The sequence below is a fragment of the Homo sapiens genome, chromosome 5 (assembly GCF_000001405.40).
Source record: "Homo sapiens chromosome 5, GRCh38.p14 Primary Assembly".
In the NCBI taxonomy this organism is placed as follows: Eukaryota; Metazoa; Chordata; class Mammalia; order Primates; family Hominidae; genus Homo; species Homo sapiens.
The window spans coordinates 62,405,365-62,693,722 of record NC_000005.10 but is presented as its reverse complement, the minus strand read 5'-3'; the positions used below and the strand labels follow the sequence as shown (position 1 = coordinate 62,693,722).

Here is a 288,358-nt window from a genome sequence, read left to right as displayed (position 1 = left end):
AGGGGACAGTTACTCTTCCTGGATTTTCCAGTCTGCATGGACCTCTGCGGGCTCCAGACTGATCCGCTACTTTTATTAATTTTGATGATTTTTTACAGCTTTAGCCCAACACTGAAAGTGAACACAAAGGACCTGGCCTTCACATACAACCGAAAGTATCTTTAACCATAACAACAGAAAATAGCTGAGTTGACAAAGACAAATGATAGGTCTCACCTCAATCCTGAGCTCACAGCCTCAACCAGGTGATGACAGAGAATCCTGAAATTGGCAAGATGAAACCCCAGGTTCTTAACTCTCCAAAATCCTGCTCCTTAGGGGCCACTGATTCTTATATTATCCTATTTTCCACCTCAATTTTCAGTGTAAAGTCAAATGACAGCTAACCTTATTGCATTTTAAGGTCAGAATGATGTCACCTTTCAACAGCCACTTTGGGATTTTGATGAAGACTTCAGGCAGAAGACAAATGCTGCTTAGCATTTTAGACCAACTTCTGCTCACAAATGACAGAGGATCTAATCTGCTTGCTAACACCAAGTGAAGTGACTACTTGTAGAGCACTGCTGGGAAGGATTCTGAGTCTGCAAACTGACTCAACAGGAAAGAACACTATGATCAACCACCAAGGGCCTGCAGCGCCCATGGCCTTACATGTGTTTGCAAATCCCATTCAATATGAAGCCATCTTAAAGTCAACATCACCTGCTCAAGTGTATTTTGGGCCAGGTGTGCAGAGCTCCAGATACTTGTCTGTGGACGACCTCCTGTGATTTTAGACAGCATATCTTTGCTTTACATCCTCCTGCAGAAAACAGTCTGTTGACAGTTATCCCTCTCAGGGGTGCTTGAAGATGAATGGGCTGCTTTGAAAGCACACAGGGCTCTTGGAAGAAAAAGCACATCATAAATCCCAGGCAATAGTAGTTATTGTCTGGATTACCTATCTAAAGAAACAAGTCTCTTAGGTCATTTCTTTGACTGGATTTCAGTTTCTATGAGGTATATAAATAAACTGCTATCACAGGAGGCTAAGGCAAATTCACCAGTAAGAATACTTTATAGGCTTAATCTACAATGGAGGAGCTTGACATCCTCTATTTACATCACCTGGTCAAATCTCTGGCATGCAAAGAGAGCACAGTACTAGTAGATATGATCTTCTTCAGCAAAGACCAGAGATGACGTCTTAATTTCATGCTGTGAGGCTGGTGGAGCCAGAGCTCCACTGCATACCTCACTGGACCATTGCTCCTGTGGTCCTGTGTTCTTAGTCATCTGAGCCAGCCCTGCAACCAAGCAGCAGAGCCAGGGGGCTCATGAAAAGAATAATCCCACAGCTCAGCATTAGCCTCAAAGCAGCAGATATGGGGACCTCTGTAACTGGCACCCTGGACTAGAAGCAAATATCTGCAATTGCCTAAAACATATAAGTGTGTGTGTGTGTGTGTCTGTGTATCAAGAACACCCTTTGCAGAGGGTAAAGAATAGGAACAAAACTGTCTTGAAAATGCTGTGTCATTAACACAGAGGTAAGAATGGAAAGCAGGCCAGGTGCAGTGGCTCACACCTGTAATCCCAACACTTTGGGAGGCTGAGGCATTTGAGGCCAGCATGGGCAACACGGCGAAACCCCATCTCTACAAAAAATACAAAAAAATACATGGTGGTGTGCACCTGTAGTCCCAGCTACTCAGAAGGCTGAGATGGGAGGACACTTAAGCCCAAGAGGCAGAGGTTGCAGCAAGCCAAGATCATGCCACTATATTCCGTCCAGCCTGACAGAGCTAGACCCTGTCTCAAAAAAAAAAAAAAAAAAAAAAAAAAAAAGAATGGAAAACAAACATATACAATGCAACCTCAACTGGCAGGATGAAACCCCAGGTTCTTGTGTTAACTCCGCTGGCTGGGCAGCCCAGGATGGGTCACTTTCACTCTCCATCTCCACACTGGTACGGGAAGAAATTGGGCTGGGAGACAGATCACTCAGGTTCTTCCAGTTCTAACTCTCTGTGACTCCTTGATTCTAGTTTGCGCTACCAGGCAAGGTTCTATGTAAAAATAGAGGTTCCTCTTCAAAGACTTTCCTCTCCATTTAATTAGGAATAAATAATAACTTCTCTTAGAAGCAAAATTTATTCAAAAACCTGTGCTAACATTCTTAAATATCTGCTAGTCGTAATAAGAAAACCAATATACTTTATGTTCTTAGCTCCCACAATTTAGCCTAAATATTTGCCCTGGCATGCTTATACTGGTCCAAGCAGGCATTAGTTCATAGCCTGTTTCTCTTCCTTATTTAAAGGTGTTTTTACCTTTCTCAGCATTCCACAAGTTACTTCCTCCTTCCTTTTTTCTCCTCTAGCTTTGCCTCTTTTAATAAGTTCTAAGTTGCTAGCCAATCGGGACAAATACAGAATGTGAGGTCCTGTTCCAGCCAATGGAAACCGGACACAGCAGAAGGGTGGACGCGTCAGGTTATAAATGACCCTGTCTCCTTTGTTCGGGGTACTCTCGTGGCAAAACTGCTGCCAAGTGTACCCTTTCTGCAGAAAATAAAAATGGCCTTGCTGAATAAATTTAAGTTCAAGTACTATTTCTTTACGGCACCGGGGAACAAGCATTTCAAACTGTTATATGTCCACTGGCATGACCTCCAAAATGACCTCTAATTTTGGCCTTCTAAAATCAGTAGGACAGCTTTTTATCTCAGAGGGTAGTCACAGTAGTTGGGCATTCCTATGTGTCAGGGCCACCTGGCAAAAATTCCAATGCAGTCTCCTTCAGGGGCAGGGGCCTGCTGTGTCCTCTCCCCTAGCACTGGACTCAGTAAGGCAGGAGGGCAAGACCCATCCAGATGCTGTCCAGGATGAGGGTGAACAAAGGGGTCAACCTCTGTCTCTTCCAATGACCACAAACCAAAGGGACTCAGAGTACCAAAAATTTTACTAACATAAATAGGAAACTTGGGGACTGAGCACACCAGAGCCACTTGGAGGTAAGAGGGCCACTCTGCATACACTTTCTGTTAGTCAAACCAAATTAAACAGCAGGAGCTCCCCAGCACTCCCCACCATGACCTGTCTACTCGAAAGTCCCGGAGCTTTGTGAAGGAGGGCGGCCTTTAAGAATGGTCAGAGGCTCTCTCACCCTCTGCTGGGGGAAGAGTGGGGCAGGCAAACCCGGCATAATCCTTAGAGAGGTCAGGAGAGATTTCTTTCTAAGGCCAGGGTCTCCTGTGGCCACTTTAGGAGTCAGGACCCGGGGCCAGGAAGACGGCAGTGGGTTTGACTTGCATACATTAGGCTCCTGCTAACTGGCAGTTTAAATAAATTGAAGTAGGACTTTAGCTTTTCCTTAGCATTTCTGCCTGAGTTTCAGCTGTTTCACCAAAAGGTGAAACAGCTATTGTGCAAAAACTTTTCTAATAAAAGCCCTGAGTCATCTGGTCTACTTTAAACTTCAGAGAAGAGTTAGTGGCTTTTACAGTTCTTTTCCATTTTGAGGAACACTCCTGAACTTTGTTTTTTATCAAGAACTGAAACCCTTTCTAATCACTTCAGCATTTAGATGTTTTTAAATCTTGCTTTAAGTAGTTTCACTTTTGATTTTTTTCAGTTATGTTTACTGGGTTATGATAAAGGATACAACTTAGGAATAGTTGAGTGGAAGAGATGTGCAGGGCACGGAAGTGGGGTTGGGGCACGGAGTCCCCATGCCCTCCCGGGGCCCCCTGGCAGCACTTCCGTGTGTTCACCAAGCCAGAAGCTGCAATTGTGAAAAAATATTTCCCCATGATTTTCCAATAGGCTTTCACCTAATAACGCAACAGATGTGGTGTTTTATGGTTCACAACCCACTTTCCAAGGAGCTATCTCATCAGATACTCATGGAGCAGGCCCGCTACCATTGCTAAAATGCAGACTCCGCCTCTGGGAGTGTTGATGGCCACACCCAACTGGCGTGGGTTTATTTTGCCCTAAAGATACATTTTTAGGACTTCAAGTCTTTTCCTGTCTCCTGAGGAAATCCTGGGATGATTTTGCCAAAAAGTCCCACACACCAGCATTTGTTTATACCTATTTCCGGGAGTTATAGCTGGAAAAGGAAGAAATATGATCATGATCAATTTTCCTCTTGTAAAAAAATTTTTTTCTTTTTTTTTTTTTTTTTGAGGCAGGGTCTTGCTCTGTCACCCAGACTGGAGTGCAGTGGTGCAATCACGGCTCACTGCAGCCTCAACCTCCCAGACTCAAGTGATCCTCCTGCCTCAACCTCCCAAATAGTGGGGAATACAAGAACACACTACCACACCCAGCTAATTATTTTTATTTTTTGTAAAGATGGGGTCTCACTATGTTGCTCAGGCTGGTCTCAAACTCCTGGGCTTGTGCAATCCTCCTGTCTCAACCTCCCAAAGTGCTGGGATTACAGGTGCTGGAATTACAGTTTCCCAAAGTGTTAGGATTACCATGCCCAGCCTGTTTCCCTTTTAACACACTCAAATAAATCTGATGCAAACTCATTATAATGGCATGGACTTGACTAGCCAAACATATAACTATGATTGTTTTCTTAAGAAGGATTTTTAAAAAGCACAAGTCAACAGAACTTCTTGAAACTTCTGTATTGTAGGTTGGTTGGGCCAGCTCTCAACCAAACTACCAAGCATCAATACCCCTCTTCAGTCTTCTACTATCTTTCAACTCTCATCTCTTCAAATAGTGGTGGTCCCTCCTGTCTACTGAGCCCTTTAAGCAGGCATTCCTATATTTCATCAAAACCTAAAAAAGAAGTGGAATAATCTGTCATTGGCTTGAAATAAAATGTCTTGGTGTGAACACGTCACTTACCTTCTTAACTCTCCCAAGTATATTTTATATTTTAAACTTATTTCTTATATTGAATGAAAGGAAGGCTTTTCTGTTGTTAATAAAATGTTAGGCATTGGGAGGCAGATGGCATATTTGGAGGGGACAGGAGAAGAGGCAAAAAGCTTCCCGGGGTCCAGGCATGGTGGCTCACACCTGAAATCCCAGCACTTTGGGAAGCCAAGGTGGGAGGATCACTTGAGTCCAGGAGTTTGAGACCAGCCTGGGCAACATAGCAAGATGTCTCTACAAAAATTAAAAATTAAAAAATTAGCTGGTCATGGTGGCATGCATGTGTAGTCCCAGCTACTCAGGAGGCTGAGGCAGGAGGATCATTTGAGCCCAGGAGTTTGAGGTTATAGTGAGCTATGATTGCACCACTGCACTCCAGCCCTCAGCCTGGGTGACAGAACAAGACCCTTTTATTTTCTAAAAGGAAAAAAAAAAAGCAAGCTTCCCAGGAACCCAGGAAGTGTTACTTGTCCAAATAATACCTTAGTGTATACATTCTGACCCAAAGTTTTAAATGAAACTTAAAAAGTGCAATGTGAAGTTGTGTCAGTTAAGATTACTGACTTCAGTTTTCTGTTCTTCAAATGTTGCCTTTGTCTGAATGCCTCTGCAGAAAGGCTTGTTGAGAAGATGCATATACATATGTATGTAGAGTATTATGTATGTGTCTCTGCATATGTGTATACATATGTGCATGAAGATGCAGCGTTTTACAACATATAAGACTTAAGCTAAATTATTATTGGAAGTAATTACCTACAGGTGAGGAACCTGAGAGGAAAGGAAAGTGTAGTGGTATGTCCAAGACTTGAGAATAAGTCCCTGTGAAATCAAAGGCAGGTCACCAATTCACAGTCCCCCAAGGCTTGTTCACATCCACCCACTCCTGGCGCCTACCCTTTAAGTTTAGCGTTTCAGAGTCTCACCAACATCCCTTAGTCTTTTTCACATGGGTCACAATTGGGGTATGTTATTATTGTATTTGACAGTTATTATTACATTAGAAAATTATTAGTTTACTGAATGAGCTACTCTTCAGCAGTCCCTAGGGAAGCACCAAGGAATACATTCAGAACTTTGAGCACATGCTCAAGTCTCTTTTCTACCCTATCTTTCTTTAATCCAGGCCCATTGTGATGGTTTTTTCTAATGTCAACTTAGTTGGACTATAGTGTCCAGTTATCCAAACACTAATGTAGGTACCGCTAGATATTCTGCAGATATAATTGAATTATCAGATAAACTGACTTTGAATAAGGGAAATTCTCTTAAATAATCTGGATGGGCCTAATCAATCAGATAAAATACCTCCAAAGCACAGCTAAGACTTCCCTGAGAAGAGAAGAAATGCTTCCTGTGTATAGTAGTCTCAATCTGTGCCTGTGAGTTCCAGCCTGCCTATGATCTTTCAATGTTGAGGATCTGTCCTATGAATTTCAGATTTGTTTAGTGAGTCCCAATTTCATAGGCCAATTCCTTGTAATAAATTGATGGATGGGGCTGGGCATGGTGGCTCATGTCTGTATTCCTAGCACTTTGGGAGCTGAGGTGGGCAGATCACCTGAGGTCAGGAATTTGAGACCAGCCTGGCCAATATGGTGAAACCCTATCTCTACTAAAAATACAAAAATTATCTGGGCATGGTGGTGGGTGCCTGTAATCCCAGCTACTTGGGAGACTGAGGCAGGAGAATCACTTGAACCCAGGAGGTGGAGGTGGAGGTTGCAGTGAGCCAAGATCATGCCACTGCACTCCAGCCTGGGCAAGAGAGCAAGACTCTGTCTCAAAAAGATAGATACATAGACAGACATAAGATATGGATATGGATATAGATATATGGATACATAGATGTACAAACATATATAGGTATAGATCTCCTGCTGGTTCTGCTTTTCTAGTTGAACTCTGACTAATACAGATTTTGGTACCAAGAGTGGGGTTCAAACCAACATGTTTGAACAAATATACCCAGTTTTCCCTGAACATCACATTGCTGTCCTGCTGCTCTTGAGAACCCCTTGACTGTCAGCATGTGAAGATGCCTGGGCCAGCCTACTGGGTAACGAGAGACACTTGGCCAGTTGTTTCTATTGTCTGGACTGACAGTCTAACAACAACAGAACCATCAGCTGATGCACACATGAGCTCAACTGACATCAGCTGAGCCCGCCAGGACCAGAAGGACCACCCAACCAACCCACAGAATCCTAAGCCAAATAAGTGGTTGTTGTTTTGACCTACTAAGTTGTGGCATGGTCTATTAGATAGCAAATGCTCGCTAATACATAAGCAAACTGTGTACTCACTTGTTACATTTGAGATGGGGTCTGGGGAATTTTATAAAGTTCGCCATCTCCCTCAGATTTCATCTTTATCCACACTTTTATTAACATTCCATGTGCTTCCTGTTTTACAATTCTTTATGCATGGCTGGCATTTCTGTGTATCTTATAAGCAGAGACACTGATTGTCCTTGTTCCAGAGTATCTTCTCAAAGATCTTTGTTTGGAGAGTAGCCTTGGAAGAGACAGTGTTGCTCTCCAGATAATAGGACAGGTATGCTTTGCCCAGTATAAAAGATTCTGGTTTCATAAGGTCAGAGGTTGTCTCCTATAACACAACCCACTGCCTATGCAGGTGTCACTTGGTCCTGTTTGCATCACCAAGGCACAAGAAATAGCTGATATTCTGGCCCCTGCTAATGCTGTGGATAGTAAAGCCTTTTGTTTCTCACTCCGGAGTCTCCAGTCTTGTGCCAGCATCCATGAAATACTGACAGGCTAATTTGTTAGCTTGCAAGGGGGTAAAATCTCAGACCTTCCACAGTTCTTGACACCAATTAATCAAAACTCCTGTATATAAAACTATCAGCCACTCATGTAGGGGATATTGCTTAGTGTTTGTAAAGGTCCATTTCTCTGCAAATTACCCTGGAAAAGCACATTTTGTGCCTGTACCTAGAAACTCCAAGGCAGTGACAGCTGTACACATCCTTCGTTTTTCTTTAAAGGACACAGGATAAAGGCGTGAGGCCAAATCCATTTTTTAAAATCATTAAAGGAAAAGGAAATGGCAAGCTAGATACAGATATGCTAAGGACACACAGAGGGTTTAACAGCAAAAGAAAAATATTGTTGATCTCCCCCACTTTCTGCTTTTCCCCCAGCATTCAGCAAAAATGAATCAGACCTGAGTAGTCTTATGCACGAACTCCATCACAGGGGCACATAGATTCAAAAAATCAGTGAAGCCATAGAACTTTTTAAGCCATTATTATAATAGCTTAGGAAAACCAACCCTGGTTGTTGTTCTGTGGACTGCACACACAGAACTTTTCAGGCATATCCTAGCATTTTAATATAGTTCAAAACTCTATCCTCAGGGCAGGAGAGACTTACACATTTGTTCCTAACCTTAGCATATTCAATTTAGCTATTTCTGCCAGGAAGTTATGTCTACACATTTAAATTCCTTCTCAGGGTTATCAAGCCATTGTTCTTAGACTAGAACACTGGGAGGAGAGAGATGATGTGGCAAAGATGCCAAACCTCTCTTAGGACAACAGTGAAACACCTGCTTCAATGTCCCACAGATGGGTAGTTTTTTAAGAGGAGCACCTGAGCCAAGACCTAGTGGGGCTTCCAGGAAATGTCCTTGTCTTCTTTGAGTAAATGTTTGAGGGTATCTTTTTCCCACAAGGCTCAGATTCTGCAGGATAAAACTCCTTTCCATGCTATGTCAGCCATAAGATACTAGTTGCTCCAGGTACACATGGAACAGTGGTTTTCAACACTCATTGCTCAATAGAAACACCTAAGAAGTTTTATTTTTTTTTAATATCAACTTTGGCCAGACACGGTGGATCACGCCTGGAATCCCAGCACTTTGGGAGGCCGAGGCGGGTGGATCACCTGAGGTCAGGAGTTCGAGACTAGCCTGGCCAACATGGTAAAACCCTGTCTCTGCTAAAAATACAAAACTTAGCTGGATGTGGTGGTGGGTGCCTGTAGTCCCAGCTACTCAGGAGGCTGAGGGAGAAGAATCACTTGAACCTGGAGGCAGAGATTGCAGTGAGCTGAGATCGCACCCCTCCACTCCAGCCTGGGCAACAGAGTGAGACCCTGTCTCAAAAAAAAAAAAATTATATATAAATTTCCAGTGGCCCATGGTAGGCCAATTAAATTAGAATCTCAGGCAAAGGAAGATAGAGTGCTGACTCTATCATTTAAAAAAAAAAATACTCAGGTGATTGCAATGTGCAGTCAGGTGTGAAAAACTTGTTAGGGCAAAACATTCAAGTATGGCTCTGAGCATGTAAGTATCAAATCAAATGGCCTTCTCAAATCTATTCCATTCTAAGGGTGGGGATTAGAGTGAGTTTCAGCACTTTATTTTTTTTCACTTGAAGATCAGAGCTCTTATTCATCGGTGCACTAATCCAGTAAATATTTATTGATCACCTGGTAAATGTCAGGCACTACCTTCAAGGAGTCACAGTCCAGAAGGGAAGACAGAAAAATGAACCAGCCATGTTAGTGCCCTGGAGGGGGAAGTACAGAATGCTACAAGAGCACAGTGGAGGGGCACCCTTCATTTGCTGAGTTCACATCTTTCTTCTCCTGCCTGCCTCAGTCCTCAGCCTCCTCCTCCTCCTCCTCCTCATTCCCATACCGCCAATCAGTATGCACTGTGACTGTGAAGTCCAGGTTCTAATGGAGATTTCATCATTCACAATCATTTACCAAAACCAGATGGTACTTTTAATAAATCTTAAGAGCATGTGAATAGCTTATTCCTCTCTGGTTTAAAACATAGATTTCTAGAAAGAACAGGAAAAAAAAACAACTGACATTCCTAAACCCCAAAGCTATGTGGAAATTCAGAAGTGACATATTCTGAGTGGGTTTCAAGCTAGGGATCAGGCTGATGAAATGGGCCCCTGGCACAATCTCCATGGAGGAAGTGCTGTAACAGAACCACCTATGGGAACATACCTGACCAGAGCAGAGCTGCCAAGGAGCACAGGCAGAATCAGAGAGGGGAAGACAAGACCATGCTCAGGCCTTGACACTACAAAACATGGAGGAATGTTCGTCTGACTGTGGCTCTAGGGAGACCAGGAGTAACTCTCTCAGCTGCATTATCCGAAAGTATAACTTTCCTTTTCCTTCATGTGCTTTCAAGCATCCTTCATAAAGTGAGCAATACAGAAAGACCTTTTTTCCGGGAATGCTGAACTCTGAAGCGCACCATTTTTTTTTTTTTTTTCTGGAATCAGCACTGCTCCTGCATGCCCTTCATCCTATACTATGACTAAGAAAGGAAAACTGGATTTGAATATCAGCTCCACGATTTGATAGATGGATGATGTTAGGAAAGCCAATTAACGTCCGCATATACTTAATTCCCTGGTCTGTAAAGGAAGACAATGATCACAGGAGTGTTGTAGAGACGGAATGAAATGATTTAAAGCTTTTAGTTCAGTGCCTGGCACATAGTAGGTATTCAAAAAGAGGAACTATCAGGATCCTCACAATCCAAGCCTACATGGAGAATGTAGCAGCTGTGAATTTCTGACTTCTTGCAGCAGAGCCCTGTTTCTCTTTAATAAATAATAAAAAGAAAAAATTCTGCATTTAATAAACAGTATCTCCCAAGTCAGTCCTAAGCAGACATGGTATCAGGAAGCTCAGACACCAAAACCCAGCTCTCTCACACTTTGCCAATGTCAAACGCTATGTGCTATTGCTGCATGTCTGTTCGGCCTCTTCAACATTATCACTTTCAGGCCAACTTTTCAGAAAACTCTGTTAGACAAATGGAGAAAATAGGACTTCCTCTCCAGTTTGACAATATTCTTTTATTTCAAATTCCTTTGCCAGCATCAGGCCCACCTACGTAAACTGAGGGAGATGTGCAAGGTTGGGGGGTGGGAGGAGGTGAGATGTTAAAGCTAATGATTCCTTTTTTGCTTTTTTGAGATGAAGTCTCACTCTGTCTGTCGCCTCCTGCAACCTCCATCTCAGCTCACTGCAACCTCTGCCTCCTGGGTTCAAGCAATCCTCCTGCCTCAGCCTCCCAAGTAGCTGTGACTACAGGCACCTGCCACCATGCCCAGCTAATTTTTCTATTTTTAGTAGAAACAGGGTTTCACCACATTGGCCAGGCTGGTCTCAAACTCCTAACCTCAAGTGATCCACTGGCCTCGACCTCCCAAAGTGCTGGGATTACAGGTGTGAGCCACCGCGCCCAGCTGAGGCTAATGATTGTTTAAAAAGCACCTGAGACTAAGGAGTGTAGGCATCCTGAATGGGGACACATCTGAGACTGGAGTCTTCTGGTCTCAGGGACAAGCTGGGAAGAGCTGGCCTCAAACTATGAGATTTTTAAATGGCACATGCTTAAATCACAGGTCAGCATCCATTTCTTCAAATCTTCTGAATGGCTCTTCTTGGTGCAGAAGTACAAATTCAGAGGATTTGCTGACAGCAGCTCTGACAGGGATTTCCATCAGTTCAATGTGTTGCCAGACATCAAGCCCTCCTGTCCTCGGCTCCCAAGATAATGGAGTTATTTTAACTTGTTTATCAGGCCTGGTATTGTGGCAATATCAGAGTTCTCTTCATCTTCAATTTTAACCTTTTCTTCTTTTGGCACTGACTAGCGAATGGATATATTTAGACATTAGTTTTCTTCCTGACTTATCTTAGTGAGTTGGCCACATCTCAAGCACTGAGCTAACACTACATTTTCTTGTAAAAACAGGAGGCTACTTCAGAAATGTATATGTCATTTCAAAATAACATGTAGGCACTCAATGTCTGCCATATTCTTGATCCCCCAAGAGTGAAAACAAAAGGGAAAATATTATAGAGAGATATTGAAGAGCCAAGAGAAAGAAAGAATAAAAAGTCCCCATGTCTATCATAAGCAAGATCATTATAACTGGTCAATTAATGGTACGAAGTCAAGGCTACCAGTCATAAAAACAGATACTTCCTATCATAAATGTGTTATTTTAATTTAAAACACAAAAATGCATATCTATTCACCAAGGCCTTTCCACTGGGTATGGGTCCGTTCATTCAAGCTCCCTATTGTCTGGAGACTCAACAAGCTCCCCATTGTTGGAGGCTGCTGGCTCTTTACCTAAATACATTCTCTCCCTCTCTATAATAAAAGGATTATAGCTCAGCACGTTTCTGTCCCAATACTGTACACTTCCAGGTCTCCCTCACAGTAGGTATGGTCATGTGACTGAGTTTTTGTCAATAGAATGCTTGCAAAAGTGATGTGTACCGCTTCTGGACTGATGCCTTAAGGCAAGAGTTCTGGCTCCTCCATGTTCTCTTTACTCTTTCTGATTCCAGAATCCATGAAAACATGTTTTTGACCATTTAGGTATCAACAAGGCCCTATGGGTCTGAAGATCAAAATGATTTAAAAAAACAAACAAAAAAAGCCCTGTATCCCTGAATGATTACAGGCAACAGACTTCCCTCTGACCCAGAATACTCACCTTGGACTCCTAAGTAGAAAAACAAACAAGTAAATAGAATTCAGTCTTCTTTAAGCCATCAAATTACTGTTAGGCTTCTTTGTACAGCAGCCTCAGTCTTACTCTCATAATCCACACCCAGTTTCAATTTGTCAATATGGACCAAAAACTTAAAGAGATGTAGGAAATAATCTGAGGGCAGAATCCTATATTTTTATAACTTTCTCTTCGTTTATTACAGGGGTCTCACCTACATCTTATTTGACATTTTTTAATGATATTTTTATCAAGCCTTTACAATACATTCTGTTTCGTTTTCAAATGAATAATTTTCATTCTCAGACTCATATGTCATCCTTTTAAAGTAATATTAAAGTAAATGACATAATTACTAAGCAATACAGCTGGCGTAAATCTCCCGGGAGTATACTAGCCCTCGGTGTATCAGTCATGGCTTCATTACAAACCATCCTCAAAACTCGGTGATTTAAAAGACCTACCTACACTAAGTCTTCAACTCACAATTCTGCATTCAGGGATCTAGGCTGGGCTGCACTGAGCTCCTTCATGTGTCAGCTGCAAGTCAGCTGGGCAGCTGTGCTTCTAGGGCTGGCTGAATGTTGGGTGAGGTGAAGAGGGCGACTGGGCCATCATCCAGCAGGCTACCTGGGTTTGTTCAGTGAGTTACAGTGTGCAAGGCCCCTTGAGGCCTAGATTCAGATCCAGCACAGTGTCACTTTCATCACAGTCCATAAGCAAGTCATTGGCCAGCCAAGACTCAGAGAAGGGGATTCGTTGTGAACATTTTTTATAAATAGTCTCCTACACCTGCTCAACAGACAACTCAAGGGGTGAGAACAGAAGTTGAAACCAGCCCCAAATAAAATTTTATAAAATCAATTAAGGAGGAAAAAAATAAAATTCAACTAGGTTTGAAGCACAACATCAGTAATCATCAAGCCAGCCTGCCCTTTGGCCCACTTCCAGGTAGCTGGTTGCTGCTTACTACCCCAGGATAACATAGCCTTGCCACAGACTCTTTCTTTTCTGTTCTATAGATAAAATCTAAGACATTGTGAAACAATAAGATTTCTGTTTAAATTTCCCCTTTAGGTTCTGCATGCTGATAAAATGATCAACACCTGCTGGTCTGAAGGGCTCAGCAAGAAACTGACTCATGGAAGAATGCACTTTCCATATTCTAATGACTTCATCCCCCTTACCCTGACCAAACGATAACCCCAATTTTCTAACCCCTTGCCCTCTCCAATCCCCTGAAAGATCCTTGCCCAGAACCCCTCAATGAAATGAATTTGAGTCTCGAGAATTCCTCCTGTTTCCTCATTCAGTCATCTTGCAATTATTAAACAACTTGTCTGCTGCAAACCCTGCTGTCTCAGTGTATTGGTCTGTTGCTGCACAGTGGGCATACAAACTTGGCAGTCCTATAACAAAGTGAGTGAGGATACCTAGGGACTAACCTACTAGCTGAGAGTGTGCCAGCAGGTCCCAAGCATATCAGTTAGTATGATTTGCAGAAGTAGAAATCAGTTGTTCTAGGAAACCTGTGAAACAGAAGCCATTAAAGAGAACTGCTATTTTTAAATTTTGAGGCACTTTTAGAGCAAGATGAATTACTTTTACCTTCTAAGTTATCATCTTTTTTCTTGAGGCAGGGTCTCACTCTGTCACTCAGGCTGGGCTGCAGTGGCACAATCATGGCTCACTGCAGCCTCAAACTCCTTGGCTCAAGCAATCTTCCTGCCTCAGCCTCCCAAGTAGCTGGGACTACAGGCATGCACCACCATGCCCAGTTTTGTTTTATTTTTAAATAGAGATAGGGGTGTTTCCCAGTCTGGTCTCCAACTCCTGGCCTCAAGTGATCCTCCCACCTCAACCTCCAGAAGTATTGTGATTACAGGCATGAGCCACCACACCAGGTTGTTACAACCATTTTGAGGAAAGAATAATGTGGCAGAGACAGTGGGTTGGTACTCACTAAATGCTCCCACATCTCCTTTCTTCCTTGTTGGGACCATGTGACCAATTCAGGCCGATGGACTATGCTACTTCTGGGCTGAAGCAGCTAAAAACCAGTGTGTCTCCCCCTTCCCTCTTTTCCCTTTTAGCAGTGACCTCGAAATCTCCATGTATCAGATAGTGCAGCTTCAAGATTAAGGAGGGCCACCCGACCCAGATCAACTTTACGTGAGTGAGTAATAAAACTGCGATGTTGAGCCACCAAGATTTCAGGATGTACCTTATACCCTGACATATGCAAGTCTATCCTGACTTATTCAAACAGTAATGCTGTTGAAAATGCATAAGGACTCTAGGCAGAACAGAATGATCTATGAAGTGCATCCACACTCAAGAATCGTAATTTAGTTAGGTGGAGCCAAGATGGCTGAATAGGAACAGCTCCAGTCTACAGCTCCCAGCATGAGTGACACAGAAGACAGGTGATTTCTGCATTTCCAACTGAGGTACCGGGTTCATCTCACAGAGGAGTGCCGGAAAGTGGGTGCAGGACAGTGGGTGCAGCACACTGTGCATGAGCCGAAGCAGGGCGAGGCATCGCCTCACCCGGGAAGTGCAAGGGATCAGGGAATTCCCTTTCCTAGTCAAAGAAAGGGGTGACAGATGGCACCTGGAAAATCAGGTCACTCCCATTCTAATACTGCGCTTTTCCAACAGGCTTCACAAACGGCACACCAGGAGATTATATCCCGCGCCTGGCTCAGAGGGTCCTACACGCGCAGAGCCTCGCTCATTGCTAGCACAGCAGTCTGAGATCAAACTGCAAGGTGGCAGCCAGGCTGGGGGAAGGGCGCCCGCCATTGCTCAGGATTGAGTAGGTAAACAAAGCAGCCCGGAAGCTCGAACTGGGTGGAGCCCACCACAGCTCAAGGAGGCCTGCCTGACTCTGTAGGCTCCACCTCTGGGGGCAGGGCACAGACAAACAAAAGACAGCAATAACGTCTGCAGACTTAAATGTCCCTGTCTGACAGCTTTGAAGACAGTAGTGGTTCTCCCAGCACACAGCTTGAGATCTGAGAACGGGCAGACTGCCTCCTCAAGTGGGTCCCTAACCCCTGAGTAGCCTAACTGGGAAGCACCCCCTAGTAGGAGCGGACTGACACCTCACATGACCGGGTACTCCTCTGAGACAAAACTTCCAGAGGAACAATCAGGCAGCAGCATTTGCGGTTCACCAATATCCGCTGTTCTGCAGCCACTGCTGCTGATACCCAGGCAAAGAGGGTCTGGAGTGGACCTCCAGTAAACTCCAACAGACCTGCAGCTGAGGGTCCTGACTGTTAGAAGGAAAACTAACAAACAGAAAGGACATCCACACCAAAAACCCATCTGTACGTCACCATCATCAAAGACCAAAGGTAGATAAAAACCACAAAGATGGGGAAAAAACAGAGCATAGAAACTGGAAACTCTAAAAATCAGAGGGCCTCTTCTCCTCCAAAGGAACGCAGCTCCTCACCAGCAACGGAACAAAGCTGGACGGAGAATGACTTTGACGAGGTGAGAGAGGAAGCCTTCAGAAGATCAAACTACTCCAAGCTAAAGGAGGAAGTTCAAACCAATGGCAAAGAAGTTAAAAACTTTGAAAAAAAAAAATAGACAAATAGATAACTAGAATAATCAATGCAGAGAAGTCCTTAAAGGACCTGACGGAGCTGAAAACCATGGCATGAGAACTACGTGACAAATGCACAAGCCTCAGTAACCGATGCGAACAACTGGAAGAAAGGGTATCGGTGATGGAAGACGAAATGAGTGAAATGAAGCACGAAGAGAAGTTTAGAGAAAAAAAGAAAAAAAAGAAACAAACAAACCCTCCAAGAAATATGGGACTATGTGAAAAGACCAAACCTCTGTCTGATTGGTGTACCTGAAAGTGACGGGGAGAATGGAACCAAGTTGGAAAACACTCTGCAGGATATTATCCAGGAGAACTTCCCCAATCTAGCAAGGCAGGCCAACATTCAGATTCAGGAAATACAGAGAACGCCACAAAGATACTCCTCGAGAAGAGCAACTCCAAGACACATAATTGTCAGATTCACCAAAGTTGAAATGAAGGAAAAAATGTTAAGGGTAGCCAGAGAGAAAGGTTGGGTTACCCATAAAGGGAAGCCCATTAGACTAACAGCTGATCTCTCTGCAGAAACTCTACAAGCCAGAAGACAGTGGGGGCCAATATTCAACATTCTTAAAGAAAAGAATTTTCAATACAGAATTTCATACCCAGCCAAACTAAGCTTCATAAGTGAAGGAGAAATAAAATACTTTACAGACAAGCAAATGCTGAGAGATTTTGTCACCACCAGGCCTGCCCTAAAAAAGCTCTGAAAGGAAGCACTAAACATGGAAAAAAACAACCAGCACCAGCCACTGCAAAAACATGCCAAATTGTAAAGACCATCAAGGCTAGGAAGAAACTGCATCAACTAATGAGCAAAATAACCAGCTAACATCATCATGACAGGTTCAAATTCACACATAACAATATTAACCTTAAATGTAAATGGGCTAAATGCTCCAATTAAAAGGCACAGACTGGCAAATTGGATAAAGAGTCAAGACCCATCAGTGTGCTGTATTCAGGAAACCCATCTCATGTGCAGACACACATAGACTCAAAATAAAGGGATGGAGGAAGATCTACCAAGCAAATGGAAAACAAAAAAAGTAAGGGTTGCAATCCTAGTCTCTGAAAAAACAGACTTTAAACCAACAAAGATCAAAAGAGACAAAGAAGGCCATTATGTAATGGTAAAGGGATCAATTCAACAAGAAGAACTAACTATTCTAAATATACATGTACCCAATACAGGAGCACCCAGATTCATAAAGCAAGTCCCTAGTGACCTACAAAGAGACTTAGACTCCCACACAATAATAATGGGAGACTTTAACACCCTACTGTCAACATGAGACACATCAACGAGACAGAAAGTTAACAAGAATATACAGGAATTGAACTCAGCTCTGCACCAAGTGGACCTAATAGACATCTACAGAACTCTCCACCCCAAATCAACAGAATATAAATTCTTTTCAGCACCACACCACACCTATTCAAAAGTTGACCACATAATTGGAAGTAAAGCACTCCTTAGCAAATGTAAAATAACAGAAATTATAACAAACTGTCTCTCAGACCACAGTGCAATCAAACTAGAACTCGGGATTAAGAAACTCACTGGAAACCACTCAACCACGTGGAAACTGAACAACCTGCACCTGAATGACTACTGGGTACATAACGAAATGAAGGAGGAAATAAAAACGTTCTTTGAAGCCAACAAGAACAAAGACACAACATACCAGAATCTCTGGGACACATTCAAAGCAGTGTGTAGATGGAAATTTATAGCACTAAATGCCCACAAGAGAAAGCAGGAAAGATCTAAAGTGGACATCCTAACATCACAATTAAAAGAACTAGAGAAGCAAGAGCTAACACATTCAGAAGCTAGCAGAAGGCAAGAAATAACTAAGATCAGAGCAGAACTGAAGGAAATACAGACACAAAAAACCCTTCAAAAAATCAATGAATCCAGGAGCTGGTTTTTTGAAATGATCAACAAAATTGATAGACTGCTAGCAAGACTAATAAAGAAGAAAAGAGAGAAGAATCAAATAGACGCAATAAAAAATGACAAAGGGGATTTCACCACCGATCCCACAGAAATACAAACTACCATCAGAATACTACAAACACCTCTACGCAAATAAACTAGAAAATCTAGAAGAAATGGATAAATTCCTCGACACACACACTCTCCCAAGACTAAACCAGGAAGAAGTTGAATCTCTGAATAGACCAATAACAGGCTCTGAAATTGAGGCAATAATTAATAGCTTACCAACCAAAAAAAGTCCAGGACCAGATGGATTCACAGCCAAATTCTACCAGAGGTACAGGGAGGAGCTGGTACCATTCCTTCTGAAACTATTCCAATCAATAGTAAAAGAGGGAATCCTCCCTAACTCATTTTATGAGGCCAGCATCATCCTGATACCAAAGCCAGGCAGAGACACAACCAAAAAAGAGAATTTTAGACCAATATCCTTGATGAACATTGATGCAAAAATCCTCAATAAAATACTGGCAAACTGAATCCAGCAACACATCAAAAACCTTATCCACCATGATCAAGTGGGCTTCATCCCTGGGATGCAAGGCTGGTTCAACGTATGAAAATCAATAAACGTAATCCAGCATATAAACAGAACCAAAGACAAAAACCACATCATTATCTCAATAGATGCAGAAAAGGCCTTTGACAAAATTCAACAACCCTTCATGCTAAAAACTCTCAATAAATTAGGTATTGATGGGACGTATCTCAAAATAATAAGAACTATCTATGACAAACCCACAGCATATAATCATACTGAATGGGCAAAAACTGGAAGCATTCCCTTTGAAAACTGCCACAAGACAGCGATGCCCTCTCTCACCACTCCTATTCAACATAGTGTTGGAAGTTCTGGCCAGGGCAATCAGGCAGGAGAAGGAAATAAAGGGTATTCAATTAGGAAAAGAGGAAGTCAAATTGTCCCTGTTTGCAGATGACATGATTGTATATTTAGAAAACACCATCATCTCAGCCCAAAATCTCCTTAAGCTGATAAGCAACTTCAGCAAAGTCTCAGGATACAAAATCAACGTGCAAAAATCACAAGCATTCTTATACAACAATAACTGACAAACAGAGAGACAAATCATGAGTGAACTCCCATTCACAATTGCTTCAAAGAGAATAAAATACCTAGGAATCCAACTTACAAGGGATGTGAAGGACCTCTTCAAGGAGAACTACAAACCACTGCTCAAGGAAATAAAAGAGGATACAAACAAATGGAAGAACATTCCATACTCATGGGTAGGAAGAATCAATATCGTGAAAATGGCCATACTGCCCAAGGTAATTTATAGATTCAATGCCATCCCCATCAAGCTACCAATGACTTTCTTCACAGAATTGGAAAAAACTACTTTAAAGTTCCTATGGAACCGAAAAACAGCCCTCATCGCCAAGTCAATCCTAAGCCAAAAGAACAAAGCTGGAGGCATCACGCTACCTCACTTCAAACTATACTACAAGGCTACAGTAACCAAAACAGCATGGTACTGGTACCAAAACAGAGCTATAAACCAGTGGAACTGAACAGAGCCCTCAGAAATAATGCCGCATATCTACAACTATCTGATCTTTGACAAACCTGACAAAAACAAGCAATGGGGAAAGGATTCCCTATTTAATAAATGGTGCTGGGAGAACTGGCTAGCCATATGTAGAAAGCTGAAACTGGATCCCTTCCTTACACCTTATACAAAAATTAATTCAAGATGGATTAAAGACTTAAATGTTAGACCTAAAACCATAAAAACCCTAGAAGAAAACCTAGGCAATACCATTCAGGACATAGGCATGAGCAAGGACTTCATGTCTAAAACACCAAAAGCAATGGCAACAAAAGCCAAAATTGACAAATGGGATCTAATTAAACTAAAGAGCTTCTGCACAGCAAAAGAAACCACCATCAGAGTGAACAGGCAACCTACAGAATGGGAGAAAATTTTCGCAACCTACTCATCTGACAAAGGGCTAATATCGAGAATCTACAATGAACTCAAACAAATTTACAAGAAAAAAACAAACAACCCCATCAAAAAGTGGGTGAAGGATATGAACAGACACTTCTCAAAAGAAGACATTTATGCAGCCAAAAAACACATGAAAAAATGCTCATCATCACTGGCCATCAGAGAAATGCAAATCAAAACCACAATGAGATACCATCTCACACTAGTTAGAATGACGATCATTAAAAAGTCAGGAAACAACAGGTGCTGGAGAGGATGTGGAGAAATAGGAACACTTTTACACTGTTGGTGGGACTGTAAACTAGTTCAACCATTGCGGAAGTCAGTGTGGCGATTCCTCAGGGATCTCGAACTAGAAATACCATTTGACCCAGCCATCCCATTACTGGGTATATACCCAAAGGATTATAAATCATGCTGCTATAAAGACACATGCACACAGATGTTTATTGTGGCACTATTCACAATAGCAAAGACTTGGAACCAACCCAAATGTCCAACAATGACAGACTGGATTAAGAAAATGTGGCACATATACACCATGGAATACTATGCAGCCATAAAAAAGGATGAGTTCATGTCCTTTGTAGGGACATGGATGAAGCTGGAAACCATCATTCTCAGCAAACTGTCACAAGGACAAAAAACCAGACACCACATGTTCTCACTCATAGGTGGGAATTGAACAATGAGAACACATGGACACAGGAAGGGGAACATCACACACCAGGGCCTGTTGTGGGGTTGGGGGAGCGGGGAGGGATAGCATTAGGAGATATACCTAATGTCAAATGACGAGTTAATGGGTGCAGCACACCAACATGGCACATGTATACACATGTAACAAACCTGCACATTGTGCACATGTACCCTAAAACTTAAAGTATAATAAAAAAAAAAGAATCAGAATTTAATCATTCTTTAGTTCATGTAGTGCTTAAAAGAGAGTCCAAGGAACACAGAATTACTATAGTGTCAGGTTATATCCCCAAAGAGGAACTAGTTTTGACAAAAAGAAAAAAAAAGTTATTTGACAACATCCACATATTCCAAGCCCCAGGAAAATAATGACTTGAAAAATTACTCTCTCTATGCCCAAAGTCACTCCTGACTCCAGAGCCTTTTGGGCAAGCGATCAGGTCCTATGGTAGGCAGAAGGGGCATATTATATCTGTTTTAATTATATTCTGAATAAATCTCACTACTCAGGACCACTGGGCATAGATTCAATTTACAGACCATCTACGATTTTCCTAAATGGCAGAATAGGAAGGGGGACTGGTTTCAGATGAATAGACTGAGAGTAACGAAAACTCAAGATGCATCACAGACGCTCTGACTAGGAGCCTGACCTCACTCTAAGCCCATCCCATGAAAGGTGCACAACTCTCTCAACCAGAGCTCCTTGATTGTTATGGGAAACCCAACTGACCAATGGCTTGTGTGGTCAAACCCTAAACATGAAAGTTCTAGGCATGGTGTTCTGAGGACAGCTAGGTAAGAACCAGTCTGGCCTCAGTAATCTAAGAGTTCATTTGGGTGTGAGTGGGATCCACTCCCTGGATGCCCTTTTGTCTCTTTAGGGGTGGGGAGGATATACAACAACTTCATTACCGTGATTATTAAAACTTGGAAAAGTGGAAGATAAATATGTCTGTCTATGTCTTGTCATAACAATTTAGCAATTACAATATGTATTCTGAAATTAAACATGCATTTAGAAACATTTAGAAGTCTTCAGGGGGTTGAGCTTCTCCCTCCAACACTGCATCACTTGGGATGACATCTCTCTAATTCTATAATATTCAGCCAGCCTGGTAAATGTGGTAAATATTGTGAAAGGATCAACTGTTAGTCCAACTTGGACTAACAGAGCTCTGCAATTACAGAAAGAGAAATAGTTGAAGAGGCTTGGGTTGGCACAGAAGAGAATTAAGCAAAGACAATAATAACTAAAGAGATAATAACTAAAAAGAAAAGAGCACATAATCCAATTCTCACACATTCAGCAAGTACATTCTTTTCTGATGAGGCATCACAATTGGCTCCAGGGCCCTGGTCACCTAACATCATAGACTGATCACCTAGTCACTTGCATTCTCCTTACATTACAAGAAATGCCCAATGTTCCTTCTCCCAGGAACATTAACTGAAATCTCTAACAACTGGTCCAGCACAGAGAGTGGTCAGTAAAGCACAAAGATCGATAAGGTACAGGCATGGACCAGTCCAATCAGCTGCCTTCTCTCACATACCTGGGGACTACACTGGCACCCCTTGTACTGCCTCACACAGTTCAAGCACACTCACTTTTTAAAAGATATGTTTCACTTCACTAAAAAAGGAAATATCAAAAAGAAATAAAATAGGAAACAGCAAAACCATCTTGCAATTTGAGAGGGAAATAATGTCTGGTAAGTTTTCAAACGTTCTGCATGCCCCTCTGGCATATTCAGCTTTGGGGGGACCCGGCTTGGTGACTGAGGCAGTAGGGATCTGGAGAGCACGGAGGATCCTGGTAAGCTGGGGGACAGTGTCAGATCCAATGTCCAAATTCTTTCAGGGCCTCCCAGTCCAGTCTCAATGCCACTTCTGGAAGAAAGCTCCCAAAGCACCCCATCTGTAGCCTTCTTACGGCATTGTTCACATTCTGCTGTTTATTCATGTCTTCTCCTATCAGACTTCGAACTCCAGAAAGGCAGGGCCCACATGGTTAATCCTTGCATCCCTCACAAGGCTGAGGATTGCACCGTACACCTTAAGGAATAAGCGAGCACAGGTGATAGGGCAAGTCGAACCAGGAGAGAAGGAATGAAGGGGAAGCTCAGTCATTAGGGATGTTGGGGGTGGAGGGAGGGAAAGAGTGGGGAGAGTCAAGTTCTGGAGTCAGGAATAGATGTGGACAGACTTGGCTATGTTCAGAGTACTAGTGGATAGGGTTATGACCCTGTCCCTGGAGGAGATGTTCCTGGTTTTCCCTTTGGTGTAATCTGATGACATCTCACCCACATTTTCCCTCCTCATCACCCCTTTTATATCCCTCTTTTCCACTTCCCTTTTCCGCTGTAGGGTACCATGATTATTATCTTATAGGATATACAATTAAATCAATCAGTTAATATGGAATACCTATTATGCAAAGCACTATTATGTAAATTAAAGCTATAGTACTTATAGGTTTTACTAATTTAGTGTAAAATGAAAAAGGGAAATTTTCCAATTTGGGAAATTATAATTCCACATAACACTCAGAAATGATCTGTCATTACTTTAACAACACTTTCTTGGTACAAGCACACTTGTTTGCGAGTGAAAGCTGTTAGATGCTCAGTGTTAGTAAGAGTGGGGTAAAAATGATATACACTGCTGGTGGCATTGTTGATGAAAAATATTCAGGCAATATATCTTTTTGGCTATGAAAATATTCTTACCTCTGACCACATAATTCCAGTTCTGAGTCTATGTAAAAAAGCATATATTATAGCATCACATTCAACAACCCAAAACAGAGACAATTCAAATGTTAGCAATAAGAAAATAACTTAATAGTTTTATGGCTAGTTTGATTATAATGAATTATGCATTCATTAAAAATTGGTGTTTATGGGATATTTGTGGACATATAAAATGTTTATAAATATCATCAGATGAGAAAAGCAGACTTCAAAGTTTTGTGAGTACCGTGAAAACAACTACGTATGCTTTTTTCTTGTAAATTTGTTTGAGTTCATTGTAGATTCTGGATATTGAGAGGATGTGGAGAAATAGGAACACTTTTACACTGTTGGTGGGACTGTAAACTAGTTCAACCATTGTGGAAGTCAGTGTGGCGATTCCTCAGGGATCTCGAACTAGAAATACCATTTGACCCAGCCATCCCATTACTGGGTATATACCCAAATGACTATAAATCATGCTGCTATAAAGACACATGCACACGTATGTTTATTGCGGCATTATTCACAATAGCAAAGACTTGGAACCAACCCAAATGTCCAACAATGATAGACTGGATTAAGAAAATGTGGCACATATACACCATGGAATACTACGCAGCCATAAAAAATGATGAGTTCATGTCCTTTGTAGGGACATGGATGAAATTGGAAATCATCATTCTCAGTAAACTATCGCAAGAACAAAAAAACAAACACCGCATATTCTCACTCATAGGTGGGAATTGAACAATGAGATCACATGGACACAGGAAGGGGAATATCACACTCTGGGGACTGCGGTGGGGTGGGGGGTGGTGGGGAGGGATAGCATTGGGAGATATACCTAATGCTAGATGACGAGTTAGTGGGTGCAGCGCACCAGCATGGCACATGTATACATATGTAACTAACCTGCACAATGTGCACATGTACCCTAAAACTTAAAGTATAATAAAAAAAAAAAAGAAAACAACTATGTAAAAATCTATGTGCATATGGACAAGAACAAAAAGATAACTCTCAGAAAATTAGACGTGTTAAAGTAGTGGATTTTTAAAACTTAATATTATTAAATATAGGAGCACCATTTGGCAACATTCCACAGGAATAGAAGAAAAGAAGTGAGAATGTAAATAAAAGACTGAAGGAGGGAAAGACTTTAGCCTAGGACAAAGTTCACCAGCAATATAGTTCACATTCTCAGAGCTACAATTTATGTTTGACATGGAGTATTTTTTTTTTAATTATACTTTAAGTTTTAGGGTACATGTGCACAATGTGCAGGTTTGTTACATATGCATACATGTGCCATGTTGGTGTGCTGCACCCATTAACTCATCATTTAACATTAGGTATATCTCCTAATGCTATCCCTGACTGGATTAAGAAACTGTGGCACATATACACCGTGGAATACTACGCAGTCATAAAAAAGGATGAGTTCATGTCCTTTGTAGGGACATGGATGAAGCTGGAAACCATTCTCAGCAAACTATCGCAAGGACATGGAGTATTTTCAATAAGGATAATGATTAGATAATTTGTAATCTGAAAGCATGCTAATAAATGTAATCTATTTATTCAGAAAGAGACTTACTCATGAATTATTTCCTCTTACCAAATTACATGCATGCTTGGCTATATCAGATATTTATGGAGGGGGAAAAAGTAATTTCAACTTAACATAAGAAAACTGTGTTTGGAGCCAGGCATTCTGGCTGTGGTCCTGCCATAAACCAGCTGTGTGCAGCTGAGCAAGTGACTCAGGCCTCCTGGGTCTGTTTTTCCAAGTACAAAATAAAGGGGCTGAACTGCAACTCTGAGGGTCCCCTCAGCTGTAACATTTCATGACGTTGGTCAGTTTCACCCAGGAGCTTGATGCAGTGCATGGGGACCGTGCTGTATTCAGTTTAGCAATGGTCAGAGACTCTTGAGAGAATTAGAGAACCTGCCTTTGGCGTCCTGACCTTACTGAGATAGAGGTTATCACTACCCGTAGTTATCTGTTTATCAAATTACACTTATATAGAGCTTATGCCCTATTTAGTGCTACTGATGAGTTTCACTCATTTAATCCTTAGGACATAGGAAAAATTATATCCTTACTTCACAGATGAAGAAACTGAGGCACTGAGAGGCTAATAATTTGCCCATGGTCACGCAGGGGGTAACGATGGAACCAGGACTTAATTGCAAGCAGTGCAGCTCCAAAGTTCATGCTCTTAACCTTGATGGGGTTGGTCAGGATGCATCTTCCTATTTTGGAAACAGTCCCCATTTCCATTCAAACTCTCCAGTCAGGAGATCAAAACTTCAGAGGTGGAGATGAAGGCTTAAATATAAAATTGCCAAGAGCATCCTGCCTTAGGGATGGCTCAGAATACTCCAGTCATTACTGTCAGCCCTTGATGTCAGATGAGCCCTCATGGGTCCTTGTGGATTAATGAGATTTACCACTGCCTTCTGTAAATCTAGCATTGAGAACAGATCCTGTGGAGTCTGGAATAAGAGGAAAGTGCACATAAAAAAGTGCCCCCCAGGGTAGGCCATCTCAGGACACACACTCAGATCACTAAGTTCTTCCCAGCATTCCACAGCCAGCTCTGGCCCCACCAGGACCCCAAAGATTCTTCTACCATTCCTAGTCCTTTGTAATTTAGTCCTTTCTCTAAACCCAAAGGGAGGGATTCAGTAAATGTTTGCAATCAATATGGACCATGGAACAACAGACTTTACTGAGATGCAGTTTGGTAAAGGTTCTGTGTATGATGGTTTTGCTCAATCTAGACAATAGAATCTCTTTTACTAAAGTAACCTTTCATTTTCTGATTACAAGAGTAATACATGTTCATTATGGTTTCTTAAATGATACAGAAAAATATATAAGGAAGAAAATACCCATTGCTATGGACTGAATTGTGTCCCATCAAAATTCGTATGTTGAAGCCCTAACCTCCAATGTGACTGTATTTGGAGATGGGGCCTTTAAAGAGCTAATTAAGGTTAAATGAAATCATAAGCATGGGACCCTAATCCAATAGGACTGGTGTCCTTGCAAGCAGAAAGCCCAGATATCTCTCTCTCCATGCACATACAGAGGAAAGCCCATGTGAGGACACAGTGAGAAGGCAGCTTCTAGCCTCTAGAACTGCAAGAAAATAAATTAATAGATTTCCGTTGTTTAAACCACTCAGTTTGTGATATTTCCTTATGGCAGTCTGAGCAGACTAATGCATCTACAATCTAACCATTCACTGTTAACCTTTCGGTAAATACCTTCTAATCTTTTTTCTGTGCATCTCTGCATTTTTTTCTTTTCTTTTTTTTTTTTTTTTTTTTTTTTTTGCTTTTGAGACAGAGTCTTGCTCTGTCACCCAGGCTGGAGTGCAGTGGCATGATCTCGGCTCACTGCAACCTCCACCTCCCAGGTTCAAGCAATTCTCCTGCCTCAGCCTCCCGAGTAGCTGGGATTACAGGCGCCTGCCACCACACCTGGCTAAGTTTTGTATTTTTTATTAGAGACAGGGTTTCACCATGTTGGCCAGGCTGGTCTCGAACTCCTGACCTCATGATCCACCCGCCTCAGCCTCCCAAAGTGCTGGGATTACAGGCGTGAGCCACCACGCCTGGCCGTCGGCATATTTTTTAAAACAAAATTAGGACCAGTGGCTCACATCTGTAATCCCAACACTATAGGAGGTAGAGGTGGACAGATCCTTGAGTTCTGGAATTTGAGACCAGCTTGGGCAACACGGCGAAACACTGTCTCTACAAAAAATACAAAAATTAGCCCGGTGTGGTTGTCCACGCCTGTAGTCCCAGCCACTTGGGGGGCTGAGGAAGAAGGATCGCTTGAGTCCAAGAGGCAGAGCTTACAGTGAGCTGTTTGCGCCACTGCACTCCAGCCTGGGTGACAAAGTGAAACACTCTCTCAAAAAAAATTTTTTTAATTAGGTTCATATTGTTTTATATCCTGCTTTTTTTTCACTTAACAATATAGTATCAACTTTAATAGCTACATGGAATTATATATAAGTAGTGTGATGATATAAATAAGTTTTACATGTAAATTTACATATTTATGAGTAAATGTGTTAAAAAAAACTGGTAGTAAATGCTTCTGCTTTCTGAGCATGGGGGTTACATAATTGCTATCAATGGGGAAAATTTACAGTGTCATTCTATTTGCAGAGACCGCCAAAGTCAAATCTAACACTCCTAAACCCTCCCAATCCTCCTAGTTAACTAAAGAGCATGAACCCAGAATAGACATATCCTTTGTGAGTCTTTGGAACTGAAAGCAAAGGACTAAACTAGGTGGACAGGGAAACAGGTACAGCAATATGGTGGGGGGAGAAATGTTCGGGACTCTACAATGCCACTAACATAACACCAACACCCACCCCCCAACCTTTAATAAAGCCTCCAATGAATACAGGTGCCTCACCAGAGTAGTTTGAAGATGCTCCAAACAAAGATGAGTGATGTGTGTGGGGTGACTTTCAGCCTGGGGGATGGTGAAACCTAGGGTTGATTAAGAGCCAGAGCTCAGCACTGTAAGTGCCCAAAAGAACTTGGTCCCTGGAAATTCAAAAAAGTCTTAAAGAGAGTATTAATTTTCCCATAGAGGCCAGGCGCAGGGGCTCATGCCTTTGAAAAGTAATCCCAGAACTTTGGGTGGATCACCTGAGGTTGAGAGTTCGACACCAGCCTGGCCAACATGGTGAAACCTTGTCTCTACTAAAAATACAAAAATTAGCTGGGCATGGTGACGCATGTCTGTAACCCCAGCTACTTAGGAGGCTGAGGCAGAAGAATTGCTTGAATCCAAGAGGTGGAGGTTGCAGTGAGCCGAGATTCCACCACTGCACTCCAGCCTGGGCAACAGAGCAAGACTCCCTCTCAACAACAACAACAAATTTCGCATAGAATATCAGAGAGAGCGCTTGAGCTAATTTCACTTAAATATCAATGGATAGGAAGCTCAGATAGCATGTAGGTTATATTGATGTTCCATAGTTTATTTATTGAACTCCCAATTATTGTTCATTTTTCTTTTATGTCCTTTGTTGTCATTTTGAAATAATTTATCTTATCATATCTATCAAATTGTTCTAATTGTGGAAGCTCTAGGATGGCTAATCCCACTATTTATAGTGTCTGCAGATCCTTAGTCCCTTGTGGAGGGTTGATTTCATTATGTAGTCTATATTTTTATTTTATTATTATTTGAAGCAGGATCTCATTCCAGTTGCCCTGGCTGGAGTGCAGTGGCACGATTTCGGCTCACTGCAGTCTTGATCTCCTAGGCTCAGGTGATTTGCCTACCTCAGCCTCGAGTAACTGGGACTACAGGAACGCCACCATGCATGGCTAATTTTTGTATTTTTTAGTAGAGATGGGGTTTTGCCATGTTGTCCAGGCTGGTCTCGAACTCCTGGACTCAAGCAATCCTCCTGCCTCAGCCTCCCAAAGTGCTGGGATTACAGGCATGAGCCACCATGCCAGGCCTGTAATTTTAAACTGTGACACAATATTCAGCAGACTTTGTGGGAATTCAGGGCCACCTGATTTGATGCTATATACCTCCATAGACTGTTACTTGTCTGAGACAAATTTTTATATGTGAGCAAATCTAGGTTTATGAATTCTTAGAGGAGACATTTGCCCCATCCAGATCCTATGGCAAACCTGGTCTTCCATACCAGTGCTACCCAATACAGGTTGAGCATCCCCAATCCTAAAATCTGAAATCTGAAATGCTCCAAAATTCAAAAGGTTTTGAGCACCAACGTGATGTCACAAGTAGAAAAATTCACACTTAAGTATCTAACACAAACTTTATTTCATGCACAGAATTATTTAAAATATTGTATAAAATTAGGCCAGGCATAGTGGCTCGCGCCTTTAATCTCAGCACTTTGGGAGGCCAAGGTGGGTGGATCACTTGAGGTCAGGGAGTTCGAGACCAGCCTAGCCAACATGGTGAAACCATGTCTCTACTGAAAATACAACAATTAGCTGGGCATGGTGGTGGATGCCTGTAATCCCAGCTACTCGGGAGGCTGAGGCAGGAGAATTGCTTGAACCCGGAAGGTGGAGTTTGCAGTAAGCTGAGATCGCACCACTGCACTCCAGCCTGGGCAACAGAGCAAGACTCTTTCTCAAAAAAAAAAAAATTAAGATATTGTATAAAATTATATTCAGACTATGTATAATGTACATACAAAATACAAATGAAAGTCCAGGCGTGGTGGCTCACACCTGTAATCCCAGCACTTTGGGAGGCCGAGGCAGGTGGATCACGAGGTCAGATCCACCAGGCAGATTCAAGACCAGCCTGGCCAAGATGGTGAAACCCCGTCTCTACTAAAAATACAAAAATTCGCCAGGCGTGGTGGTGGGCGCCTGTAATCCCAGCTACTCGGGAGGTTGAGGCAGAGAATTGCTTGAACCTGGGAGACAGCAGTGAGCTGGGTATCACACCACTGCACTCCAGCCTGGGTGACAGAGTGAGACTCTGTGTCAAAAAAAAAAACAAAAAACAAATGAATTTTGTGTTTAGATCATAATCTCATCCCTAAGATATCTCATTAAATATTTGCAAATGTTCCAAAATTCAAAAAAATCTGAAATCTAAAACACTTCTGGTCCCAAACACTTTGGATAAAGGATACTGAACTTGTAGAAATATAATGTAAGCTACAAATGAGAGCCACATATATAATTTTAAATTTTATTTTATTTTATTTATTTTTTTTTTGAGATGGGGTTTCGCTCTTGTTGCCCAGGCTGGAGTGCAAATGCCTCAGTCTCAGCTCACTGCAACCTCCGCCTCCTGGGTTTAAGCGATTCTCCTGCCTCAGCCTCCCAATTAGCTGGGATTACAGGTACGTACCACCACACCTGGCTAATTTTTTGTATTTAGTAGAGACAGGGTTTCACCGTATTGGTTAGGCTAGTTTTGAACTCCTGACCTCAGGTGATCCACCCACCTCGGGCTCCCAAAGTGTTGGGATTACAGGCATGAGCCACCATGCCCGGCCAATTTTAAATTTTCTTGTGGCTACATTTAAAAGATGAAAAGAAATTGGGAAAATTAATTTTAATAACATTTTATTCTAATATATCAAAGATATTATTTTGACATGTAATCAATATAAAAATTATTAATGAGATAACTTACTTTTTTCATACTAGGTTTTTGAAATTCAGTATGTATTTTAAACTTGGAGCACATTTAAATCTGGACTAGCTATATTTCACGGGCTTAACAGCCAGATGTGGCTACTGGCGAACCTATGGACAGGTCTAGATTTTGCTGGTGAGTGGCTTTTAGGGTGGATGTGTGCTTAATCTACCCTTTAACTACTGATGTATCCCTTTAAGAGTTCTAGATTTATGATGTTTCAGTTTCAACACTACCTTGCATGAGCCCAAGGCATTATCTCCTATACTTGTGTGAGAATTAAATCATAAACCCCTCAATTAATGACACTGACAACTCCTTCTTTATAACTCCCATCCTACCCTAGAGAAACGGCAGTGTTACTTCCTGTGCTGTAACTATTTTTCTGGTCCCTGGCAACTTCTCTTTTTTTTTTGGAAGGCCTGGCTATGTATTTAAAAGACTGTATATTATAGGATAAATAGCATCTCTATATATTTGTGGTGGGAAAGATTTTCACGTTATCCAGTTCACCACATAGCAAAAACTGAAAGTCCTAAACATGAACATTTAAAGGATTCAGTCCAAGTGGTCATATTAGGAAACTTTCAGAACTTTACACGATTACTATATTAAACATAACAATAATCACTAACCAAAATGTTAGGAAAAATATGAAATCTACCAAGGGCCATACAGAGAGGATATCATACACATTAAAGCAGAAAATAAATGATTCAGACCATACAAACACAGTAGACAATAAATAACTATAAGATTTTGAGTTTTATAAAAATTCATTTTAAAGACAATGAAAGGCTGGGCATGGTGGCTCACGCCTGTAATCCCAGCACTTTGGGATTACAAAGTACCAAGGCAGGCGGGTTGTTTGAGACCTGCTTGGCCAACTGATGAAACCCCATCTCTACTAAAAATACAAAAATTAGCTGGGTGTGATAGGTGCAGCAAAGCACCATGGCACACATATACCTATGTAACAAACCTGCATGTTCTGTACATGTATCCTGGAACTTAAAGTAAAATAAAAATTAAAAAAAAAATTAGCTGGGTGTGGTGGTGCACGCCTGTAATCTCAGCTACTCAGGAGGCCAAGGCACGGGAATCACTTGAACCCGGGAGGTGGAGGTTGCAATGAGCCAAGATTGAGACTCTGCACTCCAGCCAGGGCAACAGAATGAGACTCTGTCTCAAAAGAAAAAAGAAAAAAGAAAAAAAGACAATGAGAATTTACAAAATATTTTTGGAGGAGTTTTCTAATTATAAAGAAATACAATAACCATCTTTATCTTAATAAACTACACAGTCTCAATGAAAAAGGTTTTCATGAGAAGTATAAATTGCTTAAAAAAATGTAAAACTACTTAAAAATCTAAACTCTATAACTATGGAAGAAAAATATTTTCGTTATCCAAGAATTACCTTTAATAAGATTCCAGGCTCCAGTTAGCAATCTAAGTTCCTCTGTATTTTGAAGTCAGGAACAATTTTTTCAAGATGTAAATTATTGCCATAGTGCTCCAGGTAGCTGCGGATGACAAGCCCTCTTCTCATCATGGCCTGTTCCTGAGTTTGCCCATTGAAACGGGAGAGTTTCCTGACCCTCCTCGCAGAACATGCAACAGGGATATGGCTTGTTTGGCCTCTGTGCACGCTCAAACCCCTTATGGGAAGGGGAGCACGCAGACAGGCAGGTACAGGAGCCGGAGTGAGCACCCCTGGACTCTGGCCCCATGACCACATCCAGTTGTGGGTGCCTGCGGCTCCCGAAGCCCAGGTGGGTGTGTGTTACAGTGCACTCTCTTAGCTCTGCCATCTGCAGACAGCTTAAGTGTAAAACAGCTCAGTGGACCCTCTGACTTTTTGCAAGGGCAGAGGGCCAGTGTGACAGCTTCCCACATCCCGAGCTCTTGTCCAGCATCCAGGAAAAATCAGGTCACACATACACTTGAAGGATGGTGAATGCAGGGTTTTTATTAAGTTGTGAAGGTGGCTCTCAGCAGAATGGATGGGCAGCTGGATCAGGGATGGAGTGGGAAGATGATCTTCCCCTGGAGTTTGGCCATCCAGCAGCTGATCTCCTCTCCGACTATCCCCAGCCAAACTCCTCTTGACATTCAGACGCTCCTTCTCTCCTCTCCTCTGCTGCTCGTCTGCTCTTCTGTTCCTCTGTTCATCTGCTTGTGGAGCGTGGGGCTTGGGGTTTATATGGGTACAGGATGGGGTGGCATGGTGGGCCAAAAGGCAGCCTTTGAGCATGAAAACAGGAATGCCTGTTCCCAATTTAGGGCCGCAGGTTTCCAGGCCTGAGGGTGGGGCCTTTGCCAGGGAACTGCCCTCTTCTACCCAGTATTTCCCTGTCTCCTGTCCATATCACCATTAGAATGCAAGGTCCGTGGGGGAAGCAAGTCACATCCATCACTGGGTTTCCACCTTACAGTACCAGCTTGAAATAAATTTGTCTAAAAACCTATTAGATAAGGTGTAAGGAAGGGATCTAGTTTCAGCTTTCTACATATGGCTAGCCAGTTCTCCCAGCACCATTTATTAAATAGGGAATCCTTTCCCCATTGCTTGTTTTTCTCAGGTTTGTCAAAGATCAGATAGTTGTAGATATGTGGCATTATTTCTGAGGGCTCTGTTCTGTTCCATTGGTCTATATCTCTGTTTTGGTACCAGTACCATGCTGTTTTGGTTACTGTAGCCTTGTAGTATAGTTTGAAGTGAGGTAGCGTGATGCCTCCAGCTTTGTTCTTTTGGCTTAGGACTGACTTGGCGATGCAGGCTCTTTTTCTGGTTCCATATGAAGTTTAAGGTAGGTTTTACCAATTCTGTGAAGAAAGTCATTGGTAGCTTGATGGGGATGGCATTGAATCTATAAATTACCTTGGGCAGTATGGCCATTTCCACGATATTGATTCTTCCTACCCATGAGTATGGAATGTTCTTCCATTTGTTTGTATCCTCTTTTATTTCCTTGAGCAGTGGTTTGTAATTCTCCTTGAACAGGTCCTTTACGTCCCTTGTCAGTTGGATTCCTAGGTATTTTATTCTCTTTGAAGCAATTGTGAATGGGAGTTCACTCATGATTTGGCTCTCTGTTTGTCAGTTATTGGTGTATAAGAATGCTTGTGATTTTTGCACATTGATTTTGTATCCTGAGACTTTGCTGAAGTTGCTTATCAGCTTAAGGAGATTTTGGGCTGAGACAATGGGGTTTTCTAGATATACAATCATGTCATCTGCAAACAGGGACAATTTGACTTCCTCTTTTCCTAATTGAATGCCCTTTATTTCCTTCTCCTGCCTGATTGCCCTGGCCAGAACTTCCAACACTATGTTGAATAGGAGTGGTGAGAGAGGGCATCCCTGTCTTATGCCATTTTTCAAAGGGAATGCTTCCAGTTTTTGCCCATTCAGTACGATATTGGCTGTGGGTTTGTCATAGATAGCTCTTATTATTTTGAGATACGTCCCATCAATACCTAATTTATTGAGAGTTTTTACCATGAAGGTTGTTGAATTTTGTCAAAGACCTTTTCTGCATCTATTGAGATAATCATGTGGTTTTTGTCATTGATTCTGTTTATATGCTGGATTATGTTTACTGATTTGCATACGTTGAACCAGCCTTGTACCCCAGGGATGAAGCCCACTTGATCATGGTGGATAAGCTTTTTGATGTGCTGCTGGATTCGGTTTGCCAGTATTTTGTTGAGGATTTTTGCATTGATGTTCATCAGGGGTATTGGTCTAAAATTCTCTTTTTTTGTTGTGTCTCTGCCAGGCTTTGGTAACAGGATGATGCTGGCCTCATCAAATGAGTTAGGGAGGATTCCCTCTTTTTCTATTGATTGGAATAGTTACAGAAGGAATGGTACCAGCTCCTCCCTGTACCTCTGGTAGAATTCGGCTGTGAATCCATCTGGTCCTGGACTTTTTTTGGTTGGTAAGCTATTAGTTGTTGCCTCAATTTCGGAGCCTGTTATTGGTCTATTCAGAGATTCAACTTCTTCCTGGTTTAGTCTTGGGAGAGTGTATGTGTAGAGGAATTTATCCATTTCTTCTAGATTTTCTAGTTTATTTGTGTAGAGGTGTTTATAGTATTCCCTGATGGTAGTTTGTATTTCTGTGGGATTGCTGGTGATATCCCCTTTATCATTTTTTATTGTGTCTATTTGATTCTTCTCTCTTTTCTTCTTTATTAGTCTTGCTAGCGGTCTATCAATTTTGTTGATCTTTTAAAAAAAAAAAACCAGCTCCTGGATTCATTGATTTTTTGAAGGATTTTTTGTGTCTGTATCTCCTTCAGTTCTGCTCTGATCTTAGTTATTTCTTGCCTTCTGCTAGATTTTGAATGTGTTTGCTCTTGCTTCTCTAGTTCTTTTAATTGTGATGTTAGGGTATCAATTTTAGATCTTTCCTGCTTTCTCTTGTGGGCATTTAGTGCTATAAATTTCCCTCTACACACTGCTGTGAATGTGTCCCAGAGATTCTGGTACATTCTGTCTTTGTTCTTGTGGGTTTCAAAGAACATCTTTATTTCTGCCTTCATTTTGTCATGTACCCAGTAGTCATTCAGGAGCAGGTTGTTCAGTTTCCATGTAGTTGAGCGGTTTTGAGTGAGTTTCTTAATCCTGAGTTCTAGTTTGATTGCACTGTGGTCTGAGAGACAGTTTGTTATAATTTCTGTTCTTTTACATTTGCTGAGGAGTGCTTTACTTCCAACTATATGGTCAATTTTGGAATAGGCATGGTGTGGTGCTGAAAAGAATGTATATTCTGTTGATTTGGGGTGGAGAGTTCTGTAGATGTCTATTAGGTCCACTTGGTGCAGAGCTGAGTTCAATTCCTGGATATTCTTGTTAACTTTCTGTCTCGTTGATGTGTCTCATGTTGACAATGGGGTGTTAAAGTTTTCCATTATTATTGTGTGGGAGTCTAAGTCTCTTTGTAGGTCTCTAAGGACTTGCTTTATGAATCTGGGTGCTCCTGTATTGGGTGCCTATATATTTAGGATAGTTAGCTCTTCTTGTTGAATTGATCCCTTTACCATTACATAATGGCCTTCTTTGTCTCTTTTGATCTTTGTTGGTTTACAGTGTGTTTTATCAGAGACCAGGATTGCAACACCTGCCTTTTTTTGTTTTTCCATTTGCTTGTTAGATCTTCCTCCACCCCTTTATTTTGAGCCTATGTGTGTCTCTGCATGTGAGATGGGTTTCCTGAATACAGCACACTGATGGGTCTTGACTCTTTATCCAATTTGCCAATCTGTGTCTTTTAATTGGAGCATTTAGCCCATTTACATTTAAGGTTAATATTGTTATTTGTGAATTTGATCCCATCATTACTATGTTAGCTGGTTATTTTGCTCATTAGTTGATGCAGTTTCTTCCTACCCTCGATGGTCTTTACAATTTGGAATGTTTTTGCAGTGGCTGGTACTGGTTGTTCCTTTCCATGTTTAGTGCTTCCTTCAGGAGCTCTTGTAAGGCAGGCCTGGTGGTGACAAAACCTCTCAGCATTTGATTGTCTGTAAAGGATTTTATTTCTCCTTCACTTATGAAGCTTAGTTTGGCTGGATATGAAATTCTGGGTTGAAAATTCTTTTCTTTAAGAATGTTGAATATTGTCCCTACTCTCTTCTGGCTTGTAGAGTTTCTGCTGAGAGATCAGCTTTTAGTCTGATGGGCTTCCCTTTGTGGGTAACCCGACCTTTCTCTCTGGCTGCCCTTAACATTTTTTCCTTCATTTCAACTTTGATGAATCTGACAATTATGTGTCTTGGAGTTGCTCTTCTCGAGGAGTATCTTTGTGGCGTTCTCTGTATTTCCTGAATCTGAATGTTGGCCTGCCTTGCTAGATTGGGGAAGTTCTCCTGGATAATATCCTGCAGAGTGTTTTCCAACTTGGTTCCATTCTCCCCGTCACTTTCAGGTACACCAATCAGACAGAGGTTTGGTCTTTTCACATAGTCCCATATTTCTTGGAGGCTTTGTTTGTTTCTTTTTTTTCTTTTTTTCTCTAAACTTCTCTTCGTGCTTCATTTCACTCATTTCGTCTTCCATCACCGATACCCTTTCTTCCAGTTGTTCGCATCGGTTACTGAGGCTTGTGCATTTGTCACGTAGTTCTCATGCCATGGTTTTCAGCTCCGTCAGGTCCTTTAAGGACTTCTCTGCATTGGTTATTCTAGTTAGCCATTCGTCTAATTTTTTTTTCAAGGTTTTTAACTTCTTTGCCATGGGTTCGGACTTCCTCCTTTAGCTCAGAGTAGTTTGATTGTCTGAAGCTTTCTTCTCTCAACTCATCAAAGACATTCTCCGTCCAGCTTTGTTCCGTTGCTGGTGAGGAGCTGCGTTCCTTTGGAGGAGGAGAGGCACTCTGATTTTTAGAGTTTCCAGTTTTTCTGCTCTGTTTTTTCCCCATCTTTGTGGTTTTATCTACCTTTGGTCTTTGATGATGGTGATGTACAGATGGGGTTTTGGTGTGGATGTCCTTTCCGTTTGTTAGTTTTCCTTCTAACAGTCAGGACCCTCAGCTGCAGGTCTGTTGGAGTTTGCTGGAGGTCCACTCCAGACCTTGTTTGCCTGGGTATCAGCAGCGGAGGCTGCAGAACAGCGGATATTGGTGAACAGCAAATGTTGCTGCCTGATTGTTCCTCTGGAAGTTTTGTCTCAGAGGAGTACCCGGCCGTGTGAGGTGTCAGTCTGCCCCTATTGGGGGATGCCTCCCAGTTAGGCTACTCGGGGGTCAGGGACCCACTTGAGGAGCCAGTCTGTCTGTTCTCAGATCTCCAGCTGCATGCTGGGAGAACCACTACTGTCTTCAAAGCTGTCAGACAGGGACATTTAAGTCTGCAGAGGATTCTGCTGCCTTTTGTTTGGCTATGCCCTGTCCCCCAGAGGTGGAGTCTATAGAGGCAGGGGAGCCTCCTTGAGCTGCAGTGGGCTCCATCCAGTTCGAGCTTCCTGGCTGCTTTGTTTACCTACTCCAGCCTCGGCAATGGCACGCGCCCCTCCCCCAGCCTCACTGCCACCTTGCAGTTTGATCTCAGACTGCTGTGCTAGCAATGAGCGAGGCTCTGCGCGTGTAGGACCCTCTGAGCCAGGCGCGGGATATAATCTTCTGGTGTGTCGTTTGCTAAGACCGTTGGAAAAGCGCAGTATTAGGGTGGGAGTAACCCCATTTTCCAGGTGCTGTCTGTCACCCCTTTCTTTGACTAGGAAAGGGAATTCCCTGACCCCTTGTGCTTCCCGGGTGAGGCGATGCCTCGCCCTGCTTTGGCTCACGCTCTGTGCACTGCACCCACTGTCCTGCACCCACTTTCCGACACTCCCTAGTAAGATGAACCCGGTACCTCAGCCGGAAATGCAGAAATCACCCATCTTCTGCATCGCCCATGCTGGGAGATGTAGACTGGAGCTGTTCCTATTCGGCCATCTTGGCTCCACCCCCCAACTTCCTCTAAAAGTATTTTCAATATCGTCATAGTTAGGCTTTAAAAAAAACATGGAGTAATATATATATGTGTGTATATGTGTAAAATCCTTCACATATGCATCACAATATTAAGGGTGGCTATTTCTTGGTGATTGGATTATGAATGTTTGTTGACTATGAATGCTTCTTTACCTTTTTCTTTTCTTTTTCCAGTCTCTCAGTAATGAACATTATTACCTTTATAATCAGAAACAAAGGTAAATTGTGCATGCATGCAGACACACACACACACACACACACACACACACACATACACACACACACACACACACAGTCCCCACAGGGATCCTTAAGTTACCCTGAGCTGTGGACACTGTCTGAATGAACACACTGGTGGGCCTCATCTTTGGAGGTCAATGCACAGTCAGCAGGCCTAACTAAGCAGCAAGAAATACAGATGATAATGTCAATCCTTCAGAAATGTGCTTGGCTGATTCCAGATGTTCTCAAAATCCAAACTACATTTAGGAATCTTGATGCAGCATCAGAAGGGAACAAAACAGATGGAGTGCTGATCCTACTGAGCATTGCTTGTTTTCATTTCATTATGCTTTAAAAGAAATTTCTACCAAGTCAATGTTTACCCAAATGACTTTATTCTTCATTTTATCACATATCTGGTAACCAAGAACAATGTCTTCCCCTTGTCCTTGAAGGACAGGCAACTTTCCTCCCAAGTCTTTAAAAGGGATGAGTCAGGGAAAACTAAACTGGCAGGGGACACACACGTGGTCCTTCCACCTAGCCACCCTCAAACCTGCCCTCTGTCCCTCCACCATGAAGCTGCCTCTGTGTTTGCTGCTTTTGAGGAATTCTTGTGAATCAAAATGGCAGAACCATATAATACTACCAACAACACAATAGTAAGAACGTGTACTGGCTAACTACTATGTGCCAGGAAATGTCCTTAACACTTTCCATATATTAAATATCTCATTTAATCTTCATGAGAATCCTGCAAGAGAAATACTAGCACCATCTCCATTTTACAGAGGAGGACACCGAGGAATAGAGAGAGACAGTAACTTTGCCAGAACCACATAGCTAATGTGTGATGAGGCTGGATTCTGAACACAGGAAGTCACAAAGGAGAAACCATATTAAGAAGAAAAAGCAAGCCCAGGTGCAGTGGCTCACGCCTGTCATCCCAGCACTTTGGGAGGCCGAGGTGGGTGGATAACTTGAGGTCAGGAGTTTGAGACCAGCCTGGCCAACATGGTGAAACCGCATCTCTACTAAAAAGACAAAAAAGTAGCTAGGCGTGGTGGCAGGTGCCTATAATCCCTGCTACTCTGGACGCTGAGGCAGGAGAATTGCTTGAACCTGGAGGCAGAGGTTGCAGTGACCTGAGGTCGTGCCACTGCACTCCAGCCTGAGCAACAGAGCCAGACTTTGTCTCAAAAAAAAAAAAAAAAGAAAAAAGAAAAAGACAAAAAAGAACAAAAATCAAGTCTGAAGCTCAGGTACACAGCTGGCTGCCCTTGATGGAAGTGAAAATTGGACTATGCCAGAGAAGCAGCAGAGAAGTGAGACTGCACTGGAAAACAGACCAGTGTAAACAGACAAGGGCATCAGAACTTTAACACGGGAGACAGCTAAGCAAGTGCACTAAGTAAGGACTGGAAGACAAAGAAGTGAAGTGATGCGACGTTCATGAAGCAAATGGGGAAGCGGGTGTAGTCAAACAAGTCCAAGAAGCCATTCCATGGGGAAAAGGGTCATGGAGAGGAAGGGAGGTGAGCATGTGAAGACCGGATACAAAGGACATGAAACAAAAAAAGCAGCGACAAGATGATTGACCTGACAGCCAGGAGGAAGCACAGAAATGCAGGGGCTCAGATGTTCCCACTCTGGGAAAGCAAAAAGCAAAGAGGGAAACAACTGATTGGAGGGGGAATTGCATCATTTCCTTTTCACTGTTATTTTAACCTCATGTCTTCCTCAGCCACTCTGCCAAACAGATCGAGAGGGATGAACCCCTCCCTCAGGGCTTAATATCCTGTAGAGTGAAATGGCAATGCAGTGGCTGCCACTGTCCCATGGCACTTGGGGTTAGGTCGGATGATTGGTTTTCTGTATGTCCTCTATGTTCTTAGGGATTCCTGCCAAGAATGAGGTGTGATTTCAGGTGAGTAGCTGCCATTTAAAAGGGGCTTCTTAGCCGGGTGCAGTGGCTCACACCTGTAATTTCAGCACTTTGGGAGGCCAAGCCAGGAGGCTCACTTGAGTCCAGGAGGCTGAGATCATCCTGGGCAGCATAGTGAGAACTTCATCTCTACAACTAAAAAAAAAAATTAGCTGGGTGTGGTGGTGCATGCCTGTCATTCCAGTTACCCAGGAGGCCAAGGCAGGAAGATCGCTTCAGCCCAGGAGTTTGAGACTGCAGTGAGCTATAAACGGTCACAGGCATGTGACCCAGGCCCACAGTCTTTTGGCCACAGTGGTTGGTCCAGAGTCAGGTCTGTGGCCCAATAAGCATCAAGGATATGCAATAAGACCTTTGTTGGTGCCACTGCACTCCAGCCTGGTAGACATAGTGAGACCCTGTTTCTGGTGCTGGGGGGTGGGAAGAGAGAGAGAGAGAAAAAAAAAAAAAAGAAAAAAGAGGATTCTTCTTTCACAGGATTATTGTGGCTATGAAATAAGATCATATATGGAAAGGACAGGTGTATAGGGCTTAACAATTGCTATATGCTCAAAGAAAGGTGCCATGGGAGAAGGGTGTCCCTCTTCTACTCAAAATATTCAATGGCTGCCACCATCAGCAAGACACAAGTGCAGACACCCTGGCCTGGCACTGAAAGCCCTGCATTGACTAGCCCCAACTTACAGTTCTACAACCTTAATCACAGAATTAATTTACTAAACCTACATTTTACCAGCTTTCATCCTACTCAGAAATGCCAAAATACTTATATAAGAGGATTTAAGCATTAAAGGACATGGGTCCCATTCATCACAGAGCTCAGCCAGGGATCACAGAAGTTGATCTACCAAGTAACTCTTTCAGGTCCGGGAGGGAGAGGGGAGGAACGTCCTAAGTTGTGTCCTGAAATAAGGATCAAGTTTGGATAAGATGACAGTGCTGAGTCCCTGGAACGCAGCTTTCATATCAGGCAGCGGCAGAATGGGAGGGAGACACTGGTGAAGTCAATGTTGAATGAAAAACAAAGAGGAGCAAAGGTCATATACTTTCATTTAGAAAAATGGAGCTGGAATATTGATGGCCGCAAATAGGCAGGCTTAAAAGTAAGCAAACAGTGAGATGAGATTGTACCACTGCACTCCAGTCTGGATGATAAAATGAGACCCTGTCTCCAAAAAAAAAAAAAAGAAAGAAAAAGAAAAAAATAAGCCAACAGTTGTGTGCACAGGGCCCACATGGCAAAGCCGGAGGAATCCTAGATCAAGTAAGAAGAAAACTGCTGAGACGTTGTTCTCCAGGATAACTAAGTTACTTGGCCTATATTCTAGACACACAGATCTCATTTTTACTTCTCTTTTGGTTCACTGCAAAGGGGCTGCTTTATTTATTATTGTTGTATCTGCCATACAGCAGCCAGGTGTTCTTCTCCTGGCAGTGCGCTCCCCTCTGCTCACCTGCTTATGATGCTATTGCTAATTCCGGAGGCAGGCATATGACCCAGGCCCACAGTCTTTTGGCCACAGTGATTGGTCCAGAGTCAGGTCTGTGGCCTAATAAGGACCAATGAGATGTAGTAAGACTTTTGTTGGGGCAGCAGGTGATAAGCCATTTGCTTTTTTTGCTGGAACTTCCATAAGTCAGATGACACATACCTGGAGCTGCCCAGGAAGCCAACACCATAGAAGACACAGCCAAGAAATGGAGAAACTGGGTCCTGCCACACTGTTTGAGCACTTGGATCAGACTGCACCTGAAGCCAATATAGCCCAACTATATCAATTAAGTGAGCCAATCAATTCCTGCTTTTCTTAAGCCAGTATAAATTGGATTCCAACCTCACAACTGAAAGAGTCACAACTAACAGAGAAATGGAAGCTGAAACTTAAATAAACTATCTCTGCCAGAGAGCTGGGTGACCCATGCCCTGGGAGAGACACTCTACTTCACTGCACTTGCCCAGCACACCTTAACACAAAGGCCAGGACTCATCAGAGGGCAAGATGGTGCTGCCTCCCAAACACCCAATCAGCTCTTAGCCAAGACTTGCTGGGAAAATACCCAACTTCTCCTGGAAGCAGAGACACCTCAGGTAGCCAGGAGGAGAAGCCAGCTGTAGGAGACCCTATGTACGGTTTCTATCTCATAATCTTCTCCATGGCCAGCTCTTCTTGCCCACTTTCCCCAGCTGAAACTGTCTTTGCCAGTAGAGTTGGTCCTACTGCAATCCCGTGACCACACTGAGTGTCCCTCTGATTCCACACAGTGGCTCCTCCCTGCCTAGACTTCTCCATCCCCTTCTTTTCATCATCAACCTTGCCCTTATTCCTAGGCCTGGTTCAAAGCTTTTCCATTTTCTCTGGATGCAACAACCCACATTTGAACCCAGTTTCCATATCCGTTAAGTGGGATAATAATCTCTTAGGGAAGCAGCTATTAAAACATAGTAAGTTTGAGACCAGCCTGGGCAACATAGTGAAACCCCCTTCTCTACAAAAAAATACAAAAATTAGCCAGGCATGGTGGCATGCACCCATAGTCCCCTCAGGAGTTGGAGGTGGGAGGATCACTTGAACCCAGGAGGTCAAGGCTACAGTAAGCTGAGATCATCCCACTGTACTCCAGCCTGGGTGACAGAGTGAGACCCTGTCTCTAAATAAATAAATATAATGATAATATTATAATAGCCAACATTGATGGAGCACTTTAATATACATCAGGCACTATTCTGAGTGCTTTACATGTGTTAACTCATTTAATCTTTATGTACCCCTATCAAGGCGTTGTTATATACATTTAGACAATGGAGCACAGGAAGGTTAAGTAATTGCCCAATGTCATGCAGCTAGAAGGTGACAGAGCCATATTTAAAACCCAAGCACTTTGGTGCCAGAGCTTTGATTCTGAGCTGCTGCATTCCAACTGCCCTTACTGGTGTTAGGATGAAGTGAGAGATGAGGATGCAGGAATGTCAGAAATCTGCCCAAACCACTTCCATCCCGAACTGTAAATCTGCTCACAGAAGTATACTTACACGTGACCACGGCAGGATACTTTTAAAATTACTATTACTTGTCACTTAGGTATGAGGTCTAAGAAGGACCCTCCCTTCCCCTAAACCCAAATCTAGGCCTTGTCACCATCCAGCTGCCGAAGGAAGCCTGAGGCAATGCTAACTGTGCCCCAGGGCACCACAAGAAAATCTGGAACTAGGACTGGATTAGCGCAATCTCTCACCCAAACTGGAAACTAAACTAGGATAACCTATGTTCTGATGTGCTCTGACAAATTCCTGGTTTATGACAAAAGTCTTGGTTTATGTATGTTTCCCTGGTGCAGATATTAAAAATTTCCTAAGTTTGGTTTGGAGCATAAATTAGTTGGTCACCCTAGGCTTGCCTATATGTGAACTAAGGGAGTGAGAATATCACAGACTCCTTTCCTTTCCTACCATGATGACCTCTCTGATTCATGTGACTGCTCCTGTGCACCTTCCTGAAGCCAGTGATGTCATCTCAACTCTGCAGGGACACCCCCTTGAGGGTTAACTCCAGAAGTTCTAAAATGGGTAAGAGTAGACGGTCACTCCATGGCCAGACTACAAAACAGATAAAACCAGACAAAAACAAACTACATTAGGCAGCACAGGCTGCTACATCAAAATACCTACACTGGGTGGCTTCAACAATACACATGTATTTCTCACAGTTCTGAAGCCTGTGAAGTCTAAGACCCAGGCATCAGCAGATTCAGTTCCTGATAAGTGCCCTCTTCCTGGCCTGCAGATGGCTGCCTGCCTGCCGTCTCACTGTGTCCTCACAGCTGAGGGGAGAGAGGGGGCGAGCTCTGCTCTGTCCCCTTCCTTTTCTTATAAAGACACGAATCCCACCATAGGGGGCCCACCCTCATGACCTCATCTGAACCCTGAACCTAATTGCCTCCCAAAGGCCCCACCTGTAAATTCATCATATTGGGCGTTACAGCTTCAACATATGAATTATGGGGAGATACAAACATTCAGTTCATAACACAAACAACCCGCCCCACTCCCATCACCCATCTCAACCAGTATTTAGCTCCATTTCCACTCAGGTCTCTGCTTAAATATCACCTTAAGAGAGCGCTTTCTAAGACCACCCTTCTCAAACAGCATCCCCGGCATCACCTTCTCAGTCCCTATACACAGCTCAGATTTTCTTCCTAGCAACAGTGTGTGTGTGTGTGTGTGTGTGTGTGTGTGTCTACATTTTTAAGTGATTGTCTCCCCTGGTGAAAATGTGAGCTCTATAGGAGGAATGCCAAGCAGAAACCCTCTATGTGAAATTTCAAGCGGGAAGCTGCCACTCATTCATTCCCCTTTCCAGCCCTTCCTCACTAGGCTTTGTCAAGATAAATGTGTTCATGCATGTGTGGACCATATAAACCAGCACTCTCAAATCATCTATGCACAGACAGGAAGCTTATTTTTCTGACTGTATGCTGTTTCCTTTAATAGGGGAGTCTCTATTCCCACTCAGTCGGGAAATGAAATTTGTCCCAATCCAGTAAATTCAAGCCACAGTGGCATTTTTAAAAATTGGTTTTATTTGAAACTGTAGTCCCTCTTGGGTAAATATTCAAATTTGGGTACATTTGTCAGGTTTGACTGTCCAGTTTAAATGCTCCCTCTGGTTAAACTCCATGTTACTGCCCACCTCCTCTGATCTGACCCTAATCTCTAGAAAGCCTCACCCTTGCCCATCAGTGTGCAGCAACAGCCTCTTGGGGAAGGTGAGAGTTCACATCCCATGACCGGCTGGTTCTGCTCTTGCTTCACACAATCTCAGCTGAGAGGCAGCTGCCAGCCTTGCTTCCAGAATCATCTGAGCCTCACAGGAGACTTCTCTTCAGACCCTGACCTTGGAGAGGGCCGGAGGGGGTAGGGAACAGGTCAAGTTCCCCTCCCAGCACCTGACCTCTGCTCTCTGCAGGAAGCCTGAAGGGGCTGTGGCAGGAAGGGGGCCGGTGGGCCAGCCAGGCCACAGCTGGGACAGCCTCCCTGGTCTGCTCCATGGTTCCATCCCCTCCCGGCCAGGGTGCACTGTGCCTCACCTCATGATCTGGGGTTTTTCGTCTTGGCTGAGGGCTGGTCATGAAGGAAGAACTCTCCATACTCTGTCTCAAGTACTGCCACAAGAAATAGGCTTTCTCTTCCACTTGATTCCCCAACCATAAGTGCTCCATAAAGTGTAAAGCCCCACACACTTATGAGGTGGTGTTGGTGCCCAGCTCCAATCATTCTAGATTTCCTCATGCCTTGCCTGGATAGCATTTTATCCTGGGGCGTTTGCCTTCTGCAGAGAATGGCTTGGGAGGGAGCTCTGGAATCCTGATTTATCCTTCTCTGCATAGCTCAGGAGCCAAGAGCATGGTGCTGGAGCTGGAAGCCTGGCTTCAAAGCTCTGCTCTGCCACTAGCATGCTGTATGACCTTGGGCAAATCACTTAACCTCTGGCACCTCAATTTCTTCTCTGTAGAGGGAGGTGATACTGGGAAAAGTGAATAAGTTAATACATGTAAGCACTTCAGAGCTGTTCCTGATACATGGGAAGTGCTGGCCCATAGCTGCTGGCTGAACAAGGCTAGTCTCTGGAGGTCAGGGCTGCCACTGTGTCTGCAGTGGGTTCAAATGATTCAACTAATAAGTTCTTCACCTTCTATTACACCTTCTTTGCAGGCTATACCTGCAAATCCAAAAGGGATGACATCAATGGCTGCCTTAGCAGGACAGAGGGCTTGGCGATCTCAGAAGACACCATCTGACTTAAGTTGCTTTTCAGAAACTTGGCTTTACAATTTTTAATTTCTCCATTCTGGTTTCTCTGGCTTAAAGAACAGAACTTCCTGCCCTGAGACCCCTTCAAAGACCATTGCTCTGCCTTGTCAAGGGCAGCCACTGCTCAGCAGGGTTTTCTTTATATGTGAACATCTGCTTCCAACAACCATAGGCAAATAGTTATCTACATAAATCACACAGACCTGGCAACTGCAAAGAGGCAGCAGGATTGCTCTAACTGGATTCTTTATCTGTTTGAAGGAAGCACAGTTTTGATACAATACCCTTTTGGGTTTTGCCTAAACAGCAAAAGAGATCCTAGAGCATCTTGGTGAGCAGAGGCAGGCTAAGCAGGGGGAGTTGGGCCATCTTCCAGAGCCTGGCTCCAACTACCACAGGTATGCATGTGGACCACACACTGTGGACATGTTCATTGCCAAGGATGGCCCTCAGCAGCTGGGAGAAGCAGCACCTCTTCCTTTGCCAGGAGTTTTTGGCTTGTAGACCAATGAAGCCAGTGTAGGCTCTGGCAGATCTTCTTTGCTTTCAGACAATCCACAAACATGCACATCCCTAAAGAGAGGGACTTTTAAATGAGTAGGGCCCAAGGGCATCATGGGACCAGGCAGTGCATGCACGGGAAGGCTGGGTGTAGGACGAGGACAGAGCCTGAGAAGGCTGTGTGGCAGAGGGAGGAAGGAGGGGTGGTGGCCTGGCAGGTATGAGTGAGGAGGCAGGGAAGGGAGATGGCAGAATGATGGCAAGGGGGTATGGTGACATGGTGAGGAGCATGGTGATTGGTGCCCCAGCACCACCAGTTGACCAGGTATATGATCCAGGGGTGATCACCTGGCCTTCTAAGCCTATTTTCATATCTAGAAAATCAAGGCAATAAGCTACCTAAGATATAGTTTGGACATCGTTCCCTCTAAATCTCATGTTGAACTGCAATCCCCAATGTCAGAAGTGGGGCCTGGTGGAGGTGATTTGATCATGGGGTTGAATTTCTCATGAATGGTTTAGCACCATCCCCATGGTGTGTCCTCACAATGGTGAGTTATCGCGAGATCTGGCTGTTTAAAAATGTGTGGCGTCTCCCACTTGTTGTGTCTTGCTCCTGCTTCCACCATGTGACATGCCTGCTCTTGCTTTGTCTTCCACCATAAGTAAAAGCTCCCTGAGAAGGCAAGCAGATGCCAGCGCCATGCTTGCACAGCCTGCAGAACCATGAGCCAGTTAAACCTCTTCTCCTTATAAATTATCCGGTCTCAGATATTCCTTTACAGCAACACAAGAACAGACTAATACAACCTATTTCACAAGGATATTGTGACAATCAAATTAATATTACCACTATCAATTATTTTTGTCATTGTTATTTGCTGGGTTGTAATCAAGGGTGCAGAATGGAGAAGAAAGGGCCCTATGTATTCTTTGAGAAATGGGACCACCTAATGAGTGGCTTTCAGACTTAAGAGTCTGACTTTTATATAGTTTTTCAATCAAAGTAGTAGAATGCCAAATGTTAGTCTATAATGAGGAGTGCCACTTCAGAGGAGAGCAGACCCTGTACTCCACCAATGCAGTTTCTCTAAGCATGGGCTCTAAGGTAGATGTAGACTCCAAGGGAAGTTACTTGAATGGTTAATGCTTAATACCATCAGGCCATGGCCATCCAGTTGAGTTGGCCCAAAGCTCGCTCTCTCCTGGGCTTTCTTGCACTGACTGTCCCTATCACTGGGAAAGTCTGATGTTGTAGTTTGACAGGTCAGAATCACATTGGAAATTACATAGGGCTGTGATGTATAATTTGATATGATTTAATGGCATTAGACAATAGTGGTTTTAGACTCTACCTGTGAGAATCAGAGGACAGGTGAATAAGAGGAAGGGAGGAACAAAGAAGAGGAAAGAGAAAAGAGAAATATCTTTTTAAAAAATCCGCATCACACGTCACAGGCCTAGTTCAGTGAGTCATGCCTATAATCCCTGCACTTTGGGAGGCCAAGGTGGGAGGAACACTTGAGGCCAAGAGTTTGAGAACAGCCTGGACAATGCAGTGATACCCTGTCTCTAAAAAAAAAAAAAAAAAAAAAAAAAAAAAAAGTTAAAAATTAGCTGGGCATGGTGGTGTATGCCTGTAGTCCCAGCTACCGGGGAGGATCACTTGAGCCCAGGAGTTCAAGGTTACAGTGAGTTATGATCACACTACTGCACTCCAGCCTGGGTGAGAGAACATGACCCTGTTTCTAAACACAAACATGCAAACCTGACCCACAGGAGTGTTTGATCGCACTGGCTTTAAGCTACAAGCAGCCAGTAGCTGAGAATAAAATTCAATCAAGTTTTCAGTTGGGCCCCCGGAATCTCTGGCAAAATCAGGGATCTCTATTTTATACCACATGGAGGTTTATCTAAATGTCATTTTAAGTGGTCTATTCTGGGAGAAGTCAACCTTAATGAAACAGGAGGTATTATATACATATTTTAGGACTGTGAAAGAAGTGTACAAAAAAACATCTTTTTATTTTCTTCTAACAGGAAATTGTAATTGTGTGTTCACTGAAGTGGAGAATCCAGAATAGTACAGAAGTTTCTGCCTGCAGACTGTTGTGCTAAACCCCTATTGACTCCAATGGAGGATGACACCAGGTTCAAAGAACGAAGAAGAGACCTAGAGCCAGCAAACGAGACAGGTTTTACTGGGGACTTACATACAAGTGAGAGTCCAGTGGTGGCTGGCTGGACAGAAGAACCACAACCACCTGAAAAAAAGCATGCAGTTTCTATAGCACTTAACACCCTCTCCCTAACCACCTCCAACTGACAACCTTCTTTCAACCTTAAACAAAAAGGCCACGAGCCCCTGTATGGCCTGCATGTTACAGGACGGGGCTGGGGCTCAGATGTTCCTCATTGATATGGAATGACCCTCCAGGTTGGCTACTCTGGGTTCCTCAGCTTGGAACTCAAGACCACATTCAGGTGCATCTCCCATACAAAGTCATTCTCAGGGTATGCTTAAGTTATTGCTATCAGGTGTGTTTACTCTGTACAGCCCTGCATGGCCAGACCCTAAAGAAAACACTCCTCTGTGGGCACAACCTTTGATGCTCTGGGCCAGTAAGTCAGGCCTGGTGAGACCTCAGGAGGCTATTTCTAGAGGTCTGAATACCTGTAAAGTATGGTCCTCACAGTGCAAAGGTTCTCTGCCACGTGCATGAGTCCGGTGAGACAGAACACTCTCACACATCAGGCAAAGCAGCTGTATTACTCACCAGTAGGTGGCAAGGATATCAGAAGCCTAGGATCCATGCCAAGCTGGTGCCCCAAGGTTCGGAGACCTGTGCGGGGTGAGTGGAGTCTTGTCCGTGCCCGCCGCACATCGCGCCACAGCTGAGGGACCCTGAAAGTGCTCTGCTTCGGGTGTTCCACCCTTGGCACCACTTAGCTCACTGGGCAGAAGTGCAGAAGAACGTCTCATTTTGGGAGGCATGAGGACAAAGCCGGGTTGTTTCCCACTTCCTCCTTATCAGGATATTGCATCCTCCATACATTCATAGTACTGAAGCCGGAGGAAGCAGAGTTGGGTCAGCCAAGGCCATCCGGGGCCCTGTTCTCCTTCATACCAGCCCTCGCAGTTAGTATGCAGGGCTGCCAAGCCCTCGATGGCTACAACAACAAGTTTTCTCTAGGCCTCCTCTTGGCTGGGTCTAAGTCTCTGCTTTTTATGGTGGAAGCAATGAGGGTACATGGCTCACCTCCACATTGCAGCTAAAAGGCAGCCCAATGCACCTGCACCACACCCTTGCTGCTTAAGAAACAAGAGCCACAAGTGCCTCACAGCTGTCCGTGGCAACTGTCCAGGAACATCACACTGCCTTCCTCACCTGCTGCCCTTCTGGGCACTCAGCCCTCTCTTCTCCACTCAGCCCTCTCTTCTCTTCTCAATTTTAGCTCCTGTCCCTAGCCCTTACTCTCTGTTGGAGCTCCTGGGTGAGGGGCTGAATCCAAGCCCTCTCTCCAGACTCAGCCTGGAGCTCTCATCTCTGCATCTTCTGGCCTGGGCATTCTGGAGAGAAGTCACTCTAGTTTTGGTTCTTGGAATGTAACTGTCCTCTGGATCTTGGCCCCCTGGAAGCATGGCTGAGCTGCCCCAATTAAAGCTGCTCAACTCGCTCTTTATGCTTCTGTCTGTGGAAGAAGGGATGCACGTACTCCTAGAACAGAGAGAGCTTTCTTGTCTTCTGATCATTGTAATAAGCAGTTAACAAGTTCTCTTCTTAAAGAGAAAGCAGCTGAAAGCTTTTAATGCCAAAGTTCCACAGGTTTATCTAATTACTTCTGCATGAAGCACACGGGATGAGTCTTCTGAAAGAAGAGTCTATGATATGATAAAGCCAGAACTGGAATCATAACAGTTAAGAACTAGCAAGAATGTGTCTCTGCTGTTCTTTTATGTTTATTCCTTTATGTATCTTTTTAAAATACAGTACTTAGTAATACACACTTATGTAGCACAGCTGTTTTCCTTAGAGAAAAAAGTTCTAATTTAAAATTTTGCAATTCTGATTTTAATCTCATATATTAAAGTACACTTCTAAGCATTTATTTGGATAGTTATCCACACTCTGTGCATTAGAAATAACCCAGAAGCATATTAAAAATACACACGTTGAAGGCCCACGTCCATAAATTCTGGGCCCAGGCGTCTGTTCTGTTAGCATATGTGATGTTGGAAAACTACTAGTCCAGTGTCTCTCAGACTTCAAAATGCCTAGGAATCACCTGGGGATCTTGCCTAAAAATCCAGATTCTAAGTCAGTCAGTCTGAGGTGAGTGCCTGAGATTCGGCGATCCCGATCCTAATGAGCTCCCAAGACGAGGTAGCTGCTGCTGGTGCATACATCACACCAATAGCAAGGCCTGGGCACCACACCCAGATGCAGACGCTCACCAGCTGGCAGCTGGGTCCACACTGGAGGGCAGGGAAAATAATCAGACTCTTTAGGACTGGGCTTCCAACACTAAAACATGAAATGATTAACAACGGACTTTACATACATAATCTCAGTTCATCCACACATATACACACTCCATAAGATCATTACCATTTTTTATGGTTGAGGAAGCCAAGACTCAGAAAGTCATACAGCTAGAAAGTATATTGGTTGTCTATTGTGGCTTTAACAAAGGACCACAAACTTAGTGGCTTAAAATGAGACAACTTTATGACCTTATGGTTTTGCAGACAAGAGGTTCTAAAATCAAGGCATTGGCAAGGCTGTGTCCCTTTTGGGAGCTCTAGGAAAGAATCTGCTTTCTTACCTTTCCAGTGTCTAGAGGCTGCCTGCATTTCTTAATTCGTGGTCCCTTTATCCATCTTCAATGTCAGCAACACCACATCTCTCTGACACTTTTTCCTTCATCACCTCTCTCTCTAACCACAGCTGGGAAAGGTTCTCTGCTTTTAAGGATTAAGTAATTAGACTGCGCCCACTTGGATAATGCAAGATACTCTCCTCTCTAGAGTCTGTACCTGAATCAAATCTGCAAAGTCCTTTTTGCCATGTAAATGAACATATTCACAGTTGATGGGGATTAGGGAATACACATCTTTGGGGGAACATTATTCTGCCTTCCACAGTGGGAAAAAAACAGGATTTAGAGCCTGAAAGCAAATTCAAATCTGTCTGATTCCAAAGTCCATGCTTCTAGCACACAATTCAAAAGAGTAACTAAATTGAATGTTGTTGTAGTCTGGAGGCCAAATCATGAATGGTGTTAAAGTGTAATGCTGCTGTACGCAGCCTGAATGCCACTATCATTTTAAATTGAACTGAATGATGCTGAAGTGGATTTTGTTTATTGCAATGCGTTTTGCATTCTCCTTAGGCTCAGCAAAATCCAGTTCTCCTGTGCAACTGCAACACCTTGTTATAATGCATGAACATCTAATTGTGGTTCTTGGTCATTATTTAATGTAACTAAAAAATAAGATGGAAACCAAGGAACATCTTCAAGATTTCACAATAAATTGTTTATACTTTTGAGCAACTGCACTGAAGCAAGATTAGTAACTGAATCTTGAACATTCGACTCCCTTGCAGGAAGCTTGATAATGATTGAGGTGCTGTCCTCATCGAATCCCTCAAAGTCCTGCCACCACAGTAGCCAGGTGTTCCTGTCTGCAGAGATTTAGCCCCTAAACTGAGGTAAAACTCACCTCGCTTCCTAGGGGATTCAGAACTAGGTTTTATTTAGATCAACAATTCCAACCTACAGTAGTGGGGCTCCCAGTTATCAGACATATTACCACCAGGAAAATGTGAAGAGAGAAATATTTAGTTGGGTTCTTTTAAGCCCATCTGTTATGGGTTGAATTGTGTCTCTATCTCCCCACCTCTGAAAAAAAAAAAAAGATATGTTGAAGTTCTAATTCCTACTACCTCAGAATATGATCTCATTTGGAAATGGGGTCCTTGCAGATGTAATTAGTTAAGATGAGGTCATACTGGAGTAGGGTGGGCCCTGAATCCAGTATGACTGATGTCCTTATAAGAGGAGAGAAGGACCAGGTGCGGTGGCTCATGCCTGTAATCCCAGCACTTTGGGAGGCCAAGCCAGGTGGATCACTTGAGATCAGGAGTTCGAGGCCAGCCTGGCCAACATGGTGAAACCCTGTCTCTACTAAAGATACAAAAATTAGCTGGGCATGGTGGTACACTCCTGTAATCCCAGCTATTTGGGAGGCTGAAGCAGGAGAATCTCTTGAACCCAGGAGGCAGAGGTTGCAGTGAGCCGGGATCGCTCCACTGCACTCCAGCCTGGGTGACAGAACAAGATTCTGTCTCAAAAAAATAAAAAAAAAATAAAAAAAGAGGAACGAAGAACAGAGGGGGAAGATGACTACGTAACAACAGAGGCAGAGACTGGCATGATGCATGTAGAAGCTGAGGAACACCAGAGACTACTGGCAAACACCAGAAGGTAGAAGAGGCAAGGAAGGCTTCTCTCTTATGAGTTTCAGAAGGAACCAAGCCTGATGACACCTCAACTTTGGACTTAGCCTGCAGAATTATGAGATCATTAATATCTGTTGTTCTAAGCCACCCAGTTTGTGGTGCTTTGTTATGGCAGCATTAGCAAACCAATACAACATCCTTCTGGCTGTTGTTACAATCTACATTTCTCATCTTACAGAATGGATGTATTCCTGGAGAGGTAAATGAATACAGGTCAAATAATGATCAGAATGTGGCTTAAACACTGGAGATATAGTCTTAGGGAATGAATGGTTTTTGACTACGAGATGTTATTTAAACCACATCACAGAAACTTTGCCATACACTATTCAGTATAAAGTTGAGTTCAGCAAAATAGACATATTCTAGCCCCTAAAGAGGTCTGGTTCCAGGAAGAAGTTCTAAAATGACTGTACAGAGTATGGGCCCAGGAGACAGCTTAGCACTGGCAGCAGCAGTCCAATGCTACCTCGAGGAATCTCTCATTCATAGAGCACCTGCTCTGAGCCAGGCACTGTGCTAGACTATTATGCCTCCCACTTGTACAACAAAAACCTTTTTCCTTTGGGCAGTGACCTCCTGCAGAGGGTAGGAGGAGAGGGATGGTTAACATCAAGTAGAAATCTCTTCCACCATCACACCCTGAACCTTGTTATCACCAAAACCATTCCATCTTCTGAAGCAGTAATCTCAGTTATCTCCATTTCTCACTACCATTGCCTGCCAGTCCTTCCAGGCTGCTTAGCTACCACTCCTACCACCAATGTTCTAACCTCATTAGGACGTTTGAACCCTCTATTCTCCCCAGTGTTGCTTTCCCCAACCTGTACTTCCTTTGTATCCAGCTTAGAATCCATTGTCTATTATTGTGCCCCATCATGTCTTCTGACTTTTGGTAGCATTATCTGCCAAACATAACCTCTGTGGCTGTGCTAAGCCATGATGCTGCCGGGCAAGGCCACAAACCAGAAATTTGTCTCACTAACTTCATGAATTCCTACTGAGATTACTTATTAAATTCATTTATTTCCATTCTGACCATTACCACCTGGATTTATAATAGCTTCTAAACTGACCAGCCTGTGGTCGTTCCCCACCTCCTCCCACCCCACCATCCCCACCTGTTGCAGTCAAGATTCTGGCTTTAAATTGCAAATCTGTTTTTATTGCCTTTCCATACTTCCTCTTCTTCCTGTGGTTCTTAGAGTCCTTTCTGCATGTTGTTCCCTCTGACTAGAAGACTCAGTGTCTTAGCCCAATATCCAGTCACCTCCTCATCCTTCACACCTCCCCACCCCATCATCACCTCCACAGACCTGCCTACCCTTCTCTAACTCCCTGAGGTCAGACCTGCCTTGCAGGTGCTCTTAGTGCTCCAGGTCACCATTCCACTTTTACACTTACTTGCAGGCTTATTTGATGGATGTCTCCTCTGGTGGACAGAAAGCTCAAAACAAAATAGTCTTCTCTGCTTTTGTTTATCATTGTATCCTCAGCACCCAGCATAGTGCCTGTTATATGTAGGCACTCAATAACATTTATTCAATGAAAGTTGAATGAATGACTTAATTTTCACAACTACCTCTGGAAAGAAAGCTATTATCCTCATTTTACAAATGAGAAGATTGAAGCAACTCAAGAAAATTAAGTTACTTAAGTTGTAGATACTTAAAGACTCACCCCAGTATCTTAGTCTTTTCAGGCTACTATATAAGAAAATACCATAGACTGGATGACTTTTATAAAAAAAAACAACAGAAATTTATGTCTCACAGTTCTGGAGGCTGGGAAGTCCAAGGTCAAGGCACTTACAGGTTCAGTGTCTGGTGAGGGCTCACATCCTCACACATGGCGCTTTCTTGTTCTGTTCTCACATGGTGGGAGGGGTGGGGGGGGTTTCCCTAAGGCCTCTTTTAGAATGACACTGATCCCATTCATGAGGGCTCCACCCCAATGACCTAATCACCTCCCACCCTCATCACCTTGGAAGTAAGGATTTCAACATATGAGTTTTCAGGGGGATACAAACATTCTGACCACAGCACCCAGGTTGCTGATTATAAAGCTCGCATTCTTTCCTCTGTACTATTTCTCATAATATGATACAAATGTCACAAAATATGCTGTGCTCAACAAAAGGTGTGGTCAGAGGAAGCATCCCACTGGTGTCAAATGCAGGTGAGAAGAATATGAGTCCTATGTGATGCTGGGCTCTTAAAACACCTCTTAGGAGGCCGTCCATGGTGGCTTGCGCCTGTAATCCCAGCACTTTGGGAGGCTGAGGTGGGCGGATCACCAGGTCAGGAGATTGAGACCATCCTGGCTAACACAGTGAAACCCTGTCTCTACTAAAAATACAAAAAAAAAAAAAAAAATTAGCCGGGCGTGGTGGCAGGCGCCTGTAGTCCCAGCTACTCAGGAGGCTGAGGCAGGAGAATGATGTGAACCCAGGAGGCGGAGCTTGTGGTGAGCCAAGATCGTGCCACTGCACTCCAGCCTGGGCTGACAGAGCGAGACTCTGTCTCAAACAAACAAACAAAAACCACACCTCTTAGGGCACCTCTCTCAAGAAGACCTTTACCACCCAAAACACAGTTGGCATATATCAAAAGCCTTAGAATATTAATATCGCCTTAATATTGATAACTCTTTACCTAGCAATTGTATCCAGTAGCTTTAAGAAAAATTTAAGAGCTGTACACAAGAATTTATGCACAAGGATGGTCATTGTGGTATTATTGTCAAACAGGTAACAGTTAAATAATGACACTCCCTTATAACACATTTTTATGCAGATGCTCCAAACATATTTCTAAAGAATATTTAACTGACATGGGAAAATGGTTAAATATTACAGTCAGGTAAGAAAAGGACAACAGGCTAATAAAAGAACACTAGTAATGATTCCAATTTTAAAGGTATGTGTTTCTAGCTATACACAGTCATGAAAAATAAAATACGGCAAAATGTTAACTGGTTATCTCTTAGTAAGATTGCAGGCAAATTACATTTCCTTCAATACACCTTATCGTATTTTCAACTGTTTACCATCAGCACGTGTTGCTTTTATAATGAGAAAAAAATGTTACTAAAAAGCAATTGACCATGTAATTTGCTCAGAAAGTTTTTCTTGCTATGTTTTTCAACTGCTCTTTCTAAATTATTTCAGAAACAAAAAGTCTTTGGAGGAATTTTCCCTCTGCCGATGCTCGGGTTAGGTTATTTATATAATGGAAGGCCACATGGAGACGTTGGACTTCCTGTATGAGTTTCATCATATAAAAAGCTTGGAAGTTGTCACTCTTTGCTTTTATAAGAAAAAGCTGGACAAACTGAAAACCAATGACTTGGACTCATTACAGGGCAAACTGTCTCCAGAGTTTGCAAACTGTCTCCAGCAAATCCAGAGACAAAGCTGAGATCAACTTACCTGGAGCAGAAGTGTTGGATCTCTAAACTGGTAGGCTCACTTCTGGGAACAGTCTTGGGGAAAGCCTCTTGGTTTTGTGAACATTACCTCTAGGAATCCCACCAGTTTCTCATTGTGAAGATCAGAGAAAGATGCCATCATAGTTCTTGCAGGAGGGGAAGAGTGATTCTTATGAAATACGTCCAGAGCTTTCTTCATAATAAAAATGATAAAAGAAAATAAACTCTTCGGGGGAAAGACTTAACCAGGCTTTAGGCTTGTTCTAGAGCCATGGGGAAAGGCACTCCTCTCGCTCCAGCCATTTCTCCTCTTCCTGTCTCACCTGAGGGGGATAGGAAAGCTTTCCAAAACGAAGCACAAGTGAAGGTCCCAGGCCAGAGACTCAAGCCCACTAAGAGACTTGAGATTTAATCGTTAAGATTGAGAACACTCCTCTCCCTTGTGCCTTACCACCACACCAACAGGGCTAAACAAAGCCCAGCTCCTAGACAAATGAACATAAATCCTCACACTAAATGCCTATTTATCTCAGTCCCTATTACCCAATACATGTCCAACTTTCAATAAAAATTACAAGGTATGCTAAAAAGCAAGTAAGAAGACAGATCAAGGGCTGGGCACGGTGGCTCGTGCCTGTAATCCCAGCACTTTGGGAGGCTGAGGTGGGAGGATCACGAGGTCAGGAGTTCGAGACCAGCCTGGCCAACATGGTGAAACCCCATCTCTATTAAAAATACAAAAATTAGCCAGGCGTGGTGGCAGGCGCCTGTAATCCCAGCTGCTGGGGAGGCTGAGGCAGGAGAATCTCTTGAACCCGGGAGACAGAGGTTTCAGTGAGCCGAGATCAGGCCACTGCACTCCAGCCTGGGCAACAGGGTGAGACTGCACTCCAGCCTGGGCAACAGGGTGAGACTCCGTCTCAAAAAAAAAAAAAAAAAAAACACAGATCAAGCAAGCATCAAAGCATCAAAACCAGACTCCAATATGATATGGCTGCTGGATTTACCAGACAGGGAATTCAAAAATCATTGTTAAGGGCTCAAATGGGAAAAGTAGGCAACATGCAAGAAACAGATGGATAATGTAAGCACAGAGATGGAAATTCTGGTAATCTAATGCTAGAAACCAAAAAACAGTGTAACAGAAACAAACTAAAACAAACAAACAAACAAACTACACCTAGGCATATCAGATTTACACTGTAGAACTGCAGTCCCCAACCTTTTTGGCATCAGGGACTGGTTTCGTGGAAGACAATATTTCCATGGTGGCGGGGAGATGGTTTTGGGATGAAACTGTTCCACCTCAGATAATCAGTTAGATTCGCATAAGGAGTATGCAACCTAGATCCCTTGCATGCACAGTTCACAATAGGGTTCAAGCTCCTGTGAAAATCTAATGCTGCTGCTGATCTGACAGGAGGCGGAACTCAGGCAGTAATGATCGCTGCTTACCTCCTGACATGTGGCCTGATTCCTAATGGGCCACTGACCAGTACAGGTCTGCAGCCTGGGCATTGGGGACCCCTGCTGTAGGAAACCAAAAATTAAGAGAGACAAAGAAGGCAGAGGCAGATTTTTAATTTTTGTTTAGCCTATAGAAGAACATGGATAAGAATTATAGTGGACTTCTCATCAGAAACCATGCAAGCAAGAAATGTGTGAAGTGAAAATAAAGGGCCGAAAGAAGAAAAATATGGAATCTTGTATCAGTAAAAATATCCTTCAAAAGTTAAGGAAAAAGACTTTCTCAGACACAGACAGGGAATTCGTTGCCATCAGGCCTGCCATGCAAGAAATAGTAGAAGGAAAATGATATACGTCAAACTTGGATCTCTATAAAGAAAGGACAACTGTCAGAGAAGAAATAAAGGCAAAACCAAATCTTTAATTTTTAAAATTCTTACTTGAACTGAAGGGTAACTGTTTAATAGCAGTAATAATGTATTAGATGATTATAACCCATGAATAAGTGAAATGAGAGACAGCAACTTCATAGGGGTTGGGAGAGAGGAATTGGGACTACCCTGTTATAAAGTATCTGCACTACACATGAAGTGTTATTTGAAGGTAGACGTAGATTAAAATGTATATTGTAAATTTAGGGAACCATTAACATTTTTTTAAAGGAAGTATAATTTAAAGTATATTGCCGGGTGCGGTGGCTCACGCCTGTAATCCCAGCACTTTGGGAGGCCGAGGTGGGCAGATCACGAGGTCAGGAGACCGAGACCATCCTGGCTAACACAGTGAAACCCTGTCTCTACTAAAAATACAAAAAATTAGCCGGGCACGGTGGTGGGCGCCCGTAGTCCCAGCTACTCGGGAGGCTGAGGCAGGAGAATGGCGTGAACCCAGGAGGCGGAGCTTGCAGTGAGCCGAGATTGTGCCACTGCACTCCAGCCTGGGTGACAGAGCGAGACTCCGTCTCAAAACTAAAAAAATAAAAATAAATAAAGTATATTGAAGTAGGCTGGGCGCGGTGGCTCATGCCTGAAATCCCAGCACTTTGAGAGGCCGAGGCGGGCAGAACTCCCAAACTAGCCAAATGAACTAGCCAGCCTGGTCAACATGGTGAAACCCCATCTCTACTAAAAATAAGAAAAATTAGCCAGACCTGGTGGTGCACATCTGTAGTCCCATCTACTCAGGAGGCTGAGGCAGGAGAATCCCTTGAACCTGGGTGGCAGAGGCTGCAGTGAGCTGAGATCACACCACTGAACTCCAGCCTGGGTGACAGAGTGAGACTTTGTCTCAGTAATAATAATAATATTAATAATAAATAAAGCGGCCAGGCACAGTGGCTCACACCTGTAATCCCAGCACTTTGGAAGGCTAAGGCTGGCAGATCACCCGAGGTCAGGAGTTCGAGACCAGCCTGGCCAACACAGCAAAACCCCATCTCTATTAAAAATACAAAATTAGCCAGGCTTGATGGCACATGCCTGTAATCCCAGCTACTTCGGGGCTGAGGCAGGAGAATCGCTTGAACCCGGGAGGCAGAGGTTGCAGTGAGCTGAGATTGCGCCATTGCACTCCAGCCTAGGGACAGAGCAAAACTCCATCTTGAAAATAAAATAAAATAAAATAAATAAAATAAAATAAAAAGTGTATTGAAGGAGGTACCAAGGACCCAGGGCTGTTGGCCTTATCTTTCTGGTCCATTTCCTCATCTGTGAAATGATTAGGTTAAGAATAGATCATCTCCTTGATTCCATTCCTGCTCTGCAATTTTATCACTAGAAAAAAAAAGGTTAATTAAAAGTCTAACTTGTTCCTTTAGTCCAAATAGTAACTATAACGAAGAACCTTTTGAAAGAAGAGCTTTCTAAAATAGCCAAGTCCCTAATTTATTATTTCAGTAAATTTAGGTTTCCATACTTCCAAATTGTGAGTGGCCTTTAGTAGGTTTATCTTGTACATATACTGAAACAATGAATTTCCTCACCTGGTTGAGCATTCCTCAATGCATTGTGCTTTAAGAACAGACAAGGCTGAAAGGAAAAGGCCATTTCATGGTATTGATTTCACTGCCAGAGACAGTCCAGGCCATATGCCTTTCAATTCAAAAAAGAAATAATCAAACTGCCTCCCTTGCCTAAATAGAGCTCTTCATTAACTTGTGATTACCTCCAGATCTGTCAATAGACTTTCCTCCCCTGGCTGTCAATACATTTCTGAGCTCAGTGAGCACTTTTCTGAGCTACAACTTTGCTGTCAATCAAAAAGTTTTGCTCTTCTAGACTCTTGCTCAAATTGCAGTGTTCATTACAAAAAGAAAAGAAAGTCACTTTGGAGTTGCCCTACAGAACACTGTGGAAATGACCTGCCTCTTTTGAAATGAGATGCTGATCTCACTTCAGGTTAAAGCAACTGAGAAAAACTGAAAGCTCACTTGCAGGTCTGCTCAGTCTCATCTCCAGACTTTTCTGCTCTAACCCTTACAATAAAAATCCCCAGGCCAGGCGTGGTGGCTCACACCTGTAATCCCAGCACTTTGGGAGGCCGAGGCAGGCAGATCACGAGGTCAGGAGATCGAGATCATCCTGGCTAACACAGCGAAACCCCGTCTCTACTAAAAAAAAATTTTAAAAAAAATTAGCCGGGTGTGGTGGTGGGTGCCTGTAGTCCTAGCTACTCGGGAGGCTGAGGCAGGAACATGGTGTGAACCTGGGAGGTGTAGCTTGCAGTGAGCCGAGATCACACCACTGCACTCCAGCCTGGGCGACAGAACAAGACTTCACCTCAAAAAAAACCAAAAAAACAAAAAACCCCAACAAGCAGATTTCTAGCCAAAAGACCTATTTCCCACTTTAAAGCCACCTGCTTAGTTGCAGACAGATAGAAATGCTTTAAGCCTCCCTGGACTCTTCCCTGTTCTAGCAGTTACTTGCATTCTATTTGTGACCTACTGGCACATTAAAGTGGCATGAAAATCAATGTTTTACATTGAAGGGAAAAGGGCTGGATCGCCAAATACCAATATATTCCTTCCTGGATTAGACAGTTCCTCAAAGCACACTTAACTAATACATTCCAACAGACAGGCCCAGATGAGTTAAATGCGAGCATTTGCTGGAACAAAGAACAAAACCGTCTTGCTTGTTAAAGATCGTTGGCCAATCAGGGACCTTCCACTTGATATGGTAAGAAAGAATTCAAGAGAAAATGTAGTCAACAACTCTCAGTTTTGAATTTTATCCCAGTGCTTCAGACCATAAGGAGTCCCTCAGGCTGGAGTCCAATTGCCCAGAAGTAAAAACAGACTCTCAGACCAACAGCTAGAACCCTTTCCAGGACATTGAGGTATTCACCCACAAGTGCTCTAAAGCTCGACTTCAAACAGCATGAAGCTGTGTAAAAACTTCCAGCTCTACAACCAGATGAATGGTTTTTACTACTTCATGGGACACCAAATTCCACATAATTAAGGTATGTTTGGGATAGAATGTAGTTTATTAGGTGGTAAAAAGGTGACTTTAAACTGCTTTTCCAGCAGATGTCACAGTCCTACCAAGATATCAAGATCAAAGCTTCACATTTAAGGAAATCATTATTTTTTTCTCCTCATTTTGCCAGCTGATAAGTACTGCTTCTTATCCTTAACCACACTCAAAGGTAATGCTCTCAAGTCTAGCATGTTTCTAAGCTCAGCCCAAATTTGAGTCTCACTAAAAAGATAAAGTATTGCTGCATATCTGCATCTTTGCCAAGTTTCCAAATCCAAAAAGGATATTTTGGTAATGGAAAAGGCAGTGTTTGCCTTCCATTTTAGTGGTGTGTGAGTTCAAGTTATATTGGAAGTCACAAAGAACTACATAACTTAAAAATGAGAGAGAGAAATAGAACTCTTGGAGAGATGACTTTTTTTTCTTTTTTGACATGGCATTTCACTCTCATCGCCTAGGCTGGAGTGCAATGGCGTGATCTTGGCTCACTGCAACCTCTGCCTCCCGGGTTCAAGCAATTCTCCCGCCTCAGCCTCCTGAGTAGCAGGGATTACAGGTGTGAGCCACCGCGTCCGGCCAAGATGACTCTTGACTAAAGGGTTTGCAGTAACATAAAGGAGTTTCGGAGACTTAAGACTGATGAAACTTGAACCAAGTTTAATATACTTCTTCCCCAGTTCAGCCATGCTACTTTTCTAGGTTAAAAGAAAGTTGCAGAACTTCTGTAAATTAACAGGCAAGCTGGTGGTGGTAAGAGCTCTGATTCAGGTTAAAACAAACAAACAATCAACAAAATAACCACTGGAAATTTCCAGAGCCATAAGAACTCTTTAAAAATTTATCCAGCCAGGTGCAGTGGCTCACGCCTGTAATCCCAGCACTTTAGGAGGCTGAGGAAGGTGGATCACGAGGTCAGGAGTTCAAGACCAGCCTGGCCAACATGGTGAAACCCATCTCTACTAAAAATGCAAAGAATTAGCTGGGCGTGGTGGCAGGCGCCTGTAGTACCAGCTACTTGGGAGGCTGAGGCAGGAGCATCACTTGAACCCGGGAGGTGGAGGCTGCAGTGAGCAGAGATTGCGCCATTGCACTCCAGCCTGGGTGACAGTGAGAGACTCCATCTCAAAAAAAAAAAAAAAATAGTAATAATAATAATAATCCTTATAATAGAGAGGCCTGGTGCTTAGTTTATGTGCCTCCTGATGTGATGTCACAGAAATTGTACATTACCAGATTAGTGTTGTTGCCAAAAATGCTTACCTGAATAAAATTATGAGGAAACAATTAGAAAATTCCACAATAAGGAATATTCTGCAGGGCAATTACCTTGGATTCTTCTAAAAAGCCAAAGACACTAAAAGAAGACAATTCTAGATTGAAAAATTAAGCAGCCAAATGCAATGTATAAATACTAAATGGAGCTGGGCATGGTGGCTGAGGCCTGTAATCCCAACACTTCGGGAGGCCAAGGTGGGCCACTTGAGCCCAGGAGTTTGAGACCAGCCTGGGCAATATGGTGAAACTCTGTCTCCACAAAAAAAATACAAAAATTAGCCACGCGTGGTGGCAAGTGCCTGTAGTCCCAGCTGCCTGGGAGACTGAGGTGGGAGGAACACCTGAGCCAGGGAGGTGGAGGCTGCAGTGAGCTGAGATCAAGCCACTGCATTCCAGCCTGGGTGACAGGGTGATACCCTGTCTAAAATAAATAAATAATATAGGATTCTGGATCAAAAACCAAATTTTTGTATGTCTTTATTATATGTCATACAAAGGACATCTGTGTGGCAGTAGGGAAAATTGGAATATGAACTGTTTATTAGATGTTATTGCATTATTGTGAATTTTCTTAGATGTATAATGGCATTAGTGGATATGTAGAGGAATGGCATCCTCAGATGTCTGCTAAAGTATTTGGAGATAAAGGGTTTATAATAATAAACTTTTGTAGTGTTTGTACTTTCAAATGGTTAGCGAAAGTACATGTGTGTATATGTTAAGTATATTTATATACAGATACACATATATAAAGAGAGTAAATATGGCAAAATGTCAACAGTTTGGTAAATCTAGATGATGGGTATATTGGGGTTCATTATACTATTTTTTTCATGCCTCTGCAGATTTTTTTCTTTTCTAAAGTTAGGAGAAGAAAGTATTTTGGTTTTCATGACATGCATCTTACCTTCACTAGCTCTTCAACTTTTAAATTTCTATACAATAGGCTTATGACTTGGAGAAGAAGAAAAGACAACAACCCTTAGTAGGTGAGCCTTATGTTTTAATTCATGGAATTAGAGATTAGTCGTGAGGCTACAAAGATCCAATATTTTCAAAACCTGATGATTTTTTATGTTAGAGTGACTCCAAATTGATGCGAGTCTGGAGTCAGGGAGTTACCCAGTTCCAGTATAGTGCCACTGACGCTTAAGTAGCCTCACCAAACCATGCCATTAGGGAGCAGTTTTTAAATAACTATCAAATTATACAGTGACAGCATCATTTTATTTCATACACAATCTCCTTCCCCTGCAGGCCAACTGCTTTAGAATGTGCACTTCCATTGGAACCCCTATTTTCTTACAGCATGTCGGCAAGTCTGTGTTCCTAATCAACTGTGAAATTTCATGAAGGTGGGTACTCTGTTCTAATCTCAGAATGTGGTACAGCATTATGGCATGAAACAGAACTCAATAAACACTAACTGAATAAAGAAATGGGTAAAATAAAGATTAAAGCGAGGATTTTTCAAGAAAAATTGTATCTTTTTAAAAATTGTATGCAATAATGTGGATTCTCTAAAATGACTAGTAGGAGAGAGAGGAGGGACCAACTTATAAGGAAGCTTTCAAATGTTATTGTTAGTCACATGGGCCTTTGTGAGAGGGTTGGGAGAAGTCTCTGGAATAGAAAATAAATAGAAAAGGAATATGTTTTTGGAGTATAAATGATCATTACCTTGTTTCAGGAGCCACAGTTCACCCAGAGGCCAGAGGCCTGGCTGAGTTGTTTGTCCTAAACTTAATATATTTGCTATATAGTTCTGTTAATGAATAGAATTCTGTAAACCAATAATTACACTTTATGTCTTAATTGAGCACTTAGAAATTCAAGATACATGAATTATTTTTCTGAGCTATTTACCAAGCCTATTTAAACTTGTGAGTTTTAAAAATGAAGCAAACTCTTTCCCTGAGATAAGCTTTTTACTTCTTTTGCAAGGTAGCTATTTCAGTAATATTTGGTATGGCACTATAATGAAATCTGTCAGGAATTAGAAGGATGAGTACTTTACTATAACTGAAAAATGAGCATGTTTGAGAATTTCTGATAACACTAATGAGTTAGTGTTTCAAATGAAAATAATTAAGTCAACAAAAAGAAATTCTTCTTGGATCAGTCTTCAGGACTGAGTAATACTGATAAAGAAATATCACTTGAAAGGAGCTTTTTGTCTTTAAATGAAGATAAATTAAAAGGGTAACTAGGATTTGCCACCTGCAATACTGATACCTACTAGCACAGAATCAAAGCTAGAGTATAAAAGAAAATTCTCTATAAGTCACTGGGCAATTTTTAAGAACTCATTTTTTGGGGGGAGCAAGAAAAGTAGTCAGACAAATCAGTCCAAGGTGAGGTATCTTTGGAAAATTTAATTTGGACCATATTTTCTTCCTCTTTCTGAAAACATCAAATATCCCCATACAGTTTGGGTTCCACAGCTTACAAAGGGGCAGTGGGTTTCCCGCAGTTACATACTGTACCCAACTTTCTATAGAAAGATAAAACATTTTCCAACCTTGCTTTTGAGTATTTCCTAAAAAATGCTTTAAAGTTTCCTTACAATAAATGGCAAGTAAAACAAAGTAAGGCTTTTTTTTTCTCCTTTTCCCCTTTTTATGTACTGCATGTTCGAGGAATAAGGAAGGAAGACTAGTTCCATCAGAGTACTAGTAATCCTAGTACCCTGGGGATTACTGCTGGATCCTCCCAGGTATACCCCTATTATTGAGGCCCTGATGCACCCCTGCACTGAGGAACCTGAGAAGGGTAAGTACTAAACAGTCTGTCATAGCCACGTGGGACTGTCACAGCACAGGTGGGACTGGGAGTCGCCCAGTTCTTCTCGGTGCTCACAGGAGTAACAAAGGAACTAGGACTAAACCATAACCAGAGGTCTCCCACGTGGTACTACAGTACCACACGTTCACTTTTGTGGCCCTTACAAATGCACATTTATAGACCCAATGTATTTACTGGAAAAAAAAAGAAAAAAATGCCTTTACTAATTTCTGTATCAAATTATTAGAATGAAAATAAAAGCATTTGTCTGATAAAACACACTTTCTATGTTAGATGAAAATAACTCCCTTGCAAGATAAGCTTGGTAATGTGTATTTGTCACTATTTATATATTTTTGCTTAGTACACACATTTCTTTAATAGCATCATCTGAACAGCTTTGTCATTTTTCAAACCTGTAGTTTCATTAGCTTAAAAAAAGGATAAGGCAGCCAAATTTAATGAATTTTGGTTGCAGAAAAACATCTCAGGTATTAACTCTCATCTTCAAATATTAAGAGCACATAATTAAAAGATAAAGTTTCTTCTCTTAACAGGAAACTAAGCAGCTATTGTCATCAAATGTACTTTTACATGTACTTTTTAGTGAAGGGCCCCCTCATAAATATAAAATTAAATTCTTTTGAGGAATAGGTTTGTGATTTTAGTTATGCAGGATTTACATTTATCCTTTACATTTTGTAGTAAAAAATGTGTGGTCTTTGCTTATTTTCATGAAGTGATTTCTTCATCTCAGCAGGCTCTCACATACAAACGGCAGGCTGGGTTACTCAGCTTGTTTCTGAAAGGGGAGGCAGCCACATGTCATGTGCTCTTAGAATCCTTGCAAAAACTCCTGTAGCTGGGTGACAATCTCCGTATCCACTGTTTCCATGAGGGACTGGAAACCTTGTTCTCCTAGCATCTCCTGCTGTGCCTTGAGCTTCTCGTAGATGAACTGCTGCAGTGACACTGTATGAACAGGGTCCTTCAGGGCCAGCTGTGGGATACAGAGAGGAGCAAGACTGTCAAAAAAGCAAAACAAGTCTCTCCTACCTGCAATTTACAAAAGTTCTTTGTAATCTCTTCTACAGTAACAAAATTGCTTCTGCCTCTCTTCTCACACAGATTCTGTACTAATCTCATGGTGGAAAAATCTGTCAAAGAAAATTTCATTCAATTAGTCTTAACTTCAGTTCCCTAGCGCCCCCTGAACATGTTTTCTGATCAGGCATTTCTCAAGAGCTGGGGGACTCATTCATTTAAAGCATCAAAGCCTAGTAGAAAGCATTCTAAAAGAAACAGAACATGCTGAAGAACATTTAAATACAATTGTCCAGCATTCTCCTTAGGAAGATAGGGTAGGGTAGGCCACTGTGGCAACCCAGTGATGCCCTCAGGATCGAGAAAGGAGACAGTGTTTGCCCTACCCTGGATTGCAATACTATTTAAATTCCTGTATATGCTTCTGGCTGAAAAAAAAAAAAAAGGGACTCCTCGTCTCCCACTGGGATATTTGGAAAACAAAAGGAGTGTAATTTCATGAAAAATAACCCAGAAGTCCACTCCTTAAAGATAACAATGACAAAAGAAAATATTTTGGCTTCTTCTATCCCTGTGGTATGCACATACATACATATACATAAAACACACCTGGACCCAGGCTAAGTGCAATGTGTGATATACCCGATTGAATCCTGCAACCAAGAGTGTTACCGGAAAAACTGGTAAAATCTAAATAAAAGTCTGGAGTTTACTTAATAATAATGCACCGATGTTGGTTTCTTAATTTTGATAAATGTACCATGTATATTTGGAAAATGTAGGGCCAGGCTCGGTGGCTCATGCCTGTAATCCCAGCACTTTAGGAGGCTGAGGCAGGCAGATCACAAGGTCAGGAGTTCGAGACCAGCCTGGCCAATATGGTGAAACCCCGTCTCTACTGAAAATACAAAAATTAGCCTGGCGTGGTGGTGCACGCCTGTAGTCCCAGCTACTTGGGAGGCTGAGGCAGGAGAATCGCCTGAATCTGGGATGCGGAGGTTGCAGTGAGCTGAGATCGTGCCATTGCACTCCAGCCTGGGTGACAGAGCGAGACTCCGTCTCGAAAAAAAAAAGAAAAAGAAGAGGAAAGAAAAATGTAACATACAATGTTAACATTAGGAAAAACTGGGTGAGGGGCACATGGGAACTCTTTGTACTATTTTTGTTACTTTCCTGTAAACCTAAAAGTATTCCAAATTAAGAAGATTACTCTAAAAAATGGACTCAGCAATTAGAAAAGTATACCCCTCTGTGGCCATTTGGTATAAGGACAAACCACTCTACAACTGACATCTCATCTTATGTATTAGCTTATATAAGTGTCTAATAATAGAATTTCTAAGCAGCTAGGCCTGTGTTCAATTTTGAGATAAAAGCTGATGTCTCCAAGCTCTGAATGACATTCAAGGTTAGTTTTTCTCAAGTTAATGACTTCATCACAACTAGAATATAGATCGGAAAAATTCCTGGTTTTGTTCTCTTTCCATTACTTCCATATGCTCTTGGCTTCTAAGAAAGTATGTGATCATTTAAGAAGTATTTCCATTGAAATAGTTAAGATAAAATTAGGAACCTTCAGAAGCTTCAGTCATTAGCAAGAGATAATTACCCAGAATTCCTGACTCTGGGGTAACACCAGATAAATGAAGTGTTAATAGCCAGATTCACTTCTAAAGTCTACACATCGGATTTTAATGAGCACGTGGCTCAGTATTGCTTAATTTTAAAATTATTACTCTAAGACAGAATGGTTCTAGTTGAAGTGTGTATCAGCAGTTCCCTCTGTTGGTAATGACAGCCTTTTGACATATGCTTCAACCTATGAAGTAGTCTTCTAAAGTGGTTCAAGATTTTAGTTTCTGTGGGGCTACTTACAAATTTCTTTTTGAGATTTCTATTCCTTGAAACAAAGTTTCCCATTATATTTCACTACATTAATAAGCAATTTCACCCAGCAAGAATTTAGTGAATCAAAATCTTTCATTTTCCTTGTTATGTGGCATATGTCATTATTCACTTTTTAAGCCTATATGCCCAATTATAATTTTTCAGAAACTACTTACTGTAAAGTTGTTTTGTCAGAGGCCTTTGAACCGGTGCAACTCCATCTTTTTTTTTTTTTTTTTTTTGAGTCTCTCGCTCTGTCGCTCAGGCTGGAGTGCACTGGCGCGATTTCGGCTCACTGCAAGCTCCGCCTCCTGGGTTCACGCCATTCTCCTGCCTCAGCCTCCCGAGTAGCTGGGACTACAGGTGCCTGCCACTATGCCCAGTTAAATTGTTTTTATTTTTAGTAGAGACGGGGTTTCACCCTGTTAGCCAGGATGATCTCGATCTCCTGACCTCATGATCCGCCCACCTCAGCCTCCCAAAGTGCTGGGATTACAGGCCTGAGCCACCGTGCCCGGCCTGCAACTCCATCTTGAATAGGGGCTGGATAAAATAAGGTGGAGACCTACTGGGCTGCATTCCCAGGACGTTAGACATTCTAAGTCATAAGATGAGATAGGAGTTCAGCACAAGATACAGGTCATAAAGACCTAGCTGATAAGATAGGTTGCGGTAAAGAAGCTGGCTAAAACCCACCAAAACCAAGATGGCCACAAAAGTGACCTGTGGTCATCTTCACTCATTACATGTTAATTATAATGCATTAGCATGCTAAAAGACAATCCCACCAGCACCATGACGGTTTACAAATGCCATGGTGGTATTTGTAGGGTAACGTATAGGGTAACATCCAGAAGTTACCCTATATAGTCTAAAAAGGGGAGGAACTGGCTGGATGCCATGGCTCATGCCTGTAATCCCAGCACTTTGGGAGGTTGAGGTGGGCAGATCACCTGAGGTCAGGAGTTTGAGACCAGCCTGACCAACATGGAGAAACCCCGTCTCTACTAAAAATACAAAATTAGCTGGGCATGGTGGTGCATGCCTGTAATCTCAGCTACTTGGGAGACTGAGGCAGGAGAATCGCCTGAACCCGGGAGGTGGAGGTTGTGGTGAGCTGAGATCATGCCATTGCACTCCAGCCTGGGTAACAAGAGCAAAACTCTGTCTCAAAAAAAACAAAACAAAAAAAACGGTGGGGGGAGGAACCCTCAGTTCTAAGAATTGACCACCCCTTCCCAAAAAATCTCATGAACAATCCATCCTTTGTTTAGCATATAATCAAGTAATACCCATAAAAGGCCGGGCATTGTGGCTCACGCCTGTAATCCCTGCACTTTGGAAGGCTGAGGCGGGTGGATAACCTGAGGTCAGGAGTTTGAGACTGGCCTGGCCAACATGATACAATGAAACCCTATCTCTACTAGAAAAATACAAAAAATTAGCTGGCCATGGTGGCATGTGCCTGTAAACTCAGCTACTCGGGAGGCGGAGACTGCAGTGAGCCGAGATTGTGCCACTGCACTCTAGCCTGGGCAACAAGAGCAAAACTCTGTCTTAAAAAAAAAAAAAAAAAAGAAAAAGAAGAAAGAAAGAAAGAAATACCCATAGAAATAGCCAGCCAGCAGCCCTCGGGGCTGCTCTGCCTATGGAGTAGCCATTCTTTTATTCCTGTATTTCTTAATAAGCTTGCTTCCACTTCACTCTATGGACTCAACCTGAATTCTTTCTTGTGTGAGATCCAAGAGCCCTCTCTTGGGATCTGGATCAGGACTGCTTTCTGGTAACAATTTCCTATTGAATTTTGCTAAAGTGTTTTCCATCCTAGAAAAATACTAAATAATTGCTAAATTTGAATTTAATTTTTGTCACTTAGAAATGTAGAACATTTTTTAAGAATAATAATATATTCAGGCTTCCTTTCCATGAAACTTGGTAGGAGACATATAAATACACTAGGTATGTAACAGGCCAAAAAATCTTAAAGGAAAATTGATCTACAACAATGTATTTAACCATGTGGTCTTCAAAAATTCCTTAATTAAATTATCTTTGGTTTAAAAATTCCCTTCTTTTCTGACTAATTGTTTTGCTGCAGATAACTGTCAATTTCTGAAATATATCTAAAATAACTAAGTTTCTAAGATCTGTTGGATATAAACTCTCCTAACTCTGTGGCTTAATGAAGAGTATGAGTCCAGCAGATACCAATCAGAACCCACTTAATCAACAGGGCGCAGCAATACAAGCTCAATCATCAAACTATACCCACTGTAAAACCCAATCTGTCCTTTGAGAAGCTTGGAATACAATTTCTAAATGACCAGCTTGTAAGTAAAGGAACTATTTTACATTGCTATGTCTAGAAACACTGGGATCTAGACTTCATGAGATAAAAATAACCGTATATACATACATGTCTCAGTGAACAAATTAAAATTCCAATTTAGCAATTACCTTGTAAGCTAGGTTTCCTGACATAATTATTTTTCTTTCTATTAGTCCTTGACCATTATTACTTGGGCATTCTTACTCTAGTATGCCTTTACTGCAGTGTGCTTTATTTAAATCTCTGAGAGTAAACTTGACAGAAACACAACTCAAGCAATTAGACAAAGTAATTATTTCAAACCTAGATCTGAGCAACAGAACATCTGCTTATTTCTTCACGTTTCAATATGCAATCATCTTCAGAGCAATTAAATGGGAATCAAAATACAATATCCACATTTACTAAACTCCAATCACAAGCAAGGCTTCTGCTAGGTACAGGGTAGGCCATTCACATATATAATTTCATTTAAAACTAACAATAAGAATAAAGGAGGAAAGGGAAGCCTCAGCAAAGTCACAACAAATCTTTATACAATAGTTCTTCACTTGGCAGCATAAGGGAATCATTTGGGGAACTTTAAAAAATGCTGATGTCTAAGTCCTACTCCTAGTGATTCTGATTTTAAGTAGTTTCAGGTACCAGAATATTTAAAAGCTCCCCAAGTGATCGTGATATACATCCAAAAATAAGAAGCACTGCTACAGAAAAACGTGGGCCAAGCGTTTTGAGGCCTAACCTCTCAAGAAAACACAATAAAACATCTACAGGTATTTCCATATGCATTAAAATAAAAGAATATAGACAACAGGCTAAAGAAAACATGTAACACTTAAAAGAAAAAAAAAACCCTTCAGCTACTAATTACAAGCTCTTTAAACTTAAACCCATTTACCATTACTTGCCAGAAACCTTTCAGGTTTCCTTTCTCCTTTAGACTCACTGAGGCAATTTTGAGGGAGTTTTACTTTACTGTGTGCATACTAGGAAATGTTGATGACTTTTTTTTTTAATCATTGTTTGACTCCTCCACTGTCCAAAAGTTTAGTGCGCTTCTTGATTTTGGTTTTTGTTTCCTGAATTCCAAAGGATTCCTCAAATCACAGGGTAAATGAGATTCAAATTTGTAAAAGACGTTCATTTAGCCTGCTTTTCCTAACTAGTTATTGCTAGCATATAACAGCAACATACATTTATATATAATTATCACTTATTAAATTCTCTTCATAGTTGATCTGTTGATCTTCTTAGGGACTTTCCTGGCTTAAATTACTGACAGAGACAGGAGGCAGCCAAGGCCCCACTCCCCTTCCCCCTTAAACCCAGCCTTCAAGCCTAAAACAGCCTGAAGGCCGAAAAACGGACTGCAGGTCTGGGAGAATCTCTAACCCGCCTGCTCCGTGGGAGGACAGGGTGGAGCCTTGGGAAATGTATGCCCCATTTGCAGGGGGAGGAGCCTGGCCTCTCCTGTTCCTGTGTGGTAACCTGAGATTCAATCTGCGAGATGGGGACCTGTTAACAGGTACCCCTGTCACTTTGCTGAGTTTTTTTCCATTTTTGCCCAATAATTCTGTTCCCCCTCGCCCTTCAAAGTGTCTGCCAGCCTAATCCTTCCTGGTCGTGTGACAAGAACCTGGTTTTTACTACAACATTATCATTACAATGACTTCTGAATTTCGTCTCTTCTTTGCCAATACTTAAAACTTACATAGACTCTCTTCTCATCGCATTGGCTAGAAACTCTGCGTAACAGACCATTGTATCATCATCATCAAACTCTTTTACTCTTTTTCCTAGGCCACACAGACCACATTTCCAGCCAATGGAATGTGAGCAGAAATGATAAGTGCCATTATTCAACCTAACTCTTAAACTACTCGTACTCATTCTTTTTCACAGTTTTCCTGCTAGACAGAGCCATGTGTTGAAGCCATGCATTTCAATAAGTCTCGATTGTAAACCAGAAATAAAATTGTAAGGCCCTCCGCCACCCACCATCCGTTTGAATGGACTTCCTCTTTGGCCAGGACACTCTTAAAATTTAACCTGAAAGACTGCTTCAGGCCATGATGGCAAGCAGATGTGCCTCATTATACCTCTCCAGTATTAGCATCAACACAGACCTTAAGTCTGATAAGAGACATTTATAATTTATTCTCTTTGAAGCCTGCCACCTGGAGGCTTCATCTGCATGATAAAACTTTGGTCTCCACAACCCAGACATTTCTTTTCTATTGACTCCAGGTCTTTAGAAAAACTCAACCAACTGTCAACCAGAAAAATTTAAATCTACCAATAATCTGAAAGCCTCCTGCCTCTACATTTTGTCCCACCTTTCTGGACCAATGTATTTTTTTTTTTTTTTTTTTTTTTAGACAGAGTCTCGCTCTGTTGCCCAGGCTGGAGTGCAGTGGCACAATCTTGGCTCACCGCAAGCTCCGCCTCCCGGGTTCATGCCATTCTCCTGCCTCAGCCTCCCGAGTAGCTGGGACTACAGGCACCCGCCACCACACCCGGCTAACTTTTTGTATTTTTAGGAGAGATGGGGTTTCACCGTGTTAGCCAGAATGGTCTCAATCTCCTGACCTCGTGATCCGCCCACCTCGGCCTCCCAAAGTGCTGGGATTACAGGCGTGAGGCATCGCGCCCAGCCCTGTATTTCTTAAATGCATGTGACTGAAGTCTCACGTCTCCCTAAAATGTATAAAACCAAGATGTATCCCAACCACCTTGGGCACATGTTCTCAGGACCTCCTGAGGCCTATATCACAGGCCATGGTCACTCACATTTGGCTCAGAATAAATCTCTTAAAATATTTTACAGAGTATGACTCTTTTTGTTGACAGGATCATCCCTTAAAGACTGCGGATTTCAAGACCCACTCCTGCTCCTGCCTCTCTTGTGTTTTTCCTGAGCAATAAACTATTACATTAAGTTGAGATTCCAGAGGTCTGTTACAGAAGACAGAATTTTCTGGCATTTAGAATATTCACTATCCAGTGGTATGTTTGTGCAGTTTCTTTTTTTTTTTGAGGTGGAGTCTCGCCCTGTCACCCAGGCTGGAGTGCAGTGGCGCAATCTCGGCTCAGCTCACTGCAAACTCCACCCTCCTGGGTTCACGCCATTCTCCTGCCTCAGCCTCCCGACTAGGTGGGACTACAGGCGCCCACCACCGTGCCCGGCTAATTTTTTGTATTTTTAGTAGAGATAGGGTTTCACCGTGTTAACCAGGATGGTCTTGAGCTCCTGACCTCGTGATCCGCCTGCCTCGGCCTCCCAAAGTGCTGGGATTACAAGCGTGAGCCACCACGCCCGGCCTGTTTGTGCAGTTTCAAACAGATATTTTATCATGGTAAAGACATAATATTCTATTCCTATTTCAATAAGAAATTTTACCAGGAATAAATGTTAAATTTAATGTTAGATCAAATTTGCTGATAGTAATTTACATTTTTTGCATCTATTTTTATTTTAAAAAGCCATCTATTCTTTTTATTCTTTTTTCTAGGTTCTAGAATAGTTGAACTAGCATAGAATGATCTATTCTTTAAAATAGGATACAAAGGAAGAAAGGAAGGGAGGGATGGAGGAACAAAAGAAGAAAGAAGTGTGGAAAGACAAGCTATTGCTAAAAGAATGTCATTAGTAATTTTTCATTTTAGAAACAGGGTCTCGCTGTGTCTCCCAGGCTGGAGTGCAGTGGTGAGATCTTGGCTCACTACAGCCTCCGCCTCCTGGGTTCAGGCAAGTCTTCTGCCTCAGCCATTCAAATTCAAGGAGCTGGGACTACAGGCGTGCAATACCATGCCTGGCTAATTTTTTGTAGAGATGGGGTTTCACCATGTTGGCCAGGCTGGTCTTGAACTCCTGACCTCAAGTGATCCACCTGCCTTAGCCTCCCAAAGTGCTGGCATTACAGGCGTAAGCCACCCAGCCCGGCCTGTCATTAGTAATATTAAATGAATTAAACTACATAAAAAAAAAGACTGATAGTACATTCTGGTAAAACCACTTGCAATGAGCAAGCAAGAAACATTTGAGGAGAGGGGCTTTTGGGGGGAAGGAGGCAATTTAAAACAGCCTCCCGACTAGGTGGGACTACAGGCGCCCACCACTGTGCCCGGCTAATTTTTTGTTCCGTGGTTATAAATCTATTTCTATCAGGTCCTAAGTTTATTTTTAATTTTTTTTTGGTAAAATTAATATGGGAAAACTGTCCTGAAAAGATTTTTCCATTGATTAGCCTAGACTTGCATGTACAATACCTGAAGCCATATTATATGCCTTCTTATCCCTAATATTTTATGTTTATTCTTCCACCCCTTGATTAAATTGGCCAGGTTTATCTATTCTGTGGGTTTTTTAAGAAGAAGAACAAGCAAACAATACTTATTCATCAATTTTAGTACTTTTCTGTCTTCTAATTTTTAAAATTATTAATGTCTTCTATTTTTCTAAGGCTGATTTTTTCTAATGTCTGTATTTTTCCTTTTTTTCACATCTTGACATAAGTAGAGTTCATTTATTTTCATTTATTCTTGTATAATAAAATTACTTAAGGTTAGGAATAATTAAGTTTTGCTCCCATGTTTTTATGTGTAACAATCTCAATGTTGTATGTCATCTACTTCAAAATTTCAAGCTTCCCCTTTAAAATACTGTTTAAAAAACTTTATGAAACCAATATTTCTCTCAACCTTTGTGTAATACCTGGTTTTACTTTAATGTGGTCAGATAATTTAACCTGTACTATTTCTGTTCTAAGAAACCAGGGATTTTCTTTGTTAGCCTAGAATATGCTCAGTTTTTGTAAATGTTTCATGAACACTTACATATTCTACTTATAGAGTAGAATTTTTATATATAGATATTAAGTTTCCTGATCATATTGTTCAGATCTGTCACTATACACCCACTAGATCATCTTAAGCTCAACTAAACATAGGCTCACAAGACTACCATAGGCTATCCTTAGCATCAGTTTATACAGAAGGCTGTGGGGAAGACTTACTATCACAAAAAGAAAATGTGTAGGAAAATAAGATAAATTTTGCACCAATAAAAATGTTATAATCTTACATGTATTTTTAGAATCCTATAAAACTATGTTGCTTTTTGAGATAATTTCTTACATGTTTTATAAAAGCATTTCTACTTATAACTCAGTTTTGGCAGTGCAATTTAGGACTGTCTCCATTCAGTTTCCAGCAATGGGGCGAACTCTTTACATTAAAAAAAAAATCAACTTTAATATATAACTAAATTAAATAATAGGGAATTGTTTTCCTTCCATTCATCTTATTGTCATTAAAGTAAAATGGCTACATAACAAAGTGTAATAGAATATTTAGGGGTGTGCTATGGCACATTAATGTTACTAAATTAGAAAATAACAGACTGCTAGATATCTAAAAGTGCCACTATCCAGCACTGCCTTTAATTCTATTACTTCCCTCTCAGAAATATAATTAATATTCCTGTTTGTCCACTATGGGAGAGAATATACTATAAAACCAAACATGTGAATTAATACATTGTTCCTATTATATGTGGACACCAGGTGATTCAGAGAATGGAAAGAAGATAAACTGTGAGGAAAAATCAGATGAGATTTCTATTTGAAATCTAAATGTCATGGATATGCCGAGTTTTCTGAATATCATTTATTTCTGTCTACATTTTTATTACAGGGACTGAGAAATCTGAACAAGTATGAACATCTATAGGACACAGCTGCTCCCTTGTATCTCCTTATTGTTCTAATTGCCTTTGTGGTTCCAAGAAGCAAGATCACTGAGCAAATCTTATGAGAATCTCAAGTCTCTTGATAAAAATGCTCAACAAGGTCAAGTATCAGGTGAAGGACTGAAAAGTGCAGGTGCTATAAAGAGGAAATGTTGAATGAGAACCTTTAAAGGCAAGAAAGTTTAATAATGGGTCAGTCAGTGTCCTCAATCTCTTTCAAAAATTTGATTTCATCAAATGGTGTATCAATAATTTATAGAAATGACAAAATGTGATGGAGATGAATAAGGGGCTAAAAATTTTCCATCTTGACCATCTGCTGACAGAGCAAAATTGTTAAATAAACCAAGTTTGGCTATGAGGCTAATTTTTCTAAAGCAGATCCTGTTCTCTCACTGATTTTTTTTTTTTTTTTTTTTTTTTTTGAGTCAGAGTCTCACCCTGTGCCCCAGGCTGGAGTGCAGGGGCACAGCCTCAGCTCACTGCAACCTCTGCCTCCCAGGTTCAAGCGATTCTCATGCCTCAGCCTCCCAAGTAGCAGGGACTACAGGGGCATGCCACCGTGCCCAGCTGATTTTTGTATTTTTAGTATAGATGGGGTCACACCATGGTGGCCAGGCTGGTCTCAAGTGATCCACCCGCCTCGACCTCCCAAAGTGCTGGGATTACAGGTGTGAGCCACCATACCTGGCCATCTCATTGGTTTTTATCACAGATCAGATGTATATATATTTTTAAATGTTATTTGATTATATTTTGATTTATTGAGGAATCTTCAGAAAGAGTAGAAAACTTTTGGCAAGAAAAGATTTGAGATTGTGCTTAGCCACATCTAAGAAAGCTTCCTGGCATTTTCCTACTACGGGATCTCAACTTTCTCCTCCTGCCCACCCTGCCCATCAACATTTAGCTACCTACAGATTAACTGCTTCCACTCAGTGAATAATAATGCCGTTAGATAGATATGTCCACATAGCCAGTTAGCTGTCCTTGGGCCACAGTAACAGAAATATGTTCTCTTTGTTTTCTGTTCTGGCTCCTCCTCCTCTCTGTTCTGCACCACTGCCACCCCCCTTCCTCCCCCACCTCCCCCTCCACCCCATCTTCCACTTTTAATGACTTGTCATGACAAATGTTCCTATCTAGATAATCCAAATGTACCTATCTTTGATCAGCAAATTCCATTTTGTCATGTGTTAAATAACCAGATTGCAGTCACTTGTGCTAGATGCCATGTAATCAAACAAAATTTAAAAACAGGCCAGTTTTCTAAAATTGAGATTCACAGTAACCAATCAAAAGGGGCCCAATAAACCTGAGATAGGATAAGGAAGCACCCTTTCCCTTAGCCCATCCAAGGAAAGTAAACAAATGTTAACCAATCCACTTTTTGTACTATGCTGTTTCCTTGTTCCTGTTCAAGTTACCTTATAAAAACCAACTCTTCTGCCACCTCCTCAGAGCTCCCATCTATTTTGCAGATTGGATGCTGCCTGATTCATGAATCACTAATAAAAGCTAATTAAATCTTTGAAACTCACTTTGTTGAAATTTTGTTCTTTGATACATGAAACACATTCACAGGTTCCAGGGATTAGGACATGCACATCCCTGGGGGATGAGAGGGATTATTCTGTCTGCTACACTTATGGCATACAAGGCCCTCTATAAGCCATCTACTATTTTGGCACATGGTATGCACCTAATAAATACTTCTTGAATGATACTCCTGCAACTGCTCAGTGAAACAAGATAATTATACTTGCAAAATCTAAACTCAAAACTAAACCAACAAAACATGGGTGGCTTAAATTCAGGGTTTCTCAAACTTGGGACTATCAAACATTGGGTAGATAATTCTTTGTTATTGGAGGGGGTTGTTCTGACACAGACAGAAAACGGAAATACTGGGTAGAAGAGGGCAGTTCCCTGGCAAAGGCCTCACCCTCAAGCCTGGAAACTCGAGGCCCTAAATGGGAACAGGCACTCCTGTTTTCATGCCCAAAAGTTTCCATACGGCCCACCACACCCCCTTATCCTGTACCTATATAGACCGCAATCCACAGCTCCATAAGGAGAAAAGAAGAGCAGAACAGCAGAATGGCACAGCAGGGAAGGAAGAAGAGGAGCATCAGAACGCCAATAGGAGTTCGGCTGGGGTGGTAGGAAAGGAGATTGGCCACTGGATGGCTAAAGTCTAGGGAAAGATCATCTTCCCACTCCATACCCTTTCCAGCTCCCCATACAGCTCACTGAGAGCCACCTCCACCAGTCAATAAAACCCCCACATTCACCATCTTCAAGTCTGTGTGTGACCTGATTCTTCCTGGATGCCAGACAAGGACCTGCGTACTAAGAGGGCACTGAGCTGGTTAACGCTTAAGCTGTCTGCAGACAGCAAAGCTAAAAGTGGACTGTAACACACACACACACACGCACACTTGGGTTTTCGGAGTTGCAGGCTACCACCTCTGGATGTTGTCATGGGGCTGGAGCCCAGGGGTATTTGCCCTGGCTCCTGCACCTACCTGTCTGCATGCTCACCCTCCCATAAGGGGCTTGAGCACTTGTGGATGAGTCACACCCCTGTCGCATATCCTGCGGGGTGAGGGGGGGCGGGTCAGGTAACTCTTCAGCATTTCAGTTCTACGTACTGCAGAACTTAGCAACAGCCTTGGCTCCCACCCATTACTGCCAGCAGCACTTCCCTGTCCTGTAATGACAATGCTGGCGGGAAGGGGCGAGGAGCAGGGCAAAATAGTACCCAGTTGAGAACCACTATTAAACAAAGATCCTTCCTCCTCTTTGTCTGTATGTAAAAGTTACCTCAACTTAATTCACACAATGACATAAAGCCATTTTGAATAAGGTTAAGAAACTCATCAGGTTTCTTGCAGCTCAGTAAGACAATTGTGGGGATGAAATCAACTCTTGTTAAGTTCAAAGAAAGTCATAAATAATATCTGAATAGTTTCTATACCAAAAGCTTTCCTTTTCTATGTGTTTTATTTTAAAGTACTTTATTCCAAGGAGACACCTCCAGAAAATCAGATGATTAATATGATGTTCACACACAATGCACATGCGAAAAAGAAAATAAAGATAAAACTGCACCACAGCTGTTTTAAAGTCTGTCATAGGTAATTTCACCTTGCAAGGGTTCATGCAAAAATTAATTAAAGTGGCTAGGATATACACAGGGAAGACTTGAAGGCTTGGGGTGACTCAGGCCCTTCGGGGGCTGGAATCATCTTAAGGGTCACTGATTCATGAGTTTAGTAGTTAATGCTGGCTGTCAACTGGGATCTCAGATGGGGAAAATGAGGCCTACTTCTTATGGATTTATGGGCTTCCTTATAGTATGGTGGCTGGTTTCCAAGTACAAGTGTCCTTAGAGAACCAGGTGGAAGCTCTATCTTATAATCGAGACTTGGGAAATCATAAACTATCAGCAAATTTGCCCAGTTTCAAAGGGAAGGAATATAGACCCAACCTGCCAATAAGGAAGAATGTCAAAATCACATTTTTAAGAAGAGCATGTGTGCCAGGCGTGGTGGCTCACACCTGTAATCCCAGTACTTTGGGAGGCTGAGGCGGGCCGATTGCCTGAGCTTGGGAGTTCAAGACGAGCCTGGGCAACATGGCAAAAGTTCTTCTCTACAAAAAATATGAAAATTAGCCAGGTGTGGTGGTGTGCACCTGTAGTCCCTGCTACTTGGAGGGCTGAGGTGGGAGGATGGCTTGAGCCCATCAGATAGAGGTTGCAGTGAGCCAGATCACACTACTGCACTCCAAACTGGGTGAGAAAATAAGATTCTGCCTCAAAAAAAAAAAAAAAAAAAAAAAGAAGAGCATGTGGAATAGGAGATATTATTATGGCTATTCTTGGGAAATAAAATCTACCATGGGACTCTTATTTAAAATCAGATAATCAAACAAAATGTCCAGTAAAAAAATGTGTGAGAGAGGGAAATATGAACAAGCCATTCATCAAACAAAAAAATATCAATGAGCTATAAACATCTAAAAAATTCTTAGTCTCACTCATAATTAAGAAAAAGTACATTAAACAACAAAACACTGCTTTCTACTTATCCCATTGATCAGACTGTAGGATGACTCATGAACCACTCCTGAGCACATAAATTGGCAATTTGGTATAATCTATCACTATTTCAAAAACACATATCCTTCAGCCCAGCATATCTACTTCTAAGAATTTTTCCTACAGACTTACAAACTTTTAGAAGTACATAAAGACAGCACTTGATGTTGTTTACTGAAGCGCTGCTTATAATAACTGAAAAATGGAAACAATCTCAATGTCTTTCAAGAGTAGTTTCTCATTTTGGCCTCAAGGCCCTTAATATTTTTACATTTAAAAGTTATTGGTGATCTCAAGAAGTATTTGCTTATATGGGTTAAATCTACCAATATTTACTGGATCAGAAATTAGAAAATTCAAAAATACTTATCAACTCACTTTAAAATATCAATAAATCCATTACATGTTAATATAATTTTTATAAATAACTATTTTTCAAAATAAAAATATCTCTTTAGTGAGAAAAATGGCACTGCTTTACATACTTGGAAATCTAATGTGTGGCTTAAATGAAAGCCGGATTCTCGTATCTATTTCTGCATTCAATCTGTTGCATTATGTGTTTTGGTTAAAGTAAAGAAAATCCAGTCTTTCTCAGATATGCAGCTGGAAAATGGAGTAGTATTTAACAGCCTTTGCTGACCATTTTGGATATTCTTCTTTGAAACTACACTGAAACTCACAAATAGTAGTTTCTTAAAAGAACTCTGAAACCATATCAATAGACCCCCATTCTCTGTCACATTAAAATCCGTTGGCCTGTCTTACTCTCTGAATAAATCTTTACCTTTGAATGATTTTTTTAACATGTACTCACAGATCGTTTGGAAAATACTGGTTCACTGAATTATGCAGTTCTTCATTTAAGAAAAATCAAGCACCAGAACAGAATGTAACGTAATTTTAACATTTAAAATACATATAGATCATATATTTTATGTATGTATATAAAATATTTGGAAGGACTTATCGCATAATGTTAGTAAAGGTTACCTAGGGGAATGTTATTTCACAACATATCATTCATTTTGTGGTTTTTAGTATAGGTTACTTTTATAATGAAAAATCAATTTCTTCAAAATGGCAACTTCCACATACAGAACAATTCTTCAAAAAGTTTACTTAATTTTTCTTCCCTTGAAAGACAAGTCCCTTATATTAAAAGACAGTAAGTACTACAATTTATTGAGAAAAAGAAGCAGAAGAGAAAAACAGGAAATAGGAAAAACTGCCATGAAGGCAGTCTAATGTACCCTGGCATGTTACCTAAGTTACTAAAAAAGTTCTCCCAAATGAGACCACATTCTTCATTTACAAACCTGAAGATTTTATTTACCTTGAGCCAATACCATGTTGCCAACGTTTCCAAGTGAACAGGGGCAAAGTTACTGAATTCATCACAATTAAGGTTTTTAGTAACAATTCAAGTAAATAAGGGAGATACAGTGAGGCCGTCTGCTATGCAATACTCAAGAACAATACTGACGTCAGCAGGCAATTAATTTGAAATCTCAACTAAAAAATAACCATCACTATCATCACTTTATTTAGTTCCAAAGGCATTTTCAAGGGAATTTTCTTTTCCAGTGTCTTTGATTACTATTATGTAGCCTACTGTGAAGGATCTTAACCTCTATAATCTGAAACTATTTTTTGATTAACATTTTAGCTCTATCACAGGAAGAACTGCTACCTTAGGATGCCTGGTTATCAATTTGTATCTTTATTGCATCTCAGTTGGATTATTTCAATTCATTATTTCCTATCTTCTTGGATTGTTTTAATGTCACTTTCAACTCTGCACTTTTTAGGACCTGAATTACCCATGACCACAGTGTATTTCTAATACTTGAGATAAGTTTAACATTGAGCTTGTGGGCCTCATTTATAAGGAAAGCTATGTTTGGTTTACAATTTTGAAATATTTATAGGTAAAGTTATATGTCCTACAATGGCTTTTTGTATGTTTCAGTGTATCATCTAGAAATGAAAATAAGGATGTATCAACAGCAGTACAACAGTCAGTTAATCAAACTTAGAGAAGCAGGTAGAATGTGAGCAAAGCATAGATAAAAACAAGTACATCTTTCCATTTTAAGAAACTGGCCTGGTAATAAGTTAATGATATCTAACACTTTAAAAATACTATGTATGTACTGTTGATCAAAATACCCTAGAAGATAGGTTCTCAGAGGAAGTACTGATTATAAAGATCAATGGTTTTCACATGGTAAGCATTAAAAAATGTATGTGGAATGAATACAGAAGAAAAAAAAAGATTCATTTTGAAGATGCTAGTTCTATTGCCATTATATATTTAGTTGTGCAATGGTAGCAGGTAGGATTATTTGATTACTTGATCATTTGATTATTATCACTTGATTATTTGATTACTTAACTAAGAGTAAACAGAGAAATGCTTTTAATATTGTTAATTTTGTTAAGTCTTAAAAGAATGGAGTGTGAGGATTTGCACACATTTTTATAAACTGGGCCTTATGATAACCAAATTTGGTGCAAATATATGTGATATGTGATAACCAACACGTAAGTGACAACAAACCAGTGACAACCAAAAGACAGACACATGGATAAAAATTAATAGTAAAATTGCCTTCTCAATGCAAAATGAGAAGCAATAATTTATATTCACTATCTTTCAAACTGCTTTTCAATATATAGCTGGCTTTTTCCTATTATCTATCTACAAACTTTGTAAAGATCATCTTGTGCCAAAGGATAAAGAAAAAAACAAAATCATTTCAGTAATTTTTGAAGGAAAAAAGAAATAATCAGATGGCAAGCAATAAAGTAACAAATATGAGTACCTCTATGTTAACCAGGTTAACATAGCATTCAAGCCTATGCTTTTATTCACTCAAACAGTATGATAAAATATATCCAGTAATATTACAAGTACCTCATCTATGGCTGCCACTGTGGTTTGGTGGGCCAGAGGCAGCCGGTGGATGCCAACAACTGGTTGTTGCCTCACCCATGACTGCTGTTATTCCCTCCTGAGAGCTAGGCAGTGCTTCCCTAAATGGGACTGCTACAATTACAGTATCGCCAACAGCCACATCCAATGTGGTCCCAGGAGCAGGCGCCAGAAGCAGACCTACACATGTGACTACGAGTTGACCTCATATTTGCTGTAGCACCTGGACACACAACAGTTAGAACCTCATTTTCAGAAGCAACCCTTGCAGTCACCTGCTGGACATTAGGACACTGAATTATGTGCTCCCAGACCCCTGGGGACACCAACTAACATGGCAGTCTAATGAAGTGCCCATCACCTCACCCAGCATAAACTCAAACCAGGAAGACATTGGTGACTGGGAGGCCTAGGGGCAGGCCCAGCTCTTCTCCAGACTGCTCCACTAGAGATGTCAAAATGACACAATTGTGTTGTCAGCCCTACATCTCAGTTCTGTCTCTACACTGGTCTAGGAGCTCCTTGAGGGCAGGGACTGTGTCTCTCATTCATTCATTGGTCCATCCAGTCACTTATCCATTCAACAAACATTTGCTGAACACCTGATATACATCATACATGCTGTTAGGCACTAGGGAGCTTGTATCAATCATATATTTGGCCTTATTATAGGGATTTGATCTTCCATGACTGTGAGAACCAGTTAAACGTCTAGTCCATGGAAGGCTGTTTCTTTTTGTGCTGGTGATGCTATAGCCTGAAGTCATATGGCCCAAGGGACAGGGCAAAGTGAAACTGCAAGAATGAGTAGAACCTACAAGAACAGATGGGAACACCCTTTAGCCTCTCATCACTTCCAAGTCTTCAACTTTGCTGATGGGGTATCTTCTAAGAGAAGCCAATGCCTTCATTATTAAACTAGGCATGTGCCTGGCTCTAAAGTAAGAGAAGCTAGAGAGGATCTGGCAGGACGTGGAGTTGGTGCAGTTCCAGCTGCTTCCCCACACCAACATGGTGAGCCAGCAGACAAGTGACAACACACATTAGCTGCAACATCACACTCTGCTGACTTTCTGAATAAAAATCATATGAGGCTACACAGTGTATGAGTCCTACTGCATAACATTCCAGAAAAGACAAAACGATGGAGACAGTAAAAACACCAGGGGCTCAGGGGAGGGAGGGATGACTAGGCAGAGCACAGGATTTTGAAGGCAGTGAAACTCTTACGTATGATACTACAATGTTGGATACACATCGTTATACATTTATTAAGACCCATAGAATGTACAATACCAGAGTGAACCCTAACATAAACTATCAATTGTCAGTGATGATGTGTCAATGTAGGGTCATCAGCTGTAACAAATTTAACACTGTGGTACAGGATGTGGACAGTGGGGGAGGTTGCATCTATGTGGGGGACACGGCATATATGGGAATTAAAATGGCAAATGAGAAAACTCAGTGGGGAGAAAAGGGACAAAAGGGCTATTCCAGATGGAGGACTAGCATGTAATAGAGGCAGAAACCATATAACGTGTGGAGACAAGTCATTTGGTTTAGCCAGTGAAGGAGATAGAATGAGAATACAGGACAAAGTTTAAAAGGAGGCAGACTGCAGAGGTCTTTCTTAAAAGAGTGTCAAGGGGTTTAATTCTTATTCTAGTGGTTTTCAACCCTGGTTATATACCAAAAGAACATGTGAAGCTTTTAGAAAATATGTATGCCTGATTCCCAGGCCCCCAGATACAGTAAGTCTGAAATAGAGAGGGTGAGGGCTATAGCTTGTCCAAAGGTAAAAACAGCAAAGAATATGGTACTCTAGGATTTAAGAGGACAAAGTAAGGAAAAATTGTAGGGCTCCAGATAAAGTTCAAAATAGATCTACCAAAAGAAAAGGAATGATTAGTAAGGAAGAAGAGACTGTGATGAGAGAGAAATGTTGGAGTTCAAGGTTTGGGGTCAAGATGTGGCATGAGAGGCCAGGAGTGGTGGCTCATGCCTGTAATCCCAGCACTTTGGGAGGCCAAGGCGGGTGGATCACTTGAGGTCAGGAGTTCAGGAACAGCCTGGCCAACATGGTGAAACCCCGTCTCTAACCTAAAAATACAAAAATTATCCAGCAGTGGTGGTGCACACCTGTAATCCCAGCTACTTGGGAGGCTGAAGCAGGAGAATCGCTTGAACCCGGGAGGCAGAGGTTGCAGTGAGCTGAGATAGCAGGTTGCAGTGAGCTGAGATAGCACCACTGCACTCCAGCCTGGGTGACAGAGTAAGACTCTCCAAAAAAAAAAAAAAGAGATGTGGCATGATACTAGAAGTGATAAATGTTAACTGCGCAAGTTGAGAAAAGAAAAAAGGTCTCTCAACTCATAACCTGGGTGGACTGCATGTAAGCTGAATACTAAAAAGTATTTTCAACAATGCTATAATTTATCTTGATTACTGAATGCTATAAGGTAAGGATTCTCAAAGGGCAGTTCTGAAGCCACCAATATGATGATGAATTATTCTCATATTATTTGCAAAAGGAAAATGTATTTTATGCATACATTAAAAATTACTGATATTTAATTAAGAACAACACAGTACCTTATCAGTACCAATACAATTCTATCTTTATAGTAGTTCTGCTGAGGTTTTCTAGAAGCAAATGGGAGCAGGCAAAAGAATCAATCTACTGGTTCTCAGTGGTCAAAATCATCCAGAGAGAGTTTAAAAACTCCCACCCCAAGCCACTACCACAGGGTGCCCTGTTGACATTATATTTGGAATAAAGATTTCCAGAAAACCTTATGAAATAGTTTCAACTCATAACAGTGTCACTTTCCTTTTGATGATGTATTCTAAATTCTAACAAGTACAAGTCTAAAGAAAGCTTCTAGATCCAAAAGTTAGACAAAATGAAAGTTTTCAGAGTTGATGAGTAAAGGAGGGGAAAGCAGGGAGGGGAAAATGAGGGAGATATCTCTGTGCTCTAAGAGAAAAATGTTAGCTATGTGTAGGCTCTGATTGCAGGACAATTCCATCCTCACAGTGCAGCACTGTTCTCCATCCTTGAGCCAGTACAGTATTTGGCAAGAGCAGTACAGAAACAATAATCACTCTAAGACAGTACAAAAGCCATGCTCAGGATTTGTTATATTTGGCATGAAACTTAGGATGTACTTATAAATTCATCAAATAAAATGCAACTCAACCTAACGTATAGTTTACTTACATATGCTGGAGCCTAGGCAAAAGACTATGATGCCAAGCTTGCCAGAGCTGCAGTCTACACATACTTGATTGCATTAAAAAGCTAAGTAAAGCTGCAGATTATGTTTGCCATATATATGTTTCAATTTAAAACACATTCAAATGATAATGCAGCAGATGGGACTACAGGCGCATGCCACCACGCCCGGCTAATTTTTTTGTATTTTTAGTAGAGATGGGGTTTCACTGTGTTAGCCAGGGTGGTCTCGATCTCCTGACTTCGTGATCTGCCTATCTCGGCCTCCCGAAGTGCTGGGATTACAGGCGTGAGCCACCGTACCCGGCCGCACACATTTTAACTTCAGTGGTTTGTAATGAGACATAAGGGTTCTCCTTTTTTTTTTTTTTTTTTTTTTTTTTAAGACAGGGTCTCGTTCTGTTGTCTAGGCTGGAGTACCAGTGGCATGATTTTGGCTCACTGCAACCTCCGTCTCCCATGTTCAAGCAATCCTCCCACCTCAGCCTCCCAAGTAGCTGGGACTACAGATGCACGCCATCATGCCCAGCTAAATTTTTTTTTTTTTTAGAGGCAGGATTCACCTATGTTGCCCAGGCTGGTCTTGAACTCCTAGGCTCAAGCGATTTGCCCACCTCGGCCTCCCAAAGTACTGGGATTACAGGCATAAGCCACCACGCCTGGCCCAACTTTTCTCTTTCTGAATGAGCTCAACTGGTAACAGATTTGCTCATTAGCTTGATTCAGCCATTCTGCAATATACACATATTTTAAAACACCATGTTGTACACCACAGATACATACAGTTTTCATTTGCCCATTTAAAAAAAACCAAGTAATAATATGAAAAAATAGGGAGGGTGGAGTGGCTCACACCTGTAATGCCGGCACTTTGGAAGGCTGACAAGGGAGGATCTCTTGAGCCTAAGAGTTCGAGACCAGCCTAAGCAACAAAGTGGGACCCTGTCTCTACAAAACATGTAAAAATTAGCGTAGTGGCATGCACATGCGGTCTCAGCTACACAGGAAGCTGAGACAGGAAGGTTCTTTGAGCCCAGGAAGTTGAGGCTGAGTAAACCATGTTTGCACCCATTGCACTCCAACCTGGACAACAGAGCAAGACTATCCCAAAAAAGTAAATAAAATAATAATAATAATAATAATAATAATACTTTGTTAGCTGGTATCATAGAGTTGTGAGAAAGCATTAAAATGCTCAAAACTAGAATTTGGAAATTACAACTTACAAGTGACTATGAGTCAGATTTCAAAAAATTACAAAAAACTAAAGATGTTAATAAATTAGCTGAAGTCTTTATAGTAAAGGTCATAAAATTATTATTCTACTAATTAGAATATACTGGACAGAAAGGAAACATATATTAAATGAAATGCTTGAGCTGCATGTGCTATTCTAAGTATTATTTCACCGAAATGAAAGGTAGAGAGAGAGGCTGAATGAAAAGGGAGATCAAAAGGCTGGACAGCTTAATAGCTTTCCTGAGTGTAAATTTCATCCTTATTTGAAATAAAATATAGAGAATTCTCAGAAACGTATGGAAAATTATTTGGCACATTTGATATAATATTAATCATCTGCCTTTCTGAACTACAATCACTACTGCTATTCTCTACCAAAGCAGCTGCTGAAACACAGACACCACATTTTATGGACTACTTTAAGACAACAATGACAGTAAGCGAATCAAATTTTCATTTATGTGACCTTGGAACTAAGCAGCTATATTTTTCTTCCTAGCAAATAATTTCATTTTAAAATGAGAAAAGCCTTTGCTAATTTTTTTGTAAAGAATAATTCATAACCATTTGCCAGCAAATGTTTACTCTCCCCCTTTGAAGAAACAACCAAGATATTGCTGGATAGTTCTCAAAAAATGTCTAACGTTATAGACAATACAGTTCAAGATTGACGTAATTACTGAAAAAATACATTAACTTATAATTCTAAGAGATAAGTGAAACAAATTTTCTTTGTTTAAAGTTGTTGGAAAATTAGCATGTATTCATAATTGGATTTATTAAATGTTATACAATACACAATCCCAGCTTCAGTCAAAAACTGCTGTGGTATCCTCAGCATATCTAAGAGCAGTGGGTATCCAAGAGCAAGACCAAGGTACTGGAAATCTTACTAGAGATGATAATATAAATCTATATTAAATATCTACTGTAGTAAGTAACTTAAAATCGGCCACTTAAAAAAATAATGGTTGTTTTATAAACCAATACTACATATAATTAGAATGATAAAGTGGGGGTGTGAGCAGTAGAAAGACAAATGTTAGGCTATACTTAGAGATTATTACTGTAGGTGCAAAAAAAAATACTTTCCACGTATTTAAGATACCACATAGGCCAGGCATGGTGGCTCACACCTGCAATCCCAGCACTTTGGGAGGCCAAGGTGGGCAGATCACCTGAGGTCAGGAGTTCAAGACCAGCTTGGCCAACATGGCAAAACCCCGTGCCCACTAAAAATACAAAAAAATTAGCCAGACATGGTGGCACACACTTGTAGTCCCAGCTACTCGGGAGGCTGAGGTATGGTTACTGCTTGAACCTGGGAGGCGGAGGTTGCAGAGAGCCGAGATCATACCACTGCACTCCAGCCTGGGTGATAGAGCGAGACTCCATTGCAAAACAAAACAAAACAAAACAACCACAAAACAGTTTAATTTCAAAGGAAAAATACTTCTCGAGATATATAGTCATGCATTGCTTAAAGATGAGCATACATTCTGAGAAATGCATTGTTAGGCAAGTTCCTTGTGTAAACATTATGGAGTGTGCTTACACAAACCTAGATGGTACAGCCTACAATACACCTAGGCTACATGGTATAACCTATTGCTCCTAGGCAACAAATCTGTACAGCATGTTACTGTAGCGAATACTGTAGGCAACTGTAACCAAGTAGTATCTGTGTATCTAAACACATCAAAACACATAAAAGGTACAGTAAAAATATGGTATCATTATCTTATCGGACCACTATCATATGCAGTGTGCTGTTGACCGAAATGTTGTGTTGCTGAGCAGTGCATGACTGCGCAGCAGGTCCTTGCTATCATCATTTCATTGTAACTTTGAAAAGGAAAACAAATGGATTTGGGCTGGGTCCACTGTCTGTGTGGAGTTTGCATGTTCTCTCCATGTCTGCGTGACTTTTCTCTGGGTACTCCAGTTTCCTCCCACATCCCAAAGCTGTGCACACTAGGTGAACTGGCGTGTTTAAATTGTTCCCATCTGAGTGTAAGTGTGTGCAAGTGCACCCTGTCAGGAAATGGTGTCCTGTCCAGGACTGGTTCCCGTCTTGCACCCTTAGCTGCTAGGACAGGCTCCAGCCACCCACTACCGTAAAGCAGAATAAGTGGGTTGCAAAAATGAAAGAATGAATGAATACAAATTATTGTCATACAAATGCATATAAATGCTGCTCTATGAAAGCTTTCAGCGAGCTCGCCAGATTTGTTCGTTTTTGAAGTGCATGGCAGTAGGAGGTGCTCCTTACAATTTTCACTTTGCAAACATTTATTCCTTGATTTAACCCACCATCACGACCATCATCACTCACTGATTCACCAAAAACAAGGGAAAATAATTTAACTTGTTTTCATTAATCTTTCTTAAACGTATATATAGCTCACACTTACTTCAATGTTAAATATTAGAAGTGTTTTGGATCTTTATTAAGAAGTTCGGTGATGTTTTTGTGACCAGAAATATGCTGTAGGAGCTTCTTGTTTAGATCAATTAGCCCATGGTACAACTAGGTTCATTATATGTTTTTCTGCTTCAAGTTACAGTTTCCAAGAAACTATCAATGATGTTAAATGAGGACTTATTATATGTACAAACATTGTTTTGGGGGAAGAAAAGTAATGATATTAAGAGTTTTAACAGTAATTTTTCAGTTCGAAGACCCTGGAAATATGCTAATCCAATTTCTGCCGCTTTTCACAGATGAGGCAAACGGATCTACAAAGACAAGGTGACTTGCTCAAGGTCACAAGTAATAGTAAAAAAGGACTAGAATTCAGGTCTTAAGAATCTTTGGATGTTGTCCTTTCCTCTACACTATGTGCTAGGGAGATGATACCTAGCATAAAAGCAAAGTAAAATGAGTTAAATTCAAACAGTTTAAAAGAAGGCTCTCAGAGCAGTGCAATGTTAGCTATAAGCTAAGGATTAGGCCCTTGAGAGCTAACGTGCTGTAATGCGAGGTGTAAATACAATGATCAGATTAAAATGACAGCTAACTCTTACAGAGTAATTACTAGGTATCCATAACCATTTTAATTATTTATTCTATCTATGAGGTAGATACAATTGTTTTCATTTTGCAAATGAGGAAAGAAGGTATAATAAAGTTAGTTAAATGATGAGGCCAGAAGACAAGAAAAGATTCCAAAAGAAAAGGGAAAAAATAGTTTCTTATGTACCTATTTTCTATTTATGGTAAAAATAAATATTTAAACATTCACGATTATATATAATATTAAAAGGCAAGATATTTTAGATATTTCCTTTTTTTTTGTTCTTTTCCCCTTATCAGATTCCTCTGGTGAGAATTAGTGGTTTTTACAACAAGTTAGTGGTTAACTTAAGGGCATTTTTATAAAAGCCTGTGATGCAGATCAGCAAAAGTTCATGTGAAGATCTATAAAATAATAGGGAATGCAAGGAAATTTCAGTACATCTCCTCAAAACAGAAGAATAAACATTTCAACTTAAATAAGGTTTGCAGGTCACACATACCTTCCATAAGTAAAACACTAAATCATCTGCTCTGCACTAAGATAAGCAACAGTTATTTCAGATGAAAAGTTAACCTCAACTTTCTGTACTAGGAATAAAATGTATCTGTTTTAGGGTACACCTTACATTAATTCTGTAACATGGGATAGATGGATAGACATATAGCTGGATGGACAAATAGACCATAGATATTTCTGAACCTACAGAAAATGATAATATATGGTTCTTAATTTTTACAAGCTACTTTTATAACTTACCATCTTTTTCCTCTTATCTTGTTCTGTGGGTGGTTCTTCATCTTCTGTTACTTTTGGTTCCTCAAGATGAGACATCAACATACAGCTATAATAATTTTTTAAAAAACATGTTTTAAATAAAAATGTCTATAATACACTTAAAAATAAGTCCTTAAAATCACTAAGAACATGAATAATTCTATGTTCTTAGTTTTTCACACCAAAATGTGAGAAAAAGACTAGATAATTTAAAATTTAACAAAATTTTTGAATTATGAAAAGATATCTCACTATAAAAAGGGCCACACTAAAACATTTTAGAGCATTTTACTTGGGCATTTCAGTTAGTAATTTATTTATACGCCACTTCTGAAACAATGAACCATCAGCTGACAAAGTAATGCATGTATACACTTTATATGTTATTTAAAAATGACATAAACTCTTAAAATACTTATTTTTCCCCATAATTTTCACATCTACAGAATTTTATACATGCAATAATTTAAATATCACAAACATATTAATTATGTAACAATCTACCTTGTGTTCCAAATGACATGACTGTGCTATGAGGAACTTGTCCTGATAGCACTTGTACCTTCTGGGTAGTTATAAATCATTTTATTTTGAATATCTGCACCATGCTCTTTACTATTAGCAGAGGTAACAGAAACAGTTTCCTGTTCAGTCAACAATGGTTCCAGGGAGACCAGAAATCAACACTGTCTAGTGAATCAAACTGATGGAACAATCCCACTGTTTCCTAACTTGTAACAGGAGAATTCAGTAATTTATCAGCATGATCATAGGTTCCTAACCAATAAACAGTGGCAAAGAAAGTTTGGGTTCTCTTGTTTTGTAGCAAGTACAGGTGAAGGACAATTCCTGACTCAGCTGTGTAAACAGCTTTTAATACAGAACTAACACAGGTGCGGATACCAGAAAACTTGATCAGGCTCATTCTTGCAGTGGAAACAAGTGTCTTTCGTTTCTATTTCCTACCATTAAAAAAGCAATGTTTGGAGTGACTGCCTCTGATCCAGTCAGTGCCCACTGGTGGGATCAAAGAGTAAGAACCTTAGGCTAGAAATCAGAAGTCCTGAAAAACGGCAGGAACTCAATCCCTAACTCACTGCATGGCCTTGACCTGGGGCTGCAATGCTTTTGTCTGCCATGATATAATACAGTGTAGTACAAGTAGCTGGCCAATGGACTCTGACACAAAGTAAGAAAATTACATTACTCTATCAACCCAAAAGCTATTTAATAAAGTGAAGTGTCTTAAAAAGGTCTACATCCCAGTTTGTATTTTAGAACTGAATAATAATATGGGGTTTCTTTACACTAGCCAATTTATGTCTGTTGCAGACCTGAATTCTAACTGCAATGACTATGGATCTGCATGAAAGCATGCTTTATTCTGCATCAAATTCTTCCACTGCATTCCAAAATCTGTTAACTTACTCATATAGTGAATGCTCTCTGTTCTGCCTCCCTAAATTAAAAGATTTATCATATTAAGACTGGGCATGGTGGCATACACCTGTAATCCCAGCACTTTGGGAGGCTGAGGTGGGTGAATCCCCTGAGGTCAGAAGCTCGAGACCAACCTGGACAACATGGTGAAGCCCCTTGTTTACTAAAAGAAAAAATACAAAAACTAGCCAGGCGTGGTGGCAGGCTCCTGTAATCTCAGCTACTTGGCAGGCTGAGATGGGAGAAATTGCCTGAACCCACGAGGTGGAGGTTGCAGTGAGCCAAGATCGTGCCACTGCACTCCAGACTGGGCAACAGAGCAAGATTCTGTCTCCCCCACCCCCAAAAAAAGAAGATTTATCACATTAATATTAGAGTATACTCTGGAGTTACATATATACAGATTTTACTTCTTTCACTGACCAAAAACTAGACAAATAACAGAATACTGAAAAGCCCAAAGCTAAAACTGTCCTGCAGGAAAATTTCCAACTAAAAGTCAAATCTCATTTTGTTGATAAAGATTAAAGATAGACAATCACGCTTTACATAAAAGATACGTAAGAATTAACAGATTTCTAATAAACTGAAGTGTGTAGACTGTGCATGCAGTAATAGTTATACTAATAAAACAGTAAACACAACAGTTTAAAATAGGAATGACTAACGTGAATATAAGTGGCCACTCCTCCATTCTAAACTCAAGGCAGAAATCACCGAATAGATCCAGGCACTCCAGCCTGCTAAATAAGAATCTTTCTCAAGAAGAAACTTCAACCAGCTAAACAGAACCAACAGGTGTTAGCATGAAAAAATGAAACCTTTTAAGTCATTTCTGGGTTTAAAGGTACTTGTAGTAATACTTTCATTTAATCTATATAAACTCTGCCCTAAGTAATTCAGCCATTTTACAGATGAGAAAAGGCTGAATTTACAAACATTCATTGAGCGCTGATAAACAGTATTTTTCCTCAAAATTTTTGTTGTCTAAATGAACTTTTCTCTACTTCAGGGTATCAAATTTGGATGCTTTAAAATTGCCCTTATTCTAGCACCTGAACAGAATAAGTGCAATTGTCTAAAAAAAGCTTAGTTCCACTCTACCTGGAGCCCATCTGTGTGCACAGGAGGGATAGTTGGGGCAAAGGCCAAGTATTCCAGTCATTTTCTTAATGTCCAATATCAGCGATTCTCAAACTTGAGTTTTCAGCTCAACCACTTGAAGGGCTTTGTTAAAGCACAGTTGGGCCCCACTCCCATAGTGTCTAATTCAGTAGAGTTTGATGGAGCCTGAGAATCTGCATGTCTCACAAGTTCCTCTGTGATGGTTTCTCATCATTTCCTCCGTCATGTTGATGCTAATGTTGTTGAGGAAGTTGTGGGGGACACACACTTTGTTAACCCCCATTCTATGTTAGGGCAAACCACCAAAACGCTTCCTACTTATATTTTTTTACCTCTGGCCTCCAATAAATTGTTTAATAATGATTTTTTTTATGGCTATGTAACTGACTTTCAGCTAGGCTGATATAAGAAATGATTTATGGGCCAGGTGCGGTGGGTCACACCTGTAATCCCAGCACTTTGGGAGTCTGTGGCAAGCAGATCACTTGAGGTCAGGAGTTCAAGACCAGCCTGGCCAACATAGTGAAACCCCATTTCTACTAAAAATACAATAATTAGCCAGGCGTGGTGGCACGTGCCTGTAATCCCAGCTACTCGGGAGGCTGAGATGAGAGAACTGCTTGAACCTGGTAGGCAGAGGTTGCAATGAGCCGAGATCACACCACTGCACTCCAGGCTGGGCAACAGGGCAAGACTCCATAAAAAAAAAAAAGAAAGAAAAGAAAGAAAAGAAAGAAAAGAAAGAAAGAAAGAAAGAAAGAAAGAAAGAAAGAGAGAGAGAGAGAGAGAGAGAGAGAGAGAGAGAGAGAGAGAGAGAGAGAGAGAGAGAGAGAGAAAGAAAGAAAGAAAGAAAGAAAGAAAGAAAGAAAGAAAGCAAGCAAGCAAGCAAACAATTTATGGGTCGTTTCACATAAGACAAAACTGACATTGTTCAGTTGGTCTCTGTAGTGGACCTATATAATCAGCCTCTTTCCTAATTGAACCCTGAATCTGTACAGTTATCCTCTTTTCCCATGCTACCACTGTTTCAGAAAAAGCTGATCCCAGCCCCCCAGTGCCAGTAGTTCAATAAGCAATCATGGAGATCCCATTCCCCTGGTCAATGATTACTTTCAGCAGGAGAATGTTTAAGGAATTCTGGCCAATTAGACATAAGAAGACATCTAATGCAATGATTTCCAGAAAAGGATTGCCTTGATCTTAAAAAAGACATAAGGAAGAAGATTACTTATCTGTCAGTGGCATTGTCATGAACTGTAATGCCTAGAACTACTTTTTATCGATGAGGAATGGTAGCCTGCAGATGAGGTTAATATGCTGAGGGGATGGAGTAGAAAAAAACTCAGGCTTTGATGATGTTGCTAAGGCCACAGTCAGCTAATCCTGGAGTCACTTACCTACAGTCATTAGTGTATCAGAAACAACTAATTCTTTATTGTTAAAACGGACAGTCCTTGTATAGTCACTTATATAAATATTAATAAAAAATGCACTTCTGGGCTCAGGGCATGACAACTCAGTGAGAAGAAATATTATGAGTCTCCCTCTCCTGTGTTAAATTACATTTAGCCTAAAGTTTCTTCCTCACACATTTTAAGTTCAGCCTGAAGGTCTCTTCGTACACAGTAAAGTGTAACCTAACTGGAAGTGTAGAGATTGTAATCTTTTCTTGTACTAATCAGAGTTTTAGCCAATCATAGGTGGCCAACTGTTGAACATGTGTCCAAATAAGGCAAATGCTGAGCTGTAACCAATCCAGCTGTTTCAGTACCCTATTTCCCTTTTCTGTACCTCACTTTCCCGTTTCTGCTCATAAATATTATCTGACCAGGTACAGCCCTGAAGACACTGTGAACCAATTCTGGTTCTGGGGGCTGCCCAATTTGTGAACAATTCTTTGCTTAATCAAACTCTGTTAAATTGAATTTGTCTTAAGTTTAACACCTGATAAACCTACTTTCTTCTACTTGAAAATAAGACCCATGTAATTCCTAATGTTTCTTTTTTTTATCCTGGTAATTAGAAAGCATATAGCTAAGTTTTATATCCTGATGCCACAGGTTTCCCAAATCAAGGTTTCTTATTTAAATCCCTTCAATCCTATGTTAATAGTTTTCTGTTATAATGAGCATGTGCTTTCTTTTGCACTGTCTCAAATCCTCTTACCGTCACTAGACTGAATATAAGCAACTAAATATTGTATATTAGCAGTAAAGACAAAGTGCCATGAAGAAACAGGGAAAGATGGAATGAATTCTTCCTATAAGCCTGGAATGCAATTTTAGAGGTAGATATTTGCGAAGGAGGATAAGGGCTTGACACACCAAGGAGCAGAAATATTATTAGTCAAGCCATAAGTGTATGGCATGTTTGCAGAATGATGAAGAATCCAGGGAGACAAGAGAGAAAGCTGGTGTCTGAGTCAGCACAGAATAGAGCCCCATTAACTTGATCCTGTAAGAAACTCAGCTTTTAATTTTAAGTGGGGCAGAATGGATCAGAGGGGGAAAACTGAAGAGAGAGAGACTTCCTAAGGAGGTCACTAGGATCTACACAAGTTAAGATAATATACAGATGTCAGAATCCAGGAACCAACATTTCTTCTAGTATTCTCTATTCTATTCTGAAGAGCCGTTCAGTGGGTCAATGTATTGAGTGAAGGAGAAAAAAGTCCTTATAAAAGCCAAATTTTAACTTTTAGAATCCCAGGCTGTTCTACTGGTCTGAGACCACTCACCAACATCTACCCCGCCAGTCTTCCTCCACAATGGACCAAAGTGACCTTTCTAAGTATAAATCTGATTATGTCCCTCCAGTGTGGAAATCACCAGTGGACCTCCACTGACTACAGAATAGTTTCAAATAAGACTATTTCCTTTATACTTGGTATGTTTTGTACTTTCTAGCTATAAAAACAATTTATGAGTCATTTTCTAGTCAAATTTTAGTGCCTCTAGGCTTCTTAAAATGCTGGCTAAATTCTTTTTTTTTTTTTTTGAGACAGGGCCTTGGTCTGTCACCCAAGCTGGAGTGTAGTGGTGCAATCACAGCTCACTGCAGCCTCGATGTCTCAGGCTCAAGCAATCTTCCCACCTCAGCCTCCCAAGCAGCTGCTAAGCAGGGACTAAAGGCATGTGCCTGGCTGATTTTCAATTTTTTTTTTTTTTTTAATAGAGACAGGGTCTCACTATGTTGCCAGGGCTGGTCTCCAACTCCTGGGCTCAAGCGATTCTACCGTCTCGGCCTCCTAAAGTGCTAGGATTACAGGCATGAGCCACCGCGCCGGGCCACTAAATTCTTTCTTCCTTTTTACTTCCCAAACCTTGGTAAGGGATTGTCAATTTCATTTCCCAATATTCCTTTCAACAAAAATATTATTGAAGGAAATAAAAGAGAAATACTCTAACCAGACAAGCAGAAAGCAAAGAAGGCAAATCTCTAGCCCCATCAATGTATTTTCTTGGCTTAATAAAAACTCTAGCTAAAAAAATAATAAAAACAAAAACCAACCAAACCACAAACCCACCAACAAAACCCCAACAAATAAACACATTCTTCAACTCTCAAAATGGAATTCTTCTTTCTTCCAAAAGAATTCATTTTCTGTACAACTCTGAAGAAATACTAGTATCAACGTTAATAGGCAACTGTTGACTATCCATTTATCTTGGAAGATAAAACTTTTCTAACTTTAAAAAAAGAGGGATCATTAGAAGGGAAAATAAAAGCCCATTTCCATTTTTTTCCACACAGAATGTTGTTTAAATTTTAAAATGCCTGTTCAATATGTTATGAGGACAAATCAAGGTATAAAAATAAGCATAGGCTACAGGTATAAGCACAACTATTTTTAAAAATTATATATGCATGTGTATGTCATATGTCACCCAAACTGTAAACACCTTTCAATCCTCTTTAGCCATACCTACCTGTCCCCATTTCCTGCTAATCCTTCCTCCAAAATATATCTCAAATTCATCTCATCACCACTCACCAAGATAAGACTACTTTAACAGCTACCTAAATGGTTTTCCCACTTCCACAGCAGTAGGTTCTCATTTACAGTGTATATGAAACATCACAGTTCCTGTTTGCAATGCAGATTCTACTGTGTGACCCCCAAAGATTCTGAATAATGAGTCTGCACTGAGGAAGGAGAATCTGCATTTCTAACATGCATTCCAGGTTGTTCCACTGGTCTGAGACCACGCACCAGCATCTACCCCTTCTGTCGTCCTCCACAATGCATCAAAGTGACCTTTCTAAGTATAAATCTGATCATGTCCCTCCGGTGTGGAAATCACCAGGAGACCTCCATTGACTACAGAATACAGACCACAATTCTTTGTATTTCACAAAGGTTACTTAACTAGTTGGCTCCAATCCACTACATATCCTTAAGAATGATTCTCAGTTTCCCTGGACTCCTTTCTCTCTTGCACCTGGTATTGCTCCATTGGTCCCTGTCTCCCCTTCTAGGTTGTGGGCTCTCTCAGGTGAGAGACTCAGTTGCTTCCTCACACTACACAGTGCCTGGTGTAAACAGTTTGAATAAAAAGATGATCTGTCAACAAGGCTTTCTTAGTGTGATGGCTAATTTTGTGTCAACTTGACTGAGATACTGAGTGCCCAGCAATCTGGTTAAACATTACTCTGGGTGTATCAGCGAGCCTGTTTCTGCATGAGATTAGCATTTGAATCTATAAACTGGGTAAAGCAGTTTGCCCTCCCCATGTGGGTAGACCTCAGTCAATCCACTGAAAGCCTGAATAAAACTGACTGGATGAGGAAGAATTCATCCTCTGGCTGCTTCAAGCTGGGACACTGTACTTCTTCCGTCTTCAGAGCCAACCAGTTAAGTAACCTTTGTGAAATACAAAGAACTGTGGACTGTATTCTGTACTCAATGGAGGTCCACTGGTGATTTCCACACTGGAGGGACATGATCAGATTTATACCTCAGACTTACATCATGGGCTCTCATGGGTCCTAAGCTTGCTGATGGTAGATTTTGAACTCCTCAGCCTCCATAATCATGTGAGCCAATTCCTTACAATCAATTTCTTTATATATACATATTTTTGTCTCCTGTTGGTTCTGTTTCTCTGGAGAACCCTAGTACACTACTGATGTAGGTGAAGGAAATAGAGTTTTCTTCCTTTTTTCCAATTCACTCAGTTAAGAGACTATAATAAGAATTCAACAGAACCAGAAAGATTAACTTTTTTGAATAAACTGTTTAAATAAACAGGAAGGGGAAGTTGAAAGCCAAGTTAGCTACATAAGTATGTATTTTATGTTTCTCACACAGGCATTTCTGAAAGTTTATTTATGCCTTATAGTCTCATGGACTGTAACTTATAGAACTCTATTTAATTCATAGAATTATAATGTAGGAAGATTTAATAGAGATCTAGTCTAACCACTCTTTGAAACAGAGACACAGAAAAGTGTATCTCTTGGTAATTTATTTCTCAACTGTGTTTCTATATGCAAAGTACCACCCCAGAATAAAAAGAAATCACCAAACAATTCTGGGGATAAAAGAAACCAGTGGTCAGATATGTTCCAGCTACTCATCAATACTAATGCTCAAGTCTAGGCCTTTTAGCTGGGATCCTAAAACTGGTTTGTTTTCCTTACTTCCAACATATTCCCTCTTCCAAAACAAAACTTTTTCTTCATGGCTGAGCTTGGCACATGGAGACCTTGACTCATCTTGACTCTTCCACAAATCTGCTGTGTCACTCCACTTTTTTTGTTGTTGTTGTTATTTTTAGTAGAGATAAGGGTTTCCCCATGTTGGCCAGGCTGGTCTCGAATTCCAGACCTCAAGCAATTTGCCTGCCTCAGTCTCTCAAAGTGCTGGGATTACAGGCAGGAGCCACTGTGCCCAGCTAACTTTTCAGGGCCTGGATATCCTGATTTTTAATTCCATGAGACTGCACTAGATAATTTCTAAATTTTCTAGTAACTTTCAGATTCTTACCTCTTCCAGTTAAAACATGTTATAATTTTGTTCTACTTCCTACATCCTAACCCTTATCCTTCCCTGAAGACTGTAACATATAGTGCCTTTTTTTCTTTCCCTGACTATTAAAGCAAAATCTAGAACTGTACTGTTTGGTGTGCCCTGCACAAAACAAGATATAACTGTCTGCATTCATCACTAGTGTTTTAACTGTGCTATCAGCCATGTCCTCCCCTCAACTAAACTGTATACTCCAAAGAGGACAAAGGAACATCTGATCATATCCTAAATGTTTCACATTGAGTTGTAAACTTTGTCACATATTAAGTATACAATTTACAGTCGTGTGCCATTGATATCTTTTGGCTGTGTCCCCACCCAAATCTCATCTTGAATTGAATTCCCATAATCCCCATGTGTCATGGGAGGGACCCAGCTGGAGGTAACTGAATCATGGGGGCGATTACCCTCATGCTGTTCTCGTGCTTGTGAGTGAGCTCCCACGAGATCAGATGGTTTCATAAGGGGTTTTTCCCCTTTTGCACAGCACTTCTCCTTCCTGCCGCCACGTGAAAAAGGACATGTTTGCTTCCCCTTCTGCCATGACAGTAGGTTTCCTGAGGCCTCCCCAGCCCTGCGAAACTGTGAGTTAAATTAAACCTCTTTCCTTTATAAATTACCCAGTCTCAGGCAGTTCTTTATAGCAGCGTGAGAATGGACTAATACAGCCATAAACCCTTACATTAACTTAAAAAGAAAAAAACCTGCCTACATTGAATGCTTTCTTGTTTTTGGTTTGTAGTCTCAAAAAATTTGATGTTTCCACTTCATACAAACTCCAGTTTTCTCAAAAGCTAAGTGACATATCAGACACATTATGTTAATATGTTTAATAAGATTCAACAACATATATCTGCTATCCATATTTTTCAACAAAATATGATTCAAGTGACAATCTTTCCCATTTGCTAGAGATGGCTTTATAAACAGCAAAACTGAAAAAAAAAGAGCATGCTCAGAACATACTAGGAAAAAGACTTATAGACTAAAATATATTTGAAATTTTAAAAACTTAATCATCAAACAATGAGTAAATCAAAGCAGCTCAATTCAGGTTGTCGCTGTAACATAATAAAGCTGATACCAGCCGGGCATGGTGGCTCATGCCTGTAATCCCAGCACTTTGGGAGGCAGAGGCAGGCAGATCACTTGAGGTCGGGAGTTCAAGACCACCCTGACCAACATGGAGAAACCCCGTCTCTACTAAAAATACAAAAAGTAGCCAGGTGTGGTGGTGCATGCCTGTAATCTCAGCTACTCGGGAAGCTAAGGCAAGAGAATCACTTGAACCTGGGAGGCGGAGGTTGCGGTTAGCTGAGATCGCACCACTGCACTCCATCTTGGACCACAAGAGTGAAACTCCGTCTCAATAAATAAATAAATAAGGTGATACCAAGATCAAACAATAAATATTACAAGCAAAATAACAAAAACGTTTCTGTATAAAAGAGAAATTATAAAACTTTCATACTGTGCTTATAGAGTGATGGTGAAAAAAATCATGCAGCATGTATTTAATTATCCCCCAAGTCCAATTATGATTAATTAAATAATGCACCTACTCTTTATAAGTTCCTGTTTCAGGATCTTCCGTCATGACATCATGCAGGCCTTCTACTGAAATGTTTATAATCCCACAGAATTTATCTTGGATAACACTAGAATAAAAGAAAAGCAAAACAGGTTAACTGGAATACTAGATTAATTCTTTTTGTTTTTTTTTTCCTAAACATCTTCTCGAACATGAAGAGAAATTTCAGCTGTGAAATACAAAAGAAACTTTCAAAATCTATTTCTTATAACAAAAAGTTTATCTTTGCCTATAACATCACAAAATTCTTTTTCACTAATTAGTATGTTTAAATACTAGATGGATAGATTCGATAGTAAAGGAATATTTTAATATTCTTAGATTTATAACAGTCTTATGTTACTTATATAACTACAAAGATAAAGACATAGAGTATTGACAAGTAAAAATTTCTGCTCTTCTAATGACACTGTGAAGAAAAAAGACATGCCAAATTCTGGAAGAAAATATTTGTAAAACAAGTATCTGGTAATGGACTTGAATCTAGGATGTAAAAAGAACTCTGAAAACACAATAAGATGAAAAATAATTTCAATTTAAAATAGGCATCAGGTGCAGTGGTGCAAGCCTATAGTCCTAGCTACTTGGGAGGCTGTGGCAGGAGAATCTCTTGAGGCCAGGAGTTCAAGACTGCAGTGCAATATGATCACACTTGGGAACAGCCACTGCTCTCCAGCCTGGACAACACAGAGAGACCTGTCTCTTAAAAGAAACAGAACAAAAACATTTTTTTTTAAAAAGGCAAAAACATGAACAGACATTTCACCAAAGAAGATACACAGATGGCATGTGAGCATCCTAAAAGGATGCTCAAAATCATTAGGCATTAGGGAAATTCAAATTAAATTGCAATGAAATTTTAAAAAATTTAGTGTTTTTTAAATTTTTATACATTAAGGAGGTAAATCTATAAAAGTGCAGACTTTACAGACTTTTATAACGTCCAAGAAGGAAAACAGGCAGGCAGTAACACAGACAAAATTTTCAATTAACTTTTCAAAATAGTTATCTAAGCTAAAATTAATGATGCAACACTTTTTAATAATAGCAATCCCAAGACAGAAATGAATCACAACCTTAATCACCTTAGAATTTTCTCAGATCCAACCAGACCATAATTACGCTATTTATACATGGTACCTAATTAATATTTAAAGTCATTCTTGCATTATTACATTTTAAATACAGGAAGTAGGTCAAGTTAGGGTAATTTAAGAGACTAAACAAGTTTTTAGGCACTAAAACCCACAACCAAATAAAATATTCCCTTAACTGTATTTATCTGCTTATATCATCCAACAGGGTTAAGTAAAGAACAACAATTTATTGAAATAGCCAAAGGAAGAAACAAGCCCTGATTTATTAGTTTTAATCCAGAATTTCTACAACAGTAGAGACTGTAACAGTGGTAACATTAAAAAAAAATAGTTTTCCACTTTCCCTACCAGAGGAGGAAGAGCTGACAACTGGAACAGCCCCTGAGCAAGGAACAAACTTAGCTGAAAGCTGCTACAATTGGCAAGTAATAAAGACTGAGATGGTGGAGTGTCCCCACAGCTGCTAGCGGCTAAAGCCAAGACTGAAATCCAGAACTTTATACTGACCAAACCCAGAAGGCAGTGCTCCAGGCTTGACTGGAGACGACTTCGACCTTACTGTGCTGAGAAACTGCTTTCAGAGGGCTTCCACTGAGCCCACAGCTCATCTTTTGGAAGAAGTCATCTCTAGCTACTCTCAGTTTCTAGGCTTCCCAGGACTCCCGTCAGCCTACCGCAATGCAGCTTTTGACCCTACTACTCCATGGACAGATGACATCAATTTTTGAATCTAGGGGCCACACTTCAGTCTATCTCATGAGATATCTCTGCTGGGTGGACACCATTGGTCTCCCCCTCTTCTGGTCACTCTTGTTCTCTGGCACAGACTTCTCCTCTAGGGGGCCCTTCAGCATCATTATTGCCCAGGGCAGTAAAAAGAACCACATAAGGGAGTATGATTGTTGGTGAGGAGCCAAGATCACTCCACATCAGAAGAGATGGTAGCAGCCTGAAATGGTTTGGTGGACATGGGAATAAAGAGAAAGGGGTAGGTTTGACAGATGTTTAATGGGTAAGCATCACAGGATTTGGCAACTAATTTGGCTATGAAAGATAAATGGGAGGAAAGAGTCTAGGATGACTGTTGGGTTTCATCTTGGGTGGGTGACTTGACTAGGTTGGTGACTTCGGCTCAATCCAATAGGGGATACAAAGAGAGCAAAGACATAAGAAGGAAGATGATGAAAGTGGTATCCCAGAAGATGAGAGGGTGACCAACATCACCAAAAGTCAAGTAATCAGATAAATCAGGTTCTAAGCTGAGGAAGGGGAGTGACAATTCTTTCAAGAAGCTTGTCCAGGGAGGGAAACAATAGGGTAATAACTAGAGGGAGTGCAGGGTTGAAGGGGTGTTTTTTGGCTGAGGGAAATGGACCAGTAGAGGCTGAACAGCTGAAAGTACAGGTGCCAAAGGGGTGGCTGAAGGAGCAGGATCCCAGAGATGGGATGAAGTGGGATCATAACAGAGGCAGGGCTAAACACAAGGATATCTTCGTACATGAGGCAGCAGGACACAGATGTACACACTCCCTTGGAGGCACACAGTGGGAAGCAGAAGTTCCTGCATTTTGAATTTTCCTCCCTCTGTGAATTAGAAGGTGAGGTTATGTATTAGGCACGTGGGTGAGTAAGCAGTTGGAGCCAAGTGGTCAATGTTTGTAATAGAGGGCCTTGACCAAAGACAAAAAGATTGCTCAATGGCAGTGAGGTCCAACTGCAGTTGAATGCCCTAGATTTGTAACAGCCCCGATCTGTACACTTCTATCATTTTTAGTTGCTATATTTTACACCCTAAGCAGATATACATATGGAGAAATTGAGTCAGGCAATTCAGGCTTGGAAGCTTGCAAAGCTGGTAGAGTTTGAGGATGCGGGGTTTAAAGAGCTGAGGGTATGAATGAGAAGTCTGAGTTGACCACAGGGCATCTGTTGGGTCAGGTAGAGAATGGGGTTAAAAGTGGAAAAAACAAACGAAAGAAAACCCCATAACACCAAGTGCAAACATCAAAGTTTATGCCAGGCATGGCGGCTCACGCCTATAATTCCAGCACTTCGGGAGGCTGAGGTGGAAGAGTCACTTAAAGCCAGGAGTTCAAGACTAGCCTAGGCAACAAAGTGAGACCCTTGTCTCTACAAAAAAGAAGAAAATTAGCTGGGGGCAGTGGTGCACGCCTGTAGTCCCAGCTACTCAGTCCCAGCTGAGATATAAAGATGATCGCTTGAGGCCAGGAGTTCAAGGCTGCAGTGAACCATGATGGCACCACTACACTCCAGCATGGGTGACAAAGCAAGACACTGTACATTAAAAAAAAAAAAAAGTTTAGTGGTAGAGAGTAAGAAAACTGGAAAATGTGAAGTTATAATAAGACAGGATATTAGAGTTTTGAGCATGATCACAAGGGAGGAATGTGTGGTTGAAGTGGAAGTGCATACAGATTTGAAAAACATCAAGTCCAACTGTAAGGCCATGCTTGAAAACATTCAGGGTGGCAGAATTTGGGATGAAGACTGCAAAGCAGATTCGAGGCCTCAGTGACTCCTGCATAGTGATTGTGAAATTGCTAGAGAACACACAGAGCTGGTGAAGTAACCAGATGGCAGAGGCCTTCTGATCCCTCCCAGACCTCATGAAAGTGGCTGAAACTGTGGTCAGCATCAGGGCCTCAAATTGTCGCTCCACCAGTGACTAGCTACACGGCCTTGGGCAAGTCAATTTAACCTCTCTGTGCCTCACTTGCCTTATCAGTAACATGGAGGCATAATAGTATCCACAAGGAAAGTGCTTATAACAAGGCCTGCCACATGTACCAGAGCACTACTTAAATGTCAGCATCATCACCATTTCTCATTTGAACAATGAGGGGGTTAACAGTCTCTAAATCTCTTAAACTTTTTCATGTCAGTATCCTTTTACATTCTTAAAAATTGTTAAAGATACCAAAGAACTTTTTAAAGAATGTATTATAACTCAATATTTTTTATATTAGAAAACTGGGAAAATACTTTAAAAATACTTATTCACTTAAAAATGTAATAAACCCATTACCTAGTTAAAAAAAAAAAGTTTTCCCCTATAGATATTTTCCAGGATACAGCCTGCAAATACTTTTGTCGTTTAAATGGAAACATACATCCTTTCTACACAGTAATTCTGCATGGTCATGGAAAAGTATATTAATAAATCTAGCTCCCCTGAAAAATACTGGCAAGAAAATAAGCTAAAAAACCATAGTGGAAATTCACTATCTTAAAGTGAAAGTTGAATTTTTTTTGCATTCAATAATGATCCTTACAAAGGCTTTTATCTACTAAACCATTCCCCTGCTTACCTGTCTTTTCATTTTTTGAGTGCACACACACACACAGCAGTGTCGCCCTCCTCCAACAAAACCATTATCTTCAAGACTACAAGGAATAACTAAAAGGATCTATATGTCATGGCATGAGAAGAAACTGCCATCCTGTGTGATTTTGCTATAAAAAACAATGCCCAATGAAGACATACTAAGCTTCCATGAAAAGGAGATGATTAAGGGCTGGTACAGAACTGTCTGGAAAAAAAAAAAATTCAGCTGAATAAAAACACTTGGTTTGAATAGTTACTTAAAAAGTCACTTGACAGAATTATTTTTTTCAAGTGATAAAAGGAATTTATCAGAGAATTGGTAATTATGGAGCTAGCACCATTGTAGATATCGGAAACTGATGAAAATAAAGCTATACATAATTACAAGGTAATCATGAATATATATATATATATATATATATATATATATATTTTTTTTTTTTTTTTTGGAGACTGAGTTTTGCTCTTGTTGCCCAGGCTGGGGTGCAATGGCGTGATCTCAGCTCACCACAATCTCCACCTCCTGGGTTCAAATGATTCTCCTGCCTCAGCCTCCTGAGTAGCTGGGAATACACGCATGTGCCACCATGCTCAGCTAATTCTGTATTTTTAGTAGAGATGGGGTTTCTTCATGTCCGTCAGGCTGGTCTCGAACTCCCGACCTCAGGTGATGAAGATATATTTTAAGAACAAATCAAAAAGGCCAACTCTGTTCATGTTACCAAAGTTATTTGAAAAGGTAATTGTAGCTTGGGATTAAATTCCTGGAAAAGTCTTGTATGCCACACAGCTCAGATCAAAATGAAGATAAAATACTCTGGAAAACAGTGTTACATGATCAAAGGGAATTTTGACTGATAATGATGAAGACACCAATGTCAAAGTTTGCAAGAAGCATTTGAATAACATTGTATCATGAATAAAAGAAAAAATATTTCTAAAGCAAAATTTCACATTTAAAAATACATATGTGTAATTAAACTAACAACTTCATATAAACACGTTTACTGTTTTGTTACAGCTTTCTAATAATAATGTATTACAGTTGACCAAAAAACTTTATGCTCAATGACCTTTCTCTAAGCTCTGTAACCCTAAGTACACTGGCATCTTTCTCATTCACTCTTGGCACTCTCACAATCATCTCAAAATTAAGAGATCCAACACCAAACTTATGAGTGCCTCCCCAACAAAAACAAGGAAACCAAAAACAGAGAATCAAAACCAGGTTCTCTTCCTGTTTTCCTTATCTGAGTAAAAAGCATCTCTATCAACCCAGTGACTCATGCTAGAAACCAGGAATTCAGTTTTGACCTTCCTTCTCATTTACCCTTCCATTTACTCAATTCATCAACAAATTCTGTCAAATTTATCTCTGAAATTTTTCCTTGTTTCTACTCCTCTATATTCCTACTATTAACACTGTGCAACAAGCCAATTTTGTCTTGAGTTTAAACTACTGCCTACCTTTCCAAAACAAGGAAACTTCCACTCCTGACTTCCTCTAATCTGTTCTCTATACGGCACACTAGAAGGCTTTTACAAAATCTAGTATCTTTTCCTTGCTTTAAAGCAAAAGTTTATACCTTTCAGTAACTTTCCATTACACTTAAAAATCCAAACCCTTAATCCTAGTTTACTCAGCCCTATATATGACCTGGTTCCTGCCCAGCTCTCTGACCTTACCTAGCCTCACATTGTTCTCCACCTTCACAGGCTATCTTTGATTAACACTTTCTAGTTTCCGGGCTTTCACAGGGGGCTTTCCATCTGCTAGGAATTGTATGGCCTGGATTTACCTGGTCAGTAGCATTTATAATAAGACTACAAATACAACAACAACACTGCAGGTATGGTCCTGATTCTAGACAATGGTGTTAAAGGATGCTTTCATAGATGAGAAGCAGGTAACTGAGGATAAGGGAGTTTTGAAAGCCAAAGCTTGAGGAAACTGCACTACAACATAAAAACGTTTGCTCCTCAGAGTCTCAGACAAAAATACCAACTTATGTATTAAGTTGTGTATCATAGAAAATATATGGAAAAAAGCAATAAGGTTGCCCAAAGCCAAAGATACATACTAACAACAGGCTAGGGTTTATGTGCATGTACCGAAAACTCCACAGACATGGAAGAAATGGAGACCAAAGAAAACAGGAAGACAACATATATACGTAAGGTCTCCACATTATTCAGGATAAGAAAACTACCTTCTACTAAATTAAAATGTCCTCTATCACAAGGTATCTTGGAATTGAGTCAGAAGCAATGAAACAAGGCACATCTGGGCCAGCAGCAGGTGTACTATACATTCTTCTCTCTCATACTGCTTTCTCCAACATTTCTCTTTTAACCTACCAGGCTTCCCACATTAAAAGTGTGCGGCCACACAAGCTTATCAGCTTCAGCAAAGTGATGACCAGTGGTAGTGGGCACTTAAAAAAAAAAAACAAAAACAAAAAACAAAACAAAAAAAGCTATGCTTCAGACAGTACAGCACTAGTATAGAAAAAAAAAATGCCTATTACCTTGTTACTATTGCTGTGACCTGCTCCTATTTCCTTTTTTTTTTTTTTTTTTTTTTTTTTGAGGCACAGTTTTGCTCTGTCATCCAGGCTGGAGTGCAGTGGTGTGATCACAGCTCACAGCAACCTCCTCCCGCTGGGCTCAAGCAATCCTCACACCTCAGCCTCCTGAGTAGCTAGGACTACGGGCACAGGCCACCACACCCAGATTTATTTTTTATTTTTATTTTTGGTATTTTTGGTAGAGATGGGGTTTCACCATATTGCCCAGGCTGGTCTCGAATTCCTGAGCTCAAGTGATCCACCTTCCTCAGCCTTCCAAAAGTGCTGGGATCACTGGTGTGAATCACCGTGCCCAGCCTCTCCTATCTCCTGATCACTACTATTGAAGTCTCTGTCCCATCACCACTGAAGCCCTCATCAATAGCTTGACACCAAACGTATCTACTCCACTGACAGGAAGAGGTTGAGAGTAAGTTCTCAGTTTTACATCCCAGAAATAAGAGATATGTTTTTAAAATTCCACATTGGAATTATAAATTTAAAAGTTATATGCTTTTAATTTATAGTTTATAAATAAATACTATTGATTTCTAATATTGGTCATTTGTTATGAGGGGAAAACAAATTACTTTCGATATGCCCTGCAACTTTAATTACAATTTGTAATACTCAATGGAAAAAATGGATTCTATTCTTCCTCAGACACAGTCACATTAAATTAGAGCCTATTTTTGGGTGCTCTAATCAAGAACTTTTAATAAATGGTAGAGATAAGAACCTGTAGTAAATGGTAGAGAAATACAGAAATCTTAAGAAAGGTGAGCTTCCTTAGCTATATTAATTTAGAATATCATTTAGTTTTAACTTAGGGCTGCTCAAAATGTGAAACAATGAAATACAGAAATTGTACCCAAGAAAATTATTATGCCTGTAACACTTCAATTATACCTTAAATAAGTTTTTTAACTGTACAACTACCAAACAACGGTGAAATATGAGCTGGCTAACATTTTTCAAGGGGGTAGCTACTTACTCCAGCTCTCTTTTGATTAGTAAAAAAAGAAAAATTTTTTAAAAGGAAATAGCTGACAAAGACTGAAATGAACATTTAATGAATACCACTGTATAGAACTATGGCTCCATATATAAATTGATATTAATATAATTGGTTTTCTAGTTGAGTCTAAATCAATTAGAAGCTATACTTTCAAAAAGCAAAAATTTTGATAGATTTTCTGAACTGCCTTTTTTGAATTTAGGAATTTTAAGATAAAAATACTTTGTTATATAAATTTTCCTGAACTTCACATAGCCAGCTGTGTTGCTTGTGAACATCTTTAAGAGGGTACGGTTTAGGTGGTAAGGAAGGGAGGCATGGAGAAGTTTTCAGCCTACCTTATGTATTTCTGCACTGTTTAAATTTTTTCCCAATGAACAAGTACTTTTAGTAATTAAAGAAAAAACATAATTGGATTTGTAGGAGTTGGGAGGATACAACAAAGAAAAAAATACATTATTAAAAATGTCTCTCAAGGTGAACAAAAAGATTGCTCTTCCATAACAAAACAAATTACTTAGGAAAAATAATGTTTATTTAAATATATTCACATTTTCTGCTGAAATTATAATCCCCAAAAAGGCATTCAGCTAAGCAGGGAAAAGCAAACCATTGTTTGAAAACCCTTTGGGGTTGGTGGGGCTTTATTTATGCAATTTCTAATATATCTTAAAATTACTTTTCAGCTCCTTTCTGATTTTCTCTCAAATATATTAAGAAAAAATTTTAAATACATATTTGTGGTTCAGGTCACTATTAACTAACCAACAAGCATAGGCACTTACTATAATCCCTAATATTCTGCAGTACAAATATTCTGCAAGTACAAATTTTTGCTAATAAAGAAAACCATTATATTACTTCTATGACTTCAATTACCATCTATATTAAAGATTCTTAATCAAGGGCACTAATATCTCCTAGGGACTCTCTCAACTTCTACAAGGTCTTATTCTTCCCCACTTACCTATCTCCCAAAACCACAGCTTAAATGGTTATTGTTACTGTAAAGGGTGCATCATACATTTCCAGTGTACTGGACAGATGAAAGTTTAAGAAATATTGGCCTTTACCATAAGACCTCGCTTCTGAATTTCTGCATGATATATATTTCCATGTGGAGATCTAATAAGAACCTCAGATTCAATCTGTCTAAAACTGACTCATTATTTTGCCCCACCCCTTTTCTTTCCCTAGCTTAGTGAATACAGCACAAAACTGCCTAAGCCAAAAACCTAACATCTTTGACTTCTCCCTCCCCTGCCACGCCTCAACCAATCACCAAGGCAGTTCATTTTACTTTCAAAGTACCTCTGGATCCATCCATCCTTTTTGCCAGTATCCTGGCCCAGGCCTCTAGCATCTTTCCCCTGGATTAGCAATTCAGATTCCTACTCACCTAATTCTGGCTCCGGTTTTATTGTTCCTTCCAGAAAGAGGGAAATTTCTAAAGGGTAAATCTAATCATTTCACTCTACTGCTTAAAAATCCTTCAATGGCTCTCTGTTGCCCTCAAGATAAAGCATGTAACTATAAAGCTTTCATCACCTGATCTCTCTTTCGGGCTTTAAATCGCACACCATCATTCACGACACCAGCTGTACTGAATTTTAGTTCCTGAAAAGCAGCAGGTTTTCTTCTGTTAACCCCTCTGACACGATGTTACTCAGCTCTCTTCACTGGGCTAATTTCTATTTATTCTTCGTGATCCAGTTTTGATGTCACTTTCTTCATAAAGCCATCTCTCACCTCCACAAATGTTATACTCAACAGCATCTCCAAGTACAGTACTTATCATCGCACTGTGCAGTAACCATATATCTCCTCCTCTAAATTTCAAGCTCTACCTAGAATAAGAACCACGTCTATTTTTTTCATATCACAATCCTAGAACCAAAGCAGCAATATAGTATAAAACTGAAAGCATGAACTCTAGTCAGAGAGGCCCAAAAAGTGTTACAAGCTGTGAGAATTTGGCATAGTTACTTAAACTTTAAGTTTCCTCACCTGTAAAGTATAAATAGTGCCACCTTTCAAGACTATTCACAGATTAAATGTGAAATGTGAAATATTTGGCACAGTGCTTGATACACAGAAATGTTAGCTATTATTACTTAATACAGTATATATCAAAGAAAATATTTGCTAAATGAATACACTGTTCACAAATTATTAAAAACATATTTTAATAATGCTAACCTCATATAATTCATTATATTTCCAACTAAAGTATATAATTATATAAGGAGGTTTCAGTTTAAATCATGTCCATGGCACTGAAGTTTCTTATAGACAATATTTAGTTGAGTTATAAAGCAGAATGTTCAAAAAGAATGACCTGTGCCTCATTTTCAGGAACAATTTGTTTATGAAGTCGAATCTGCTCCAAGCCAGGACTTTCTAGAGAATTTGGGGAAGTGTTACAAATTGAGGCAGTTACATTATACCTTGCTGACTGATAAAAGCTGTAGTATTCAAGTCTATTTTCCCTTGAGTTTTCTGATGCCTTTAGTTTTTGTTTAAACTGAACAACTTTGTAGATCAAAAAAATGATTAAAACACAAGCTAAGATGAAAAAAGCTAGCAAAATGTCAAAAGCCTCATTCAACTTCTCAACTTCTTGTGTACAAATTAGAGATGTTTTCCCTGACATTGAAGCAGCATCATTCGGTAGAGCACTGTTTTTTTCCAAGTTCAAGGTAACAGAAGTAGTAAGTTGTATTTGCACAGGTAACACTGCTGTAGTCTCTAATGGATTACCAAAGGCATTCTCTTGAAAAAATCTACCAGCAGGTGAAGTAGGAATTCGTTCCCAGAAAGTAATGTTCTCAGTCTCAGTATTTTCCAGAGGACTGCCATTTGTGGTTACTTTATGCCAGGCCATCATTAGCGCAGTAGTCTTGTGATGAATATGAGGAGATTTTACAACAGCCCAAGCTCTGGATACATTTATTGAAGATGTAACACAATTTGTAATGTTAATATAACGTAATGCTCTGCCACGCATGGATGGGGGATTCTGACAATAGATGTTTAGAGTAATGGCTGAAGATGCTAGCCAGTCTCGAAGGCCCAAAAGTTTGCAGTTACATTCCCAAGGATTAGAATTTGCCTGAAGATGAATCAATGAAGACAACGGCTTAAGGACCCTTGGATGCAAGGCTGTAAGATTATTAAATGACAGATTAAGGATCTTCAAAGATGCTCCCATATTTTCAAATGTATCATTATCAATGCTAATTATTCTGTTTCTATCTAACTTAAGGTAAATTAAATTCTTTAACAAACTGAATGTGTCAGAATTTAAATTCTCTAAATCATTATGACTTAAGATCAAATGTTTAAGATTATTAATTCCACTAAACCCATCCCTAGTAACATTCCTAATTCTTGAATTTTTCAGGAGGAGGTATTCCAGATTGGCAAGTCCTTTAAATGCAAAGGGCTGTATTGCTTCAATAGGATTATGAGACAAAGAAAGTCTTCTAAGACTTTTAAGTACTTCAAAGGCATTTGATGGTACTTTTGTTAAATTATTACTTCCTAAATACAAACAAGCAAGGTTTTCAAGATGTTGAAAGCCTGATTCTGATATCCTCAAAATGTTATTGTTTGATAAATCAAGTATCCGAAGAGCAACCATACCAACAAAGGTACCACTCCCAAGGACAGTGAGGCGATTCCTTTGTAGATTTAAGTACTGAACTGAAACTAGATCATTAAATACTCCTCTCGGAACAAAAGATACCTGATTATACTGTAAATATAAATTACGAAGATTTAAAAGTCCCTTAAATATTCCAGGATCTAAGCGTTTGATGAAATTATTATTTAGAAATAGAAAATATAGATGCCTCAATTGAACAAAGGCTTTTGGATATACATACAGAATGTTAGAATTATCCAAATACAATGCTACAAGAGAATGAAGTCCTGTTAATTCACTTTCATTTATATAAGATATATTATTCCCAGTCAGATACAGAAAAACTGTACTTTCAGGAAAATTCTTAGGAATACTCGAAAGGCCTAAGTTACGGCAGTTAATTTGTCTCCCAGTGCAGAGCTGACAAACAGACGAACATCCAAGTATTTCTTTGTGGAGTAATAATAAAAGATAACAGGTAACAACCAGAAACAGTCGTAGGCAAGGCAGAGAAAACTGTAATCCACACATATCCCTGTTCTTGGATTTTCTGTTCAGATCAGAATTGGCTATAAAAAGAGAAGGTAAAGCTTTAAATCACGAAAACTTCATCAAATGAATTTTTTTTATAATACTATAACTTCTGTATTCTATTTTAATTAGGATCAGCCAATAATACTATCATAAATCATACCATGGTAATAGCAAAAAATAATGAGTATGGAATACGTTCTAGAATTATTAACATGATCAGGCCATTAACCCACTATTTGACAAAATAGTTCAGATTAATGAAACATTTGCTAAGTTAACTTAAAAATTACAATTGATTACAACACAGGTGACAAATGATGTAGGAATGAGAATCTTTGAATTTAATATGTCCCTTTAACAACATAAAGTCTAATATCAAATAACATTATAATTTATGAAAATACAAATTCACTACAGAACAATTAAATTCTAAATTACAGTTTTTCACAGAACTATTTTTCATGTCAGCTAGAAGTTCATATTTAAGTAAATAATCTTACCAAGAAAAGGAAATTCGTATTATTAACACTCAGCTGATTCAGTAAAGGTTTTCTTTTTAAATCTGAAGAACGACATTTCTTAACTCCAGTTTGTTCTGTGGCACTGCTGACCTCCACCCCACCACTTTTTTTTTTTTTTTTTTAAGTCACCGTTTGCTCAGGAAACACCACTCTTCACATTGGTTCCTTTACAGTCAATGTGTAAAACAGAGGTTGCCATGGATACAGGAAGCTAAGAGACAGGAAGTAATTTTATCTGTGTTTCAAAAGTATTGCTGAACGGAAATCTCAGGAACTTATTTTTTCAGAATGCAGTTAGAGTTTTCCTAATATACACATTGAAATATCTCCTATAATATAAAAATAATAGTTTTTAAAGGATACTTGAAAACATTAGTTATTCAGAACCCAAATATCAATCAACAGACTCTAGCTATCAAACAACATAGCTACTGAATGGAAAAGGCTAGTTCAAATAAGATGTATATCGAGTAATACAATTTTTTGTAAACTTTTTAATGAATAAAATATTTATGTTGTGTTAAATACGCATTGAAGACTTAAACTTTATGCTTTATTCCTTTAATAAAAATAGGGGAAAAAATTTAGAATGAACATAAATGTTGTTATATTATCCTCCAGTGCTCTTTTTAAAATTTTCAAAATATTTTTGGTTGCAAAAAATACTGAGTACTACTTAATACGTGAGGTACTAATTGGTAGTAAGCTACTAATTAGTAGTAACGCACTAATTGGTTGTGTTGGGTTATAAGATGTTAAGAAGCTGCATACCAACTTACTGACATAGGTTATCTTTGCAAGAAAAATTGGGGAGAGTAAAAGAGGCGATGTTTCGCCCTATATATATCTGTATCAGTTTGAATCTTTTAGAACAAAAATGGAGAATTTTTTAACGTCATTTTTCAAGAATTTAAAGAATCGGATATAAATTGTTTATATTATATATTGTTCAGTCATTAACTTTCTTTCATTAACTTTAAGCTAGTTGCTTAAGCTTTCTAATTCTGACTTTTATTAATATTACTAATAGCCTGATAATATTCCTAAAATATCAAGTTATATAATTGTATACAACTCTCCTTTGATATTAAAGCAGTTTCATTTCACATCAACAATTACTTTAGAAATAATATGAATTATGTCCATATTAGAAAGCTGAAATAATACCTAGCATTATCTTTCTATGACTAAAAATTCAGCAATGCATACTGGATAGCAGATCGTTATCAAAATGACTTATGATTCTTACACCTATCCATTATGGCTGGTTACTGTTATTGCTATTTTATGCATTAAAAATGGAAAACAAAACAAGTGACAGAAATGATATGAATTTGAGGTAGGGGCTATGTTTCTCAGGTCCATTTTGTTTAGTACTTCCAATAATATACAAGGTGATATGAAGCTTGTCCCATGGATTTTTCAATTTCTTGGGAAAAATTCAGAGAAAGGGTCCTTTGAAATAAAAATAAAATTAAAGAGAAAAAACCCACAAAGTAATATAACCAGAGTATGAATTAATTTTGTTCTTTATGCCAAAAATATCCAAAGCAGTAAAGAACACTTATTAGGATGCAAAGGTAAAATTTTTAGGAAACTGTATTAAGGAAAAATGACAAAATAAAATCTCACTTCTCACATTCTAAAAACTGAAGGAAACTAAACTGACTTCAACAAAACAAGCAAATATAAATAGTACACTGTAACTCTCAGGTTGAATGGTTTAAAAAAAAATTCCTATCTCCAGCAAAACAAAGTTTAGTCTTTCTGTTCATTTAGGAGTTGCTGTTCTTAGAGACAACTGATCAACAATGATTCCTCATTATCCTTTTCTGATTACTAATGTTCATTACAACTATTACTGAACACTACGCTCAACCTCTTAAATTAGTCTTCTATTTCTTTCCAGGAAATTGACTCATTGAGCTGTTTTCCTCTCATTCTTGTTGCTGAACCTTCTTTTACACTGCCTTTGTCTTCAAATCATCTCATGCTTCTGGTATTAATACACAACTATTCTCTTTTCCATTCAGATTCTCCCCATACAAAAACAAGAATGTATAAATAACAGAGCAATTGTTCCATTAGCTCTTTTAAATATACATCATCTGTATGGATGCATGTATTCTTTTGAGACACAGTCTTGCTCTGTCGGCTGGGTTGGAGTGCAACAATGTGAGTACAGCTCACCACAGCATCGACCTCCCAGTCTCAAGTGATCCTCTTCCCTCAGCCTCTTGAGTAGCTAGGACTGCAGGTGCATGCCACCATGCTTTTTCTTATTTTTGTAAAGACGGAGTCTTGCCATTCTGCTCAGGCTGGTCTTGAACTAGTAGGTTCAAGTAATCCTCCCACCTTGGCCTCCCAAAGTGCTGGGATTACAGGTGTGAGCCACTGCGTCCAGCCTATATGTATTTAGATATATACCATCTATATATAAACCAATCAAGATTGGTTTACATATAAAGAATGGCTTATAATAACAGCAGTTACTGATTTTATGGACCTTAAAAGTCACTGATGGAACTAAAATCAAGAGAATGAAAATGTGAAATGGGATTTGCAATTAAAAATAATCCAGCTCTTCCTGCCATCATGAAGCCTGTCGAGGCCTGCTTGGAACATGACTTCTAAAAGGCAAGTATTTCTGGAAGGCTGTCATCCAAGGCCATTTTTGCGCTATAAGCAGGGTCTCTGGAACCAAAGGGAGCACACAAATCTTCTTAAAACTGAAGGTGTTTATGCCCAAGATGAAACTGAATTCTATTTGGGCAATAAATGTGCTTACGCACACAAAGCAAAGAACAACAAGTGACTCCTGGCAGCAAACCAAACAAAATCAGAGTATTCTAGAGAAAGGTAACTTGGGCCCAAGGAAACATTGGCATGGTTTTTGCCAAATTCCAAAGCGATCCTTCTGCTAAGGCCATTGGACATAGATGCTGTAACCCCTTAAAGATTTAAACTAATGAAAGGTAAATAAAGTGGACTTGTGTTCCTGGAAAAAAAAATTTAGCAAACAATTTGAGAATTCTTTTGCTCAATGTAGGAGATAAATTTTAATGAGGGGCAGTATATCTCAATATAGACCTCTTATCAGTTGCAAGAAAAAAAAATAACAACATAGTAACTATACACAGTGGGGAAATCAGATAACACCTTGACCAGCATTAACATCATCAGTGAGAAACAGATGAGCACCATGTGACTTTGCCTGTGATATTCCAAGAGGGACACATCACTTATGCAATATTCTAACGAGAGATGCATACATAAATCTAACCATAAGGAAATATCAAACCACAAATGAGGAACACTCTATTCTGCTGGGGGAGGTGGGGAGAGGATGGATGGGAGACAAAAACAGAGAGGCAATTGGAAAGATGGAGAGAGATTATAAGGAGTGGATTATTTAAAAATGTTATAAGAGAAAAAGAAAAGACTGAGGAAATGACATGACAGAGTAAAAGAGACTACAAAAACACAAGAACTAAAACAATAATTGGTCCTAGACTGTAAGTACTGAGGAGTAAGAGACCATGGCAAATACAACTTACACAGAAATGGTTCAGAATATAAAACATCTATCTAGTTATCTGACAGAAAATGTGTATCACGCAACAAACTGGGACAAAAGTTAACAACAGGTGATTCTGGGTAAAGGTCATATGAGTGTTCTTTATTGTTCTTGCAGTGTTTTTCTAAGTCTGAAATAATTTCTAAGTGAAAATATCATGACAGTAGCTATGATATCCGTGTAAAATTTGTCCATGAGCATTACTGCCAAGATATGTCACCATTTCTAAGTTTTTAATGTATGCTTTAAAATAAAAACAGAAACAAATATTGTGCTGCCATAACATGGCAAAACTATGAATATCTCTATTTGCTCAATTGTCAACAAGAAAATCAACTAAGAAATTTTTAGCTGCAAATCTATTTATGAGAATAAAAAATAAACTTTATGCACTTTATGCATGAGAAGCATAAAATTTCAACTATGCCTGTGACTATGCGGCTTTAAAAGCAAACTGATACTTTCTAAGGATGTACTGACACTAGGACACTTTCAAGGAACATTATTAATCACCCCCCAGCATGACTTTAGAAGAACATTTTTAACTTCTTGATCTCTGTTCCTGTTACACAGTCATTCTGAGAAGCATATTTTATTTCCATGGACAATTTTAGGTACCATCCTCATTGCGAGTATATGATGATAAATTTCTTTGATGTATATTGGCATAGTTTTACACTGCAAAGCACAGAAAGCAGAACTATTAAACAGAAGGGCTGTTTCAACTTAGAAAAAGCTAGCAGAGATGGATTAGAATTCAAAATATCTCCTCTTTCCCCTGGCTCCACATGAAACCTTTGGAACACTAATCTCTCTTCTGACCCTATCCACCACCTTCTGGGTTTTGCTGAGATAGACTAATCTCACTCAGCAGATTATAGTTCAGATCTGAGCTATATTAGAATTTCTCTTTCGTGCAAATCCCTTCCATTTTGATGGTTCTTATTTTATGCTTATATTACAATTTCCAGTTTACCATAGTCCCTAAAATCCCTAAAGTTTTAAACACACAAACACACGCACATGCACCAGAAGAAGAGAGGAGGGAGTAATTAGCCTAACAGATGATTTAATAAGGCTATGAGAGAGCTAAGCCTCTTCCAATAACTATAATAACCTTTGTGAAATTATTTTCTTGCCTCAACAGACAATATTATAAAATGGATGAAGTTACATGAATGAAGACTGTATTGAATATAGAAACTAGCATATGGAGTTAAAAGCACAGATTTGGGAGTCACTGTTTGTATTTTGAGGATAATACTTATATAACAAATAGCTATAGTTAGAAAGAAGTCCTACAATAAAATGGGATGCCTTAAGGACCAGGGACTTTTTATTAGCCAAGTATCCAAACAGAAGTTGAATGAACATCCCCATCAGAGATGTTACAGAAGGAAAGTTTATTACCAAATAAGGATTAACCTAAATAACCCCTAAGGGAACTCTCAATGTTAAGCCACCAGTGCTGAAGACCACCCAATACGGCTGAGAGGTATATGTACAATACTGCAGGGGCATCAAGGCTCCACACAATACTATCTATGTCAGGCATGAGACTAGTCAAATTGACCACTGTGTGAAAAATAACTCCAGAATCATGCCTATTTTTGTAATTGGAATATGGTTAACTGCTTCTTGGCACCCAAATTGCTAACCTTTTCACAGCTGGCCTTTGAAACATCTTATAGCTTGGATTTGACAGAACTTCTACCATTTAATCTCCATTATTTTGACCCGCCAAAGAAGCATCAGCAGTTCTTTCTCACTACAATAACCACTGCTCATAATTCATCCATCAGCTCACAGATCACACATATTTCTACTATGTAGTATAATATAGCTACTCAGTAATTCAGAAAAATTCCCTATATAAAATCTAACTCACAACTTTAAAAAGGAGTATACAGTCAGAAAGGTTAGTGAAGCAGAGAAATTAGGATAAACAGAATATAGGATTAACTCCTTTTGCTACTGCTGGATCAGATCTATTTATTGATAGAGTGCTTCTATGACTCAGAGAGTGTTCTCAACATTCTTCAAGTATTATCTCTTTTTAATCCTCACAGGAGCCCTATAAAGTAGGGTACTATGATTACCCTCATACAATGGATAAAAAAATGAGACAGAGAAATTAAGAGTAAAGCTTTAAAGTAGCCGGGCGTGGTGGCAGGTACCTGTAGTCCCAGCTACAAGCCGGGAGGCAGAGCTTGCAGTGAGCCGAGATCATGCTACTGCACTCCAGCCTGGGCGACAGTGTGAAACTCCATCTCAAAAAAAACAGTAAAGCTTTACACCCCAAGAAGATACTACCACATTTCCATATATAAAATTTTGTTCGTATATAATTTACGATAGGAGGTTTTTCGTAACAAACGGAACTTGAGAAAATGAAACAAAAAATGAACAATGTGCAGTGACCAAACTTCATAACTAACTATGAAAGAATGTGAAAGGCCTGGCACAGTGGCTCCCACCTGCAATCCCAGCATATTGGGAGGCCCAGGCAGGCGGACTGCTTGAGTGCAGGAGTTCAAGACCAGCCTGAGCAACATGGCGAAATCCCATCTCTACTAAAAACACAAAAAACTAGCCGGGTGTGGTAGCGCAATCCTGTAGTCCCAGCTACTTGGGAGGCTGAGGTGTGAGAATCACCTAAGCTTGGGAGGTCAAGGCTGCAGTGAGCCAAGATCATGCCATTGCACTCCAGCCTGGGCAACCAGAGTAAGACCCTGCCTCAAAGCCTCAAAAATAAATAAATAAATAAATAAATAAATAAATAAATAAATAAACAAACAAATATACATATACACAATGATTGTGTACTATAAAATCAAGATATTATAGTTTAAAGGTATTGTGTCCTGTGAATAAGCTAGCATTTTAGAGTTGTAAACACCAAATAATACTTCCAATGTATTTTCTATGTCATCTCTTCCGGATAAGTATCTATAATGCAGTGGAGAGTCTCAATAAATACTTTCTTAATAAATGCACTTGATTTCTAGAGAAAGGACAGAAGAATGATATGTTGTCCCTTTTATGAACAACTTAAATAAAAACGAGATATGTGGTTTTAAGTGGTTGGAAGAAGTACCTTACTTTAATAATGAAATATCTAGGAATATGATCTCATTTTCTAATCAGACTAACAAAAATGACTCAGAAATAGTAAAACCAGATTGTGGAATAGAAAAATTAGGCAAAAGAGCATTACTTGAGGTACTCAATAGCCTGGCAGAGAAGACATTAAGAGTAAGATAGACTGGACTTGAATTTCAGTTTGGTACTTGACTTTGGGTGGGTAATTAGCCTTTATTAGTCTTGATTACACATTTAAAAGGTTTAATAAGGCCGGGTGCAGTGGCTCATACCTGTAATCCCAGCACTCTGGGAGGCCGAGGTGGGTGGATCACCTGAGGTCAGGAGTTGAAGACCAGCCTGGCCAACATGGTGAAACCCTATCTCTACTAAAAATACAAAAATGAGCTGGGCGTGGTGGTGTGCGCCTGTGATCCCAGCTAATGGGGAGGCTGGGGCAGGAGAATAACTTGAACCCGGGAGGCGGAGGTTGCAGTGAGCTGAGATTGTGCCACTGTACTCCAGCCTGGGCGACAGAGCAAGGCTGTCTCAAAAAAAAAAAAAAAAAGTTTAATAATGTCCATCCCCATAGGGATATTGGAAGAATCAACTGAAATGTATATGAAAAATGTATTGTCAAAAGGCTATCACAAATTATGTGTTCTATTAGTTATTATTTACTTCTTGTTATCAGTTTCTTCACACATAAACTCTTTCAAAAGAAAGAGATGTACCTACTGAATAAGCTGGTATCATCACACAGTTGGTCAAATTGATTTAACAGTAGAAACAATGATTTACTGAGTGGTCATATTCATTAAGCATTTTAGAAGGCATCATATATACATTCTCCAATTTATCATAATAAGCCCTAGGTGCTAGCTGTTATCACTGCTTCCATTTGAAATATGAGAAAACTGAGAATGACAGAAAACTGGTCCAACTTCACACAAACAGTAGGCAGACCAGGCATCTGAAGCTAAATCTAGTTTCCTTTCCATTATAATGAAAATTTTTCTCTCTGGTATTCTGGATAGAATAAAAGCAGAAACTCAAGGAAAAGAATCTCCAAAAAATAAAATGAAATAAAATAAAATAAACAAAAAAGATGTTCCTCGAGCTATGAAGGAACCACTTGTGACATACACATGCATCATCTACATGGGTAAAACTAGAAAGCACACGAGACTCATTATTTTACTCCTCTGAGTACTTTTTCTAGTGTTATCCTTGTTGGAGCTAGTTATTCTGTGTATAATTATTTTTCTATATCACATCAACTACTTTGAGGCTCTGGACCCAATACCTCACTCTCACTGAGAAACATCTCTTATTCTCATTGTAAAGCAGTTTGAGGTCCTGAAACATCAAAATAATCTCATTTGATCACAGTTTAGTTTTTCTTAGGTGATATGTTTAAAAGAAGTGTCTCACAGAATGGTCAGTGATTAGCTAAGCGCACTCAGTGTCTATAATATGACTGTTACATAAGAAAACAGTTTGCCAGAAGCTTTTATCTAATTTGCAGACAGGGCACTGTTCCTAGATATGAGGAAAGCATTGAGAACGTAGTATCAAATTAACAAGCATTCAGAAACTTTCCTAAATAGTCAGGACAGGAGATGGAAGACACAAATTGTTGTTCTAAGATGCCAGAGTGCAATGAACAATCATCTATCCTAAAGGTGAAGTACAATGTGCCCTCAGTGCACAGCATGGTGATCTACCACATAATAGCATCTTTAAAACAATGCTATTGTATTAGTGTCATAAGGTTGATATCAGAAGAGGAACAGGTGAGCATTTTAGTTCTAATGTATGTTTCAAGGGTAAAGTAAATTTGTATTAAAAATGAAAACCAAAACAGACTATTTCCATTCAAATCCTAACATAGGAAGATAGAAACACCTCAAAATACTTCAAAAAGTGTGGGACTTTTTTGGGGGGAGTGGAGAGGGGAATATCTGGTTTTCAAAGAACTTTCAGAAGCTTAAAAAAAAGTTTTATAAATGATTATAACCCTTCAATGAAAAATCAGTAAGCCAAGGAATTAATCATTTACCTTCTTTTTCAATGAAATTGCTTTGTATACAGATGAAAGGAGTGAGCATCCAATTGTACTGTTCTAACACGTCTACACCCTCCAGCTTCTGCTGGATTAAAGCTAACAAAATTCAGCTTATAATTATTAGCCAATTCAAAAATAGGTATGTTACGCAAATTATGCTGGAAAACCAGTCCCCAAACTCACAAGAGCCAAAAGATACATATGCATAGCTTATACAAAAAATAAAAATAAAAGCTGCATCAAAGGGTTTTTTCCCAGTTGAACTGAAATAATCAGAACCAATAATTACTACAAATTGCATTAGATTATATAAAAAGAAGGAAAACATACATAATGTAAAGATTATTTTGATCTTCTAAAGATATATAGCCCCTTTGTAAACCATATATTCAAAGAGTGGTAAGGGAGCAGAATTTCAACATCTGAAGTCCTGAAACTTCAAAGTAATCTTATTCATGTCTCTATTTTCCTCGCATAACAATGCAAGAAAGGGATTAGTCATCATTCAATATACCCCATGAAGACTGTTTCTTTTACAGTCAACTCTGGCAAAATAAAAATTGTAAAGAACCCTCCCCTTGTTACTTCACTGCCCCTTTCCACAAATTACTATATAATCAGATAATGGAAACTAGGTTAGAAATCAGCTCAGGCTGTATTTTGAGTAAAAACATCAACAATAAGAGCAACTACTCAGAGAACAGGCAGAGCAATATGGCAAAACAGAACCCTCCAATGACCAATTCCTTGCATTCCTCCACTGGAACACCAATTTGCAGAATAATCTGTAGAATTATCCAGACAAGAAAATACCTTCACAAGAGCTAAAGAAACCAAGTGAGAGATCGTAGTACCTGGTTTTAGCATAGAACAAGAAAGGGCACATTGAAAGGGGAAGAAAGAACAGTCTTTCATTGCCTATACCATTCCTATCCCAAATCCAGGCAGTAAAGGGCAGAGACAGAAGCTGTGTGCTTGGGGGAGAGAGAGAAGGAAGTTTGCAGACAGCTTTGCCTTGGAAGCTACTACCAGCACCCACCTCCCCTCCCCGCCACCCACAATAAATCACAGTACTGGGTCCAACTCCAAACAGTAAAGCACAAAGAGAAATTCCTTCCATATGAGGGAAGAGAAAAGTGAGCAAAGGCCTTTGCCTGGGAACCCTAGGAATTCTCAAGTCCCTCAGGCTGGTGAACAGCACACCTGGCCTTAGGGCACTCTCTAGTGCTAAAATGGCTGCAGTATCCACAGGCTTAGGGAAGTGAACAGTCAGTCCCTTTTGAATTCCTGAAGACCCTCTGAAGAAAGACAGGTACAAACAAGGCCAGGCTGTGAAGACAGAAAAAATATCTAATTCTTTAAAGCTCAGACACTGACATACCTCTACAAGCATCAAGAACATTCACCTAAATATGATCTCATTTCATATTTATCACACTAAATAATGCATCAGTGATCTATCCTGAAAAGATGGAGATGTGCAACCTTTCAAAGAATTCAAAATAGCTTTTTTGAGGAAGCTCAACAAATTTCGAGAAAACACAGAAAATCAATTCAGGAACTTATCAAAAAATTTAACAAAGATATTGAATTTTTTTTTTTTTTTTTTTTTTTGGAGACAGAGTCTTGCTCTGTCGCCCAGGTTGGAGTGCAGTAGCACAATCTCGACCCACTGCAACCTCTGTCTCCTGGGTTCAAGTGAGTCTCCAGCCTCAGCCTCCCGAGTAGCTGGGATTACAGGTGTGCACCACCACACCCTGCTAATTTTTTGTATTTTTATTTTCAAAAAATCAAACGGAAATACTAGAGTTGAAAACTACAATGGACAAACTGAAAAATGCATTAGAGGGTCTCAACAGCAAAACTGATCAAGCAGAAGAAAAAAATGAGTAACGTAGAAGACAGAATATTTGAAAATACAGTCAGCCTGGGTGTGGTGGCTCACATCTGTAATCCTAGCACTTTGGGAGGCTGAGGTGGGTGGATAGCTTGAGCTCAGGGGTCTGACCAGACTGGGCAACATGGCAAAACCCCATCTCTACAAAAAATACAAAAATTAGCCAGGTGTGGTGGTATGCACCTGTAGTCCCAGCTAACTGGGAGACTGAGGTAGGAGGATTGCTTGACCCCAGGAGGTTGAGGCTGCAGTGAGCCATGATTGTGCCACTGCACTTCAGCCTGGGCAACACAGCAAGACCCTGTCTCAATCAATCAATCAATCAATCAAAAGAGAAAAATAAACAAAACACAATCAAAGGAGGAGAAAAATTGAAAACAAATGAATAAGGCTTACGAGATCTATGGGACAGCATCAAAAGAGCAAATGTAGCGGGGTGCGGTGGCTCACGCCTGTAATCCCAGCACTTTGGGAGGCTGAGGTGGGCGGATCACCTTAGGTCAGGAGTTTGAGACCAGCCTGACCAACATGGCTAAACCGTGTCTCTACTAAAAATACAAAATTAGCTGGGTGTGGTGGTGCATCCCTGTAATCCCAGCTACTCGGGAGGCTGAGGCAGAAGAATTGCTTGAACCCAGGCGGCGGAGGTTGCAGTGGGCCGAGATCGTTCCAATGCACTGCAGCCTGGGCAACAAGAGTGAAACTCCATCTTAAAAAAAAAAAAAAAAAAAAAGGAAATGTAAGAGTCATTGACCTTCAAGAGGGAGAGAAAAAAGGGTAGAAATAGTAAAAAAAATAATAATAATAATAATAATAATAGAAAATTTTCCAAATCCAGAGAAAGATATAAATATTCAGGGACAAGAGAGTCAAAGACCACCAAGGAGATTCAACCCACATAAGATGATTCCAAGACATATATATAATAATCTAATTCTCAATGATCACAAAGAGTCGATCCTAAAAGCAGCAATAAAACCAGTAACATATAAAGGGGCTCCAACACATCTGGCAGCAGACTTTTCAGTGAAAATCTTCCAGGCCAGGAGGGATGACATGTTCAAAGTGCTGAAGGAAAGAAAGGGCAACCAAGAATACTGTAACCAGCAGAAATATACTTCAAACATGCAGGAGAGATAGAGACTTTCTCAGACAGACAAAAGCTGAGGGAATTCATCACCACAGGCCTGTCTTACAAAAACTGCTGAAAGGAATTCATCAATCTTAAAGAAAATAATGGTAAAATGTAACAAGAAAACATCTGGATGGATAAAATTCCCTGGTAAAGGTTAACTACACAGCTGGGTATGGTGGTCCATGCCTGTAGTCCCAGCTACTCAGGAGGCTGAGGTGGGAGGATCACTTGAGCCCAGGAGATCAAGGCCTGCCTGGACAATAGAAGCTAAACTCTGCCACTAAAAAATATATATACACACACATATATATATATTCTTTTTAAACTACACAGACAAAAATTCAAAATTATACTCTAATTGTGACTATATCACTCATATCTTTATGAATTATAAAGACAAACCTTTTTTTTTTTTTTTTGAGACAGAGTCTTACTGTGTCACCCAGGCTGGAGTGCAGTGGTACGATTTTGGCTCACTGCAACCTCTGTCTCCTGGATTCAAGTGATTCTTAAGCCTCAGCCTCCGGAGTAGCTAGGATTATAGGCATGCACCACCATACCCAGTTAGTTTTCTGTATTGTTTTTTAGTAGAGATGGGGTTTTGCCGTGTTGCCCGGGTTGGTCTCAAACTCCTGGCTTTAAGTGATCTGCCTGCCTCGGCCTCCCAAAGTGCTGAGATTACAGGCATGAGCCACTGTGCCTAGCCAAAACAAAACTATTAATAAGAAAAATAACATTTATGCACCCAACAAACATATGAAAAAAAACTCAACATCATTGATCATTAGAGAAATGCAAATCAGAACCACAATGAGATACCATCTCATGCCAGACAGAATGGCGATTATTAAAAAGTCAAGAAACAGTAGATGCTGGCGAGGCTGAGGATAAATAGGAATGCTTTTACACTGTTGGTGAGAATGTAAATTAGTTCAATGATTGTGGAAGACAGTGTGGCAATTCCTCAAGGATCTAGAACCAGAAATACCACTTGACCCAGCAATCTCATTACTGGGTATATACCAAAAGGAATACAAATCATTCTACTATAAAGACACATGCACACATTTGTTTCTTGCAGCACTATTTACAATAACGAAAACATGTAACCAACCCAAATGCCCATCAGTGATAGACTGGATAAAGGAAATGTGGCACATATACACCATGGAATACTATGCAGCCATAAAAAGGAATGAGATCATGTCCTTTGCAGGGACATGGATGAAGCTAGGAGCAATCATCCTCAGCAATTAACGCAGGAACAGAAAACCAAGCACTGCATGCTCTCACTCATAAGTGGGAGTTGAACAATGAGAACACACCGACACAAGGAGGGGAGCAACACACACCAGGGCCAGTTGGGGGGGTAGGGGGTGAGGGAGGGGAGGTTGAGCATTAGGACAAATAGCTAATGCATGCGGAGCTTAAAGCCCAGATGATGGGCTGAAACCTACACGTTCTGTATTTGTATCCTGGAACTTAAAGTATGAAAAAAAGAAAAATGACCACAACAATTTGTTAAGAAATGGCAATATAAAAAGATATAAACTGAGACATCAAAAAATCAAAATGTGGGGGAATGATGAAGAGTGCTTGGTGTTAGTTTGTTTCTTTTCTTCATAATCGAAATTAAAGTTGTCATCGGTTTTGTTTTGTTTTGTTTTTCTTGAGACAGAGTCTCACTCTGTTGCCCAGGCTGGAGTGCAGTGGCGCAATACTGGCTAACTGCAACCTCTGCCTCCCGGGTTCAAGCAATTCTCCTGCCTCAGCCTCCTGAGTAGCTGGAATTACAAACATGTGCCACCACACCTAGTTATCTTTGTATTTTTAGTAGAGATGAGATTTCACCATGTTGGCCCAGGCTGGTCTCAAAGTCCTGACCTCAAGTGATCTGCCTGCCTCGGCCTCCAAAAGTGCTGGGATTACAGGTGTGAGCCCACTGTGCCTGGCCTGAATTTGGTTATTTCTTTAGGTCCATTTTCTTAATACAAAACTTACTATGTATTTCAGATGCAAAAATATATCTTTCCCATTCAAATCATCTTTTAGAATTAGGTACTGCATTAAATAGATGAGAAAAAGAAGGGGATGAAATAAGGACAGCTAATTCCATCTATGTAGACAGTTTGACCTTACATATGTAAACTCAATCTTAATCCTGACAACAACCTCATTAGAAAGATACTATTAGTAACTCCATTTTAAGAACAAGGAAACAGGCACATGGGAGTTAAGTAACTTGACCATGGTCATTAGCAAGTGACTGATGGCCCTGGGATTTGAGTGTGGTCCTAAAGTCTGTAGTCTTCACTGAATTTCTAAGCCAAAAGTAGTGGGTTAGAGTAAAAGAGTTTAACCATTTCCCAAATGGTCATTCTTTAGAGTCATGGTTCTAAACTGGGGGCAATTTGTCCCCAGGGATATCTAATGGCAATGTCTGATGATATTTTCAATTGTCGTGACTTGAGGGGGTGGGAGGAAGAGGAGAGTGCAACTGACATCCGGTAGGTAGTGGCCAAGGATGGTGCTAAACATCCTACAATGCACAGGACACCCTCCCACAAAAAATTATCATCTGGACCCAAATGCCATCATAATAAAAGGAGGAAAAAATGACATTTCCCAATTTAGTCTGACTTTTAAAATCATCAACATCATACTTTAGACATGCCTTATTTTGGGAAAAGGAAATGGTATGCTGTAAAATCTAAAAGAAACGCAAGAATAGGAAATTACTAGTATGTAGAAAAATAAGAAATCATCATTGAGGATGCAGAAGAGGAAAAATACCCCCTAACTCCAACAACTATGTAGTTAACTAGAATAAAGGTTACAAATAGGAAACAATAAAACTGCTGACTTGAATATCAGCACGTTCCACTACAGTATGTGACTATAAATCTTCCTAAGTCACAAGCCAATTACTATGTGCCAAATTTCTACTGCAATAAAGGTTTTTTTTTTCAGATTGTTACAGGTTGATACAGATTTTCTATATCAATGTTTCATCACTAGTCTATTAAGGATATTATGAAGTTAAATCATTATTCTTTAAAATTCTACTACCACATTATTCAAGACTTTCTCAGTACCCTTAAAAATGACATGACTTTGCTAATGCCCATTAGATTTGTATTTCATCTTAAAAACAAAAATTATATCTGATCTTCCATCACAAGGCTACCACCTCACAACTTTTAAATTTAAAATTCCAGTGTTTAAGAGAATTTCAAGTCTTAATAAAGTCCTATCCCTCAATTTATGTAAGTTGACTTAAGTCCCAGTCTAAGTATTAATTTTTCTTATAGATGCCAACGATAGATTGAGCATCCCTAATCCAAAAATCTGAAATGGCCCAAATCTGAGATTTTTTTGAGTGCCAGAATACTGCTACAAGTGGAAAATTTCACACAAATACTTTGTTTCATATACAAAATTATTTAAAATATTGCATAAAATTATCTTCAGACTATATGAGGTGTATATGAAATATAAATAAATTTCACATTTAGACTTGAGTCCCATCCCCAAAATATCTTGTTATATATATGCAAATATTTCAAAATCTCAAAAATCCAAAATCTGAAAGAAACATTTTAGATAAAGGATACTCAACCTATATTAAATTTCCACAACTTACATGTCAAAAATAGTTTTGAACAACCACACACTTACATAATATTATATGTTGAAGCAAACAGTATTCTCATTAAAAATGTAAAACAAATTTTTCTGATACAATTAGGTATCTTTCTAAACTTAACCTCCACCATTTCTAGCTTTCTTTCAATAATCTCAGTACTTTATCTTGGAGAAAACTCTAACATGTCTTATTAACTCATTTTTTTCCATTCATTAATTTATCTAACAAGCAGAGTGCTGACTACCACCAAGGACCATGTTCTTTAACATTTCAATATTAAAAACCTCAATAATTCTCAAGTCACTTTTTTCCCAATGAGAGAAAGAAACACCAATGAGTTAAAATGTAGGTAACTTAAATTTGGCTTTCAAAAATAAATAAGATGCCACACCATTTCACAGTGAAGAAATCTTTTCATCTTGTGCATGTCCACCTGGGGAGCAATATCACCTGGTGGTTAAAAGAGGCATTCCTAGTGTTAAGCAGCCCAGGTTCAAATTGGCTTATGCCATGTCAAATGCTAGATCTCTTATCTTAGATATGTTACTTAACATTTTTAAGTAATTGTTTGCTCTGTGAGAAGGGATAATCATGTCTATACCTCATCGGGCTGTTTTAAGAATTAAATTACCAACATAAAGCACTTAGGAAAGTATGTGGCATTTGCTAAGTACTATCTATTGTTATGATATTGCAACAAAATAATTACATATGTCCTTAATACAAATTACCATAGTAGAAGTAAATAATACATAAAGAACAAATAAGGACTTCTAAAACTGGACTTAAGTCACTAATTTATCACTAGTATATGTATGCTCTAAAATTTCCCTAAGATAGGGTTCCACAACCCCTGGGCCATGGACTGGTACCAGCCCATGGTCTATTAGGAACCAAGCTGCATAGCAGGAAGTGAGCAGAGGGCAAGCAAGCATTACTGCCTGAGCTCCGCCTCCTGTCTGATCAGTGGTGGCATTAGATTCTCATAGGAGTGGTAACCCTATTGTGAACAGTGCATGCAAGGGATGTAGGTTGCACACTGCTTGTGAGAATCTAATGCCTAATGATTTGAGGTGGAATAGCTTCATCCTGAAAACATCCCCTTCCCCTCCCCCAGTTCATGGAAAAATTTTCTTCCACAAAACAGGTCCCTGGTGCCAAGAAGGCTGGGGACCGCTGTCCTAAGACATAAAGATCTAATGTAGTATCATTATTCTTTTAACACAACATCAAGCCCTGAGACCTGCTTTTAAGCCTTTAGAATTAAAAGTACAAAAAAATAGGGGCCCAGCATAATGGCTTTGGTACAGAAGGGCAGCAAAAAGGGCTGTTATGCCATCAACAAGGTGGTGACCTGAGAATATACCACCAACATTCATAAGTGCATCCATGAAGTGGGTTTCAAGAAATGTGCTGACCATGCACTAAAAGAAATTTCAAAATTTTGCTATGAAAACGAAGGGGGCTCCAGGTGAGTGCACTGATATGAAGCTCAATCAAGCTGACTAAACCAAAAGTATAAGCAATGTCCCATACCACATCCATGTGCAGTTGTCCAGAAAATGTAATGAGGAAGAGTCACCAATGAAGCTGTATGTTATTTATATACCTGCCACCACTTTAAAAAATCTACACAGCATGAATGAGAACTAGGTACTGACTGTCAAAGTTTATTTTTAAAAGTATTTCATGCCGAACTCCACAAAATGGAATTAAAACAAAGAAACATATTCTTCTTTAAATGACCAAACCAAAGCATTCTGTATTTGCTTTATGGGAGTGAGAAGTTTTAGAAGAAAAAAAACAACTTGCAAACGTCCTTAGAAATAATCCAAAATAAAAAGAAAACAAAACTAATAATACTGTTGAATTAACACACTTTATAACATACTTTATGAAGTGCTATTGACTTTGAAATGTTAGATATTTAATATATCTATGTAAACAGAGGACTGAAGATTAGTCTAATAAAACGTAATTATAAAAAATGGAAATTCAGACAAGAATGAAATAAATTTGTAAAATGAATACAACCAAAATAAACTACAGCCCCCACAATCCAACAGTACCTATCCCACTCACTGCTTTCTGGATCCAGACCAACATTTACCACATCATTATCAGCTAACAAAATTCACATCCATATATATAAAAGTACCACTGCCCAGCAACACACAGCAATACTGATGGCCAAAAATAGTGTTTACATTTTGATGCTTGAAAGAAACAAATTTTAAGAAAACATTTCCTCACCTATTATCAGATGGCAGAAGAGAGAGCAAAGCCAAAGCTGAAAGTTTTCTTCTTTCAGGCTGGGTAATGTTGTCCATTCGATCAACCCACATTTCAATCATATTTCCCAAAAGCTGGTCCATCTGAAACAAGAGGAGGAGGCATCTCAAAATACCTAAAATATGTTTTACTTGTGGGTAAATACTTTTAAAGGCTAAAGCCTCATAAGTCATGGTTAAAATTCAATTATAGTAAACCACAGAACTGGAATACCTGAACTGGGGTTAAGTCATGAGCTGGAAATGGATAATTTGAGCAAAACCAGAAACTGACTCTAATTAATCCTGACAGCTAAGCAGACTTATTCAAAACATGTATGTAGCCCATGAGTGATTTTAGTAGTATCATTTAATAAATCACTGCCAATCTGGTACAATTAAAAAAAACATGCATTTTTCAAAACTGTCAACTTGTACTTAGATTATTCTTTATTCAATTGGATGACTACTGTTCACTGTTCTCTAATTTGCTAGACTAATTTGCTGCTACCCTCAGAGGAGAGGACAAGTTGCAACCTCAAACTGCAGAGTTTCAAAGGAAAACAAATGAATTATTTCCTAAGACATTTGCATGCTACACTAAAAATGATGCTAAAACAAATCAACATAATACAGAATGTGATGGCTAATTTTATGTATAAACTCTGCTAGGCTAAGGTGCTCAGTTGTTTGGTCAAACACTAGGCTAGATGTTGCTGTGACAGTATTACGTAGATGTGATTAACATTTACAATGAGTTGACGCTAAATAAAGGAGAATGCCCTAGATAATGTGAGTGGGCTTCATCCAATTCACTGAAAACCCTAAGAGCAAAAACAGTATGCCCAGGAAAGAAGAAATTTTGCCTCAAGACTGTAACAGAAATCCTGCCTGAGTTTCCAGCCTGCTATGCAAAATTCAGACTTACCAGCCCCGAAAATTATGTATGCCAATTCTTTAATCTGACTGCGGAGACAAAAATGACTCCATCTTGAATGCTAATCCAATATGATGGCTTCTGATTAGCCCTAGTCCTGGGAAGGCCTCCTGATTTCTGCTTTATTTAGTGTCCCTAGTGTAAGGACAAAGCAATCTTGACTTTACTGCACTAATTATAGTCTATGCTGCATATGGCATTCTTGCATGTTCTGGAAGGGTACCTTTAATTGTCTTGCCAAGAGCACATACAGCAATTCCCTATAAAATATAATAAACCTGAGGGTCTGGGAAAAGTAGCAGTGTGAACATCTACCTGTCTTGCTGCCCCTTGAACAAATTAAGAGTTGTTTTTCTCTCTCTTTTTTTTTTTTTTTTTTTTTTTTTTGAGACAGAGTTTCAGTCTTGTTGCCCAGGCTGAAGTGCAATGGCGTGATCTCAGTTCACTGCAACCTCTGCCTCCCAGATTCAAGCAATTCTCCTGCCTGAGCCTCCCAAGTAGCTAGGATTACAGGCATGTGCTACCACACCTGGCTAATTTTGTATTTTTAGTAGAGACAGGGTTTCACCATATTGGCCAGGTTGGTATCAAACTCCGGACCTAAGGTGATCCACCCGCCTCGGCCTCCCAAAGTGCTGGGATTACAGGCGTGAGCCACCGCACCCAGCCATGAGGAATTACTTCTTATGGATGAGGAAAAAAAAACAAAAACAAAAACAAAAGCAACAAAGAGTGGTTTCTTAAGATGGAATCTATTCCTGGTGAAGATGCTGTGAACACTGCTAAAATAACAACAAATGATTTAGAATATTACATAAACTTAATAAAGCAGCAGCAGAATCTGAGAGGATTGACTCCAATTGTGACAGAAATTCTACTGAGGACCAAATAGTCCATCATCATCATTAAAAAAAATGAAGTTTCAGTGATTTTGTTATCACTACCAAAACAACCTACTGTTCATTATCCTTCGCCTGCAACTTGCTTCAATCCTCTTTTATTTTTCCTTTTCTTGCTCTCTGAGGACCATTCAGTCTTCAGTAGAATTTCTGTCACAACTGGAGTCAATCCTCTCATTCGTGAAGGGAAGAGTCAATTGATGCAGCAAACTTCATTTGTCTTATTTTAAGAAACTGCCACAGCCACCCACACCTACAGCAACCACCATCCTGATCAGCCAGCAGCCTTCACTATCAAGGCAAGACCATCTACCAGCAAAAACATTATTCACTGAAGGCTGAGATCGCTAGAATTTTCTAGCAATAAATTATTTTTAATTCAGATACAAACATTATTACTTTAGACATAATACCATTGTGCACTATTAATATACTACAGTATAGTGTAATTATAACTATATGCACTGGAAAGCCAAAAAATGTATATGACTTTTGCTATGAAGATACTCACTTTATTGTGGTAGTCTGGAACACCAAACCCACAATGTCAAGTACATCTATACAAGTTTTCTAAGAGGTCGGAAACAAATCTACAATGTAATAATACTCTCATTTTAATATTAATTTTGTTTTTATTAAATATTTTATTCGTTAAAATATTCTATTAAAACTACACAGTAAATGGTATTGAAAAAATGCCGATAGTATTTTTGTTCATTTTGATAGTTAAAAACTGCGTTTTTTATTTCAAACACAACTGTTTATTGTCAATTCATGATGATACTTTACTTTTTTCCCTGACTGTTGCAAAAATTCTTTACTTTTGCCAGTGGAACTTTAATAGAAAATAACTGACATTCTGATAAAATATAATTTAGACCCTTCAATTCTTAATGATATAATTCTTAAGCATCTTTGCACCTAAACTTTATGTTACTAGCAATAGCAAGCCACTATATTTTTGTTGAAATAGTAAAAGTTTCTTTATTCCAGGAATAAATACTAATTTTAGTTTGCACTGAATCCTATATTTACGTAGTTCTTGAACACTTCAAAAATTGTTAAATATACCAGATGATGTTCTAAACTAGCTTATTATTGATAGTTTATTACTGATAAAAATTTCTTCACTGTACTCCTGCAGATTCAAAACATGTGTTTACAATACTTAAAAGGAATGCTCAATTTTTTACAGTAAAATTTATACTATTCATTATAACACTTATTAAAGTCATTTTTTACCCTGTTTGCTAATTTGCAGGATTTAGGTCAATATTTTAACAACTGGTATGACCACACTGACATCTATCAGCTGAGTATCAGTTCTGGGCTGCAGAATTTATAATTAATTTAACAAGGATTCAAAACACACTTTTAAAACCACAGTACATTGAGCCTTGGTATAAAGTTCTAGGTGACTTACTATAATTCTAGCTCAACAAATGAAAAAACAAACAAAAAAAATAGAAGGCTGAGTGAAAGACTGAAAAGTAAAAGCCTGAGGAGAGAAGGCAGAGAAGAGAGGGCTGAGAGTTCTTTTCAGCCATAGTTGGGGTACGGACAGTGCAGCAAACATATGAACCAGTCAAACCTCATCAGTGTAACGTGAAAAATATCAAACCAGCTGTCCAATCCAGAAGACCAAATGTCTAATCCAGAATAAGAACACAGCATTCTGGAAAGGAATGTATTCTAGGTACCAGCACAATGAAGTGTGGATATAAAAACAATATAGAACTGGGAAGAAAAAGAGGGAAAAATAGGCATTGTAAGATCTGGATTAGCTCACTAGCCTATAGATGGAGGAATAACAGTATTTCCCTTACATTTCTATTACTGATTTCCTGTCAAAACAAATGATATGTCAATGGGAAGTGAGAGACCAGGGGTATATTTTAAGTTCCTAAGCAAGAAAGAGCTCATGCCAGGCATGGTGGCCCATGCCTGTAATCCCAGCACTTTGGGAGGCCGAGGCGGGTGGATCACCTGAAGTCGGGAGTTCAAGACCAGCCTGACCAACATGGAGAAACGCTGTCTCTACTAAAAATACAAAATTAGCCAGGCTTGGTGGCGTGCACCTATAATCCCAGCTACTTGGGAGGCTGAGGCAGGAGAATCACTTGAACCCGGGAGGTGGAGGTTGCAGTGAGCTGAGATCGCGCCATTGCACTCCAGCCTGGGCAACAAGATTGAAACTCCGTCTCAAAAAAAAAAGAGCTCATGACCATCCCAGAGTTGTTATCAAGGATATAGAGACACTGACAATAATGTTTAGATAACACATTGAGGGGCACTCACAAGTGAGGCCAAGCATTCAAATGGGATCTAGGCGACTGAGGTGAAAACCCAAGATATTCAAGGGGACAGGATCCTGATGTACCAAGGGATTTTAGAAAGGGCTGGACATGTGAATACATCTAACAAGAATACTGAGCCCTCATCAAGTAGAAGTTTTGTAAAATAATCACAAGCTACAAAAAAGCCACAAAACAAACAATCAAAACCAATTACAGTAGGAATCTGGGGGTGGAAGGAGTATCCAAGACTAGGAGAGCAAGGAAAGGAAAAATAAAAGAGGATGGAAAGACGATGAAAGGAAATTGCAGGTAAAGGACAATGAGAAGTAATAAAAAGTAGGTTGTTTTGGAAGTGATATCCAAATCACTGAAACTTCATTTAAAAAAAAATTCTCATTTTAATTTTTTTGGTTTAAAAAAAATTTAAACTTTTTTTTAGAGACAGAATCCTGTTCTGCTGCCCAGTCTGGAGTGCAGTGATCACAGCTAAGTGCAGCCTCAAATTCTGGGGCTCTATTTATTTTTAGTTTTTGTAGAGATGGAGTCTCGCTTTGTTACCCAGCCTGGTCTTAAGCTCCTGGCTTCAAACAATCCTCTCACCTAGACTTCTCAAAGCACTGTGATTACAAGGCATGTGCCACCACACCCAGCCACTGAAACCTTAAAATGTGTTTGCTTTCAAAGTTACCAAGCAGTAACTGGAGTAGTCCTCATATGATGCTTTAATTATATGATACGCAAAGCTAAGCCATTTTATTTATTTTTATTTATTTACTTATTTTTGAGACAGAGTCTCACTCTATCACCCAGACTGGAGAGCAGTGGTGCAATCTCAGCTCACTGCAACATCTGCCTCCTGGGTTCAAGCAATTCTCCTGCCTCAGCCCCCCAAGTAGCTGGGATTACAGGTGCCTGCCAACATGCCTGTCAAAAGTTAAGCCATTTTAATTACTCAATAAGATGTATTTTTTTTGCATGATGATGCAATATTTTAAAGCTAACAGCAGCCCAAAGAAAAATATCAATGTTAAATTACATTTAACTGATTTAATATCACACTGGATTGCATTTGGATTTAATCAGATCAAATGTTGATATGGACCCAAATGACATTTTCTTTTTCTTAATTAAAAACTAGATTAAAAAAAAACTGAAGGTGGCTGGGCACAGTGGCTTATGCCAGTAATTCCAGTGCTTTGTGAGACAGGGGCAGGAGTATCTCTTGAGACCAGGAGTTCAAGACTAGCCTAGGCAACATGCAAGGCTGTATGTCTACAAAAATTTTTAAAAATTAGCCAGGTGTGGGGCCAGGCGCAGTAGCTCATGCCTGTAACCCCAACACATTGGGAGGCCGAGGCAGGCGGATCACGAGGTCAGGAGATCAAGACCATCTTGGCTAACATGGTGAAACCCCGTCTCTACTAAAAATACAACAAATTAGCAGAGCGTGGTGGCAGGCACCTGTAGTCGCAGCTACTTGGGAGGCTGAGGCAGGAGAACGATGTGAACCCGGGAGGCGGGGCTTGCAGCGAGCCGAGACTGCACCACTGCACTCCAGCCTGGGCGACAGAGCAAGACTCTGTCTCAAATAAATAAATAAATAAATAAATAAATAAATAAATAAATAATTAGCCAGGTGTGGTGGCACGCATCTGTAGTCACAGCTACTTGGGAGGCTAAGGTGAAAAGATCACCTGAGTAAGAGTTTGCGGTTGCAGTGAGCTATGATTGTGCCACTGCATTCTAGCCTGGATGATGGAGTGAGACTCTGTCTCTCAAAATTTTTAAATAAAACAGCAAATTTTTAAAATTTAAAAACATAAAAAAGTAAAAAAAAAATACAAAAAATACAAAAAAAAAGACACACCATGTTCGTGAATTGGTGAAATTAATACTATTAAAATGGCCATACTACCCAAAGCAATCTACAGATTCAATGCAATCCCTATCAAAATACCAATTACATCCTTCAAAGAGATAGAAAAAAAAATTTGTATGGGACCATAAAAAAATCCCAAATAGCCAAAGCAATGCTGAGCAAAAAGAACAAAGCTAGAGGCATCACACCACCAGATTTCAAAATATATTACATAAGCTGGGTGCAGCGGCTCATGCCTGTAATCCCAGTACTTTGGGAGTCCAGTGCAGGTGGATCACTTGAGGTCAGGGGTTTGAGACCAGCCTGGCCAAAATGGTGAAACCTCATCTCTACTAAAATACAAAAATTAGCCAGACATGGTGGTGTGTGCCTGTAAGCCCAGCTACTGGGGAGGCTGAGTCAGGAGAACTGCTTGAGCCTGGGAAGCAGAGGTTGCAGTGAGCCAAGATTCTGCCACTACACTCCAGCCTGGGCCACAGAGCTAGACTCTGTCTCCCCACCCCCACCCCCCCAAAAAAGTGTGTGTCTGTATAACAAATACAGTATATATACTACAAATACAGTAACCAAAATAGCATGGTACCAGCATAAAAACACACACAGACCAATAGAACAGAGAACCCAGAAATAAATCCATACATTTACAGCCAACTGATTTAAGAAAAAGATAGCATGAATATTTATGGGGAAAAAACAGTTACTTCAACGATGGTGCCAGAAAAACTGGATATCCATATGCAGAAGAACAAAACTAGATCCCTACCTCTCGTGATATACATAAATCAACTCTAGATGAACTAAAGACTTAAAATGTGAGACCCACAACTATAAGATTACTAGAAGAAAACATAAGGAAAACACTCCAGGACTCTGGTCAGGGAAAAGATTTTACTAATAAAACCTCAAAAACATAGGCAACAAAAGGAAAAATAGACAAATGGGATTCTATCAAACTAAAAAGCTTCTATATGACAAAAGCAACCAACAACAGAGTAAAAGAACATCCCACAGGGTGGGAGAAAATAGTTGCAAATTATATATCCAACAAAGGATTACTATCCGAAATACACAAGAAACTCAAACAACAGCTAAATAAAAATAATAATCCATTTTAAAAGTAGAACAATTATCTGAATAAACAGCTCTCAAACGAAGACATACGAATGGCCAACAGGTACATGAAAAAATGGTCAACATCTGCCAGGCGCAGTGACTCACACTTGTAATCCCAGCACTTTGGGAGGCCGAGGCGGGCAGATCACCTGAGGTCAGGAGTTCGAGATGAGTCTGGCCAACATGGTGAAATCCCATAGCCAGCCGGGGTGGTAGGTGCCTGTAATCCCACCTACTTGGGAGGCTGAGGCGAGAGATTCACTTGAACCCGGGAGGCAGAGGTTGCAGTAAGCCGAGATCGTGCCACTGCACTCCAGCCTGGGTGACAGAGTGAGACTCTGTCTCAAAAACAAACAAAAAAAAGGTCAACATCACTAGTCATCAGGGAAATGCAAATCACAACCACAATGAGATATCATCTCACTCCAGTTAGAATGGCTATTATCAAAAAGGCAAAAAAAAAAAAATGCTGGAAAGGATGTAGAGCAAAGGGAACTCAGGCACTACTGGTGGGAATGTAAACTAGTGTAGCCATTATGGAGAACAATATGAGTTTCCTCAAAAAACTACAAATTGAACTATCGTATGATCCAGCAATCTCACTACTGGATATATACATCTCCAAAAGAAAGGAAATCATTGTATTGAAAAGATACCTGCTCCCTCATGTTTATTACAGCACTGTTCAGAATAGCCAAGATATGGAATTAACCTAGGCACCCATCTACAGATGAATGGATACAGAAAATATCACACACACACACACACACACACACACACACACACACACACTCACACGAATACTATTCGACCTCAAAAAAGAATGAATTCCTGTCATTCATGGCAACATGAGTGAGGCTAGAGAGCCTTATGTTAAGTGAAATAAGCCAGGAACAGAAAGAGAAATACTACGTGTTCTCACTTACATGTAGAAGCTAAAAAAGATGACCTCAAAGAAGCAGAAAGTAGAATAGTGGTTACTAGACTGGGAAAGGTAAGGGGAAAGTGAGGAGAGAGAGAGATATTGGTTAAAAGATAAAAAAATCACACATAGATAGGAGGAATAAGTTCTAGTGTTCTATATAGCACTGCAGGATAACTACAGTTAACAGTAATATATAGTTTCAAATAGTTAGAAGGAGGCTGTTGTATGTTCCCAATACAGAGAAATAGTAAGTGTTTGGGGTGACAGATATGTCAATTACCCTGATTTGATCACTATATGCTGTATGTATAGAAATAGCACTATGTACTCCATAAATGTCTACAACTATTATGTGTCAATTAAAAAAATTTTTAAGAGATTAATCCATGACTTTGGTGATTAAATATTTACTCATTGTGATCTCAGACTGAATCTTCATGAACTAATGCAAGGGAAGAAGGACATATATTTCAAGAAATGTTGGAAACATGACCAGGCCCCTCATGGAAACAAGAAAGTAAATACATAGTAATGGCATCCTGATGTTTCCTCTGGGTAATTTTAATTTCCTCTCTTATGTTCTTAAATATTTTTAGTTATCCTGTAATCTCAGCACTTTGGGAGGCCAAGGTGGGAAGATCACTTGAGCTCAGAAATTTGAGAACAGCTTGGAAAATATAGCAAGACCTCATCTCTACTTTAAAAAAAAAAAAAAAACTAAAAAATATATATTACCCCATTTCAATTAAAATTAATAAGCTAATAAAAATATACCCTATTTATTTATCAAAACAAGGGTTGGGATCTCTAATTAGATTAGTCTAATTCTAGAAAAGCTACATATATTTTAAAATTTGTACTTCCTTATTCTGGATTTCCTTGTATTAGAAATAGTTATATTTGTTTTCAGCCATAAACCAAAAGATTTTAAAAAATTGTCTCCATTGTAGATATATTCGTCAAGTATACCATATCTTCAACATCTTATAAATCTTAACAGATTAATGACTTACAGCATAATCTTATTTGAATATCTCATATATAGTCTTTTTTCTTTTTTCTTTTTTGAGACAGAGTTTCTCTCTGTCGCCCAGGCTGGAGTGCAGTGGCATGATCTCCACTCACTGCAAGCTCTGCCTCCCGGGTTCACGCCATTCTCCTGCCTCAGCCTCCCAAGTAGCTGGGACTACAGGTGCCCGCAACCGCGCCGGGCTAATTTTTTGTATTTTTAGTAGAGATGGGGTTTCACTGTGTTAGCCAGGATGTCTCGATCTCCTGACCTCGTGATCCACCCACCTCAGCCTCCCAAAGTGCTGGGATTACAGGCGTGAGCCACCGCACCTGGCCATATATAGTCTTAAATCACCTCACTAAAAAACCTATTCCAAACTTACTCTGGTAACAGATATCAACTACAATTTTTAAAAATAAACCTTTGCTAAAAAGGTCATTTTCCACAATAAACAGAACAGAAATACTCTCAATCTGTGGCATTAAAAAATAAGTTAACTAAAGAAGTAATACAAAGATGATACATCACTACATGCAAAATACCCGTTTCCAGATTCTGTATCAGTGAAGAAAAACAGCAGCTATAAACAAATCAACATTATATTCTAGGCTAAGCAGAATAAAATCACCTATTTTGAGCGAGGACAAAAATGTATAAGTTTCAAGTGCCACTTACAGATTCTTTTTCTACCCCAAATTATTGATACAGCATAAATAAAGATTTAAAATGTAAAGGTCTAAATACTACAAAGCGACTTTTACAAAGACTCATTATTTCATCAAACTATTTCTAATTTATATTTAGATAAAGACTTCCTTAAATTTAAGTATATTGATTCTTACCTCCTGATTAAATTTATGGGCCATCTCATTAAGTAGTGAAGAAAAAAAACTAGTGTTTTGTAGTAGAACTCGACCCATAACTCCAAGATACGTGGACATCACTACAGGATACCTCTGTACAATTAAAATACAACACATGTAAAATTGTGTTATGGTACAAGTAAAAACAATCACTGACACAGTAACAAGCAACAGGGATATAAAATAACATTCTCCTCCATGTTACTTCTCTTTAGAATGAACTATCAATACTGCCTGAGTTCTAACTTACTAAATACATATATGAATTATATGCACCATATATATATATATATATACAATAAAGAGAAAAATACTATTTATCAATTTCATATATTACTTTATTACTTTTTTTTTTTTTTTGAGATGGAGTTCACTCTGTCACCCAGGCTGGAGTGCAGCGGCGCAATCTCGGCTCACTGCAACCTCTGCCTCCTGGTACTATATTACTTTAAATACTCATAACATACACAGGTCCATGGATCTATTTAAGAGAGCTGTTCTTAGAAAATAACCAGTGGTTTAACATATTCAGTCTATAAGAACATTAATACTATTTTGTCCCCCTCATATTCTTAGTAGTCAAGCATTGGAATTAAGCCACTCACCATTCCTGTACTTCAAATGATTTTTGTGTGAACATACATGCATATGTTTGAAAGACACATGTCAAAGAAAATCTATGCTTCCCTGTGTGGAACAGGAAAAGGCAAAGGTGTCTAACCGCCCTGAAAATTTAACATAATTTAATATGATCCAAATGACAAGAAAAGCTTTCCTTCTGTATCTAACAGAGTAATTAAAACTAGAATCCTATAGTCTAACACTACCTTTGGAACTTAAAGAAAAATCTTACCTCCCCTTCTATAATACCCTTGAAAACATAGGGTAAAATCGGTTGAAACATTTGTGGACCTAGTATTGGGTTCACTTTAAGGGCATTTTCCACAACCTAAAAACCAGAAAGAAAGATTGGTGATAATACTGCAAGTCATTGCTTTATGAAAAACACATGTAAGGAAACAATGTACTAAAATAAGTATCACAGACCAAATTTAAGAATGCATACACGTATGCAGGGTATGCAATATTCTGACACTAGACACACTTTTACAAGATAATCCATTTTAAAATTGCAGTTTGATATGAAGTATATAATATTTACACACAGCTATATATCTTGCATACAACTGTATTTAATCACATTGTAATAACATAGGTATCACATGCAGTTAATGTAATTCTTACCCTTGCAATGTAAACAAATAACCCTTAAAAATGATGCACTAATAGAGGCAGCAAAAAGCATTTTTAAAACATTGGCTTTTTGATAGCTAAACAGGAAGTTAGTAACACCTATACTCACTGCCTAGAAATAAATCTACATTTAAGTTAATCAATAAATTGGAGGAAAAAGGGCATGTGGCATATATACTGCATATTTATTAAATTAGAAATCATATTTCATTCATAATTATACAGATCAGTCATGAGTATTGATTGTTACATGTGAAAACTTGACTAAAAATTATTTTGATATGAGTGAGATGTTTCTTTTACAACAAAAATGGGTAAGCATGAAATTCAAAGCAGGGTGGAGTTTGTTTATTTTTGTTTTAATATTTAGGAAGAGAAGAATGCAGTGGTCACGAAACAGCAAAAAGGACCAAGAAGGACATTTACCCCACACTTCCAGCCTAAGTGCTTGAGAGGTGGGGAAGGAAACAGATACCATCTGAGAGGGTTATGGGCAAGGAACAGCCTCAGGGTAAAGCCAAGTTTCCCTTATGACTTCCATTAATGCTTCTCAAGATGGACTACTGACATTTTGTATGAAGAGAACCATTTACAGTCATCCCATGCATGGAGGGAGATTTAGCATCTTCCAGTGTCTGCTTACTGTGTGCCAATAGTGTACTCCAAAAATTACGACCATCAAGAATACTTCCAAGCATTTCGAAACAGTCCCAAGGTAAGCAGATAGCATCCATGGTTGATAACAACATTTGTTGCTGCTCTAATTTTGAGCAAGAAGTGAAGGTAAGGTCCAAATAAAAGATTAAAAATATAAACACTATACTGTGTGGCAAGCACTATGTATGCTACTACTAAAAGATACAGGTATACAAGATATCAATTCCTCATTAAAAGCAAGAGGAGATAAAATTTGAAACAATAAAATTTTATCTCAAGTTTACTTTTTTGAAAAAACAAAAAACAAAAAACAAAAACACAACTAGATCTGGGAAAAAAGATAAACATGGAAAATATACAGATAAGCTAGTAGACCGAGAGAGTCACAGAGGCAGATATCACCAGACAGTATTTATCTGTGAGTAGAAAGTAAGACCACCTGCCCATTATTAAATACATGTATAATTTCACTCCCATCTAAAACCCTACTAAAATTACAGAAAAAAAATTTTAAGAGGGGGAGCATAATTTTAAAAAGACAAGAGGAATGAGAAACAAACACTGAAAGCAAGAAAGAAATTCAAGAGGAAACTGACTCAAGTCAGAGAAAGCTGAATCCCAAGGTGTCAAAGGAGAAAGCTGACAGAAGCAACCAGATTTACTTCATATAACTTCTCCCCTTCTCCACTCCAAAAAACACAGAAAGTAGCAGAATCTTATACTTTTGGGAAGGAGAAAGGGGAAGCTAAAAATAAGAAGAAAGAAAATAAGACTGGTTGAAAGTCTGTCTAAGAAACAGAGTGCTAGATATTTTCAACTCTGTAGTATCTGGACAACTGATGCCCAATCCAGGAGAACGAAGAGAGTGTATTTTCTCTAAAGAGTCTAAAAGAGATTGCTTCCAGACTATAAGAGCCCATCAGTGCCCAATGGAATGCATTTAAATAAACTTACATTACGGCACCTCATTCTAAAATTTCATAACAACAGGAACAAGCAGCAGCAGCTACAAACTTGGAAAAGAAAGAGCCCCAAGGTGGGAGTCAGCATGGCTCTGAAGAGACTTCCTCAAGAAAATTAAAGTAACAGAATCCTTGATGTGTCTGAACATATTGGACATCTGTCAGACAGTTTAGTGAACATAAAAAAATTATACCAAAAAAAGGTAAGTATTACTTCCAGAGAATACAAAAGATTGTACAGAAAAGGAGAAGTAATCACAGCTGACTACATGTCTCAGCTTTGAAGAAGAAATAGAGGAATCATGACGTAAACACTGAATTTTGATTACTTGGAGGATGAAGGCACAGAGGAAGTGCAAAGGCAGTATCAATACATACTGCCTACAATTAACAACTCATGAAGGAACAACACAGGGGTGTTATTTACAGATCTGAACATAGATACAAAAGAATCAATTGGCTACAAGCACTAAAAGTGGTTGTCTCTGAGCAAGGAAAAATGGCAGAAAGACAGGTGTCTACAGTTTTTTTCTTTAAGAAACCTTATATATCTATCTAGTTGACTCTAAACTATGTCATATAAAATTCTGGTTAAAATTTTAAAAACAAAAGGGTTTGAAGAGAATTTATAGTAATAATACATAGCTGTGGCTGGCCCCAATCCATAGGAATCTTTACAGTTTTATTTAGCAGCAGGGAGGAGGGGGTTGTGGCAAGGGAGTACTTAGAATTAATGTAAGGATTAAATAATCCCCACATAAAGCAGTATCTGATTGAGTAAATAAATAACATAGTCGTATACACAAATATTTCAGGGATAAAACAGAGTTTTTGTGGTCTAAAAGGTCTGGAACCGTAGCTAGAGAAGATGAGAGTTTCTGAAAGAAAAATACCATTATCAGACTTGGGTGCAGAGGGTATGGGACAGAATCAAGAGAAAATTCAGAACTAGAACTGGCAACATATAGAAAAGCTGAACAGTGGACCAAAGGTGAAAAAGTCTTTCACTGCTTCTAGCTTTCCTGTTTGGTCAAATGGGTACAATTGTGATGTCAGTAATAATGATGACATTCCACTCTGACATGACGAATTTGAGGTGCCTGTGGGAAATCCATATGAAATGGTCCGATATTATTTCTCTTATAGTGAAAAATGCCAGGTCCTATAACCTTATTTCTATCTACTATTCATATACACATATGAGTTTCAAAATAACAATACCAATATTACTGATGACAATAATACTACTGAATGTAATTACAAACTTACTTTTTTTGTAACGTTACATCCCACCAGGGATGTACATGTGAAATACTATGTATTAAAATGACTTGAAATATTCTTCTCAAATAGCTGTGCCACCAACATCGTAACAGTTAGATTCAAATGTTTCAGTCTCTTTTGTATCTTTAGGAATTGTTTTTATTTTTCCCCCTAAATCATGCTTTACCTCTACATGGTTCCAAACTCTAAAATATAAAACAGATATACATCCTGACAGATCTAGTTTCACCCTCTCCTCCTCTTTTTGCTAGATAGCTACTTTAATTACCTGGTTTATTCTTCCACTGCCTTCTACTTTTTAAACAGAAGAAAACTAGAGACAATGCTCCTTACTTATATTCTCAAACTCATATAGCGATTTTCTTCATTTCTTTTTAATGGAATGCACAGTACTCCACTGTGTAACTGGACAAGGTGTGGTACTTCAATCATCCAATTACCTATTACTAATTGTTTTTTGACAACATTTTGTTATTACAAAAAGAACTTTTGCACTTTAGTTTAAACCCATTCCCTTTCGAAATACACCTGCAACAGATTGTGTGTGTGTGGTTTTTTTTTTATATACTTCAAGTTCTAGGGTACAAGTGCACAACGTGCAGGTTTGTTACATATGTATACATGTGCCATGTTGGTGTGCTGCACCCATTAGCTCGTCATTTACATTAGGTATATCTCCTAATGCTATCCCTCCCCACTCCCCCAACCCTACGACAGGCCCCAGTGTGTGATGTTCCCCTTCTTGTGTCCAAGTATTCTCATTGTTCAATTTCCATCTATGAGTGAGAACATGTGGTGTTTGGTGTTCTATCCTTGCGATACTTTGCTCAGAATGATGGTTTCCAGCTTCATCCATGTCCCTACAAAGGACATAAACTCATCATTTTTTATGGCTGCATAGTATTCCATGGTGTATATGTGCCACATTTTCTTAATCCAGTCTATCATAGATGGACATTTGGGTTGGTTCCAAGTCTTTGCTATTGTGAATAGTGCTGCAATAAACATACGTGTGCATGTGTCTTTATAGCAGCATGATATATAATCCTTTGGGTATATCTCCAGTAATGGGACGGCTGGGCCAAATGGTATTTCTAGTTCTAGATCCTTGAGGAATTGCCACACTGTCTTCCACAATGGTTGAACCAGTTTACAGTCCCACCAACAGTGTAAAAGTGTTCCTATTTCTCCACATCCTCTCCAGCACCTGTTGTTTCCTGACTTTTTAATGGTTGCCATTCTAACTGGTGTGAGATGGTATCTCATTGTGGTTTTAATTTGCATTTCTCTGATGGCCAGTGATGATGGGCATTTTTTCATGTATCTGTTGGCTGCATAAATGTCTTCTTTTGAGAAGTGTCTGTTCATATCCTTCACCCACTTTTTGATGGGGTTGTTTTTTTCTTGTAAATTTGTTTGAGTTCTTTGTAGATTCTGGATATTAGCCCTTTGTCAGATGAGTAGGTTGCAAAGATTTTCTCCCATTCTGTAGGTTGCCTGTTCACTCTGATGGTAGTTTCCTTTGCTGTGCAGAAGCGCTCTTTAGTTTAATTAGATACCATTTGTCAAGGTTGGCTTTTGTTGCCATTACTTTTGGTGTTTTAGACATGAAGTCCCTGCCCATGCCTATGTCCTGAATTGTATTGCCTAGGTTTTCTTCTAGGGTTTTTATGGTTTTAGGTCTAACACTTAAGTCTTTAATCCATCTTGAATTAATTTTTGTATAAGGTGTAAGGAAGGGATCCAGTTTCAGCTTTCTACATATGGCTAGCCAGTTTTCCCAGCACCATTTATTAAATACGGAATCCTTTCCCCATTGCTTGTTTTTGTCAGGTTTGTCAAAGATCAGATGGTTGTAGCTGTGTGGTATTATTTCTGAGGACTCTGTTATGTTCCATTGGTCTATATCTCTATTTTGGTACCAGTACCATGCTGTTTTGGTTAATGTAGCCTTGTAGTATAGTTTGAAGTCAGGTAGCATGATGCCTCCAGCTTTGTTCTTTTGGCTTACGATTGTCTTGGCAATGCAGGCTCTTTTTTGGTTCCATATGAACTTTAAAGTAGTTTTTTTCCAATTCTGTGAAGAAAGTCATTGGTAGCTTGATGGGGATGGCACTGAATCTATAAATTACCTTGGATAGTATGGCCATTTTCACGATATTGATTCTTCCTATCCATGAGCATGGAATGTTCTTCCATTTGTTTGTGTCCTCTTTTATTTCGTTGAGCAGTGGTTTGTAGTTCTCCCTGAAGAGCTCCTTCACATCCCTTGTAAGTTGGATTCCTAGGTATTTTATTCTCTTTGAAGCAACTGTGAATGGGAGTTCACTCATGATTTGGCTCTCTGTCTGTTATTGGTGTATAAAAATGCTTGTGATTTTTGCATATTGATTTTGTATCCTGAGATTTTGCTGAAGTTGCTTATCAGCTTAAGGAGATTTTGGGCTGAGATGATGGGGTTTTCTAAATATACAATCATGTCATCTGCAAACAGGGACAATTTGACTTCCTCTTTTCCTAATTGAATATCATTGATTTCTTTCTCCTACCTGATTGCCCTGGCCAGAACTTCCAACACTATGTTGAATAGGAGTGGTGAGACAGGGTATCCCTGCCTTGTGCCAGTTTTCAAAGGGAATGCTTCCAGTTTTTGCCCATTCAGTATGATATTGGCTGTGGGTTTGTCATAAATAGCTCTTATTATTCTGAGATACATCCCATCAATACCGAATTTATTGAGGGTTTTTAGCATGAAGGGCTGAATTTTGTCAAAGGCCTTTTCTGCATCTATTGAGATAATCATGTGGTTTTTGTCTTTGGTTCTGTTTATATGCTGGATTACATTTATTGATTTGTGTATGTTGAACCAGCCTTGAATCTCGGGGATGAAGCCCACTTGATCATGGTGGATGAGCTTTTTGATGTGCTGCTGGATTCGGTTTGACGGTATTTTATTGAGGATTTTTGCATTGATGTTCATCAGGGATATTGGTCTAAAATTCTCTTTTGTTGTTGTGTCTCTGCCAGGCTTTGGTATCAGGATGATGTTGGCCTCATAAAATGAGTTAGGGAGGATTCCCTCTTTTTCTATTGATTGGAGACTGTCTCTCAGACCACAGTGCAATCAAACTAGAACTCAGGATTAAGAAACTCACTCACTCAAAACCGCTCAACTACATGGAAACTGAACAACCTGCTGCTGAATGACTACTGGGTACATAACGAAATGAAGGCAGAAATAAAGCTGTTCTTTGAAACCAACGAGAACAATGACACAACATACCAGAATCTCTGGGACACATTTAAAGCAGCGTGTAGACAGAAATTTATAGCACTAAATGCCCACAGGAGAAAGCAGGAAAGATCTAAAATTGACACCCTAACATCACAATTAAAAGAACTAGAGAAGCAAGAGCAAACACATTCAAAAGCTAGCAGAAGGCAAGAAGTAACTAAGATCAGAGCAGAACTGAAGGAAATAGAGACACAAAAAACCCTTCAAAAAATCAATAAATCCAGGAGCTGGTTTTTTGAAAAGATCAACAAAATTGATAGACCACTAGCAAGACTAATAAAGAAGAAAAGAGAGAAGAATCAAACAGACGTGATAAAAAATGTTAAAGGGGATATCACTACCGATCGCACAGAAACACAAACCACCATCAGAGAATATTATAAACATCTCTATGCAAATTAACTAGAAAATCTAGAAGAAATGGATAAATTCCTGGACACATACACCCTCCCAAGACTAACCCAGGAAGAAGTTGAATCCCTGAATAGACCAATAACAGGCTCTGAAATTGAGGCAACAATTAATAGCCTACCAACCAAAAATACTCCAGGATCAGACGGATTCACAGCCGAATTCTACCAGAGGTACAAGGAGGAGCTGGTACCATTCCTTCTGAAACAGACTGTGTTCTTAAAACTTTTGTGAAAAATGCAGGATTCAATTTACTTGACTTAGGCCTACACTGCATACAAAGTGATTAAACGCATGGATCCTAAAGTCAAAATGCTTGTGTTATATCATGGTTCCAATGCTTACTGAGTGGCCTTGAAAAAATTATTCACCACTTTGTGATTTAATTTCTCATCTGTAAGACTGGGGAAAAGAGCAGTACTATCATTATATGTTTATGTAAGGATTAAATAACATCTATGTTTTACATGCTTAGAATATGTAGCATATGTTAAATGCTAGTATGAGCTATTATTATTACACAATAAGTTACACCTTAAAAATATTTGTGTCATCTTAAGTCTAATCACAGTGAAAAAAAGAAACTTGGCTTAACATTGCTTAATATGACCATGACCAGAATGAGAATTCAAAAAGTCATAGTAGTACGGCTGTAATATTGACAAATTTCAAATATGAGAAATGTTAACAATTTAGAGTATTTTATAATTACATTCCTCTAGATAACATGTTCAGTCACAAAATAAAGTAAAGCGTATCCTTTGCTCTACACCATTTGCTCCAAAAGCAGGCATACTGGTCTCTCTATCCAATTTTCCTAACATTGTAACTTTCTGCTTCAAAGAACAAAGAAATTACTTGCAGACACTGTCAAAAATTAGTATAACAATGACATTTAGTAAAAAATATATTTAAAATGTTATATAACATACTATATTAAGAAATGGTATGAGAGATACTAAAAACGAAAATGAGCTAATATTAAAAACTATTGTTATTGCTATACTAGAACTCTAAGAACAGGAAAACGCCAAAAATTTTGAGTTTGCCCAGCCTTCAAATATAGCAGTAAAATGAAAGCACTATTGTCCTAAAATATTCCTTAACATAAAAATATAATTTATTCATAATGAACATATTTAGGATTTAACATCCATTTATTAAATAATAAAATCTAGTTTCTGAGATTTTTAAACCAAACATACAGATTTAGCTACAGCAATATTCGTATAAAAATACCATCTTAAACACATACTATCAGATTCTCAATTTTTCATTCTTTTTCTTTTTTTGAGGTTGTGGTGAGCCGAGATCACGCCATTGCACTCCAGCCTGGGCAACAAGAGCGTAACTCCATCTTAAAAAAATAAAAAAATAAAAAAAATAAAAAGAAATAAAAAAGAGAGATGCAGTCTTGTCATGTTGTGCAGAAGGCTGGAATCAAACTCCTCAGCTTAAGTGATTTTATAACCTCAGTCTCTGAAGTAGATAGGATTAAAGGCAAACACCACCATCTCTGGCTCCAAATTTGTTAATTCAAGTATCTGTATCCTAATCATAACCTACTGTTGGCATACTTACAGAGAAATTGCCTTAATCTGTAACATATTAAACGTTACAAAAATAATGACTACATATTTGACTATAGATTTTTGATATGCAGTAAGTTAGTTTGGAATTTTCAATAATAAAAATGTTTAAAAAGATTGTGTTATTCTGAGCAGCCAAAAAAAATAAAATAAAATACAATTAATTTTCTTCTTTTTTTTTTTGAAACAGGGTCTCACTCTATTGTCTAGGCTGGAGTATAGTGGCACAATCTCAGCTCACTGCAGCCTCCAACCCCCAGGCTCAAGAGATCCTCCCACCTCAGACTCCTGAGTAGCTAGGATTACAGGCACACACCACCATGCTCAGCTAATTTTTGTATTTTTTTGTAAAGACGGGGCCTCACCATGTTGCTCAGGCTAGTCTCAAACTCCTGAGATCAAGTGATCCGCCTGCCTCAGCCTCCCAAGGTGTTAGGATTACAGGCGTGAGCCACCACGCCTGGTCAAAATACAATTTTTTTTTTTTTTTTTGAGACAGCGTTTCGCTCTTGTTGCCCAGGCTGAAGTGCAATGGCGTCATCTCGGCTCACCACAACCTCTGCCTCCCGGGTTCAAGCGATCACCCTGCCTCAGCCTCCCAAGTAGCTGGGATTACAGGCATGTGGCACCATGCCCGGCTAATTTTGTATTTTTAGTAGAGACAGGGTTTCTCCATGTTGGTCAGGCTGGTCTCAAACTCCCAACCTCAGGTGATCCGCCCACCTCAGCCTCCCAAAGTGCTGGGATTACAGGCCTGAGCCACGGCACCTGGCGACCAAAATACAATTATTAATTATTTTAAAGAGCCAGCTGAAATATGCAGTTCTTGCTAATAATATACCATCATTGTATAAACAACTTGCTTAGTTTTAAAAGTAAATTTAATTAATGTACTTAAGTATTTATTTCAAATAAATGGTCAAAGAGTAAAGTGGAACAACTTGGTTTGTTTCTCTACAGCCAAATTATTTTGCCTAAAATTATAGTAGCCTATTTCCCCCCATAGAGAGACTAAATAATGAGACAGCTATATATTACATAAAAACAGCCAGCTCTTATATTCACTTATTACATGCTTGGCATTGCTATAACTGTTTATATATATAAGCTCAAGTATTCCTCACATCAACTCTAGGAAGTAGGTAAAGTTATCATCCCCATGTTACAGATGGAAAATGAGGAACAAAGACTAATCTGTCCACATCACATAGCTGTGAAGTAGCAGAGCCAATGTTCTAACCCTGGAAGTCTCCCTTCAGTGTGTAGTCTTACCTGCTATGCTACGCTCCCTCTAATAATGTGGTAAGAGTATAATTAAAAACAAGTAGAATCACAATGGCCATTCCAAATAATCCACAAGTTGTCTTTCAACAATTACTTTAACAATATTGTTGCAGAAAAGCCAAAAGAGGGGGATGGGGGTAAGGTCAATTCAAATTTGGTCTGGGAAGTGTTTAAATGTGAGAAATCACCTCTTTTCTTAATCACTTAGAATACATATATTACAATTTAACATGGAGAATTTCAGGTACTGCCTATTACAGAATAAAAATCATTTAGTATCACTCCTCATCTAATAACTGAGGAAAATGAAGACCAAAGTATACTCAGGAGCCATAAAAGTAGCAGGGCAGCATACGCAAACCAAGGGACTGGTCAAGCAGAGAATCCCAAATGGATCCTCAGTATAGTCGAGATCACATCTTCAACATAAAAATTATGGATTCCTTGTCTTTCAAGTCACTTACTATATATGTATTCAGAGCAAACAGAGCACACATTTACTGAACTTTGGATAATGGAGAAGCTCAGTATAATAGAGGAGAAAGGTTAAAACAGGCATACATACAGAAAAAAATCTGTAAAGACAATAATATCAAAATGACATGGCAATTTTCACTTGTTTTAATCACTCCCACATCACCAATCACTTTTTCCTCAAATAGTCAGAATTAAGTCCAACGTATTAATTCCTTACTTCCTCTTACCTCCAGAGAAGAATTTATCACCAAAGCAAAAGCTGAAGCTGAAATTGTATAAGACTGAGTTCCTTAATATACTTATATTGCCACTGTGTCAGTTTAATAAAGGCATAAATGCAATAAAAATTCATAAAGGCATTTTAGTAAGCAACATGTTTGATGTTACTTGTAAGCTTTGGAGCTAGGAGAATACTTTGAAATTAATAATAAATGTGGATTAATAGACTAGTCCAATAAACCAGGCCTCAAGTATCCAGGGTCTCAACAAGCCACAAGCACAGATTACTGTTATTACAAGTCCTTTAGAGCCCACATGATTCTTTGGTAACAGTGGCTTATATTCTCACCCTTTAGTAAACCCCTTGCTCTAAAAAAGAAACTAATAAGCTAAAAAATTAAAGCCAAAGAGTTCTGCCGTATCCCAGATGTAATCAAGGTAAGATGAAGATATTAGGGAATGCCCTTAATCAATTATGACTTTTGTCCCTGCAACAACAAAAACAAAACAGAGACACAGACAGATACCAGGAGAACATCATGTGACAGCGGAAGCACAGATGGCAGGATTACGTATCTACAAACCAAGGAACGCAAAAGACTGCCTGCAATCACCAGAAGGTAAGAGAAAGGCTTGGAACAGATTCTCCCCCTAGACCCTTCAGAAAGAGCAAGGCCCTGCAAACACTGATTTTTTTAATTATATAATTAACATAAGTATTATAAAGAAACTCTTGTTTTAAGCCACCAAGGTTGTGGTATTTTGTTACAGCATCCCTAGGAAACTAATACAGTCCTTACTGATCTCCTTAAGCTCCTTCCTTTTCTCATCAATCTATAATTTAATACTTCAATAATCTGGCAGATGACCCTTCCAATTTACAGACACAAAAATACGTTTTAAATGTTAGTTTTAAAATGTAAATCCCCATGCTCAGCAGACAATCCTAACAGCATTTCTCTCCTTACTCCTGTTCACTTCACTGCAGTACTTAACACTATATTCGCCTGATTCATGCTAGCAGAGTTACGACAGTGAATAAAAACACAGTCATGCACCACTTATCAACAGGGATATGTTCTGGGAAATGTGTCATTAGGCGATTTCACTGTTGTGCAAACGTCATAGACTGTGCTTACGCAAATCTAGATGGTATCTTACTGGTTAATGTATGAGTCAATTTTCATACTGCTATAAAGAACTGCCTGAGACTGGGTAATTTATAAAGGAAAGAGGTTTAATTGAGTCACAGTTCAGCATAGCTGGGGAGGCCTCAGGAAACTTACAATCAAGGCAGAAGGTGAAAGGGAGGCAAGGCATCTTCTTCACAGGGCAGCAGGAAGAAGTGCTGAGCGAAGCGGGAGGAGGCCCTTATAAAACAATCAGATCTCGTGAGGACTCACTATCATGAGAACAACATGGGGAAAACCATCCCCAGGATTCCCTTGACTCAGGAGACCAGGTAGAGATAACTAATCAGGGGGCAGTAATCCCTACAATCCCCTTGATCATGGGGTGATTTGGGTGGGGACACAAAGCCTAACCATATCAGTTATGAAGTAAGACTTCATTATCTGTGCAAACTTTTACTCACTTAGATCCTAAAGTACACTTTGGATTCTTGCTGCAGTTACTCTGATTACCTAAGTGCACTTCTGTAAGCAAACCTCTTTGGGTAACCTCTTTCATTTCACTGGGAGGAAGTGAAATCATTTTTAGGCTCTAAAGCAATGCCACGATTTTCACACCATAATGCTACTTTGTTGTGATAGAAATTCAGCTCTCATATCTTAGAACATAGCTGAGAACCTCAACACTAAAAATAAAGGTACTTTTTTTTAATCAATTTTATATTTATTTTATTATACTTTAGGTTCCAGGGTACATGTGCACAACGTGCAGGTTTGTTACGTATGTATACATGTGCTGTGTTGGTTTGCTGCACCCAAATAGGGGTACTTTTAACAGCTACACCTTCTCTCAAAGTCCATACATAAAGATATTTTAATATATTTCTACATACATTTATGTTTATATGTAAATATATACATTTAATACTATTTATATCTTTAATAGACAGGTATAATATATAAAGATAATATACAACTTAGAGACTGTTAGTTCATAATTACAGAATATCAACAAACGTGGTATTCTAATTTTGATAGCCAACTTAAATTAAAGCTATCAAATTATAACGTGAAAACTTTGTCCCAACAGCAGACTAACAAAATGAAAGAATAAGAAGTATCAGATATCACATCACTGGATAATTTACAAGAGTTTTTAAATCCTTACTACCCAAAGTGAGGTCTCAAGATAGGCAACATCCCAATCAGTTCAGACCTTGTTAGAAATCCAGAATTGAATTTTTATAAGATGTCCAGTTGATCTCTTGCCTGTTGAAGGTGTATGCACCTTCAGATTTGAGACCTCTGGTCCACAGGTATTAAACCAACTGAAAACTGCCAAAATAGCCTGTCTAGAACTATATCAACTCTTCTCCTTCTTGCGAACCATCCAAATGAAAGTCCAATTTCATAAAATATAAATGAAAAATTCATAAATATATTCATTTAAAATGATCACAATACCTTGAGCACCTGAACTTGACCTTCTGTAGTAATTTCCTTTAAAAGTTCACAAAAGGACTGGCATAGACCTACTGCGTATGTCTGAAATTCAATTAAAAGTCAATATATGTAAGAATATATCTGTAATATCAAAAAGGCATAAAATTTCATTTGGGATTCATTATAATATACTTGAGAATTATACACTAATGGTCTAAGCATATCAAATTTCAATCAGAACGCTTAGGAAAAGTTAAAAAAGATTATGCCAAATAAAAATATAGATTATTGATACACTGATTTTCATAGGAATATAAAAAAAATTTGTTGACATAGCACATTTTCTGCATTGAGAAAGGAACTGCATGCAGCACATCTGCCCTGCAATGGGAAATGCTCACAGTCAATGTTTCTCTGTCTTAAAATAACAGACCAATCTTAAAATTTTGAAAACGTACCCCCTGATTTCAAATAATAATCAAAATAATAATTATATAATTTCATATAATGCAAAAGTACTCCAACATACCTGTAAAAATTCTGTTGATGATAAAAAGATATAACCATTGATGATCTTAAAGCAAGTTCTAAGATTTTCTGAACTTAGTTCTGCCAAAACAATAAATGTCAAACAAAAAACCAAATTAATTCACTGCTCAAAATTAGTTTAAATGAAGTGATTCATAGTTATTTAAAACTAATTTGCATACTCTAGAAACCTCTTCCGAGTACTATCAAGACTACCAGTATCTACAGATATCTAAAAACTGGCATCACTAGGACTTAAAGGGTACAGTCACCAATGATCACGCCACTGCACTCTAGGGTGGGCAAAAGAGTGAGACCCTGTCTCAATGAATGAATAAATGAATGAATGAATGAATGAATGAATGAATACTGGTATCAACCCAAAGCTTAATGCTACCTCATTTGCTTTTCACTGGGTGAAACATTCAGAAAAAAGCCAAGCTCCCCATATATTTTCCTTTCAGAAAAAAAAACCACCTAACTATTTGACCCAACCTTTCATTTCAAAATAAATTTTTACTGCTAGCATGGCATACTACATGAAACTGAATCATTTTACCATCATATTTTGACATCTGCTTAAATGGGTTCACTCAGTGAACATTTACTGAGTGTTACTGCACTTGCACTAAATATGCGATATTACTTCTCAACAGAGTCCTGATCACACTCCAAAAAAATTATATTATGTTTAGATATTTTCAATCTTTCAGTTTTTATCAGAAAAGGATATCGTTTTTAGCTATTCCTTTGCAAGTGCAGAGTAGAAACTATTTGTTAAAACTGAATATGATCAAAAGTTGACACTGTGCTATTTTACATGTTTCACTACTTAAAATAATAATACAAAGGAATACAGGCTGTACGTGTAAAATTATACAGATTAAAATATGACCCCAAAATATCATCGATGCCTAAAACCTGCCATTCTTTGCTGCAAGTATTTTAGAAATTATATTCACTCAAAATAAGACAAATTATTTTTTCTTAATTTCTGGCAAAAGATTAGCCCCTGTGTTCTTATCTATCATATCTTAATAAAAAGAAGACATTCTATTCAGATGTGAATTTTCCATTTATTTTCACAAAAGAATGACAATCCTACCCTGTCTCAAAATGTCTCTGAAGGCATTAGTTCCTAAACTTTAGGATTTGACAGTTTTAAAAAATGAGGATAAGAAGGGGACAGGAAATGATAAACTTATTACTAGTTACTAATCTAAAAGACATAAAAAAACCAAAAACTGTCATCTAAGTATCTTTTTACAAAAGAAGATAAAAATCTCAGGATAAAGGGGGCCTTTATATTAGATAAAGCTATCATTATGAAAAATTCACATTATCCTTTTCTCCTCAAGGAGAAAGCCTGGACTCGTGCATACTTTTTTTGTAGACCAACAATGAACAGCAGACTGGCCATCGCCATGAAAAGTAGGGCCAAGGGTCTATATTTAAGAGAGAACTGAGAATGGCTTCATTCCAGACGTATCAGGGAATATAATTTTGAAATCATTGCCAAGTATAATTTTATCAAAATCAATGTTTAAAAAAAAACCAACATTTAAGAAGACTTGATATAAAAAGAAAAGAGCCCGTCTCTTCCTACAGATATTTAAAAACTATTCCTGGATCGTTCTATACAAATTAGGTCACTTCACACTGCTTTCCATGCCTCTGCCATGCCCAGGATGGCACTGACAAAATTTTCTTGGGCATGTTATCATCATCAAATAAATAAATAAATAAATAAATAAATAAATAAATATTAATATTATACATAGCCTTAAAATTAACAAATTTATCTGTTTTAAGGTACTGGACACTGTTCATTACATCCACAAGTTCCTAGTGAGACTCTAAAGAAAAATTTTCTAGTCCTAATACCAAGAAGTTATACTTCAATCATGCAATAGATAGGTATTTACTTTCAGATACTGAGTAATTTATGTCTATGGTTCGCAGTCAGGGGCAATTTTGTCCCCTACAGGACATTTGGGAATGTCTAGAAACATTTTTGTCATCACTATCATCAAGTAGGTAGAAGCTGAGGATACTTTTAAACATCCTTCAATGCAAAGGAAAGTCCCTCACAACAAAGAATTACCTGACCCAAATGTCAACAGAGCCAAGACTGAAAATCCCTGATTTAAGTGACTAGGTTTTTCTTTTCGTAGACTTCTACAGAACTCTAAGGTAAACCTGTATATAACCTATCAAAGTATTTAGTTATGCACTGTGCATATATGATTCATATCTTTAGTGTGATTTTATTTTATAATCTACTATTTGCTTTTATTTATAATTTTGCTCCTATATTTAATTTGTATTTTACATATATATTCCTTTAAATTTCTGTAAGGAGGAAAGGGAGTGAATTATTAAATTATGTTATAGAGAATCTAGAGAAACCTGCTTCATCCTTTCCAAATTTGATAGAAAGTTACCAGCTGAAAAATTTTACAGTTAAAGGAACATTAGTGTTGCATTTGCAATAACTAGGACAAGAGCCAGTCACATGCTGATCTTTTAAGTAATGAGAATACTAAGTAAATTAACACCATAACATAGATTTAAAGAAAAAAAGCCATTAGAACTAAATTAATATAATAACGTCCAGTTACAGCCTCTGGTTCTGCTTAAAATTTATCAGATTCTATTTACACGTAGGGAAAAGGACATAAAATGAATCTTAGCCTTGAATATATTCATACTTAATTAACGCATCCTAAAAAACCATTAACTTAAACATCTTAAAGTGTTCTATAATGTTGGCTTTATATGTTTTAAAGTAAGAAACTTTCTGCCAGTGGCTTTCTTTTTTTTTTTTTTTAAAGAGAAAGCATCTTGTTCTGTTGCCCAAGCTGGAATGCAAGAGCAGAGTAACAGCTCACTGCAGCCACTGCAGCCTTGATCCCCTCACTTCAGCCTCCTGAGCAGCTACAATCACAAGCACGGGCCACCAAGGCCGGCTAACTTTTATTTCTTGTAGACATGGGGTCTTGCTATGTTGCCCAGGCTGGTCTCAAACTCCTGTCCTCAAGCAATCTACCTGATTACAGGCATGAGCCACTGCAACTAGCCCAGTGGCTTAATTTCTGCTTAGAAAAATATAATACCTATCATACTTAATAAACAGATAGCTTAAAAGCACTGTTCTAATAAGAGAATTTAACATACAAAAACAGTATTCATTTTGGTTTATACTCTTAAAAGATTAAATATTCTGGTTGTATTTAAAAATAAATTTTTAAACTTTCATGAAAGAATGTACGGCCAGGCATGGTGGCTCACGCCTGTAATCCCAGCACTTTGAGAGGCCAAAGTGGGTGGATCACCTGAGGTCGGGAGTTCAAGACCAGCCTGACCAACATGAAGAAACCTCATCTCTATTAAAAATACAAAAAATTAGCTGGGGCAGTGGTGCATACCTATAATCCCAGCTACTCGGGAGGCTGAGGCAGGAGAATCTCTTGAACCAGGGAGACGGAGGTTGCAGTGAGCCAAGATTGCACCATTGCACGCCAGCCTGGGCAACAAGAGTGAAACTCCATCTCAAAAAAAAAAAAAGAAGAAAGAAAGAAAGAATATACATGCAAAAAGCTGTATGTCAAACTCAAACAAAAATGAAGGTAATACTGAGGTCAAGATGTACAAATAAACATGAACAAATGTAATTTGTAAATAGAATTTCTTCATTATTGATGTAAATACACATACCACAATGCATAAAACAAATTATGTTTATCTTTTTTGTTTGAACAATAAAAGTAGAAAATAAATAATAGAATCCACATCACCTATATTCATTGAAACTTTATAAAATAGAACTTTTTAAATCTTTAAAAATTAAAAAAGTTTAAATTGAACATCCATTATCAAAAGGTTGAAATTTCATTAGTTCTTGATTCAGTAAAGTAACAAATCCTGAAGAGCCGGTCAATGGTAGGATAATTTTTAAATGGGAGTAATGTTAATAGTGACAGTAATAGTACTAAACATACTAGCAAAACATTAGATAATGCTTACTATGTGCCAGGCATTATTCCAAACACATAAAAGTCCTTATTGATTTGGTAAGAAATATGCATCAGCTACAAAGATTTCTATCATTAAAACTACACCACAGGCTGGGCATGGTGGCTCAAGCCTGTAATCCCAGCACATTAGGATGCCGAGGCAGGTGGATCACATTAGGCCAGGAGTTTGAGAGCAGCCTGGGCAACATGGTGAAACCCCATCACTACTAAAAATACAAAAATTAGCTGGGCATGGTGGCACATGCCTGTAGTCCCAGCTACTCGGGAGGCTGAGGCAGAAGAATTGCTTGAACCTGGGAGGCGGAGGTTGCACTGAGCTGAGATTGAGCCACTGCACTCCAGCCTGGGTGACAGAGCAAGACTCTGTCTCAAAACAAACAAACAAACAAACAAACGAACCACCACCAACAAAAAAAACCACTACACTAGAGCACTTACCTAAAGCTACACTAAAAATAGTGTCATACAGTTATAGTAAAGTAAGTCATATGCTTTGTATTTAAATCTCTTCTTCTTGGTTACCAATCCCTCTCCCATCACTCTTAGGGAACTGAACGTTGTGGAGACTAAGCATGCTGAATTTGAGGTGGAAAACAGGGTGAAATGAGACCAATATGTGAAATCACACATATGTGGAAGCAGCTGAATGTTGTTCACGACAAAGTTGGTAAAAGGGCTGGCTGAGGTGTCTAATCTTAGGTCAAATATAAAGAAGCCCTGTGGACTGCCTAAAGTAGCATGGTATGTAGTCTCCAAGTTAGGTAGAACAGAACTAAAAAGGCCTTCACCAAAGAACCCTATTCTCTTTTTCTAGTAGATCAACACCTATTGCCACTGACTTCATCTTTGGTAAGTTTTTCCTTTTATGGGGACTCTAGATAACAAAGAGCAAATGGCTCTTTATTGGAAAACAAATGGTTACCTTGATTGTTATTTGAAAAGAGTAACAAAAAATTTAGGAGAAAATGTGAAGAACTAATCACATTATCTAACCACCATGGTCATCCAACAAATAAGGCGAGAAAATGATTTTTTAATCAGTTACAATTGTTTTTAGTCCACATTTGCTGGTATTTACAAAGAGTGAGTCTATTTTTTCCAGTGTGTCATTCATTATACCTCAGGGACATTTTTTGCCTCTAATAATCCCAGCGCTTTGGGAGGCCAAGGCAGGCAGATCACGAGGTCAGGAGTTCGAGACCAGCCTGGCCAGCACGGTGAAACCCCGTCTCTACTAAAATATAAAAATTAGCTGTGTGTGGTGGTGCACACCTGTAATCCTAGCTACTCAGGAGGCTGAGGCAGGAGAACAGTTTGAACCTGGGAGGTTGCCACAAGCCAAGATCACACCACTACACTCCAGCCCACGCAACAAGAGTGAAACTCCATCTCCAAAAAAGAAAAAAATAGCCAGATGAGATGGTGTGTGCCTGTAGCTCTAGCTACTCAGGAAGCTAGAGGAGTTGCTTCAGTCCAGTAGTTTGAAGCTGCAGTAAGCTGTGGTCATACCACTGCACTCCAGTCTGGGCAACAGAGCAAGACCTTGTCTCAAAACAAAACAAAACAAACAACACCAACAGACTTATTTGTCAATATTAGGGATTAAATAAAAATGGAAGGTATGTATGTTCTCATTTATAAATGGAAGCTAAACATTGAGTACTCAAGGACATAATCATGGCAAAAATAGACACTGCAGACTACTAGAGGGCAGAGGGAGGAACTCAAAGGTTGAAAAACTATTAGGTACTATGTTCACTAACTGGATGACAGAATCAATTGTACCCCAAACCTCAACATCACGCAATATATCCATGTAACAAACGTGTACATATATCCCCTGAATCTAAACTAGAAGTTGAACTTACAACTTTGTTGTAATGCCTCCAAATTATGTTTCAATGCCTCCCAATTATGGTTGCATTCAAAAACATTAGTAAGTTTATGCTTTAACACATACCAAGAAGTGGTGACATATTCTGAAATATACGAAGCAACTCTGGTGTAATACATGGACTGTTTTCCAAAGTTACTAACCTAGGAAGGAAAAACAGATGATTAAACCACTTTCCATGCCCATTAAAGCCATTAACATATGACTTAAATATTTTAAAAGGTCTCATTTAAATGAAGAAAGGTAAGTGTATAATCAGTTAAGTTATAAAAATTATCTAAGAAAGAATTAACCAAATGCCTCAAAATAAAAACCTGTCTGCAAATTATGTAATATTTCTACATACATAGCAAAGGTAGTAAGGAAAGTAACTACAGTTGACCCTTGCACAACATGGCTTTACACTGAGTAGGTCCACTTAAACCCAGACTTTTTCAACCAAATCCAAGATTAAAAATACAGTATTCACAGGATGCAAAACCAAAGTACATGGAGGGCTGACTTTTCACATACACATATACACAGGTTCCGCAGGGCTGACTGCGGGACTTTAGTATGCATGAATTTTGGTATATGTGGTAGCCCTGGAACCAATCCCCTGTTGATAGAAAGACACAACTGTATATACTAAAGTATCCATAATAATGAAATTATAACAATAAACCAAAAGCATAACTATTACAGATTGGTCAAACAGGTAAAAAAGTTATTTTGTTGTTCTGATTTTCTTGATATGTTCCTCTGCCACATGTAATTGATGTGTTCTTCGATGGGAAACTAGGCTAATAAGTTAGTAAAACTTATGCTAAATGCTTAATAAATATGAACTTAGTACAACAAAGGCCATTATAAGCCAATCTGACCGCATTAGCAGTTATGAAACAATCCATAATATAATACGTATACATGGAAGGTTTAGTGCAACAAACGCAAATTACAAACTAATCTGACCACAATCCATGACATAATACACATCCACGGTGGGTTATCAGAGAAGTGTGTGATTGGTCTATCTGTTCACATCCCCCAACCCTCAAAACAAGGACTGTTTTGATTGTTGAAACAGCAGCAAGGAAAGGAGGGGAAAGCCTATTCAAAATCTAATACTGGCTATAAAAACTAAAAACTAAGGAATAACCTGATGATGCTATCAAAACTGTAAAGAACCCCTGGCCCCCAACACGGGTCTACTTCCAGTTCCTTTTCTTAATTGTTCAAACATACAAAGAATAGATTGTTATATATCACAAAAATCATTCCAGTGCAATGAAAACAATTTTTAAATTGTTAAACATAGCACTGATATAAAATCAAAAAGAATCACAAAATGTAGATCATAGATCCAAATCATTAATAGAAGAAAAAATAAAATTAGATAAAATGTTAGAAAAATGTTTATAATATGCATTAATAGTGGAATTCCCCACCAAGTAAAGTTTATCCTAGGAAATCAAGTTTCTTTTAAAAGAAAGGTTTTTTCTTAAGAGAAAGATATGATCTTTTGAGTAAACAGCAAAAAGCAATCAAATTTGTTTTTTTAAATGATCATATTACATTTAATAAGATATAGCTGATACTGCTGCCTGCTTACCAGTATTCATTACTACCTCATCCAATTTTCTTAGAAACAAAAAAACTATACAAAGTCTTTTGTTCAAATTCTGTTTAAAAATAATTTATTGTATTAAATGTTTATATTAAGATAGAAGAAAGGCTAAAAGTTGATGAGCTGATTTTCTTAGAATGGAGATCAGATGACAACAAGCCCATAAACCTAAAGCAAGTAGAATAAGATAATAAACATAAGAGCAGATATTAATAAATAGGAAACAGATATACAACAAAGAGAACCAAAGCCAAAGGTTGTTTTTGAAAAGCCTAGTAACTGACAAATCTCTAGTGAGATGGATCAAGAGGAAAATAAAAAGCCATAGTAGGAGATAAATCACATAATCAGTCTGAAAGTTTCACTCCATATTCGTGACCCCAAGCATCAACTGGTGTACTGGTTTTATCCCTAATAAATTCAAATTCCCATTCTCTAAGATATCTACTTTATACCTTCTCTCACCTACAGACCTCTCATATCTTGTGCACACTCCTAATCCAGCCCATTACTCCCCACTAAAGACGATGCTTCATATTTTGTTGAGAAAATACAAGCTATTGGATGGAACACCTCCCTATCTCATTCCACTACAAAATTTGGAAAACCACCTTCTGCCTCCAGTTAAAATGCATGAAGTATCCCAGCTGCTACCAAAATTCAACCCCCTCCACTTGAGCTCTGAATCCCACCCCTTTTTGCCTCCTTCATTTATCCCACTCTCTCAATCCAGCCTCACCCATTCCTCTAGATCTTCACATTTCCCACACTACCCAGTTGTTGCCCCATGTCTATGCTCCTCTTAATAGTAAAAGCTCTCAAACAAGTTATCAGTGTGCATAGTCTGTATGGACTTACCTTCAATTCATTCTTCAGTCTATTCCAATTCTAATTTCTGTTCTTACCACTCCGGTGAAAACCCTCCTATCATCTTCATGTGGCCAAATTCACATCTCTATACTAATCTTACTAGGAAAATCAGCAACATTTGACAAAGTTGACCACTTTCTCCTCTTTTAGGAAACATTCTCCTCTCTTGGCTTGGTTTTCCTACTATATAAGTAAACAGCTCTTCTCTGTCTTTGTAGATGGCTCCTCGTGTCCTCAAAATGTTACAAGTTCATTAGAATTCTGCCCTGGCCAGAATGTTCTCTGTCCTTCTCTTCTTAGGCAATCTTTAATTATCCTCAGGCATTGAATGCCATATCCAAAGTGCCAACCACTTCAGCAAACATTATCTCATATTCACAACAACCATGTAAGGGTAGGAATTATTCTTCATTTTAAAGACAAGAAAACTGTGGTTCACCAAAGATGATTAACTTCTTAAAATTACATATATAATGCAGTAGCATAACTGGGATTGGCACCTATGTTTGCCTGATTTCAAATATAAACTCTAACCCATCAAGAAAAATTCATGAAGAAGGATGTACTCTCTTTAAAGAAACTCAACTATTAACAAATTAGGTAATTAAAAAAATTTTCTCCTAATAATTTATTTTTATTAGCATGTAACTAAAAGCTAGGAAAAAACATTACCATTAACAAAGCCGTGCATTTTTATTATTACTTTTTAATGTAATCCCTTGAAAATATCTACACTTTTAATAACACATTAATATATTGTCAGTAATACTGATAATTCTGAGTCTAATCTCTTTAATATTGGATTTTTTCTAACATTCAACATCATATAGTATCTACATGTTTGCACAAAATTATTTATATGCCAGGAATTAATATTTTATCTTACAATCTAGGGCAGAGGATGGCAAACTACAGCTCATGGGCTAAATCCACCCACGTACTTATTTCTATAAATGATGTTTAATTGGCGCACAGCCATACCTACTTACATATTGTCTATGACTGTTTTGACACTGACAGCAGAGTCAAATAGTTGCAACAAAGACTGTGTGACTTAGAAAGCCCAAAATATTTAATATCTGGTCCTGTCTAGTACAAGTTTGCCAACCTCTGATCTAAAGTAATCCATCCTTATACAAATATAAGTGTTTGAATATAAAATATTTCAACAACAGGCTAATTTACAACCAAACCACATACATGCCATTTAAGTTCGAACAACACCTTTCTGAAGAACGCAAACCACAAATTAATAAGTATCTAACTAGTAAAGTTTTAAAGTCATTCATCTCATATTCTGATAAAGATCATTATTTATAATTTGCACCAAAGTAATTTCTAAGAACCAAAACTGTTAAATTCTAGACATCTAACAAAAACAGTTAGTTCCAAAGGGAGGGAGGGAGGGATGAAGAGAATCAAATGTTCATTTCTTTTACAGTTGATTTCTATGATTTGCTTTCTTTAACTGCACTATCAATTTACAAAATGGGATTTTGAAACTTTTCATGTATTATTGAAAGATTGTCTCTGGAGAAAACTGTTGCCAACAGTAAAGTGAGCTTAATAAAGCAAAAGGATTTTCTAGCACAGTTGCTTACACACCGTGGGCAGTCAATAAGCCTTTGTAGCACCGAGCTGCCACAGAAGCAGGGCATTTTTTTTAACCTCTTAATAACGCATACTACTAATTTACTCAGTAGAACAGTAAGTTAAGACTGTAAGTCGCATTAGCATTTGGAGCTAAGGTATAATATCTCAACACTTGGTTAAGTAGTAAGAGGACCTCAATATCCCCCAAACATCTCATTTAACAGACTGGAAATTGTAAGTCAGTAACTTTTTGGAAAAGTTACCATGACCCCATATTACATGACAAATTCCAAAAGATGAAATGCAGCTGAGTTCCTATTGAAATGTCCCCCTTTAACTTTGTCTACTATAATCCTACACTGATTGACAGCTGCCAAAAAAAGGAGATATATGCCCCAGTTTGAAGAAACAGAGTTTACATTTTCTGTTTTTAAAGCCCTATTACATGACCTTAACTTTACTGGCATGAGAGTAGGAAAGGTCACGAATAAAATAAGATCCATGGTATTAAGTTTTTCCTCTTACCATAATTCTAAACCATCTTCCAGAAGATAAACATGTGGAGGCTGTGAAACATCTGTACTCAGTTGAATAACTGGGAGCAGGAAAGGGTACAGGTTCTTGCTGTCTGCTCCTAATCCCTATGGGAAGTATAAATAAAACTTATAATAAGACACTCTAATGTCCCATCCCGCACCAAAAAATTACCTATCATACAAAAAGCCCTAAAACCAATTAAAAAAATGAATCATATTTTTAGGAAGGTCCTAATTACAAGTAATAGCAAAACAAAGTTCTGTTTATAATTGGAAAGGAAAAATTAAAAAATACTATTCAATTGCCTATTGGCAGTTTAAAAAATATATATGTCAAGGCTACATACATCTGTTCATTTTAATAGACTGCACATATAAGAAATATCTATTTTCCTCTCCCTGTCTCTACAGATGACATACTAACTTTGGTATTTTAAATTCTATAGATGCTTTCACCTAAATAATTAATCTAAAATGAACCCACCCTAAATGTTCATCAGTAAAGTAACCGAATTATGGAACAGATTCAAGAATATTGAAAAGCCATTAAAAAAGATTTTAGGGGCTGAATGCCATGGCTCATGCCTATCATCCCAACTCATTGGGAGGCCAAGGCGGGAGGACTGCTTGGGGCCAGGAGTTGGTGACCAGCCTGGGCAACATGGCAAGACTCTGTTCTTGAAAAACATTTAAAAGTTAGCCAAGCATGGTGGTGCCTGCTTAGAGTCCCAGCTACTCAGGAGACTGAGGCAGGAGGATCGCTGGAGCCCTAGAATTCAAGGCTGCAGTCAGTGAGCTATGATCCCACCACTGCACTCCAACCTACATGATAAAGCAAGAATCTGTCGACCTCCTCACCTCACACACACACACACACAAAAAAAAAAAAAGGATGGGAGGATTTGACACAGAATTTTAAATTTTCAAACAAATTCTTTTTAAAAGGTGCAGAAGTGTGTATAACAATTCCACATGTCAAAGAATTTTTTTAAATATCTAGATATCTGTATATGATATACACAAAAATGTTTCTGGAAGCAAACAGAAAAAACTGTTAATGCTTCTTAGATACAGGAAAGGAAAAAGGATGATGTTGGGATGAGGGCAAAGGTGTTTTTGTTATCTTTTCAACATATTTAAGAATTTTTGATAACATTTTTAATGAATCAAGAACACAAAGATGGAAGAAGAAGAGAAGTTTCGATCTAAAATTCTAGTTTGCTGAATTACTGTTAGGGAGGTTGATTCAATGTATTACACAGTAGGTATTTTGGAAGAAAACAAAACGGGTAAAAAGTCAATCTGTAAAACATAATAATATCTATAATTTCATGAACACAAAAAGGAAACCAAATAAATTACAAAATACCTCCTCACCTAAGAAGTAATTCAAATGTCAATATAATTCAAAGCAAATTACAATGCCACACAGTATATATGTATTCCCCTTTTGATGACACATACTACTAAGTTCAATTGTTGGGATTTTATCTGCAATTCTCCAGTGTACAATACATTATTTTTTAACTACAGTCACTGCACTGTATATTAAATCTCCAGAACTTATGTTAAATATAATTTTGTCCCTTTTAATAATGAAAAACCACTTGGAAGGCTTTATTAAGGAGTTTTCCAAAGGAAGAGAATTATGAAAATGCCATTATTTAACAGAGTAGTACATATTGGGCCTTAAAACTCACTTCAATTTCACTCTCCATAGCTCAATCTTTCATGAAACAAAAAAGAAAGAATATTAAGAAAAAAACAGTCAAGTTCATTTTGATTATCAGTAGACTTAAAATTTCCTTGGAAAATTTATCTACTTACTTAAATGTGTATTCAAAATATGCTAGCATTAGCAAAACTAACGTAAGCAATCGCTAAACACACTGCTTTCAAAGATTGTATAGAGAAATCCCACGTATCCTTCACCCAATTTCTCCTTACATCTTATGTAATTATAGTAGAATACTAATTCTACTATACTATATAACACACTGTCTTAATCAATGCTTGAAGAGATTCAATACCTTATAATTCTAGTGGCTAAAGAATGTGTCCAATCCCTGATATGCAGCTTTAAGTAAATGTAAGCACCCTTTGGGCCCACAGTAACTACAAGACATTGCCTACAATACTCTGAAAGTTCAAAAATGAATTCATCGGTTATTAAAATAAGAAAACTACCAGGAATAATTAAAGAGGGGAGAATTAATATTCTACTATAATTACATAACATGTAAGGAGAAATTGGGTGAAGGACACATGGGATTTCTCTATACAATCTTTCAAACGTCCTGTGAATCTATAATTTTTTCCACAGAAGAAAAGTTTAAAAAAAAATAGCATCCTCCAAATACCATTCTCAGGGTAGTATCCTTGGCTGTCTTCTCATGTCCCATGAACACACTGATGATATACAAATCTATCATATCTACAACAACTCTCTGAATTCCAAACAATCAACTAACTACAGCACATTATCAGCCAGAAGGTTATCTCAACTTCTAATACTGAACCAACTCATTGTCTTCCTAAAACACAGTTCTTCTTCCTGTATTTCCTAACTCAAGTGACATGAATCACTATCTACCTAGCGATAAATTATATCATGGCTACCTCCTGGTTCTTCTTCAAAGAAGAAGAAATATCTCCTAAATATTTTTCAAATCTTTCCCCTTCTCTCCATAATTCAGGTTCTCATCATCTTTTTTCTGATTAACAGTCTCCTAGTCTATTTGACCTTAGTTTTACCCACTTCCAAACTAGTGTCCTCAGTGGTGCACTGACTACTTTTCTAAAATAAAAATCGTAACGTTTCTTCCTCTGACCTTCAAGAGATGTTCGCTTAGCCTTCCTGACCAGTTCCCCCTATACAAGCTCTGTACTCTATGTTCCTGCTATACCAAATAATGCACAGTGTTAGAAATCACTATGTTAACATCTGGAGAAAGCTAACAGAGGAACAGTTTCAATACATGCATTTACTACTGTTCTTTCCCAAAGCCAACTAAAAGGATACAGGAGGATTTAAAAAAAAAGAACTAAAAACAGAAATACAAAGACAGAATAAGAAGAGATAAAAGTAATTCACTTTGGAAGCTGGGAAGAAAGACAAGTGCTAACTGATTTAGCCAACTAAGAAACCAAAACTAAAATCCAGCAGGGGAGCAGGAAAAGACAAACTACCTGATTTACACTACAGAAAAAAGACTGAGGAACTAATGGCACCAGGTATTTTGAGAGGTGTGTGTGTGTGCACAACTGTGTGCGCATATGCATGCCTGCATTTAGGGGACAGAGGATTGGAGGACAGTGAAAAGGAAGTATTAATAATAAGAGGACTTCTAGAAAATGTTTAGAAAGCAGTTTGATGCCAAGATCTCATCCAGATACATAAGGAGACAAATAACTGGCCCTCCTCTGAACCAGAATAAAACCAGCTATTTATTTTCTGCTAAGACAAAACAGATGGTTTCAAGACAGGGAGATACCAGGTAATCAAGAACAGGGATATGACATAAAACAGGAAGATTACATCAGCATGTAACAGGTAGGAGACTGAGGGGTCCTTCACTGAGGAAAGACCTTAAAAAATTAACCCGAAAACATTCTCCTACAAAACCCAACCAGACCATCCTAAAAGAAAAACACACAATTATGGCCGGGAGCAGTGGCTCATGCCTGTAATCCCAGCACTTTGGGAGGTCAAGGCGGGCAGATCAGCTGAGGTCAGGAGTTTGAGACTAGCCCGGCCAACATGATGAAACACTGTCTCCACTAAATATACAAAAATTAGCCAGGCATGTTGGTGCATGCCTGTAGTCCCAGCTACTGGGGAGGCTGAGGCAGGAGGATCACTTGAACTCTGGAGGTGGAGGTTGCAGTGAGCCAAGATCGTACCACTGCACTCCAGCCTGGGCAACAGAGTGAGATCCTGTCTCAAAAAAAAAAAAAACCCACCACAATCAGCAAGCCTCCCCACCACACCACACACACAATCCCTCCACTCAGCTTTTTAGTGTCCGCTCCTAAATTTATACAGACAAAATGCTGATCTTGAAGTTGGGTGATGCTTCAGGATTCATCACACTCTTCTTCCTTTTTTGTGTATGCTTTAAATTTTTCATAATAGAACGTAAATAAGTAAATAAGAGAAGGCAACCGAGGATCAACAGATATGATTAAAATGTTTGCTATGAAAAACAGAAAACAAAACAACTAACTAAATAGAAAACAGCACCCTAAAAGAAACAGAGACCAGGCAGAGATGAAAGCTTGGAAAAATATATCATTAATATCTTTGGTAATTAAAACACTGCATTAAAGAAAACACTGCATTCATAAAACAAAAACAAAATGTTGTACAAAAGAATTATTCAGGAAAACACAAAAGAACCCATAGGCATTAAAACATGTCACCAGAAAAGAAAAACTCAATAAAAAGGCTGAAAGATAAAACTGAGAAAATTCCCTAGAAAGTAGAACAGAAGGAGAAAGAGGAAAAAAAAAAGCAGGAAGGAAACAAAGAAAATCAGACGACTGGTTCAGAATATCTATCATGTAAGTAACAAAAACTTCAGAAAGTAAGAAAAGAAAAATACGAAGAGGAAGAAATAAAATACAATGGAGTCATCTAGCATTCAAGAACATGAGTTTCCAGCCTGAAATGTCCACCAAGTGTCCAGAACAGTGAGATGAAAAGGCACTCCCATCATGAAACTGAAAACAGGAACACAGAGATGATCACACAAGTTGCCAGAAAAGGGAAGGAGGGGTAATACATTCAAGAATCAAGAATTAGAATGGCTCCAGGGTCCCCAGAGCAATTTTGGAAGTCTTAAGACAAAGAAAAAAAAAGTCTCCAAAATTTTGAGGGGGAAACCTAGACTTTTATACCAGCCAAACTACTAATCAATTTGAAACTAGAATGAAGACATTTTCGCACATGCAATATCTCAAAACAAAAAATTTACCTCCTATGTATTTTTGCAAAATGCTACTGCCATTCATGGCTGCCATCAGAAAAAGAATGTAAAACAAGAAAAGATATGACATGATGCGCAGAAAACAGACATCCCACAGAAAGGATAGGCAGTGAAAGAAAATCCAGTTACAACAGCTGTGCAAAAGCCTAAGTAAAACCAGTCCAAACTAGAGCACATAAGAATCTGTCATATCTCCCATCTCACACCAGTTAGAATGGAGATCATTAAAAAGTCAAGAAGTAACAGGTGCTGGAGAGGATGTGGAGAAATAGGAACACTTTCACACTGTTGGTGGGACTGTAAACTAGTTCAACCATTGTGGAAGACAGTGTGGCAATTCCTCAAGGATCTAGAACTAGAAATACCATTTGGCCCAGCCATCCCATTACTGGGTATACACCCAAAGGATTATAAATCATGCTGCTATAAAGACACATGCACATGTATGTTTATTGTGGCTCTATTCACAGTAGCAAAGACTTGGAACCAACCCAAATGTCCATCAATGATAGACTGGATTAAGAAAACATGGCACATATACACTATGTAATACTACGCAGCCATCCTTTGTAGGGACATGGATGAAGCTGGAAACCATCATTCTGAACAAACTATCGCAAGGACAGAAAACCAAACACAGCACGTTCTCACTCACAGGTGGGAACTGAACAATGAGAACACTTGGACACAGGGTGGGGAACATCACACACCAGGACCTGTCATGGGGTCAGGGGAGTGGGGAGGGATAACATTAGGAGATATACCTAATGTAAATGACGAGTTAATGGGTGCAGCACACCAACATGGCACACGTATACATATGTAACAAACCTGCACGTTGTGCACATGTATCCTAGAACTTAAAGTGTTAAAAAAAAAAAAATCTGTCGTATCTCTTCAAGATGATGAAAGTAACAAAACATCACTGAGGAAATGTGTAGATAACAAGTGAAAAGAATAGGTTCAACTGCATAGACAACTAAGTGTACTAAGCAGAAATCTAAGATGATCACTTAGGTTCTTGGACACTACTGTACACACACCATTCCCTAGTTATTCAACCACTAATCTAGGTACTACTGCGAAGAAATAATTTACAGATGTAATTAAAGTCCCACATCAACTGACCTTAGATAGGAAGATTATCCAGGTGGGCCTGACCTACTCACAAGAGCCCTTTAAAAGAGAGTATTTTCTAGCTAGTGGCATAAGGGGAGGTCACAGATTAAAACCCTCGGGGGATCTGACATTTGAGAATTTCCCCACTGCTGACTTTGAACATGAAAGGGGCTATGTGTCAAAGAATGTGGCTGGACTTGGGAACAAGAGGGGACCCTAGATGACAGCTAGCAAGTAAACTGGGACCTTAGTCCTACAAATCAATGAACTAAACTCTGCCAACAAGCTGAATGAGTACGGAAACAGATTCTTCCCCAAAGCCTCCAGCGAAGAATTTATTCTGGCAGTCACCTCAATTTCAGTCCATTAAACTCTGATCAGAGAATTCAGACATGGCATGCCCAGGTTTCTGACTTACAGAACTATGAGCTAATAAATGCATATTGTTTTAAGCCACCAAGTTTATGGTACTTTCTCAGTATACTAGGCAAATAAAATTATTAATACAAGGGTGGAGGTTGGAAACACTATGTATAAGAAATAAAATTAATCATGACATAATGATATAGGCCTTCAACCGTCTTTATACAATCAAGTATACTGGGAGGATAGTGGAATAGGAAGGACACAGGGGTATAAAAGAATTACATTTTCATCTTCTATGCAGGGAAGTCAAGAAGTAATGCCTACAATGCTTAAATCAGTAATAAACAATATGTTAGAGTGAGAAAGACTGAGAAACCTATGATATGGCTGTAAGAGTTGACAGTGGATTCTTCCACCAAAAAGGAAATGAGGAGGAGGAGCAGGGTACTGATACTTTTCATTTGAAAAATCTTTAAGAACTAACTCCTTTATCTGTCAACATTAAAACTGATCAATATATAAACCTTAAAAAAAAATAAAATGTACTGCATTCTCTAATGCTTAGGTAGTTTTACACATGTCAGTTCATATGCCTAAAACACCTTTACCACTCTCATTGCTAAACCACCATCTAAATAACACTTCTTGTTTTATTTAACAACACTATTTAACAACACCAAAATTTGAGTAACACCTCTGTCAGGAGGCCTTCCCTAATGTGCCCCGCCTCACCCTCCATGTGACACAGGGAATTGGCCATGTACCCCCAATAGCAATATGTTCTTAATTGCTAAAAGGGCAATTAACACACTTATTCAGTATTTCCCTAGACAGTCACCTACACAAAGATCCCATTCTATTCATTTGTATTCTGTAGCCCAGTGCCTATTACCCTGTATTGCACATTGCAGGTTCTCAATAAATGTTTAGCGTATGAACGAATACCTACTTCCTCTAAGTTCAACTATGCAGACTAGAAAGTTTATTTTCACCCAGTGACCACCCTCTTCAAAGACTACCAGAATCTGGATTTCCAGGATTAAAAAAACAAACAAAAACATACAGAAACTTACACCAATGTCTGTTACGTGTCAAAAGCCAAAAGATAGCAGTATTTTGCAAGAAAGGAAATTTACCAGTAAATTTTTTTTATTATTTTTGAGACAGGGTCTCACTCTGTCACCCAGGCTAGAGTGCAGGGGTGTGATCTTGGCTCACTGCAACCTCTGCCTCCCGGGTTCAAGCAATTCTCACACCTCACCCTCCCAAATAGCTGGGATTACAAGTGTGCGCCACCACACCCAATTAATTTTTGGGCTTTTTTTTTTTTGAGACAGAGTCTCGCTATGTCACCCAGGCTGGAGTACAGTGGCGCGATCTCAGCTCACTACAGCCTCCGCCTCTCAGGTTCAAGCGATTCTCCTGCCTCAGCCTCCTGAGTAGCTGGTACTACAGGCATGTGCCACCTCACCTGGCTAAGTTTTGTATTTTTAGTAGAGATGGGGTTTCACCATGTTGGCCAGGATGGTCTCAATCTCCTGACCTCGTGATTCACCCGCCTCGGCCTCCCAAAGTGCTAGGATTACAGGCGTGAGTCACTGCGCCTGGCCAAATTTTTTTTTTTTTTTTTTTTAGTAGGCACGGGGTTTCACCATGTTGGCCAGGCTGGTCTCGAACTCCTGACCTCAACTGATCATCCACTTCAGCCTCCCAAAATGCCGGGATTACAGGTGTGAGCCACAGTGCCTGGCCAACCAATAAACTTTAGTATAATCTTCCCAAACGGCTGAAAAATATATTTTAAGCTACAGTCTCAATTTTGGTATTATGTTATATGCTTTCTCCAAGAAAGGTAGAATACTACTTGTTTGAACCTTGCACTCTTGGCCGGTACAAATACACAGGGTACTTAAATGTCATGATTAAAGAAAAAAGGCCTAACATTCCACAAGAGTTACTCTGACCTCCTGAGACTACTTGAAGTAACACTGCCTGAGGAGACTTGAAAGTTGGTGTTTAGTTACATGTCTCTCACAAAACTCCCAAGTTGAGCTTAAAAGTACATCTTGGAGGCCGGGAGCAGTGGCTCACGCCTGTAATCCCAGCACTTTGGGAGGCCAAGGCAAGCAAATCACCTGAGGTCGGCAGTTCAAGACCAGCCTGACCAACATGGAGAAACCCCATCTCTACTAAAAATACAAAAATTAGCCAGGCATGGTGGAGCATGCCTGTAATCCCAGCTACTCTGGAGGATGAGGCAGGAGAATTGCTTGAACCTGGGAGGTGGAGGTTGCAGTGAGCCAAGATCGCACCATTGCACGCCAGCCTGGGCAACAAGAGCGAAACTCCGTCTCAAAAAACGAAAACAAAAAACATTTGGCAGAGATGCTGTTATAATACAAAATATCTCGGGTCGTTCATTGTTCTATTACTTATAAATGCATTCACAAGATAGTAACCTTCTCTTAGTCTTTATCCTCTTCTATAAAACGGACATAATCTTTATAAGGTAATCATAAGCATTAAAAGGTAGACAGGAAGAGATTCTGGGCCACTTATTTTTTTTTCTTTTTTTTGAGACGGAGTCTTGCTCTGTCGCCCAGGCTAGAGTGCAGTGGCGCGATCTCGGCTTACTGCAAGTTCTGCCTCCTGGGTTCATGCCATTCTCCTGCCTCAGCCTCCTGAGCAGCTGGGACTACAGGCACCCGCCACCACGCCTGGCTAATTTTTTGTATTTTTAGTAGAGACAGGGTTTCACCGTGTTAGCCAGGATGGTCTTGATCTCCTGACCTTGTGATCCACCCGCCTCGGCCTCCCAAAGTGCTGGGATTACAGGCTTGAGCCACCACGCCCAGCCTCACTTTTTTTTTTTTTAAGTGCTTTAGTGATGGAGCTGTGGAGTTTTTGTTTAATGATATAGCTTCAGTTTTACAAGATAAAAAGAGTTACAGAGATGGATGGTAGTGACAGTTGAACATTATGAATGTATTTAATATATTCATACACTACACTGTACACTTAAAATTGGTTAAAACGGTAAATTTTGTTATGTGTATTTTACCACAGTAAAAAAAAGAAAGCAGGGAAATGTACATTAAAAATATTTTGCATTACTATTTATCTGAAATTGCCTTAAACAGGAATCTGTAACTAAAAGTCATCCATAACCATTTACGGAGGGGCTGGGCATGGTGGCTCATGCCTGTAATCCTAGCACTTTGGGAGCCTGAGGTGGGCGGATCACTTGAGGTCAGGAGTTTGAGACCAGCCTGGCCAACATGGTGAAACACCATCTCTACTAAAAATACAAAAATTAGCCAGGCACAGTGGCGTGTGCCTGTAATCCCAGCTACTTGGGAGGCTGAGACAGGAGACTTGCTTGAACCCAGGAGACGGAGGTTGCAGTGAGCCAAGATCGCGCCACTGTGCTCCAGCCTGTGCAACAGAGCGAGACTCCGTCTCAAAAAGGAAAAAAAAAAAGAAAGCATTTATGGAAAGAATGAGCTCATGTTCAAAAAAGTATCAAAGCTTCTGAGAAAAGTTTCTGGTTTTTTCTAAACTAATTTTAGAAAGCTTTAGAGCAGTACTTCTGAATTTAGGGATACTTCTGATTTCTTCCCCACTGGAAAATTTCTCAAACTTGTGGGTGAAGTCAGTAAAATCACTTGAGCATCTCCACACATATATTCTAACTCACGGCCTTGAGCTCTTCCCTAACCATACTCTCACCAGACTATGATTCACTGTAACAGTTCAAATAAGAACTATAGTCCAGCTCTAAGTTTCAGGTTCCTCTCTACCTGCTACCACATCCCAACACCTCAAACGTCAAAATGTCTGAGATCCAATTCACTTGTCTCCCCTCAAAAGCAACTCACCTGGTTTCCTGCCTTACCAAGTTATAATAGGGAATTTTTTTATTTTAAATCAAGGAAAAAGAGTGAAAACATTAAGTATGTTTAAGCAGAAAAGCCCCGACCACCAAGGAAACTGCATGCATGGTGCCATGGACTGCATGAACCATGAGTCTATCATCACTGGAGACAACATTTAAAAGTGAATAATATTTTTTACATCCTCAAAAAAATGTCCAAAATAAGCATGCAAAAGTTGTTTTTAAATCGGTTTAGATCACACATGGAAAAAAAAATAAAAGATATGTGAAGTTTTTCACTACCATTAACATAAATCACATAAAAACAATTTTTAAATGGTTAAAAGAATTTTTTAAAAACCACTAAACTAAAAAAACTCTGTGGAGAAGTGACTTACCTGAACAAGATGAATAAGTGTTGTCAAAATAGCACATCTCAACATATTGTGTTCTTCACTCTGCTTCCAAAGGAGGGGCAAATATTGTACCAAACATCCCACATATGGTCGTATCTATTACAATATAAGTAGAGGAAACAACAAAATTTTATTGGTAAAGAAGGCAATTTACTTTGAAAAACAATGAGAGCACTATTAAGTCCCAGACAGCACATATTTAATATTTATTAGATGTAATGTATTAAGCTTATACCCTTAAGAAATAAAATTAGACATTACATAAAAGCCCAGGGCTCTATAGTAAATATTTTTAAATAATTTTAAACAAATATCAAGTGTACTGAATGAAATAAAATTTATGAATATAAAAAAACACTTTAGAGGTTAACAGAAAATGCTGTTATAACCTGCTTCTTTTTTAACAAAACAGCTTACCAAATTGGAAATTATACTATTATTTTTTAAAAAGTCAGCATCTATTCATTCATTCTACAAATATCTTCCAAGTTTCAGGCCCTGAACACAAGGCACTGGACAGAAAAGGATACACAGACAGCCAGACAAACCCTTACAATGAAAAAGGGGAAGTGCAATGATGAAGGTGTATACAAGGTATGGTGGAAACACAAGAGAAAAAAAACATTTTCAAAGGATAAAATTGCTAAGCTCACTATGGATTAAGTTAATCAGATTTTACATTTTACCCTGGAGCACAGCTCAGTCTGACAGTAGTTTCTTGAAAAATAAAATGGATCTACAATGATGCTGGACAGCGTTTCAGCTCCAGTATTTGAGATTGCTATAAGCTGAGTATTACAGTATTTGAAATTGCTCTAAGAATATCCTTGGGGATGTCCTCCCGTCTCCCTCTCCCTCTCCCTCTCCCTCTCCCTCTCCCGTCTCCCTCTCCCTCTCCTTTCCACGGTCTCCCTCTCATGCCGGGCCAAAGCTGGACTGTACTGCTGCCATCTCGGCTCTCTGCAGCCTCCCTGCCTGATTCTCCTGCCTCAGCCTGCCAAGTGCCTGCGATTGCAGGCGTGCGCCGCCACGCCTGACTGGTTTTCGTGTTTTTTTGGTGGGGACGGGGTTTCGCTGTGTTGGCCAGACTGGTCTCCAGCTCCTAGCCGCGAGTGTTCCGCCAGCCTCGGCCTCCCGAGGTGCCAGGATTGCAGACGGAGTCTCATTCACTCAGTGCTCAATGGTGCCCAGGCTGGAGTGCAGTGGCATGATCTCGGCTCGCTATGGCCTCCACCTCCCAGCCGCCTGCCTTGGCCCCCCAAAGTGCAGAGATTGCAGCCCCTGCCCGGCCGCCACCCCGTCTGGGAAGTGAGGAGCGTCTCTGCCTGGCTGCCCATCGTCTGGGATGTGAGGAGCCCCTCTGCCTGGCTGCCCAGTCTGGAAAGTGAGGAGCGTCTCTGCCCGGCCGCCATCCCACCTGGGAAGTGAGGAGCGCCTCGTCCCGGCCCCCATCCCATCTAGGAAGTGAGGAGCGTCTCTGCCCGGCAGCCCATCGTCTGAGATGTGGGGAGCGCCTCTGCCCCGCCGCCCCGTCTGGGATGTGAGGAGCGCCTCGGCCCGGCCGCGACCCCGTCTGGGAGGTGAGGAGCGTCTCTGCCCGGCCGCCCCGTCTGAGAAGTGAGGAGACCCTCCTCCTGGCAACCGCCCCGTCTGAGAAGTGAGGAGCCCCTCCGCCTGGCTGCCACCCCGTCTGGGAAGTGAGGAGCGTCTCCGCCTGGCAGCCACCCCGTCCGGGAGGGAGGTGGGGGTCAGCCCCCCACCCGGCCAGCCGCCCCGTCCGGGGGTGGGGGGCTCAGCCCCCCGCCCGGCCAACCGCCCTGTCCGGGAGGTGAGGGGCGCCTCTGCCCGGCCGCCCCTACTGGGAAGTGAGGAGTCCCTCTGCCCAGCCAGGAGCCCGTCTGCCCAGCCAGCCGCCCCGTCCGGGAGGGAGGTGGGGGGCTCAGCCCCCCGCCCGGCCAGCCGCCCCGTCCGGGAGGTGAGGGGCGCCTCTGCCCGGCCGCCCCTACTGGGAAGTGAGGAGCCCCTCTGCCCAGCCAGCCGCTCCGTCCGGGAGGGAGGTGGGGGGGGGGTCAGCGCCCCCTCCCGGCCAGCCGCCCCGTCCGGGAGGGAGGTGGGGGGCTCAGCCCCCCGCCCAGCCAGCCGCCCCGTCTGGGAGGGAGGTGGGGGGGTCAGCCCCACGCCCAGCCAGCCGCCCCGTCCGGGAGGGAGGTGGGGGGGTCAGCCCCCCGCCCGGCCACCCGCCCCGTCTGGGAGGGAGATGGGGGGGTCAGCGCCCCGCCTGGCCAGCCACCCGGTCCGGGAGCTGAGGGGCGCCTCTGCCCGGCCGCCCCTACTGGGAAGTGAGGAGCCCCTCTGCCCGGCCACCACCCCGTCTGGGAGGTGTACCCAACAGCTCATTGAGAATGGGCCATGATGACGATGGCGGTTTTCTGGAATAGAAAAGGGGGCAAGGTGGGGAAAAGATTGAGAAATCAGATGGTTGCCGTGTCTGTGTAGAAAGAAGTAGACATGGGAGACTTTTCATTTTGTTCTGTACTAAGAAAAATTCTTCTGCCTTGGGATCTTGTTGATCTATGACCTTACCCCCAACCCTGTGCTCTCTGAAATATGTGCTGTGTCCACTCAGGGTTAAATGGATTAAGGGCGGTGCAAGATGTGCTTTGTTAAACAGATGCTTGAAGGCAGCATGCGCGTTAAGAGTCATCACCACTCCCTAATCTCAAGTACCCAGGGACACAAACACTCTGCCTAGGAAAACCAGAGACCTTTGTTCACTTGTTTGTCTGCTGACCTTCCCTCCACTAGTGTCCTATGACCCTGCCAAATCCCCCTCTGTGAGAAACACCCAAGAATGATCAATTAAAAAAAAAATAAAATTAAAAAGAAAACAACAACAACAACAAAAAAAAGTCCTCCCATAAGGAAAGATGATCAATTCTTATGTATCGTTCTAGGGATATAAATATTCAGGAGGCTTTTCAGAATAAAAGTTAAATCATTTATGTCGCACAAACAAATTTACTATTCGGACAAATACGATGACGAGGAGTTTGAGTATCGACATGTCATGCTGCCCAAGGACATAGCCAAGCTGGTCCCTAAAACCCATCTGATGTCTGAATCTGAATGGAGGAATCTTGGCGTTCAGCAGAGTCAGGGATGGGTCCATTATATGATCCATGAACCAGAACCTCACATCTTGCTGTTCCGGCGCCCACTACCCAAGAAACCAAAGAAATGAAGCTGGCAAGCTACTTTTCAGCCTCAAGCTTTACACAGCTGTCCTTACTTCCTAACATCTTTCTGATAACATTATTATGTTGCCTTCTTGTTTCTCACTTTGATATTTAAAAGATGTTCAATACACTGTTTGAATGTGCTGGTAACTGCTTTGCTTCTTGAGTAGAGCCACCTCCACCATAGCCCAGCCAGATGAGTGCTCTGTGGACCCACAGCCTAAGCTGAGTGTGACCCCAGAAGCCACGATGTGCTCTGTATCCAGAACACACTTGGCAGATGGAGGAAGCATCTGAGTTTGAGACCATGGCTGTTACAGGGATCATGTAAACTTGCTGTTTTTGTTTTTTCCTGCCGGGTGTTGTATGTATGGTGACTTGTGGATTTATGTTTCAGTGTACTGGAAACTTTCCATTTTATTCAAGAAATCTGTTCATGTTAAAAGCCTTGATTAAAGAGGAAGTTTTTATAATCTAAAAAAAAAAATAAAAATAAAAGAATATCCTTGGGGATGAAATAACACTAGACCTTCATAGCTTCACTACTATCTACTTGAATATCTGGATTAAAATTTAAAATGTTCCCAGAAAGGGTGAGTTTCTTCATTCTGCTAGTAAAATACTCTAAAAGGGTAGCCAAACAACTACAGAATTTGCTCCCCTCTCCTGTGGTGAAGTGTTAGTGGGGAATGCAGAAAAATAAGAAGTTAAATATTTGCACAAATATCTCAGTAAGATATAAGTGAATAAATATTAAGAGATGTGTTACCTTATTTTAACATATTTATCATGTAATACCTTATTTTCAAAATTTGATTATAATATTATTTCTGGAACATGTACTCAATATTGCTAAGTGTTCTATCTCAAAGATCACTCCAGTTAGCTCATAAAAGCAGGCCAATTAATAAGTAAAAACAGATTACAAAGTATCTAACTCATTCATACTCAACTAAAAATAAGCATATGACAACACAATCTACTGGTAAGGAAAATGAGGTAGTTTTAGTTTTAAAGAGGGAGGATACTTTCCTAGAAATTGCAGAAAAGAAATATACACTATAAATTACAAATAGGGTAATAAAACCAAAGTACCCAGTTACATTTAAAAGCCATAAAATATTTATATTCCAATCTTGGCTGTCATTAGAATATACAATGTTCTAAATTAAAATTAATGCTATAAAAATAGTATTTCAAAAATCAATCATAGAGGCCAGGCGCAGTGGTTCACGCCTGTAATCCCAGCACTTTGCGAGGCCAAGGAGGGCAGATCGCTTGAAGGTCAGGAGTTCAAAACCAGCCTGGCCAACATGGTGAAACCCCGTCTCTACTAAAAATACAAAAATTAGCCAGGCATGGTGGCGTGCACCCGTAATCCCAGCTACTCCTGCTGAGGCAGGAGAATCACTTGAATCTGGGAGGTGTAGGCTGCAGTAAGCCAAGAGAGCCCCATTGCACTCTAGCTTGGGTGACAAAGCAAGACTCCATCTCAAAAAACAAAAACAAAAAAATCAATCACCGACTGCTGTGAAAGATATAAAAGGAAGGAGAAAAAAACTGGGCATTAAAAATAACAAAGCAGGGACATGAGAGCCAAACATATTCCAGTGGGGTGGGAGGCTAGCTATATGGGGCAACTAAGGAAATCTGAATACTGACTTGATATTAGATAATAGTATTGTATCAGTGTTAAGCTTCCTGAGTCTAATCACGGTTATGATAATGTAGGAAATGGAGCATACATCTCTTAAGAAGGAGAGGTCTAATATTCTGGAGAGTATCATGATGTCTGCAACTAAAACTCAAATAGTTTTACAATAACAATCTGTATATGTGGATAGATAAAAAGAAAGCAAATGTGGTAAAATATTAGTAAGTGATGAAACTTACTAATGAAGTGAAGGATATATAAGTGTTGATCTATTTTATAACTTTTTGGAGGTTTGAGATTTTTCAATGAAAAGAGGTGAAAGAAAAAATACTGTCCATATAAAATTCTGAATAAGATTATAATACAAAGGTTTTAAGGGAAGGACAATTTCAATTATTGGCATAACATTTTAAAAATCACATAGAACTAAGAAAGTTTTTGCAGTCATTAGGGAAATGCAAGTCAAAAACCACAATGAGATATCACCTCATGCCTGTCAGGGTGGCTATTACAAAACAAAAATAAAAGATAAGACAAGTGTTGGCAATGGTGTGGAGAAACTGGTATCTTTGTACACTGTTGCTAGGAATGTAAAATGTTACAGCCACTATGGAAAGTAGCATTGAGCTTCCAAAAAAAATGAAAACCAGAACTATCGTTATCATCCAGCAATCCCATTTCTGGGCATCTATTCAAAAGAACTGAAATCAGGATCCCAAAGAAATTATTAGCACTACCATGTTTACTGTAGCACTATTCACAATAGCCAACATGTGGAAGCAGCCTAAATATCCATCAACAGATGAATGGATAAAGAACATGTGGTATTACACACACAATTGCATATATACACCAATTCTACTTATATGAGGTATCTAAAATAGTCTAATTCATAGAATCAAAGAGTGGAACAGTGGTTGCCAGGGACTAAGGGGAAGGGGAAATAAGTTACTAATCAACAGGCATAAAGTTTCAGGTAAACAAGATGAATAAGCTTTAGGGTTCTGCTATAGAATGTTGTAGCAAAAGTCAACAATAATGTATTCTACTCTTATAATTTTGTTAAGAGGATGGATCTCATGTTAAGTGTTCTTACCAAAGAATTTGAGGTGTGGGGGAAGCACTTTGAGTATTATAGTCTTATGAGTTAACTCATATATAGGGAAAGCTCCACTTAAATTCATATCACTGAAAACATGAAAATCAAATAGGTGACAATCTAACAAATGTTTTAATGAGGGCTCTATCATTGGGGTTAAAAAAATTACTCTAAGTTCCTAAGGACACCTCATCTTTTAGATAAAATTTTCAACAGAGTATTTTATATTTCACAGAGTCCCTTTAATTTTGTTCTTTCACTTCAGAAATGCACAGGCCCAAAGACCACCTGATACCACGCCTGATGATTACATATTTATTTTGACTATATATTTATAAGATCTCTGCACTAGAAAAGTTAACTGTAGGTTTTCAACTACTTTATCAAAAAGTAAAGACAATATTCAAATAATTGTACAGTATGGTACAAAGATGGTGACTTTACTGAAACTTCAACATTAAACTGTATGTGTCAGAAAGCACTATTGTATCCAGCTTCATCCATGTCCCTGCAAAGGACATGAACTCATCCTTCTTTATGGCTGCATAGTATTCCACGGTGTATATGTGCCACATTTTCTTAATCCAGTCTATCATTACCATCATTCTCAGCAAACTACCACAAGGACAGAAAACCAAACACCGCATGTTCTCACTCATAGGTGGGAGTTGAACAATGAGAACACATGGACACAGGGCGGGGAACATCTCACACCGGGGCCTGTTGGGGGCGAGTGGTGCGGGGCTGGGGGAGGGATAGCATTAGGAGAAATACCTAATGTAACTGTCAACATGATGGGTGCAGCAAAACAACATGGCACATGTATACCTACGTAACAAACCTGCACTTTGTGAAAGAAAGAAAGAGAGAGAGACGGAGGGAGGGAGGGAGGGAGAAAGGGAGGAAAGGAGGAAGGGAGGAAGAAAGAAGAAGAAAGAAGAAAGAAAGAAGGAAGAAGGAAGACAAAGGAAGAAAGAAGAAGAAGAAGAAAGCACTATTGTAAGATGGCTCAAAATGTTTGCTGCCTAATATCAAAAAGATAATTCTGGCCAGCTGCGGTGGTTCTCATCTGTAATCCCAGCACTTTGGAAGGCCAAGGCGGGTGGATCCCTTGAGCCCAGGAGTTTGAGACCAGCCCAGCCAAAATGGCGAAACCACATCTCTACTAAAAATACAAAAAAAAAAAAAAAAAAAAATTAGCCAGGCATGGTGGCACACCTGTAATCCAAGCTACTACTCAGGAGGCTGAGGACAAGAATCACTTGAACCCAGGAGATTGGAGAAGAGGGTACAGTCAGCTGAGATGCGCCACTGCACTCCAGCCCGGGGGGGAGAGCAAGACTTCATCTCAAAAAAGATAAAATTTGTTAACATTTTTTAAAAGTTTGCTGCCTCATGGACAAACGTCAAATTTGGCATATTAAAGAGAGTTAAGGGATATATGCAACAATGATAAAAATGATAGGGTTGATCAGAGGTTAAGGTAGAAAAAAAAAGAATCAGACAACTGAAAATATTTTTTTAACCATTTCCTATTTAGTTTGAGTTTTCAAAAACAAAAACTATATTGAATAACTATACCTTATTGTTACTTTCTGATGATATAGGCATGTAAGCTGCTTAGGCTATTTGTGCTCCGAAAGATGAGTGTAGACAGAAACACATAAGCATTTTTAAATTTACTAAGCCAAAAAAATAACAAACTTTACAGAAAAAGTTTTAATTCCAAGTTTGGGGAGACAAAGATAAGAAGACCCATTTCTATTTAAAAAAAAGTTTTATCTAAGAAATTTCCATCTGCCATATATTTCTAAATAAAATTACAGAAAATAGCCAAATCTTGTTTTTATAATCAACTTTTTAAACCATTTATTGCAACTTTATAGTACCCTGAAGCATTTTGGAGATGTGAAATAATTTTATGCTCATGAAATCCTAAGTTAGGTGAGTTCAGAATTATCTTTACCATTTTATACATGAGGACACAAGGTTAAAGACTTTGCCCAAACTAAATAGCAGAGGCAAGGACTTAAAATGAGTTCTTAAAACAGTTGCAATGAACTCTGTGTGACCAAATTCTCTCAATGTTGTTGAAAAAAACACCATCAAATGAATTAATGTGATTAATGTATTAAGAACACCAAGTACTAAGAATCACACAGATATTACTACTTTTAGACACCAGTACCCAGATCTGTTTCAAATGATTAACAGTGACTCAACCCTACCACGGGAGTCGCATTATGCTTAAAGTACTGGCAGTGCCATTAAAATACGTGAACTTTGAAAAGTTCCTTCAAGTCTCAAATTGTTTGAGACAATAAATTCTAACTCCTCTACCTCAAGTTTTTTGTGAGAACTAAATGAGAAATATATGCAAAGCATGTAGCACATATGTCAGTATGTTGTCATTAGTCAATAATTAATAGCTATTCTCATCAACTGCTTTAGAATTAATAAATCTGCTCAAGGTGTCACAATTCACTAACAGCAGATCCAAGGGTAAACTCTAAGTCTGTGAAATCCAAATCAATTATCTTTCCTAATACAATGCAAATCACAGATTTGCTTCAGTGCTTTCCAAACAAGGATATGCAATGGTGAACTAGAATATAGGAAGTCACAACGATAATTACAGTGTGGTTTTCCGGATTAACAATTTTCCACAAAGATTCAGAGTGACAGGGGAAGCTGAATAACTGAACTGTTAAGAGCTTTATACCTCATTTTTATGTTAAGCCAAATGTAAATATAATGCAGACCAGACTGCAAAAAATACTTAATTTTTCAGGTAAAAATAACAGACTTTCCCAGAAGTCTTGCTGATGGACACTTGTGGCTATGCCCTCAAACACACTCAATTTTACATCGGCTGGATCTTCTAAAATATGTAAAATTCTGCTCTATGAACACCTCTACACTGTTGATCCAATTTTTTTTTTAGTATTTTAATTTTCTCATTTTTAGAAAATCGAATATGTCAATTTTGAATAATACATAACTGAAACCACAATCTATAAGTTAGAAGCATTTCAATTAATGTTTTAACTCTTAAACAATGTAGTCAAGGATATTAATGAATTCTACGTCTATTCTACCCACCCCTCATTTATTTTCATGTTTTACAATATAATTACCTGCATGTTGACTCTTTCGATCACACAAGAAAGGACATGCAAAACATGCATCTTTGTGTCACATTCTGTAACTTGCTGCAGTAACTGAAAAAGTAGTGTGAACATGGTTTCCAAATACTGCAGGTAAAAAGAAAGAAAATAAAAAAGGTTTATAATAGAAATGAAAGACCTCTACATTCATACGAACAGAAGTAAGAAATAAATCATAATGTCAAAGCAGTAAGTCAAATAAACAGCCAAAAGCTTGGCATTACCTAAACAACCTGAAATCGTTCAAGCTGCCGGTACATATTGTTTTACAAAGTGTTTTCTTTCTTCATTGCTGCTGAATGTGTCCATTTCAGAATTTAACTCATCTACAAACTGAATAATGTTTAGAGGAATATTGTCTACGCTATGTCTGTTTAAATTTTATACTGTTAACTAAACTGTTAACAGTGCCTTGTCACTGTTCTTCCATATATGCCTGGTGCCAATCACGAAATGTTTTGTTTTGCAAGACCTACTCATTACGGCAAAAAGACGTTAATTATTGCACTCACATACTAGCTATCTGATGTAACCCTTAATATATATTGCATGGAAATATATATTTTTATAGATATAATTTGTTATTCTAAAAATGGCAGAATAGTTCTTATTAGGAAATCAAAAACAAATACCCTATGTCTGGCTGTGAACTCTTATATTATGAAAATTACGTTAGAAACTTAACAAATCACACTTACATAAAGCAAGAATTTGTTCTTTCAGATATAGGGTTCATTTTAGCACACACTTCTACAACACATTTCTTTCATCCAAAAATGTCTAGTGATTATTTTATTAAAGCAAGATCACTGCTTTACAAGCTTCCCTATCTATCTCCCTCACCAAAAGAAGTACATTTTATCACGTAACTTTCTTCTCACCCAGTCCTCTTAAGAACAAATATTAACACCCCAATGTTACTGATATGTTTAACAAGTGCTTACTGAGTACCAGTTATGGCAAAACACCATGTTAGGTGCTGGGGGTTGAGTAAAGAGTAAAAAGATGAGTAGAACTTGGTATTCTGCTCGTCAAGTAATTTACAGTCTAGTGTGTAGGACAGGATAAAGATATACAAATGCAAATAACACAGAGAAATAACCTAAGGAGCAAAAAAGTAACAGACACACATAAAATGAAGATACTAGATGTTTTTCAATTTTGAAAAAAAAAGTTTGACAACCAACTTCAACACAGATGACAAAATTGCTAAACAAAAGTAAGCAGAATATAAGTGAACTGTTAGCAATAAAAGTTACCAAAACAGTTTACAAATAAAAATTATGTCCTCCAAAATAATCCAATACAGCATACTTTTAAATTCAACTTTAATAAGTAACACATAGATAATTTCATGTATAAAATAGTATTCAAAGACATAAGCAGAAATTGTTTTTTAAAAAAAATACCTGGAAATGTATATTCTTACCGGTAGAAACTGATCTGTTCTAAATTCAAAATCATCAACAGGTGAAGAACAGTTAAGGAATACTGAGAATATATAAGTTTTATCAAAATAAATCTGTATCTAAAACAAGTATACATAAATTAATTTCACAAAATAAATAATAATTAAAAGTGTTAAAGTTCTTTGCAATGAAGTATTTTTAAATTTTCAGAAGGATATTTAACTTCAAAGTTGTAGCTGTTTCAATACGGACCTAAAAGAAAGTATATCATTAGTTTTTAATTATTTTAGAATGACTAAACATCATTAATATCAAACAAAAAATTTTATTCCAAATCACTTTCTGTACTCTTATTATTATTAGAGTCACAGACCATGTAAATATTCAGAAATAAAGGGATACTCTCCTTATCCAAAGCAAGGAATAAAAAGAAAAGGTAAAGTAGCATTTATTCCTATTCTTTTCAGTTTCCCATAATTTACTTAATAAGCCTTTAATCCAGTGGGTCCTTCCAGGAAGGAAAATAATTTGCAGTAAAGTATGTGGAGAGCATGGGATTGAGGAAGAAGGAAGCAGGAAACCAGGGTGGGGTTGGACAAATTGGAGGATGTGTAAGTCAAAGGTGCAAAAGGAGACAAGGAAGGAAGGAGGTGGGGAGGAGAAAGAACACAAGCAAATTTCCACCTGTAACCTCAATTACAGTAAATCTTTGAAATATCCCCAAAATATTTTGAGATTTGCTAAATCCCACAGTTCACAAATACAGAAAGGTTTACATATGCTCCTGACCTCCTAAATCATATTTTCCATGTGTACCAGCATGTTACCTGGGCAAATCATATTACAACATAATCTCATTCTCTTTCAAGTGTTATCGCAGACTTAATCGGCTAAAATTGGCATGGGCTAAGATATTCATAGTTTCCACATAAAGTAACATGAGCTCAAGACATGACTAAATTCTATATTTCAATCTGTGAGATAATATATCTAAAACTTTTATTTCCCAGCTGAGAACCATTACTTTCTTAGATGTTACACTATAGCAACTGTTATTTTCTTTCCAGTCATTTTTCAAAAAGTAAGCGTTTAAAACATTTTACAGGAGCTTCTGAGGTCTTGAGATGCAATTAGCCACCTTCACCAAATGTTAAATACTCTACTGCCAAATCCGCAGATTCTAAGAGCCTACAGTGCAGATGTTTTTTCACCTGCTTTTTCCTTTTATTCACTGTCTCTAAAGGCAATGTGAACATTTCCAGATTTTTAACAGATTTAACAAATTTGCTGCCACTTGATCTGCCACAAAATGACCTCACGAAAAGACAGTATGGTCAGGTACTGCATCAAAAACTATTCAATGAGGAACTATCATCGGCACTGTGTTAGCTGCTGTAGAAAAAGCTGAGTAAGCCATGCCCATACAGATCTTACAATCTGGGGAGGAGAGGAATAGATATTAAACTATTAATAGAATCTATTAATAGATACTATTAATATATTAATAGATACTATTAATATATTAATAGATACTATTAATATATTAGTAGATACTATTAATATATTAATAGATACTATTAATATATTAGTAGATACTATTAATATATTAATAGATACTGATAAAAATGGCTAACTTGAAAACATTAAGCACAGGACAATCCCCTTGAGGACATGGACTACACATAAACATCTTTAAGTTCCCAGCATTTAGTACTGAGTGAATATACAAGTACAATATTAACAATTCACAGAGACCAAGACATGAAAGCCCCTCAAAAAGAAACAAGAAATCAAGGCTAGGCACAGTGGCTCATGCCTATAATCCCAGCACTTTGGGAGGCGGAGGCAGGCGGATCACTTGAGGCCAGGAGTTCGAGACCAGACTGGCCAACATGGTGAAACCCCATCTCTACTAAAAAAATACAAAAATTAGCTGGGCATAGTGGCGTGCACCTATAATCTCAGCTACTCAGGAGACTGGGGCACCAGGATCGCTTGAACCTGGGAGGCGAGGGTTGCAGTAAGCTGATTGTGCCACTGCACTCCAGCCTGGGCAACAGAGCAAGACTCCAACTCGGAAAAAGGAAAAAGGAAAAAAGGAAAAAGGAAAGGAAAGGAAAAGAAAAGAAAAGAAATCAAACTGCCAGCACACTAACCCTTAATTCTCTCGACTTTCCTCCACGAAAGGACCATTTATTCTAGAGATGCACTCAACCCCGAGCCATAACATTTATGCAAATAAGTAAATGAAACAAGACACCTGAATAAAACAATGTTTTCCTTCCTAAAAAGGGGAAGTCAGTGTAGTAGTATGTGCAGAGAAAAAGGTGAAATGAATTAAGATGAACTGCCTGCATTCCAGTTTGACTGCAAGAACAGAAAGCCAGATCACAAGGGAAAATAAAAAAACACAGACTTTTAAGGAAAGTTAAAGAGCATTTTAAATGATGACAAATAAACATAAGAAAAACAGTCGGCTCTTCCTGAGCTTTAAAAGAAATAAGAGGTACTTACCACAAAGAAATGGAATGAATTTGGCAGCAACTCAAGCAATGGGGGGACAACATCAAAACTTGAGTTTATAGAATGAAGACTTGTGGAGTGTGCTAGAAGACTGGTAGAAAAGTCTAACACATTTCTACTGTGAGTCTGTCTACCCTACCCCAGCTGAAACCTCAGAAAATTCAGGAAAAGATAACAGGCAATTCCAAATTGGGAGAGTAAGTGCCGTCAAGACATAAGAAACATTGGACAGATCCCCCAAAGCATGAGAGAAACAGGGAAATGAATGAGAAGAAAATGCAGGTCAACAGTACTTCCAAATACTGCTACAAAGGTAAGCAGAGCCAGAAACTTCTGTGCAGATGTCACAACGAATGCATCTTATCAAGACACTTAGGTGGATTTGGACTAGCCTAATGCCTGACCACTTTTACATCTTGCCCATAGCAGTGAAGGCAGTCCACAGACTAAAACAGTGAGCATGGTGTTGGGGCCAGAAAGAAATGGCAGTATCTCAGGGACTTAAGACCACCAGGAAAATGTAAATAAGGCAGACACAAAATAATAATATGCTAAGGAGAAATAAAATTATGATTTCATAATTCAATTATTTAAAAAGCCATCCTCATTCTTGGGTTCTTTCCTATCCCTATTCCTAATTCTTTCAATAAGCATTTTCTAAGACTTGACTCCACGCTAGGCATAAGAAATACTAACATAAATGACATTATCCTATACATTAGTACACTGAATTATACAATCTGGTATCATCCTTCTGAAATGTTATATGAATAAGTTTCCTAAAAGGATAGAAAGCATCTTTGATGTATTCATCTCCTCCTGAATCAAGGACCAGAGATAAAATAAAAATAAATAAATAAATTCATCTCCTTTCAAGAAAAAAATTCTCAAGGTCATTTTCATGTATAATTAATAGACATATCAATTATAAACTCAAAACTGACTGTAGGAAACTTAGTAGACTAAGGTTTCCTTTCTTCTTGGTTTTAGATAGGTCTAATATTTTGATGTCTCAAACACAGATTATTTTATATTTCCTTCAGAATTTATATTTGATGAGTATAATTGAATTCAGAATTCATTCTGGGATCGTTCAAAACACAGACTAGTTGAGAGATCAAGATCTGTAGCAGTGTTTTTGAGATACAAAGGATAGGTAAATAGAAAAAAAAATTAGAGAGTGTACAAAAGAAAAATTGACAAAACTGAAAGACCCATAAAACGCACAAGAGTGGAAAGACAGAAGAGTTTCAAAGCACCTGTAATACCTCTGCCCAGATCCCAGCTGTACTTCCCACAGTAAATACAGGCTATGCTACAGTCTTCTCCATACCACTGAAAGTACTTCATTAAACTCCACCTAGTAACTTTCCATTTTAGAAAATTCAATACAATTATGCATCACATAATAATGTATTAGTCAACAACAGATCACATTTACAAACGTAGTCTCATAAGATTATAACTGAGTTGAAAATTCCCATCACATAGTGATGTCATGGCTGTCAAAACACATCACATTACCTATGCATTTGCGGTGATGCTGGTGTAAAGAAATCTACTGCACAGCCAGTAGTATAAAAGTACAGCACAGACATGGCCTGGTGCAGTTGCTCACACCTATAATCCCAGTACTTTGGGAGGCCACAAAGGGAGAATTGCTTGAGGCTCAAAGTTTGAGAGCAGCCTGGGCAACATAGAGAGATCCCACTCTACAAAAAAATCAAAGAATTAGGAAGGCCTGGTAACATGCACTTGTAATCCCAGGTAATTGGGAAGTTGAGGTGGGAGGATAACTTGAGCCCAGGAATTCAAGGCTGCAGTAAGCTATGATCACGCCACTGTACTCCAGCCTGGGTGACACAGCAAGACCCTGTCTCTTTATAAAACAAAAGTATAGTACATACAATTATGTTCAGTAGTATATAATACTTAATAATGAAAATAAGCAACTACGTTACTGGCTTATGTATATGCTACACTATACTTCTTTATTGTTACTTTAGAATATACTCCTCTACCAATTAAAAAAAAAGTTAACTGTAAAACTGCCTCAGGCAGGTCCTTCAGTAGGTATGACAGGAGAAGGCATTTTTTGTTGTTGTTTCTTTTTTTGAAAGAGTCTCACTCTGTCACCCAGGCTGGAACTGCAGTGGCATGATCATGGCTCACAGCAGCCTTGACCTCTTAGGCTCAAGCAATCCCACCTCAGCCTCCCGAGTAGCTGGGACTATAGGCACATGCCACCATGTCTGGCTAATTTTTGTATTTTTTGTGGAGACAGGGTTTCATCATGTTGCCCAAACTGGTATTGAATTCCTGGGCTCAAGCAATTTGCCCGCCTTGGCCTTCCAAAGTGCTTGGATTATAGGCGTGAGCTACCACACCCAGCTCAGAAGAAGGCATTGTTATCATAGGAGATGACAGCTGCATGTGTGTTAACGCCCCAGAAGACCTTCTAGTGGGACAAGATGTGGAGGTGCAAGACAATGATATTGATGATCCTAACCCTGCGTAGGCCTAGGCTAATGTGTTTGTGTCTTTGATTTAGATTTTAAGAAAAATTACTAGAAGTGGAAAAAACTGTAAAATAAAAAAAGCTTACAGAATAAGGATATAACAAAAGAAAATATTTTTGCACAAATATACAATGTATGTGTATTTTAAGCTAAGTGCTATTACAAAGGAGTCAAGAACTTTAAAAAATTTTTAAACTAAAGAAGTTACAGGAGGCAGAGCTTGCAGTGAGCCGAGATTGCGCCTCTGCACTCCAGCCTGGGCGACAAAGCGAGACTCCGTCTCAAAAAAAAAAAAAAAAAAAAAAAAGTTAGAGTAAGATGTGGTTAATTTATTGTTGAAGAAAGAATATTTCCCAATATATTTAGTGTAGCCTAAGTGTACAATGATTATGAAGTCTACAGTGGTATACAGTGATTTTCTAGGCTTTCACATTCACTAATCACTCATTGACTGCCTCACCCAGAGCAACATCCAAGCCTGCAAGCGCTATTCAAGTTAAGCGCCCTATAGAGGTGTAACGTTTTTTATCTTTTATATTATATTCTTACTGTACCTTTTCTGTTTAGACACACAAATACTTACCATCATGTTACAACTGCCTAAAGTATTTAGTACAGTAACATGCTACACTGGTTTGTACCCACAGCCGAGATAGCCTCTACTATCTCAGATTGTGTAAAAGCACACTCTATGATGTCCCCACAATGAGGAAATCGCCTAAGGACGCATTTCTCGGAATATACCCGTCATGAAACAGCACATGACTATATGTCTATGCTGGTTGGTAGTCAACGTGCCCATGAAGACGGCCATTTCTTTGCTTCACAAGCAACCACACCACACCCTCAAACTACACGCTTTCTGATTATACCACAGTTTATATCTTACATAGGCTTTCACAAAAGTGAAAGATTATACTAATGCTGAATTTCTAGTAATTTACTGCTTGTTTTACTGAAGGTTAAATAATCTAAGTAAAACTTTCTAAAAATTTCTTTTTTCTTTTAAGATGAAATCTTGCTCTGTTGCTCAGGCTGGAGTATGGTGGTTTGATCTCGGCTCACTGCAACCTCCACCTGCCAGATTCAAGCAATTCTCCTGCCTCAACCTCCTGAGTAGCTGGGACTACAGGTGCCCGCCACCATGCCCAGCTAATTTTTGTATCTTTAGTGGAGATGGGGTTTCCCCATGTTGGCCAGGCTCAGGTGATCCACCCACTTTGGCCTCTCAAAGTGCTGGGATTACAGGCGTGAGCCACCGTGCCCAGCCAAGACGTCCTAAAAACTTCCTTTGAATTTCTGAAACTTAAAGATATAATTAGTTCAGAAACCCTACAGCCTAAAGAAGCCCAGTTTATAAACAAAGATTCTGGTTAAAGAATCATCTGTAGTCCTGGGAAAAGAAGGTTCCTCTAAACTACAGTTTAGCAATTCTAGTTTACAGTGTAGAAATAATGTTCTAAAACCTAGAAGTTGTCATAAGCACTCTATCTACTAACTAATATATTATAAAGGGGAAAGGAAGGGAGAATGTAAAAGATACTTTTTAGAAGGTGTTTTGGTCTATTGTATAGAATCCAGGTCAGTAGTTCTCAAATTATGGCACAAGGAACTACCGATATGCTCCAAAAGAGGTAGTCTGTTAACAATAAGTTTAAAAAGGTGGTCAATTAACAGTAAGTACAAACACTGGACCACATGCAAAAAAAAAATGGCTAATGAAAACAGTATTTAATCTTCCATAAACTATGAAAAATTTGTGGGTATTGAAAGCTATAAGAATGCATTTCCTACCAGGTGTGAAGGCTTACTATAAAGCTGTTGTTTAAGAAACAACAACAACAACAAAAAAAAAAAACAATATTCAAGTAGAGATACACAAGTAGGCCAGTGAAACGGCACAAATTCCAGAAACAGGTCCACATGTAAACATGGGATATGACAGAGACAGCCGTATGGACCACAAAGAAAACTACGTATTATTCAGTGAATCACTGTAGTATTGCCATCCTTATTTTTTAAAAAAGAAAGATAGAACCTTACTTACATCACACTCAAAAATAAATTCGAGGCAGAATAAAAAACCAAGAGTGAAGAAAAAGGATTTCTTTCCAGGCCGAGGGGCCAATGCCTATAATCCTAACACTTTGGGAGGCCAAGGTGGGAAGACAGCTTGAGCCCAGAGTTCTAGACCAGCCTGGCCAACACAGTGAGACCTCGTCTATACAAAAAATCAAAAAATTAGCCAGGCATAGTGGTACACTCCTATAGTCCTAGCAACTCGAGAGGCTGATGTGGGACAATTGCCTGAGCCCTCGGGTGTTGAGGCTGCAGTGAGTCGTGACCTCACCATAGCAGTCTAGCCTGGGCAACAAAGTGAGACCTTGTCTCAAAAAAAAAGTAATCAATAAATCTATTAAAATGTAAAACCTCTGCTTAACAAAGACAATAGAATGAGACTGGAAAGAGAAAGAGGAATTCAACTGCATTTGTAATATTTCATTTCTTAAATAAAATATTTGAAATATATGTGGAAAATATTACAAATGAAAATATGGGTAACTGAGTGATGAGCACACAAGTGCTTCTTCTGTTAGCTGCTGAATTTTTTATTGACAAAATTCTTGCCTATGGGGTAGCCCTGCTCTTTCTACGGAGCAGCCAAAAAAAGAAAAAAAAATTGACAGCTACTTCTACTCCGTCACAGCCAGTCTCCTTCTAATAACAAAAGAATAGCACATGGACAACGGTAGTTAATCAGTATCAAATGTATCCCGATTCCTTAACAGCAGCCCTTAGGAAAGAGAATGCAGATTCTGAAAGCCAGAGAGGAATTCGATTCATCAGGATCTACATACTTGTGACACAGCAGAAGCAGTGCAGCAACTGGAGGAAACAACTTCTCCAGTTAGTATAGGACTTCACAAATTTTATAACATCAGAGGCCGCTGGGCAGAGAATGTCTCTTACCTCTGATAGCCGTGTGACAATATAAAATTACTGTCTGATCTAGGGAAATATAATGCAGAGTGACATATTTTTTGGTTTATTTGAAATATTGTTAAGTTTTCCTCAGTGTAGCAATTTGACTTAATTGTGTGACACATATGTATACACATACATACACAATGTGTGTTTGTGTATATGTTTATATATATAAATGCATGTTTGCATATATATACATACATGTCTCTATATGGTTGTACACTATTGTGTATAGGTATGCATGTATAAGATATCTCCCCACATTATATTAGCTAGCATTTCTCAAAGGCTGAAAATTAAAGCAGTATGACTTATACATTCTTGATTTTAAATGTACTTTTTAAAAAGGCCAAGGTTTACAACACTAACCACTAACTGGGTGCCTTACTGAACAATCTTCTTAACAATTTATTGCAAAATAATAGTTACAGTATAAAACATATGCAAAACAAGTAAACGTGAGATGTAGCCACCAGAAGATATAAAGGGCAAAGGCTGAACCTAAAGCAACATTTCCTCAAAGTATATTCTATGAATATTAATGTATTAGTCATGTGGGCTAGTCATAATGCAAACGTACTTCTTTTTTTTTTTCTTTTTTTTTTTGAGACACAGTCTCTCTGTCGCTCAGGCTGGAGTGCAGTGGGGCAATCTCGGCTCACTGCAACCTTTGCCTCCCAGGTTCAAGCGATTCTCCTGCCTCGGCCTCCCAAGTAACTGGGACTACAGGCGCATGCCACCATGCCCAGCTAATTTTTGTATTTTTAGTAGAGATGGGGTTTCATCGTGCTGGCCAGGCTGGTCTCAAACTCCTGACCTCGTGATCAGCCCACCTTGGCCTCCCAAAGTGCTGGGATTATAGGCGTGAGTCACCACGCATGCCACAAATGCACATTTTTAAAGACTCTGACCAGTTGCCTAACTAAGAGGCCCATTTGAATATTTATTTCAGAGTCTTCCAAACTTATCTGGCCATGAATCCCTTTCTCTCCAGTTACACTTGTTGATATCTGGTAGAATTAATGTTCTGTTTTTAAGGTGCTGGCTGAAATAATTCATTTTTCTCTTTCCTTTTTTAATAGACTCATTATAAAACAAGTCTAAGACCCAAGCAATTTCGGGGCCCAGTGCAGTGGCTCACGCCTATAATCCCAACACTTTGGGAGGCTGAGGTGGGTGAATCGTTTGAGTCCAGGTGTTCAAGACCAGCCTGGGCAATGTGGCAACATACCATCTCTACAAAAAACAGAAAAATCAGCCAGGCGTTGTGGTGCATATAGTCCCAGATACCTGGGAGGCTGAGGTGGGAGGATCAGCTAAGCCCAGGACATTGAGGCTACAATGAGCCGTGATAGTATCACTGCACTGCAACCGAGGCAAAAAAGAGAGACTCAGTCTCCCAAAACAAAACAGAAAAAAGAAAAACTCCAAGCAATTTCTCTATTTCCCAAAGAAAACTTAATTGAAATTTAACCCTTTTGTAACACATCCATAAATCATTTAATATCTTCTCTTTGACAGAAGGGCAAATATTTCCAACTAGGAAAGCAAAAATTTAAATCTTATGCTTTATTCTAAAGTTATTACAGAAGAAAATTAATTTTAGCAAATAGAAATTTTAGAAGTAGCTAAGTTATATTAATAAATTTCTAAGAATGTAAACCCAGTAAAATACCACAAGGCTCTCTTGTAACTTCCCATGCTTATAGTATTTAATAATTACAGAATGGTACTTAAATTCTCAAATTATTTACACAAAGCAGATAATACTTAGGTAGAAAATCCAAAGATCAGTTCTATTTGCCTTTGGAATGTATTGTGTTTCTGTAACAAATTCACCTATTTAAGCTTTCCTTTAGTGAACACTACATGTAGCTTTCTTTATGTCAGCATATGTAAAAAAGGGAAGTACAGTCCAAACCTCTGCTGACAGGCAAAAACCAGGTGGGTTCAAACTAAAAATAAAATTTGGGGGGGTAAAGGGAGGGAGACTGAGAAATGATTAAAAAAGATCTTAGCACAACTCAGGGGAGAAAAAAAAAATCACTTAATTTTACCTAAAACAAATTGAAAATCAGGAAAAGACAGCGAACATGTATATTAAGTCACTAATATATTCACCCAGGCATACAGTAAAGCACCAGTAGGAAAAAAGAAAGAAAACTATTCTTTACAATTTAAACTTCTTAAAATCATACGCCTGTAAAATTACTACTACTATTTCAGTAATTTTATAATAAAGCAGCAAACCTACTGCTTTGAAGGGGGAAAAAGCAATGAAGAGCTTACTATCAAGTTCTCAGTAACAAAATCAACAATAATATATGAATACCATAAAGAAAGAAAAATTCCTTAAAAGAGCCCAATAATTCCAAAGGCTTAAAAAAAATTCTCAAAATGAGGGACAAAGAATCAACAGTAAAGATGAAATAAATTATGATGCTATTTCAATGCCAAAGTCTATCCTGATTTTTAAAAAGAATATGTAAGCTATAAAGGGATTTTTTAAAACTGCCTTTTTTTCTAAGAAATTATAAATTACTTTATAATAGTAGAGCTTAATTTTTTTTTCAATGACTAGTAATGGGAAGGGCAAACAAGAATCAAAAGATTTTCTACCCTCAAATCAAACTGCTCACCAAGGAATAACTAGTGCAGTGAAAGGCCATAAACATCATAAAGAAAAGACATAAACTGTTGTGAACTTGATGATTTGCACAGATGAAACTTTAAAAACTAACTCTTTTAAGGCACTTAAGAAACATACCACTAAATCTTGATCTTGAAGCAAGTTACAGATTGCTTCATAAAGCATGGGTCTTAAGTCAGACTTGAATTTCACAGAAATCCACTGACCGATGAGCCAAATCACCCTGCGTCGCAATGGCTTATACCTAAACAGGAAAAAATCATGAAATTAAAATGTTAAATATTTTAAGAGGTCTATTTCTTTTAGTATAATTTATCATTTAAATCTAAAATGTAGTAAGAATGCAATCTGCATTTTTAATATAAAAGCTTAAAAGCAGGTGTGCTGGCTCATGCTTATAATCGCAGCACTTTGGAATGCCAAGGAGGGCAAATCACTTGAGGCCAGGAGTTGAAGACCAATCTGGGCAACATGGTGAAACCCCATCTCTACTAAAAATACAAAAATTAGCAGGGCGTGGTGGCATGCACCTGTGGTCCCAGCTTCTTGGAAGTCTGAGGCATGAGAATCCCTTGAAACCCAAGAGACAGAGGTTGGCAATAAGCCAAGATTGTGCCACTGCACTCCAGCCTAGGCAACAGATCAAGGCTCTGTCAAAAAAAAAAAAAAGCTTAAAGCCTACTTCTAAATGTACCACAGTACAAAATATTAACAATGAAGTCTTGATCTAAATAAATATTATTAAAACTTTTAGTACTTAAAAATTCCTAGGCATATATGTTGTAATCCTGACTCTTTTATCTTAAAGAACCGCAATGTAGGTATGTTTCATAAAAACCAAATCCATTTGGTTTTAGCTCAAGTAACCAAAAACAGTGGCAATGCCCCAAACTCTAAAACTGGAAAGGTCCCCAAAAATAATAATAAAGAAGCTCCTGTATGTAATTTTCTACTCCAATTCTGTTAATACTATGAAGATTATTTTCAGAACAATGTAAGAAACTTCTAGGCTTATATAAAACTTTCATATAAATTTTGTGATTTCAACTAAGCTAATTTTGTAAGAGGTACACAATAACAGAATGTGACTCAGATTACCAAAATAACATATATTAACACTGGCAAAACATTTACAGTAGCACATATATACATTTCTTTCTTTCTCTCATCATCTTCGCTAAAAGAAATCAAAGTTCAGGTAAGGAGAAAAATCATGCAGTTCAAAACATTTGTGTCCAAGAATTTCACTCATGAAGTACCTTTTTGATATTATGTAAATTTTAGTGGCAAGATGATAAATATTTCTGGGTATAAATGAAACACTTTTTTTTTTCCCAAAAAATTGCAATTTTAAAAGATGATCAAGCACACAGGAAAAAACTGCTCATTAAAGTTGCAAAAACTGGGCCGGGTGCAGTGGCTTACACCTGTAATCCCAGCATTTGGGAGGCTGAGGTGGGCAGATGGCTTGAGCTCAGGAGTTTGAGACCAGCCTGGCCAATATGATAAAACCCTACCAAAACTACACAAAAATAGCTGGGCATGGTGGCACACATCGTGGTCCCAGCTGCTCAGGAGGCAGAGGTGGGAGGATCACTTGAGCCCAGGAAGCAGAGATTGCAGTGGGCCAACATCATGGCACTGCACTCTAGCCTGGGTGACAAAGTGAGACCCCATCTCAAAAATTAAATAACATAAATAAAGTTACAAAAAAAAGTATGTAAGTATTCCCTGCCCCCAAGAAGTTTATAACACACCTAAAGGAATTTAAAAACACAAAGTAGTGTACTAGGACTTTAGAAAAGGAAGAGAAGAAATGGGCAGAGACAGACGGAATCTGAGCAAGTCTTTGAGATAAACAATATTGGAGCCAAAGGGTGGAAAAATGTCATTTCAAGGGACAGAAACTGTTTGAACCAAGTGACAGAGGCAGAAGTAACAACTTGTGTAGAGTGAGGTAAAAGCACCAAAGAACCATCAATTTTGGGACTAAGACCATATTAGACTCTGTTCCAGATAAAGAATATGAAACTCAGAAAGGTAAAATTCCAAACTCATAGACACATCCAAACAGAAGTAAAAGTATAGATCACTTTGCTATTTAATGTGTGCATTGCTTGATTTTTCCCAGACCTACTAAGTCAAAACCTAAACTTTAACAAGATTACCAGGTGACTCATATGTACATTAAAGTTTGAGAAACACTGGTCTACATCAGCTTTGTCCATTAGAAATATAATGCAGGCCACATATGTTATTTTAATTTTTTAGTACCCACATTATAAGAGAAAAGAAACAAAATCTTATTCTTTGGGAGGCCAAGGCGGGCAGATCACGAGGTCAGGAGATCGAGATCATCCTGGCTAACACAGTGAAACCTCGTCTCTACTAAAAAAAAATACAAAAAAATTAGCCGGGCATGGTGGCGGGCACCTGTAGTCCCAGCTACTGGGGAGGCTGAGGCAGGAGAACGGCATGAACCCGGGAGGCAGAGCTTGCAGTGAGTCGAGATCGCGCCACTGCACTACAGCCTGGGCAACAGAGCAAGACTCCATCTCAAAAAAAAAAAAAAAAACTTATTAATATTTTTACATATCCCAATATATCCAAAATATCATTTCAACATGTAATCAATAAATATTTTACATGGCTTTAAATTTTAAATTTAAATTAATTAAAATTGGAAAGTTGTTGCCTCAGTTGCACTAAGCACATTTCAAGTGCTCAATAGCTACACGTAGGGAGCTTCTGCACTGGACAGTGAAGGTCTTACACTAAATAGCCTCTAGGGTTTAAGGACAACTAAACTGCACATTTGTTTCGCCAATGAAAGCTTTCTCTCCATCAAAGGCTCACTAGCTCCCTGAGACTAAGTCAGAGTCTATTTTATTTAACACCGCCTATAGGACATGGCAAATTCCAAGTGTTAAAAATATATGTTAACTGAATAAATGATTGAATAACTGAAGAGATAAACAGCTACTTACTGTTAAGAATTACTTTTAGAGTATCTCCAGCTCTACAAATTCTGTGGCTCTAAATGTGACCTATGCATTCATTAGTTTAGTCAACAAATATTAACTATCTATGACTATATGCTAAGTATTCTGATAGGCCCCAGGTATACTGAAGTGAATCAGTAGAAGTGTATCCTTCAAATTAAGAAAAAAGCCCCTTAGAATTTTTTCAAATTCTCCAATTTTAAACTAAGAAATAATTTTATAAACTATGAAAGAGGTTTTTCCTTTCATTTTATGCATTCAATACCTAAAATTTAAGTAGACAAGTGCTTAAATGTATATAAAACGTAAGAATTGGGCTGGCCAGGTGTGGTGGCATGCGCCTGTAATCCCTGCTACTCAGGAGACTGAGGCACAAGAATCGCTTGGACCTGGGAGGTGGAGGTTGCAGTGAGCTGAGATTGCACCACTGCACTCCAGGCTGGGTGACAAAATGAGACTATTTCAAAAAAAATAGAATTGGGCAAATGTGCTATTAAATGTACTAAATTAATTCATTTCATAATTCATATTACTAAATGTAATATGAATCTGTACTATTTAATTAGGTACCTCAATTAGAACTTAGAAAGGGTATTCAAATATTTTTGCCATGATGTCTCTATATCCTACTCTACCGTCTCCCCAGAGACTTGCAGTATGCATTATGTGATCCCAAGACATTCATCTTTCACAGATGTTACTTTGATTAGGCTACTTCTGACACTAGGCATACATCCTGCTAAGTTTCGAACTGTCTTTTTCTTAGGCATAGTTTCTTGAACTCAGAGACCTCCATCCTCCCTCATCTTTGCATAAAGTCCTCCTTTTCTCCTGCAAACTACCTGATATATCAAATACTTCCTAGATGTCAAAATTCTTATTCCTTTCCACATAAGACATTACCTAACTTATACGATTGCATTTTTTAAATTGTAAGCCATTTTAATGCCTTCCTGTCTTCATTAATAAAATAAATAAGGTAAAGTAAGTGTATAATAAATATAAAATTTTATACTTGCCTATTGTGAATGACTTGTAATTCTGGAAGAAGCTGGTTTTTAAACCACTGATCAAAATCAACACTGTCAAAGAGCTCATAAGCAGCTAATCCAACAGCATTATACACTGAGAAGAAAATTTAAGAAAAAAAATTAAAGGTTTCAGATATCAGATCTGCAAATGAGTGTATGAAACATATGTTAATTAAAGGAAACACACAATATGCTAATCAGGGAAATTATTTAAGTAGAAATAATTTAAGTAGAAGAAATAATTTATTTTAGAAACACTATTTTACTTCATGTTTTTCCTAAATATTCCTTACTACTTTCAAACAGATAATTCAATTCATTCTAAAATATTTAAGTCCAACTATAAAAATTATAAAATAATGCCTGCTTCTAAAATGGATGTAATATTTTATGATCTGGTCCCTACTTAACTCTCTCCAGCCTCAACTCAACCTTTAACCCCAATGTTCCAGTTAAACCAAAATAGTCACAATTCAAATTCTAACTGTGCTTCCTCCTCTTTCCTTCAAGTCTTTGTACTTATTGCTCCATCTCCCTGGAATGCAACACCCTCTTTCCATCACCACCTCCTCACACGTGTAACTCCTACTTATCCTTGTGTTCTTCCATTACACTTCTTTGGGAATCTTTCCTTAGACACACCAAACTATCTGGTGATCATCACCTACTTTAGCATTAACTATCCTGTATAGTATTATTATAATACATTATCTGTTTACTTGGTTATCTCCCCAATCAGATTGTTCCTGTATTTTAGTTACTCTTGTATCTCAACACCCTCAGCACAAAATCTACCACAAAACAGACTCTCCATCTACTGAATAAATAAATGCTTCTAAATCACTTAAGTTTAACATACCAGCATCTTTGATTAACAGTGCATTCATATCTTCCACATTTGTGGGTCCTAAAAAATATATATATAAATAGGTATCAGTAAAAGCAAATAAAACTAGTTTTTTAAAAAATTTATATTTAAACACAATTTGTTAGTTTCCCAATTCAATTAAGTATAACACATTTCATGGTGTCAAAAATGGACACAAGTACAAAGGGAAAGTCTAAGTTTTATGATTATCATTAGAGAACACAGGATTAAAAACCATTATAGCATATTTGAAAAATGTTATGACAAGCAATATTCTAGAAAATATACACCACAAAATGCTAATGTGCTATATACCACAAAATTATTTTTTTTGAGACAAGGTCTTGCTTTGTCACCCAGGCTGGAGTACAGTGGAGTGAGGTTTTCTCAGTTCACTGCAGCCTCATCCTCCTGCGCTCAAATGATCCTCCAACCTCAGCCTTCTGAATAGCTAGGACTACAGGTACTAACCACCAGGCCCAGCTAATTTTCCTAATTTTTGTAGCGACAGGTTTTTGCCATGTTGTCCAGGCTGGTCTGGGACTCCTGGGCTCAAGTGATCTGCCCACCTCAGCCTCCCAAAGTGCTGGAATTACAGGCGTGAGTCACCATGCCTGGCCAACACTCATTCTGACAACATGCTCTTCTCTAGGATACACCACTACACCTGGCATTTTTACAAGGCTTTTATTTACTCATATCCCTATAGGTGAAAATCTCAGGTTCTGTCCTTAAGATCCTCTTTTCTTTTCCCAAGGCTCCTTACATACATGCACTCCGAAAGTATATCTCTATCTCCTACCACTTCTAATGAGGTAACTGTTTCCTTGTCATTAAGGCTCAAAAGTTTAGGATCATCTTTGATCACTTTTCCTTGCCTAGCACATTCAATCGGTTGCTAAAAGTCAATCAAGTAACAATAGTTACTGAATATGCCCAGCACTGGGAATAAAATATAAACAAAACAGACGTGATCAATGCCCCTAGGACTTACAGTCTAGCAGAAAAGACAGAAATCATAAATCAATGTTAGTTAATAGGCAGATAATTAGTTACTTGTGTACAAAGTGTAATGACCAAGTGTCAAAAATTTACATCATCATTTTCTCTCAAATCCATAATCAATTATTTCCATTCCCACTGCCACCATTCTAAGAGAGGCTAACACTATTTTAACCTTTTCTCACTATTTCTCACAACACGCTCCAGATAGACTTTCTGCAAGCAGTATGACTACTGTTTTGCTTTTGCTTCTATTGTATTTACTACAGGAAAATTTATCATCGTCCAAACTATAATTCAAGGCCTATCTCAAATGCCACCCCCTTGGAAGATAATAAGTTTTAAAATTGTTTTTCTCAAATTCATATTTATTATATGACCCAGGAAACAGTACAGTATGCATTGTAGGCACTCAGACTATTTCTTAACTAAACGTTAAAGAGATTAACTCAAAGTTAATCACAAAATATGCCTTACCTTGAAGTGTTTGCATCATTTCTAGAAGTACAGGAGTAAGAGTCTGATTATATTCATGGAATATATCTATAAATAATACTTCAGTGCATGGCTGGAGAGGGAAAAATACAAATTTCTCATCAAAACAGTTGCATACTATATTGACTAATTCTTTAATAAAGCAAATACTTAATCTTAAAATTCTAAAACTTTGAAAATGTTTCCAACTTTTGATTTGTTAAAAAAAAAAAGTAAGGTTACCATTTTTTTATAACCAACACAAAGGAAAACAAAATCGAATTATAATTAATAAAAGAAAGTTGATTTCATTTCAATTATTTGTCATTACGCATTCAAAAACTTAAAACTATGGCAAGCAAAGTGTACATTTTAAATTAATCATACCTTAAATTTAAAAAGCATTCTGTAGCCACTCATTTATAGCTCAGTACTATAAATGGCTGACTACCCAAGATTCTTTTTTTTTTGAGACACAGTCTCACTCTGTCACCAGGCTGGAGTGCAGTGGTGTGATTTCGGCTCACTGCAACCTCCACCTCCCAGGTTCAAGCGATTCCCCTGCTTCAGCCTCCCGAGTAGCTATTATGTATTTTCTTAGCAATGATATAATAAGCAAAAACAGGAACTCCAATTTGCCAAATAAAGTAGCCTTTCTCTTAACAAACACAAGCGGTAACAGAAATTAGCATTAGCTACATTTAAAAAAATGATTTGTTTGGTTCTTAAAAGTACTGAATCATTTCACATTGCATGCTGGTATCAAAACATCTCATGTACCCCATAAATATGTACACCTACTATGTACCCACAAAAAATTTTTTAAAATAATTTTTTATTTAAATTTTAAAAAGGAATTTAATCACTAGATCGTTCACAATATTTAAATTTTTTAATTAAATTTTTAAGGTATTGTGTGGTGTTTTAAAAGGAACATTATAAATATACACACTGAAATATGGTCAGAGGATGTGTCATCTCAGATAACCATCAACACTGGGAGATGTTTACAGGAAGCTAAAGTAGCCATGAGTTGATAACTAATAAACTAGCTTATCATGAAGGGCTCATTATATTATTCTATTTTTTAATATGTTTAAACTTCTCCATAAAAGAAACTTTTAAAAATTAAAGGAATGAAATTTTTTAAAGTTTTAAAATCACCAGTAATCTCTCTGGTTAACAACTGTATGTTTATGAATCTAAAAACATTAAAGATAACATTTTTAGAAGACAAATAGCTAATTATGTAAATTATGTAAGTGCAAATCTTAAAAAGAAGAGCTCAAACATCACATCTGGTAACGGCAAAACATTTGTCATATTAATAAATGCGTTGTAAAAGTATCCTATAACTGAAAGCAATGGGCTAGTCTCTGAGAATCACATGAAGTGGTAAGAGAAATAACATACCAAAAGAAACTTTACTAATGAAATATATAGAAGGAAAAAATTCTAGCTTAAGAATGGCAGCTTTCAGTTTGACAAACATTTTCTATTTGTGTAATGACAATTATTTCCCAAGCAATGTACTAAAAGATGAAGAAAAAATTTGTTTTCCGACCCCAAGTTAAACAAAAGAAAAGGCCAGGCACAGTGGCTCACGCCTGTAATCCCAGCACTTAGGGAGGCCGAGGCGGGTGGCTCACGAGGTCAGGAGATCGAGACCAACCTGGCTAACAAGATGAAACCCCGTCTCTACTAAATAAACAAAAAATTAGCTGGGCGTGGTGGCGGGCGCCTGTATTCCCAGCTACTCGGGAGGCTGAGGCAGGAGAATGGCATGAACCCAGGGGGCGGAGCTTGCAGTGAGCCGAGATGCACCAGTGCACTCCAGCCTGGGCAACAGAGTGAGATTCTGTCTCAAAAAAAAAAAAAAAGAAAAAGAAAAAAGAAAAAAAACTCAGATTAAACGTCATAATTTAATATGAATATAGTTCTTAGTTTCTTATAAACAGTTTCTTATCTGTCTGACTTAATGTTGGGAATCTTTAATTTTTTTTTTTTTTTTTTTAAGAGACGGGTTTTGCTTTGTAATCCAGGCTAGAACGCAGTGGCATCATCATGGCACACGGCAGCCTCAACCTCCTGGGCTCAAACAATCCTCCTGCCTCAGATTCCTGAAGAGTTGGGACTACAGGTATGCGCCACCACTCTGGTCTAATTTTTTTTTCCTTTTTTTACTTTTTGCAGAGACAGGGTCTCACTATGTTTACCAGGCCGGTCTTGAATTTCTGGCCTCAAGCGATCCTCCCACCTTGGCTTCCCAAAGTGCTAGGATTAAAGTGTGAGCCACCATGCCCAGCAAATGTCTGGAATCTTTAATAGAGTGTCATTCTCTACTAAGAGCTTTAGAAAGATTAAGCTTTCCCCTATCAATTTTTCTTGCAATTAATACTTACCCTCAAACTATATTTCCAAGAATCTCCTCCTGTTTCTTCCACTGCTGCAATTAAAAATATGTAATAATGACATTTTCAACATCTTGGTTTAGAAAACAAAGATTTTAATAACATCAGTATAATATTTTTGTGAACTCTTTTAAACATAACATTAAGAGCAAAGCCTTGGGAACACAGGCCTTACACAGATTTTGTTACTATATGCTACAGATCACAGTTGTGTATCTCACAGTCGTCTATTAAGTGCTTACTATATCCATAAGCATTCTCATTTTCGATAAAAATTCTTTATGGAAAAAAGCTCAAAGTAGTTGTCATTTCCAGGGTATCTGCTATCACCTGATCCAATATCACTAGAATTCTGAGAATCATTTCATTTCAATACAGTAATCATGTTTCACTAGGTACAATGATTACTCACACTCTCCATAAATTTCTTGAATTTAAAGAAAAATACTTCAGGGCTCTTAAAAATTTAGGGACTCAACACTTTATGTTACAATGTTGTATGTACTATATAAAGAAAGCAAATTGAAAAAAGATGTTTCAAAAAAAGCAAAAAAAAAAACAAGAAAAGACATGTTGTACAGTACAATCCTGTATTAAAACTAAAATTACTTTTAAAAACCAAAAGCATGGCGAAGATAAGTATTACAAAAACTTTTGGGCACTCTTAAAATATTAGGAAACGTGTAACTACACAAGGGTACACAACCAAAGAGAAAAGGGAGGCTAAAATCTAGCCTATGTCCCACCATAGCTTAAGTAATTCACATACAAGTAAGTACTTTATTAGACACATGATTCCTTGATTTTCTATAGCAAGGGTCCCAACAGACTTATTCTACTTATCTATCTAGTACTAAAATTCAAACAGATATAAAGATGTCCTGTCCAAAAAAAAAAAAAAAACTATTCATCAAAAACCTCCAAATTTCTTTGCAAGAATTTCTACAAATAAAAAATAACATGGAATGAATCACAAAATAGAAACTGACAGGGTAAGAGAGAGTTAATTTTATATTTTTGTTTGAAACTACATGATATATTTGTAAAGGAATCCAAAAACTAAAAAGGTCTTTTCCTGGACAAAATTCTACAACATATTTGCATAAGTCATTCATTTTCTGCTTCTCAATTTGTTCTAATGGATAACAACGAAAGAGTAAGTTAATTTTAAAACACCAAGATTTCCAGATCAAAAGTGCTGTATGAAAATACAATATTATACCTATCACTCAAACAGATATTTATAGAAAGGGGAGAAAAGTCATTCTAACACTAAAAAATTAATTCTTACTAAAGCCTTCTGGGTCTTCTTCCCACATTGTCAGTTCTTCTTCAGTTAATAGGAAATAATGAGAGACTAATCTTCTACATATCTCTGTCAAAGTAGGATATGTGAAGAATGCCATCTTAATCTTATGGGCTTCAAGAGTTTCAGGGCTGCTATCTAGAAAAATGAAATTTCCAAGTTAATTGTATAGCCAAACATTGTAGCTACATTGGATTATGTAACTTAAATAAATAAAAAATACACTCTCAGGGAAGAAGATACACTTGTGTATAAATTTTCATTTTTATTATAAACAAATCTCAAAGATACTCTTTCCTTACAACACACTCACATCAATCTTGCCTCTGGCATTACAGCTTATATATTACCATGCAATACCATCACGGCATACTGAAATAACTTCCTCATAATGTAGAGGGTGTGGGGGGTGTGTGCATGTGTTTCTCTCTCCCCCACCACCAAGACTTCTTCATTCATCTTGGCACACACGCATATGAATGAATTCCAAATAATACAACAATTTAACCTGTCTAGAAACAATCACACTTTATATAAAGTCAGAGAAAGCTTTTATTTGTTCAAATGAATACACCCTACAATATGAGCTGCAGTGATGACTATAGTACCTAATTCTTAAAGTCCCTAAGCTTCAACCAATTTGTGCTACAAAAAATGGCTTATTAAATGCACTATGTTGTTTTTAAAAGCTAGTATAAACATACTAAAGCCTATAATCCTTATATCTTTTTCATGTCCCAGCAACAATTTATTTTTCAGACTAAAATGACATTTTTTAAAAAGTTTGTAATTATAGCAATTATATCACACTTAAGATTAAAATAATTCTTTTAAACTGCCAATAAAGGAATTACCTTCAAAATTTTTGGATGGCTTATAAGCATAATTTTTGACAATCATCTTAATAAGATTCATACATTGGACAATGAATCGTTCAAATGTAACGCCTTCACCAACTTCTGTAAAAACATAGCTTACAGAAAATTCCAGTGATCTCTGAATTAGAGGAGTAAATGAAAAAGGATGCTGATCCAAGAAGTCCAAAAGCTGTAGAAAAATAAATAAATAAAAATTAAAATGTATTTTCCCCAAATTCATATTGGAATATAATCACTCCAATTATAACTTTACTAATAATCATTTAGCAGTTTGAACCTTAGTGTGGAGTCTATGTTCACTCAGTTTTACATTATCATAACTCTTCTTGAGGCACATCATATAATGAGGATTATGTTAGATTATATCTGATAATAAGAACTTTCTATTATTTTCAATACAGAAACCAAAACAGACTCAATTCATACTTAATTTTATAACAATGGGTGAATATGATACAAAACGCTTAAATATACAATAGACCTTTAAAAGTAATAGACTAAGGTAAAGAATTTAAATATTATCTTCCCTTTCCCATATGAATTATATTTTAATGTTATCAAATAGCTAAGGAGGGAGATGTCTTCTTTATAGAAGAATTTCAGCTAATAAATGCAAAAGGAATAACAGAATTAGAATGCCATCATTGTGTAACTCCTGATCAAATAATGGATCTAGGCAAATGATGATCAACAGCTGTTAAAATAAGAGAAAAGCTGCTGAGGAAATTTGATAGATCACTCATCAATCTTAGCCACAGAAAAAGAAACCAATGAGAACAAAGACACAATGTACCAGAGTCTCTGGGACACATTTAAAGCAGTGTGTAGAGGGAAATTTATAGCACTAAATGTCCACAAGAGAAAGCAGGAAAGATCTAAAATCAACACCCTTACATTACAATTAAAAGAACTAGAGAAGGAAGAGCAAACACATTCCAAAGCTAGCAGAAGGCAAGAAGTAACTAAGATCAGAGCAGAACTGAAGGAGACAGAGACACAAAAAAACCCTTCAAAAAATCAATGAATCCAGGAGCTGGTTTTTTGAAAAGATCAACAAAAGTGACAGACCACTAGCAAGACTAATAAAGAAGAAAAGAGAAGAATCAAACAGACACAATAAAAAATGATAAGGAGTATCACCACCAATCCCACAGAAATACAAACCAACATCAGAGAACACTGTAAACACTTCTAAGCATATAAACTAGAAAATCTACAAGAAATGGATAAATTCCTGGACACATACACCCTCCCAAGACTAAACCAGTTAGAAGCTGAATCTCTGAAGAGACCAGTAACAGGCTCTGAAATTGAGGCAATAATCAATAGCTTACCAATCAAAAAAAGTCCCAGACCAAACAGATTCACAGCCGAATTCTATCAGAGGTACAAAGAGGAGCTGGTACCATTCCTTCTGAAACTATTCCAATCAATAGAAAAAGAGGGAATCCTCCCTAAATCCTTTTATGAGGCCAGCATCATCCTGATACCAAAGCCTCGCAGAGATACAACAAAAAAAGAGACCAATATCCCTGATGAACAATCAGGGATTTAGACCAATATCCCTGATGAACATCAATGCGAAAATCCTCAATAAAATACTGGCAAACAAACCGAATCCAGAAGCACATCAAAAAGCTTATCTGCCATGATCAAGTGGGCTTCATTCCTGGGATGCAAGGCTGGTTCAACATACGCAAATCAATGAACGTAATCCATCACATAAACAGACCCAAAGATAAAAACCACATGATTATCTCAATAGATGCAGAAAAGGCCTTCGACAAAATTCAACAGCCCTTCATCCTAAAAACTCTCAATAAACTAGGTATTGATGGGACATATCTCAAAATAAAAAGTGCTATTTATGACAAACTCACAACCAATATCATACTGAATGGGCAAAAACTGGAAGCATTCCCTTTGAAAACTGGCACAAGACAGGGATACCCTCTCTCACCACTCCTATTCAACATAGTGTTGGAAGTTCCGGCCAGGGCAATCAGGCAAGAGAAAGAAATAAATGGTATTCAATTAGGAAAAGAGGAAGTCGGCCAGGCGCGGTGGCTCATGCCTGTAATCCCAGCACTTTGGGAGGCCAAGGCGGGTGGATCACAAGATCAGGAGATCGAGACCATCCTGGCTAACACGGTGAAACCCTGTCTCTACTAAAAATACAAAAAAAAATTAGCCGGGCATGGTGGCGGGTGCCTGTAGTCCCAGCTACTCAGGAGGCTGAGGCAGGAGAATGGTGTGAACCCAGGAAGCAGAGCTTGCAGTGACCCAAGATCACGCCACTGCACTCCAACCTGGGCGACAGAGCAAGACTCTGTCTCCAAAAAAAAAAAAAAAAAAAAAAAAAATGAAAGAGGAAGTCAAATTGTCCCTGTTTGCAGATGACATGATTGTACATTTAGAAAACCCCATCATCTCAGCCCAAAATCTCCTTAAGCTGATAAGCAACTTCAGCAAAGTCTCAGAATACAAAATTAATGTGCAAAAATCACAAGCATTCCTATACATCAGTAATAGACAAACAGCCAAATCATAAGTGAACTCCCATTCACAACTGCTACAAAGAGAATAAAATACCTAGGAATCCAACTTACAAGGCATGTGAAGGACTTCTTCAAGAAGAACTACAAACCACTGCTCAACAAAATAAGAGGACACAAACAAATAGAAGAACATTCCATGCTCGTGGATAGGAAGAATCAATATCGTGAAAATGGCCATACTGTCCAAGGTAATTGATAGATTCAATGCCATCTCCATCAAGCTACCAATGACTTTCTTCACAGAATTGGAAAAAAACTACTTTAAAGTTCATTTGGAACCAAAAAAAAGCCCGCATTGCCGAGACAGTCCTAAGCCAAAAGAACAAAGCTGGAGGCATCATGCTACCTGACTTCAAACTATACTACAAGGCTACAGTAACCAAAACAGCATGGTACTGGTACGAAAACAGAGATATAGACCAACGGAACAGAATAGGGCTCTCAGAAATAACACCACACATCTACAACCATCTGATCTTTGACAAACCTGACAAAAACAAGAAATGGCGAAAGGATTCCTATTGAATAAATGGTGCTGGGAAAACTAGCTAGCCATATGTAGAAAGCTGAAACTGGATCCCTTCCTTACACCTTATACAAAAATTAATTCAAGATGGATTAAAGACTTAAATGTTAGACCTAAAACCATAAAAACCCTAGAAGAAAACCTAGGCAGTACCATTCAGGACATAGGTATGGGCAAAGACTTCATGACTAAAACACTAAAAGCAATGGCAACAAAAGCCAAAATTGACAAATGGGAGCTAATTAAACTAAAGAGCTTCTGTACAGCAAAAGAAAACTACCATGAGAGTGAATAGGCAACCTACAGAATGGGAGAAAATTTTTGCAATCTACTCATCTGACAAAGGGCTAATATCCAGAATCTACAAAGAAGTTAAACAAAATCACAAGAAAAAATCAAACAACCCTATCAAAAAGTGGGCAAAGGACATGAACAGACGCTTCTCAAAAGAAGACATTTATGCAGCCAGCAGACACATGAAAAAATGCTCATCATCACTGGCTATCAGAGAGATGCAAATCAAAACCACAATGAGATACCATCTCACACCAGTTAGAATGGCGACCATTAAAAAGTCAGGAAACAACAGGTGCTGGAGAGGATGTGGAGAAATAGGAATGCTTTTACACTGTTGGTGGGACTGTAAACTGGTTCAACCATTGTGGAAGACAGTGTGGCGATTCCTCAAGGATCTAGAACTAGAAATACCATTTGACCCAGCCATCCCATTACTGGTTATATACCCAAAGGATTATAAATCATGCTACTATAAAGACACAGGCACACGTATGTTTATTGTGGCGCTATTCACAATAGCAAAGACTTGGAACCAACCCAAATGTCCATCAACGATAGACTGGATTAAGAAAATGTGGCACATATACACCATGCAATACTATGCAGCCATAAAAAAGGATGAGTTCACGTCCTTTTGTAGGGACATGGATGAAGCTGGAAACCATCATTCTGAGCATACTATCGCAAGGACGGAAAACCAAACACCGCACATTCTCACTCATAGGTGGGAATCGAACAATGAGAACACTTGGACACATGGTGGGGAACATCACACACCGGGGCCTGCCGTGGGGTGGTGGAATGGGGGAGGGATAGCATTAGGAGAAATACCTAATGCAAATAACAAGTTAATTGGTGCAGCCAATCAACATGGCACAATTATACATATGTAACAAATCTGCACATTGTGCACATGTACCCTAGAACTTAAAGTATAATTTAAAAAAGAGAAAAAGAGACAACCAGACATTGTGTGTCACATTGCATGTGTGCACGTCATACAATACAGAACAATACTTATAATGTATTCTTGCCATCCCTGCCCTATCCCCCACAAAAAAGCCTGAAAGTGACTAAACCTCTACATCTAACTACCAACTTATAAGAAATATGGGAGGAGAAGTGTGAAGACTAAAGAACATGTTAACAAAAAGCATGTGGCGACACAAGCAATCAAATTCAAAACATGAAAAAGTACAGAAAATTACCTGTTACCTCAAGAAATAACAGCAAGGAAATAACTTTGGAACAGATGGAAAGGGAGCTGATGCAAGTTGAATCCTGATTCAAACAAACTAGAAAAATTCATGACACAATCAGAGAAATCTAAAATCTGACTAGATATTTAAATGATATTAAGAAGCTATCAGTATTTTTTAAATATAAAATTGTGTTAAGATCCTATTTAAAAAAAATAAAACAGGCCAGGTGTGGTGGCTCACGCCTGTAATCCCAGCACTTTGGGAGGTGGCAGTGGGTGGATCACTTGAGCCCAGAAGTTCGAGACCAGCCTGGGCAACATGGCAAAACCCTATCTCTACCAAAAATACAAAAATTTAGCTGGGCGTGGTGGCATGTGCCTCTGGTCCCAGCTACTTAGGAGGCTGAGGTGGAAGGATCACTTGAGCCCACAAGGCAGAGGCTGCAGTGAGTCAAGATCACACCACTGCACTCCAGCGTGGGTGACAGAGTCAGACCCCATCTCAGAAAATACACACACACAAAACAAAACAACCCTACCACTTAAAGACACGCACTCAAATATTTACAGGTAATACTAGATAATATCTGGGATTCGATTTAAAATAACCAGCAAGGGTGGGAGGGGAAAGCAGCACACAGACAAAGTAAGACTGACTGTGGCCATATGTTGATAATTGTTGCTGAGTGATGATGTCATGAAGACTCAAAGTTACTCAATTCTATTTATAGTAACTTTATTCTATTTTGAAATGTTCTAATTTAAAAAGCTTTAATAAAGTCTTAGAGATCATAAATATGAATTTCATAAATGAAATTGCTTCCAACATGTTAAGTAGAATAAATTACAGATACCATCTATCCATGTCATTACCTTAAGAAAGAGTTGAAAGAACTGAAAAATCTCACAGCTAAATAAATGTGTTTTCTAAAACAGATCATCTAAATAATGCTTTTTAAATTTTACTTATGTAACTGATATAGTGAGTAGGGACTGTGAGGCAGCAGAGCCGCAGGCAAGTGTCAGTGATATATACTGTATAGTCCTCTTTGACTAAGCACATCATCCTGTTTTACTTTGCTTTGTGTTTTTTTAAACAGAGAATCTTAGTCAATTTTATAATGTATCTTGGAAGATTAGGTGAACTTCTGTTGTTGAGGCTACTTGGAACAAGAGAAACGAAGACAACTGAAACTAAAGGTAATTACTACCTAAAACACAAAGATAAAAAACAGCTCATTTCTGCTCCTTTACTCCCCTCCCAGGGAATAAGCAACCCCTACCCTATTATTGAATCTTTAATTAAAAAGGGAAATAGATTACAGATTTAGTTGTTCCCACCTGTCTTCAAGTACCTATTTTAGTGCAAGCAGTCCCCAAGCTAGGTCTTTCTAACTGCTGTAACCCAATTATTTGCACTTCTCCCAATCCTTCAAGACCAAAATATCATTAAAAGTTAATGTTTTATAAAATGTAATTATACACACTGCCTACCACAGCGCACCCCCTATAATTCCACTCAAAAGATGCTTAGTATGGACGAAGATAGTCTGATGGTCATTCTGAATATACTGACTTCCTGTCTGCTACATTTGATCTACTTCTAGCTGAACTGCACTGCTATCTTCTTTATCTCCACTTTCTCCAGTGGGTCAAAGAATAATGAGCTTTAGAGGAATCAAATACTCTAATATTTATTAGAATTTATTTTTCATGTACCAAGGTGACTTACACTATGACACATGGTATGTAAATTTAATTATTATATGCATTCTAAAGTACATATAAAAGCAATTTTTAGCTTTCCTATAAGGAGTCAGAACATAGGTTTCCTTACACTAAAGTGAAAATGTATGGTTATAAAAATATCATTTTCCTTTGTAAATCTGAATATGTGTATTATATTTGAGAAAACAAGTTTTTAAAAAACTTACCACTTTAGTAAAAAGAATGATGGTCTTTTCCAGTCTATCTCTACACACATTATCTGTACCTATACTTCTACCTGTTAAAAATACATTTCAAATATTAGAAGTTAATAAGTTCACAACCAAGACAACATCAAAATTTTTACAAAAATAATATTGCTGGTTTTATTTTTGCATATTTTGCATTATGAATTCATTATTTAAAAAGCAATACCAAGATTTACACTGAGTAACAGACACAGTAGCCCTCTGTGCCATATTATATAAAATTAACCCTAATATATGAACTGAACTCACTTTTATAGTAAAAGAATAGTCGTTTTAGCAATGAATCATGGATAACATTTAAAAACTAAATGTCACAGTTGAAGTATTTTTCAAGCAACATACATGTGTAAAATAAAGTAGTCAAGGAGTAACACACTCATTATCATTTTTCCTATATCTTCTGACAAATTTATTCTGATAATTTCCCTGGCGATTTTTTTTTGTACATTCAGAACAATGTCCACCAGCTCATCAGCTAATCTGCTCTCTAATAATACTCTTCATATTCTGTTTGTTAATTTGTCTTATTCTCTCCTGGAAGGGCTTTTATTCTTCCTTCTGCTACGCCCACAAGGATGGCCAGAGAAAAATGACTATTTTTAGAAAACATAGTAACTACACAATATGAACATTCTTATTCATCTTTCCATGCATAGTACCCAGGACAGTGTCTGCCCACAGGCTCAACAATGTTTTACTAAATTGAAACTGACTAACATAAAACAATCAGTAGCTCCTTAAAAGTGAGTAGACTAAGATATCTTCTCAGGAGAGCAAATCCCCAAACACACAAACACACACTTGTGTGTGCACACATGTGTATGTCCAAATAAAGGTGCTTACAATCACATGGAAGAAGAAGATAACAAACAGACCACCAGTAAAATACAACACAAATATAAATGCTATAGTCTCTCACATGGGGTAGTGAATAACAAAGGATGCTAAAGATAAGCCAGTGGAGGTTAATGAACAAGGGATTTACAAAATCAAACTGCCAGTTACAGAAAGTTATATCACAGTGATATGCAACAAATACTAAAAGCGAAAAGAGTCTACAAGAAGTCTAAACAGGATTTGGCATATAGTCTATAGACAATATTTGTTAAACATATGACTGTTGTGGACATCTGCCTGGAAAGGGGTAGCTGCAGTAGAAATACAGAAAGAGGAATGAACACAAAATAGAATTTTTTTTTCTTGAGATGGGGTTTGTTCTGTCACCCAGGTTGAAGTGTAGTGATGAGATCACTGCTCACTGCAGCCTCAACCTCTCAGGCTCAATCAATCCGTCCTGAGTAACTGGGACTACAGGCACACACCATCATGCCTGGCTAACTTTTTAATATTTTTTGTAGAGACAGGGTTTCGTCATGTTGCCCAGGCTGGTCTCCAACTCCTGGGCTCAAGCGACTCACTCGCCTCGGCCTCCCAAAGTGCTGGGGTTACAGGCGTTGAGTCACCACGCCTGGCCTCAGGGAAATCTTTTTTTTTAAATCTATTTTGGCCAGACAAGGTGGCTCATATCTGCAATTCCAACACTTTGGGAGACAAAGGTGGGCGGATCGCTTTAGCCCAGGAGTTTGAGACCAGCCTGGCAACAAGGCAAATTCCTCTACACTCATTACCAGTACAGTAGTCCCCTCTTAGTTTTGCTTTCCTCAGTATCAGGTGCCTGCAGTCAATCACAATCCAAAAATATTAAATATAAAATTCCAGAAATAAACAATTCTTAAGTTTTCAATTGTGCACCATTCTGAGTATGGAGATAAATCTCAAGCTGACCCACTCCGTCCTGCCCCAGACGAGAATCCTCCCTTTGTCCAGCAAATACCAGCTATATACACTACCTGCCTGTTAATCACTTAGTAGCCATTTTGGATACTAGCTCAAAAAAGCATAGTACACAAAGGGTTTGGTACTATCTGTGGTTTCAGGCATCCGCTGTAGGTCTTGGTTCGTAGTCCAAGGAGGGACTTCTGTATATGAGGCAAAAGCTAAGCTTCTAACTTCAGAAAGTTGATACAAAATACTCATTTTAGCTACATATAGGATCTCTGCAGCTATCAAGTGCTCACTCAGGGAGCAATTGGACAAGACACTTTCTCTAGATTTATAAGTGTGCAACAGAAGCTATTAATGAATAAGCATCTATTAATCCCTCATTAATCCTAGCTATTAATGAATGAATAAGCTACTAATGAATAAAAATTCTACAGTAAAAAGGACTGCAACGAAAGTACTTACTGCATTCCAGAAACTGTTTTAGACGTTCAAATATTCCATGTAAAAAACCCTAGAAAAGAATATTATTTTAAATATCTCAATTTATTGTTATAAACATTTACCTTGTATCTTTTTCAGGGATACCAAAACAAATCTATCACATCACTTAAAAAAATTAGCCGAAGAAAAATAAGTTAAAATTAGTTAAGCAAAAAACAGTTCACTATTATAAACAAGTCGTCCACAGGAAAATAACTATAGTATTTCATCCCTTCAATATCTCATTTAGTTACATAAATCACTTTGCAATGAATAAAAAATTACTTTTTAAGCATCCTGTTTCACTAAACACTCTCTATTCTCCTTACTGCTTTAATTTTTCTTCACAGGCTTTAAATCCCTTGAAATACTGCACTTGTCCATTTATTATGTGGCTCCTCCCATTAGAATATAAGCTCCTTGAGAGCCAGAACTTTGCTCTGTTTACTGCTTTATCCAGAATCCTGAAACATCGTTTGGCAATAATAAGTATTCAAAAAATGAACACATGGTACCAATTATTTACACCACAGTTCTTAACTTCAAGTATATGACACATTGGTCCTCAGATACTAGTATTAGATAGGCATCAACATATACCAGCTAGGTCTAATGGACCCTTTTTTTGAAAACATATTCTAAGATATGTTTTGAATAATTAACAGGAATAAATATAAAGAAATAGTGAAAAAAACTTAAAAATTTTAATAAGAATTTAAGCATAGAAGACATCTTTGTATCAATAAATGTTGGTGTATAAACATCATAAAAGATGTCACACACTCAATTAGCAAATGAGGTAGTCTCATTTGTCATGAAATACTGGATGATGATGGCTTTCCTGGAAAATAATTAACTCTAGAATGCCACAATTCCTCTCTATCAAATATATTGTTCATTGATCAATTCTTGAGTTTGAGAAAATTCAACTAGGATACCATTATCTGAAGACTTAGTGTCTGAGATTTTCCTTAGACAATTTCATTGTTAACATTAGAGTCAAGAGTACTGCTCTCAGACTCTCAATATCCATCCACTGACTCATCAAAAAACTAGTAAACCTCTTCCTCTGTCAATTTCCTTCCTTCTCTCTGTCATTTCAAGCAGAAAATGTAAAATTCTGAATTCTCAACTGTTAAATAAAAGCTAAAAGCAGAGTAAAATCAATGTTTCCAGTCTTCCTTTATACCTTCTGGAAACGTGATGAAATACAATTAACACAATTTAATTGGGTTAAATTAATTGGCAACACAATTTAAAAAAAGAAGAAAACTTCAGGATGACAACTTCACTACTGCATCATCTTCCATTTTCATACTATTTCTGTCTTTTTAAAGCATAGTTGACAATAATTGATAATGAAAAGTAACAACAGAACAATGAAACAGCAAAAGGTTTCAATTATAAAAGAATTAGGTCACCAAGATCCCATAAGTCTGTTAACTTTATAAAAGGGTCCAATAGTCCTATTCTCCAAAGAAAGTAGAAAATTATAAAGGCCATCGATTTTAAAAGCCATCATTATCACTGTGCCTGCCTTCAGGGCCCAGAATCTCACCACTGTCATATATCTTTTCTTTAGCATCTTTTAAGCTCTCTGTTATTTTTAAGATTTTTAAGCCAAGTGTGGTGGCTCACGCCTGTAATCCCAGAACTTTGGGAGGCCGAGGCGGGTGGATCAACTGAGGTCAGGAGTTCGAGACCAGCCTGGCCAACATTGTGAAACCCCGTCTCTACCAAAAATACAAAAACTTAGCTGGGCATGGTGGCAGGCACCTGTAACCCCAGCTACTCAAGAGGCTGAGGCAGGAGAATCGCTTGACCTTGGGAGGCAGAGGTTGCAGTGAGCCGAGATCACGCCATTGCACTCCAGCCTGCGCGACAGAGTGAGACTGTCTCAAAAAAAAAAAAAAAAAAGATTTTTATATTATTTGAAATGTTGTCTTTAATTTGTTAACATTTTATCCTCTAATTGACTGATGTACTTAATTGCTACAATAAGGCATTTATAACTGAGTAAAGGTTGACATGTGATTTATGCAACCAGAAAACTCTCAAGGGAAAGCCAAAGCTCACAAAATATCGATGACAGCCAGTGCAAACTACTATTTCACCTTATAGGAATATAAATCAAATCAATTCATTTTCACTTAAAAAAAGATAAACATAATATTCTGGTTAATATAATGAGAGTAATATTGCATATAATTCCTGAGACTTTGACATATTGCTTCTACCATAAAGGATTTATTCATTAAACAAACAACTATTGAGCATTTACTATACAGAAAAGACTGTTCCAAGCTCCGAGTCACAGCGAATAAAACAAAGCCCCTCCCTTCATGGAATTTATACATTCTAGTTAGGGAATTGAAAAGGAGTTGTCAAGTTGGTTTCTCGAAAATCTTTTTTGGCAGCATGGCAATCGAAATGTATCTGGATTTAAATCGAGGCTTGACATTATCTTTCAGCAATTTGGTAATATGTATCAATACTGTGGAGGGGCATATGCTTAACCCAACATTTTCAATTCTAGGAATTTATCCTAAAGAGATTAGAAAACCACATAACAGTTACCCAAATGATCAGTCCATATCTTTTATCAAAAATGAAAAACTGAGAACCTGTATGTCCGTCAACAGACAATTGTGTAAGTACATTATAAGAATCCTATATTAATATCTCTTTTTTAAAAAATTAGTCTACTGACACTAATCATATGAATGTACCATACAATCATTTTAAAAATAACATGTAACAATATAACTGACAATGGAAAAATATATGTAATATGCTGAGTTTGTTTTTAAAAAGTAAGGAAACGACATGTAAATATGATCCCATTTGTATCAAATTGAGTGAGAAGGTCTATCCAGAATAATATGCATAAAATGTCTTCAAGGATATTTATAAACTTTAGCAGTATCTCTGAAGAGTAAGATTATGAATGATTTTTTAGTTTCTTTTCCTGAAATTTTTAACTTAAAAAAAAGCATGTCAATTTTCATAAAATGAAATAACCATCACATTATGATGATGTATATTATGGGTTTTAAACTCATTTAACAATAGAACAATTACTTCAATCAAACCTCAATATACAAAAAATACTATTTTTTTTAATGGCTCTGGTCAAATCTAGTAGGGGAGACCCAAAGACCCAATTAGATTTGTTTTTTCCTCAACTCCTGAGCAACCCCCAAAGCGACTTACAAAAAGCAATGTTTTACCTGAGCTAAACTTACTGTGAATTCTAACACAAATCTAAGTATAATAAAATGCCATTTCATTTATTTTAAAAAAAAAAAAAAGAAATGCAACTAGGCCAAGCACGGCCAAGCCTGTAATCCCAGCACTTTCGGAAGCCAAAAAGGGCAGATCACTTGAGGCCAGGAGTTCAAGACCAGCCTGGCAGAAATGGTAAAACTTCGTCTCTACTAAAAATACAAAAATTAGCTGGGCATGGTGGTGCATGCCTGTAATCCCAGTGACTTGGGAGGCTGAGGCAGGAGAACTGCTTGAACCCAGGAGGCAGAGGTTGCAGAGACCCAAGACTGCACCACTGCACTCCAGCCTGGGTGACAGAGCGAGACTCTGTCTCAAAAAAAAAAAAAAAAAAAAAAAAAAAAAGAAGATGGCTATCTACAGACAATGAATATATATCACAACTTATGATCGATTTATTGACAAGGTTTTTCTCTTATATATTTATTTTTTTAATTGATTGTGAACAGCATGTATTAATGTAATGATCAGACAGAAAAAAACAAATTTATTTTAAATACATAAAAACAAAGGAAAATATTAAGTATATAAAAAACTATTTACAATGTACCTGGTAATGTTATAATAGCATTCAAATTCACAGGAGTTCATTTTAATTTAAATTCAAATTAACACTCTCAATGTACCATGGCATCCTTGAGAAATATCCTAGGCCTATTTCCTCTCCTTCACACAACAGCCACTTTGATGTAGTGAAAACAGACCAGAAGTCTAAAAGTCAGAATGGTAAAAAACTAGATGGTCACTTAATAAAAACTCTTCTAATTGAATGCCAAATAAAAAGAGCACTCTTTCAAACATTCAGGAAAATACCACTTTCCCAAAGTCACAGCAAATTTCTTCGATCACTTACCATCACCTCCATATTCTTATGAGGTTCCACAAATCCATTAACAGTTAACTTACGCAGCACTGAAAAGCAAAAGCAAGCTTTACTTGAATCTTATTTTATCCTACTAAAATTACAATCACAAGAAAGATTCAGAATTGCAAAACTTAATCAAGCTTGGAGGTTAATCTGGGTTGGAAAGTTAACTCCTGGTCATTTGGCTGGGAAATTAGTGGGAAAAATGGAACTAAAGTCTAGTTCTTCTAACTCACAAATGCAGTGTTCTTCTGACTTATTGTTACTACTCATGTTTCTAAAACTGGATTCCAAAATTTAGTGTAATTTATATAATTGTTAGTACTTCTTACCTGCAGTAACTGAAATTGAGAAAGTCATTTCTATTTCACAAACTTTAAGCTATGACTCAACGGTAACCAAAAACCTTCATTCAGTTTTCGGCTATATTAATGGAAATACAATTATCTCCTAAAAACGATATAAAAATTAAACCCTATTTCCAAATTTGGAATCAACTACACTGCTCAACTGTGACATTTCATGAGTAACACTGACAAACTAGTGTACACAGAGAGATAAGCAGGATAACAGATTTGAAGGCAGAGCTAGATTTAAATCCTTGATCTATTGTCTACAGTTGTAATACTACTTTGGGCAACATTTCTCATCTCAGTTTCCTCATCTGTAAAATGCGGTTAACAAATCCTACTTTATAGGGTTATTGATGGATTCCATGGTATATGTAAAATATAGCAATTATTTAGCAACAATAAGGATGGTGACAGTGTAAGAGACAAAATTAAAAGTTCATTAAATAAGGATTGCTATTACAGTACTAAAGAATTATACCTTAAATAGTGTTTATGAGGTCTAAAGGCAATGGATTAAATTTAGGTTTAGAATGTAGCTGTCTACTAGACCTTCGGTTTGTAAGTCTAAAGCAATGTATTAAAATTAAGTTTAGAATGTAGCTGTCTATAAGACCTTCAGTTTGAAATCATCATATGCAACTCAGAAGTTGCTGCATCATAACGATGCAGTAAGTTTTCCTCGTTTTCGTAAGGAGAAAACAGAATTCAAATTGAATCCCTTATTCTGGATATGCTTTCTCACCACAAGACCTTGAGCCACAATACCTGAGAGGATCCTTTCCTTCTCCCTTCATCACCTAGTTAACTTCCACTTATCCTTTAAGATTACAGCTCAAAGATCACTTTCTCAGGGAAATTTTTCTGATCATATTATCAGTTATCATAATATCATAAAGCCTCTGTCACAGGTGTCACTTTAAATATATTTGTGGGATCATTTTATTAAGTCTGTCTCCCCAGTGCCAAGGATCTATAGATTTGTCGAATGAAATAATGAATGCATCCATGTCTAAAAGATACTAAATGCACGTAAGTGTAAATTCAGATAGAGATTACACAAAACAAAAATTGTAGTTTGGAGTATTTCTTCATTTCAGAACAGAAATGTATAGTTACAGAACAAAATTTTCCAGGGCAGGATATCTCTAAAAAGTTAATGTGAATCTAAGACCTTCAGATGGTGAGGTATTAAAAAGCTTAAGGCAGGCAAAGATATAGTAAAGCTACATCTTTTTCGTCAGGAGTTAGGCTTTGAAATCAATAAGGTAAGAAAACCCTATAATCAAAAGAAATCTTGAAAATTTCTTAATCATTAAATATACTACTATACACACAGCTTTGTATACACAGCCTTATATCAGTTTCTGTAATTCTTTCTGAGCAAACATTTCTCTCCAATGTCTGTAATTTCTTCCTCAAGAATGTTAACAAAACCATCTCCACTCACTTTTATAACTACTTCTACAATGGATTTTATTTTTCAACAGTCCTTTAAAATCATTCAAACATTTCTTCACAGGTTTCACAAAATGTGCTGACAGTTTGGGATTTGTGCATCCATTGTCTGGTGAAAGTAAGTGATGTATTAAGGCGATGCCAAGACTGATGGGATTCCAAGGTACCAGAATGAGTACGATAAAAGAACTTATAGGTAAAACTAAAAAGAATGCAAACTGAGAGTAAGAGAGAAACTGATGCTGCCTGAGATCAAACTAAGAAAAACAAACTAGGCCAGGCACAGTGCTCATCCCTGTAATCCTATCACTTTGGGAGGTCAAGGCAGGAGGATCACTTAAAGCTAGGAGTTCAAGACCAGAAAGATGTAAAAATCAGCCTGGTGCAGTGGCATGTGCCTGTAGTCCCAGTTACTCAGGAAGCTGCAGTGAGAGGATCACTTGAGCCCAGGAGTTCAAGGTTGTAGTGAGCTATGATTATGCCACTGCACTTCAACCTGGGAGACAGAGCAAGACCCTGTCTGTCCAAAAAAACAAAAAACAAACAAACAAAAAGAACTAAAAAAGTCTTAGCAACCAGAACAGAAAGAAGAGAGGGACTAGAAAAGTAAGAGAATAAGACAAATGAGTATATTTTAGAAGAAAAGGAACCTAGGAATACATTCATCAAGATAAACAGCTCAAGGAAAGTGAGATGGAGATTTATGCTAAGGGAATGCCTGCAAGCAACATATACCAAGACACAGGCCAAGATGGCATCCTATAAAGCACCTTCTGAAATCCAAGTGAGCCTGAGGCACTAAGATGAAAGATGGAGGCTTGCCTTTCCAGGGAAAGGAGGGATGAAAGACAGTGCTCATTCCAGCCTGGAGAAAAAATTTTAGGAAAGTTGGCATGACAAGGATAAGTGTAGGGGTCCAGAATGAGAAAAATAAAGTAGAAACAAAAACTAGAAGCATTTGAAAAAAATATATTCAGAGCCATGAGGCCGCAATAATGTGAATCTAACTATCCACTTCAACTTATTATATGTGCTTTCAAAAATCAGAAGGGGTAGAGGAAGAGCTACTGCCACAAAACTATAAATAAGCCCTTATCTTTCAGGGAGAAATAAACCTCTTATTTTTCCAGTGAAACTGGGAACAGAAAACCCGTCTAAAGGAACTATTTGGTGACTGTTCTGAGGTATCTCATTTCAAAAATGAACATATCAAGCTTAATAGTACCTTTCAATGATAGCAGTGTTCGTTCTAGTGAACTCAAAATTGCAGCTTCATTGCCAGAAGAAACTTCTTGCAGGAATGTGTCTGTGTGGTGATTCCACAGAGAGCAGGCAAAATTATAAATTCCAGAAGCTAACTGCAAAGAAAAGGCAACAAATTTATTCATAGTGTATTATACATTTCAGTAATACATTAGAACTACAAAGTAATATATTTTAGTTTTACAACTAAGCACACATTTTCTGAGAGATCTGAAATAGTCAAAGAATATTTGTGGCAATGTTTCATACTTTTTTAGCCACAATGCACAGTAACACATACAGCTTACACTGGCTGCTAAACACACACAGACACACCCCTAAAATACTAGTTTCTTAAAACAATATTAATACCTCATCAAATGCCTGCATTGCAGTCTTATATATTCTATTTTTATTCTTTTTATCTCCACTAATAGGTTGCAATCTCAGTTTAAAACAATGATTTATGGACTGTCACTGAGTATGTCAGATAAATCAATATATGAAGATATACAAAGGAGAAAGCCTTCCGTGTTCTGCCAGTTCTACGCATATGGCTTTTGCACATTTAATGCCAGGAACATACAAACCACATGGTTTCTCAGTTGCTTTACTAAAGTGTGCTGATATTTAAAAACCTGACCCTCACATTAAGAATGTAGTTAATCTCTGCCTCACACTTTGAGGCAGAACATCTTCCAGTGACATCTTCAATTTTTTCCAGGAGTTCTCGGAGCAATCCAGCTGAGTCTACATGGCTATTTACTTTAAATTAAAATTAGATAAAAGTATTTATGACTAGTTATCATCAGCATACTTCGGAATGCTTTTTCTTACTCAAGATATAAGCATCTCATGTTGACTAATTAAATGCTATTTATAGAACAGGCATCAGAAACCAGAGCTGCAATCCTGTTAAAATCATGTTTCTATGAAAAAATCAAATTTCCATTTGTTAGTTTAAGTATTTTTAATGTGCCATTAAAACGGCTTCACCATATCCCCCAGGGCAACTTTGCATGTATCCACACAGAACACACAAGCTTAGCAAAGGCTTGAACCTCAGTTAATCTGAGTCTTGGCAAAACATCCTGTGATCCTCCCAGAACACAAGAGGATAGAAGGCTTGTAAGAAACTTACAAGACCATCTCCTACTCGTCTCTTTATCTGCACCATTAGGCTATCATGAGACAGTTTCTCATCACCTCTCAGGTTCTGAAGAGGTATAAGGTTTTCTGCCCTACTCCCCTTAAAACACACCGCAGAATATAAAACTACTGAGCTATATGGTCTAGAATTGGCTTCTCAGCAATTAGGCATCCCACAAGTCACATTAGAGTCATCTATCTCCTATTGTTTCTGTGCCATTCTTTCTGGTGTATGAGACAAGGCCCACAGGAAGCTGGCACCTGTAGGTGCTTCCTTTCTCTATCCAAATTAAATAATGAACTGCCTGAATCTAAAAGTGGTTCACTGTATCTTTACAAACTAAATCAGTCAGGGATGCCTTGGCCCTTCCTCATCTTGTGTGTATACTTCACAACAGGTACAATGACTACTCATTAAGCTACTTTAGCATATTCTCAAGTATATATGCAATATTTCAAAGAGTAAAATCAAACTGTTGAATACTAATGTTTTATTACAGCCAAAATACTTTAGTGATCATTCTCTCAATTCATAGTGTTACAACACAAACCACTGTATCATAAAAAGAGTTTGAAAGTGACATTTTCCCATGAAGTAGTATTATAGCAGAGAAGCAAACATTCACTCTGATAGAAGGGAAATAATATTTAAAAAGTGGGAAAAAAGCTTTATTTCAACAAACTTGCATGCTTTACTTATAACTTCAGTAAACCATAAAATGAATTCGTATTTTTCTTAGTAAGTCCTTTTGGAAAATAAAAGACTGAAATACATATCCAGAATTGAAAAAATATCTATCATCCTAAATTTTATTGTACTTACTGTGTAATATACAACACCCTAAGCTTTCCCAACACATACATCATTAAAATATTTTGTCAGAAGAAAGTGAAAGAATACGAACAGAAGGATTTAGACGCAGAAGAGGTAAGAATTCTACAAAACACCTAAAATTAAATTTTAAACTACAGTAAAATTTCTTATTGTAGCAAATATTTCAACTCCCCAAAAATGAAATCTATAGCCTTGGCTATAATTTGTAGATCCGTTTTGTACTGTGTCTTTTTGTAAGAAAACAAAAACTCAAAGGGTGCCATATCCAAATTTCAAATAAGACCAAAAAACTATTATACTTTAAACCGATATCTTGCTTACAACAAAACGACATTTTGAGTAATTTTATAGCTTTTCTTTGCATCTCCTTAAAACTACCTGTTAACATTAATGTCTGTATAGATTAAAATTGTTTAAAAGGACTTTATATTGAAATTTTTTGTGTCGCCATTATCTGAAGTCACTTGAACTCATTTAAAAGGTATGCTCAGACCAGGCGCGATGGCTCATGCCTGTAATGTCAGTGCTTTGGGAGGCAGAGGCAGATGATCACCTGGGGTCAGGAGACCAGCCTGTGCAACATGGCGAAACACGGTCTCTATAAAAAGTACAAAAAAAATTAACCAGGCATGGTGGGGTGCGCCTATACTTCCAGCTACTTGGGGAGCTATGGCGGGAGGATGCCAGGATGCCTTGAGCCCAGGAAGGGAGGCTGCAGTGAGCCGAGATCACACCACTGCACTCCAATCTGGGTGACAAAGTGAGACCCTGCCTCAAAAACAAACAAAAAAAAACGAAGAAAACAACAACAATAAAAAATAACCAGCTGGGCACAGTGGCTCACACCTGTAATCCCAGCACTTTGGGAGGCCAAGGCAGGAGGATCACAAGGTCAAAAGATCGAGACCATCCTGGCCAACATCGTGAAACACTGTCTCTACTAAAAACACAAAAATTAGTTGGGCATGGTGGTACACGTCTGTAGTCCCAGCTACTCGGGAGGCTGAGGCGGGAGAATCCGGGAGGCAGAAGTTGCAGAGAGCAGAGATCTCGCCACTGCACTCCAGCCTGGCGACAGAGCAAGACTGCATCTCAAAAAAAAAAAAAAAAAAAAAAAAACCACCAAAAACAAACACATAGACCAGATGCGGTGGCTCACGCCTGTAATCCCAGCACTCTGGGGGACCGAGGCAGGTGGATCACCTGAGGTCAGGAGTTCGAGACCAGCCTGGCCAACACAGCGAAACGCCGTCTCTATTACAAATACAAAAATTAGCTGGGCGTGGTGGCACGTGCCTGTAATCCCAGCTACTCGGGAAGCTAAGGCAGGAGAAATGCTTGAACCCAGGAGGTGGAGGTTGCACTGAGCTGAGATCACCCCACTGCTCTCCAGCCTGCGTAACAGAGCGAGACTCTGTCATTAAAAAAAAAAAAAAATACAGAAGTAAAAGGTATGTTCAGTATATCAGTATATATTATCTTCTATGCTCTAATGTCTCTTAATACAATAACTAACAATTAACTGCACTGTATAAAAGAGATAAACATTTTTGGTATAACTAAGTTCTGTTTAAACTTTTTTTTTTTTTTGAGACAAAGAGTCTCACTCTGTTGCCCAGGCTAGAGTGCAGTGGCGCAATCACGGCTCACTGCAGCCTCAATCTCCTGGGCTCAAGCAATCCCCTCACCTCAACCTCCTGAGTAGCTGGGACTACAGGGATGCACCACACCAGGTTAATTTATATATTTATTTTTATTTTTTGTAGAGATAGGATCTCACTGTGTTGCCCAGCCTGGTCTCAAACTCCTGGGCTCAAGTGATCCTCCTGCCTCAGCCTCCCAAAGTGCTGGGATTACAGGCATAAGCTACCATGCCTGGCCCTGTTTAAACCTTTTGATATCAAAATATAAAGTACACCCTGGGCATGGTATCTCACAACTGTAATCCTAGCACTTTGGGAGGCTAAGGCAAGAGGATCACTTGAGGTAAGGAGTTGAAGACCCACCTAGGCAACAAAGTGAGACCCTTTTTCTACAAAATGTTTCTTAACAAATTAGCTGGACATGGTGGCACATGCCTGTAATCTCGGCTACTTGCAAGGCTGAGGTGGGAGGATCATTTGAACCCAGGAGTTCAGGGCTGCAGTGAGCTATGATCACACCACAGCACTCCAGCCAGGACAAGAGTGAGACACTGTCTCTAAAAATAAATTGAATGTTTTTCTTATATATACACATATATTCATATACATATAAGTAATATATGTGTGTAAATTAGAACTAGTCCCATTCACTAGTCGTAAGAGCCATAGACCTTTTATCTAATTCTCAATACCCCCCACTACCACTACATGCCAGACTCACTGAAAAAAAAAAAAGGATGGTGACAGTAACTATCCCCTAGTTCCTCAATTAAAAGTAAGATTAAGCTTGAAAAAGAAAAAAAAAAGAGTCAGCCAAATAAAACAGGCACAGGCTCAAGAAAGAAAACATTAAGGGAGAATTTGCCACCCTACATAACCACATATTTTGAAATTGTGTCAGATTTTTCTGAAGTATTTTATAGTGGCCGGGCATAGTGGCTCATGCCTGTAATCCCAGCTACTCAGGAGGCTGAGACAGGAGGATTGCTTGAGCCCAGGAGCTTGAGGTTGCAGTGAGCTATGAGTGTACCATTGAACTCTAGCTTGGGAGACAAAACCCTGTCTGTAAAAAATAAAAACAGTATTTTTTTTAATAATGGTAGCAAAGGGGCAAAACTGTTCTTTTTTTTTTTTCAGGCATTGCTTCTGTTACCAGAATATCTCTTTGCAGAATTCTACCACTTGCATACACACAATGCAAATCACAGTAGACATATTCAACATAAAATCCTCCCCACTCACCTACAAAACAAAGAATAAAAAGTACCAAAGAACATCTCTGAATACTATACCAAAGGTTGTTACTGTGACAAGACTGAATAAAAGGAAGCATTTAAACATGGTGGACTCAAAGTCATTAAAAAAAAATTCTATTCTGTTCCATAAAATCATCTCCTTTTCTATTTATCATTTGACTCTAAAAATGTGTTAGAAAGTTCAGTAATTCAGTAATTCCACTCTATTTCACCTTAAGCAACTTTCAATTTTGAAATTTTCATCTCTACTTCTCACAAAAATAAGTAAGATTTATAGATATTAATGGCAAAGTTAGATCTCGATCTATTAATTAATTCTTCCCTCTTTCTGTCCCTAGAAAGTAATACTTAATATGAGAGAACTACAGGCTAAAATATCTCAAATCTGAAAACCCGAAGTATTTGCTTCAAAATCCTTAACTTTGAGTACCAGCACGATGCTCAAGGGAAATGCTCACTAGAGTGTTTCAATTTTCAGATTTTCACATTTGAGATGTTCAACGTAAGTATAATGTAAATATTACAAAATCTGAAAAAAATCTGAAACATTTCTGTTCCCAAGCATTGCAGATAAGAAGTACTTAACCTGTACTTTAAGGACTACAGATACGAAAAGCACATAAGATGCCTGGCACACAGCAGGTATTGCTAAATGAAGGCATATAGCATTTGAGACAGAAATTTAAAAAGAAACAATAGTATGGAAATTTAAAAACAAAAACCTAATAGTCAAGGACATCAGGCATCTCTTAAAGTTCTAATTCAAGACTCTCTAGCTAGCCTACGAAAGGTCTCTACACAAATGGCTGGAATGAAGAAGCAACGGCACTATCTTTCGACAAACAGCCTCTCCTTAACCAAACTTTAGTGAGGCTTTTCTGAATCTTTGTCCTAACTAGGCTTCTACTTTTGGACTTCCAAAATGTCTGTTCTTTGCGTCACCCAATTTTAGCAAGAAATCTTGCTATGTTGGTTTAGCCAGAATCCCCTATCCTTGACATTGATATCATCAATATCTCATCAGGTTGCTTTCGGCAAGAATCCTATTAGGTCAGTTTGGCCAGGAACCCCCTCTCATCCCTGATGATTCTTTTTAGTAATTTTCCATCCTCTCAACCCCCCATCCCCCCAACCTCCCACCCTTTCCATCCCTGCTCCTTGGCAATAAATTCCCACTTTTCCTTGTATTCAGAGTTGAGCACAATTTCTCTCCCCTACTGCAAAACCCCACTGCAGTAGTCCCATCTGAATAAAGTCTGTCTTATCATCCTTTACAAGTGTTTGAAAAGTTTTTCTTTAACACCTTTCAGCCCTTTACCTTTCAGTAAAAGCAGGGAGAGAGATAAAGAAAGAAGAAACAACAGGAATAAAGAAGAAACCACAGGAAGTAACCATTGCCAACTAATATATTCACAAGCCCTGTATACCTCCTATCTGCTCCAGAAAACACCAACTGATACATGCTTACAGAAGGCTCAGCTGGAAAAGAGTAAGTAATAAAGCAACCAAGTAGGAGAAATAAAAATATTTTTTTCTACATGTGATTCTAAAAATGTGGAGGGGGGAAGGAATATTCAGTGAGACAATATGCAAATAAACTGTTTAATGAAACATGTTAGGTACTAGTTCATGAAACCCCCAAATACTTAACATTTTCTATTTCTAAACCAGAAGAAACAGTGCCACCTACTGACTGTTTAGTGGCTGTAACTGAGAAGCCCAAAGCCTTGACTCCAAAGTATCAAAAGCTAACCATTACACACTAAGTATTTTAGCATTTCAAATATTCTTAAACTTTTTTAGCCTCAGAATTGTTGTCTTCATAATTTTCCCTTAAGAAACATTAGCACCAAAAAAGTTTTACATCAAAGTTCATGTATTAAATAATTCATCACGAATACTGAGACAAAAAATATTCGCTATAGATGCCCAAATCTGCTTAGCCTGAACCTAATCAGCAAGGTATATTAATCAACAAATGTAGGAGGCAGAGCATCCTACAAGACAACTAATCTAGTTTTTTTTTAACAAGTCAATGGCATTTTTAAGGGGGAGAGGGAGGAAGTCAATACTATTCAAAATTAAAAGATTTGTAAGACATGTCAAATGCACCTTATTCATTTTTCTGGCTCAAGCCACTTGTAAAAATGTGTTTGAGAACAATCTAGAAAACTGGATAAAAGTATTAAATGATATTAAATTACTTTTTACTTCTTCAGGATGATAAAAGTTAAATACTTAAAAAATAAATCTATCTTTTCACAGATAAATGTTGAAGAATTTAGTTAAAAAAATATTTAAATTCCTTTAAAATAGCTCAAAAAAAGTCAGAAAGCAAAAACAGCAAAATGTTGACTATTAGATCTAGGTAATAGTTACATGGCAGTTAATATTTTTCTTTACTTTTCCATGTTTTTAAAATGTATTTTCAATTTTAAAAACACCTGTATTCTTAACAATAACTAAAAAGGTTATTTTAGTAATAATCCGTTTTTTTGTTAATAAGGCTTAAGTAGGCCAGGTGAGGTGGCTCAGGCCTGTAATCCCAGCACTTTGGGAGGCCAAGGCTGGCAGACCATAAGCTCAGGAGTTCGTGACCAGCCTGGCCAATATGGTGAAACCCCTGCCTCTACTAAAAATACAAAATTAACCAGGCATGGTGGCACACGCCTGTAGTCCCAGCTACTTGGGAGGCTGAGGCAGAAGAACTGCTTGAACCCGGGAGGCAGAGATTGCAGTGAACCAAGATTGCACCACTGCACTCCAGCCTGGGTAACAGAGCAAGACTCCGTCTCAAAAAAAAAAAGGCTTAAGTATAAATTCGCTTCCACTTACCTATGACATAAATATATATTAAATTACCAAAATGTATCAAGCCAGAAGCTTTAGTAGGTACAAGATCTATCTCAAAAGCAATTTCCAGCCAAACTGCTGATGTCTCTCAACTAATATTTATTTATTTATTTATTTATTTTTGAGACAGAGTCTCAAAAATGTCAATGAAGGAATGTCAATGAAGGACATTCCTAAAGACCTATAGCATTTGTTACTTACATGCTTTTTAAAGTAAAATCTAATTTTCATTTTGTTTTCAAACCTGCCAGTGATATAGCTCAGGCCCAGGAGGGACACTGTGGCCCATCTTTCAGTTCCCTAAGTCTCTTATCCTAGCAACAGCCTTACGCCTCTCTTCAGCCACTTAATGCCTACACACTGTTCTCATGTATCCAAAATATCAACTCAGTAAGGAGGAGGAACAAAAAAAAAAGAGTAAAACTACTCTACTCCCTGGGTGGGCCCTTACCTTTCCACAGCTCTATCTCAGGCATCCCGTGAAGTGATTGCATAGAGTAAGAATCCAAATATTTGTCAGATAAATAGATGGATGGGTAAGGTATAAATCAGCACTGTTTCAAAAGCAACTTTTAGATACTTGGGGGATAGTTTTGGAATTTTCATTCTTATTCCAGGCCCTTAACTAGGACTCAGACAAGAGGCTTTATGAATCAATACAGGAAGAGTACGCACCATGCTATATTCAAAATCTCTTCTGTTCAGCGCACAGCTCTTTTCTTTTGAACCAAGTCTGTCACCTTGAGTCTCCTCCACTAAAGTAACTTCCCACCAAAAAGTTCTTTTTCACCTTGATACTAATATAAGCCTAGACACACACATGCACAGGCTCAAATCCCCACAGGTTCACAGCACAAATGACCCTTTAAGAGAGTCACTCTTTAAATAATGCACTTAAAAAGCCAATATAGGCGGGGCGCAGTGGCTCATGCCTGTAATCCTAACACTTCGGGAGGTCAAGGCGGGCAGATCATTTGAGGTCAGAAGTTTGAGACCAGCCTGGCCAATGTGGCAAAACCCTGTCCCTACTAAAAGTACAAAAATTAGCCGGGCATAGCGGCATGCACCTGTAATCCCAGCTACTCAGGAGGCTGAGGCAGGACAATCACTTAAACCTGGCAGGTAGAAGTTGCAGTGAGCTGAGATTGCACCACTGCACTCCAGCCTGGGTGACACAGCAAGACTCAATCCCCAGGGGGAAAAAAAGCCACTATAAAATTACACAGAGCAAGAGATAAGAAACAGAATCAACATGGCATTTAATGTACAATTAAAATCAACAAAACAAAAGTGAAAATAAGATCTATTAAACCTATTTGATGACTTGCTCACAAAGGCATTTATCTTTTTTTTTTTTTTTTTTTGAGACAGAGTCTCGCTCTGTCGCCCAGGCTGGAGTGCAGTGGCGCGATCTCAGCTCACTGCAAGCTCCGCCTCCCCGATTCACGCCATTCTCCTGCCTCAGCCTCCCGAGTAGCTGGGACTACAGGCGCCCACCACCACGCCCAGCTAATTTTTGTATTTTTAGTAGAGACAGGGTTTCACCGTGTTAGCCAGGATGGTCTCGATCTCCTGACCTCGTGATCCGCCCTCCTCGGCCTCCCAAAGGGCTGGGATTACAGGCGTGAGCCACCGCGCCCGGCCGGCATTTATCTTTTAAATAAATTTTACAGCACTGTAAATATCTTACAGGCTGGAGCTACACCATGGAAGTGGCGCCTTGGCATTCTCAAATTTAGCATTCATAATTTCAATTATTTGGAAATTTCCCCTAAGGACCACATCATGAAGTCTTAAGCTGACAAGGAGTAAGTCTGCAAGTCTCTGCTATGAGGGTGAGTGATCTATCTTACACTAACCAACCCATCTCAAAGCAGCTATGCAGTTCTCCTTTGTGTAGAAAATATAGTAATTCATCACGATGACCTTCTGAAGTATTGTAACTTGACTTCACCTTGCCACACAGCATTCTTTTACCCTTACCATCCAAATAATTCATGTGTTGTTTAGCAGAAACACTATTATTATTATGTTTTAGACACATGGTCTAACTCAGTCTTCAAGGCTAGTACAATCATATATCACTACAGCCTCAAACTCCTAGGCTTAAGTGATCCTGCCGCCTCAGCCTCCCAAGTAACCAGAATGACATACATACACCACCATGCCTAATTTTTTTATTTTTTGTAGAGGTAGGATCTCACTATGTTGCCTAGACTAGTCTCAAACTCCTGGCCCCAAGGATCCTCCCACCTCAGCTTTCCAAAGTGCTGGGATTACAGGCATGAGTCACCATGCCCAGCCTAATGAGAACATTATTCATCATAAACCTTTCAGCTTTTAAAATTCAGCTAAGTTTTAGCCATGACCATAATAACAATGCAATATAGTTTTGTTTTCTTCCATGGCAGATATTTTCCCCCCCACCCCAGAGACAGAGTCTTGCTCTGTTGCCCAGGCTACAGTGCAGTGGCGTGATCTCGGCTCACTGCAACCTCCGCCTCCCAGGTTGAAGCAATTGTCCTGCCTCAGGCTCCCGAGTAGGTGGGATTACAGGCACCCGGCTAATTTTTGTATTTTTAGTACAGACGGGGTTTCACCATGTTGGCCAGGCTGGTCTTGAACTCCTGACCTCATGATCCACCCGCCTCAGCCTCCTAAAGTGCCAGGATTACAGGCGTGAGCCACCGCACCCGGCCCCACATCAGATTTTAATAGCTTACTAAATAGGGGGGTTGCGTTCTTCCACATGAACTGTCAAGAGACTACTAATTCTGTCTTCTGTCTCCCACAATATTGTACATATCTCTTGTACACAGTCAGCATTCAATAACTGTTGAGTGACTGTTAAGACAGAAGTAAAAATTTAAGATTAATCCCTAATATCCAGGCCGGGCATCGTCGTACGTGCCTGTGGTCCCAGCTACTTGGGAGGCTGAGGTGAGAGGATTGCTTGAGCCTAGGAGGTCAAGGTTGTAGACACCTATGTTTGTGCCACTGCACTATGCAGCATATACTTTTGTGTGTTACACATCGTGATTTGGGGACATTATTTACTTTAACATACTTCCAACTTCATTACAATTGCTCCCTGTACCTTAAATTTCCTTATTTTTAGTGACTTTGGATTTTAACAGTGGTTAATGTCCATTTTATTATATTTAGGTTTATATGTAAAGGCATACTGTTTTACAGAAAATGAATTCCTGGCCGAGCATGGTGGCTCACGCCTGTGATCCCAGCATTATGGGAGAGTGGATCACCTGAGGTCAGGAGTTGGAGACCAGCCTGGCCAACATGGCAAAACCCCATCTCTACCAAAAACACAAAAATTAGCCAGGCATGGTGACGTGCACCTGTAAACCCAGCTACTAGGAGGTGCTGAACCTGGGAGGTGGAGGTTACAGTGAGCCAAGGTCGTGCACCTGCACTCCAGTCTGGGCAACAAAGCGAGACCCCTTCTCAAAAAAAAGAAAATGAATTCCTGGCCAGGCACAGTGGTACACGCCTGTAATCCCAGCACTTTGGGAGGCTGAGACAGGTGGATCGCTTGAGGCTAGGAGTTTGAGGCCAACCTGGGCAACATGACGAAACCCTATCTCTACTAAAAATACAAAAATTAGCTGGGCATGGTGGCGCATGTCTGTAATCCTAGCTACTCAGGAGGCTAAGGAACAAGAATTGCTTGAAGCTAGGAAGCAAAGGTTGTAGTGAGCCAAGACAGCACCTCTCTCTCTCTCAAAAAAAAAAAAGAATTCCTTTTTGTGTCAAATCAAGCTCAATTTTGTTACTGCAAAACAATTTGCTCTCAACTGCTGATTTCGTAATTTGTCACCCCTCAAAAGAACTTATTTTAACACAGAGGAGGAAAGGTTATAACAATTGTTGAGGCACACTGAGCCGCAGGTAGCAATTTTAAGTGTACCCTGTGCACTACACTTTGCTATAGCAACCAGCTCAACCATGAGCTTAATATTTTTTTCTTCTTTTGAGACACTCTCTCTCTGTCGTCTAGGCTGGAGTATAGTGGCGCAATCTCGGTTCACTGCAGCCTCCGCCTCCTGGGTTCAACTGATTCTCCTGCCTCAGCCTCCTGAGTAGCTGGGATTACAGGCGTGCGCCACCATGCCCAGCTAATTTTTTTTGTATTTTTAGTACAGACAGGGTTTCACCATGTTGCCCAGGCTGGTCTCGAACTCCCAACCTCAGGTGATCTGCCCACCACGGCCTCCCAGTGCTGGGACTACAGGCGTGAGCCCAGCCCTTACATTTTTTTATGTAGGAAACTAATTTGGTACTTGAGGACCATCTTTGCATCTTCCTTTATTATTAAAAGGAAGATTTTCCATGCTTCAGATTACCAAAATAATAGGCACAGCTGTATTAACCAGCAAAATTGCTCTTTATAATGATGTCTTCCCACAAATGCTACCTTCAATTAACTACACATCTTGTACCTCAACCGCATTAGACAGGATACCCTTCCTAGTCCCTACTTTAGTCCCTATCTCCAGGTTCAGCTGCTCCATTCCAAAATAAAAAGTGCTAATCTGAATTTTTTCCAGGTATCTCTAGCTCTGACTAATCTCTCAAAAATCCTGCTTTTGGAAGTTTTGCCCTATATCACTCTGAAATCCAGCAGGCATCTAATAAGAATAAGTCTCCTGTTCTATTGTTCATTCACTTAACAGTTATTGAGCATCAATCATTATGTGTACTCTTTCAGACCATGCAGTAGGATGACAGCAATAAAAGCTACACTGTAGTGAATCTGAGAAAAATAAGTCGACAATTACAAGTCAGCACAATGTGGTAACTACTACACTGAAAGTAACTACAAGATGCTAATTAAGCATATACTTCTTTCTATATGGAGAAGAACTAGCCTCATACTACAAAAAAAAACAAGCAAGAAGCTAACTCACACAAGCTATCCAGCTTAAGGCCCTGATTATCTGTACAATCTGTGGAGATTGCCTCGACTAAATATAAAGTATACCTGTAAGGCAACATATTAGAGAGTGAACTTTGATAAAGTTGAAATAGGAATTAAAACTTCTATAGACTGGTAGCCTTTAATAACAGTTAACTGTAACCAAGAATCTTCTAGACAATTGATTTTGAGACTCTCCCCAACAAAAAAGTAAGTCCTAGAAGTGAAGGGTTTGAGGTGAGGACAAAACAGAGGAAAAGGAAAGACAATTTCACAGAAAGACTTGAGTGAGTGAACGGTCCATTTCCTTAGTCCTCGCTAGAAATCAAGCAAAAGTGAAAAGGATTTGAAAAACAACCTTAGACTATCAAAAATAATTTCTCTTACATACAATATCCTAGGATGAACATAAGACTGGCTATTTATTTATTTATTTTTTATTTGAGATGGAGTCTCGCTCTGTCACCCAGGCTGGAGTGCAGTGGTGCAATCTCGGCTCACTGCAAGCTCCACCTCCTAGGTTCACGTCATTCTCCTGCCTCAGCCTCCTGAGTAGCTGGGACTACAGGCGCGTGCCACCACGCCCGGCTATTTTTTTTTTGTATTTTTAGTAGAGATAGGGTTTCACCATTAGCCAGGATGGTCTCGATCTCCTGACCTCATGATCCACTCGCCTCAGCCTCCCAAAGTGCTGGGATTACAGGCATGAGCCACCGCACCCAGCCAAGACTGGCTATTTAAACCCATTGAGTTAAAAATGAAAAGGACACAATGTGGTGTGACGTAAACTTTGGTGTATATAAAAATTCTATGGGGAGCTTGTTAAAAATGCAAATTGCCAAGCCATAATCCTCAAAGTGAGGATTCCAAAGGTGTGGTTCAGAAACCTCTCAGTCTGTGTATAACAGATTGAAAACGAATGTTTTTGACATGGAAGACAGCTCAAGGTTATACACTGCTTTTCCCACCCCCTTCCCTAGTCCATACTCAAACAAGAGGCTCTACACTGTGAGCCCAAGACAAAATTGAGTCCTCAGAACAAAAAGTTGGCCAATTCTTTGTGAAAGAATAAAGGCAACATAAAAAGACTAGGACAAGTATTTTCTTCTAGAACTCTCTCTTCACTTGGCTCCTTCCATTACATCCCTTCTCTTCCACATGCTTCATATTCTTCACTGACTCCTTTCCACATTATAGGACTAGGCTATCTCTTTCTTTAAGAATGAAGCATCTCTAATCATGGATGGTGAAGTAGAGACCAGAGCAAAAGTCAGAAGGAGGTCTAGGAAAAGCTGCTTAAGACCACATGCTAAGTTCAAAAGTAAAAGGAACTCTGGAAGCTCCCAAGGAAAAGCCCGCTAATTTAGGGAAAGGCATGAGCAATATTTAAAGTACATTTAGAGAAGAAAAAGAAAGAAGAAAAATCTTTCTACAAAACTACAAAACACCATGTCACCCTCTTCTTTTTTGGAGGGCAGCATGATTCAGAACAGACCTGAAATAGTTTCTTGAGCCCTATCATGTGACCGTATAATAAGACTTAAAATTATATACCTTTAATTTCTCTACAATTACAGAAGGTAACAAAGAACACTGTTAAAAACACTTTAAAGCATGGGTAACATAGTGAGACTTCATCTCTAAAAAAAATTAAAAAACCATCTGGGCATGGTGGCATGTACCTGTAGTCCTAGCTACTCGTGAGGCTGAGGTAGGAGGATGGTTTGAGCCAAGGAGGTCAAGGCTGTAGTGAGCTATGATCATGCCACTGTACTACACCCTGGGTGACAGAACAAAACCCCGTCTCAAAATGCGTGCACACACACACACACACACACACACACACACACACACCCCACCAAAAACAGAACAAAACCCTGTCTCAAAACATACACACACACACACACACACACACGAACCCAAAACCAAAAAAAAGGTGCAAAAAACCTGATAAAAGGCTGTCACTCCCTACTTACGTCAAACTCCTTCCTATATCTGCCCTACATCCTTCAGTTACCCAGACGTATCAATTCTCCTCCTAAATGTCAACTCTATGCCCACCTAATTGTTCCCTTTACTACAGCTTCATTCAAGAGACCTATCATCTCATCCGAACTACTTCCTTTGCCTCAAACTGACCTCCTTGCCTTCAGAGTGTATCCAACAACCAATCCTCCTCACTGGCAACTAAGTGATCTTTTTATTCATATCACTGCCCAGCTTAAAATGAGAAAGAATTAAGTCTTTCAAAAAACATCAACAGAAGTAAAACTATAGTCATTTTTTTTTACAAGTAGCACAATTTTCTTTTTTTATTTTATTTTATTTTTTTTGAGACGGAGTCTCGCCCTGTCGCCCAGGCTGGAGTGCAGTGACACAATCACGGCTCATTGCAACCTCCACCTCCTGGGTTCAAGTGATCGTTCTGCTTCAGCCTCCTGAGTAGCTGGAACCACAGGCGTGTGCCACCACGCCCGGCTAATTTTTGTAGTTTTTAGTAGAGATGGGGTTTCACCATATTGGCCAGGCCTGACCTCGTGATCCACCCGCCTCGGCCTCCCAAAGTGCTGAGATTACAGGCATAAGCCACCACGCCCGGCCGCACAATTTTCATAATCAAATTTAACTATGTGAAATCACTTACATCATAAAATAGTTTTCTATCAGCAGCAAGTCGTTTAGATGCCAGTGTCTTGGTAACATGATAGAAGGTAAGTAATGCTCTGTGCTGTCGAAGATCATCCTGGACTTTAACAGACTCTATAAGAGTGGGAATTAGTTCAGGCCACTGTCTGGGACAATCCAATCTAGCAACTTTTGCAATGAGCACTGCAATCTGAGTTGCAATCTGAAAGGAAAAAATTAAACAAATGGAATCAAGGCAATAGATAAGGAATGCATTCACGGTGACAAATCACCTTGTTAATTATACACTTGACAAAAATGAATACGATTTCACTGAATGACTGCTTAAACAGTGGTTCTCAAAGTGTGGCCCATGGACCCCTGGTAGAGCTAGGACCCTTTCTGGGACCTATGAGGTCCTCCTTTACCCAATTATCTGTCAGTGTGAAACGAGGTTTTCTTCATATAATGTCCACCATGTATCACAACAGAGTAAATGAAGAAGCAGATATGAAAACCTAGATGTCTTCCCTTAAATAGCCAGACCCTAAAAATGCAAGCCAATGCCACCTTTCTCACTAATTTTTATTGTTTTGGAAATAGCTACTATTGCTCATTTCCAAAACTGCTATGTTGATGAGTATTTTATTTTTTACACGAATATTTTTAAGTTTCTCAGTTTTAATTTATAATACAGTAAATATCAACAGATATAACTCTTTAAGGTCTTCAATTTTAGCAGTATAACGAGATCCTGTGACCACAAAGTTTAGGAATCCTGACCTAAAAGTAGAAAGAAACGCCAAATATTGGGCATTTAAATAATGATATTTCTACATATCAGTGTTTCCCAAATGCTAGCTGAAAGAACAATTAGGCAGTTGTTCACTGCTCAGTAACACAAACCCCTCCCTAATCACCTCCTGCCCCATTAAAGGTAACTCCGTTTTTCTCCATTATGCTTCAGCTCCTTTGTCAAGAAAGAGCAAAGAACAGAGATCATTTAAACAGGTCAAAATAAAATTGTATTAGAAATACTGCCAAATTGTGCTTTAATAGCTCAATTTAAAAAATCAAGCATAACCAAGTATTATCTTGAAAAAACTTAAGAATTATTGTACCTATAAGTAAAACTTATTTTATTCTTAGAAGACCTCAATATAAAAAAAAAGATAAAGCTGTACATAATTTACTATCTAGCTGCCACAGAATAGTAGGAATTGAAAATGTGATGGATGCAACCAATAGAAAAAAACCTGAAGCCATTCTGAGTTGTTTTTTTTTTTTTTAAATGGTGGGGAAGTTAATCTAAAAATTATAATCATTAAAATTAATTCTTGTGCAGTAAGACTACAAATATAACCATGTATCACTTAACAACAGAGATATGTTCTGAGAAATGTGTCACTGGGCAATTCTGTGGTTGTGTGAATATCACAGAATGTGTAATAGTTGTATATGCTATACTTTTGTGAGACTAGCAGCAGTGCAATAGGTTTGTTTACACCAACATCACCACAAACTAATGAGTAATATATTCATTGCACTACAATATTAGGACAGCTATGATGTCAATGGGTGAGAACTTTTCAGTTCCATTATAACCCTATGGGACCACGATTATACATGCAGTCCACTGTTGTCCAAAATAACATTAGGCATCACGTGACTATATAGAGAGATTTGCTTTAAATACAGGCTCATAAAATGAGAAAGCTGAAAAGCATACAAATATACCTTAAAATGACTTCTGGGCTTTAAATAATAACCAAATCTAATCAAAACTATTCAACGCTACAAATAGATCTCAAAATTTAAAAATAGATAAAAACATCACAAATGAAAATAGTGTAATAGTGATATTTTTATTTTTCATTTTAATGCCAGAATATAAAATTAGTTTGGAAAAGCAGTACAAATAAAAAGAAAAATTAGCATTCATTTCTCACTAACCTGGTTTATTGGTTCATTGAAGTTGGTGATGAGCCCTGCACGCAGAGTAGTTTTCTCCTCCTCTGAGAGAGCACTGTAAAAAAAAAAAAGTATTGATTATGCAAAAGAATGCCACCTAATAATAAATGTAGGTAAGCATTACTGTAAATTTTAATAAAAAGCCTTTCAAACATGTGTCTCTGATTGGTTTTTGTAAATAAAAAGGATTATTTCCATTACTTGTATATTGGCACTACTGTGAACTTTAACAATAAAAAGTTTTCTAAACAACTGTCCCTAATTGGTTCTGGTAAATGAATAAGATTATTTCTATTACTTGTACACTGGCACATCAGATAAGTCGGAAGCATAAAATTCCTTCACAATTGAATAAATGGGAAGCACCACACAGTAAGCAAGAGGAAATAAGACAAATCCAGGTAATTAATATATTTGATGTTCACTTTTATTGATGTAAAAATAGTTGCCTACGAAAAAAAAAAACACAGCTAAAAAAAAATCTATACAAGTAAATATTGCCACTCCATTGGCTTCTTTCATAAAATCTGTGTGAGATTATTCTATGGGGCAAGAGATTCAGAATCAGGGAATATCTGGGATGGGTGACTTATCAGAAATCAACTAGCTTAAATCTTTCATTTTAAACATCTCCGAAAAGAATAAACACAATACTAATAATTTTGACTGCGTATGAGAAAGGAAAATAGAAAGCTACTGGACAGGAAAGGAGAACACTACTGTATAAGACTGTATACATGTTGAATACATACGTATGAATGTGTTGTTAATTTTAAAATTAAGGCCAGGCACAGTGGCTCAGGCCTGTAATACCAGCACTTTGGGGAGGCCAATGCAGAAGGATCCTATGAGCCCAAGAGGTCAAGGCTGCAGTGAGCTATGATTGCACCACTGCACTCCAGCCTGAGCAACAGAACAAGTCCTTGTCTCTTAAATATTTTTTTAAATAGTAAACGTACATTAAATTTTAATGCCTCATTTTAAGGTTTTTCATTCTGGGTATCAGAATTAAATTAATTAAATTAAATTAAAGCACACAACAACAATAGCATTAAAGACAAGAGGGATTACACAGAATTAACGTATTACTACAAGGTTCTGGCATTAACTAGAAAAAGTAAAGGGCCAGCCGTCGTGGCTCATGCCTGTAATCCCAATCCTTTGGGAGGCTGAGATAGAAGGACTGCTTGGGGCCAGGAGTTCAAGATAAGCCTGGGCAACATAGCAAGATCCCATCTCTACAAAAAAGTAGAACTAAAAAACATTAGCAGAACATGGTGGCATACACCTGTAGTCTGAGGTACTCAGGAGGCTGAGACAGGAGGATTTCTTGAGCCCAGCAGTTCGAGGCTGCAGTGAGTTATGATTGTGCCACTGCATTCCAGCCTGGGCAACGGAGCAAGACCCTGTCTCTAAAAACAAAACAAAACAAAGTTTTCTTAAAAAAAGTAAAGTACTAATACAAGAATATCAAGGGTCCATGTTATAATCACTTAAGTAATGAAAACATACTAAACATTTTAGAGTAAAACTGAGTAATAAAAAATGTCTTGAATATAGTTGTCCTCCCTTACTTTCCATGGTTTCAGTAATCTACCATCAATGAAGCAGATTCAATGAATGGAATGGAAAATTCACAGGTTTTGAATAGCGTAGCATCCTGAATAGCATGATGAAATCTCATGCTGTCCTGCCCTGTCTGGCCTGGGACATGAATTATTCCTTTGTCAAGCACACCCATGCTGTACATGCTACCTGCCCACTAGACATCTAGTAGCTATCTTGTTATCAGACTGAAAAAAAAAACATACTAAATAAAGGACTCAGGACTATCTGCAGTTTCAGGCATCCACTGGGAGTCTTGGAACCTATCACCTGCAGATAAGAAGAAACTACTGTAATCCAAAGTAAAGCAAGAAAGAAAAAAAAGGGGACAAATAACAAGACACACAGAAAACAAAGTGTGAGGCTGGACACAGTAGCTCACGCCTGTAATCCCTGCACTCTGGGAGGCCGAGGCAGGAAGATCACTTGAGGCCAGGAGTTCAATACCAGCCTGGACAACATGGCAAAACCCTGTCTCTACTAAAAATACAAAATTTAGCTGGGCGTGGTGACTGTAATACCAGCACTTTGGGAGGCCAAGAGAGTTGGACTGCTTGAGCTCAGGAGTTCGAGACCAGTCTGATCAACATGGCGAAACCCTGTCTCTACCAAAAAATACAAAAATTAGCCAGGCATGGTGGCACGCACCTGTGGTCCCAGCTACTCCAGAGGCTGCAGTGGGAGGATCACTGGAGCCTGAGAAGTCGAGGTTGCAGTGAGCCATGATGGCACCACTGCACTCCAGCCTGGGTGACAGAGCAAGACCCTGTCTCAAAAAAAAAAAAGAATAAAAAAACAAGGGTACAATCATAATGCAATGGAGAAAGAACACGTCCCTACTTCACATAAGCACCTTGTACAAGAATAAATTCCAGAAAGATCATACACCTAAAATAGAAAAGGAAAACAAAGCTTTCAGTAGAAAACAGAGTATTTTCATGACCACAGGTTGAGCAAAAATTTCATAAATAGGCTGGGGGCACTGGCTCACGCCTGTAAATCCCAGCATTTTGGAAGGCCAAGGTGGGAGGGTCACTTGCAGTCAGGAGTTCAAGACTAGCCTGGGCAACATAGCAAGACCCCATCTCTACAAAAAAAATTTAAAAATTAGCCACTGGCGGCACACACATGTAGTCACAGCTACTCAGGAGGCTGAGGCAGAAGGGCTGCTTGAGCCCAGGAGTTAGAGGTTACACTGAGCTATGATTGCATCACTGCACTCTAGCCTGGGCAACAGAACAAAACCCTGTCTTCTTAAAAAAAAATATATATATATAATTATGAACCAAAAGAAATAATCATAGAAAGGTAATTAAATTAAACTTCATTAAAATTAAGGGCTTCTGTTCATCAAAAGACATCATGAAGAAAGTGAAAGGCAAGTCACAAAGTTGATTTTTTTTTTTTTTGCAGTCAGAGTCTCGCTCTGTTGCCCAGGCTGGAGTACAGTGGCATGATCTCAGCTCACTGCAACCTCTGCCTCCCAGGTTCGAGATTCTCCTGCCTCAGCCTGTTCAGTAGCTGGGAGTACAGGCTTACACTACCATGTCCAGCTAGTTTTTGTATTTTTAGTAGAGATGGAGTGTCATCATGTTGGCCAGGCTGGTCTCGAACTCCTGACCTCAGGCGACCTGCCCGCCTCGGCCTCCCAAGGTGCTGGGATTACAGGCATGAGCCACTGCACCTGGCCTAGGAGAAGATATTTGTAATACGTATATTTGACAAAGGACTCGTATCCAAAATAAAAGTCTCATAAATCAATAAGATAACCCAATTTTTTTAAATGTGCAAATAACAGACCCTTCACAATAGAGGATATCCCAATGACCAATAAGTACATTAAAAAGTACTCATCATTCATAAAGAAAATGCAAACTAAAATTACTAAGCTCACCAGAATGACTAAAATGAAAGATCAGACCAAGTGCTGATAAGAATGCAGAGCAAATACAAACACTCGTATGTTGCTGTGGAAGTGCAACCTCGTACAACCAGCCTAGAAAATTAATTAACAATATCTACTAAAGTTGAACACACATGTGACTATAAATAGTAATAAAATGCACATGTGTGTAAAAGTTTCTGGAGTGCTATAAGTGTTCTATCTAGTTCCAACTGGCAGTTACACAGGTGTCTTTGCATTATAAACATTCAAACTACACCCTTCATTTGTGTACTGTTTTAAAGTCTGTTATACATTACACTTCAAAGAAAGTATTTTAAAACCTTAATGACTTACTCAAAGTTAATAAACAAATGAGAAAACAAGATTAAGATAAACATTCAGGTCATTAAAAATGATCTCTCTAATCCTTTTATGACTATGCTATACTTTCCAACTTTAATAGTTCCCTTCTACTATCAAACCCCTGACATAATGTGTTCTCCTACAATATTTTGCTTTAAACTTGTAATTGAACTTTTCTTTTATGCCAAGGAGCCAGGTTTAGCAGTTTGCATAACTCTAACTACAATAAAAGTGTACAATGACTATCTATCAAAATAGATTATGCAAAAAAAATACAGATGATACTGACTTACGATGGGGTTACCACCTGAAAAACCCACAGTAAATACAAAATGTTGTAAGTCAAAAATTTATTTAATATATCTAACCTACTGAACATCATTATCTTAGCCTAACTTACCTCAAACATGCTCAGAACACTTACATTTGCCTACTGCTGGGCAAAAGCATCCAACACAAAGCCTATTTTATAATAAAGTAATAAATATCTCATGTTAATTTATTGAACACTGTACTGAAAATGAAAAATACTGTATTGAAAGTGAAAAATAGAATGGTTGTATGGGCACTTGAAGTACAGTTTCTACTGAATACATATATATTGTTTTCGCATCATAGTGAAGTAAAAAAAAAATCATCAAATCAAACAACCATAAGTCAGGGATTGTATACATATTAAAGAAACAAGCCATTAACCTGAAGAAAATTCACATCTTTAACAATTCTCTAATAATAATTAACATTCCACCTTTAATTTTATGCATGTTATCATTAGATGAATTCAAACTATATGTCAAGCAGAAATTGGACAGTATTTAATTAATTAGGACCCAGATACACTGCAATGTATATGGTAATGGTAACAAGCTTGTTAGTTAATTCTCATTCTGTGAAAATGGTTAAGAGTAGGATCTATATAAAATGAAACTGATAAGTACAGAAACAAGCATCTTTTTAAAAAGTCTTAAGTTTATAAGTTCAATTACTAAACTGCCACTCGTGCTCCAGCATCCTCTCCTTTCCAGCTTTTATTTCAATATATACTAAAAGAGACAGCTTGGGATTTAACTACCTAATATTGTATAAATTATCTCATAACTTTTTAAATTTAAGCTAAATTCTAGGTTCTAATTCATTATGTAAAAGTACAACATGAAATATTTAATAATTTACTTTCCCTTCAAAACAATCATTTATATATATATTTATATGTATGTTTATATATATATACATATATATATGTCTCTCTCTCTCTCTTTTGAGACATAGTCTCACTGTGTCGCCCAGGCTGGAGTGCAGTGGCACGTTCTTGGCTCACGGCAACCTCTACCTCCCAGGTTCAAGTGATTCTCCTGTGTCACCCTCCCCAGCAACTGGGATTACAGGCATCCGCCACCACACCTGGCTAATTTTTGTATTTTTAGAAGAGGTGGGGTTTCGCCATGTTGGGCAGGCTGGTCTCGAACTCCTGACCCCAGGTGATCCTCGACCTCCCAAAGTGCTGGGATTACAGGTGTGAGCCACCGTGCCCAGCCAAGACAAGCATTTATAATTGTATCCTTTATATAACCACTAAAACAAAATGAATTTTAGCAGACACGTAAAATTCAATTGGACAAAGCAGTAGAAAAGTGCTGCTGGGCCATTGCCTATAAACAAATAATGCACATTTTCTCATCACTACTTACCATATTTCTCTCCAAAATTATGAATTAATCCTATGTAAAAAATTACTCCGGCCGGGCACAGTGGCTCACACCTGCAATCCCAGCACTTTGGGAGGCCAAGGCGGGCGGATCACCAGGTCAGGAGATCGAGACCATCCTGGCTAACACAGTGAAACCCTGGCTCTACTAAAAACACAAAAAATCAGCGGGGCAAGATGGCAAGCACCTGTAGTCCCAGCTACTCGGGAGGCTGAGGCAGAATGGCCTGAACCCGTGAGGCAGAGCTTGCAGTAGGCCGAGATCATGCCATTGCACTCCAGCCTGGGCAACAGAGCGAGACTCCGTCTCAAAAAAAAAAAAAAAAGAAAAAGACATGTCTGCTTTAAACCGTAATATAGTATCCCAAGTGCAGCCTGAAAATATTCTTGTTGTTTCCAATATTATTCAAGGACATGTTTTATATGCATTTTGAAGTATTCAGACTGAGAAAAAAGGTCTTACGGCTTTTAAGAATTTAGAGAGCTATAGTGCCATCTACTGGAAAACACAGATTATGTTACTTCTTAAGCAAAATTCACTACCATATTTTCTATCAAACAAATCCCAGGGTCATGTCTACAATGATTTTGCATTGATTATATAACATGTAAAATTAACTACTAAATCTGTTAACCACGTACATAGCAGTTATAACTGAATACTAATGTGATTACAAATGTATACTACTCCATTCCCACCATAGAGAAAGAATGCATAAGACTCAGAAATTAACACCTAGCTGGTTCAGAGTTGACCTGGGATTTCCTTCTGAATGGCTTTTTTTTTCTTCCAAATCCTAACCTTATATTTCTCTTTCTTTTTTCTTGAGATGGGGTCTCTCCATGTCGCCCAGGATGATCTCAAACTCCTGTGCTCAAGCAATCCTCCTGCCTCAGCCTTTTAAGTGGGTACGACTAAAACAGAGGGCTTTTGTTCAACATGACTGACTCAGCATGATCCTTGCAAGCAGAGGGCCAACATCACACGCACACGCACACACGCACACACACACACACACACACACACACACACACACACACTCAAATGGAAAACCATGAAGAAAACAATAATATAGCTGTTGATTTGTCATTACCTAAATAGAACACTTATTCAGTAGTAAACACTTTTTTTGCATTTTTTTTAAATATCAAACACTTCACAAATCTCCACATCATCCTTGCACAGAGACCATGCTAATCGTCTCTGTATTGCTCCAATTTTAGTATATGTGCTGCAGAAGTAAGCGCTAACACATCCTTTTACATAAACAAGTATTCTTACACCTTCCTGAATTTGGGAAGGATTATACTCAAGGAATAGGGGAAGTGATGGAACTTACTGAGGTGCTACACGTCTCCAGTAGCGATCAATTCCATGTTTAAAATACAGTACAGCAAGCCACCTTACATTTATATCCAAAGTGTGGTTGGTGAAAATATTCTATAAATAAAAAACATAATATTAGAATTAGCATGGAATAAGTAAAAAGTATAATTAATGTACCCACAATAAAGTATGGACAGATCTTTGTTTTGTTTTGTTTTGTTTTGTTTTGTTTTTGAGACAGTTTCACTCTCGTCGCCCAGGCTGGAGTGCAATGACACGATTTCGGCTCACTGCAACCTCCGCCTCCCAGGTTCAAGAGATTCTCCTGCCTCAGCCTCCCAAGTAGCTGGGGTTACAGGTGCCTGCCACCAAGCCCAGCTAATTTTTTGTATTTTTTTTTTGTAGAGACAGGGTTTCACCATGCTGGCCAGGCTGGTCTCGACCTCTTGACCTCAGGTGATCCATTCGCCTTGGCCTCCCAAAGTGCTGGGATTACAGGCATGAGCCACCACACCCAGCCTGGACAGATCTTTTAATTAAATTTGTTTATATTCTATCACTACATATATCATATCGATATTTATGAAGTATATATAGTTCTACAATTCATATAAGAAGTACACCTGCTCAGTTGTATGTTAACTGTTCAAAGCTGAGTAACACACATGTAGAGTCATTGTACTATTCTGCTTTAAGGTGTGTTTGAAAATTCCCCTAGTAAAAAAATTAAATTCAGAAACAAGCAAACCTAATTATTTTTCAAATGAATACCATAAGCCCATACATATTCAATAAAATATATAACTTCCAAATTAGAAAAAGTAGGCCCACTACAGCATAGATTCAAAGATTCTAAGGAGTCAAGGCCCCGGGGTTAATACATGCTATGAAATAAAACTATTTCATAGTACCCTCCTTATCAAAACAATTATCCTTGTAAATAAGTTTGATAAAGCTGGGCGCGGTAGCTCACGCCTGTAATCCCAGCACTTTGGGAGGTCGAGGCAGGCGAATCACGAGGTCAGGAGATCGAGACTATCCTGGCCAACATGGTGAAACCCCATCTCTACTAAAAATACAAAAATTAGCTGGGCATGGTGGCGCATGCCTGTAATACCAGCTACTCGGGAGGCTGAGGCAGGAGAATAGCTTCAACCAGGAAGGTGGAGGTTGCAGTAAGCCGAGATCGCGCCACTGTGCTCCAACCTGGTGACAGAGTGAGACTCTGTCTCAAAAAAAAAAAAAGTTTGATAGCAGAACATTTTTAAGAGATATAAAGCGGCCGGGCATGGTGGTTCATGCCTGTAATCCCTGCACTCTGGGAGGCCGAGGCAGGTGGACCACCATGAGGTCAGGAGTTCGAGACCAGCCTGGCCAACATGATGAAACCCCATCTCTACTAAAAATACAAAAAATTAGCTGGGTGTGGTGGTGCACATCTATAATCCCAGCTGCTAGTAGGCTGAGGCAGGAGAATTGCTTGAACCCAGGAGGCGGAGGTTGCAGTGAGCAGAGATCGCACCACTGCACTCCAGCCTGGGCAACAAGAGCAAAACTCTGTCCCATAAAAAAAAAAAAAAAAAAAAAAAAAAAAAAAAAAGGCCAGGCACAGTGGCTCATGCCTGTAATCCCAGCACTTTGGGAGGCCGAGGGGGACAAATCACCTGAGGTCAAAGGTTCAAGACCAGCCTGACCAACATGGAGAAATCCCGTTTCTATAAAAATACAAAATTAGCCAGGCATGGTTGCGCATGCCTGTAATCCCAGCTACTTGGGAGGCTGAGGCAGGAGAATCACTTGAACCCGGGAGGGGAGAGGATGTTGTGAGCTGAGATCGCACCATTGCACTCCATCCTGGGCAACAAGAGTGAAACTCTGTCTCAAAAAACAAGAGAGATAAAGCTACATGTGATGTGAATAATCTCAACTCAACATTAACCATTACTCAAAAAAAGTATGCATTATGTTAATCCAAATAATAATAATGACTATAATTATACTATGTCTCAGACCAAAAACAACTCAAATTCCCAAAGGTGACCTCTTAAACCTTGTATAGGAAAACCCCAAAGCCAAAAATGATGTGGAAGTATGTCCTTTGCTATAGAAAAACATTTGTAAGTTTTTTTTTTTGAGATGGAGTCTCACTCCCGTTGCACTGACTGGAGTGCAGTGGCGCGATCTTGGCTCACTGCAACCTCCACCTCCCGGGTTCAAGCGATTCTCCTTCCTCAACCTCCCGAATAGCTGGGATTACAGGCATGCACCACCACTCCCGGCTAATTTTTGTGTTTTTAGCAAAGACGGGCTTTCACCATGTTGGCCAGGTGGGTCTTGAACGCCTGACCTCAGGTGATCCACCTGCCCTGGCCTCCCAAAGTGCTAGGATTACAGGGGTGAGCCACTGTGATCAGCCAAGTATTTTTTAAAAAGGAATGCAGGCTGGGCGCAGTGGCTCACGCCTGTAATCCCAGCACTTTGGGAGGCCGAGGTGGGCAGATTATTTGAGGTCAGGAGTTAGAGACCAGCCTGGCCAACATGGTGAAACCCTGTCTCTACTAAAAATACAAAAAATTAGCTAGGCATGGTGGGGGGGCGCCTGTAATCCCAGCTACTCAGGAGGCGGAGGCAGGAGAATCGCTTGAACCCAGGAGGCAGAAGTTGCAGTGAGCTGAGATCACACCACTGCACTCCAGCCTGGGCAACACAGCGAGACTCCACCTCAGATAAAAAAAAAAAAAAAAAAAGGGGACGTACACTATACAGCCAATTTTAGAAAATCATGTCTAAATACAAAAAAAAAGAAAAAAGATTACAAATATAGTTGTGTAACTCACATTTATTCCTTCGAACCACTGGCAACTGGGTGCAAGTCCCTCTTTTGGGTCTCCATTACAAAACATGCACTTCTTTTACCACATTAATCACATTTGATCTTCACACTTTACATGTCCACCTTCTATACTACATTGAGTCTTGTCTTACGCCTAGAATCTAGCACAGTGCCTGGCAAAGCAGAAACTTCCTAACTTTCTATTGAGCAAATGAGTGAACGAATGGAAGTAATGTGGGAATATTGTGGAAGTTGGTGGATCTCACTCAGTCTATCTCAAATACACTTACAAAAATAAGAAAAGTCAAGCTGCAGATGTCAATCCAAGTAGAAATGTCCTATAAGTACTCTGAAAAACAGGACTAGAACATAAGCCTGAGATCATGTATACAAATACAGGAGTCTCCTGACTAGAATGGACAGCTAGGTAAGATCAAATGTACCTAGATAGCGAGTATAGGGGAAAAAGGAAGACTAAAACACAGCAGCTTTTTAATCTACTGTAAATATAATCTGTTCCATCTAAAAGAAATGTTATATCCCTCTAAGAAGAAAATTACAGGTAATAAAAATAAAGACATTTGGAGGCCAAGGTGGGAGGATCATTTGAGCCCAGGAGTTTGACACCAGCCAACAAAGCAAGACCCTGTCTCTACTTAAAAAAAAAAAAAAGACTGGGCCAGGCGCAGTCGCTCACGCCTGTAATCCCAGCACTTTGGGAGGCCAAGGCGGGCGGATCACAAGGCCAAGAGATTGAGACCATCCTGGCTAACACGGTGAAACCCCATCTCTACTAAAAATACAAAAAAATTAGCCAGGCGTGGTGGCGGGCACCTGTAGTCCCAGCTACTCAGGAGGCTGAGGCACGAGAATGGCATGAACCTGGGAGGCGGAGCTTGCAGTGAGCCTAGATCACCCCACTGCACTCCAGCCTGTGCGACAGAGCGAGACGTCTCAAAAAAAAAAAAAAAAAAAAAAACCTACGCAGTTAGTATTATTAATAAGGTATAGTTATTAATACATAAAAAGACAACAGTTAAGCAATGCCTATTGGTTTTTAAGGTCCAGCAGTAATTAAAATAAGAAATTCTGAAAGTGTTTTATATTTTGGCCAGAAAAAGCACAAGACTAATTATAGAGCATATTCATTTAAATAAGCGTAAGGAGAGTAAAGATACTCAAGAGATTTTTTTTTTTTTTTTTTTGAGATGGAGTCTTACTCTGTCGCCCAGGTTGGAATGCAGTGGTGCAATCTCCACTCACTGCAAGCTCTGCTTCCTGGGTTCACACCATTCTCCTGCTTCAGCCTCCCAAGTAGCTGGGACTACAGGCGCCCGCCACCATGCCTGGCTAATTTTTTGTATTTTTAGTAGAGACGGGATTTCACCGTGTTAGTCAGGATGGTCTCAATCTCCTGGTCACGTGATTCGCCCGCCTTGGCCTCCCAAAGTGCTGGGATGACAGGCATAAGCCACCACACCTGGCCCCGCTGCTCCCCCCCTTTTTTTTTTGAGATGGAGTTTCGTTCTTGTTGCCCAGACTGGAGTACAATGGCACGATCTCAGCTCACTGCAACCTCCGCCTCCTGAGTTCAAGCGATTCTCCTGCCTCAGCCTCATGAATAGCTGCGACTACAGGCGTGCGCCACCACACCTGGCTAATTTTGTATTTTCAGTAGAGATGGGGTTTCAGCATGTCAGTCAGGCTGGTCTCAAACTCCTGACCTCAGGTGATCCACCCGCCTTGGCCTCCCAAAGTGCTGGGATTACAGGAGTGAGCCACTGCACCCGGCCCTACTCAAGAGATTTTCTAAAGATTTATACTATGCCTAAAATTTACAAACATGATGCTAAGATTACATAAAGAATAAGATGTTTTCTTTAGTATCTTTTAAAATCAATCTTTTTTTTTTTACGATTCTGTTACTGAGCCAAACAGCCATCTTTTTTGTTATATTCAGGATAACAAGTCTGACTTTAAACAATTTCCCTTACTGTCATGAACAATATCTTCTTCAATTTAACAAACAACTCAAACTTTTTTAGCCAACAAGTTAAAATATATATGACAACTGCTATCATTTATTTTATTTTGCAAGATATAATAAACAATTTTGCTCTGATTCTATGACCTGGTCACAAATACTGAGTCAGTTTTTAACCCAACGGGGAGCTTTGTTGCCCTGACCAGAAGCTAAACCTCAAACACTAATCAGAGTTCTCAATTTCTCAGAAGAAAAGTATAAGGAAAGTGTTCAACACAAAAAGACTTCTTTCATTCTGGCATTGAGAAAATAATTTTGATTAATTAGTCAAAAACTTTGAACTCCAATAAAGGTTAATTTAAAGCACATATTGTTAATTAATTATACCATTTCCCATTATATCCAAGAAAACATCAGCTGTGTCAAGAGAATGAAATTTTTAGATGAGAAAAGAAAACATTTTAAAGTGAAATACACGGTACACCTGACATTGATGCTGCAATGTGGAGACCTGAACAACTATGACAACATAAATTACCTGGGGTAGGGATAAAGACAAAATATGAAAGAGTGCTACCTAGAGTCCTGATAGTAGACACTTTTAACGTACTAAAACTGAAAATCATCACAGTTTTGCCTTCTGAGCAGATGCTACATATACCTAGCTTATTTTTATATTTATCAATAAATATTTATTTAACACCCTTAAGAAGTCATAAAGTAATAAGATAATGGCAAAGGCATCAGCAGCCAAACATCTGAATCTATTTCACTAAACTACCAATAAAACTAGGGTTTTAAAACAAATTAATGTTGTCTCATTTTATTAAAAAGAAAAGCAAACAATTTTAGAACAACTTACCAGCAACACTGAATAGAAACCTGGCTGTGTCTCCCACTGCTTCAACTGCTCCTCAGCTGGTTTTAACACAGCAGTATCCTGACTGGTGGCCTGTGTTAACACCTGAAGAACAACAGTGCTGGCACTATTGAGATCCATGGAAACCTGGCAATGATAAGTTAACATACTTGAATATGTATTACAAGTAATAAAAAATTAACAGTAAAATAAATGGAGACAAAAAGCTTTCATGTTCTGAATTACTCCCATTCATCTAATCCTTCATGTTCTGCCTTTCTATCTTTTCTAAGTATACCCCATACTCATCCTTAAAATTCATAATCAAATTATTTTTGCTTAAATCAATTTATTCCTAAAGGAAACTCTCTTTCATTGTTCCATAAATAGAAGATAATAAATTGAGGGAGGGGAGATACACACACAAACTTCAAAGTTTCTAAATTCTGAGTAAGTACCATTACGTGCCCAAGACTAAGCATAATGTCTTCTGTCTTCGTTTTAAAAAGGAGATTAATAAGTGTTATAAAAGTATTAAACCATACAGTAAGTAACACCTAACTTTATCCTTGACAAAATCAGAAGGAAGAAAAGAAAACTGCAAAAGAATTGCTTTGACTTGTTAGTAAAGTACTCTCCAACATCATCTTACGTGCCACCAATGGTGCATCTCCAAATCATTTTAAGAAACATACAAAATGAAATGCTATGGGGAAAAAAGCCAAACTGACCTATTAAACAAAAATCTAAAACCTAAGTCAGAAAGGATCTTAAGGGCTGGGTCATCTAATCCTATACCATGTAGCTGAAGCCATTCAACAAACACACAATTTCTTGATTTTGTTGAATTCTCCGGGATTCTGTTTCTAATCACCCCCAAAATTGTATATACAATTCTATACTTAGCAAGTATGTATAGTTATTCACAATATACACGTACAAAATATAAGGATTAAAATTGAAAGCTAAAAATATTGACAGAAAATAAGTCGAAGTTCTCAGTGCAGGGGTGACAGGGAATAGCGTTGTACTGTATTGATACAGCTTAGTGACAGTGGCTATCTCTGTGACCGAAGAATGTTCCAGACAGTAAAAGTCTGAAAGTTATTAGCCTATAAAGAATATAGCCAAAGCAAATGAATTCCTTTGTTAAAATAATTACAATTAAATTGCAGTGAAATGGCAAGATTCCAAATGTTGATTCAACAAGAAATCTGACCTAGATTACCTTTTAGGGAAAATCAACCATTTCAAAACCTATGTAAGTAAAGCAGGGCTAATCAAAAACACAAAAATTTCATTGTACCATCTTAAAAAGGGCCTAATAACTAGAATCTGAAAAATACCAAGTTACTGATAGAGTTGGATTAAGATTTGATTTGATTTTGATTTATTTTTTGAGACAGAGTCTCACTCTGTCACCCAGGCTCGAGTGCAACAGCACAATCTCAACTCACTCCACCTCCCGGGTTCAAGCGATTCTCCTGCCTCAGCCTCCCCAGTATTTGGGATTACAGGCGCACACCACCAAGCCCAGCTAATTTTTGTATTTTTAGTAGAGACGGGGTTTCACCACGTTGGCCAGGCTGGTCTCAAACTCCTGACCCCAGGTGATCCGCCTGCCTCAGCCTCCCAAAGTGCTGGGATTACAGGCATGAGCCACCATGCCCGGCCAGATTGAGATTTTTTTTTTTTTGAGACAGAGTCTTGCTCTGTTGCCCAGGCTGGAGTGCAGTGGCACGATCTCGGCTCACTGCAACCTCTGCCTGCCAGGTCCTTGGCCACCCAAAGTGCTGGGATTACAGGCGCGAGCCACCATGCGCAGCCCAGATTAAGATTTTAAATTTCTGTCACCCAGGCTGTAACACAGTGACGTGATCACTGCTCACGGCAGCCGCGATCTCAAGTGATCTTTCCACCTCAGCCTCCTAAGTAGCTGGGAACACAGACATGCACCACCGGGCCCAGCTAATTTTTTTTTATTTTTTATTTTTTGTAGAGACAAGGTCTCGCTTTGTTGCCCAGGCTGGTCTCAAACTTCTAGGCTCAAGCAATCCCTCCCCAAGTGCTGGGATTACAGGCATGAGCCATGGCATCTGGCCTAATTTTACATTTTCTAGCAGCCACGTTAAGTAGTAAAAAGAAGTATGTAAAAATTAATCCTAATATATATATTTTACTACAGCTGCTCTGATATATATATATATACACATATATATACATATATATACATATATATACATATATACATATATATACATATATATACATATATACATATATACATATATATACATATATACATATATACATATATATACATATATACATATATACACATATATATACATATATATACATATATATATACACATATACATATATATTTTTTTTTTGAGACAGCGTCTCACTCTGTTGCCTAGGCTACAGTGCAGTGGTGCAATCTCAGCTCATGGCAACCTCTGCCTCCCGGGTTCAAGTGATTCTCCTGCCTTAGCCTCCCAAGTAGCTGCGACTACAGGCGCGAGCCACCACGCCCAGCTAATTTTTGTATTTTTAGTAGAGACTGGGTTTCACCATATTGGCCAGGATGGTCTCAAACTCCTGACCTCAAATGATCCGCCTGCCTCGGCCTCCTGAAGTTCTGGCATTACAGGTGTAAGCCACTGCACCAGGCCTAATAGTGTATTTGACTCAATACATCCAAAATGTTATCATTGCAACATGTAACCAATATTTTTTAAATATACTGAGATATTTTACTTTTAATACTAAATCTTCAAAATCCTGTGTATATTTTACACTTAAAGCACATCTCATGGCCAGGTGTGGTGGCTCACACCTGTTAATCCCAGCACTTTGGGAGGCTGAGGCAGACAGATCGCCTGAGCCCAGGACTTCAAGACCCACCTGGGCAACAGAGCAAAATCCCGTCTCTACAGAAAATACAAAAATTACCCAGGTGTGGTGTGCACTTGTAGTCCCAGCTACTAAGGAGGCTAAGGTGGGAGGATCACCTGAGCCCAGGGAGGTCCAGGATACAGTGAGCTGTGATCACGCCACTGCACTCCAGCCTGGGCAACAGAGAAACCCTGTCTCAAAACAAACAAACAAAAAAAAAGACTGACTGCAACTGAGTGTGTCACTTTAGACTGGGTATTCAGTGAAGGCTTCTGAGAAGTGACATTTATGAGAGACGTGAATGACAAGAGAAACCCATGCAAGGATCAGAAGGCAGAGCTTCAGACGGGGAAAACAACTAGAAAAAAGGCCTTGCGATTAGAAACAAACTGAAGAAGGCCAACATGACTGACACTTAGTGAGAAAAGGGGAAAGTGGCGGAAAATGAAGTTGGAGAAAAGGGCAGGAACAAATGGGGCAAAATAAGGTGTCTAGGCTTTTCATATAGGTATAAAAATAGACGCAGGATAGGAAGAACATAAATATATTGCTATCAACATATGAAAGGAAAAAAGCTCTACCAGAACTCATCCTCATCCCACCCCCTCCACCAAAGAAATAAAGATAAAAGTCACAGCCTTGCTTTGGGCTATTCCTAAAAAAATCACTGACTACTGCCAACCCTCAAAGCAATTTTCCCCTAGAGCAAAGATTGTGCAGAGAACATAAATGCACACAGCAAAGCAATCCTTACCCTCACCATTTTTCCTGTTCTAGTGGAATCTGCTAGAGTTTCCCATCCCTGCCTCCTTCCAGTATCTGCCCCATCCAGGTCCTCCCCTTGCTTTGATCCTTGCTCCTAAGAAGCCCATCCAGTCTGGCGGGGAAGAGCTCAGTTCATACATTTTTGGGGCACCTATTTTGTGCCAGACACTGCAGTAGTTGTTAGGATAAGAATCAGAAGAGTCTCTGTTGTCTACCCAAAATCTGTGGGCTACTGGGGTGAGAGGCAGAGGAAGCTACTCTTATTGTTAAAACAAATTGTGAAAAGTACGTTTCTACCATACCAGTTGGCGCCCAGAGTATATCTCCCACACAGAACCAATATACGAACGTGCCTACAGTTGGAAACAAAAATTCTCCTTAAAAGAAACAAGTAAACAAAAGAAAACTCAGCATCTTTACCTGCTACTAACAGATTTATCAGACCTGCAGTGACTTCAGTTTCAGCCATACATAACAATGTTCTTCAGAATATTTGTATTATCTGTGTTTGTCATTAGTTTTAGGGCATTTCACACATACAATAACCCCAGCAAGTCTACTAAATGCCAACACTTTAAGTAGATTGACTTTAAAAAAAAAACAAAAAACAAAAAGGTGCCAAAATTAGAGTAAAAACCGAAGAAGAGTGTTCCAAAATAAAAAGGTTCCCACAGTGAAATAATTTATTCAGGCATGGGTAAATAACCCATGCTAAAACCATTAAATGAAAGAACAGTTGTTGGGGAACAGAATGTTCCCAATGTGTCCAAGTATCACTCCACAGATTACTTGCTAATTGTAATGAAGAAACAAATCTTTAAAATAAAGAAATCCATCGTCAGTCGCCAGCTTAACCAACAGAGTAAATTCAGTTATCAACAACAACAACACAACTTGACCTTAAGTGCCTCCTGATATGATGAAATACGCAGCCCACAGCCTCGCCTCTGAAACATCAAAAACGGTCAACATTAATCTAATCAAGACTGGGCCTAACTTCCAGTTTAAAAGAATTAGAAGAGAAAGAATATTTCTGGAATGATGACATAAGTAGCTCCACAGACCCTCTCCTCAGGGATACAACCCTAACTGGTGAAAATTATAAAAAGCTCAAAGTCTCTGGAAAATGTCTTAACCGCATACAGCAAATACAGAAACATCTATGTGACAAATATTACTAAATCTTGGAAGGAACAGTAAGAATCTGTGGCTTTTGAGCCACAAACCCAGCCCTACCCCACAATGTGAGGAAGCTCTACTCCAGGGACATAACAGCCAAGAACACAGGGCTCTCTCTCACCCTAACTCCCAGCCAAGGGCTACGGTTTCTCCCCAGAATGGGTAGCCAGCCAGCCAGTATTTCTCATACACCCCAGCTATATGCTGCAGAAATTCTGTACCAGGCAAACACAGCTAGAGGTCTAGGGCTCTCTTCTTCCATCCAGGCACCACTCCTGCGGCAGAAGCTCTACCACAGGGCAGCAGGCAAAGAATAGTGAGCCTCTATCACGTCCACAACAGCTTGCTCAAAGAGCAGAGGTACCACACCAGGATAAATAAAGTACCCAAATCAAGTTTGGCCGTTTGCCACTCAGCAGTCAAAGTACGGTGTGGTAAAAGGAAAGCAGCTTTTACTTAAGTGTTAGTAAATGGGAAAATAGCCCAGCTCAAGCCTCAAAGGAACCATTTCAGTTTTTTCGGGCTGAGTGAAGGGGTTTAAGAAGAAAAACTTGGTATAAAAAACATACGGGAGTGGTGCAGCAGGGTACAGGTCTGCATGCCGTATGTATGTATGTATGTATGTATGTATGTATGTATGTGAGTCTTGCTCTGTCACCCAGGCTGGAGTGCAGTGATACAATCTCAGCTCACTGCAACTTCTGCCTCCTGGGCTCAAGCGATTCTTGTGCCTCAGCCTCCTAAGTAGCTGGGATTATAGGCGGGCACCACCAAGCCTGGCTAACTTTTATATTTTTAATAGAGCTGGGTTTCACCATGATGACCAGGCTGGTCTCAAACTCCTGGCCTCAAGTAATTCGCCTACCTCAGCCTCCCAAAGTGCTGGGAATACAGGTGTGAGCCACTGTGCCTAGTCTGCATGCCTTGTTTCAATGGCTATCTTGAGTAAGCCGGTGGTACAGCTGGCATCATCTTGACTTTAGCCTGGTGGGGGTAGACTATCTGTAACTCCTCCTAAGCAGGAGGATTCCACAGCTGAATCTCTATGCCTGATTTGTTTTAAAATTAGCCCCTGGAAAAATCGCTTGAACTCAGGAGGTAGAGGCTACAGTGAGCTGAGATCACCCCACTGCACTCCAACCTGGGTGACAGAGCAAGACTTTGTCTCAAACAAACAAACAACAAAAAATTGCCCTGGAATTTCTAAGCAAGCGCACAATTAGATAAGTGAGTACTGTGCACAGAAGTGCCTGGTGGGAAAGGAAGGAAAATGAAGAGTTTTAAAATACACTGTAAGGCCCAGATGTGGTAGCTCACACCTGTAATGCCAGCACTTTGGGAGGTCGAGGTGGGCGGATCACCTGGGGCCAGGAGTTCAAGACCAGCCTGGCCAACACAGCAAACCCCATCTCTACTAAAAATATAAAAAATTAGCCAGGCGTACCGTAGCACATGCCTGTAGTCCCAGCTACTCAGGAGGTTGAGGCACAAGAATCACTTGAATCCAGGAGGCGGAGGTTGCAGTGAGGAGAGTGCACCACTGCACTGCAGCCTGGGTGACAGAGGAGACTCTGTCTCAAAAAATAAAATAAGGCCAGGCACGGTGGCTCACGTGGCTCACACCTGTAATAGCATTTTTGGAGGCTGAGGCGGGAGGATCACCTGAGGTCAGGAGTTCAAGAACAGCCTGGCCAACATGGTGAAACCCCATTTCTACTAAAATTCAAAAAATTAGCCAGACGTGATGGTGCACGCCTGTAATCCCAGCTACTCGGGAGGCTGAGGCAGGGGAATCGTGTGAACCCAGGAGGCAGAGGTTGCAGTCAGCCAAGATTGCGCCACTGCACTCCAGCCTCGCGACAGAACAAGGCTCTGTCTCAAAAAAAAAAAAAAAATTAAGTAATTAAATTAAATTAAATTAAATACACTGCTAAACTACTTTCTGAGATTAAGGGGCCTGGCATGGCGGCTCTCACCTGTAATCCCAGCATGTTGGGAGGCTGAGGCGGGCAGTTTGCCTGAGCTCAGGAGTTCAAGACGAGCCTGGGTAACATGGCGAAAACCCATCTCTACCAAAAATAGAAAAAGTTAGTCAGGTGTGATGGCACACGCCTGTGGTCCCAGCTACTTGGGAGGCTGAGGTGAGAGGACTGCTTGAGCCCTGGAGGTCAAGGCCCACTACTACTGCTATAATCAAAAAGATAATGATCCGATCAATGGTGTCCAGCTTTTTAAAAGAAGATAATGAGGCATCAGTAAGGAGAAACTGCAACCCTCATGCATTGCTGGTGCAAATGTAAAACAGCGACTTTGGAAAAGTCTGGCAGTTCCTTAAAATGTTAAACACAGAATAACATATAACATAGCAATTCTACCTTTGGACATACAGTCAAGAGAAATGAATATGTCCATACAAAAACTCGTATACAGATATTCACTGCAACATTATTCATAATAGCCAAAAACTGACAACTCAAATATCCATCATGTGATGAATGGGTAAATAAAATGCGTATTTCAGCCAGGTGCAGCAGCTCACGCCTATAATCCCAGCACTTTGGGAGGCCAAGGTGGGCAGATCCCGAGGTCCAGAGTTCGAGACCAGCTTGGCCAACATGGTGAAAACCCATCTCTACTAAAAATATAAAAATCAGGCCAGGCGCAGTGGCTCATTCCTGTAATCCCAGTACTTCGGGAGGCTGAGGCAGGAGGATCACAAGGTCAGGAGATCGAGACCAGCCTGGCTGACACGGTGAAACCCCAACTCTACTAAAAATACAAAAAATTAGCTGGGTGTGGTGGCACATGCCTATAGTCCCAGCTACTCGGGAGGCTGAGGCAGGAGAATCGCTTGAACCCGGGAGGCAGAGGTTGCAGTGAGCCAAGATCGCACCACTGCACTCCAGTCTGGACGACAGAGCGAGACTCTGTCTCAAAAATAAACACATACACACACACACACACACACACACACACACACACACACACGAAAATCAGACGGGCATGGTGGTGTGCGCCTGTAATTCGTTACTCGGGAGGCTAAGGCATGAGAATCACTGGAACCCAGGAGGCGGAGGTTGCAGTGAGCCAAGATCACGCCACTACACTCCAGCCTGGGCCACACAGTGAGACTCTGTCTCAAAAACGAAAATTAAATTAAATTAAAATAAATAAAATAAAATGTGGTATTTCCATACAATGAAGTATTATTTCACCTAAAAAGGAATGAAATCCTGTAACATACTAAAACATGAATGAGCCTTGAAAACATCACACTAAGCAGAAGAAGCCAGTCACATAAAACCACAAGCTGCATGATTCCCATTTATATGAAATATGAAGAACAGGCAAATTTATAACACAAAGAAGTAGATTAAGTGGTTCCCTAGGCTGGGGAATTGGGGGGAAATGTGGAGCAACTGCTATTTGGAACGATGAAAATGTTCTAAAACTGACTGTAATGATGGTTGCACAACTCTGTGAATATACTAAAAACTACTGAATTGTATACCCTTTTCAGTGCGTGAATTACACGGACTGTAAATTATAGCTTAATAAAGCTGGTTTTTTTAAGTGCTTTGATTATGTAAATGTCAAAATCCACAAGAGATGGCCATGTGCAGTGGCGCAAGCGTAATCTCGGCACTTTGGGAGGTTTAGGCAGGAGGACAGCTTCAGTCCAGGAGTTCGAGGCCAGCCAGGGAAGCATAGTGAGACCTCAACTCTACAAAAAATAAAAAACAAAAAGTTTAGCCAGGAGTAGTGGCACACACCTGTAGTCCCAGCTAGCTACTCAGGAGGCTGAGTGTGGAGGAGCCCAGGAGTCTGACTTGCAGTGAGCTAAGACTGTGCCACTGCACTCTAGCCCAGGCGACAAAGTGAGACCCTGTCTCTAAAAAAAAAATGTTTTCAATCTTTTTTTAATGTGACTTATAGCCAGGCGCGGGGGCTCACGCTTGTAATCCCAGCACTTTGGGAGGCTGAGGTGGGTGGATCACGACGTCAGGAGTTCAAGACCAGCCTGACCAACATGGTGAAACTCCGTCTCTACTAAAAATACAAAAATTAGCCAGGTGTAGTGGCGTGCATCTGTAATCCTAGCTACTCAGGATGCTGAGACAGGAGAATCCCATGAACCCGGGAGGCGGAGGTTGCAGTGAGCTGAGATCGCACCACGGCACTCCAGCCTGGGCGACACAGTGAGACTCCGCCTCAAAAAAATAAATAAATAAAATGTGACTTATATAGGCCAGGCATGGTGGCTCACACCTGAATCTCAGCACTTTAGGAGGCCAAGATGGAAGGATCACTTGAGCTCAGGAGTTCAAGATCAGCCTCGGTAACATAATGACACCATGTCTCTTTAAAAAAAAAAAGTGTCTACGGTTTCAACAACAATTGATGTTAACTCAGGGCCAAAAAGATCAAGAAATTAAAGCAAGGTGAAAGAATGTAAGACTTCTGGCATAAGACAAGAAGGTTCCAAAGATACTAGTGTGTACTACAACATCTGGATTCAAATGAGTACTGCAACATCTGGATTCATTTCAGTTTCTCAGCAGAAGTCTGGCAGTTTGGACAAGAAAATTCTTTTCTGTGCATGCATTACAGGTTGTTTAGCATATCTGTCCCTGCACACTATACGTTATTAATACCTCAAACAGATTGACTAAAGATGCTTCCATATATTTCCCAAATACCTTCAGCTAAAAGAACCACCAGGGCTACTGATGTATTCCCTATGACACCAGCCCCCAACCTTTTTGGTACCAGGGACTGGTTTCATGGAAGACAATTTTTCCACAGATGGGGCAGGGCAGTGGAAGAGGGGTAAAGGGCAGGGGGGGATGGTTTCTGGATGAAACTGTTCCACCACAGATCATCAGGCATTAGTGAGATTCTCATAAGGAGTATGCAACCTAGATCCTTTGCATGTGCAGTTCACAACAGGGTTTGTGCTTTTATGAGGATCTAATGCTGCTGCTGATCTGACAGGAGGTGGACCTCAGGTAGTAATGCTCACTCTCCACCCACTGCTCACCTCCTGCAGTGTGGCCCAGTTCCTAGCAGGCCACGGACTGACTGATACTGGTCCATGGCCTGAGGGCTGGGGACACCTGCCCTATGACACTTCATGCAGACTGTCAAAAACTGGTTTGTTTGGGAGGAAAAAATGCACAACAAAATATATGTGACATCAAGGAGAGAAGCTATTTGCTTGCTTTCTCTTCCCTACTCCTAAAACATCAAATCTACTCAAGAGTTTCAAAGGACCTACAAACTTCTGCTTGGAGTTTTCAAAAAACCTGCAAACTCCTGCTTGTTAGAAATGCATCTGGAGGGCACGGTGGCTCACGTGTGTAATCCCAGCACTTTGGGATGCCGAGGCAGGTGGATCACCTGAGGTAAGGAGCTCGAGACCAGCCTGGTCAATGTGGTGGAACTCTGTCTCTACTAAAAATACAAAAAAATGAGCCAGGTGTGGTGGCGGGCGCCTGTAATCCCAGCTACTCGGGAGGCTAAGGCAGGAGAATCGCTTGAAACCAGGAGGCAGAAATTGCAGGGAGCCGAGATCGCGCCATTGCACTCCAGCCTGGGCATCAAGAGCAAAACTCCGTATCAAAAAAAAAAAAAAAAAAAAAAACAGAAAGAAAAAAGAAGTGCATTTTGAACTACAAGTTTAAACCTGCCTAAACCAATCATAACTTAAAAATATTCTCTCTTAGTCTGTTTTGTAACTAGAGAAATATATATAAAAAAATAAAAATTAAAATATAAAATATATATATAATACTATACAAAATAAAAACACCTACAAAAAGACAAGCAGTAAACACATCAAATTATAAACAATAGTTGTGTTAAGAAAGCTCCAGGGGTTATCATTCTTATAGTCAACACACTTTAATAATGAAAAAATACATTTTTTAAGGCCAAGAGTTTTCATTTTACATCTGCTTAAATTTCCATAGGAATTAGATATTTGCTTTATTTCTCTTCCTTTCTCCAAAAACATCCCAACTTCTCAAACAGCTGCAAATCATTACGTATTTCTCTTGTTAAGCACATATCAAGTAGGTAATGTAGTCAATAACTGCACTCTCATGAAATTTCAGGAGAGGAAGTTTACAAACCTAGTCTTCAGTAGCACAAGTAGGTAAGCAATAGTTTGTTTGTTTGTCTGTTTTGAGACAGAGTCTCACTCTTGTTGCCCAGGCTGGAAGACTATGGCACAATCTGAGCTCACTGCAAGCTCCACCTCCCGGGTTCAAGCAAATCTCCTGCCTCAGCCTCCCAAGTAGCTGGGATTACAGGTACCCGCCACCATGCCCAGCTAATTTTTGTGTTTTTAGTAGAAACTGGGTTTCACCATGTTGGGTAGGCTGGTCTTGAACTCCTGACCTCAGGTGATCCACCCGCCTTGGCCTCCCAAAGTGCTGGGATTACAGACGTGAGCCACCACGACCAGCCGGTAAGCAACAATTTTGTCATATTATCTGGATTTGTGAAGGCAGTGTTTACCAAGAGTCAATTCTCCTCACCCAGGGGACTCTGAGTCTTATAATCAAACAGCAGGGGTTTTATGTTTTGTTTATTCTCAAATAGCAGTATAGCTCCAAATAGTCATGTCTATTAGGTACTTAATGTTCTTACTATTTGGTGTTTATAAAGACGATAGTTTAAAATACTTAAACAGTCTTGGAAAAATCAAACTAACCAAAACAGTCTAATGTATTATTTACTTTCCATTAGGCTCCACCTATTATATACACTTCTATATATTGTGTACACTTGTATCACATAAAAGGAAAATACATTTGTATTTGTTAGCAATCGTATCTTTACTTTCATTTCTAAGTCTTCTCCATACCAGTTCCCACATCAACTTGCTTCTTTCTTTACCGGATAATGTACTATTGTTTCTATCATTCCTAAAGCTGTAAAAATAATTTGAATTGGCCAGGCGTGGTGGCTCACGCCTATAATCCCAGCACTTTAGGAGGCCGGGGCGGGTGGATCACCTGAGGTCAGGAGTTTGAGACCAGCCTGAACAACATGGTGAAACCCTGTCTCTACTAAAAATGCAAAAATTAGCCAGGCATGGTGGCGCTCGCCTGTAATCCCAGCTACTCGGGAGGCTGAGGCAGGAGAATCGCCTGAACCCAGGAGGCGGAGGTTGCAGTGAGCCGAGATTGCACCATTGTACTTCAGCCTGGGCAACAACAGCAAAACTCCGTCTTGAAAAAATAAAATAAAATAAATTGAATAGTCTGCAGTGCCACCTGATGGTAAGAAGTACCACATTCCAAAGAGTATGTTCCTTTCCCCCCAAGGAGGGTTGGAGGAAGCGAGGAACTTTAGAATTCTCAATGACCATCTGAGCAAGACAACCATCTGGAAATGTAACAGGGATTACAGGGTTTAGGAGGATAGAGCAAAGAATGCTGAGCTCCTGAGAGAAAGAAATGAATGGGAGCCTAGAGAGTAATGCAATGCGAGAAAGATGAGATTCAAAACAAAAACAAAAACCTCACCTTGAGGCAAAATATGACACCTAAGAACTTCCTTACAGCACTGCTTCTACTTCTATAGTTAGATATTGCATCACTCTACCAAAAGAAAATTTGAGGTAAAGACATGAATGTGTTTTTGAGTTCTACTCAAGGTAAATATGAAGTAATTTTTAAAAATATAATAATAAAGGCAATGTCTAGCATAAAGGAGACTGAGAAACCATGGAACAAGAACAGACAAGAGTGACAGGAGTAAAGGAATAAAATCACCTACTGATTCACTACAATAATTCCACATTTAAGATAAGAACAAATATTCAGATTGGGTGTGGTGGCTCACGTCTGTAATCCCACCAATTTGGGAGGCAGAAGCAGGAGAACTGCTTGAGCCTAGGAGTTCAACACCAGCCTGGCAGTCCGGGCAACATGGCAAGACCCCATCTCTACAAAAAATAAAAATTAAAAAAAAAAAAAAAACCTTAGCCAGGTGTGGTGGCATGCACCTATGGTCCCAGCTACTCAAGAAGCTGAGGTGGCAGAGGCAGAGGTTGCAGTGAGCCAAGATCACGCCATTGCACTCCAGCCTGGGCAACAGAGAGAGACTTCTTCTCAAAAAGAAGCTGAGCCAGGCGCGATGGCTCACACCCGTAATCCCAGCACTTTGGGAGGCCCCGGCGGGCGGATCACGAGGTCACAAGATCGAGACCATCTTGGCTAACATGGTGAAACCCCGTCTCTACCAAAAATACAAAAAATTAGCCGGGCGTGGTGGCGGGCACCTGTAGTCCCAGCTACTCGGGAGGCTGAGGCAGGAGAATGGCGTGAACCCGGGAGGCGGAGCTTGCAGTGAGCTCGGATTGCGCCACTGCACTCCAGCCTGAGCGACAGAGCAAGACTCCATCTCAAAAAACAAAAAAAAAAAAGCTGAGGTGGGAGGATGACTTGAGCCCAGGAGGTTGAGGCTGCAGTGAGCCATATTCACACCACTGCACTCCAGTCTGGGCAACAGAGTGAGACCATGTCTCAGAAAAAAAATCATGATCTATAGCCCAAGTCTACAAAGAGAAGAACAAGAGGCAGAAAATATATCACTGGGGAATCATGGATAGGAAATACAAGCAAACTGTTAAACTGCCCAGAGTCAAAAGCAAACTAGAGAAATACAATATGCCAAAGACAAGAAAGAAATTAATTTCTGTGAAGACCGGGGAAGAGTTCTACAATAATCAAAATAGAAAAGTGAGTATATTAGAAAACTTAAAGAAATGAAGTTTATTATTTTGAGAAACCAAAATCTTAAGGGCTGCTTGCCAAAAAAACAAACAAACAAACCTGAATCTGACCAAGCTTCTAGATCTTCTATCAATGTAACTAGAGAAGTATGTGGGAGGTAAGACGAAATGAAGTTGATAATTGTTAAAGCTGGATGATGGCTAGATGGGGGTTCATCATAAAATTCTGTCTACTTTTATGTATGCTTTTTAAAATGGCCGCTAACGGACACAGAGATCACTAAAGTTGCTGTTCATGGTAGACATCACCTCCTGAGGAAATCTTTAACTGCTGTAGACAGTAAAGCGCTCCTTCCTCCATGCTACTGTTCTGCATAGTACACACTTCTATTGCTGTACTTACTTCCTTGTTTACTTCTATCTCATCTCCAAATCATGAACTGTTTAAAGGAAAGAATGATGTTTTACTCATCTATAAATGCCATTACCTAGCACAGTGTGAAGGATGTTCAGTAAATGTATGATCAACTAAACAGTAACAGAAATTATGATTTCTCAGACAGAAGACAGAAAAGGTAAGAGACAGAGGTCCAAGAACAACAATATGGAATACAAATTTTATCAGAGTAAAGACAGAAATATCTACAAAAAACACTGCAAGAGTAAATAGTGTGCTGAATGGCTGAAAAAAATGAATGAATGTATGAACAGTCCATTCAGTATCTTCCTATACTGAAATGGAGCATATCAAGCCAACAAAATTTAATAATACTTTTCACTGGGAATATCTAACACCCTTTTTTCTAATCCTGCGCTCTCCAATCCCCTTTCTGATATTTTCTTGCTTTATCATTAGGCTTTTCCATATTTATTAATTCAATAAATATATACTGAACACCTGCAAATGCCAGACACTAGTCTAGGCACTTGAGATACATCGATTAACTAAAAAGACAAAAAAAAATCCAAGACTTGTGAAGCATATTTTATAGTGGGGAGACAAATAAATGGGAAACAAATAATAAATGGGTGAAGTATAAAGTATGTAAGAAGACAATAGACAGGGGAGGCAGACCTGTGAGAGGAAGACCTGTCCGAAAAACTTGAGTATTTCTGTCTCACCGGGAGTTTTTAGTAAAATGGCACTGATAAACTGCAATAAGTCTCTTGCCTGTTTGGTATATACAAGAGTTCCCCGTGACTAATCTCCCCCTAATAAGAAAAGTTATACATTATCCTAAACAATATTGACACCCCCTACCTGATCAGTGCCCAGCTGTGAGGTACCAACTACTGTCAACCATCACCCTCTGGTGTCTCCTTAGCTGAAAAACAAAAATACATGTCTGTACAAAACCCACTAAGGAACAGCAGTTATGCTTATTGCTTTTAAAGGTCCTTCTCTGGCTGGGCAGTGGCTCACACCTGTAATCCCAGCACTTTTGGAGGCCGAGGCAGGCAGATCACCTGAGGTCAGGAGTTTGAGACCAGCCTGGCCAACATGGTGAAACCCCATTTCTACTAAAAACACAAAAATTAGCTGAGCATGGTGGTGGGCACCTATAATCCCAGCTACTAGGGAGGCTGAGGCAGGAGAACTGCTTGAACCCAGGAGGTGGAGGTTGCAGTGAGCCAAGATGGTGTCACTGCACTCCAGCCTGGGCAACAAGCAAGATTCCATCTCAAAAAATAAATAAATAAAGTTCCTTCTTGGATATGAAAAAAAATAGGAAGGAAAAGCTATAAAACTGATTTTGATTAAGGCACTGAATAGAGATAACAACACAGCCTAGATTAAATTTAACAGACTATAATTTATAACTAGCAGTTAGGCAAAACTTTTTGCTGAGTGTAAGAGATCATCAGTCCTCTCTCCAAATATAGACATCTTCGATTGGTAGTTTCCATTTACTGGTTGAAGACATCACTGTCTATAAAGCTGTATCTTATAAGAATCTCATTCTTGCTATAAAGAGCTCAGCCTGTCATTGTATTTATAAAAACCCATTTGTTCAAACATGCATGTGCTGTATGCCAAGTAATAATCCCACAGTTAATCACTATTCTACATTTTATCATTAAAATAATTTTTCTCTCAGTTGTGAGTCCATATAAGTTAACAAGTAAATAAATATAATTTTCCTATCACCTTGGAGCCACCCATATCAGTTCTCTACACAGTTTAAGTATTTTGTTTTACTGACCAAGACACTGTGGCCAAAAGATAAGGAGATAAACTGACTTCTCTAAGGTCACAGGCTCATTAGTGACATTTCTAGAACTTTAAATGTAAGTCTCCTGTCCCCACCCAGTACTCCCGAAAGATTAAACACTTTTACTTTTGTTCAGTGCTGTCCATTAATATCTCAAGTGAAATTAACTGGGAATTTTTAGCTTTAGACTTGAGAAAGAACAAAAATACATCAAGTTCACAGCCTATCTGCCTAATGAATTATACTACATCAGAACTGAAGACTGAAATTGATGGAGTCATTGAAGATACCCTACACAAGGTTAACAAGGTGAAGATTAAGAGAAGAAATGTTATTAATACATAACTAAAACAAAGGTGTATTATACAGAATATACAAGGAACCCTTGTGAATCAACAAGACAAATATATAAGAAAAGTGAACAAAGGGTGTAAGCAGAAAATATATAGAAAAGAAGAGCTAAATGTTTAATTAATATCAGAAGAGATGCTATCTCACTGGTTATCAGGGATTTAAAATCCAAACAGTGAAAAACTACTTTATGATCAGACTAGCAAAAATTACAAAGTCCAAAAATATTCAATGCTGGCAAGAATGCATGGAAACAGAAACTCTTAAACACTGCTACTGGGAATATCTATTAATACAACTTTGGAGAGCTATCTAGCTGTCTCTAATGAAATTGAGTATATATTTTGTGTATTCTATGACCAGGACACACAGAGGGTCACACACCACATAAAAATGGCGGCTCACGCCTGTAATCCAACACTTTGGAAGGCTGAGGCGGGTGGATCACTTAGAGTGCAGGAGTTCAAGACCAGCCTGGGCAACATGGAGAAACCCCATCACTACTAAAAAAACAAAAAGTTAGCTGGGCATGGTGGGGCACACCTGTAGTCCCAGCTACTCAGGAGGCTGAGATGGGAGAATCACCTGAGCCCAGGAGGTCAAGGCTGCAGTGAGCCACGATCGTGCCACTGCACTCCAGCCTGGGTGACAGAGTGAGACCCTGTCTCAAAAAAAAAAAAAAAAAGTTTCAGTCAGATATGGACCACATATATACGACAGTGATCCCGTAAGATTTTAATGGAGCTTTAAAATTCCTATCACATAGTGACATCATAGCCATCCTAAGTCGTAGTAAATCACATTACTCACACGTTAGTGGTGATGCTGGTGTAAACTAACCTACTGCACTGCCATTTGTATAAAAGCAGAGCACATACAATTAGGTACAGTACATAACACTTGAAAGTGATAATAAGCAACTATGTTACTGGTTTATGCATTTACTACATTATACTTTTTTTTTTTTTTTTTTTGAGACGGAGCTTCACTCTTGTTGCCCAGGCTGGAGTGCAGTGGTACGATCTTGGCTCACTGAAACCTCCATCGCCCGGGTTCAAGCAATTCTCCTGCCTCAGCCTCCCAAGTAGCTGGGATTACAGGTGTGTGCCACCACGCCTGGCTAATTTTTGTATTTTTTTAGTAGAAACAGGGTATCACCATGTTGGCCAGGCTGGTCTCAATCTCCTGACCCCGTGATCCACCCGCCTTGGCCTCCCGAAGTGCTAAGATTACAGGCGTGAGCCACCACGCCCAGCCTACTTTTTTTAAGAGTTACGATCTCTGTCACCTGAGGTAGAGAGCAATGCCGGCATCATAATTCACTACAACGTTGAACTCTTGGGCTCAAGCAGTCATTCCACCTCAGCCTCCTGAATAGTTGAGACTTGGGACTACAGGGATGAGCCATCATGCCATGCTAATTTTTTTACTTTTTGTAGAGATGGGGTCTGGCTATGTTGCCCTGGCTGATTTCAAACCCCAGACCTCAAGCAATCCTCCCACCTCAGCTTCCCTAAACCCTGGGATTACAGAAGTGAGCCACCAAGCCCCACTACTATACTTCTTATCATAATTTTACAATGTACTACTCCTATTAAAAAAAAAAGTTAACTGTAAAACAGCCTCAGACAGGTCCTTCAGGAGATAATTCAGAAGAAGTCATTGCTATCATAGAAGATGACAGCTCCATGAATGTTATTGCCCCCGAAGACCTTCCAGTGAGACAAGATGTGGAGGTGGAAGACAGAGATATTGATGATCCTGACCTTGTGTGTACCTGAGTTAATGTGTGTGTTTGCGTCTGTTTTAAACAACGTAGAACTACACAATGTATTTGTGTTTTAAGCTAAGTGTTACTGCAACAGAGACAAAAAGTTTATAAACTAAAAGTTACAATAAGCTAAGATTATTGAAGAAAAAAATTTCTTAATAAATTTATTTTAGCCTAAGTGTACAATAATGCCCTAGGCCTTCACTTTCACTCACCACTCACTCACTGATTCATCCAAACCAATTTCCAGTCCTCCAAGCTCCATTCGAGGTAAGTGCCCTGTACAGATGTACCATTTTTTACTTCTACACTGTATTTTTACAGTACCTTTCTAAGTTTAGACATGTTTAAACACACAAATACTTACCATTTTGTGACAACTGCTTACAGTATTCAGTGCAGTAACATGCTGTACAGGCTTATAGCCTAGATACAATAAGCTATATACCACATAGCCCAAGTGTATAATAGGCTGTACCATCTAGGTTTGTTCATATGATGTTCATAGAACAACAAAATTGCCTAACGACCCATTTCTCAGGATGTATCCCAGCCTTAAGCAACTCGTGACTGTATCTTCTATGACCCAGCAGTTTCACACCTGGTGCTATAATCACAGAAACCCCTGCACAGGCATATAAGAATAAGGAGACAAAGGACTAGGTTGTCTGCATGACCTAGTTATCTATATTAACAGAGACTTGGAGACAATACGTGAACATCTTTAGTGAAATATGTATAAAATGTATCTTATCCCTTGTACAATTTGTTCCCTCTGGCTGGAAAGCTCTGGTCTCTAGATAAAAGCATGTCTTGCTCTTTGACAGCATTCCATTCTGCTCAAGTTGTCCTCTATTTAAAGAGGTCTCCACTAACTGCCAATCTAAAAGGGCTCACTCCTCAACCAAGAATCTCTATGTTCCCGATATCCTTAATTTTTCTGCATAATGCTATTAACTATATGAATGCTGTTCATAGCACTATACTGTTAATAGCTTACTGTACTGGAAACACTTACATTTTAAACTATATGATATGTGTTGGCTGGGTGCAGTGGCTCATGCCTGTAATCCCAATACTTTAGAAGGCCGAGGCAGGTGGATCACCTGAGGTCAGGAGTTTGAGATCAGCCTGACCAACATACTCTACTAAAAATACAAAATTAGCCAGGCATGGTGGCGCACGTCTGTAATCCCAGCTACTCAGGAGGCTGAGGCAGAAGAATCACTTGAACCCAGAAGGCGGAGGTCGCAGTGAGCCGAGATGGTGCCACTGCACTCCAGCTTGGTCAATAAGAGTGAAACTCTCTCTCAAAGAAAAAAAAAAAAAAACTAGGCAGGCGTGGGCATGGTAGTGCATGCCTGTAATCCCAGCTACTCGGAAAGCTGCAGCAGGAGAATCACTCGAACTTGGGAGGCAGAGGTTGCGGTGAGACGAGATTGCACCATTGCACTTTAGCCTGGGCTACGAGTGAAATTCTGTCTCAGAAATAAATAAATAAATAATGGCTAGTTGGAGAGTTGGAAATAAAATAATTAGATAGTTGGAGAGTTGGAGGAGGGGTTACACATAAGTTAATAAGGGGAAAGAATTAAGATTTTGGGCTTTTCCAACTGATTGGTGCCTGCATGGCTCATAGGAGGAAAACAATGTCAGGAAGGTTGAAATACACAACGTTTTTGACATGAATGTCAAGTATTTTAAGACAACTACATATGTCAGCGTTGAAGAGAGACCTGTGCTAAAAAGCCAGATTTGGGAGTCATCAAAATAGAGGCAATAGTTGAAGTCACAAATGAGACCATTCATGAAGAGTGTGCATTGAAGTCCTTATTTCCTAAACTACGTAGTTTGGATTTTTATCTGAAGGTTTTCAGAAGAGAGCAGGGTAGTGCCTCAGAGTCAAACATCTAAAGTGGTCAGAGAAAAGAGAAAAATAACCAACAAAAGACTGGCTAAAACCTAAGAAGGAAATAAGGAAAATATGGTGTCCCAGAAGTATAAGAAGAAAATTTCAAGAACGAACAAGTAGTTAAAATGGCAAATGATTAAACAGATTCCATTAGATTTAGCAACAAAGATATCAATGGTGATCACCACTACATCAAATTCAGTGACTGCTATGGACTGTCAGCCTTCAAAATACCAAAAAAAAAAAAAAAAAAAAAAAAAATTAACCAATAAGGAGGTGAAGAAAATGAATATAGAGAATTCTTTCAAGAAACTTAAAGGAAATAAGCTGGGCATGGTGGCACACACAAGTAGTACCAGCTACTCATGAGATTGAAGTGGCAGGATCACTTGAGCCCTGAAGTTTGAGGCCAGCCTAGGTAACAAGAGACCTTGTCTCTTAAAAAAAGGAGAAAAAAAAAAACTAAGAAAAATAATTATAGATAAAGCTGAAGAGGAATCTAAGAATCTAAGGTAAGGAGCGTATATTTCAGATAAGACTTGATTTGAGGCCAGGCACGGTGGCTCACCCATATAATTCCAATACACTTCAGGAGGCCAAGGCCAGTGGATCGCTTGAACCCAGGAGTTTGAGACAAGCCTGGGCAATGTGGCAAAACCCCATCTCTACAAAAAAAAATTCAAAAATTAGCCAAGCATGGTGGCCTGCGCCTCACCTGTGGTCCCAGCCACCAGAGAGGCTGAGGTGGAGGGATCGCTTGAGCCTGGGAGGCAGAAGTTGCAGTGAGCCAAGATAGCACCACTGCACTCAAGCCTGAGAAACAGAGTGAGTACTCTGTCTCAAAAAAAAAAAATAAAAAAAAAAAAAGATAATAAGAGACTTGGGTATGCTTAAATCCTTGTTAAGTTAGTACTAGTTGAAAAAGGAGTAACTGAATGTTATGGATTGAACTGTGTTCCTTAAAAATTCATGTTGAAGCCCTAACCCCCGAACCCTCAGTATTTGGAGATAAAGTTTTTAAGGTGATTAAGATAAGATGAGGTTGTTAGGGTAAGGCCCTAAACCAATATAACTGATGCCATTATAAGAAAAAGAAACAGCAGGCCAGTGCAGTGGCTCACGCCTGTAATCCCAGCACTTTGGGAGGCTGAGGCGGGCAGATCACCTGAGGTCAGGAGTTTGAGACCAGCCTGGACAACATGGTGAAACCCGTCTCTACTAAAAATATAAAAATTAGCCGGGCGTGGTGGTGAGCGCCTGTAATCCCAACTACTCAGGAGGCTGAGGCAGGAGAATCGCTTGAACCGGGAAGGCGGAGGTTGCAGTGACCTGAGAGCGGGCCACTGCACTCCAGCCTGGGAGACAAGAGCGAGGCTCCGTCTCAAAAAAAAAAAAAAAAAGAAAAGAAAAAAAAAGAAAACAGAAAGATACAGCAGAGGTGCATGTACACACAGGATGACCACGAGAAAAGGCAGCAAGAAGGTGGCCATCTGCAAGCCAAGGATGGAGGTCTTACAGGAAACCAATCTTATCTGCACCTTGATCTTAGACTTCCACTCTCCAGAACTGTGAGAAAAAAAATTCTCTTGTTTAAGCTACCCAATATAAGGTATTTTGTTGTGGCGGCCCTAGCAAACACATGAAGGAAATATTGCCCGTAAGGAGAAAAAACTCAGAATATCATTAGAGATGGACAGATAGAGGTCTTCATGTTTGCAGGTGAAACAGAACAGAAAGCAATGAAGTTCCCACTCAATGTATTTCATTTCCTCTATGAAGCAGAAGGGAACTTTATCCAGTAAAGAGTAAAGAGGGGGCCGGGCGTGGTGGCTCAAGCCTGTAATCCCAGCACTTTGGGAGGCTGAGGCAGGGGGATCACCTGAGGTCGAGAGTTCGAGACCAGCCTGACAAACATGGAGAAACCCCGTCTCTACTAAAAATACAAAATTAGCTGGGCATGGCGGTGCATGCCGGTAATCCCAGCTACTCAGGAGGCTGAGGCAGGAGAATCACTTGAACCCAGGAGGCGGAGGTTGCAGTGAATTGAGATCGCGCCACTGCACTCCAGCCTGGGCAAAAAGAGCAGAACTCCATCTCAAAAAAAAAAAAAAAAAAAAAGTAAAGACGGGGCCGGGCTCACTCCTGTAATCCCAGCACTTTGGGAGGCCAAGGTGGGTGGAGTTCAGGGAGGTCAGGAGTTCAAGACCAGTCTGGCCAAAATGGTGAAACCCTGTCTACTAAAAATACAAAAATTAGCCAGGCTTGGTGGCAGGCACCTGTAATCCTAGCTACTCTGGAGGCTGAGGCAGGAGAACCGCTTGAACCCGGGAGGCGGAAGATGCAGTGAGCAGAGATCACGCCACTGCACTCCAGCCTAGGTGACAGTGAGACCCCGCCTCAAAAAAAATAAAGAGGAAAGGTGGTGGGTTAATAGCCACCATGATAAACAGGAGCAGTTAGCAGGGACACACAGGATTGTTAGGCTGCCTGTACAGTACCCAATAGACGTTTGTTATTGAATGAACACCTAATTGTCATTCATGAATTTTAGTCCGTTTTTAATATAACAAGCTCTGACAGTAACCAGCAAAAGAAAAGCACTGGAATGAGTTGGAATCTGGGTTATAAATCTAGGTATGTGTGACCTTATGCAAGGCACTTACCTTTCTGGGCCTCAGTTTCATCAGACTGGATAATCAGCATAAGATCACCTCAGATTAAAATAAATGATGCTATAAATTTTTATACCGGTTTGTGCATTACCTCAGTGTTCTTCAACTGTTACCAACCAAAGTAGTGCATCTCAAGATTTATTGAACATTCCTTTCATCTAGATAACTTGTTAAAATTGCAGATTTTGATTCAGCAGCTCTGGATTGAGCCTGAGATCATGCATTTCTAATAAACTCCCAGGTGATGCTATATACCACAATTTGAGTAGCAAGGGTAAAGAACACTGATGCAACTTAAGCTCTACAAAGCTTATAACTGTGGACTTATCTGTAATAAGTCTGATAGTCAGCAAACCAAACACACTACAGACTCACACCAGCACTAAATGTGTTTTGCCATTCCTTAAACGCTCTGAAATTAACAGTCCCTATTTGAAGCTGATAAAGAAAGGAAAAAATATTACCATCAATAACACTAAATTAGAAGTGAGGTTACATACATACACACACACAGGTACAAATATATAACACAAAGGTCAAAATCCAAATAATCAAACATTACCTTACCCAAAATTTGAATATTTTTATTGCTGAGAAAAAAAAATTTTGTTTCTGGAAAAATCTTCAGTGTATTTTAATAGCCACATGCCTACAAGGATCATGCTGCATTCTGGTTTGATTCCAAATGCAAATATATTCAAACATCACAAAATCTAAAAATTGTTCTATTAATGATCAGATAATCTTTACATATTTGTTTAAAACCTCTAACATTACCACAGCCAAATGTGTTTGTGGTGAAAATTCTCTTTGGCCTTAGAAGTTCAACTAGGGCGGAGACCACCCTCCTACCCTGAGACTATAATATATGGCCACAAGCCACTACTATAATTAATTGTTTCTACTATACCCTGTGCTAGGTTACTGCAGAAACAGAGAAAATACCAGTCCCATCATAACCAAAAGGGAAAATGTTTCTACTTTCACCGAAATTTTCCTCAGTGATGAAAGATGTAATATGTGTCATGCAATGGATGTCTCCTATAGAAGAGTCACCCTGCCCTTAATCTGAAGCTCCTCTACTGAACAGAGAAGTTTGAAATAACATGAAAATGGAGGAAGAAAATTCCTATCCCAGGAGGGGGAAAAGCATTATGGCTACAAACTATTCTTCCTTCTGAAGAATAACCGAAATCTGAAGGGCACTACCGCGCTACAACTGAGCTCGTTTAAATTATGGAGGGGAGGAGGTATGTCAACTGCAACCTTGGCACTAGTAGGTAATTTACCAGTCCTTGCTATTTAGTCAAATCACTTTCAGATAGTACTTCTCTCATTCACCAACATGTCACAAAATAATAAAGAAAAAATGACACACGTAATAAGCAAAAGTAGTTTTGCTGAATCACAAATACCCCCAAATATAAATCTACAGGAGTCGCTGAGCTTGAGAATTGGCGGCCATACCTCTCCATGAAGCTCCTCTCTATAAACGGACAACTACCTTCACTTTTTCATTAAAAGCATGTAAGGGTCTAATGTTTAAAGCTATCACACTATTGCTATTAGCAACAAGGTCGCGTGCGCAGTAACAATGCACAACGGTCTTATACTCGAGATAACCACTTTATCTCAAAATTTGCACCACCTATCCCCCAAGGGCAAATGCATCACCCAGGTCCGCAACCGCGGTCACGATGGGTACACTCGCCTCTGCTCAGCCTAGCATACGGTCCCTCCCACCCCGCACCCTGATTGCTCCACTACCATGCTGCCCACTCCCGGGCTGCCTCGGCCAGCCCCCAGTTCCCCGGGTTCCTAAGGTTGCGCAAACAGCCAAGTCTGCAGGCCGCCCTTGCCTCGCTACCGTTATCCCTCATCTCCTGGTAGCCCCACTTTCCTCCCGCCTCTCGGGACTCGGGTGCCCAACCCACTCCCTTCCACTCCCGCGCGCTCGGTGGCTCTCGGGCCGGGGCCTCACCGTTTGGTTCGGTCGGGAATTGCCCGGCCCTCCCGCTCCCACTTCCCAACACGAAGTGGCGTCGGTTGGTCCCTCTCCCCACGCTGCCAGACCCCACGCCGCCGCCTACTGATGCCGAAAGCGGCTTCTAGGAACACGCCATGTTTGGCGTCGCAGCTCCAAACGACGCGGACGCGCGAAAACTACGTCACAGGAGACCAGCGCGCATGCGACCGGCAGAGAGAGAAGGCGATAGGCGAACGGCGGGAAGGGGAAGGAGGGGCTTTGTCTTTGAACCAAAAGGCGCGGGGTATCCAAATCAGTTGTGTGCGCTTGCGCAGTGCGCTTGCGCAGTATAAAGAGCCAGGAGTCCGGACTAGCCGGATCTGTCACCATGGAAACCATAGGTCTGGTTTCTCCGACTCCCAGGGAGCTCAATTGTTTCCTGCGTTGATTGAAGCTTCAATCAGAACCATTTCACGCTTTATATTCTAGATATCAATAGCGGATCCGTCACAGCAGAGAAGAGTTATTTAAAGAATCTTACTCCCATCAGTCCACCCTCCCTCCCGCAAATATTTATTTTTTAAGTTACCCAAATTGCTTGGCGCTTACTCCTGAGTAATAGCAAGAGTGGAAAAATGTAAAAGGACATAAATCCAGTTCTGCTTGCCTCTGCTAAAAGCTAGCATAGTCACCTAAATTTTCTTATCCTTAAAAAGAGAACTTACTCAGGCGCAGTGGCGCGCGCCTGTAGTCCCAGCTACTCCAGATATGGAGGCAGGAGGATCACTTGAGCCCAGGAATTCGAAGCCAACCTGGGACATATAGAGAGTTCACACACACACACACACACACACACACACACCCATTTCAAAAATAATAAGGGGTGGGCACAGTAGCTCACACCTGTAATCCCGGCACTTTGGGAGGCTGAGGCGGCCGGACCACGAAGTCCGAAGTTCGAGACCAGCCTGGCCAACATGATGAAACCCTGTCTCTACTAAAAATACAGTAATTAGCCTGGCGCGGTGGCGGGCGCCTGTAATCCCAGCTACTCAGGAGGCTGAGGCAGGGGAATCGCTTGAACCCTGGAGGCAGAGGTTGCAGTGAGCCAAGATTGCTCCACTGCACTCCAGCCTGGGCAACAGAGCGAGACTCCGTCTCAAAATAAATAAACAAATAAATAAATAAATAAATAAATAGACTCCGTCTCAAAATAAATAAATTAATTAAAAATACACACCAACTATATATTTCTTAAAAATAATAATAGTAAGGCCAGGCACAGTGGCTCACGCCTGTAATCCCAGCACTTTGGGAGGCCGAGGCGGGCAGATCACCTTAGGTCAGGAGTTCGAGACCAGCTTGACCAACAAGGAGAAACCCCATCTCTACTAAAAATATAAAAAATTAGCTGGGCATGATGGTGCACCCCTGTAATCCCAGCTACTCGGGAGGCTGAGGTAGGAGAATCGCTTGAACCCTGGGGGCAAAGGTTGCAGTGAGGCGAGATCGCGCCATTGCACTCCAGCCTGGGCAATAAGAGCAAAACTCCGTCTCAAAATAATAATAATAATAGTAAAAGAAGTTGTAAGGAAATAGAGTGTTCAAAAATATTAATAATAGAAAACCTTTATTGCTAATTTAGAATATTCCAGGTACAGTTTTAAGATCTTTATGGGAATTATCTATTTTAATCCTCAGAACAACCCTTATGAGGTAGGTATTTTCTTTATGTCCACTTCACAGATGAAGAAACTGAAGCACAGAGAAGTCAAGTAGCCCACCTAACGTCAAACAGCTAGTAAAAGGCCATGTTAGGATTTGAACCAAGCTCTGCATTCCAAGAATGTCGATCACACAAGGGCTGTTTTTTAAAGTAAAAAGATAAAATTACCTAAACAACCACCAATGACACAAATGATTAAATCACAATACATCCATACATAATAAAATACAAATTGACCATTTAAAATTATGTTGAGGTCGGGCACAGTGGCTCACACCTGTAATCACAGCACTTTGGGAGACCAAGACGGACAGGTCACCTGAGGTCAGGAGTTCAAGACCAGCTTGGCCAACATGGTGAAACCCTGTCTCTACTGAAACTACAAAAATTAGCCTGGCGTGGTGGCATGCGCTTGTAATCCCAGCTACTCAGGAGACTGAGACAGAAGAATCGCTTGAGGCCGGGAGGCGGAGGTTGCAGTGAGCCGAGTTCGCACCACTGCACTCCAGCCTAAGCGACAGAGCGAGACTCCATCTCAAGAAAAAATAAATAGGCCGGGCGCAGTGTCTCATGCCTGTAATTCCAGCACTTTGGGAGGCCGGGGCATGTGGATTGCTGGAGGTCAGGAGAGCGAGACCAGCCTGGCCAACATGGTGAAACCCTATCTCTACTAAAAATACAGAAATTTAGCTGGGCTTTGTGGCAGGCACCTGTAATCCCAGCTACTCGGGAGGCTGAGGCAGGAGAATTGCTGGAACCCAGGAGGCAGAGGTTGCAGTGAGCCGAGATCGTGCCACTGCACTCCAGCCTGGGCGGCAGAGGGAGACTCTGTCTCAAAAAAATATATATTAATTAATTAATTAAACAAAATAAAATTATCTTGAAGTGTATTTGTTGACATGTTTACACATGCACAATGCATTGTGAAAAAAGAGGGTTGCAAAACATTATGTTCAGAATGTCCCACTTTTGGAAATAAATAAATGCCAAAATGCTAGGAGGGTTTATCACTAGTTGGATGGGTATTGTGACCATGCTTTATTTTCTTTTTGCTTAACTGTATCTTCTGATTTTATTGAAAGATAGTACTTCTCAGGCTTGGAGAGGTGGCTCACACCTGTAATCCCAGCACTTTGGGAGGCTGAGGCAGGCGGATCACCTGAGGTCGGGAGTTCGAGGCCAGCCTGATCAACATGGAGAAACTCCGTCTCTACCCAAAATACAAAAATTAGCTGGGCGTGGTGGCACATGCCTGTAATCCTAGCTGCTCGGAAGGCTGAGGCAGGAGAATGGTTTGAACCCGGGAGGCAGAGGTTGCAGTGAGCCGAGACTGCACCATTGCACTCCAGCCTGGGGGCAACAGAGCAAAACTCTGTCTCAAAAAAAAATAAAAAACAAAGATAGTACTTCTCAAATTTTAAGTGTTCATAGAATCACATAGGGATCTTGTTAAAATACAGTTCATGATTCATTTAGTCTGAGGTGAGGCTCGAGGTTCTCCATTTCTAAACAAATTTAGATCTATGTTTCCTGGTAGGTAGAATAAAAGATGTCCATGTCCTAATCCCCAAAACCTGTGAATATGTTACTTTACAGAGCAAAAGGGATTTTGCCAATGTGATTAAATTATCCAGGATAATCTTACTATGGGAAGATTATGCTGGATTATCCTCTAGGTCCAATGTAATCAGAGGGGTCTTTATAAGAGGGACGCTGGAGTGTCCAAGACAAAGAAAATATGCCAGTATAATAGATGTCAGAGGGATGCCAGGGCCATGAGCCAAGGAATGCAGAAAGCCTATAGAAGCTGGAAAAGTCATGGAAACTGATTCTCTTCTACAGCCTCCAGAAGAAACTCAGACATGAAAACAATTTTAGACTTCTAACCTCCAGAACTCTAAATTAATAAATGTATCTTGTTTTAAGCCACTAATTAGGTTTGTGGTACTTTGCTGAAGCAGCAATAGAATATATGCTCAAAAGTTATAGGCTCTCTAATTTGCTACCCTTCATTTATTATTTTAACTTGCATAAAATTGAGTCTTGGATAACTCTACATTATAATACAGCTCATTAGATGCTTATAAATTAACATAATTCCTAGATTCATTTTTGTTTATAATAAACTTGAAACAAGTTTATTATTTCCATAAGGACTGATTATGTAAATCAGTCCTGGGAGGCAGAGGTTGCAGTGAGCAGAGATTGTGCCACTGCACTCCAGCCTGGGCAACAGAGCAAGACTCCGTCTCAAAAAATAAAAAAAGAAAATAATTTGTCAATTTATATTCAAAGACTAAAATGTTCACGCAGTTTGAGTAAATAATTCCATGCCTGGAAATCTATACTAGAGAACCAATTCAAAGTACTGAAAATATTTTCCAGGTATAAACTAAAATGTCTATGGCTCTATTTTTATAAGAACAATGGAATAGGCAGGATTTAGTAAACCCTTACGCATTCACAAGGTGAAAGTTTCTGTAGCAGTTTTCTTTCTTTCTTTTTTTTTTTTTTGAGACGGAGTCTCGCTCTGTCGCCCAGGCTGGAGTGCAGTGGCCCGATCTCAGCTCACTGCAAGCTCCGCCTTCCGGGTTCACGCCGTTCTGCTGATCTCGTGATCCGCCCCGCCTCGGCCTCCCAAAGTGCTGGGATTACAGGCGTGAGCCACCGCGCCCGGCCAACAGTTTTCAATATTAATTATTCAGAGTGTGTAATAACTTGGAAAAGGGCTTTTTTTTTCTTTTTTGCTTTTAGAGACAGGGTCTCTGGCTATGTTGCTCTGGCTGGTCTCAAACTCCTGGGCTCAAGTGTTCCTCCCATCTCAGTCTCCTTAATGAAGCTGGGATTAGGAGCATGCACCACTTTATAAAATAAAATATTTTTATTTATTTATACTATAAAATATTGTTTAAAATAAAAAATACATAAGTATAAATATACAATATAAAAATAGATTCTAGCCAGGTGTGGTAGCTCACACCTCTGATCTCAGCACTTCTGTAGGCTGAGGTGGGAGGATCACTTAAGGTCAAGAGTTCAAGATCAACCTAGGCAAAATGCCATCTCTACAAAAAATACTAAGATAAGCTGGGCATGGTAGCATGAACCTGTGGTCTCAGCTACTCTGGAGGCTGAGGTGGGAGGATCGCTTGAGGCCTGGACAGGGAGGTTGCAGTGAGCCATGATTGTGCCACTGCACTCCAGCCTAGGCAACAGAGCAGGACCCTATCTCAAAAATAAATAAATAGTAAAAATAAAAATAGACTCTAACCCACAAATAGAATTCTATGTACCCTAATAATTTGGTTTTTATTGTATTTGGAAACCTTCTAAAAGCTTTATTTTGCAACATGATATACATTATTTTATGATGTTAAAATAATTAATAGAGAGGCCATTAGACTGAGGCTGCTCCAGCACCCTGGGTTCCTACAGAAGCAAACCAAAACCCAACTCAGTGTATTTTATTTGCCATGCTTCCACATTCACCCTATAAAAGCCTTTCTTTGGTGCGCCTTTAACAGAGTCCCAAACTGATTCATGAATCACTGTCTGCTCAAATAAACATTTTAAGATTTTACTGTGCCTTAGTTTCTCTTTTAACAATGGTAATGATGTGGAAACATTTATCTGACAAATGTTTTTGAGAGGTATCAATTATGTAATATTCACTGACAAGGTTTACACCTATGCTGGTATTAAACAGAGACCATAATCATCTTCTTTAAATAATTGTATTAATCTAACATAGTCTTTATGATTATCTAAAAATATTTAGATCATTCTTTTTTGTTTGTTTGTTTTTGTTTTTGAGACAGGGTCTCACTCTGTTGCCCAGACTGGAGTGCAGTGGCGCAATCTCAGCTCACCGCAACCTCTGCCTCCTGCCTCAGCCTCCAGAGTAGCTGGGATTACAGGTGCACACCACCATACCCAGCTAATGTTTGTATTTTTAGTAGAGACAGGGTTTCACTATGTTGACCAGGCTGGTTTCGAACTCCTGACCTCAAATGATCCACCCGCCTTGGCCTCCCAAAGTGCTGGGATTATAGGCGTGAGTCACCATGCCCAGCCACATATTTAGATCATTCTAAAGAATACATTCATAGAAGAATCTTGTTTATAGTATTCAGGATTCCTTCCTTCCTTCCTTCCTTCCTTCCTTCCTTCCTTCCTTCCTTCCTTCCTTCCTTCCTTCTTCCTTTCCTTCCTTCCTTCTTCCTTTCCTTCCTTCGCTCCCTCCCTCCCTCTTTTCTTTCTTTCTTTGAGACGGAGTCTTATTCTGTCACCTAGGCTGGAGTGCAGTGGAGCAAACTCAACTCACTGCAACGTCTGCCTCACTGCAACCCAGCCTGGGCCACTATTTTAAAAATATAACATTTGAAGCCAGGCACGGTAACTCATGCCTGTAATCCCTGCACTTTGGGAGGGCAAGGCGGGCAGACCACTTGAGGCCAGTTCAAGACCAGCATGGGCAACATGGTGAAAACCCATCTCTACTAAAAATACAAAAAAAAAAAAAAAAATTAGCCAGCGTGGTGGTGGTGCACGCCTGCAATCCCAGCTACTTGAGAGGCTGAGGCATGAGAATAGCTTGAATCTGGGAGGCTGAGGTTGCAGTGAGCCAAGATCATGGCACTGCACTGCAGCCTGGGTGACAGAGCAAGGCTCTATCTTAAAATATATATATATATATATATTTATATTTATATATGTTTATATTTATATTTAAATATATATATTTATATTATATATATGAGTTGTGTCTTTAACAGCAAACAAAAGTTAGCCAGGGGAAGGTCGAGAATGCAAAAGGAAGAGCACTCACAAAGCCGAGGTATAAAGATGTTTAAGGAAGAAAAAGGAACTTGATAACGTTGGGAAGTAAATAAGTAAGGTAAATAGGAACTTAATTTGAAAGGCCTACAATGCTATTCTAGGGAGCAATAGTGGTCATTCATTGATGAATCAAAAGAACAATTTTGCCTTCTCTGCTCTTGTCTCCAGGCTGTGGTTACACAGCAGTACACATTGGAGATACTGGGCTCCACATTTAGCTGGAAGACATGCCATGTCTTCTTGAGTTCCCTCTAATCTTCCTCTCCCATTGCGCATAAAGGATCTTCAAACCTTCTCCGCACTCATGCCCCTTGTCCTACCACCTCCACAGCTCCTTCTCTACAGAAAAACTTGCCTTTTATTTCACAGAAGAAATGCAACCTAGAGGCCAAAGCAGGCAGATCACTTGAGCTGAGAAGTTTGAGATCAGCCTGGGGAACAAAGTGAGACCCCGCCTCTACAAAAATTACAAAAATTAGCTGGACAAGATGATTCATGTCTGTCGTCTCAGCTACTCGGGAGGCTGAGGTGAGAGCATCGCTTGAGCCCGGCAGGCGGAGGTTGCAGTGAGCTGAGATCATGCCGCTGCACTCCAGCCTGGGTGACAGAGTGAGACCGTCTCAAAAAAACAAAACCAAAAAACCCAACAACAACAACAATAACAAATCACACACAGGGTTTTGTGTCATGTTAATTTTTTTTTTTTAAACAGGGTATCATGCTGTCGCCCAGGTTGGTGCAATCTTGGCTCACTACAAATTCTCGGGCTCAAGTGAGGCTCCCACCTCAGCTTCCCGAGTAGCTGAGACTACAGGCCTGCACCACCACGCCTGGCTAATTTTTGTATTTTTTGTAGAGACGGGGTCTCACTTTGTTGCCCAGGTTGATCTCAAACTTCTCAGCTCAAGTGATCCGCTCGCCTTGGCCTCTCAAAGTGCTGGGATTACAGGCATGAGCCACCTCTCCAGGCCATGTCCATCCTATTAACATTTGGAAGTGCCTAGCACAGTGTACT

At 39.3% G+C, this 288,358-nt stretch overlaps 2 protein-coding genes, 1 long non-coding RNA gene and 3 pseudogenes across 4 annotated transcripts, besides 6 other annotated features; 2 read left to right on the top strand and 4 right to left on the bottom strand.

Moving 5' to 3' along the window:
* Positions 1-65,133: 65,133 nt before the first annotated feature.
* Positions 65,134-114,988, bottom strand: IPO11-LRRC70 (IPO11-LRRC70 readthrough). Its single transcript, NR_073584.1, has 4 exons — positions 114,788-114,988; positions 102,051-102,146; positions 91,875-91,959; positions 65,134-66,569 (listed from the first exon to the last, which is right to left on the bottom strand). It is a non-coding gene; the product is annotated as an IPO11-LRRC70 readthrough (long non-coding RNA).
* Positions 65,141-280,960, bottom strand: IPO11 (importin 11). Of its 2 annotated transcripts, none has more exons than NM_016338.5 (30): positions 280,794-280,960; positions 256,306-256,449; positions 250,640-250,740; positions 243,724-243,796; positions 241,790-241,993; positions 226,460-226,592; positions 223,415-223,473; positions 219,259-219,307; positions 216,970-217,040; positions 210,430-210,622; positions 209,561-209,713; positions 208,261-208,304; positions 205,862-205,952; positions 204,374-204,421; positions 203,503-203,608; positions 199,599-199,725; positions 189,023-189,056; positions 188,825-188,865; positions 187,366-187,482; positions 178,222-178,335; positions 167,466-167,581; positions 162,938-163,014; positions 156,942-157,021; positions 156,434-156,514; positions 143,261-143,356; positions 142,387-142,500; positions 132,466-132,587; positions 102,051-102,146; positions 91,875-91,959; positions 65,141-66,569 (listed from the first exon to the last, which is right to left on the bottom strand). In NM_016338.5, the coding sequence occupies exons 2-30, from the start codon at positions 256,441-256,443 to the stop codon at positions 66,405-66,407; spliced, it is 2,928 nt and encodes a 975-aa protein (NP_057422.3). In that variant the 5' UTR covers positions 256,444-256,449; positions 280,794-280,960; the 3' UTR covers positions 65,141-66,404. The 2 variants fall into 2 exon arrangements, with proteins under 2 accessions (NP_057422.3, NP_001128251.1); NM_001134779.2 differs by lacking the exon at positions 280,794-280,960 and adding an exon at positions 274,596-274,839.
* Positions 83,579-83,697: a silencer, noted in NCBI's record as "fragment chr5:61905853-61905971 (GRCh37/hg19 assembly coordinates)". NCBI's record gives its function as "represses an EF-1alpha promoter that drives an FKBP-Casp9 reporter gene in an ReSE screen in HepG2 liver carcinoma cells {active_cell/tissue: HepG2}" and the evidence as "EXISTENCE:reporter gene assay evidence [ECO:0000049][PMID:32094911]".
* LRRC70 (leucine rich repeat containing 70) lies at positions 112,277-114,904 on the bottom strand. The gene is made up of 2 exons (NM_181506.5): positions 114,788-114,904; positions 112,277-114,322 (listed from the first exon to the last, which is right to left on the bottom strand). The coding sequence occupies exon 2, from the start codon at positions 114,282-114,284 to the stop codon at positions 112,416-112,418; it is 1,869 nt and encodes a 622-aa protein (NP_852607.3). The 5' UTR covers positions 114,285-114,322; positions 114,788-114,904; the 3' UTR covers positions 112,277-112,415.
* RPL35AP14 (ribosomal protein L35a pseudogene 14) lies at positions 117,452-117,748 on the top strand (annotated as a pseudogene).
* Positions 123,771-124,402: an enhancer, noted in NCBI's record as "NANOG-H3K27ac hESC enhancer chr5:61865148-61865779 (GRCh37/hg19 assembly coordinates)". NCBI's record gives its function as "activates a minimal SCP1, AML or CMV promoter by ChIP-STARR-seq in naive H9 embryonic stem cells {active_cell/tissue: H9 hESC(naive)}" and the evidence as "EXISTENCE:reporter gene assay evidence [ECO:0000049][PMID:30033119]".
* Positions 124,403-125,035: an enhancer, noted in NCBI's record as "NANOG-H3K27ac hESC enhancer chr5:61864515-61865147 (GRCh37/hg19 assembly coordinates)". NCBI's record gives its function as "activates a minimal SCP1, AML or CMV promoter by ChIP-STARR-seq in naive H9 embryonic stem cells {active_cell/tissue: H9 hESC(naive)}" and the evidence as "EXISTENCE:reporter gene assay evidence [ECO:0000049][PMID:30033119]".
* Positions 181,241-181,952, top strand: CKS1BP3 (CDC28 protein kinase regulatory subunit 1B pseudogene 3; annotated as a pseudogene).
* Positions 197,480-197,675: a silencer, noted in NCBI's record as "fragment chr5:61791875-61792070 (GRCh37/hg19 assembly coordinates)". NCBI's record gives its function as "represses an EF-1alpha promoter that drives an FKBP-Casp9 reporter gene in an ReSE screen in HepG2 liver carcinoma cells {active_cell/tissue: HepG2}" and the evidence as "EXISTENCE:reporter gene assay evidence [ECO:0000049][PMID:32094911]".
* Positions 250,441-250,547, bottom strand: RNU6-661P (RNA, U6 small nuclear 661, pseudogene; annotated as a pseudogene).
* Positions 280,470-280,519: a silencer, noted in NCBI's record as "silent region_16052". NCBI's record gives its function as "represses an Ori minimal core promoter by ATAC-STARR-seq in GM12878 lymphoblastoid cells {active_cell/tissue: GM12878}" and the evidence as "EXISTENCE:reporter gene assay evidence [ECO:0000049][PMID:35858748]".
* Positions 280,850-281,039: an enhancer, noted in NCBI's record as "active region_22597". NCBI's record gives its function as "activates an Ori minimal core promoter by ATAC-STARR-seq in GM12878 lymphoblastoid cells {active_cell/tissue: GM12878}" and the evidence as "EXISTENCE:reporter gene assay evidence [ECO:0000049][PMID:35858748]".

What these genes read in the sequence shown, in the direction of transcription:
- LRRC70 (NM_181506.5), bottom strand. Translation starts at nt 114,284, where the DNA reads ATGTGTGGATTACAGTTTTCTCTGCCTTGCCTACGACTGTTTCTGGTT.
- IPO11 (NM_001134779.2), bottom strand. Translation starts at nt 274,709, where the DNA reads ATGGTACAGCCTATTATACACTTGGGCTATGTGGTATATAGCTTATTG. An exon ending in ATAGAAAACTATTTTATGAT is followed by an intron (nt 226,593 to 241,789) that starts GTAAGTGATTTC and finishes TTTTCTTTGCAG; the next exon opens with TTAGCTTCTGGAATTTATAA. An exon ending in GAAACAGGAACTTATAAAGA is followed by an intron (nt 91,960 to 102,050) that starts GTAGGTGCATTA and finishes AAATTATTATAG; the next exon opens with CTGTATGTTGATGTCTCATC.